This window comes from Bactrocera oleae, chromosome 5 (assembly GCF_042242935.1).
Source record: "Bactrocera oleae isolate idBacOlea1 chromosome 5, idBacOlea1, whole genome shotgun sequence".
NCBI lineage: Eukaryota > Metazoa > Arthropoda > Insecta > Diptera > Tephritidae > Bactrocera > Bactrocera oleae.
In genome coordinates, this window is record NC_091539.1 from 44,961,173 (window position 1) to 45,228,072 (window position 266,900).

Here is a 266,900-nt window from a genome sequence, read left to right on the forward strand (position 1 = left end):
TGTTTTCGTATTCCTGAAAGTATAAAAACGTTTTAGAAAAATGTGTTGATACAGTTTTTTTTATATTCTGTCTAATAAGCTAAACTAAAAAAAAAAACAAGAAACCTTTACTAAACTATAGATATCATTTCATTTTAGGATTTAGTTGGCTCCCGTTGGCATTCATAGCCGCTTAAAAACGCCTGTACATCGATTCGATAATGGTATTCCAAGCTTCTACTATGCGCTTTTGGAGTATAACAGCGGTAGAAATCTGTTTTTTCCAATGCTATACTGCGACTATAAATTGAGTTATAAACTATTCTATCCTTCTAGTTCGATCAAACTACACACAGTGTGCAAATTTCTATTAGAATCGGTTCATTAGTTTAGGAGTTTATCGCGGACAAACAGTGTGAATTTGAATATACAAGGTGCGTTCTAAAGTAAACAGTAAAAACGTAACATAGTAAACTCTAGTGGCGCCATCTATATGTCGACTAGTGCGTTAGAATCTGCTATCGTTTTTCGACTTCCAGTAAAAATTTCATGACATTTCATCTATTGGAAGTGAAGTTATTGTGTTTTAAGTGTCAGTATGTTTTTGTCATCGGTGCTAAAATGAGCTTCGAACAAAGAGCCAACATTAAATTTTGTTTTAAAATTGGTAAAACTTTTACCGAAACATTTAAATTAATGAAACAAGTTTATGGCGATGATTGCCTATCCCGTAGCAGAGTGCACGAGTGGTTTCAACGTTTTCAAAGTGGTCGTGAGGACATAAGAAATGAGCCGAAACCCAAATAATCGCGCCTGGAGAAGTCAAAAGGAAGACAATGCTGATTTGTTTTTATGATTTCAAGGGTATTGTCCACAAAGAATTTCTTCCACAGGGCCAAAACGTTAATGCGTTATTCTATCTTGGAGTTTTAAAGCATTTGGTGCGCCGTATTCGACGTGTTCGGCCCGAATATCGCGAAGATGGAAGTTGGCGTTTGTTGCACGATAATGCGCCGTCTCATCGATCGACACTTGTGGCCGATTATTTGACCAAAAATCACATTTTAACAATCAACCACTCCCCGTATTCACCTGATATGGCACCGTGCAACTTCTACCTTTTCGGAAAAATGCATTTGCCGATGAAAGGAAAGCGTTATGCAGACGTGGAGGCCATTCAAAAGGCTTACACCGGCATACTGGCGGCCATACCGGGCAACGAGCTAAAAGACTCGTTTGAAATGCTTTTGAACCGTGCAAAAAGCTGTATTAAAGCAGAAGGAGACTATTTTGAATAAAATTAATTGATTTTGCCGATAAAACCATTTGTTCTGTCTTTTTTTAAAAGTCCTGTTTACTGTGGAACGCACCTTGTACATAGGTATTAGGAAAAAAGATAAGTACAATTTTTACCATGCTAAAATATATTTGTCGGCAAAATATTTAACTATTTTTTATACGTTTGCGCTATTAAATCTCAAACTAAAAAACCAACATATGGTTTGAGCGAGAATGTCAAAATCTAATTTATGACATCACCTGTTACTTTGAAATTTCACTAAAGAAGGCGCCTAAGTCACATATGTTCCAATTGAGAGAATTATTATGGAATTGCTGTAACTTCTGGCACACCTCTAATTACTCCCGCCATGCCTGAAATGCACATGATGCTATTTCTTAAGAATTCTCTAATCTGGCTGCTTTGATGCAAAAATCAAACTCCGAATTCAAAAGGAATTACCAAACCAAACAAGTGTATAAATAAAATGTAAAAAGTATATAAAATAACACCGTAACGTTAAATGGCCACAGAAAATACGCAACATATTCATGCATGTATTTGTAAGAAAAATATCACACACATATATTAATATTTTGCTTGCATTCGAACAAGTGTACGTGTGTATGTAGGTTTAGACGCAGCCACGCATTTCTCACAAATTGGGTCGAGAACAATCGAATAGGCGTACAATAAATTTCAATAATACACATTACTTTGTCTATTGGTCTGAGGCCGCTCAAAAATCTAAATTTATTGCCCGCCAACATGAAACGCTCATTGCTGCAAAACCCAACCAAAAACCAGACCAATATATGTGTGTGTACATGGTATATAGAAAGCAACAATTGAAATTCACAATAATTTCAGATATGTACATAAATTCCTAATTGTGTATTTATATACTTATATATGTTTGTGCAAATTTCTATATATATATACTATATGTATTGTGTATATATAAGAAGAAAATATGTCCAATTTATGCTTCGATTTGCCGCCAACGTCACAAGTGTCAAAGTGTCCTTATTATTGTCATTGTTGTTGTGCCGTTGCGCATAGTAAAAATGTAACACTATAAAGAAATCACATTTTACACAGAATTCTTTGAATTCAATACCAAATATCTGACCGATGTAATAGGAACAACAAAATTCATGCAGAAGTACGCAATAGGACACCACTGACGCACTTGTGTCTACATTGCATTCTCATTTGAACAACAAGTGCAACAATACAACAATGTGCTCATACATATATATAATATATGAATGTACATGTATGTATGCGCAACTGTGAATTTTTTTCTGCCACTCTTCACCATCAGATTGGAAATGACATAATTTTTATTTTGCTGCCGCTGTATTGTCTATGCCTGCAACACGCCTTTGATTGTGCCGCACCCCTCTTTGCCTGTAGCAGTGGCTATGTGTATGGTTGCCTTCGTCAGCGGCGAGTTGTAAAAAGGACACAAACGTAAACGATGTGAGGTGATTGTTTCCAAGCTGTCTATTGTCCAAGAACATGCATTGTCTGGAGGTGCATTTAACTGTGCGAAAAATGCATCCGATGCACTGACTTATTTTCAACATATTCTGACATAGTACACATGACCAAGTTTAGAAAATACAAGTATTCGATATTTGACATTTTTATTACGTAGACCTAGTGGCGCTAAAAAAACACCAGCGGACAATACTTAAGCAGTGTTCACGTGTAATCTGAAATCGGTAAAAGCCAAGTATCTTGGAGGAATAGCATTTTTAACCTGTAGCACAGAGTATATTACATTTGTTGAATTTCAAACAAGTGGTGTAGTGGATTATATGTTAAGAGAGCACCACATGAAATTAACTAGCTGTTAACTAGCTGTCATAGAAAAAGCAACGAAAGCGAAAGCACGATCCAAAACTAAGCAACTTTGAATGAGCAATTAAATTTTTTTGGAAAGGCAGAGCTAACTACACATCGCTTACAACTTCTTAAAGTAATAAACAATTTTTGTGTTTGCATCCGCATAGCTTTTTTTGTTCCCTGTTCTTCAATTTTATTGTTCCAGAATTTTTTATTTTGCAATTTAGTTCACACTAAAAAAGTGAGATTTCGGAAATGAAGCAAATCATATCACTATCAGTCGGGAAACGATGTTTTTTGGCTGATTGGTTGAAGAGATGTCAGACCACAAGTGGCCACACTTAAGCCATCAACAGACTAAATGTCCCCCCAAGTTAGAAGCCCAACTTCTTTATATAAATATATACATATATTATATATATTCTCTATATATTTATATAAATCAATGACTCTGCGCATGCGTACTCCAGAATACTAGCCCACTTTGATTTCATTCAAGCAAAAGTAGCTACCTATCTTTAGGATAGTAGTAGATTTACTGCTCCGGAGCGCAGCCTCCTTCAGAGTAGTAACTACATATATACACAATAGTAGGGCAGCTAGAATAGACTCACTATATGTGGCATGGAGTTACTTCATGATTAAACTACTTTGGGAGTCTGGCCACAATGGAATTTTGGGAAGCCACAAGACTAATGAGCTTAATATGTCAATTACATCAGTCTCGCTAATTGTAGAGAGCGAACGAGTAGGAACACCGCAGTCTTCTTTTGATTTATACTGCTACATGGTTGGGCACCAAGAGAGCTCAGTAAACTCTGATCAGCTATTAGCAATTGCAAAGTCGGAAGATCTTTCTCGAAATCTAAATCGTTAGAGGTGCAGTGAGTTATTCGCTCTCAACAAAGTTCACCTTTTATTAGTTCTTGGAATTCTAACTGGTCAGTGTCCGATCGGAATTCATGCGGTAAGATTATAATTGTTACTGGGTGCCATTGTATAACTAGTTTGGTACAAGACGTGATAGAATCATCTCAATGTTAATCTCCAACTCTTGAATATCCCGCCTTTGACAGCTCAAAGCTAAAATACCTTGTGTATCCAAGTGATTTAATGGAAATGGATATAAAACACCTAAGCAAATTTGTGATAGGTTCAAAAGAATGTATTACTTCCCCGAGTTATCTAATAATATACTGGATATAATATTACTTAACATGAAATCGCAATTTACCTACAATTGGCTGAGTCGTCATTGACTGACATTAATCCACAATCTAGCGAATTCATATATAATATGCATACAAAATTGAGAAAGTCCCTCGAAATACTTTACATCTTACCTCTTTCTTCATATATCCAGAATATTATATATTATATATGTATGTACATCACATCACATCGAAGAATAGAATTTAAAGGTAAAATATCAATACTTCCGAGGTTGAGTCGAAAATTTCGTCCTTATTGTAGTGTTTTATTACAGTAGTATCAAAGACGGGTGTCGAAACTATTATTGCTCATTTGTATACCCACAGAGAGCAACTCTGATGTCCAACAGAGCGCCTGCTGTGTAAAGTGAAGCGTTAGATTATGCCGCTAGCTACTGCAAAGTGTTAACATTTATATACTCAAATATATATATATGTACATACATGTATCTACATACAACGCCGGTGTCACACTAACAATTGGCTTTTCGATACATACATATGTAGTATGTGGTATGTATAATAAAAAAAAACCGTAAATTTTTCTGACTTCTGTTTGGTTTTGATTTGATTGTTTCTTTCGGGCAAATAACTCAGTAGAGAAGAGTAGCATTCAATAGAATAACTAAGCCTAAGCCTATTGACATATATAATATATTATTATATAATAAATTAAACGAAAGGCTAAATATAGGAATATACCTGGGTACTAGCAAAACTTAATATTAAACTATGTTGCATATAACATAAGTTCAACAGAATTATACAAAAATTATACGAATTAGTTAATCGATTACAACAAGTTTGGTATTTTATTATTATTACTTTATGCTATATGTCAAGGACGCACTTAACTTAACTTTGTTACTAAATCTTGTTTTACATCCAAAAAATTTGTGTTAAAATCACCCAACACAAATCACTATATTCACCATAGAAACTCTTGTGGGTAAATTCATATCTACCATATATGATGAATGAATAGACCATTAACCCATATCTATGTACGTCAACCAGAACAATGGCAAAAATTATATTAATGGAACGTTTAGAACGATTTCTTAAATTTTTAATACCAAACCAAATTATACTATAACAAGTAAGGAAGGGCTAAGTTCGGATGTAACCGAACATTTTATACTCTCGCAAAGTCAAATGGTATACTCGATTGAGATTTCTTTGTGGATTGACTGATATTTTCGGTAGAAGGTCAACTATAGGCACTGGGGTCCACATATTTAGTACTTAGGGGTTTGAACAGTTTTGGTTCGATTTAGACAATTTTTGGCCGCAAGGTGGCATACTTTAATTGCATTATTCACGCAAAGTTTTACCCCGATATAATCATTGTTACCTGATTTGCATAGTGGAAAGTGAAAGAATCAGATGGAATTTAAAATGGTGTTACATGGGAAGTAAGCGTGGTTGTAGTCCGATTTCGCCCATTTTCGCACTATGACATAGAAACATAAAAAGAACGTTATGCACCGAATTTGGTTGAAATCGGTTGAGTAGATCTCAAGATATGGGTTTTCACCTAAAAGTGGGCTGTGCCACGCCCACTGTCTAATTTTGAACGCGGTTCCTATAAAGTCATCTTATACCATCTCATAGATAAAATTTAATGTCTCTGGCGTGTTTAGTGCTTGATTTATCGCGCTTTTAGTAGTTTTTAACAGTACCGTTATATGGGGAGTGGGCGGAGTTGCCACCCGATTTCAACGATTTTCACACCGTCAATAGAAGTGCTAAAAAAAATTGCTTCTAGTGAATTTTGTTATTATAGCATTAGCGGTTTAGGAGATATGCACATTAAACCTATTAGAGGCGGGACCGCGCCCACTTTTAAACAAAAAGTTTTAACTGCAGATGCCCCTCTCTAATGTGATCCTGTGTACCAAATAACAGTCTTGTATCTTATTGCGGAGCTTAGTTATGGCAAGTTATTTGTTTTTGATTAATGGCGTTTTGTGGGCGTGGCAGTGGTCCGATTACGCCCATCTGCAATACCAACCGTCTCACGGTACCAAGAAACATGTCTACCAAGTTTCATAAAGATATCTCAATTTTTACTCAAGTTAGAGCTTGCACGGACGGACGGACGGACGGACGGACAGACAGTCACCCGGATTTCAACTCGTCTCTTCATCCTGATCATTTATATATATATAACCCTATATCTAACTCGATTAGTTTTAGGTGATACAAACAACCGTTAGGTGAACAAAACTATTATACTCTGTAGCAACAGGTTGCGAGAGTATAAAAATATTGAAATTTCTCACATATTAATCTATATATATGTATCTAAGTATATATATATCATTATATTACAAGTAGATATATTTTGCAAAAACCATATTGTGTCTAACAAGTAGGAAATTGCTAAGTTCGGATGAAACCGAACATTTTACACTCTCTTGATTTACAAGGATCTAAGCCGGGAAAATACTTTCATTGAGTAAGAATTTAACATTCATTATTCGAAGAAAACGAATATATTACAATCAAATTTGAAATCTTATTAACTTATGTATATTATAAGTCGCAGACCGAATTAGTTTCATGACTACATTTTGCTTCATGGCCGAAATATTTATTTTAAAATAAACATAGTATGTAGGTAACATAAATAAGATATATGTGGTGTAAACTCAACCAAAGGGGCTAAATCCAATAATTTGCAGATGCTATGAGGAAAAAGTCAACCAAATAATCGGAAGTCTTTATATAAGGAATAAAAGGTTTAGAGCAAGGTCTAAACCAATTTCAGACGTATTATTTTTCAGAAAAATATGCTCTCTAACTTTTATTAAGGTAACTCACAGATAGGTAAAAAGTCTGTCATAAGCCCTGAGGTTCATATATTCGGTATATAGGGACTTGAAAAGTTATGATCCGATTTCAATTATTTTTGAAAATACCTTAAATATATTTTGAGTTCAAAGTTTCATTTCGATAACGTTGTTGGCTCTTGATTTATATTTATCTATATTGTAAAGTGAAAGAATCATACAGAATTTAAAATTTATATGGGAAGTAGACGTAGTTGTAGGCCGATTTCACCTATTTTCACAACATAGCATAAGAAATTCAATCTAAATTATGTTATGCACAAAATTTACTTGAAATTTCAGCTCCCAAGAAGTCCTTCTGTACTATTTTCCCGTTCATATTCCAATGCCCTGTATTAAATTACAGTTTTGTATCTTAATTTTAGGTTAAATTAATGGCACTTTATAATTCTTCGATTAAGGGCATTTTTTGGGCATGGCTATAGTCCGATACCGCCCATATGCCCTTCCAAAATAGCGCCAAAGTATATACATATAATATGTACCAAGTTCCATCAAAACATCTCAATTTTTACGCAAGTTATCTCTTGCACGGACAAAAGGACGGACAGACAGTCACTCAGAATTCAACTCGTCATCATGATCTTTTATATATGTATATACAGGGCCCGATCTAGCTATTTAGCCGCTCCGGTCAAATATCATTTTCGCCGCCCCTTACATACCCAAAGCTATATAAGTCGTGAGATAGTTTTGTTGGGGGATGCTAAGTATACAAGTACCTACATAAAGTACGTTATAATATTTACGCCAGTCTATTGGGCCTTCTGAAGAGTACCTATACGAAAGTTGATGAGTGTTTTTATGTTAGTAAATATGTAATTCACGAATATGACGAAAACTTGTCTCTTGGCTTCTTTTGCTTATATATGATATTTAAGGGATTCCCCTAAAATTTCGCGTTGTACGAATCTTATTAACCTTTTTAAAACTTCCGATTGAGTAATATCCGTAATATCAAATATTATCCGAGAAATTTCGGAACTTGGAGCTCAGAACTTATTACCAATGAGACACTTCTTAATAATGGTATCAAACTAACTAAATTTAAATTTCGATTAAACCTTTAATACGGTTGCGGTATGGTTACTTAATTGATAAAAATAAATCTACTTAATGGGAAAATAGGTACCAATCACGAGAAACTGGCAACACACGCTCTAAACATAAGCTATTGTCTATAAAGAAGGGTAATCTAATGATGTGACTTAAATTTTGTTAAAAGTATCGATACATCAAAAATATCGAACAAAACGTTGAAAGATAGGAATAGGTAAATTTTTCCGCCCCTAATTTTTTGCCGCTCTGGGCAAATGCCCGGCTTGCCCCCCCTATAACTCTATATCGTTTAGTTTTAGGAAATACCGACAAGCGTTAGAGGAACAAAACCATTATATTCTCTGTAACAACATGTTGCGAGAGTATAATGACATGTTCGCGTAACTACATCAAAATATTTCACAACACATAGTTTTTGGTACATACTTGAGGGCTAGGGGGAAGTACTGAACTAATGTTATATGTTTTTAACACCAAATTACTTTATTACCAGATGTCTCTTTAAAAAAATTAAGATATTTTACAAAGTGACCGATGCAGAAGCTACTATAAGCACTGAGGTCCATGTATTCGGTACCTGGAGGCATTAAAAAATTTAACCGATTTCGCTCATTCTACATAGTACGTTGGTCAGCATCTCGACACACACATTTAGAAAATGTTAATTCATTATTTGGTGTCATAAGCTGTATTTATTGTGAAGAAGTAGATTTTATCACCCTTTGTCAACTTATATTTAAATAGCATAGCCGTATTTTCTTTTATATAGGAGAAAATGTTAACTTTTGTTGGTAAAACACCGAATCAACTACTTCTTGCATTCTCAATATACCAAACGATCATATTTAAGATGAAACTCACTGACACTGAGACTGAAAATATTAACACGACGAACGACGACTTGTAACACCTAAATGTGCTTTTCCCGTAGATCTGTGCACCCCTCTTCTTATGTAATAAAACACCATATTCTAGAGCAAGTTTTTAACTATGTTGATTTGGGAGTTAATATGGACCCTAAACTTAATTTCAGTCTTCATATTGATACCATGGTCTTGAAAGCAAAAGCTGTCCTCAGTTTTGTTAAACGTTGGTCTAAAGAATTTAGAGATCCGTATATTACTAAAACACTTTATACAACTTTGGTTAGACCTATATTGGAATATGGCTCTGTGGTATGGAACCCTAGCTACCAAATCTATTCTGACAAGTTAGAGTCGGTTCAAAAACAATTTTTACTTTTCGCCTTAGCGCATTTCCGATGGGATGCTAGAGTAAGTCTACCTCCATACACTAGTCGTTTAAAACTTATTAATCTACCTACACTTTCTAGTCGTAGGGAAATGCTTGGCATAACATTCTTAGTGAAACTTTTGAATGGAACTGTTTGCAGTTCTTTTCTCCTGTCTGAAATTAAATTTAATATCCCGGTTCGCCTTTCGAGGCAGTTTAGACCTTTACTGCTAAAATCCTGTAGATCAAATTTTGAACTAAACGAGCCATTCCGCCGTGTATGTCATGATTTTAATTCTCATTCCAGCACATTTGACTTATCTGACTCACTTTTCAAAATTAAAAAGACTTTATTGTTTTCTCTTAATAAATGAAAATGTAACAATTTATTATATTGTAACTTTAGATCTTAGCTGTTGAAATTTTTGTTTCTGTAGCTGAGCAGTTTTAGATCTCAATACTTAAAAAACTCTCTTGCCTTTTCTGACTCGGCTAATTCCGCACGTATGCGGATTGCGCCCCTCGCGTCGGTTGGGCGGGAGGAGGGTAATCGTTGGGTTATTATTATTAAAAAAAACAAATCCAGATAAGAGTATAATACTGGCTGTCTTCGATTCGCCAAGCGTTATGCTTCAAACAGTCACCGGCCGTATCAAACCGTATCCAACTAAATTTGTCAAAAATTATGCCCGTAGTTCTCTTTTGTTTTCATTTCACCAATGTTGCCATTGTTCTATTTGCTTACACGATTTTTCACACATTTAGTTTTTTAGTTATAATTTTTCATAATGTAAAAGCTGAAAATTAAATCCAACTATAAAAATAGTTTGCCTATTTATAAATAAATATATTCGCCTATGATTTTAAATTATATTAAGAATACTTCAAATATATGCAAGTTTATTTTTTGATTACTACAATATATCGAGACTGACAGCCCTGCGTTGCAAGAAATTGCTCTCTCACTCTCAGCTCACTCGTTTCTACGGGAAAAATCCAATTTACGCGGATTACCTACCGTACGGTCTGTAGAAGCGGTGGGGAGTGTTCAGTTACAATGCGCTCTCATAAGATAGGTCATATCAGCTGATTCGGTCCACGGTTTTACGTCGGTGACTGTTTGAAATATTACTCTCCAACGAATCAAACGTGCAACACTTGTGTTGCAACCCTGATTCTTTCTTAGTGCAGAAATTATTTTTTTCGCTTTTTCATTTTACGATACATTTTTTTGAAGAAATTTGTCATGGGTCTAAGGAAATGGTGCAATCTCCGAAGAAATTGTCAGATCGAGTCTATATGAAAGCCTTCTGAATTAAAAATCTGTATTATCGGTAAAAACCCCAGAATTCATAATAAAATAAACATTTAATAGGCAATTTTTCCAACTTTTGTATGTGCGTTGCGTGAGTAATTACTTATTGAACAAAGGATAACAATAAAACGGTGGCTAAGCGGCCGCGTTTCCACTTTTGTGGTGGCTTAGATCGTAAGCGCGAAGGAGTTAAGCTCATTCCGAATACGAGCATGTAAGTTCGAATTCTAAAATTGAAATTTTATTTAATTTTTTTATTTTATTAATTGGAGTCTAAGCATATCATAATTCAATTTCTTTAATATCATATTTTACTTCCTGATATAATTAAAATATATCAGGAAAATATGTTCATATGTTTAGGTTTATTGAATATTTCCTTATTATGCGTATTTACACAAATGTGATAATCACACATACATTCTTAAATACACGTACGCTGATGCTTGCTTCTTCTTGCCCCGCACAAACAATGACTTTTGTCCACACTTTTTGCTTTTTGCGAGTTGAACGATCGCAGGCAAGGAGGGGTTGGGGCGCACCGCCACATAATTATTTCAGATAGTTTTTATTCATCGAATTTATTTTAAAAACGATTATAAGTATGAATTTATGTGTATTTATATTTTTACGTTTATTATTATTATATTACGAAAAAAAGTCATAAATGCGTCAGTATTTTTCAATACTCATTAAGCAACATATTAATATAATATGAGCCCTCACTTGACACACCTCTGTGTATGGTGGCAAGCCAACGAAATAACGGCGAGTTCACGCGGACATTGTGTTGTTGAAAAAAACCAAATGACGACTTTGTCCACAAACATACATATATACATATGAGTTCGCATACATATTGACGCCGAATTCTGCGCATCGTCGCGGAGTTGACAAAATTTGTTTGAGTCGACAATTTTGCGACAATGTCGGTCGGCTATGTTGTCTTGTTTGTCCTTTTTGCAGTGGTTTGCTATTGAAAGTTGACTTATGCTCTTTTGAAATATTGCGATTACCGATTGGGCTGCATTTCACAGCGTCGTTTGTAGATAAAATGGGCTAAATCGACAAACTATGAAATAATGATAATAAGTAAACATATAAAAGTACTATATGCAGTGTGCATAGAATATATAGAAGTAGTTAATGATTTCATATGAATGGCAATTTAATATAAATTTTGTAATTTAATGCCATAAATAGTGCATAATATGCAAAAATATAAATATTATTTAAACTCGCTAATGGGTCATGTTGCCAATTCTCCTTTCTGAAGGGAACATCAGACAAATTATTCAATTTCTGATTTTTAGCAAATGTTGTGAGGAAGCAGCTTGTGGGCAACATACAAATGCGAAGGGGATGGTAGGATTTTCAGTGGTGGCTGTCAAATTGTAAAATTGAATTTTTCTCGTTTTACTCAATTTCATTCATTTATTTCGCATATGCGTAGGAATTCTATATGAAAACCAAATGTGGCTTACCAGGCGCACAGAAAAAATACTTAGAAAATAAGCCACGAGTTCGCTTGAATATTATTGGCCGATGATGGTGCGTCTACGTTTTTTTTTGTCACTTGCGCGAGTGTTTGATTTTTTGCGAAAGACATATTGAGGGACATACATATGTACATATGTGTACATATATGCAAATATATTTGGACATGCGAATGAAGGAAGGCAATTTCAAGAATATTCACATATAGACATATGAACATTGAAGCAAGTAAACAACAATAGCTGTTTGAGTTCACAGATTGGACAAAGTAGGCTGAGTGCTGTTTGTGGTGCTGCTTGTATAGCAGACTTCTTTATTGCAACGTGAAATATTTTGCCTAAGTTCAAATCCTATCATATTTTTATATAGCCTTTTTTTATTTTTATAACCCTTGTTTATTAAGTAATATTTGAATTCTATTTTAGTATTATTTCCCTCATTATTTATATTTTCTTGTCGGAAGTCAATTACTTTCATTTTTATTATTTCAATTTTTTGTTTATGCGCATATCAAAGAACATCTGTGCATATGCATTCTCTACTAAAACATTATGTATGTAATTGATAACTTGATGGCGCTAAACAGGTGATATCCGTTTACAAAGTATTTAATAACTGAAAAATAGATGGCGTTGGCAATTGTTTCACAATTAGTGACTAAAAAATAGACATGTATTGAAAAACAGATGGCGCTAATAGTTTGTTTTACGTGTACTTAAAGTAGCTTCAAAAATAGATAGCGCTAAACAACTTATTTCTTTTCTCATCATATAACTAAATGAAACATTAAAACGAGATGACGCTGTAGTATCTTCATTCTACAAAGCCTGGTGGATTACTTGGCTTATTTAGATCGAATATCTAATTACCAATTCATTTTCGTTCAACTAAATTTGTTTTGTTTATCTCCAATGATTGAGATAATTATATTTTAGTGAAAACACCATAAATAAAGTAATTAATCAGATGGCGATAAATCACATTTGCACAGAAATACCATCATTTTTGTTAAATATTTATTAAACATACATAAATATATGATGAAGCATATCTGTATTTAAAATACAAATTCAAAACAAACTTCACTGTGACTTTGTATACATCAAATCTTATTATAAAGCCACTAGATATTCATAAATGTTATTCAAATAACTTTAGCCAAATGGTGCAATTGCTTCTAAACAAACATCCACTAAGCAAACTTTCTTTGTTTCTCGTCGGAGGATATAGGCCCATTCGCATATAACTTTCCTCGATTTGCATGACAGTTCATACTGAAGGAACGAAGCGCTGAAAACAAAGGGTATGCCACAAGGAAGGCTGTGCTCTCAGTGCTTCTCTCTAATAAAAACTGCGACTGTTGCCAAAGCGTAAAAAGTTGAGTTGCTCAACATTTTGCTCGGCTCCGCGTCGAAAATGTTTTTTGTACACGTACAATATACAAAATCGTATATCGACCTCTTCTGTCAAAACAAATAGCTAACGCAAAGCGAAGCGAAAGTTCTAAGTGAATTGGCCATAAGTGACGAGAAAGAGCTACGGGTGAAAGCTGGCAGTAAATATGATTTAATTTTAACTTTATTGTACAATTTATTGTGTACTACTGTTGAATTTGTAGTAAAAATATGTATGAGTTATATAGTCAAACATCTTAAAAGTGAGAATTGCTCCTTTAAAAATTAAATTTATTGAACATTTGCGTAAATTGGCAACCACGTTATTTTTGTAATAAACAAGTGCAAAAATAACGGTTTATATACAAGTATTTTAATTTAAATATTTCTTGGTCGTTTGTGCTTAATTCAAATAATTATCTTTAGATAAGCAAAATGTGAAAATGGAAACAAATTATAATATAAGTAGGTAATAGGTAATAATTATAATATAAGTAGGTATTTAGAATAAACTTACGATTTAACAGATTTGTTAAAAAAAAAAAAATTTTTAAATAGTCCCGGGATGGACATTATTTTGCATAAACTTAAAATCTAAAAGCAATAAAACAGTAATGTTGTATAATTTGATAAGTTTGTGTTGCCACATTTTTCACTATAAAAGTACGACTGCTACTTGATCATTATACACTAGTATATCCGTGTAGAATTCTAATGCGTTGTCGGCCGCGATGATAAAATAGCATTGAGAATGAAAGACGAAACAAAGCGAATTGTAAATAAATAAGAAATCATTAAGAAAAAATATAAAAAGAACTAAACAAAAACCTAAAATAATACTTCTCCCATTACCTCTCAGAATCCTAACTCATGATAAAGCCAATTCTCCCTTCGCAAGCACACATAAAGATTCGTATAACAAAGTTTTATATGCATCCATCCTGATTGTGAAATATCAAGAGATTATTGAAAATTAATTTTGGGGTTTAATAAGAACTAATTATTTCTGTGTACATGTAGTGTAATATTAATAAATATATGAATATTTCTAAGCAAAACATGGTCAAACTTATTGTAAACTTTAAATTATGCTTATCATTATTTTTATCATTATTTATTTGGTGTTTTGAATTTGATTTTTTAAAATAACATGGCAACACTCGCAATATCTCTCATATGGACATCTCTGTTTTACTTGCGGATAGCAGGGCCATTGAGTAGAGCCGCCATTTTGTTAATGTGTGCGCGAACATGGTCGTGGCATTACAATGATAGTTGCGATAGTGGTCAGATAAATAATATCAAATATGTGTTAAATTCTTGTATTATGAATGTGCGATATTATTGTCAATAATATTACAAAATAATATAATTACAAATGTTACAGAAATATGAAATTGTGAAAAATATTGTAAGCTTTTGTCTCGCTCTGTTAATATTTCGGTTCGATTTTCTCTCGGGTGAGTTCGTATGCGTGAGTGCATTTCTAATTCGTCGTGATTTTTCGCAGCTCGTTACAATGTACAATGTTTTGTATGATACATTTTGTATAAAAGTTTATTCAAGTTGGTGCATATTTTTATAAATAAAAACATTTCTCCGATATTAACGCATATTTTAATGTGTATAAATTGTCTAAATATGGGGTAATTGTTTGTATAAATCACAATTAAATATTCGCTGCAACTCGCTGAATTATTCTCATACGATTCAGAAGCGGTGTAACTGTATATGTTCAACGAGTATAATGTGCATAGAAATTCGCTTTATTATTGTACTCGCTATTAACTTATTTATGTCAAAATCGAAAAAGCTAGATAGTGAAATTGAAATGTGACAAAATATTAAAATACGTTAGAAGAGTGCGACTATAATTATTGTTTGCGTGTGAATGTTGCACAGGCATAATCGTTGCATATTACTCATATACTGTCTCTTTTAGCCATCGGGCTACATTCTTCATCAACCGAGTACAGACGAAGTTTGTATCAATTTCCTACACTTGCTTTTCGATAAAAAGTGATGCCAATACTTTCTGTGTAACAGGGAATTCTTGTTGTGTAAAGTTAGGAGCGTGTGTAAAATAAATGAAATTATGTGTTTTAGTTTTACGGCAGTGTTTTGAAAATTTTTGCTTTGCGAAAAAGTAAATAATTTGTGTGTAAACATAGAATGGGCAATAAAAGCTTTTGTTCATATAATGTAAAATGTTTATATAAAAATCCCTCTATAAGTTTAGTTGGGACCAATTGATTTGTGTATACATCACTTTACTCGCGGTGTTCGCTGACTCTCGCAAATCGCACTCGACTCTTTTAATTTTAGTCTTTCTTCCTAGTTCTGTCGTTACTCGTTCGCGAAATCAGTTGAGTTTTTGCTGGTGCGGAGCAAACGGACTGAATATTTGTTATAATATTGCGAAAAGATTTTAAAAAATTGTCAAAAATTGAAAAAAAATTCAAAAAGTAATTGAGTGAAATTCAAAATAATAAAAAATTATGAACTTAAATTGAAAATAAATTGCGCGGACAAAAGCAATGTTTTTAATAAATATCTGAAGTGAGAAAATGATGCAAAATTTTTTTGAAATTTAATTAAAATTTTTCTATAATTTCGTATATTTTTGTAAAATTTGTTGAATTTTTCTTAAAATAAAATTGAATAAAACAAAAAATCTGCAAATAGAAATTTTCGATACGACGTGAAAACTAGCGACAAAAAATTTCAGTCATTGCTTGTCTGTTTTTCTTTCTTTTTCTAATACTGCTCACACTCGTTGCTTGAGGTGGTCGTCTTGCAAGTGTAGTAGTATAAGCAACACACTCAAACTTTGCGTTTCGTATACCGCAACGGGAGCGATTTGTTCGGCTTGTGGTAGCAGGGCTCTGACGAGCAAGCACAGTCTTGTAAAACAAAAGTCCGTCAGTAGAAAAGTAACGAGTAGTGAAGAAAGAATCAAACGAGTTATATAGGCAAAATCAACGAATTTTTGGAAATAAGTTTGTTCTTGTCGCGCACTAAAATGGCAACAACTCTGGCTATCTGACCAAAGAGTGAAACAAAAATTATATGCATACGGTCTCACTAGTCTCAAATTAGTGGCCGCATATACGAAAGAATGACACGAATGTATTAGCGGGCGGTCGGTTGATATAAAATAAGAACGATTCGAAGAGAAAATTAATGATATTTGCCATTTGTGATCATTGTGGCTTGACAAATTTAAAGGAATTTGTTAATCAACATCACTGCCATTTATTTACTCCTGAAACGTATATAAATTTTTAATAAATAGGAAAACTTATAATGACAATCTTTATGAGAAATATGGAAGAGCTAACAATGTTGTCAAGTAACTTACTTTTCTCTCAATTGGTACGCAAACTTATAGGACAATTTTATTTTTAAACAATTGTGGCATTAAAAGGAAAACACAAAATCAATAAGATTCCGAAATGGAAAAAATCGTAATAATTTTTTCTATTCCTTTTACAGTTGATGTGCAATTAAATATCGCTATATTCTTGGAGTTTTTTATTGCATTGCAAAAAAGGCGCAAAAACCTTGCCAACAAAAGCAATGTTTGATTCAAAAGATGTTGGTGGTGATAAACGTCGGCGTTTAAAAATGTTGTTCCAACAAACAGTGGTAAAGCAGGAATGTGTCAAGTGCCAATAAACGATTGAAAATATAAAATGATCTTAACTTTTATTCACTTACACTTACAATTTGTTTCAAAAACTCTTAAAGAACAATTATCTTACACTGAAGAAACTAAGAGGTATATTACGAAGCGGAATAAATAACCGAAACCACTCGGTCCACATTTATAACTTCTAACACAAAATGCACTCAATCGCTGTCGGCAACAACGCTTTAACTCAGTTGAAACATTTTTTAATTGTGCGAAAGCGATTTCAAAGAGTGCAACCTCATATAAACAAACTTCAAACTTGGAAAGTTTTGACCTTTTCTGCTAATGTCAACACAGCCGCTGCAGCTCAAGTAAAAGCATCAGTGTCGAGTGATCGTGTTTTTAAAGTTAATAAACCATTTCCGGAAAGCAATTTTTTTCCTTCCGCCGATTGAATTAAAACTTTCAAATTTTTTAATTTTTATATAATTTCGTCGTTATTAAGATATTCAGAATAAACTTTGATATTGCACTTCAAAGTTTCTGATTTTAAAACAAACAACAAAATCATAAATTATCAAGTGATATCGGCGTAAAGTTGTACGAGTTTACGCATATTTAATACCAAAATAGAGATCATAACAAAGAAGTCTCAATGATGGCTGATCATATGGATGAACCACCGCAGAAGCGGACTAAAATGGATCCAAGTAAGTAAAATAATCTTTAATTAAGATACTGATATATATGAATAGAATTTAAACTTCTGTTTTTAATTATTTTTAGCGGATTACGTTTCAGTTTTAGAAGATGATTTACCGGATGAATTAGTTACTGGTAATAGTAATTGGCCAGACCCTCTTGGCGGTGGCGGTGGGCCAGCAGGTTCAGGCGCAGGTCTTGGTGTCAATGTAGTCGGTGGAACCAACAAACCCCCTGCACAAGGTCCTGGCCCAGGTGGACCACAAATGAATGGCGCGAGCGATGATAACACAGGCGGAAACCAAGGTGGTCCCGGCAATCCATTACGTCAAATGCAACATCATCAACATCTGCAACAGTTATTGCAACAACAAGTAAGTTCACAAGATACATATATCGATTAGTTTATAAGATTGTATCAGTGAAAAATATACTTGCTTATATGAATATACGCTGGAAACCGGAAACTCGTATACACTCTATATCTTCAAATTTAAAATTCCTAATATTTTAATATTTATTTTGAAAAAAGTACGCATAATAACATATATTTTTTTGAAGGGTTATGTACATGGTAATTATTAGAATATTTTTTTTCAATTTATAGGGTAATAAAAATACAGGAATGATCGGTAACCCAATGGGCACAGCTGGTATGAATCAGTTAGGAAGTAAATCGCCTAACTTGCAGTCACCAAACGCAGCAGGCATGCAAGTAGTTGGTGGTCAAATGGGTATGGTTAACTCAATGTCAATGTCGATTTCCAACAACGGAACTGGAATGAATACAATGCCTGGTATGTAATATCATAAGACATACGGAAATTAATTTTCCATTTTAGTTTATAGCATATGTAGTTTTGCTCTGCAATATGTTGCGTTGTTTAACGGATTGAATACCATAATAGTTTTCCTAAATATATTGTATACTTGTTTATGGTTTATATGTATTTAATACATATACAATTTTGTATAATATTTTCTACTCCACAGGCATGAACACGATTGCTCAAGGGAATATAGGTGGTATGGTGATTACCAATAGCAATTTGGGTGGTTTGGGTGGCGGTGCAGGTATGGTAAATACATTAAAACAACAAATAGGTGCAGGTGCCGGAGGTATAATGAATGCTGGACCTGGTGGAGTGGGACCCGTTGGAAATATGGGTCCTGTTGGTGGAGCGAATCAGGGCATGCATTTAGGTGGCGGGCCTGGTCATCCGCAGAGTTTACAAAATGGTCCGATGATGGGTAGAATGGTTGGCCAACATCTGCTTCGTGGCCCCAATCCCCATTTAATGTCTGGCAACGGGCCTGGCGTTGGTCCAGGCGGTGGTCCGCGAATGCAGAATCCAAATATGCAAATGGGTATGTATTTTATTGACTTCCTTACATTTCATAATGTCAAAAACATACAGCGCACAGTGATTCGACCCGCGTTAATTAAAGCTGCGAATATAGGTTTATTCTTTTATTAAACAGGGTACTCTATTCTATATTGTCATTCCTTTAGAAATTTCTTGTGAAGTTCTATATTAATTTTTTATAGCTCCTAAGAGTAACTCCTTCAATGAGATTTTTATGAGAATATTGGTTAAATTTTATAATTTATGTAAAACTGTCAGTGAGAGCGTAGTAAAGAAGAAATTTTGTACGAATACTTACCGAATTAAAGATAATGTGCAATCCTATAAGTTCCTATTTGCTAGCAGCTTAATAGCTTTTCGCAGCATCTAAACGCTACAAAATTAAAATCATTCATCAAATTACCTAAACAACACACATATGTTAAAAATTCTCCAGTATCGTATTCCTTAACAATATTTATTTTGTCCCTCGTTTGTATGGGATCAAATCACTGTGTAGCTCAACGAACAGATGTGTTAAACGGTAATCTTACATACGGTGGTCCAGGTCAAATGGCAAATATGGTTGGTGGTAATGTAGCTGTCGGACCAAATGGACCCTATGGAAATGCGGTGGGAGGTGTTGGAAATTATGGTGGTCCTGGTGGACCCCAGGGTGGACTTAATGTAAATCCGAATAATCCACAACAGCAACTTTTGGCGCAGCAAATGGCACCACGCGGCGGTGTTCACCCTATGCAACACGGCAACCGACCTGGTGTACCCATTGGAATGGCTGGTGTTGGTAATGATGGAACACTTCAGGGTCTGGTGGGTGGTCCGCAACAACAACAGCCACAATCAATGGGTCCAAACCAACCACAAAGTGCGCAAGGTGGTGTCATGGGAGGACCTCGACCGCCGCAACCTGTTGGCCCACGCCAAAATCAAATCATTCATCAGCAGCACCAGCAACCACTTCAACTTCCTGCTACCGCCCAACTTCCTGGTGGTGGTACTGCTGGCGGAAGTAGCGGTGGAAGCACAGGCAGTGGATCTAGTGGTGGCGGTCAACACCTTTCTGAAGAGAGGAAAAAGCACATACAACAACAATTGGTGCTCCTCTTGCATGCGCATAAGTGCAATCGGCGAGAATCTCTGAACCCTAACCGTGAAAAATGCATAGTTCCCTATTGTAAATCTATGCAAGATGTGCTGGCGCATATGGCGAACTGTAAACAGAGCAAAGAATGCAGCGTTCAGCATTGCACCTCGTCTCGCCAAATTTTGTTGCATTATAAGACTTGCACACGTTCGGATTGTATTATTTGTTTTCCTTTTCGCCAGCAACAGAGTTTCCACAATAACGCAAGTGGAGCTAATGCGAATACAAACACTAACCAGCCGTTACAGGGTATTGTAAAACAGCAACAGCCGACAGATGGAACTTCCGTAGGGGGTGGTGGTCCGCAAAATTCTGGGATACCACCGCAGAATACTGGTGGATCGAATATTATTGCTGGAACCGGTGGTCAAGTTGGAATGACAGGTGGTCCAAATCAACAACTAGGCATGAAGTCTAATGTGGACATGTCTCAACAAATGCAACCACACAACACACAGAACCAAAATCAGGAAATTCGACGGTTTGATAGTTTGGGAATGCAAGGAGCAGTTTCCAACACCGGACCTGGAGCTAACATGCTGCAAAATAATGCAGTCAATACACAACAACTACAAGACATTCGTATGCCGGGAGGCGGACCGGCTGTGCGAGTATTGTCAGCTCAGGTTGGTGCACCCGGAGGTGGCATTGGAGGTGGCGGACCAAATTCAAATACAATCATGGCCAATAATATGATGATTGGTGGAGCTGGAGGACCAGATAACGGCATGCAACAGCAAACCCAAAATGTTCAACAACATGTGCTTTTACAGAGCGGAAGTAGCGGCGGTCATAACAACCCACAATTAGCTGGTTTAATCGGCGGTTCCAACACCAACAATACTGGTCAAAATCAACAAAATGCTGGACCACAATCACAGCAACCAAACATTCCTCTATCAGTTAACGTTCATAATATTAATAACAATTCGGCTTTTAATAATGCACAGTTAGGTGCTAATAACGCTGGAAACTCCGCTGACATGGGGGGAACTGCGGGAAATGGACCACCACCTAACAAGCAGAGGAAAATGCTGCCGTATAATGTCCAGATTAGGCATGATAATTCAACTGCAGTAAGTGGCGCAGCTGGAGGAGTCGCTGGCGGTAATAACAATTCTGGTACACCGGGTGGTGCTGGTGCAGCAACTGTAAATTCTAGTAGCTTGGTGGGAGCTCAAAGTAATAACTCATCCAGTGGGGGTGCAACCACTTCACAGGGCGGTAATGGCAGCGCAAGCAATAGTGCTGTTACTGAAGAAAGAGACTGGCGTGAATCGGTGACTGCTGATCTACGAAAACACCTTGTCCATAAACTTGTGCAAGCGATATTCCCAACGTCGGATCCTACAACCATGGCTGATAAACGTATGGCCAATTTGGTTTCTTACGCTGAAAAAGTTGAGAAAGATATGTATGAGGCAGCCAAGTCTCGATCGGAATATTACCATCTACTGGCTGAAAAAATCTACAAGATACAAAAGGAGTTAGAAGAAAAACGCATCAAACGAAAAGAACAGCAAATGTTAATAATGCAACAACAGCAAGGATCCGGTGGAGGAGCAGGTTCCGGTGCCGGGCAAGGACCAAGCCCAAGTAATGCAGTGCCAGTTGGTCAACAACTTCGTCCTGGACATCCCCAACCGCTAATAAGGCCAATAGGTGTCAGTGGAGGCCAAGGTATGCCGTTAGGTGTTGCTGGAATGATGCAACCAGTTATGCCAGGACAAGCCCCCGTTGGTAATGTGGGTATGTTGCCTGGACAAGCAAGTCAAAATATGGTAGGAATACGTGGTCACTCTCCCGGAGGAAATTTGCTAGCTTTGCATCAACAGCAACCCAATCATAGATTGCAGTTTCCACCACAGCATCAAGGCAATTTATTGGTTGGTCCGCCAGGACCTAGTCCAAACAGTGGCATGGGGGTAATGCCAACATCTACATCACAAAGTATTGTCGTACCAAGTCCGGTGTTATCTCCCTACGGTGTTCAAGTAATTCCAGCTAGTCAAGTAAGCGCCGGTGGTGTGTTGACAAGTCCTGTTTCAGGACAACAACAACAATTTATCACGGCCAATGGCGGCAATAGTTCACAATCTGCGCAACAACTTTCCGAAATTATGAAGCAAAGGCTTTTGCAAGCACAGCAGCACCAGACTAATATGTTGCCACAATCTCCATTTAATAATCCTGCTTCTCATATGCAACAACAACAGCAACAACCACAACAACAGCCTCAGCAGCAACAACCACAAAATCCTTTTCCTTCGCCAATGTCACAACAACAGCAGCAACCGAAACAAAATGTGGGCTCAGTGGGAAACATGCCACCGACTCCTACTAGTCTTGAGTCATTAGTCGGTGGGAATTCGGTAGGTGCGAATAGCACAACTGGCGTCCCCTCAACAGGTGTCATGGTAGCCGCGCCTAGTCCCTCGCCCAATTTCGTCTCGAATGGTCCAATAGGAACACCTTCCAACAATCCACCATCAGTAACTTCGCTTATGCAGCCCCTGAGCGAACGAGCAAGCAGTACTCCTCCCATTATGGCACCGTCCCCGGCATCGGCATCATCTGGAACGACCCTATCGGTGAATGCTAGTACAGCGTCCAGTAACGTAGGTGTGCCAATGAGCAGTACTGGAACTACAATGACGACAACTGCGTCATCTTCCAATACTCAGTTGTCAGCGAAACCGAATGCCATTAATACAAATAATAATGGTCCTATTCTGGCACAGAAACAACAGCAGCAACAACATCTATCGATGGGTAAAGGTGGCAACAGCAATAGTAGTAATAGTGTCAATGTAGCGGCCACAACTACTACTACATCGACTGTGATGAGTTCACGTCCTACATCAATCAGTAATCTTTCATCACAAATGGCGGCGCTTGAAGCAGCTGCTCGTGATAATGATGAAACTCCACCCTCACCAAGTGCCGATTCCGGTGGTGAAAGCGGTAACGCTTCCAAAGGCAAATTGGATTCCATTAAGCAAGAAGATGAAATTAAGAAAGAGTACATGGAAGATGGAAGCGGTGGTGCTGGAGATAATTCTCAAATGGACACACAATCTTCGGCCGGTGTAGGTAAAAATGTTAATAATGACGGTACCAACATGAAAGTGGAAATCAAGACTGAAGACGGAGATGGCATTATAAAAAGTGAACCAATGGACACTGACGACAACAACGCCGCAAATGGTGTTGGCGGAATGGGGAATGCTGGGACTTCGGACTGTAAAAATGATGGAAAGACATCAGCTGACGGTGATACTAAAGTCAAGTCAGAAACAAAACCTGTAGTACCAGAACCACTAATGCCTAATGCTGGCGATAAGAAAAAGAAATGCGGTGAGTTATATAACATTATAATCTAATCGGTGTATAATAGGTATATGTACGAACTTTATTTCAGTATTCAATCCAGAGGAGCTAAAACAGGCACTGTTACCAACACTAGATAAGTTGATGCGTCATGAACCAGAATCAGCACCATTCCGTTGTCCCGTAGATCCTCAAATACTTGGTATACCAGATTATTTTGATATTGTGAAGAAACCCATGGACTTGGGCACCATTCGCAACAATCTGATGAATGGCAAATATAATGATCCGTGGGAGTATGTCGATGATGTGTGGCTAATGTTTGATAACGCTTGGCTATATAATCGTAAAACTTCACGTGTTTATCGATACTGCACAAAGGTAATTTTATATTAAAAAAAACTAGAATATGTTAATATAACTAATTTTACGTGTTTTAAACATGTTATAGTTATCTGAAGTATTTGAGCAAGAAATCGATCCAGTAATGCAAGCTCTTGGCTACTGCTGTGGTCGAAAATATACATTCAATCCTCAAGTGCTATGTTGCTTTGGAAAGCAATTGTGTACAATACCACGGGACGCCAAGTATTACAGTTACCAAAATAGGTATGTAAACTCTTTTAATAATTTTCTTTTATAGAGATACCTCTTGTCAAAATAATTATTGTGATATTATTTAATTGGTTTAAGTGGGCATACAATTCCTTGTCTTGTAACAAATGTACATATATTGAGAGAGAAAAACAAACATGAAAAACTTTCTAGAGAATCTTGGAAATTTTAATATTACTAAATAATTTAATTTTTTACTTGGTGTAAAAGTATTTCTGAATAGCTAAATAATTTTTAATGGATATAAAAATTGAACACCCAACTTTGATGAAATAATAATAAAACAATATCTATTTTAAATTGTATTTTTATTTCGCCTTGTAAAACAATACAAGTATAAATTTTGCTTGCATGAACATAACGATTAAGTTTTGAGCTATTACATTATTTTATTTTCACATGGAATGTAAAATAGTATTTTAAATAAACAGCAATTCAAACTCAAGCTTGTATGAACCACCTTTTAAAACAAACAAGGTATCTGAAATATTGGAGCAACATCTTTTTGTAGTCTATAATAATTAAGTTGCATCCTATTTTGTTGAAGTAAGGTATTTAAAATCGCGGTTTTCTGTATATAAATTTGCTACTGCATTCCGTATTGTAATTTTATGTTTTCTTCAATCATATCACAATATTACAACTTTTCGATTTCTTTATAATTTAATTAACACATGTATCGATTCGAATTAATCGCACAAGATGCATTAACTCATTACACGCTTAAGTAACTAAATTTTTGGTAATGTATGGTAAAATTAGTACTTTGAGGTTTACAAACGTTTTGTGAATACTTAATAAAATATTAAACATTTCATGAAATTTTAATTCTTGAAATTATTCTTCACTTACTACGTATCTTGTTACTAAGGACGTCTTAATAGTACTATTTCAAATATATACCTATTTTATATGAAATGAATTCAAAATGTGAGGTCACTCATACTGAAATAAATAAAATAATTTTTATTGCTGTTTTTTTAATTAAATAATCGTAGATCTAACATGTCTGAATATCCCCATTAAAGATTTTACTTAGCAAAAACTCAAAATATACAATAAATTAAAACAATTAAAAGTTGTGTATAATGTATATTTCAAAATGTGTGCGTTATTGAAATTTTACACAAAAGGATTTTTTTCGGTTCTCTTTTTTTTTTTTTTTTTTGTTTTGTTGATTTTTCGTTAACTTCTCGAAATACATCTAAAATTAATACATATCAAATATTTTTGAAGATACCACTTTTCTTCAAATAACAGTCAAACAATTAAATAATTTAGTTGAATACGCTCAATTGACCACAAAGCTTGCTAAATATATAGACATTGGTTACAAATTCGAATGCGAATTAATTAACGAATTTAATAATAATACATCAAGACCTCGTTTTGCGTCGTAGATAAGTTCCAAAATATCGCGACTCAAATAGAAACAACGCAAAGTGAATAGCTATTTCCTATTGGAAATCATATAAACATCAAAGATCTGCTATTATATTGTCCAAAGTTTGCGGAACAGCGTGTTGTTTTTATATTGAGGTAAAGTAAATTTTTGCACTTCTTCATTGCTTCAGAAATTTGCTTTGAAATCCATTTGCATTAATTCCTCGTTATACATTTCTTGGTTATAAAAAGCTAGCAATTCTTCAAAATTAGACTCTCCTGCTAAGTTGGCAAATTCATGCCAAATAGTATCTGCTTCATCAACCTGAAATTCTGAAGAAGAGCTTTTTCTTTTTTTGTTGTTGACTATTTGTAATCAACCTTCCACAGCAACTATGCTTTTAATAATGATTGTAAAATCTTTGCACTTCAATCAAGAATCAAATAACAATCGGATAAAAACTTAATTTTGGAACTCCCCGAAACCCAAATAAAATTTAAATATACAAAACGGTAAATTACCTTTTAGAACATATAAAAATGATTCTCTGAATAATAATAAAAAACAACTTCGCAATTGGAAAAAAACGCAATTCGAAAAAACAACGACTCAGCGAAAATAATGCTTAGTTCAGTAACGACGCAACTTCGAAAAAACGAAAGGCGAAACGATGCAAGGCGAGGTCCGAGGGTACTTTTTGCATGCATGTTCTAAAGTTTTACCAAAACCAAGAAAACAAAAAAAATAATATAAAAAAATGAAATCATAAATTCAACAATCTTTATTTATTTTAATTTTTATATGTAATTTTGTGAAATTACCTTTATTTATAGTTTGTAACCAAACAATTCTAATGTGAACCTTGTTATTTTTATTTTCTTCTATTCCTTTGCAAAACCCATAAAAAAATATGTGGTAATGGTTTTTTGTGTGCGTCTGTAACGTCCTAATACATCTATTCATCTACAACCATCGACAAATTAATATCTACATGATCATACACATTTGCTTATGGTGTAACAACAAAATAATCGATATTTATTACCGCTGTTGCTGATGTTAAATGCTGATCGTTTGCTACTTACAACAATGTTTTGAAACCCGCTGTGGCATTGGCTCACTCAAATGCTTAACCACCTCCCTCTGTGCGCACTTTTTGCCGATGTGTACTAATCCGTGCATTACTAATATTTTTCCAACCAACGTTCGTTACTCCTATCCCTACTCCCTCCCTTACCCATTCAACATTATCACAAAAACAAAAAACGCATTCCATGACAAATCAATTGCCATTGCTTTTTTCGTACTTTCTTATGACGTTTAACCGATCATCTACGCTTACATCTGCGTTTGTTTCCTGATTGGATGCGTTCAAATCATTCACAAATCATAATAAATAAATAAAATATATTAACAAATTTGTCGAAATTCGTATTGGTTTTTGTAAATACTAAAGTCTAAAGGATTATGGTGTTGCCTCAAACAGATACACCTTCTGCCAAAAATGTTTCAACGACATCCAAGGAGATACTGTTACTCTCGGCGACGATCCGCAACAGTCTCAAACGTAAGTAAATACTTAGAGCCAATTACAAATACACCGAAATATAATGAAACATTTCCATATTAATTGCTTTATTTATATGTTACAAATTTATTTGCGTACCTATTAGGCAAATTCGTAAAGATCAGTTCAGAGAGATGAAAAATGATCATTTAGAGCTTGAGCCGTTTGTAGATTGTCAGGAATGTGGCCGCAAGCAACATCAAATTTGTGTTCTCTGGCTTGACACGATTTGGCCAGGTGGTTTTGTATGTGACAATTGCTTGAAGAAGAAGAATTCCAAAAGAAAGGAGAACAAGTTCAACGCGAAACGTTTGCCCACCACAAAACTTGGGATATATATAGAAACACGTGTGAATAACTTCTTGAAAAAGAAAGAAGCTGGGGCTGGTGAGGTACACATAAGGGTTGTATCCTCCTCTGATAAATGTGTAGAGGTAAAACCGGGCATGCGACGACGATTCGTCGATAATGCAGAAATGTCTTCAGAGTTTCCATATCGGGCGAAAGCTTTATTTGCTTTTGAAGAGGTGGACGGAGTTGACGTTTGTTTCTTTGGCATGCATGTACAAGAATATGGTTCCGAATGTCCACAACCCAATACACGGCGTGTGTACATTGCCTATTTAGATTCGGTACATTTCTTTAAACCTCGCCAGTATCGAACCGCAGTGTATCATGAGATACTGCTGGGTTATATGGATTATGTGAAACAATTAGGTTACACAATGGCACATATTTGGGCATGCCCACCTTCCGAGGGCGACGATTATATATTCCATTGTCATCCGACGGATCAGAAAATACCTAAACCAAAACGTTTGCAGGAATGGTATAAAAAGATGTTAGACAAGGGTATGATTGAACGTACTATACAGGATTACAAAGATATATTGAAACAAGCAATGGAAGACAAATTGACATCAGCGGCAGAGTTACCTTACTTTGAAGGCGACTTCTGGCCGAATGTACTGGAAGAAAGTATCAAAGAGTTAGACCAAGAGGAAGAGGAGAAACGCAAACAGGCCGAAGCAGCAGAAGCTGCAGCAGCAGCCAATGTAAGATTTTTGTTCGGGATTAAATAAATAAATTCTATTACTACATACATATTTTTCGCAGATATTTTCAATTGAAGACAATGAAGTTAGTGGTGATGGAAAGAAAAAGGGCCAGAAGAAAGCAAAGAAATCCAATAAATCCAAAGCTGCGCAGCGTAAAAACAACAAGAAAACCAATGAACAACAGACAGGCAATGACCTCTCTGCCAAGATCTATGCCACAATGGAGAAACACAAGGAGGTGTTCTTTGTGATACGCCTGCATTCGGCACAATCAGCTGCAAGCTTAGCGGTAGGTGTATTCAGTATTCATTGGCTTTTTTCTTACTTGCCCCCACAAGTATGCTGTTTTCATTGCATAGATTGCATTCCGAAGCTTTTCTTATCAGTAACGAACTTTTACTTTAAACAATTTTTTCTTGACTTAACAGCCTATACAAGATCCAGATCCATTATTAGCATGTGATCTGATGGATGGACGAGATGCGTTCCTAACACTGGCTAGAGACAAGCACTTTGAATTTTCATCACTTCGTCGTGCTCAATTTTCTACGCTATGCATGCTGTACGAACTGCACAACCAAGGGCAAGACAAGTTCGTCTATACATGCAACAATTGCAAAAGTGCGGTGGAAACACGATACCACTGCACAGTTTGTGATGTGAGTTTTATTTATTTATTTATTTTTTTTATTTTAAACATCTCGCTTTTTATTATGTTTTACATATTTTGATTCTTTTTTCATACAGGACTTTGATCTCTGCTCTGTGTGCAAGGAGAAAGTTGGCCATCCACATAAAATGGAGAAACTTGGCTTGGACATTGATGATGGCTCATCACCAGCCGATCTCAAACAAGCTAACCCTCAAGAGGCGCGGAAACAATCCATACAACGATGCATTCAGTCACTGGTACACGCATGTCAGTGTCGTGACGCCAATTGTCGTCTGCCTTCGTGTCAAAAGATGAAACGTGTCGTTCAGCATACAAAGAACTGCAAACGCAAAACTAATGGTGGCTGTCCAATTTGCAAACAATTAATTGCGCTTTGCTGCTACCATGCCAAGCACTGCCAGGAACAGAAATGCCCAGTTCCGTTCTGTCCAAATATTAAACACAAGCTCAAACAACAACAATTACAACAAAAGTATGTATTTTTATCTGCACCTATATGGTTAAGACTGATTTTTTATTAACATTCATTTGATATCTTCAAATATAGATTACAACAGCAACAACTATTACGCCGTCGTGTGGCTCTAATGACTCGCACTGTGACTACACCAGCTGCTTTAACAGGTGGCCCAGTCGTTGGAGCTGGTCCAGTTGTAGTGCCTAGCGGGGTTGTTGGACCCGGTGGTGTTGGCGTCGGTGTTGGTGTTGGTGTGGGTGTCCCTAGTGTAAATGTTGGTCAACCTAATATGCCTGGGCAACCAGCTTTAATGGCAGCGAATACTGCTGGTGGAATGAGTCCATCTACAGTGGCTGTACCCTCACCGGTATCGGCCCAGATGAGTGGAGGTATGACTTCACCGCATCCACATCAACCTGGGATTGGAATGAAGCCAGGAGGTGGTCATTCACCTTCACCCACGGTTTTGCAAGTAGTTAAACAGGTCAGCAAAGAATACTATAAAGTGTGGAAAGTTTATCATATCATATTTTATTGATGTCAAGCAATTGATCGGTCTAACAGATATTTCCAATCTTTGTAATGTTTAATAAAATCACTTTGTTAATATGACAGGTCCAAGAGGAAGCTGCGCGCCAACAAGGTGGACCCATGCCGCCTCCAGTAATTCCACGTCACATAGGAGGAATGCCTAATCAGGGCAATCCTGGTGGTAATATGATTGGAAGCAATGTGGGAAATGTTGGCGTTGGTGTTGGCAATGTTGGCGTTGGACAAATGGGACCAGGTGGTGTAAATACTGTTATGGGTAATAATATGCCAATGGATCAATGGGGTGGCGGTAATCGCTATCAGGCAAATGCGAATCCAGGAATGCGACAACCGAACCAAACCCAGGTGCAAATGCAACAGAATACAATGCAGCCGGTAAGTAAAAGGAAAAACATATAATTTTGAATATTGCGAATTAAATTGTCTACATTTTAGAATATGATGGGCATGGTTGGAGCCGGGGGTTCGAATCAAATGCTTGGAGGGCCAGTTGGCAATATGGGAGGTAATGCTGGTGGCACAGGCGTTGGAGGAATGAACAGCCCTGGAGGTGGTATGGGAGGCATGGTCGCTGGCGGCCAGGTTGGTGGTCCCGGTGGTGGCATTCGGCCGCAAGGTGGTCAGCATAATGCACCTGTTGACAGTGGTCAGGGGCTAAATGAAGCTCAACTTGCGCTCATTATGCAGAAGATTAAAAACAATCCGTCGCATGATAACCAACAGATATTGCAAGTCCTGAAACGTAATCCGCGGATAATGGCCGCCATTATTAAACAACGGCAACAGAGCCAACCGAATGCTAGTGGAAGCGGTGGTGGCGGCCCAGCGGGTAATGGACAACAACAACAGCAGCAACAACAACAAGTAATGCAACAAAATCAACAGTTGCAACACATGATGAGCCAACAGCAGCAAATGTCTCAAGCGAATCAGCAACAAGTCGTGATGCAGCCTCAACAACAAGCAGGGCCACCACATCAGCGTATGCCAGGCATGCAAAATCCCATGATGATGCAACAACAGCAGCAAGTGCCTAGCAATATGCAGCAACAAGGACCGGTAAATTCATATTTATTTGCACCAGGTGAATGATAAATTTCAGGAAAATAATTATTTGTTTTGCTTCAACAGATGCCTAACGTGCAATGGTTCAAAGCGCGCCAGATGCCGATGCCCAATTACCCGCCTCCTTATCCTCAGCGTCAACGCGCACCTCCTCAAATGGGAGGTGGCGGCGGACAACAATTTACCGGTGGCAATTTTGGCCCAGGTGGACCAGGTGATCAGTATGCAGTTGCCGCTGCGGCTATGCAACAAGGCCTGAAACCACCCACACCACAACAACAAATGGGTGGTATGCCAGGTGCTGTGACACAGCAGCAGCAACAACAACAGCAGCAAATGATACAAGCAGGTGGTGTGGTGGGAGGATCCGGAGTTGGCATGGTGGGCGGTCCTAATGTAATGGGCCCGCCTACGCCACACACGCTGCAACAGCAACTAATGCAATCAGCAGCGCGCTCTTCACCGCCTATACGTTCACCACAACCTACATCGTCACCACGTTCCGCGCCCTCGCCACGAGCTGGTGGACCATCAGCTTCGCCACGCGCTCAACCATCGCCACATCAAGTAATGAGTCATTCACCAGCGCCAGGTCCACCACATGATGGTGGTCTACATAATCATGTCGGTGGCATGCATGCGCCACATCAATCACCACTGCCAGGTGGTGTATCACAGGACGTAGGCGTAGGCGGTGTGGTTGGTGGTGGAGTTGTCGGTGGTACCGGTCCTGGTCAAGCCGTTGCCGATGCGTCTGATCAATTGACCAAATTTGTGGAACAACTCTAGTGTAGCAATTAACAGTTGCAGGCACCTACTAGCACGTTCAGCAACAAGATGTATCCACGTTATTATTGAGATAAGCCGAAATAGTGCATCTGTACAGGTTAATCAATCATATCTTTATTTTAAATATTTGGTTGAATTGTTTTTTTTTTTTTTACTATTTATGTTTATTTTTTGAGGCATCACAATTGAAGTTATTAATTTCAGTTTTCTTATCTCTAAAAGTTAGGTTTATAATTTATTTGTTTCTTTGAATTATATGCATAGTTAAGAATAGTGTTTAGAACATTCTGAAGGTATGATCAAACGTTCCATCGCATCAAGTTATACCTTATTGTCATAAGCATTTAAAGAGTAATAATATGATTTGCCGAAAGATGCATTAGATGCATGTAAGTAGGACTCAAAATACACATGATCGATCAAAAATAAAGTATGGTTTAGTTACTATAAAAGATAGGCGGTTACTAAAATCCTCTTAATTACAAAACCATTAGTACATACATAGTATATTTAAATACATTTTTTGACAATATTTTCTTGCAATGCTAAAATCGTTTCCAAGAAAAAACGTATATTGGCAGTTGACCGACTAAGCCAAACTTCTCTGCACATTCATCTCTTATATGTTATTTTGAAGGTAACTCCCATTGTGTTCGGCCCTTTGTGCACATTTAGAAATACCTTGAATTTAGGTTTTTTGTGTTTATTTTTGAGTTTACTTGATTTATACTCATCCCTCAAATGCTGTTGAACGAATACATTACCACATGCACACACTGATATATTCTATATATAGAAAGACTTTAATGCAATTTAAATGGTTAATATACCATAAATCATATGTAGATGTATTAAATCTAATATAAGACGAAAAAGTTTATTTTTATCACTTTGAGAAATGTAAAAGAATAAAAGATAAAATCAAAATATAAAAAAATCTTGTATAAAATGAAGAAATGATAGCAAAACAAGTCAAATATTCAACACAATACTAGAAAGTACATGGAAACCTTGTAAATATGTAGTCTTTTAAGTAAATATTATATATGTATAGGTTTTAGTTACTTTTAAAGAAAAGATACAAATATTTACCAATGAAAAGAAGCATAAGCAAGCTCTAATTTGGTAACGTAAATAAAAAATTAACTGGTAGTAATTTGTATATGTGCAAATGTTTTCAATAGCCACACATTCATTGAAATGAACTATTAAAAAGATTTTATATATTAAACGATAAATAACATTTTGCAGAATTAACATACACTGAAATCGATTTGAAAAATGTCCATTATTTTACTGAAATTTGTTAAGAAAATTTCCCATACAGCCTATTGATAATTCATAAAAAAAGAGCTATTAACTTCCAATGTCCACACTTGAAATGAATTACTTCTAGAATATCGTCATCGCTTGTTACCCTTTTTGTGTTGATGTGTATCAATATTTTATATGACATTCAGTAACAATATTAAATGTGCCTTTTCAGTATTTGTACTTTTATGGTAATATTATTGCACATTGTCGGCCACTTAAATGCTAACTTTCATGCAAATTCATATTATTATTATTTTTCATTAAAGACAACCGTAGTTGACAATGAATTGCACCCTTAACACCCAACATTAAGTATGAATCGTTCTTTATAATTTACATTACCAGTGAATTGTGTTTTTATTAGATTCAAATTGATAAAATTCAATAAATAATCATTATTTAAAAGAACGTAAAGAATTCGTTACTTTATATAATTAAATTAAAAGGCGAAGAAAATACAAAGTAACGTTTGAAAACTTACAAATAACGTAATTTATACCATACACAGTATAACTTCAAAATAATTACAATTGCATCTGTGTCTCCGAACATTTCTGCACATTAACAAAGTTCATTGTATCGGCTGTTATCGAACTACATACATCTCATATAAATTTCTATACTATGACTTGATAAAAATAAAGTATACACAGTAATCTAGATTCGTTCGCCTTACACTCATTTAAAGCCGTCACAAAATTCGCACCTGCACCTGCAGTGAATATTACACAATTAACTAACTTTATTACCTTACGTAGTTTAAAACTTTAAGTAACTTTATTTTCTAAAATGTGAACATTGCAAATTTCATAGTTAAATAGTTAGTGGTACTGTACGCATGATTAGTTATATTTTGTGATAGCTTTTTATATTATAATACTTAATTTTAGATTAATTAGTTTTGGGTTGTGTGATAATTCATACACCGAAAAATTTTAGCATTTCAAATAATCTTATATCTCAACACTTATGACATAATACAATACTTTAAACACAAACATAATTTCAAATACCCGTGTACTTTGTATTAATTCTGTGGCTATGAAAAGTACATTGGTGTGTTTATATAGTTATATACAATTATTCGGTTCGACAAAGAAATGATTAACCAGCAGTTGACTTGAAGTCCCCCAATTTTTCAAGTTCAAAAAACGCTGGCGAACAATTTCTTTTCAAACAAAATGAAATTGTGGTTTTGAAATTGATAAATATTTATGTTATTAATAAATATTTCTTACTTTTCGCTAATGTGCTATACACGCATAAAATAAAACATTATTTGAAAGTAATTCAAAACTTAAATGGAACTTCTTTTATAAAACTGCGTATTTTTTTAATTACAATTACAAATACAATATATAAAATGCTTAGTTTAAGTTGTAACTGCAGTCTACACATATTTTATGTTTTGTCCTGCATAGTTTTCGCTTGGATAAGAGTTTGTTGTACGCCCGATAGACCACCGCGCCCGCCAACTAACAGCAAATGAACTATTCATAGCGAAAATTGCACAGTTCGCGAAATAAATTTAAAAAGTTACAAAATAAGTTATAAAGAAAATATGCATTGTATATAAATAGCTAGCTTATAGAGTAGAACAAAAAAAAAAAAAAAAAACACAAAAAATAAAAGAAATATAAGTTAATTATTAAAGGTATATCATAATAAAATAGTATGTGTAATTTGTATGTTATTACTTATTCTTGTAATATTTTTAAATGTACATATATACATATTTATCTAGATAGTAAGAATCATTATATAAGTTAATTAATAAGCGCATATTGGAAAATAATAAAAGCACGGAAATTTATTAAAAAATAAAATTGTTGTAAGTATTGATTCCAAAATTTTTGTGATTTGCATACAGATGTATATGTGTAGGTATACGTGTTTCAATGTGTGGGTAGCAAGTAAAGTGAGAATATAGTAAATTTTAGGTAAAATGCCTAACACGCTACATTTAATATATATAAACAAATATTATTTTCTTACAAGTTAGTAGTTTTAAAAGTCATAATGTGGTCTTATTAAAATAATACATTAAAGTTATGACGATCTCTTCATCTCTCCTTTTATTCGTAATTTTTGATATATTAATTTGTAAAACAAAATAATCGTTTTAGAAGATGATAATCAAATAATAACGGCAGTCGTGTTAATCATAATGCTTGCACTTAGCGACTTAGCTACTGAAATGTAAAGAAATATTTTATATTAAATTTTAACATAAACATAATAAATATTATGTTATAAAAATCTGCACTTTTGAATCAAGAAAATCATAAATGAATGATGTACTACGGAAATCGTAACTTTAAGTTTATTTTAATATTTATTAATATTAATTATCGTAAACTCAATATGACAATTACTAAAATATGATTATCTCGCGTAAAACGTAAAACGCCGCGTCTGTAAAATACTAATAACTTACTTGTATATAATTATAGAGCAAACTAACTATATTTTGGTGGATAAATAAATACATATGTATATAGTAAAAAGTAAGCTCATATTACTAGCCTAAAAATGTCGAAAATTTAAAAAAGAAATGTGCCTGCCTAGCACATCGCAACAGAAATAAATACATACATTATGAACGATTTAATTGATATACGCGCATTGCATACAAAAAAACATCGCACATGCTAGAAGCTTAAGTTGCACAGCGGTCTAATAGAAGTTTAAAAGTTAGTAACTAAACAACGGAAAATCAATATTTGATAAAAAATGTAAATGCTAATTTTTTAATTTGCCACCAGCTAAACAAAAAAAAAAAAAATATATATATATATATATAAATAATAAATAAATTGTTTCAGCAGTTGCGCTCAAAACAAAAAAAATAAATAATATTTAAACCAACATCTAATTATATTTTATGCATTTCATTTATTGCGGAAATCATATGTATGTGTGCATAGTATTCATTGAAAGAAAATTATAAAAATTTAGGTATTTGTATCAGATCCAAAAAAAACTAGCACTTGATTTGAAAATATTCTAAGATTTATTTGTCAATCAATGTAGAGAACTTAATATAAGTGTAATCACTAAGTCCTAGCTTAAATGTATTACAATAAACAGAAAAGTATCATAAGCATTAAATTGACGAAAATCTAAAGCTAAACTGAATATAATATAAATACAAAAACATACATATTACACATAACTGTGGATGAAAGTAAAAATGGCGCGCACGTGTATTGCATAAGGTAAACAGCATTATTTGTATAGTTAAAATTAATGAAAACGGTTTATATAATTATAATTATATACATACATACAATAAATAATAATTATAAAAATTATATACAAATTTAAAATGCGTATATATATATAAAGAGAAATTGAATAAAAAATAATTTCAAAATGACAAAATATATTTATTTATTTTTATTACGAATCGGTATCATATTCGGTATCTGGGGGCTTGAAAATGATATACATATATGTTATTGTTGTTGTAGCGGCAGAATTCTGCTGAGTTGACAATCCTTGGCCGGATAAAAATGCGAGTCCGTTCCTCTCTTTTATTTTTTTTGCTCTCGATTATTTTTAAATCTTTATTTTCATGTTACATTACAAAAATCAGAAAACAAGATACGAAATAACGGATATATTTATAATATCAGTTTAGTTTCGAAAAATAAGGATACATCGAAATTAATTAGAGAGACAAATGACTAAAAAATATGTTATATCTCAATAAAATGCCTTTTATGAGCTTTTCTTTTATAGTTTTCCAGTTGTCAATCTTCTTTTAGGGATCATCCATCATTTTTAGATCCTAGTGGAACCGCTCTCTCTATTTCTCACTACAATTTCCTAAATCAACCGAAACTTTATCCAGATGATCTAACCCCACTTCCACTGATTGAACCGATTTCGCGGCATCATAGTTTCTGAGGGCATGCGAACTACTTTTGAAGTGCAAACAGACATTTTTATTGAGTAAAACTGAACATTTATTAGGCTGTAGGTTTAGATACCTCCAAGTTGGATTTTTATTAAACCTTTAAACCTTCCGCATAATTTTTCGCATTTTTTCGGTAATGTCACATACATATCATTGGTAGAAATTTTTAATAAACATTTAGCAAGTAAGCAAATAAACCCAAATAAGTCTGATAAGTCAGATAATAAATATAAAAATAAAATAATAAATAATCTTAATATAAATAAAGTTCTGTTCGGAGATTTTCATTAACTGGCAAAAACTATATTAAGAGCTTAAGCCCAAATTCTCTGCCAAAAAAGTTTGCAAACGGAAAAGGGAATCTCATGCAAAAACCGAAAAGAGGAAATAAATCAGGCGAGCTGGTTTACACCCGAATTTCCTACGGTAGTTTAAAAATATGAGTACCTATATGACAGCCATAGGGGTAGTAAATTGATTGGACCTTTCTCATCTTTTCTGACCATAAACACTAAATGTAAAAAGTTCAGATTTCATAAAAGAACATTTCTTGATAAAAATTACCATCGTATGTTTTCGTGCTGCATAATTTTCCAGACGAAATTTTTCCAGTGCTAAATCAGTGACGCTAAATAATTTTAACATTAAGTCTTTCCAGTTGGGAATGTTATGAACATTTAATGACAAAACTGTATTTGATATTTAACGTTTTATATACACAGGTCAATGCACTATCAAGTGGAATTAATGGCGTTGACGTAAACTTTTAGGTCTGTAAACTAAATTATGTATGTATACCTACATAAATACAATTACATATGTAGTATCTGCTTTTCGAAAATCTAATCAATATCAAGAAAAATAGTATTATTCTTTATATTTTGATAGTTCATTGAAAACATAGATATACAAGGTGCGTTCCAAAGTAAACAGTAAAAACGTAACAAAGTAAACTCCAGTGGCGCCATCTATATGTCGACTAGTGCGTTAGAATCTGCTATCCTTTATCGACTTCCAGTAAAAATTTCATGATATTTCATCTTTTGGAAGTGAAGTTATTGCGTTTTAAGTGTCAGTATGGTTTTGTCATCGGTGCGAAAATAAGCTTCGAACAAAGAGCCAACATTAAATTGTTTTTTAAAATTGGTAAAACTTTTACCAAAACGTTCAATTGATGAAACAAGTTTATGGCGAAGATTGCCTATGATATGTGGTGTTGCCAATATGATCCCGAAACGAAACGCTAGAGTGCTGAAACCCAAAAAATCGCGCCTGGAGAAGTCAAAAGGAAGACAATGCTGATTTGTTTTTATGATTTCAAGGGTATTGTCCACAAAGAATTTGTTTCACCCGGCCAAAACGTTAATGCGGTATTCTACCTTGGAGTTTGAAGCTTTGGTGCGCCGTATTCGACGTGTTCGGCCCGAATATCGCGAAGATGGAAGTTGGCGTTTGTTGCACAATAATGCGCCGTCTCATCGATCGACGCTTGTGGCCGATTATTTGACCAAAAATCACATTTTAACAATCAACCACTGCCCGTATTCACCTGATATGGCACCGTGCGACTTCTACCTTTTCGGAAAAATGCATTTGCCGATGAAAGGAAAGCGTTATTTTATACTTTTGGACCGTGCAAAAAGCTGTATTAAAGCAGAAGGAGACTATTTTGAATAAAATTAATTGATTTTGCCGATAAAACCATTTGTTCTGTCTTTTTTTTTTTAAGTCCTGTTTACTTTGGAACGCACCTTCTGTATATGAATATTTTGTTTATATGTATATAAACGTATGCGGGTAGTTCTCAAATATTGGCTAATCAGTACAGTGAAATAGGCATCGCACGATTCTAAGCAAACACCTGATTTTCTTTGAAGAGGAACTCTACTAATACAGTGTATCATTTACAATAAACAAATTTCAAAAATGCATACATATATATTTCAATTATCTAAGAAATTCTTTTATTATATATTATTTATAATACATTGTAAAATGCATATTAATCATTATGCTGTGTAAATTCTATTGAATTACCGTCATGAAAGCAGCATCTTCTATATCGCTCAGTACATACATACATATGAGCTAACGAACAGAGAAGTTATTTATTGAAACGAAGCCATTTCGGCTTCTTCGGTTTTATGTCCTTAATCTACTTCTGACGCTTTCACCGAAGCGCGAATCAGAATTTCGGTAACAACAAGAACTTCACGGGAGCTTAATTGGGCGAACAATATGGCTCAGCGGTGGTTTTCATGTGAGATCTTTATAAGACATCCTCTTCTATCAAAATATTGAGAATTCGACGAGTTTCGACTTTTATTTCGTTTACTGTATCGCTGTTGTCGTCGAACCATTCTTAAGACTGCTTGAGAGATTTGGAAAAGTACCGATCCGGCTTATGCTTGCTGTTTGAATCCAGTTTAAATTTAAGCAGATGGTTTGTGTTTCAGATGAATACACCTTCTCTCGATGTATCTTATCATATATATATCAGATATTTCTTTGTTATAACTAATAATTCATATACAATACACTGTAAGTTGTTAATTTGCTCCACCTAAATTTTATAACTTATCAACATATGAGCACTCAAAAGATGGAAGTGCAAGTTTTAATTGTTGCCTTAGTTAAATAACTCAAATCGACAGGTATTGCGTAGACAGCTGCTTATAAATAATAATGCTTATCGCTGACGAGTTATAAATCAACCGCCAACCACATCACTTCGCGTCATTAGCCTAATTATCATAGTGAAAATTCTAAATTCCTAGTGGCCGTGCACTACGTAATAAGTAAAAGGTACTATAATGGCAACGGCGCCTTGGCGGTCTATGATACTACTTACGTACTTCATAATTGCGATTATTATTACCACAGAGGTGTCTGCTAGCGGAAGTGAAAAATTGCAAAGCGTAAATAATGCGCTTGGCATTAATTTTTTCGAACAATTTCATGTGTTTACAAAATCTAATAATGTGAGTTTAGAGTGTTTATCGGATCTAAAAATTGTGGCTGACGCACTAAAAGACAATGAAAATTGGGCGCTAAGAAGTATGTATATGTGAGCTTAATCAAAAATTACTTATTATATGTTGCACACTAATATTTTTTAGTGCTTGATGCCTGGGGAAAATTCCCTTCTGGTATACTCTATGGTCATCGTATGGAGATGGGAAATTTTGATGAATGCCTCGACATAAACTCACCATTGTTGGGTAAATATTGTCGGGCCAATGTTCCCTTCGAATCGACTACATTTGGTCTGACTGCTGAAATACAATTCGGAATATGTTTCCCAAACAAATGTAGTATCGATGACTTTGATAAGCTTTTGAAAGAGTTTTTAACAGATTCGTATAAATTAAGTTTCAATACAACAATCAACTTGCTGATCGCATCCACCTGTTCAACTCGCGAACTTGTTGAACTTGAACCTCTCGATTGGGTTGCAATGTAAGTACATGTTTTACATTTTTATACTCTTGCAACATGTTGCTACAGAGTATAATAGTTTTGTTCACCTAAAGGTTGTTTGTATCACCTTAAACTAATCGAGTTAGATATAGGGTTATATATATAACTAAAGACGAGTTGAAATTCGGGTGACTGTCTGTTCGTCTGTCCGTCCCTCTGTGCAAGCTGTAAAAATTGAGATATCTTGATGAAAGTTGGTACACATGTTTTTTGGCACCATAAGACGATTGGTATTGTAGATGGGTATAATTGGACCACTGCCATGCCCACAAAACGCTATTAATTGAATACCAATAACTACGCTCTCCAATAAGACACAAGTATAACAAATCGCATTAGGGAGGGGTATCAGCATTTTAAAAAATTGTTAACAAGTAGGCCGCTAATAATGCTGATGTGCATATCTCCTTAACCACTAAAGCTGTAATAACCAAATTCATTGAGAACAAATCTTTTTGCACTTCTACCGACAGTGTGAAAACGGGTGAAATCGAGTGATAGTCAGAGGCTTTGAATTTTACAGATGGGATGGTACAATTAAACTGAATAGGAGCCAATACAAAAAAAAAAAACAAAAACAGGACGGTGGGTGTGGCACCGTCTACTTTTAGGTGAAATCACATATCTCTGGATCTCTCTACCAATTTCAGCCAAATTCAGTACACGACATTATCCTGACATGTCTATGTTACAGAGCGAAAATAGCGCAACCACGCCTACTTCTCATATAACACAATTTTAGATTCTATCTGATTACTTCACTTTTCAGTATGCAAATCGAGCACCAATAAATGTATCGGGATAAAACTTTACACGCCGTCTGTCCATGCAAGATATCGCAATTTATACTCAAGTTATTGCTTTGACAGATAAAAGTTATAAACATAAAACCATACAAACATACATACATACAAACATACAAGTGAAGTTAAAAATATTAGTGACGAAGTGTATTTACAATACATTTAGTAATAATAAAATGTTGAACAAATTGTTTGTGGCCCCAATACACATACATATATAAGTACACTTTAAAAATATACGAGGGCGGTCTGATAAGTACTTAGCCTTACCGCATAATGGTGGCAAAGGTCTTTAACATAGATGATTAGTCTTCAGCCGAATTCATAAATGTAACAAAAAGCGTAATCGTGAGATCACTTCACAGCGGTGTTTGAGTTTTTGTAATGTTTTGTGAGCAAACATGGATTCCCTCGAACATATCAGAAACCAACGAATAGTCGAAACAGTAAAATTCACTCAGTGCACCTGTTCCGAAGAATGCGAACACTGTCCTATTGATCGGAAAGGTGATAGACCGATTACCAGTCTCCACAACGTGTAATCTCCAATGACTACCTGGACAAGAATCAAACGGTCACAGAGTTCCACTATGCCAACTTATTGAACCGCAGCCGAATTAGAAGAAACATTAACCCATTTGGCGAAAAAAATAGTGCTCTTCTACTATGACACCATCGTCACGGCGTAACAGACGAATTATGCCTTAAAAAGTACATCGGTATTTGTGAAAAATGTATCGCTTGTAGGCTAAGTACTTAATGGCCGACCACTCTTACGATGCCAAATTAGTTTAAACCAACCCATATAATTTTAAATATTATTAAACATATAATTAAGATAGAAAATAAATATATGTTTATTTCTTAGATTGGTGTGTTGGATTAAAACAGTAATTTAATCTTAGTATTTAAAGCAACAGTAGTATAAAAACAAGAAAAAACTTTAACTTCGATTGCACCGAAGCGATAATACCCATAACAGGTGAATTTGTTATAATAGCAAAGGATATAAAAATTTCTTTATCTAGATTTTGATCGGTCAGTTTGTATGGCAACCATCTGATAAAGTAGTCCGATCTGAACAATTTCTTCGATGCTTGTACCGTTGCCATGGGTAATAATCCATGCCAAATTTCATGAAGATACCTTGTCAAATTGACTTTCTTTTGTTTGATGATTTTCATTGATGAGTTTGCATGGCAGCTAAATGCTACAGTGGTCCGATATCTAAATATGAGAAGTTGCTACATGAAATGCACTTGTGAAGGATATTATAGCTTCGAAGCAGCCGAGGTTAACTTTTTCCTTGTTTTTTAATAATAATTATAAAACTATTTTAAAGAGTAACGATAACTACTACAGTTTTGATTTGTTAATTTTAGTGCTCTTTTCATTACATTGGCACTTCTAATGGCGCTAAGTACTATCTTTGACTACCTTTATAGTTACAAACGAAGTAAGATTTTGGCTAAGTATACGTTAAATAGTTTATGTGACTAACTACATATATGTATCTATGAATATTATTACAGAACAACCCAACAAGCTATTAGTTTCTTTTTCCATACCAAAAAATCTGCAACAATTATTAAAAATTCAGCACGGACACATACCTTGTCTTCATGGCATACGATGTCTTTCGCTGTTTTGGATTATATTTTTACATTGTTACCTGTATCGTATACTGTCTCCAAATATTAATGCAGTCGATATAAAAAGTGTGAGTCAATTAAAAAATTAATTGCTACTAATAAAAATAATCTATTCTGTTTAAAATTTATATATTTTTATATAGTGGGAACAAACGCCATTTTCGATGATTGAACAGAGCGGCTCAATTGCTGTGGACTCATTTTTCTTTCTTAGTGGACTACTACTAATAATGGGGTCCTTTAGAGAAATGCAAAAGTATGTGAGAAAAGATTTCGTTTTTATTTAAACCATTTACATATTACATTTAGAAATCATGGAAAACTCAACGTACCAATGATGTACATTCACCGTTACTTGCGCCTCACTCCGATTCTTGCTGTTGCCATTTTATTTTATATGTCTTTATTTAATTATATGGATAATGGACCCATTTGGAAGAGCCTTACTGTTGCAAATAAATTATGTGATAATACTTGGTGGGCAACGTTATTGTATGTGCAAAATTATGCAGCGCCTGGCAACATGGTGAGTCGTCGATATTTTTGAACATAAATGAATCTTAATAATGAAGAAAGTACGAGAATTAGTTATGGAGAAATCGGGTAGTGTGTTGATAACTTTGTGCATTGAAGTTAGGCCATACATGCTGTGAAGCTCGTTTAGCAAAAGTACATTTTGTAATGATATTTTAGTTACCATTTTCGAAGGCGTACTTACTTTCCATACAAAATCAGATATAAACAAAAATTCATTTGCTAGTTTGTACATATTTAGAAGTATGTACGTACAAGATTAAATACTTGAAATCACTCATACGCCCCATTATGTCTTCTGATATAATAGGTACTTAACTGAGGTATACACAATTTTATATGCATTTGAAAACCCTAAACAAAGTATGTGTCTGATTATAATTCACAAATTTCAACGCTATATTACTAATATTTCATAATTAACAAGGAAATTATTTTGTCACTCAATTTAGATAAATATAATTAGATTATTAAAAAATATTTCTTCGTAAGTTATTTTCAATATTTGTTTGCATAATCGGTATTCTCGTACTTTTAAGTATCAATAACCAATCTGAAATACCAGTTTTGGTACTTACTTGACAAATATATTAATATGTGTGGGTATTATATTGATTTTGTTGAATTAACACTTCTTTCAATACTATTGTTTTGATTGATTAATTTACTTTTAGTGTCTTGGTCATGCTTGGTATTTGGCTGTTGATACTCAATTATTTTTTTTATCGCCTATATTTTTAATTGTCATCTGGAAATGGAGGAAATTGGGGATATGGGCAACAGTAGTTTTTGGTTGTTTGCTCGTTGCTTGTTTATTTACGGTTATTGTGATAAATAAATACACAATTTACGACATTGCACGGTACATCTTATATTATATAACAATTTATGGATTCTATTTATGAATTATTCAATTGCAGAAACTATGGCACCGCAAGTGAGGCAATGCCAAAAATATACTACTCAACACACACTAGATGCTCCGCCTGGTTGATTGGTCTGGTATTTGGCTGCTATTTACACTACAATAATGGACGCATTGCTAAAATATCAAAGGTAAATTTATTCCAACCCATATTTACTATACACCAAGTTCAGAAATAATTTTAGTAAATAATTTTTTAGTGGTGGGTCGCCATTGGTTGGGTTATATCGCTCTGCATGCTCTTCACATTGGTATTTGCTTGGTATCCAAATACACTGCCCACCCGAAGCGATCCCACCGTACTCGAGAGTGCCTTTTATTTTGCTGGTGGGCGCGTTGCGTGGCCGTTAGCGTTATGCTGGATAGTATATGCCTGTATAAATGGCTATGGCGGTCCGATAAACAATTTTCTTTCCTGGACTTTTTGGCAACCCATTTCGAAGCTTTCGTATAGTATGTACATTTGGCATTTGATTGTGATTACTATCAATGCATCACGAATTAAAACTAATACATACTTTTCTGATTATGATGTGGTAGGTTAAGAGGCGAATGTATCCATTCCAGATATGATATTTTTAATTTTTCTTTAAAATTTCAGACTTTAAGCTTTTGGAGTAATTTTGGTGTAACACTACTTGTATCTATTTGCGTTTATTTGGCTGTTGAGGCCCCAGTGGCCGATATAGAAAGTTACTTACTACCACGGAACAAGCCAAAGATTGAGAAACGATCCACATTGCCCGCGACAACCACTATATCTCAACAGAATTTGTGGGAATAAAATTCGAGATAGATTTCCCAATTTGTAAAATACTATAACTATTGATTCTATATTCTATCCATGTATACATAAGTATGTATGTATGTCTGGCTATAATGTTGTTTTATTAAGTACAACTTTTGTAAATATAAATTATAGTATATATATATATATATAGTAATTAGAGTATTCATACTCAATAATCCTGATTTTACACAAATCAAAATGTCATGATTTCGTTTTGATCCTCGCCTACAGCTTTGCTCACTGTAAGCAATAAACTCTTGGAATAACTTGAAAAAGCTATTTAAAATGTATGCATTTTATTACAAAATTTAAAATTAAATGCATAAAGATACAGAAAAAAAATCATACATTTACAATTCAAGTTTGGTTCAGTGACAGCATTGCTATTTAACCTGAACATATGTAATAAAACAACTTGATATTAAGATAATGAACAACTGATTTTAAATCGAAAATATACATCATTATTTGGGACGGCATGTCCATATGAGCAAGTTAGGCAATTGCTTAGGGTGCAAAATTTAAACACAATTGCGTGCTCAAAAACTGACCGTTTGGTGCGTGCAAAGTTTGGGGACTCGTTAATTTCGCGAAATGCACCAATCAAATGGAAGCCAAGATAATGCAATTTAACGCCTTTAGGTTATTTTCTCCGCGGGTATGTTAAATCAAAGATTTACAAAAATTAACCAGCAATGCTCGAGGAGCTAGAAGACAAGTTCAGCGCACTATAGCCGGAATTCCAGCCGAAATACTGCAGAAGGAGCCGAGATGGCCATTTTGTTTAATCATAAATGGCATACAACTATTTGCATAACAGAACCCATTTTGACCAAATTTGACAGTTTTATTTCATTTTAATATCGCGTTGTTGGTGTCTGGACTTCAATGACTGTGACTGGCTTTTTCCCGAAAATCTGTGAAATACAGAGAGAATCTCTTTCCGATAATGTTGTGCCCTCGGAAGACAAAATAAGAAAAAACGTTAACTTCGTTTATCCTGAAGCACTGGCAGCTATATGCTATAGTAGTTTGATATCGGCGGTTCCGACAAATCAGCGGCATCTTAAGGAGAAAAAGCATGAAGCATGATGGGCATGATTATCGTCACGAAATTTGACATGGATCATTATTTAAGGCAGAAATGGAATCAATAAAGAAATTGTATATATCGGGTCACTATAGCATATAGCTGCCATATGAACTGAACGATCGGAATAAAGTGCTTACATGGAAAGTCCTTTTATTTGACTAGGTACAATATCTTCATGAAATTTGGCAGGGATTATTATTTAAAGCAACAATGTAATCTTCAAAGAAATTGTTCAGATCAGATCACTGCTATATAGCTGCTATACAAATCAAGTTCTTATAAGGAACCTTTTGTAATTGTAAAGGGTATTATAGCTTCAGCTATCAGATAGAAAATTTCAAATCTCGGTTCTAATTACTTGTAAATATCTCGTTTTATTGATTTTGTATGACAAAATGGTACCTTACGACCTAACACAGCTTCGTAGGAAATGTACTGCTGGTCACAAATGGTCTCTTATACATTTTTATTTATTTATTTTTTTTTTGTTCCTAAACAGTTGGTGGCACAATATTTTTAAAATCAGTATTAAAATAGGATACATGTCCTCGAGACTTTTGAGCGAGGCGCAATAATGTTCAACGAAAAAATAAAGAAATGAAAAAGCAGCAGAAATTGCCAGGAAGGTATTAAATTTTGTTTTTAATAATCACATCATATCAATACATGAAAATTAATCAATATGTATGTATATGGTAATTTTATTGTCACAATTCGAAACTAATAAATTGAACAAAATCAAAGCAAATGTTTTGGTCACACAAGCGTTAAACAGTGATAATGCTCTGCTTGCAGGATAACTTGTGCTATTTTTTTGGTTACGGTAATTTACCTTCTCTCATGTGGTTTTCTGTTGTTATTTTCTTAGTTGCTTTAACAAACAGATGCACATGTTTGGAAATTATGCCGAACAACCAAAAAAAAGCTATTCAAATTGGTTTAATCTTCCATACACTCTGATAGTGACAGACTTTTGTTGTGGAAGATAAATTCGTTGAAGTCAATTTCAATATCGCGTCTAAAAGTGTTTTTTTCAAAAAATAAATAAACTGACTATTGCGCTTGCTATATCGCTTGAACCATCTACTGCATATGCATTTGGTTTTACCGGCTATGATCGATGGCTATACATATATGATGATCATAAAATAGTGCGAGATTTATTTAAATATTCAAATATATTTCACGTTATACTTGACAAACTCACTTGACTCAAACGTACAAATGGAACTCTCATACATATACATTAAACATTAAAATAAAGTTGTGAGGAACAATAACATATTCACGTTGTTGATTAGCTCCGTTATTTATCTTAATTTAAGTAAAATGAAATAATAAAAAAAAGCAATCAACTTGATTCCATAATGTTAATATTTTTAAATAAATACAATTTATTTACTTTTTTTAACATTATAAAACGTATATAATACGACTACTTGTTTTCATTAAATGAATTTCATTTTATGGTTATGGTTCTTTGGCTAATATCTATCTGAACTTATTAGAATACTCGAGTAGTGACCATAATTCTGCTGGTCGTTCTTAAGCTTTGGTCACTTCAACTGTAACTTCAGTCGCGGTGGGAGTAGGAGCAGATGTTGGTTCTACTTTTTTAGGTGCTGGTTTACTTTCACCATGTCCAAATATTGCCTTCTCAATGCCCAAAATTGGTGCCTCAAAAGCCAATGTGGCAAATATGGAAAGCGTTAGGGAAATACCGAAATCGTGCCACCAGCGAAGAATCTAAAAAACAACAAGTAAAATATTTCATATAATTTTCTTTCGTACAAAGCATCAATTAGTATATACCATTTCGTAATCGCCAAAGTGGGTATCGGTTTGAATACGACCACCATTTACTAGTTGAACAATTCTGTGGATTACATACATGCAGTATGTGAGACGGCTGAAGCCTGTGAAAAAGCCCCATGAAAGGAAATCATTAATGATACCACCATGGCCATTGTAGCAGGCCCACACAATCCAACCGATAGCGACGGCCCAAGAAGCACGACTTAATGGTTCGTAAAATGCACCTTCAATAATTGGTGCACTGGGGTTCTCTGGTAGGATACGCCAATACGGTCCCCACATATCGGTCAACATAACACCAAATGCTAACACCCAACCGGTAATGACCCATTTTTTAGCCAATGGAATTTGCCTACCACGATTCTTAGTATACAAGAAGTAACCAAATATGACACCAATCAACCAAGTGGGTACACGAGTGTGCGTTGGATAGTAGGTCAAACGTTGGCGATCATCAACATGATCATCCTCCACACGGAAGAGAGTGAATTTCCAATACATGAAGGTAGCGAAAGTGCAGCCCATACAAAGAAGGCCAAAAATAATGATTGGAGCGAGCGCCTTTTTGCCCCATTTCCAAAGTGGAATAAGGATTAGTGGTGAAAGAACGTAGAGCTGTGTATCGACAGCCAAGTACCATGACTGACTGATGCACTGAAAAAGATAAAATTTAATAATTATTTCATATTATATATACACCAATGGATTATTTATTTATACTCACAATCTTCTTAGGGAAGACATAATTTTGTACATACAACAGAGTTGCCCACCATGTGTCCGAACAACGATCATCTTGAGTTCCGATCTTCATCCACATAGGACCATGACCCGAGTATTTATAAAGTGACATAATGTAGAGAATAACAACAGCTACCACTGGAGTCAAACGAATATAACGATGGAAATACATCAAACCTATGTTCAGTTTTCCCTTACTAATGTAGAGCAAGAAAACTTAGTTTGATTAACGAAATCTGTATAACATAAAATATAAGCTCTTACGTGCGTTCCATTTCGCGGAAGGCGCCCCATAACATCAATAGACCAGACATGAAAAAGAATGTATCCACACAGAGTGTAGCATTTTGGACTAACATGGAGTATGGAGTTTCGATCCACTATAAAAAGTAATTGCAAATTTTGAAAAACCCCTAAAGATTAACAATCACTTACGGTATAGATTTTATCTTTGTTAATATGAGGTAGCTCGTAGAAAGTCATATAACCATGACCAAATACAACCCACATCATTGAGAAACAACGCAAACCATTGAGGCATTGAATGACATTGGGATTATTGCTCTTTTTGACAGTAAAAATCTTTGGAGCATTAGTGAGTACAGAGAATGAAATGAAGAGTGGCTTTTTCGGTTCTGAAATTTAAAACTATTTATAAATATATGAATTCTCAAGCAGATTTCAGTTATAACTCACCATTATTTTTCGTTTTAATATAATCGTAAACACTGCTGGCTAACATGCAGAAAACAATGAAGCTGAAGAAAACACTATAGAATATTCATAAAAAAGTAATCATTGAATCAAGCCATTAGGAGGTTATAAATAATAGATAATGAAATTCCTCTCGCTTACATAGCAAAAATGTCGATAACACGTAGTTTCACGGGTTGCTCATATCTACAGTATTGTTCGCCGACCATAGTTGAAGAAATTCCAGCATCGTAGTATTTATTCATTACTCCAGTCAATATTTTGTTACCTAGTTCAGCTGAACATGAACTAGGTATACATATACCCAATTCGAATACTTCGGGTCTTTCGTATTTGTAAGTGATCCTTGCTTGAGCCGTCGATTCACGTGTCTTAATCGCATCCATATATTTTTTAATTGGTACTCGTGCTAGGCAGTACTGACCGCGCAATACATCGTCTTTACTGAATTCCCAAGAAGCGGCAACACATTCTTCATAGGCACCGAAACTCAATGAATGGCCCCACATCAAGCCAATAGGTAGTCGACCCCATGTGTCGGGAACTGCAATCAATAAATGAAATGAAAATGGTTTTTTATAATAGATTTCGTTTTTGTGACTTTTTTTAGTGTTCGACCGTCCTATTCCGCTTTGCAACTCGATCCAAAAGAGCACAGGATCATAGCTCTCCACTAATAAGAAACGTGTTTGTTTTTAAGTGTTCCCACTTCGACCAGAAATGGTAAAAAACCGAGCGTATTACTATTAAATTTTTTTTTAAATCATTCAGCCTAAGCATCTACATAGGTATTTTGCATTAGTTAATAATTACAAAAAAAAAATTAATTTAATATTAGGTAATGAGTTAAAAAAAGTTGGTAGTAATATTTATAGTATTGACTATTGGCAAAATCTGTATTAATAAGAAATTAGTATAAGCAAAAAAAAATCTTAAGTTACAAAATAAAATAAAATCGTATAATACCACTTGCATTTCCGTTCATACTTGTACATACTCGTACGTATGTACAAATATTTTTATACACCAAATATGCAGGACAAGGTATACTTGCAAAAGTATTATATTCACATATTGATAGCTTTATATTTATGATTTCAACTTGTATTAAGTAATAAAGAACAATCGCTTATCTAACGATAATCTGCAATTGAACTTTGCATTTCCTACTAACTTATACATATTTGTATGTATGTACTCGTATGTATGTGTCGTAGCAATTGCTTCTGTTAATGAATTAAAATCTTTTGGCAGTTGTTTATGTACATATGTACATATAGTTATAGAAATACCAGATATGTATACACTCAGAGAAAAAAACCCACGCAGTCGAAAATTTTCTAATATTTCATTAGTTAAACGTTATTTCTGAAACCGTTAGTTTCTGCACTTGTTTATTTCAGTACTTGCGGTATTTTCTTTTGAGTCAGTTATAAAAATAAGCAAAGTTGAACATGATGTTGTCGACAGAGAAGAAAGCAGAAATCATAGCTTTATATAAAAAAATTATCCATACGTCAAATAGCTCTTAAAATGGACATAATATTTAAACGCAATATTTAAAAAATTATACCAATTTTAATACTTTAAATCGAAAAAAGAGCAGTGGGCGTCCGAAAAAAGTAAAACCTCGTCATGAGCGACAAATTGAACGGATGTGCAGTACTGAGCACTTTCAACATGCAGGAACAATCAATTCAATATTTTAAAAAACTACTATTTTTTTTATACTACTACTAAATAATTACACGTTCCTTGCAAAATGTCTTGAATAATCTGGATTACGAGCGCGATGTTCAGCCATTTCTCATTACCCGTATGAAGAATTAGCGGCTAGAGTGGGCAAAATCACACAAAACTTGGACTGCTGAAATGTTATTTTTTCCGACGAATCTAAATTTAATTTATTTGGACCCGACATAAATACCACAGTGCGTCGAAGGAAAGCTGTATTTTACCCATCGTAAAGCATTCGCCCTATTTAATGTGTGGGAGGCTATAACCAAGTTTAGTGTATTCTTAAAAGATCTGTAAATGCCGAAAAATACATTGAAATTTTGAAAGAATTCGTTTTACCAACTATTGAACAGCTGTTCAAAAACACATTACAACATTTTATTTTCAGCATGATTCAGCCCCTTGCTATATAGCCAAAACGCCAACTAGAGTATAACAGTATTGACATAGATTTTTCAATAATTTATTACAAACACTTACAGAGGTTGTTAGGAGGAGAAGGTGTTCCACAAAATACTAAGAATTTTTTAACAAATAATTTTATTTTTTGCTTTGATTTGTATTCTATTGTTACATAAGGAACATATAAAACGTAAAATATGTAAATAACTTGTTTAAAAATAAAATTTTAAAAATTACAATGTATGAAATTATAGTTCTGTGGTTTGTTATGTGTGTGTGCCTGTATTTTTCACTAAAACAAGTGTTAAACTATAAGTTTATTATGTAAAAATGCTTTAAACATGAAGTGAATAAAACGTGATGGCTCTCAAAAAAATTGTCTAACTTATGATAACATGAACATAAGTTTTGCGCTATATAGGTATAGCCACTCTATAAAATGCGTGGGTTTTTTTTGCCGAGTGTACTTATACACTTTAGATTAGACCATAACATTTTTACTATTATAACTATTTATTGCGTTTTATGATTGCATTGTGATTTATAACAAGTATTCCCAACGAAATGCTTATGCATTATCAGCTTTATCACTGACTTGGATAATAAATCCTTAAAAGTAGAGATTTATGAATCGTTACGTACGATTTGTCGATTAGCTAGGTTTTTTTGGTAATATCTCTTTCGAACGGTCAAAAGGCGGTGATTCGTAAAAATAAAATTGAAACTTAAAATTATTATCAATAAAACAATAAACAATAATTGTAAAAATGAACTTGACGAATATTATGTGGATTGGATTAAAGTAACAAATTTAAAAAAAAATGAGAACGAATGAAAAACAATCAAAAGAAGAAAAACATAAACTTCGGTTGCCCCGAAGCTAGAATACACTTTACAAATAAAAATAGTTTCCATACAAGAACTTGATTTTGATCGGTAATTTCGTGTGACAGTTATATGCTAAAGCGGTTCGATCAGAATTTTTTTTTCGAAGATTACAGCGTTGCTTGAGATAAAATTCTATGTAAAATGTCATGACAAAATCTCGTCATGTAAAAAAGTTTTCCATAAAAAGACTAGATTTTGATTGTTCAGTTTATATGGCAGCTATATGGTAGTCCGAGAAAAGGACGTGGCAAAATTGCAGATCGATATCTCAAAAATTGCAGAACTAGTTCGCGTATATGTATACAGACAAACATAGATAAATCGATTCAGCTCGTCCCGCTGATAATTTATATACATACATACATATTTAACAGGGTTTCCGACGTTTCCTTCTGGTTGTTATAAACTTCGTGTCAAACTTAATATACCCTGTTCAGAGTATAAATAGAATTATGCACATCACTGAAGAATTATTAGTATGATATGTTTAGGTTAGGTTAGTTAGTTAGTTCCGTCATTATACATTATAATCATTTTTATTACTCCTGTATGTTTGTGTTGTTTTTCGAATGTCAAATGTGTAACTTCGATTGTAAAGTATAATGTTTTTTTATTTATTTCTGAATTTAAATTTCTCTGACTATGTTTTTCTTACACATCTTTCACAGAAATTTTCAGGTACTTACACAACATTTAGATAGCGCGATACACATAAATAAATTTCAGCTGACACTATATAGTTCGGTTCATTATTTGGGAATAAAATCACAAAGTGATGTAAATCTTATCATGTTTCTATTATTCAAATTCATATACCTCATCTAAATGTTCATTGATTACGCCGTCACACGGCACTGATACTTTATCTCTTAATATTGTTCAAACTTAAAAGGATAAGGAACTTACACTCAATAGCCCATTCGTAGTATTCATCAAGTGCTTGTGATATGCGATCAATATCCCTTAGGCATTTAGAGTCATCGTATGCTCTGAGTGTAGCATTAAATGTTTCAGCTCCAATTTGCGATCCTTCTTTATAAAACATATAAGCGAGATCATTCTTAAATGGTGATCCTGAAACCGCTAAAACTGTCGATTCTTCAGCATAGCAGTTATGCGCAAATACTGCTATCAACAGCGACAACGCTGCAAGGGAACGCCGCGTTGCCATTTCGTTTAAAAATTTAAAACTTTATTGCGTACCCGAACACAAGGATCACACCGTAATCCCTACCTTTCGCACGAATATATGGGAATGAACTGCAGTTTGTACATGTTTGTCGGTAACTTTTATAGCCATCGTTGTCAAAAGGCCGATACTTCAATATAAAACGGTAAAAATTGTATACCTATGTATTAGTATACTCGTATACCCACACTCTTATATACTCACTTTGATTTCTCAATTACTACATATAAGGTTTCATACTTCTTAGCGCTTATAATAATACTTATATCTATTATTGGTTGGAAAGGTAAGGTTAATATTGATAATGTATGCGCTACAATTATACCAATGCCGAATAAAAATCATATTATACAATATGATGCGTAATCTCAGAGTCAAACGCTCGGCTAATCTATTATATCAGCAGTAAGAAATCGGTCTATATAAATCTAATCATATACTACATATGTATATATTCATAAATTTGCAATGATATCAACGTTTAAGTTTTATAGTAAGTTGTGTATATAAATAGTCTCTACGTTAATTCCTTAAATTCTATTAGTATGTGTCCTTATATGATCTAATGTAAAAATTGTTTAAGACATTTATTGAGCAGAGATCACTATAAGGCCTAAATATCAATAAGTAAAATCCATCTCTGTTAACATTAACACGATTTTACCTTGTATATATTGTTGAAGTATAAAAGACAATGAATCAAACTTCGTAAATATTCTGCCAAGTATTCGTCATATTTTATTTTGTTTGTTTCATAAAAGTATGTGCTTTCACGTGAATATGTCACAAAATTTCATGGGTCAATATACCCGAACTAAGTGCTATATACAAGTACCTATATAAAAAATGAAAATATTTATAATAATGAAAAGCACGACACTAAAGTTTGGTCCAGATTCTAAAAACAATTATAAATACTTCAGTATATTATTATCGAACAACAAACTAGTCAGGAAATGTACTAGTTTACAACTAGATCAGACCTATACCAATTACTGACAGTTTATTAATGGGTTTATTTATTATTTTGTATATATTTATGTAAACATTAGACGAAAATAGAGGCTAGTGCGATAATGGTATATTTCTGACCGAAATCTGACAACTTTCATCCCTTAGGACTTTAATACGTGAAAAAAATAGTTAGTTGTAAGAAAAAAAGGAGTCGGATGTCTGATTAGGTTTGTTGTTTCAAAGTTTGTAAAGTAGTTTACCATATAACTATATGATTTGAGGTACAGGGGTTGATATGACATTCTGATTTGAATATGAGTTTAGTTAGTAAAATTATCGTCTAGTTTAATGAAACTGTGAGTTAGGGGAATCGTGAATTGTCGTCTAGCGATCGGTTTAGGCAAAGTCAAAATTTAACCATTTGAAGTGCAAAATGTATTCATAAACTTGAAAAATATTTATTTAAGCTGGTAAATAAATCATCTTTTTACGTATAAGGAATTTTCAGTTGATTCCTCTTCAATGAGGTAAGCAGGTAAGTCTTATTCGATAATCACCGGTAAAAGTGTGTTATCAAAGTCCATGGAATAACCAGTGAATAAATAATCAGTGCTAAATAGTGTGAGCAGAAGACATTACAGGGTGCAACAAAATTGTACGCAATTATATTCATTGAAATCCTTTTAAAAATTTTAGACTCCTGCAACATCTTGCTAAAAACTGAACGTGATAAATATGGAAATATTTTGTGTAAAGCACTCCCACGACCCCCAAAACAGCCACAAGCAGTCGAAACTTTAAGAAACCACAAAAAAAAGGGTCATTTGAAATCCAAATTATTTAAAACTAGTGTGACATACATAAGCTTTGTTTTCTTTTGCTGAAAATATTAGTTCACTATTAACTGCCTGTGATTTGGTAGGTCTTTTAGAGTTGCGAAATAAATAAACAACTGGTATAAATCTTATGTGCTGACATGGTAAAGTACAAGTTGCCTACGATTCGCCTAGCTTTGGAGAGTAGCGAATATAACAAACTATACCGGTTGTTCAAACAAACTGGCAGTTCATTTTTTAATCCAAGATGTTTCGGATTAAAAATTGAAAATATGATTTGTTGATTTGAATAAACGCGAAAAAATTTCAATTCTCAAACAAATTCTTTTTTTAATTCTTAATTATGTACTTGAGATTAAAATTTTTCTTTTTATTTTGCCCCGATATTTGGGAATAAAAATAAGCCAACCAACCAACCAACCAAAAAATTAAGTTTCCGTATTTGGGATTAAAAAATAAATAAAACTTAATTAAAATCCATTATTTGCAACCCTGCATGCCTTATGTTATGTTTAAATAGCTATAATTGATTTATTATGCTTTGAAAATCAATAAAAAATATTTGCATTTTAATTTTTTACAGCAAATTGTCAATTGAGCCATTCACAATGGTAGAAGGTATAAAATGTGTAAAGCAATACTTGGTAGCATAGAAGAATTTATATTAGCTGTCTTCGATTCGACAACCGTTGAGGAGTAACGAATATAGCAAATTATACCGGATTTTCAAAAAAAATTGGCAGCACTTCCGTTGCACCTTTGCGCTAACGCTGTGGCCACACGTGCCAATTATTCGGTGCCAGTAGGGAAAACGTATTATTCCCGAAAATATTCGAACCGGCATGCAATTTTCTTACGCCGCATCTTCACAGGCAATATATATTGCTAATCATCTGTCAATGAGGTTGGCAATGTTCTTGTTTGGGCATTTGCAATCATGAAATATTCATTCTCGAAATGGCCGGGTAAATATGTTCCAGCTGATATAGCGCACGTTTGAACTCTTCAACTGTTTAAAAATTTTATGAGGATTTACAAAATTTATGTGGAGGAAAAATAAGAATTCATATTTTACGAATTAAATAATTTGTTGCATAAAGTTTTTTTACCAATTCAATAATTAAATATGAGCAATCATATTTACTTATGCTAATAATTATCATTGAAATATTTTCCATGTTTTGTTTAAATTTATGTTTTGAATATTATTTTGCTAAATTGCAGCTTACGTACCAAACGTAAAACACTAGCATTTCATCTGATAAAGGAATTCTTATTTCCGCGATATAATACGTTTCAATAACTTCTTAATTCCGAGCTTTGCGTTTTGTATAAATAACTATTATATATGTATTTCAAGTCTTAAGTTTGAAACACAAATTAAAATTTTGTTGTATATAGAATTTGTCATATGAGTCATTCAAAATGGTAGAACTGGTCTAAACTGTGTAATACAAAACATGCTAGGTTTGAATATAGCGGTTATACCACTTTAATAACAAATTCGCATACTCGTTTGTATAAATTCAATTCGAGAACTTTGTTGTTGCTTTGGCATCTAAATTTAAGAGAGTAGTTGACAAAGATAACGAACAGTGAAATAACGACTGGAAGGCAGCTATTAGTTGAAAAAATTGTTTCTCTCTATACCCGTGCATGGAAAGTGAAGACTTCCCAACTTTGTTTCGTTCTCTCTAAATGTATTGCATCAATGGGCCACCCCCAATTGTATTACATGCACTTTATTCTTAAATGAGTTAAAGGACACACCTAGTGAAATCGCCTAAAATAAGGCAATTTTTGAGATTTTTTTTTTAAATAATGGAAAGCCAGAAAAGCTGGAGAGTTTTCATTTTCTGTGACAAACGGGTTTTTAACTTGTACTGTGGAAACTACGGATATTCTAATAATTCTTTATCCATGTATTATTTATTAATTTTAAGGCCGTATTCTCAATGTCTGATAATGCGCTTAACCAGAATCGACACCATGTTAAAAAATTGTTTTCTGCATATCTGGTTAACAACCATATGTCTGTTATGTTCTGGAAAACTTTATTGAAAAAAGGAGTATTGGTTAGTTTCTAAACACACCACGAGATGACAGCTGTCAGCTGTAAAATCTGTAAGTATAGACGGAGTTCAGACGGGGATTCTTCTATCGCACATTATCATTATTTATTATGCATATTTGTATTCATATACACATTACAACAATAACATTTAAATATTCGGACATAATGTAAATATTCCTTTGAAATCGAGCGCTGTAGCAACCATGAAAGGACTTTCAAAACGTTAAGGAATGCCGAAGCAGCGAGCGGTGTCGTCCCCTCTCCTATTAAAACCACAATCAAACTATCTGTAGGTCAGCTAACCACAACTTTGTAAAAAAGGTTCTGTCAGTTAAAGCTATCATCCAGTTAAGGTACCAGCGGTTAAAAATAAATTGAACTAGACATGGAAAAAATGCTTCTTACTAATTGCATCTTTCTTAATATCAGAGAATGTAGATTATTATAATAAAAAATAAAGATTATTAATGTAGATATTTTACATTCTCTGTTAATATGTAAAAAAGATTACAAAAAATAAATTGTTTGTATTTTTTGCGATTACTAAGTAACAAATTCTTTTACGATCAAATTTGTTTAATTTTTGAGCTTTTCGTAATTTTCTTAAGTTTGTATTTCTATATTGAGGTTCAAGGGCTCAAGGAGTATTTGCTGACTTCGAATCACGCATCTATAATAAATTTAAAAAAAAATCTATTAAACATGTGAGGAAGCGTTTCGTAATTAAATAATGCGTGATGAGGTTGTAATTGTTAAATTAGTAGCATGAAAAATTAGAAATGTGACATTTTTATTCACAATAGAATGGCAGGGCGTAAATATAAATTTGGTTATTATTCGTGTTATATATTTTATATACTTTGCCATATGACTATTTATCTCTTGAAACCTTTCATTTTTTTTTATATATAACTTTATTGAAACTTTTCTCTATAACAAGGAAATTAGCATCTATGATGTCTAGTTCACAATCAATGATAATGTTTGTATTTGGCAATGCGCTGAATGAATAAAATGACAATAGCGCTGAAGTGCTGAATGTCAAAGGCCAAAATGACAGCTGTCATTTAACCTTTCCTTTCTTTCCGGTGACTGCTCCACAAAAGACGCTAAAGTATGTAAAAAATATTAAAATTTATCGTTGAAAATCTGTGTAATCACTACAATGATATGTGTACAGAATTAAAAAATGGTTGTTAAACATATTCTGATCATAAATGTATAACTGATGTGTTTTCAAGACTAATTAATTCGGAATAATTAAATTTCATACCAGCTTACAAGCAAATCATTTAGAGCGGTCATTGATATCACATCAATAAACTTAAATCTCGATTGATTTGATATTGAGTGAATAGTGTGTATTGATTTCGCGTTTTCTTCTTTGTTTCAGGATGTTTATGCCAAAGGCTCATCGCGTAGCTATCTACGAGTATCTCTTCAAAGAGGGTGTTATCGTTGCCAAAAAGGATTTCCATGCTCCCAAGCACCCTGAGCTGGAGACCATTCCCAACTTGCATGTTATCAAAACATTGCAGTCGCTTCATTCTCGAGGCCTGGTTAAGGAGCAATTCGCATGGAGACATTATTACTGGTATTTGACCAATGAAGGTATTGAGTACCTTCGCAGTTACTTGCATTTGCCTCCTGAAATTGTGCCGGCCACATTGAAACGTCCAGCACGCTCAGAGACAATGCGTCCCCGCCCAGCGGCATCTGCTCGTACTGGTGACTCTTCGAAGACGGGTGAGGACCGTACTGCTTATAGACGTGCGCCCGGTGGACCCGACAAGAAGGGAGATGCTGGTCCTGGTGCTGCTGATGTTGATTTCCGTGGTGGATTCGGACGTGGTGCACGCCCACAATAAAAAGTGGATATAAAAATATTCTAGTAACCACATCTTTAGTTATAAAATGATGTTCCAGACGGGATTTTTTATTTTGAAGTAAATAAAAAATAATGAAACTATCTTGAAAGTACGGTGTTTTAACAAAGTGGAATAGTGATTTGTGGTTGATTCTTTTTAGTATATGAAAATATTGAGAATTGTGGAAATTGGACTTAAAGGTCAAGATATAATTGGCATTATCCTATATATATTTCAAAATTTTACTGACAACATGGATTTCTTGATGTTTTTTTTTTTTACTTAATACGTCTAAATGTCAACGTATTTTGTTGAGAATAGTTTTAGAAAATCTGAAAGTAATTTTTGCCATAATGGACAGTTATAGGGAAAGTGCATCAATCTAAACATAAATTGAAGTATGTATGTAATTTATAAATTATGAGGAGGCAAAGCCGTGAGGAATATCAACGCGAATTTTTCTGCTCTTGTTTTCTGTAAATTTAAACAAAAACTGAAGTATGTTTTAAAAATTGTGAATTGCAACTGCGAAAAGCAAATAGTTTGCGAATCAATATATTTTCGACGTAAAGGAGATAGCATATTGGACCATACTTTCTACTATAGCATCATCTTATGTATAATAATTGTATTATTTAAATAAATTCAAATAAAAATTTGCTGAAATTGTAAATTAAATTGAAGGCCAATTTGAAGAGTACTTTTTATGTCGACCTAGCTGCATTATTTTTGTGTATTTCTTTATTATTGTATTCGTTTCGGTCGTTCGTTCACATACACATATGCAATAGTAATGTCAATTTTATCTTTTCGGTTTGTAATGTCAATTCTCCACCAAATGTATTATTTAGTAATAAATCAAGTAACGGTTTGAGAAATTGCAATGGAAAGTACAAAGATATGTTAAAATTTTTAAGAAATTAAAAAGCAAGTGAACAGAAAAAAAAATTACTTAATAATTAGCATACAAAATAAAGGGTAATGGGGCAGGTTCAATCTATTAGCGACAGCGCCATTCCAGATACAGTGGACGCCGTTCACATGCAAGTCATTCGCCATGCCAAAGTACTCTCGGAAATAAACTCTCTAAGTTATGAAGATTTTAAAGCATGTTTGGACAACTTAAATGAGCTGTAAGTATATGGATTTTTTAATTATAAGAAAAAGAAAAGTTCTTTTATAATCTTCCTCTGTTTTTTAGGTAAAAATCGTTAATTACTTGATCTTCAAATAAACTTATTGTTATTTCAGCTCCCGTAAGTGTATTGATCCAAATGGTAAGCAGCTAGTATTCCTTATCAAACGCGGTACAGACACATCTATGCTATGGAAAGCGATGGTCAAAATTGCTTGCATAAAAGTAGATCCTTCTACGAGGAAAATCGAAAGTTATAAATTTCTTAATTTGAAGCAATTCCTGTGCGTTTTCAGGACTTTTCAGTCTCATCTAGAAAGTTTAATGTCAAGCGAAAATCAATTGGTACACGAAAGGTATAATACCAGTTTAGTCTTCTAATTTTTCTTATCCAGCAGTGTTCACGCCGAAGTTCACTTTCCCAAACTCCAATAGACGATGAAATGTCTGGCGCAGCATCTGTTGTAAACAATCACATAACCGCATCGATGATAATGGAACGAGTAAATTCCCTTGTAAATATTGGTCGCAATTCAAGCAGCGAAACCTCAAGCGGTCTAAATAGCCCTTCATCATGTTCACATTCTGAACATGTTGATGAGTGCTCCATTTGTTTAGACCGACTAACGGAAGTAATACTGCCTTGTACGCATAGTTTTTGCACGCCATGCATTGAACAATGGTTTGCTAATTATTCAATAAATTGTATGCTTCGATTATAAATTATTTACCCTCATAGGAACGTCAATAATAAAACTTGTCCTATATGCAGTGAGGCTTTGGAGAGCACAGACGATACGTGGATTATGCCAGATATTCCAGGGGTTGAAGAGATAAATGAAAAAATTTGCGCTGAATTCATGAGCTTAGCAAAAGATTAAAAAAAAAAAACAGTTGGTAACGAGGAACCGAAAATGTAATAATTTCCCTTTAGAAATATTCCAATTATAGTTCTTGTTTAACAATAATTAAGTTTGACACATCTTGATATCATAACATATTATTTCCATCGTATATGATATACGAAATTTTTGAACTCCTCATAAATATCATTTATCTTATGATTCATACAATTAATCCAATTTCGATTTATTATAACAACTTCCAACGGTTAACATACATATGTACAAGTCTCAACATACCTCAGCGCATTCCAAAAGAATTACACATGCATGAATTTTTGTAATACTCTTTTATTATAAACATAATCTAATTTTTATTGTTGATTGATCTTTTTTACATGTATAAGGCTAATTATATTTAATAATTAATTAAAGAGACGACTTTTCTTGTTGGAATAATAAATAAGTTATTGCGAGACAAACATTATAATATAAACATAAAATACTAAATCTATAATTACACGTTGATAAAATTACATATTTATTAAATTTGTATCAATTTATCAATTATTTGCTGTTGTCATTACCATAAATGGAGTGTTATGCTTGTTAAGACTGCTGCTGAAAGCGCTACTTTTGGCGTTGGATCAGTTGGCGCGTCGCTTAATTGTAACTTTGCCTTTGGCCAAGTGAGACATATTAATTTTGACTTTACTATCGTTTGTCTTTTTAACCCATACCTGCATTATAATTTAAATTATGTTTAATGTTGATAAAAAATATATTTTTATTGTATTACTTACTACTTCATTGCCTATTGCAGTAATTGTAGCTGCGAATTTAACCAAATCTTTGCCCTCAACATATACCTGTTGACCTCTATGGAACCATCTCCTTTGATACAGTAGTTTGCCATCTTCAATACGTGTCTCAATATTAGTGGCAGCGTTTGCATTTGTACTTTCGGAGAGTAAACCTCCTTGCTGCAAATTACTGAAAGGAACGTTTCCGACACCATTTTGTTGCGTTGCTACAATAAATAAATATATAAAATTAATTATCATTTGTTAATAGATTTTATTAACAAACTAGTTGCTAATGTCTTGCCTCTCTGTATGGCCTTCATATCACTGTCAATTTCTTTATCGTCCAACAAGTACACAAGTAATTGACCAGTTGTAGGCTTCCGACGTTTTTCGACCACTGGAACTGGTTCATTTGGACGTCTGCGTAATTTGCGCGTTATAGTTGGTTTTACTTCTGTTGAGTCATTAGTTAGCTCCAAATTGTACCGCTCATTCTCTATTAGCTTCTTCCTTTCTTCTAAATCAGCTAGTATATTTTCCTTCAAATCAATCTGAAAGTATAATATAATTTAAGGAAATCCATTTTCTTGTTCACACACATATTTTCACATATTTTTATAATTTTACTACGCCAGAAATACATATATTTAAACGTACACTTAAACCCGCATTATGTCAATAAAAAACATTCGTTAAGCTAAAGCTCCGTGTAAATTCTGTCCAAAACCTGAACATTTGAACAATTCTGTGTTAGCAGAGATGAGCTGGATTGGCTGACTGTTATTTTGTTAATTATAACAATATGGTAGAATCATATTAGTTACCTTTTTCTCTTCATACTCCTTATGCGCTGCTCGACGCTCTGCTTGATAGTCTTTTTCAACACACTCTTTTAGATATTCTTTGTGGATTTCATTCAGTCTTAAGCGTTCTTTGTACTGATTTTCAAGCTTTTTTACCCGCTTTACGTAGTCAGGATGTACGAGATGTTTTAGTTCTTCTCGCTGTTTATTTAATATGGCTAATTTGTGTTGATAAACTCTGCAAATTTAAAGTTATAAATTTAATTTTTTATATACAAACTAAATTAATATTGTGATATACTGTTCTTTTAATTCGTGATTGCTGCCCCCGTTTGTTGTGTTGGTAGCGTTACTGCTACGGCTGTTGTTTCGAAATTCCGTTTCACTCGCATCGTCAGTATCTGTGAAAATGAATTATGTTAAAGAATTTTTTTACTTATATCGAAATAATTTTAAATAAATTCATTTTTTACCTTCTTCACTGTCGTACGCGGTTTGGTCATAGTGATTTGAACGGGAATCATCATTCTCTTCAAAGTGGTGGACTACCTGATTCGCGTACCCTTGGAAATGCATTACTTTTTCATAAGTTGTCTGCTTTCCTATATAATTAGTCTTTAAAGTTATAACAAAGCTTATTATAAAGGATGAACGATTCCACAACAAAAAATTAAATCCAATAAGTATCAAAAAACTGACTGACATTTATCTTTTATAATAGCTGTAGGTTATCTATGTTAAAAGTATTTCACACAGAGATGCATTTTAAAGGAATACAGGTAATACATAACAACTACAGTTTGTAAAATCAATTTTCGAAAATACTTTGTATTCTTAACCTGCCACCCAACAATCGGTTAAGTCACTGGCTAATTACCTGATAGTGCTAACGGAGATTACTCTTAAAGTGTTCTAAAGTTGTTGCGCAATAAGGGTAGTTCTCTTAAAGAATTTACTAGTTAGACAACTGCCATAGCTACCATATAAATCTGGTGGCTACCAGATATCCAAATGAAAATTGATTAACAAAATAATCAATTGTATTAGATAGTTCATTATATTAGAATATTTTTTATTATATGGTGCACGTCACAATGCGAGCTTAATATTTAAATAAGTATATAAATCGAAAATAGGAACATTAATCACTTCTTAAAACTAAGTTACTTACACATATAAATAACGTATATCCACAAAATTCTTTGATAGATTCAAATCACAAACAACTTACTATTTACAGACCAATTCCGGTAATGTAAAACCGGCTATTGTGAAAAAGGATCCCTCTTCCTCGTCGCCACCTCTCACATAAAGAACGATTTGTCGCCACAAAAGTTTCCTTGTTAGAAGAAAATGCAATTGTGGTGTTCTTTGAGATTTATTTATTTCCGTCTGTCCGGCTGTTTTTAATGAAGATATTTTAGACCATAAATTACATATGAAAATAATAGTAAGTGTGTTCGATGACTTTTGCATAAAATAATCAGGTAGATGCGGTATAAAGTCAACCGGAATTACGAAAATATTTATATTAAGTATATGAGGACTGAAGGAAGTATTGACCCGATTTTACCAATTTTCGGCACAAGGCCAAGTCATCACAAAAATATTCACCCTAACTTTCAATATTGGACTTCACAGATTGACCGGTATGTTCTGGGGTTCATATAATATATTTGGTGTTTTTTCCTTGAAAAGTTACAGCCCGATTTCGTTAATTTTTGTGCGTTAGATGAGATACCTTAAACGACACTATTTGTTCAAAGTTTTAATTTGATAATTTTATCAAAGTTTGATTTAAAAATTTGTTATATGTGAAGTAAGCGTGATTATTGGATTTCGCCATTTTCACAGTGTTTAAATTTAATAATTTTCAACATAATCCTTATATAGGGAGTGGGCGTGGTTATTATCTAATTTTACCCATTTTCACAGACAGATTTCTTCTTAGCAAGTTTAGTTGATTTATTTTATGCAGTTTTAAAAATATGTACATTAAACCATTTAGAGGGCGGGGCTGCGCCCACTTTGAAATGTAAATTTAGATCATAGGTGCGCCTCGCTACTGTGATCCTTTGAACTAAATTACAGTTTTGTATCTTAATGTAGAGCGTAGTTATGGCACTTTATTTGTTGCCGCTAACCGGCACTTTGTGGAATACAGTGGACTCTATATTAAAATATTTATGTAAATTATAAAACGCATTCCTATAGTGTTGCCAAATTAATTTAAGTAAACAACTTTTTATGTATTTTTTCTTCGAATTTATTGTGATTTTTTATTTCAAGTACAATTTAATACTTTTATCGCATTTTAGCTGCGCTTAACCTATAGATCATTTATTACTAACTTACTATATAAGGATCATACATGCATACAATATTGGAGTCGACAAATCAGTGCAATTTCGTGCGATTTTTTTATTTAAAATTACTTTATTTAATATTGAATGATTGTTGTTCTTATTTCTGCATTTATTTTGTTTTTGTTTCAATTATTCAATCTCACTTAACGAACTTAATTGACTATTCAATTTGACCTACTCTACCTATGTTAATATTTAAGATCAGCGCATTTCTCTACTGAGTTAAAAATAAATAGTGCTTAACTGTATATGAAATTTAAGTTATTTAATTCGAATCTAGTTCTTATGCAATTGCTTGTTTATATTTAATCTTAATAATGTTTGCATATCAAAAGAAGGCAGTGTACAAAAAGTATGTCAAAAATAATTTTATTATATAAAAATAGATTGAGCGAAATTAATTTATAAATTCACAACTTTTTATATGTACTTTACAAAATTAGTGTGTAATAATATTAATCAGTCGATTGAAATGTGACATTAATTGTATGCTTAGGAAATACATAGATACACAAATGCAAATACTCATATATTGCTCTTCATTTTTTTAAATTTTGTTCAAATTGATTTAAAGTTCTTTATAATTACAGTTTTAAAGGCAATTCCAAATATTTTTATGTTATTTTGTACTCCTACATTTTCAAATGTTTAGAAAAAATATAATATTATTATGGGTAATTGTATGCACTGTGGTGATACATGATACATTTTTTATAAATTTTTTTTTTTACGAACTACTTGTATTTTTTAATAATTTTGTTTGCTTTTTTTAAATGCAATAGTACCCATTTTATTTCAATTACCATTAGTTGTAGTTATTTATTTCTAAATTATTAATCTTTTGTTACACATGAAACATGCTATTGTGCCATTGTGTGTTTACATGTATGTGAATTCTGGTGTGGACAAAGAGACTTAAAGGGTTTTGTTGAAGAATAACACCTTGTGTGAAATACATACAATTATTTATTGCAAAATAATTTTATAAAATTAAGCATGCAATATTTAAGAACTTATACTATATTAATGACATCAAAGCACTTGCAGGGAATAAGGACGTGTTAACCATATGAAAGCGATACGAGTTTGTGTGTTTTGTGTGAAATTGAAATACCTAGCTAGTTTAAATTAAAAATGCTCGAAAAAAAATATATATTTTTGAAAATATTTACAGTTCTTAGTTTCAATTAGTTATACAACTAATGAGATTACAGTCCACTAAAATTATGTTAGGCTAAATTCTAATAAATAATTTTACTAAGTAGCATATATAACATATATAAATAAAATGTAAAAATGTTGAAATTAAAAATATAATATTTATCACTAAGCCTAAATTAAATTTTGGACACCGGAATTGAGAGGCATGAACGTCTACAGTGTGCAGAGTATTTAGACACATTTTTCATTGATTTATAATAAAATCACAATACACTTAATCATATAGTTATTGTTATAACGGATCATTTAATTTTTGGCTTAAATTTTGTCGTTTGTTTACATTTTTGCATTGAAATATCATACATTTTCGGTCTTATATTGATGCTGTGTAAAATTTAAATTTGCTTCAACATTTTTATACTAAAAGAAATGGTATCAATAAAATATATGACATAGTATAATCATTATTAATTTATTTATAATACTCTGTTCAAAAGCCACTAAACCTGACAATAACTATCAAATAAGAAGAAGCGAAAAGAAAAAACAAATGTTTACCAGACCGTATCATATTATATCTTATGTGAGTCTTGAGTTTATTATTATGTTGGAATTCTTCTATATTTCAGCAATGCGAGAAAGAAATATATTTGTTAGACGACGCATCGCTCTTTAATGATTAAATTATAATTTAATGATACTAAATTGTTTGTATAATTATATTCAACACTAAAAAAAAAATATTTAATATAGTCTTAGTTGAATTAAGTTGATCTCATTTGTTTCGAATAAGTAGAACACATATTTATAAATGTTTTACACAGCTTCTTAATTTAGTCAATTAGTAAAGTGTCCACAATGTTGCACATAGTTTGTTAATAGAGAAAAATAAGGGGTTGTTTCAATTCAATACTAGCATTTATCCATGCTCAACTTACTATTTTTTCGATATTATATACGAGTATATGATATTTTGAAAATGTCCTTTTTATTGTCTACAACTGCAAAAATGCATGCCACTCAATCCGCCGAATCATTTAATTTAAAATAGCATAAGAAACCTTGTCTAACCTTCACTTTATTTCTTTATTTCTTCAACATTATTGTTAGATTAAAATGCAAAATTAAGCGTTATCACAATTTACCGTTGCTATTTTTATGAATTATACAATGAGCGATTTGCATGCACCTAGACACCGTTCAAATACATCGTACATATATGTATGTATATGAGTATATGGTGTTACATTACAGTGCATAGTAGTAACGGTATTTTTTAAAGTGAATGAAATATGATGTAAAATATTTATATCGGCGGAACTAACATATTTATAGTTCTATTATTTTATTTGTACGCACAAGCACATCGATTATAAGAACCTTATATAACATAATTTTACAAAAAAATTAGCTTAACGTATACACTCAATAATCTAAATCTGGAAAATATTAATTAACAAACAAGTAATTAATTCAATAATATTAAAACTAAAATCGTAGTCACATGAATTTAATTGTTTTCAAAACACTTTTAAATGTTAACATACTAGTCAGTTCAATTGCGCATACTTTTTTTTCCTGTGAATTGATACATGTTTTAGTTGTTAGTTACTTCCTTTAGTGTTTACTATATTACTACATATTTAATGCTTAAGTTAAAACTCCGTTGATTGTCAAACAAAGGAGGAGAAACCAGGCAGCGGTGCCCTCGATCTGGCCATATTATTCACAATAATTTGACCACCATTAAGACTCATAACTGCACTGCCTTCCGGTTCTGAGTCGGTATAGCTGGAATAGTTGCGCACTGGTTTCTGTTTCTTCCACGATTGTCGTAGGGAATCGTTTACGTTGGCATAGTGATTGACGAACGAGTGCGGATCGGAGCGCACGCTTTCGTTCTCACTCTCGGAGTGCTGCAATAATAGACAATATAGTTAAGTGTAGAAGTGCGAAGACCACATTGAAAATAAAAGCATTTACAAATTGGCGAAATAAAAAAAAATATTAAACAGGCATATTTAAGTTGAATATTCGATACTGATGAACTATGTATTTCAGTTATTTTGCGTTAAAATTAATCAATTGAATCTGTTAAACTTTTTTCTGAACACAATTTTTAAATTAATAATCAGTAATATATTCTCATTTAATCGTAATAAATTTGTTATTTATAAGGCATTCAGCTTTGTCACAACTGTAATAACCTAAGCCGAGTATATACATACTTATCTGACTTCCAGAGGATTTATCAATCTCAGCTTGAAAAATAAATAGATATGAAGAAAGTTTAATTGAATGGATATTTCATGTGAGCCCTATGTATTGAGCAAGTGAAAGCTAACTGAACATATTAAGCGTTTTACGGATCACTAATATTTGCAATAACAAATTATGTTTTTTCATATTCTGAATTGTATATAGAACTCAGTTTTTAGGGCTCCCAATGTGTATGGAATTTAATCTGAACTGTGTGATAAATAAATATGTGAAAACAGAAAAATATTAAAACTGATTAATCGTATTTTTCTTGTTCAAGATTAACACCAAGCAAATAACCGGAAGAAAATAACATACACAATAGTGAGAGCATTTATCAGTGAAAATTAGTTAAGCTCTCCATACTTATAATTTATATCTCCCAGCACTTACAGGGAGTTTAATAGTGAAAATAAGTAAGTCTTTCCCTACGAATAAATAATGTCTTTCATCATTTTGCATCTAACTACTAGTATTTATAAACTAGTCAAAATAGACTCTTATCTTTTGTTTAATTCTTACCTGTGATGCTTCAGAGGAGCTCACCTCTGATGGCTTCTCTGTAACACTGCTATCATCTGGGTTCTCATCGTAACATTTCAAGCTCTCTTCATCGCTATGGTATGCCACAGACGCTGGGGATGGGCGTGGCGGGCTTTTGCCTAATTGCAAACTTGTCGGCGGCCGATTAGAAGATTTTTTGCCCAGCGTTCCTAATGCACCACGATTCAAGGTACCAACACTATTAAGCGTACCAGTACCGACACCATGCCGTGAGCGATACAATTCAAGAGCTAATTCCTGTCGTTCATCAATAGACATTGCCATGGATTCCTCAAGGGTTTTCTGTGCTTCTTCTGTAATGGGAAAATATTAACAACATACATATGGTATATGTATGTGCACAATTATGTAACAAAACAAATAATGTTTAGCATTGTATTAAAAATGAAAACAAACTCACGTTTATATTTGTAACTTTTGCTTTTCACGCACAGCACAGAAATGACCATAATAATGATGACAATTGAAGTGGCTGCTAGCGACACCATAAACCAAGTTTGTCGGTAAAATGGTTTGTGCTGCAGGTAACCATATTCTAAATGTAACTTCGATGGGGTCAAAATCGAATCCTTAGAATAGGCGGGGAATGAAATACCATAGCGATTGTAAGCAATCACTCGGAATGTGTAAGCAGTGGATGGTAATAAAATTTGATAGCTGACTGTGAAATCTTGTATGGTGCCGCTGTTTGTCTGTTCGATTGTCTCCCAACGGGAGTCGTCTGTAGAGAAATAATAATTATTTTTAGTTTAATGTAATACAAGTAGCTTTGTGATACACTGTTGTTATAAACAATACAAATGGGTTAGATAAATAAAAAGATTAAAAAGTAAAGTTCTTAGTAAAAATATATGTAAGCTTATACATATTTGATGTCATGAGAACTAAAGCACAACAGCTTTATGGAATCTGGCTTTTCAATTGCAAAAATCAGCAAAATATTATTAAGCGTTATTGGTTATCAAATGGCTGATAGGACATTAATATTATATCTGATTTTGAGTAGCAAACCTTATAGTATTCAAAACCTCAGTCCGCTTAGGCGCGTATTTAAATGTACAAAAATATTCGACGCAATCATAAACATATAATATATAGTTTCAGAAACAAAAAAGGAGTTTTGTAGGTTAACTATATGCATTAATCGTAGCTGAAGCTAAAGTAAAGCGGTTAACTTTTCTTTCTTAAATAAATGTTGAGCAACAAAAGCATATATGGTATTATTAACTATTTAATTGTGTAAATAATATAATACACTTTTCGGTGCCCTTTATTAGTTATTTATTATAATATATGTATGACATTTTAAACTCAGGCAAGTACTTACAAATAAAAGATGGTTCTCCTCTTTCTACTTAAGCATTTTGCATTTATTTTTTGGTAAGATTAAAAGGAGTAAGAGAGTAAATAGAGGGAGAGATTAAATTTATAAGATTAAAACCAATTCACCAAAAATATATGAATAAATGTACATTTGTATATACATAAAAAGATATGAGTTCAGCAAATGTATTCAAGTTTGTTATGGATCAAGAAAAAATATTAACGGTTGCACCGAAGCTGTAAAACCCTTCACAGATGCATTACTTATAGCATAAAAGGGTATAAAAATATCTTTATCCTAATTTTGTTCGATCTGTTTGTATGGTAGCTCTATGCTATAATATTCAGATGTGAACAATATTTTCGGAGATTCTAGCGTTATCTTAGAATACAATAATCCATGCCAAATTTTTTGAAGATATCTCGTCAAATAAAAAAGTTTTCCATACAAGGACATCTATTTGATCGTTTAGATTGTATGGCAGCTATTTGCTATAGTGGTCCGATATCGGCGGTTCCGACAAATGAGCAGTTTTTCATTCTGATCATTAATACATTATAGTGTATGCATTAATTCGTGCGGTTTTTTTTTCGAAAATTAAAAAAAATTGTTATACATTTAATGTTCAAAGTATTGCCCATAGCTACGATGTTTGCCCATCTTTCTGGCAGTTTGTGGATCCCATCCCAAAAAAACTTCTCCGGCTTGGAGGTCAAGAAAGAATCGAGCCCATTTCTGATACCCTGTTCTGAAGTGAAGCGTACTCCGGTGAGGGCATTCTGCATTGATCTGAACAAGTGGTAATCGGAAGGTGCTATGTCTGGGCTATAAGGCGGGTGAGGTTGAACTTCCCACCCACAGTCTTCCAAATAGTTTGTAACTGGCCTTGCAACATGTGGCCGAGCGTTGTCATGATGAAAAATTATTGATTCGTGTCTGGTCGCATATTCTGGTCGTTTTTCCGCGATGGCCTTTTTCAAACGAATCAATTGTTTTCGGTAGAGGTCCCCATTGATCGTCTGACCCGATTTCAATGGCTCATAATACAGCAACCCTTGTGATCCCACCAAATACATAGCATAACCTTGACACCATGGATATTTGGCTTTGCCGTGGATGTCGATGGTTGGCCGGGCTTCACATACGATCTCTTGCGCTTTGGGTTATCATAATGAATCCATTTTTCATCGCCAGTGACAATCCGATGCAAAAATTACTTCTTTTGGTGGCGTTGAAGCAACATTTCCGACATGCAGAATCGACGTTCGACGTCTCTTGGCTTTAATTCATAAGGCACCCAATTTCCAAGCTTCTAGATGAATCCTAATGATTTTAATCGTCTGGAAACGGTTGCTTGATCAACTCCTAATGCTTTTGCAAGTTCTCCTTGCGTCTGGCATGCATCTGCATCGAGCAATGTCTCCAATTCTTCGTCTTGAAAGTTTTTTGGCTGTCCGGGTCGTTCTCCGTCGTCTAAGTCAAAATTGCCACTTTTAAACCGTGCAAACCACTTTTGGCACGTTCGTTCGGCTAAAGCATGGTCACCATAAACGTCCAGTAAAATACGATGGCTTTCGGAATCACTTTTCTTCATGTTAAAGTAATGAAGAAGAACTCCCCGCAAAAACACTTTATCTGGTACAAATTTCGACATTTTCAAATGAATGACACAAATTGTTGTTCACGCTTAAACAAATGACATCTTCTGAAAACGACCCGAAATGACAGTACCTTTGAAATGAATATAGTCACAGATGAACACGACGCGAAATAATACTAGTAGAGCCCTCTTTTAGAAAACCGCACGAATTAATGCATACATAGATTGTTTAAGGGTCTGTGACGGTTCCTTTGGGGTATTGTTTTATACCAGCTAGAGTAAAACACAGTGCTTGTGGTGTTTATATAAATCTGGTTAGCAATTCCGTTATCATGAGCTTAAATAGTTTTATATATAAAGCATCAATAAGACTTTAGGAAATATTCTACTCTAGAAATAAAAAAAATATTGATTTTTTTTTTTCAAAGTTTAACTACAAGTATTCAAGAATATGTTTAAAAGAGGTTTTTTGAAATCAAAATTATTTCCGGGAATATTGGTATTTTGCTGACCAGGCATTCAAATTAGTTCGGCCGTAACTGAAACACTTTTTTCTCGAAACAGTATTTTTCAAAACGCTACCTACGATTTTTGGGGTTATACTGGACCGATTTACTTGAAAGTTTTGAAGAGTCTTCTTTATGGACTTGTCTGTGTCTGGAACTATACATATTCGCAAAATTCAAATTTAACTATTTTTAAAAAATTTGAAAGTCAAAAAAGTGGTACAAAAATAGCTTTTTTTCAGGCAGTCGCTATTTCGTTAAAAAAAATTTCCCAACTTTTCCGTAGTTCCAGACATTGCGTCATTATTCTAGATTAATATATATGGTACATAATTTTTTGGTTTCAGATTGTTGGAAGGTATGCTGGTGTGCCAATTTGTTGAGACCTCCCACTTTATCAGACTAGAATCCCCCTTAAAGTCGAATTCTTCTTTTGACGACTCGAAATAGTATTTGGTTTTTTCATATAAAAAATAAATTGTCACATGGTGGTGTATGTAAATAGTATGGAACATAAAGTAATAGATACTCTTTTATAAGCGAGCTTAGAGATATTATATTTTATATGTATATCCTTCACCGAATGATTGTTTGTATATCTATATTAAATTATTCAGAGACGATTTGGTTTCGGAATAAAATAATTCGATTATAATATTAGTTTGTGAAAAAAATTCGAGATAACTATCCCTAAATTTTCTGATATTGGATAAAAATCCGATAAAAATCCACCTACCTCGTTTTTTCGCTTCTATGTAATAACCTAGTATTGGGCCACGCCCAGATGGACCATTAATCCAATGCATTTCTACGCTACTCAACGTCTTCGTAAGTATCAAATCCCGTGGCGCCACCGGTGAACCTTCTTGTGGACCAGTGGTGACATTTTCGCTAATAGCCGGACCATATTCGATTGTCTGTGCACGTACTGTAAAGGTGTAAGTGACCTCCTCTTCAAGATTTTGCACCTTTAAGGATGTACCGGAAACTTTTTGCTTTACTTGTTTGCTGAATTCTGTAAACAATAGTTTAAAGTTTTAGTTAAACAAAATTTTTATTAAACTTTTTAAAAACCTACTTTCGTTCTCCTCAGTGGTCTCATAGGTAACTAGATAGCCTAATATTTCACCATTAGGAAACCGTGGTGGGTCCCAAGATACCTTTAAGCTTTGCATTGTAATTTCCTCAAAACGTAAGTTTAGTGGTGCACTCGGGAGCCCTTGTAAGGTTTTTACAGTAATTGGCGCCGACCGCGGTCCATCGCCAGCCGGATTGAAAGCCAGTAGTTGAATACGGTATTCTGTGAATTTATCTAAGAATACTAAACTATGCGACGTTGCTGTTGCTGAGACTACTTCAATCTCTTCTTCCCATTTACGTCCTTCTTCAAGTTTTTGTGGTGAGTCAATAACCAAATAGAATATTTTATAGCCTAAAAGATCACCATTTTGCATGCTTTGTTTTGGCGGTTTCCAGCGTAAACGCACTTCTGTGCTAGATATAGGCGCAGCATCCACAGCACGCGGCTCACCGGTAGGCACAGCTTCACCAACGTATACAGCAACTGGTGGTGATGCCGGTCCGGGACCTTGTGAGTTAAATGGTAGCACAACAATTTCGTAATTACGATCCTGTTGGAGATCTGAGAGTACTACGTTATTCACATTAATGCCCATAACATCCGTTTTAGGTGTTGCTTGTAGCGCTGTTGGAAAATCAGCCAATTGTTGGTACAAAATGCGGTAACCACCGGTGGCTGCATCGCCATTCCACATTGCAGTCTCCAAAGCATTCCATTGTACGCGCACTGATGTTGTTGTAATAGGCACTACTTTCAGACCACCTATGCCCGAGGATGGTGCAGCTGGCAAAGTGCGCACAACAATGCTTTCCCGGCTGAAAGCGGATGGCCCCAAATCGTTGGTGGCTTGTATGCGGAATTGGTACGTGGTATATGGTTTTAAGTTTGTAGCTGTGTAAGAGGTGAGGGCAGGATCGACACGTTCTGGTAGGAGCGACCAAGGACCATCATTTTCCCGCATTTGTACGGTGTAGTAACGTAGCGGCGCAAAGCCATCCCGTCCAGGGGTCCAACTGAATGTTATCTGGTGGGCCTGCACTTGACTACGTGAGATTTGTGGCATCGAAGGCGGTTGAGGACGTTCACGATTATTCGTTGTATAGACAAGTGCCGAAGCGGTTTTTCCCCAACCTAGACGAGTCTGTGCTGTCACGCTAAATATGTAATATCGTTCGGCGAGTAGCTGTGTTGCTCTATATGTACGATCCGATGGTGGAAATTCACGGCTATAATTTAAGTTAGCGCTGCCATTAAGAGAATATGTAACTTGATATGCAAGTATCTCTCCATTTGGATCATCAGGCACATCCCATATAATGCGCGCCGTTGAAAAGGACACGTCAGGAAAACTAACATTTGATGGCGCCCCTGGAGTATCTTCAAAAGTTTGCACACGTACTGGTGGTGTACTTAAGGCTCCATCTCCGAGACGGGTAAAAGCGAGCACTTGTATGTGATAGACGACGAATTTTTTCAGTTCAGTAAGCGTGGTCGTGAAAGAAGCATTGTTGGTTATAGTTTTATGTAATACTTGACCACCACGATTGGTAGCTGCGTAGAAGACTTTGAAGCCATCAATTTGTCCATTTCGATGTTGTTTCGGCACTTCCCCCCAGCGTACGACAATAGTTGTGGAAGAAGTGGAGTTAGCCTGTACGTCAAGTGGTCCATATGATGGTACAGCTTCGCGTGTACGCTCAGTAGCCACAGTACTATGCCTAAGTCGAAAATAGTAAATATTAAATATAAATGTAGATGCTACATAAATATATATTTTACACTCTTTAATCTGCAATAATTATAATAAATATATGTAACTCACTTTGAACATCCGACGTCATTACAAGCGCTCATCACAACATCGTAAACCGTCCACTCTTCCAGCCCCTCTAACACATGTGAATTTGCAGTGTGATCCTCGATCATAACGCTTTTTGCCTGCACCCGCGTATCGCTCTCCAGCTGCCTGTAGGTTATATTATAGCCGCGAGGATTTCCGAACCACTCGGTTTGTTGCAAAGGAATCCATCGCACACGTAACTGTGTTGCACTCATGGCACGCACAGTTACATTGAAAGGTGGATGCATCGGCCGCGCTTGTATCGTTTGGAAATCCTTAGTAGATTCCGATGGTTGCGATGTGCCAACTACATTTGTAGCACTAAGCCTTAAACGATACTGTGTAAAAGGCATGAGCCCCGTAACAGTGAGAGTTTCTGCATCGGGATCAGAGATTTCACAAACTGTAAACCAAGTCATATTGCGTGCAGTTTGTGCCTCCACTTTCCATTTGGTGATAGACGAATTACCATCAAAGCCTGGTGTAAATTGGAGTACAACGGAGAACGCTTCAATATTCGAAAGCGCCAAATTAGTTGGTGGATGTGGTAAAACTGGTTCCACGCCCGATTGTATAGTTGCAGTTTTGGCTGGTCCAGCACCAACTTTTGTCCAAGCACGTATTTCAAACCAATAATGTGTTGTGGCTTGTAATTGTGTGACTGTAAGTTCGGTGTCATCGGCAGTCAAATTGACAGCCTTGAGTGTATCAGGGCGATCCTTCACTTGATATCGTACGCTGTAGCCTGTAAGAATGCCGTTTGCATTTCTTGGTGGTGACCAGAGTACTTTTACTGAACGATCCGATACATCGTCAAAGTGTAATGCCATTATCTCGTCGGGTACATCTTCCATTGTTTTCACAGGTATTTTATAGCTGCTAACACCATCACCGGGATCTGTGAAACACAATACGGTTATATTGTACTCAGTGAACTTCTCCAAACCAGTCATTATTGTTGTCTGTTCAGCTAATGGATCGAGTAAACTTGGAGGGACCGTAATCATACGCTCCTCGATATCGCGTGGTTCACCATCGATAATTTCCGTACGCCAGGCTTGTAATTTGTAACCTTGGTTAATGCCATTAATTTGTTGTGGATTTGGTGGTGTCCAGTTAACGCGTATTGAAGTCGAATTAATTGCACTGACTTTGACAAATGTAGGTGGCGCTTCCGGTACGCCTTCCTTCGTCTTGATCTTAGCGCCTTCTGTATAAGCTCCAACACCCATATTATTGTAAGCGGCAATTTGCACGATGTAATCCTTCCAAGTAATAAGTTCCTGTATCAGGAAGGTTCGTTGTGCTTCATTGGTTATATTCTGATAGGTCCAAGGTACATTGTTGTAGCCGTAGAGTCGGTAACGTAATATGTAACCAAGTATTTGTCCATTCCGATGCTCTTCTAATGGTGGCTGCCATTGGGTAATTATTTCTGACATCGAACGCGCTGAACCGACAAAGCCAACAGGAGGGCCAGAAGGTGCTAAAGGGGTAGGGAAAATACATTCAAGGTTAGCAAATTGTTGCAATTAATTTAATAATAAGATCTGAACTTGAAATATGTATGTACCTCGGTGAAGCGGTAATTCTACAAATTATTTTACACAGCCGCAATATTTTAGGCGCATAACGACAAAAAGGGATACAATAGCGTTAATACATTTGTGTTAGCGTTGTTTATAAACAAATTGTTTTTAAATTAATTCAAATTAAATTTTAAGAACAATATGCAAAAAATACTTTTGAATAATAATTATGATTAAGAATAAGCAACAACATAAATACTACTTGTAGACATCATCCCGTTTTTAACCTCTTATATTATTACAAGTAGTTAAGATAATATTAAGAAGCTTAAGTGCGTCGAGGTCTCTACGGTGTCGCTATATATGTATAAGCCAACTACAACTCCGAATTTTTGAATAGTAAAATATCTAAATACATGGGAAATTACACTTTATAAAGTGTTATTTAACAGATTGTAAAATCGGTTATGGACCGTCATTTAAAATCTCTTCCAAAAATTTGGCTGCACTTACAGTTTTTGTCTGGCCGCAAAATACAATAATTAAGTCTATAGTTTCGTATTACGCATTTTCCTACTTTGCTTTTTTTGTTTTTTTTTTTAAGGATAAGATTCCAAGTTGTTAGTTAAATAATTACTAACTAAATAACCGATTTTTCCTTCACTCTATAATCTTCGAGTCAATAACTCAAATTCATTAACCAATAATAATTAGTACAGAGGATTATGGTGACTCATTAAATACTATCACGATTTGACTTTTCACTGTTTTATTACACTGACCAGATCATGATTTTATAGAAGTGTCATGCATGATGTGTGTAAAACATGATGAAGAAGACTTTTGTCGTGCAAATTTGTGTTAAAATTTTTTTGTCACATAGTTCGACCAACATATTAGGTCCAGTAAAAAGTTCGTTCGGTTTTTATCTAAGAGATTGCGTTATTGTCTATATTACTAGTGTTACGTGTCGCATTATGTCATACTATACGGCGCTGAAAACGCCTTTTACTTGACCTAATATATACTACATATATGGTATCGACTCAAAAAACTTTATTCCTTTAAGATTCACAATTTTTCTACATTACTATAACATGATGCGTTTTGACAAGCTAAATTTTTAATAATAAATAGGATATATTCGAAAACAACAGACAAAGTTTTAAATTTTAGATTCGAAGAAAAATAATTTATAACATTTAATATTGGTTTTAAATATATTTTCAGTAAAATTCAAAGAAAAGCTTGAGGTATTTTTTTAAGGCTTTTAGAAATAGCCCAACTAATATGCAACATTTTAAAAATTACATGTAACTATTTCGAGAAGTGAGTTTAATTAAAAGTGTAAAAAATAAATAATGAAAATCAATGAATAAAATTTTACATAAAATTTACTAAATAATTTTTCAACTAAATTTCTATAATTAAACGTATTTTTTATTAATTACTTACCTTCCTGTGGCAATTCCACTATATTACTCGGCTCTGACGGAGAGCCCTCACCAACACGATTTACAGCACTCACACGAAATTGATACACAGTAGCCGCTTTGAGGTTCTTCAATAGGGTCCAACGTTGATCAGCCGAGACGTTGCTCAGTTCCGTCACCCAGTTGAGTAAAGGTTCTGGAACTGGACCTACGAATTTTTCTGTGATTGTTAATGATTCGAAGACGAGATAGAGTGAGAGATAAAATGTGAGGTTTGGGAGAGAAGAAAATAGTTAAATACAGCGGGAAGGTAAAGGATAGCATATAAGAGAAGTAATAAGGTTAAAAAAAATGTAATTAAAAACGATAGCGGTGTGTATATTGAAATGTATTAGTGTAGTTTTTAATGGAAGAAATAATAAAAAAATTTCATAAAAATTAAAGAAACCAATCACCACAGTATATTTATATAAATATGTATATTATAAACCAAATATGGTAATTAGGTAAAAAAAAGATAGTGGTTGGGAAACGATTGCAAAAATTTGTATTTGAATTGTTAACGAAAAAAAAATTTAAATCCATAGGTTAAAATTTTTATGGAAAGGATGGGGCATGTAAATAATATATTTGCAAATATGGTATATAGAATAAATATTTGTGTTGAAAATCATGTTTAGCCAAGCCAGACGCGCGTAGTCAATAGTTTAGTGTACACCCAGAGTTGATTTTGTTGTTGATTTTAGAATATGAGTTGAGTATATTGGCGTGAGTAGACGTGCCAGAGTATGCGTGTATGTGTTCAGTGTAAATATATTTGTTTGTGCAAAAAGAAAGAGAAGAAAGAAAAAACGAAGTTTTGATTTGTGAAAATTTTGTATAATTCTGGTTTTGGTGTGCTATACAAGTAGAAATGCTTATTGCACTTGCTGGTTGCTATCACATATACTTAAATATGTACGAGTATTTTCAAAAAATTCTAACGAAAATCAAACACGAAATAACCATTTGTGGCAAAATAAAATTTTTTTGCAAAAACACATTTGTGAATTTCTATGTTTACTACTTTACATGAACATTTATGGCAAGTACATATGTGTAGCATTGTGTTAAATCAGATTTTAATTGGATTCCATTTTATTTGCCATTTTCAGTCTCGAAACCAAGAAAGAAAATTTGGACCGTAAAATGGAAGTAATTTCATATTTTGGACAAAATTTGTGATCGTATGTATGCGACTATATATGTTTCTATGTTTATGATTTGATACGTGAAAATTATATACATATGTTGACCTTAATTCTGTAACTGCAACTTACGAAATATCAACATAATTTACTTTTATTAGTTTTGACAAAGATATATACGAATTGAACTATTGCAAAATGTTCAATTAAGTTTTTATACTCTCGAATCATGTTGCAACAGACTACGTATCGTTTTGTTCACCTAAAACTAATCAAGATAGTTATAGTTATATGCATATACTTGTATATATATAAGTGATCAAGATAAGTTGAATTTCGTGTAACTCTGTCCGCCCGTTCGTCTGTTCATCTGTCCGTCGAGACGATAACTTGAGTAAAAATTGAAAGATCTTGATACAACTTGGTATACGTGTTCCTTGGCACCCTAGCGAGATTGGTATTGCAAAAGCATACAATTTCAAGACGGCACTTAAAGGCTTCCTAGGAATCAGTGTAATACGTAGACAATGGGCGTGGCAACGCACATCTTTTGTTGAAAGCCAATATATCAGGATATCGAAATAAAAAGTGCTTCTAAGAGAAGCTATAGCATGTCCAAAAATTGTCGAAATCGAATCACAACTTTTCAAGACACAGATACCGAATATGTGGACTTCAGTGTCTATTCAAACAGAGTTTTTCCCTAATAATAATGTGCACTTGTGTCAAAAATGGTTAAAATGATGTTAATACTCTCTCTATCCCCATATACCTAATATACAGATTCTCAAACATCCCATTGACTTTATACTATATATATCGGTCATTCAGTGAAACATCTCAATGAAACTCTGACAATATATTTTTGTGTTAATATGTAGTATGCCATGGTGCCAAAAATGGATAAGATAATAATATAAGTTCAAATTTCTGGTTAACTTTGTACCGTATATATACATAGGTTAATATTTAAGTGAAATCAGTCCACGAATTTTTTAAGCTCCCATACACAATATACATATAAAGGTTTCCGTTATTTTAGGAGACTTCATGCTGAATATGTCGGCCAGTGTGTGAGTTAACTTTGTAAAAAAATAGCTTCCAAACACACACTAATTGACATAAGATCAAACTTCAGACGAATAAAAAAAAAAAAAACATAGAAAATGTCGTGCCAATCAAGGAAAAAAATTGTATCGATTTGGTTTGTAGTTTTTTGTCGATCGCTTTAAAGATGTATTTACATTCTTTTATATGCATATAGTATATAAAAGGAAAATAAATCAATATGAAGTGAAATGAAAATATTCCTTTATTGGTTTTTATGTTTTAAAAATTAATATTTGTTTATGAATTAACTTTAGCATATGTAGATGAAAATATGATGCAATATGTTGTGAAGTGCTCTTATGTATGTATGTATGTATATGATCTTAAAATTTTCATGAAATAAAATCGATTAGTTATAAACTAATTTACATATCTGGCTGGTAATAACTGTTTATACTCAAGAGCAATTCTAATTTGACTGTATCGTTATAATTATACTCTCTTTCCGAACCAACTTCCGAAAAAATTGGTATAAATCTGATGCATTTTGACTATTTGACTTTGATCAGGAAATTTAGTTGTAAACAAGAAGTTTTCATCACTAGTTTGCTGTTTCACTTAAGGGCTACTACACTTTATCATAAATATAATTATGCGGATAATATTATATATAATTTGAGTCTTTACTTATATATTTGTATGATAGACATGTGAAATATCCCTGCATCCTTATTATAAGTTTTTTGCCTTTTGATTTGCTGCCTGGGAATTACGCTTGAAACAGATTATCGGTGGACGTCTGAATTTTGTGGCGAAACTGTCGCTAACAGTTTGTTTGACTTGTAGGCATTTTAGTTTCGAAAGCGCGAATTTCACTGAGGTGCTTTCGCCGGTATTGTGTATACATTTTTTTTATTAAGGGGCACACCTAGAGTGAATTTAAACTAACAAAATTTTAAAGCGATATCTCAAATAGTTTTTGAGTTACAGTCATTTAAAGTGTAGCCGCTCAGTTCAATCAGCTTGATCAATTTTTTAACGCGGTTTTCTCCAAACAGCTTTTTTCGAATTCGCTGTAGTGATAACTCGAAGACAAATGATCCGATCATCATGAAATTTCTTTTGCCTGTTCTGTATATCATTCTACATAAACCAATAGGTCATTGTTTTTGGTCGAATTTCGGCATGCCAACAACGACTAAAATTTGGGTTAAAATTCCACTTTTTTTTTAAAACGCAGCCATTTTGATAATAGGTCATTGTACGGAGAATATGTTTTAGTTTAGCTTTTTATTTTTAGGCTTCATGCCGGAATAATCGCAGCAGTGGAGGACCTTTTTTAACGCCGTAGGAGATCTCGTATTATTCAAAAAATATTTAATTTATTTTTCAAAAATTTAATTGTGTATTCTCGAAACATGTATAAATATACCCTGATAATTTTAAAATAATCGATACAGTAGTTTTTATGTTTTTTAAGTTCCCAAAAATCGCTGTCTTAGGCTGTCAGCCTACGTGTGCCCCTTAAGTAACTTTAATAGCAGAAAGGTTATTGAGGCAAAAATAAATATTTTTCACATTTTGCTTTCGTTATTAAGCGCCGAAAAATACAAAAATACGAATTCACTTGAGTAATAGTTGTAATATATCTGCATCACTGATTTATACTTAAATATTTGAGAAAAACGTAAACATAAACAGAAAAATAATTATTTACTGGTTTTATAAATATGAAATCGGCTAAAAACACTCATATGCATATTACATACAAGTATAAGTATACTTGCATGAATTAACCCAACACCTTGCTTACAACCCCAATACTTAATACCATATATATACATATAAATGCATATTAACATTTTTTAGCTTTATACATAAATATAATAAGTTTAGTTTTTAAGTTTGCACACTTACCTAGTTCGGAAACTTCCCGCCGCTGCACTATGAACTTTAGTATCGGACTATTACCATCAAAGCCCGGCGTCCATGAAATGTTGATAGTCCGTTGGTTGGGTGCATCGAGACGCGCCACTTTGACATTGCTGGGTGGGAATGGTAATTCGATGACACTTAAACGCGCCGAACGAGTCTCATTGCCGCCTGGCGAGGTCACCACACATTGGTATGTGCCCACATCGGAGGCTCGCACCGCTTGTATTTCCAGTGTGCCGTCCGATTGGACACCGATTCGTTGTGAGTTACTGATGGCAGTCGGATGACCTTCACGATACCAGTCGACATTATATGGCACTGTTGGATCACTAGACACTTTGCATTGCAGTGTCGCATTGAGGCCCAGCAGGACGGTGGTGTCAACCGGAGGCTGAATGATTTGCGTACGAACTGTGTATAAACAAAATTGTGGTGTCCAATAAACATAAAAAAGAGAGATGGAACAAGAAAGAAATAAGAATTAGAAAAGTTTTTTTTCACGCGTAAGCTTTATAGTAAATGCAAAAACGGTTGCTGTTGGGAGGAAATTGAATTGCAACTCATGGCATTTTCCTGTTTGTTGTGCCTCCAAAACACATTCCAGCAACTGTCAGAGTTATCCGCTATGCGCCATTTTTCATAAAAGTGGAGTTTAGGTTATTTGATTGTCTTTCTACGTTGAATGCTGCGAGTTAGTAAACTGCGGATAACGTGAAACACTTATATATATGTATATATGTATCTACATTTTGATACATTTACCAACTATCGCTATAGGCGCAATGATTTGAATGTGGGTAGTGTTGTTGTATTGCCAAAGGCGGAGTGAGTGTAATTCTACAGGTTCTTGCGGAACATATTGCACTGGAGATAACTTGAAGTATTTCTGGTGCTACGAGTATTTGCGTTTTTCAAATAGGGAGCATGCACAAGCAATTCTGCCAATGGCTTGATGTTATGAAATTTTAATAGAGTTTGTGCAAATTTGATTTGCCGCCTGTCTGGCAGGTGACTTCGAAGGCAGTATTTGGAGAAGATGGCAGAAGCAAGAACGTTAGTGAAATAGCTACACACATAGTTTCGTGTACATTTATAAGATAAAGTGCAGAATGTATATGTGGGTATGAGTGACTGTTTTACTTTACTTATGTTATATGTACCTATATATTTTTGAAATCCGAATGTTAAATTTGCTTCAGGAAATCTTAATTTAACATTAACAATTTTCGATTTTATATCGTAGTATTCAATGACCGATTGGTAATTTTTTCAAGTAAAAGTTTATGTGTTTGGATATCAAGGAAACGAATTGGCTGACTATTTAGCAAAAGAAATGGCTGCTACCAAGTCGATTTAACCATATATCATCAAAGAAGATCTCCGGAAAGAAGAAAAGGCCTGAGGCAAACTAAAGCAGACAAGATGAGTCAGTGCATTGGTCATTAAACCTGTTTAACTATCTATCAATAACTTTCTAAAATAAAAGGGTGTCGTTAGAATATGCCACTAAAAATGGTGACTCGGTACTTTGGAATACTAACGAGTTATGAGTACTTTTTATACTTATGAGTATTTAGTTTATATTCTTTTCATCGCGGATAGGTGATTATTTTGGGACTGAGATTTAGGAGTTCTGAGTTCTTTTTAGGAGGAATTTTAAATATTCTTAAATTTATATCATAACATTCAATCGGTATATTCGTTGCCGGTACAAGACATGCACAAAATTTTAATTGAATAACAGCCAAAACTTCAACATAAAAATATTTAGCTGAATGCATGTTATGGTTATAGGATTAGCTTAATAGGTTATAGAAAGTTTTAGTGCTTAAATATTCGTTCAAAAAACTTGCAACTGATATCCAAATAATTTGTAATTCGCGTCCATGCTGATGTCGCACTACACGGAGGCAATTATAAAAGCAATAACTACAACAAGCAAATATACATATGTTACACTTACCTAAAACACTGAGATAGGCCTCACCATTGACGGTGCCCGCCTCATTCGAGCGCACACACGTATAGAGACCAGCGTCTGTTTCGCGCACATTTGACATTAATAAATCACCTGATTCGAGAATTTGTATGCGACTGGATATTTCAACAAGTTGTGTTTCTGTTGTTATCATTAAGATTTTTGTTATTGTCCACCACAGATGAAATGCGTATAACATTCAACGTTGAGGTAAATAATATGATGCGCGTGATATACGTTTATTGCAGTCGACGGATGAAGTGCAAACAACACAAATGGCGCATTTCCGGTTGAAAATATTTTCCAGTGTTTGTTATTGTTGTTGTCACAACCATAGACAAAACATCGCGAACACAACCAGCAGCCCAACGCATACGTTTTAACATATCAAAAACCCAATTAAACAGCACTCGAGGGGAGGCAGATGCGCGGGAAACCATGATGATCATAATCACGATTTCACGAGCGAATTTAATATTCAAAATGCGAATGATACGGTCGGACGGCGGATGTAGAAGTACAGCGGGAGTCGAATTGTGTCATTATAACCGTTATTTTTTGCAGTGGTTACCATTTTACCAAAACCGGGCATACACACGACAGAAATGTGCGCAAGCACCGCCGTTGTGTCAGCAGGACGAGCGGGATGCGTACATGTTAGCAGACACCGGGGCGACACGGACAGCAGGTATTATGAGCAATTTTAGTTTGGATGTGCAGCCAATTGTTGGTGTTATTGTGGTTTTTGGTTTTATGTTTTCGTTTGTGTAGGCGAAATTAATGCGTTGGTTTTGCGGTAAAAAGGATTTTAGCAGCACATTTTAGCATTTTAAAGTACACGTTGCCACATTTTGATTGTGATCGTTGTTGGTTGTTAGCGGCAATAACGGTGTTTTAGCATTTTAAATGGTCAGTTGGTTGGTTGGTTGTAGTTAGTCGCATGGGTACACAAAATTAGAAAAGGAAAACAAAAACAAACATTTCATTAGCATTAGTACACATTAAAATTCAAGCGTGCGTTATTAAATAATTATGTTTTTGAAATATGTACAAGTATTTTAGCTGTAGACGTTTACAACAGCAGCGTAATTCGCATGATGCTGGTGCATTGCCACGTGCAACAATTTATGACTTGCCACACAATTAGTATATATAGGTATATATATATACATACAGCAATTAAATTAAATGGTAAAGGCGTTGAAAAGGATATAACAATTTAATTTTTCACGCGTTCTCTCAAACATTTTAATGGTAATTGCTTATTTGGTAATTGTTTACGATAACAAAAAGTAGCTAATATTCTAAATAAAGGCAAATTATAAACTTTAAAAACATTAACGAAATTAGTTTAAATCTACCTTATAATAAAAGTGTGTCTTAAAAATAACCAAACATTTTGGATTTGGAATAAAATGCACATTATATTTCTTAGACAATTATTATCTATTCAAAACAGGTTCTTTTAGATCCAATACAACGTTTGGTACGATCTACAAGCGCAGGCATTTATATTTATACCTTGCCCAAGGCAACACCATAATATCCGAAGAAATTTTTAATCGGATCACTATAGTAAAAAGCAGCTATAAAAAACCGACCAATTAAAATCAAGCTCTTGTATGGGAACTTTTTTATTTGTGAAGAGTACTCAGGCTTTGGTGCAACCGAAGTTAAAGTTCTTTTTTGTTTTATGTCATTTATAGGAATGTTCTACAGCACCTCGGTAACGGCTGTTTGTATGGCTGGGATATCTTCATAAAATGCTACTTGCATGTTGGTTTTCAGTTTCGGAAATATAAAATAGTCACATGGTGATAGATCAGGCGAATACGGAGGGTAGTTGATGAGAGAATCCCGTTTTTTTGTCAAAAACTCGTTCACTATTTTGGTCTTCATCCTCATGATAAAATCATGTAAACCATATAAACTTAAGTACGTTTCATAGAATCATCACCATATACTTTTTTCATCAATTCATATGTCTCAGCGATTTTTTTTTTCAAACTTATCACAAAATTATTTATTTTCTTCTTATAAACACGGAATAGTTGCTTTTCTTTTATTAAAAAAGCTTTCTGTCTATCTGTCATTCGATTTACATGAAACTGGGTGCGTTCGAAAGAGGATGTATATTGTATATTTTAAATGCGGCAGATTTATGATTTTACTATAAAGTTCGGTTATTTTTGGGACACACTTTGCTTAGAAAAGAAAAAGCAAAAAAAAAAACAAGAAGAAATCCTTAATTCCTTAATTAGTAAGTGGTTTTGACATAAAAAGTTCCATATAAAATACCCAACTTTTATCTTCTTTTAATAATTGTAAACATTTAGCGCAGAACATTTGATTTTTGTGGGATATGCCTTTCAGCAAGTTTTCTTGACTGATGAGGCGAAAAAAATGACTATATATTGTACAAAGAACAGTTAATTATAAAAAACTCATATATGTTGCTTTCAATGATACCAAGTTTTTATGTTTTCATTTACATGTTTTTTTTAATCTTCTACTTTTCTAATGGAAAAGTTGGTCTTGCCTGTCTTTGAGTAAAAACATGAAGCTTTTAAAAGAACCATGGTAGCATAAATATGTATACGTCGGTGTGTTGCGTGAAATACCACCAAACTTTGTTTATTCATGTGAAGATAGACATTTTCGTCTAATGAGCGTCTGAGTGTTGCACTTCTAATACCATCAGCAAAAGTTCTGAAAACTTTCGACACTTCACTTCAATGGATGAAATAACATTTAACTTCCAACGAATAATATGTGTATAAAAATAAATACACCCAATCGGAAATAAAGCGCTTCTAATATCATACTACAAGCATATGGGTGGAAAAGCCTTTGGTCTAAGAAAGTTTTGTAATGAAAAAAATTGTTTCAATTTTCGACATAGTTTTGATATTGAGTAGAGTAGTTTTGGTATTGGTCTCTAATATTTCCATACCGGCAATGGTGGGAAGCTTCTAGGCCTTTAAAATATGCTTTTGTTTCCCATATACAAAAGGAAAAAGTCGATGGGAGCTAAATATGGCGAATACGGTGGGTGAAGTACTTGATCATAGCGTAATACCTTCAATTTACCGGTCGATTTACAAGCAGAATGAGCAGGAGCGTTGTCTTTGCCAAAGATCGCCCGCAAAGCTTTTTCATTTCTACAAATATGCTATGACCTACTCACATAATTTAATTTTATGGTCATAATTTCACGAATTTTGCGTTTTATGGTGTTATTTCCTGTGATTTTCCTGAACGGGGTATTTAATTGGCGCTTCTAACTCACTTTTTTAATAAGCTTTGGAAGTACTTGTATTCGTTGAATATAGAAGGTGGCTTATTTCCATTTGTACTGCAGATTTCTTTGCCGATTCGAGCAGATGTGTATTGTCTAAGGAAGGCGCCTCTTATATATGTATGTGAATATTCTGAGATGCGTATCAAAATTTCCTATTGGGCACATACACGAATAACCAAAAAAAGTACTGTGTACATGCCTTCTTCCGAGTTATTAACCTAAGTGCTGAGATAGGTAGCGCGTGTGGTTGCGTGTTGCCGCAGTGTTATATTCGGTCTTCATTCATACTTACATATAAACACACCTACTACAAATAACCATACATAAAGGCTTATGGATGCGTGTAATTGTGTAATCGCATTCTCAGCTGCCATCGACTTACCGTTGTAAATCCATGTGATGTTGGGATTTGGTGCACCAACTGCTCGGCACCAAATGGTTGCGTCCTTGCCATCCAATGCGGTTACATTTTGCGGTGCTTTCTCCATCACAGGCGCCGAGGCTATTAAAAAGAAAAAATACACAAAAAATAAAGTCAAAAGTCGAGCTAATAAAAAAGCAAATAAAAAAAACCAAGTTGCGAACGACACAAAGTAACATAAGAGTAAAAAAAGAAAAATAGTTTTTAGCGAAAAATATGAGTAAATAGTGTTTAAGTGGAGTTACAGGCCAGAACATATAAAAAAATCTTAACTGTGCACTTATGTACGCTAAAAGCGGGTGTGTATGTAAGGAGTGTACAATCAAGTGGTTTATGTCGCTGCCAACTGGCTAACTAGAGGGGCTACCAAAGGGTCAGTGCCTGGCCAATTATTCATTTACGAACTTTGACCAGCTAGGCGAGCTAAAAAGGTGTAAGTGCAAATAAAATTGTTCAGAGTGCTTGTGTTATGCCTATATGCCACGTTGTAGGGTTTGCTTTAACCCAAACACACCTACACGTGACCTGTGATGTACAATATGCTAGTAAAAATATAAATATGTTGGTTAAATAGTCAAAGGGATAAAGTGGGCATATGGTACGTGTATTTAATACATCAAAATGCGATAATACTTATGTATATGTTTTTACTTTGCAGCTTTGCATATATTCGCATACACTTGCAACATGTCGTATATAGTACAATAATATTGTTCATCTAATAGTTCGCTTAAGTTTTTAAAATAACGTAGACGGATATAGTGTTGGTTTCGATCGGGTTAGCTCGACCTTATACCTACTTCTCAGCTCATAAGCTTATTTGACTTTGCAATAGATAACTGAAGATTGAATACAGATATCGAAGATTTATTCTATATAGCATTATTGTGATTTGGGGCCAAGGGAGAGTGAAATCGGTCTACAGCTTTCGTTGGACAACGAAATGATGAGTATTTTTTTCGTAAAAGAAAATATTAAATTATATATTATGAACATCAAACAAAACCCCTCTTAGTTGTGAGCTTATTTTATGTTTAGCTGCGGCCGTTCATAACCTTACCTTACTTGTGGTGCACAGGTATAGAGTTGGATGTTGGATGGAGATGTTGGTACTACTATATTTTATATTTTATATTTAAAATAAAATATTCACATATTGTATATACTTATATGGTATTTGCACGGCATATTTTTGCTACAGAGCAAATGGCGTTGAGGTATTAAAATTTTGGCATGACTGCAGAAATTTTGCGTTTGTTTGTATAAGGAAAATATATATTTAAGACTGGGTTGATGTTGGCGTGTCTACTCGTGTACCCGTGTACGTATATTGTTTACTCCAACATGCATAAAATAAATTTTGAAATATTTGAGTAAAGTGAGCAGTTGACTGCTGGTGCCGATAGCAGTATTTGCATATAAAATATGCACGCACAAATACATACTTATGTATATTGCTTAATTGCGGGCAACTAGGATTTACTTTTTAGTGCTCTTTTTTGTGAATTTCTAGGCACACTTACTGCCACTAATTTCGTGAATATATGTTATAATAAAGTTAAGGCTTTTAAGAACGTTACTTTAATGGATTTTTACCGTGTAACATCTGGGTACAAACTAAAAAAAAAATATACAAATGTATGTATATCAATCATATTTTGAACTTAAATTTTCTTAAAGCTTTGTTTTATTGGATGAAAAAGAAGTTTTTCTAAAATCCTTTTTTGACTTCTCCAATCTCCTACTTTTTTCGAGCAAATTAAGTAAAATAACATTCAAAGCTTTCTAATTTGAAACCATATATATAATGTTAAGCTGAGTTTTATTTAGAATCGGTGATCTAAATGAGATTAATATACTTCAATGCATTATTTTACTCAGAAATTGCCTTTAAGAAACTGAAGAGGAGCAAAAAAAAAGTTTTTAAATTGCCAACCTCACCTTGAGGCCTAGAAGATGCTTAGGGCACTTTTATGACAGTTAAATATTTTCGTAATAAACACAGTTTTCCATATGTTTTATATAAGATAAAATACAGTTCAATAAGGATACGAAGCTATAGAGGTTTGATCATGCGGATGGAAATATTTTTAAAATAGATTGCGACCTGTTTATCTTTTTATTTCTTTAAACTGATAATATAAATAAAGTACTAAAATTTGGGCATCTGATTTAAAAAAAAATCTGTCACAATTTAAATTTTGAGATTGATTGCCACGTTGAATCTTTTTAAAGTATAAGACAAACAAATTTGTAATTAAATGTGTGTTAAGTTGAAAAAATTTAAGAATATTTATACAATATTTTTTAAAGAGTAACTGCCTGCTTTGAAATTTAAATTCAATAAATTTGATCAAATAAACGAATTATTACAACATGAGTATCAAATCAAAAGTTTCAGAAGGCATAACGTTGCACATACATATATTTTAAAAAGTGTGGACACTGTTTATTACAGGGTATATTAAGTTTGCCACGAAGTTTGAAACACCCAGAGGTGTTCGTCGAAGATCCTATCAGCTATATATATTTATAAATGATCAGCGTGACGATCTGAGCCAATTTAGCCATGCCCGTCTGTTTGTATATACGCAAACTATTCTCTCAGCTTTTAAGATATAGATATGAAATTTTTCATTTGACAAGATATCTTCACGAAATTTGACATGGATTATTGCCCAAGGCAATAGTACCATCTCCGAATATATTGTTCAAATCGATCTACTATAGCATATAGCTGCCATACAACTTGACCGATCAAAATTAAATTCTTTTATGGAAACATTTTTGTTTGTGAGGGGTATTACTTGTATAGCTTAGGTGCATCGGTTTTATGGAATAATTGATCCCTTAATTCCAATGGGAGTTTTATACGATCCAATGTAAATCTCTGTAATAAAACATACTTTTAAAAAATTTTTTTTGTTTTGTGAAATCATCATTTATCGTTACTCATACTGAATCCAACGTGCCAAGAGACGCTCCAAGTCTCAAAGAAGAATGAAATAATTAAATTGAAGTAGAAAACACAATTGTATGGTTCTTACTAAAGAAAAGAAAACGATAAGAGGTGAAAAAAGTCGCCTTTCATTTAAATAATAACTAGTTTTCGCTTCAGTTGGCAAAGCTGATGAAGTACTGCATACACATAATACACCTTTCCTTAAGGGGTGCAAGAATGAATTTAATTTAAAAGAGTATATTGTAACAATGCTGCAAGAAGAAATACATGTGTACATATAGTGAAACATGCACGACAACTGTAAAGGATAAAGAAATTCACGAAGCCGTAACTAGGACAGCTGACTTAACGAGCTATTTAACGCTATTTTACAAATATATACAATATATATATATGAATATACGAGGTGTGTTAAAAAAATAAGGGGAATTTTCGTTTGTTTTTAACATTTATTCATTTGTTTATATTAATGTTGTAACCTTTAAAATAGTCCATTCGATATTAAGCACTTATGCCAGCGCTTCTTCCAATCGTCAAAATACTTTTTAAACTCAAATCCTTTAGCTATTCCAGCGATGTACTTTTAACGCCATCTATGCTTGTAAAACGACGGCCCTTTAAGGTTCTCTGTATTTTTGGAAATAGGAAAAAGTGACACGGAGCCATGTCTGGCGAATATGGAGGCTGGGGCATCGTCAGAGTATTGCTTTTGTCTACGAATTCACGAACATCGATTTCTTTTATCAAACGAATATCCCCAAGCTCATAAATACACGTCTAAGCTTAGCGGCAGCTACAGATAAAGTATGTTGAGTAATGAATATAGCTGAAAATTTTAATGAACTCTCCAAATCCGTGAAATTTTCATTTTAAAATTCCCGTTATTTTTTTTGAACACACCTCGTGCTGTACAAATAATATTGCGTAAGAAAATTACATATTTCAGTTGTTAAAAATTTCCTGATTACGGTTATTCAAAAATGCAGCAATCTGCGGACAGGTCAAGGAAGGTCAACGAACAATCACATGAATTGACTGATACATATATACAATATGTGGAGTGGCTAAGGAGAGGGAAATGCGTGCAAGTGTGTATACGTTACCCGCTTTACATGTCCTTAATGAGCACCTGAATATATTGCATTTCGTTTTTTCTACTCGTTTGCTACCGAGCCAATAAATGTGTACAATTACAATGCAATGCCGGCAGGCATATCGTTTGCAAGCAGAGCGACAATAACAAATGAAAATTTCGCACGAAAACAACAGAGAAAAGTTTGTACTTTCGTTGTATACATTATAAGCAAAAGGCAACATTAAATTTATATTGTAGCTGCAACATAATTACCAACAACAACGAAATATATTGTACATTATGGATGCGAATGAAAAAACGTGACATTAATAAACTTGTTAAGAGAAGTATAGTTGTTGATCACTCGCAGGACATACAGAGTTTATTGTGCAATCGGTTGCCGGGTTGCTACTTATCGAGCATCAGCAATAAAATGGCTCGCGAAGTAATAAAGTGAGCTGCTCACACTTCCTCACACATACAAATTTCTTTGCACCTACTTTCTATTATGAGGAGGTCAATACTTTTGCGTTCGTGCGCAATCATTTCTCGCGCAAAATATCAGCAATTCGATTCCTATAACGAACGATTTATGTATTGTTTACAGCTAAGTACACAGCCACAGTTCAATGTTGTAAAAGAGAAAATGAAGACTGTTAAAGCAATACAAAAGAAAAAGGACAACCGTTCATGCTGCTTTATTGCATTTAAAATACTTGTGTATTACTCTAGCTTTCTCATTTTTCTTTAAAAACTTAACTTTATAAAATTTTCATGGAATAAAATCGCGAACATTTTCGCGCTATAATTACAACTTTCGACGTGGATTAATTTAGCAACAGTTCATCGATAAACTTAATTCAATTTTTGGCGATGAAGCTCAATCAAGAAACATTCAATCGAGGTCGTAGCTTACTGATATTGCAAGATCGTCATATGACCTATCGTGAGATTGAGACAACTATAGGCATGAGTGGGACCAGCACGAATCGCTTACAAGAAAATGGCTAAAACAAGCTCTAATTTTGCCGACGACAATAGCAACTGTAGTGTTGCCACTAATATGTAAAATTTAAAATTCTTCAGAGCTCTAACAAATTTAATGTTATTTTACCGACAGAAGCATAAAATAGCACTGATATATTATTTGTAATAACAACTAATAATTTAAAAATATATATACAAATATCGATCTATTTACTTATTTTTTTGGGAAAAGAATTTCACTTTGAACAAAACATTTAAATTTCATTGAAGTGAAAGGTTTAAGTATAGCAAAAAAGAAATTGTGTATATTAGCTGTTTGATATGTCGCTGCCGTCTTCAAAATGCCCAAGAAGCTGGCTTCAAGACGACATTTGCCGACCAGAAAATTTCGCTGTCGTGTCTCTCGGACATCGCCTGAAACATCTGCATTTTTGAGCACTCAAAATATCGATTTGTAGAGTCATCCGTTGTATAGTCTTGACTTGGCATCGAATGACTTCTTTTTATTCCCGTACGTAAAAAAACCTAAAAGATCACCGTTTTTCGATGGCTGAAGAGGAACGCATGTTTTGGAGATACTCAGAGATATCAGAGTGGCAAAAGTGATTCGACAATTGGCTCAAACGCATGCAAAAGAAAATTTTGAAAAACAATAACACAGTTTTCGATTATTTATTTTTTTTAGGTCTCTAATCCTGGAACATAAAAGGCAACCCTCGTAACAGTGCCAAATGTGGACAATAATAACTGGAATCGAACTCTACGCTAGTCAAAGCCAAATCGGGTGCAAACTACTTGTATAATATGCGAATATGATGGGTGAATTGGGATTATTGTTATTAAAAGGTTTAACCATTTATTAAAATTCTACGCAAATCGTGTAGATAAAGGCTGGAAGTTACTATTGAATTGAATTATTGCGCGATCATTAAACTCACTTGCGCTGAATAATTGTTTACTGCGTAATAAAGTATTCCTCAGTTAGCTAACGTGCCAGTTTACCAAGTTAATTATGCTTTGACATTTTTTAAATGTTGTTGTTACTATCATTGTTGTTCAATTTTTTTTTATCATTGACGTTGGTCCGTTTCAATTTAATTATTGCGTCAAAGTGAACACCAGTGGACCAAGCCAATCGAATGACCTAAATTATTTTGTCCATCCACGTATACGAGCTGTCAAGCAGACAACAGAGTCGCTGATCAACTGGACAAGAGCTATAACAATTGCTTTATAGCATGCTGGTGCAAAGTTGGCGAAGTGCGCCTTCTGTCAGATGAACCTTAGCGGCAAAGCGCGGAAATGCTCGTGCAAAGCAAAATTGCATGTTTTTAATTTTTAGTCCTTTGCTTGATTGCGAGCCGTGCTCGATGCAAATTAATCTCGCCGTGAGAGTTATTTTCCAGGTTGGAAAACGTGTCGTTGGTAGATGAATGGCTTTTGTAATGTCGTTTGGCGGCTCTATGTAAAACGCTTGATTTTTTGTTATTAGTGGTTGGTGGTGGATATTGGAGAGTATTTGAAGTTAAAGCCGGTTGTGCGTTCTATACAATACACATCAAAGGGACATTGGCTTTTAAACGCTGGCCCGCCTACATATACATATATATTCCCGGTAAAACTACACCCATGATATGCAGGTCAGCGGCGGTTTTGCATTTAATTTCCTCAAGGATAGTACGTGGTAGTTCGCATTAATCATTGTATATACGTTGGCATGGTGGCACCGCAGCAAATAAATATGGTATGCATACCACTATGGTAATACAAAAGCAAACAGCGTATAACAACAAATTGACTAGAATTTTATGCTTCACTGGTGTATTTCAGCAATTGACGGCTGCGATAAGACTGCATGGTCGCCTGAAGGCCCAAAGTGGTCACATACAGTAGAGCGGATCGATTTTTTTTTCGATAAAATCGCGTATGCGGAAAATGCTCAACAGATCATTTTGGAGAGCTTTTCCTGATGAACTGCAGATATGAAACCATTTATGTTAGGGATAATAAAATGTTTTCGTAAATTTTTGAGATTTCAGTATGAAATTTAATACACAGGTGCATATTGTGTAAATTTTTTGTCGGAATTATAAAGATCGGACAACTATAACAAACATATAGATCCCCAATAACCAATTATTGAAATTTTTTATTTTCCGGTATAATGCCTTTAATTAAAAAGCTAAGATCACACACAGAATTTTCATCTAATATATACTTAACAAAAAAAACTTCGGATAACTATAACATATATCTCCTATAAAACTGACAGTTTCTTAAACAAAGTTGTTCAGAATGATCCGTAGAACATTTGTGAGTTTTCCGCTTTTTGCACCCCCTAAATCGATCTTTCTCTAACATACAGTGGTGTTGTCTTTCTTAGAATTATAATTACAAATAAAGAATTTTGTTATTTGGTTTCAAAAGCCCAACTCAGAGGGGTTGTGATCTAAAGTACTGGATCAGTTGTTGGGTTTCATAGAAGCATGATAGTTAAGAATTTTGAAAGATTGCACTAAAGAGCTAAATTTTAATTTATCAATATTGCCTTAGCTGCATTTGTTTTTAATCTATTGTTGTTTTCTAAGATTTTTATAATTTAAGTATAAAGAAAAAATTTTTTAACTTCTAAAATTTACTCAAAAGTTTTGGTAATTTCACCATTTGTCACTGTATCAAGCAATTTAAGTTTATGGCCACATATTCTGTTTATGGGTGGTATTAAATATATTTAATGTGTACAAACATGTGTACTCGCAAAGGACTCATTTAATGTTTACTTTCGAACTGACATTTACATGAAATTTAACACTGTACTTGTGCTGTTCGTGTTTTGTTTTTGCTAAATAGTTTATTCAACTTTGTCGTGTGGCTACGCAGAGAAGTTCACACTTTACGGTACTTCCTAGCTGGTCCGTTAGCCACGTAACAATGGCCATTTTAATGACACAAAGCACCTTGTCGCGGTATATGGATATGCCGATTATATATATCAAGCTTTCATAATATTTACTTTATATACGGTGGCATCAAAAATTATAGTTCAAAGTTTCTTTTGTTCAAAATCGGCATTAAGGTATCTAACGCTACATAGGCTGTAATATTATTTATTATTACTTTGCAGAGACTAACATTGTATCGATTAAGTTCGAAAATCACAACTATAAATATGTAATTCAATAACGAAATATATAGCATTTTATATTTTTTATGGCGTTCTAGTTACAGAAGAATTATTAACAGTTTGGCTAAATCTTTATTTTCATAGTCTTTCTTCAGTATTCTGAAGGGGCAGGGAAAACGGACTATTGTTACGCTTACAAAAAAAAAGTATAAAAACCGTAAATTGCAAGTACAAATCATAAATTAAGCCACAAAAAATTTCCGGGGTAATAACCATGCCAACCTTCCACACTCGCTACAGAACAACGTTATACGAGTACTCTTTAATTTTAACAGCAAAGCTGGTACGGCAGTCTTACTGTGGTTCGATATACAGATTGGAAATTGGGCGTGGCATTGCCTACTTTAAGGTAAAATCTCATACACCTCGATCAAGTTCACTTTTACTTCCGACATAACATGATAAAAATTCAACTAGATTATATTTTTACAATATGTAAATAAAGGACTAATAAATGCTCTATCGAAATAAAACCTTGCATACATAGTTCTTCGTCTAAAAAAATCGAACCATAGCTTTTCAAACATCCAGATACAGATTATGAGGACCTTAGCATATATTTTTACCTACCCCATACCTAAATTTTTCACAAAAATAATGGTCAAACACTTTTATATGTTTATAAAATTAAGAGGTCATCTTCTACTCAGAATAATATGCCTTTGTGCCAAAATAGTTAAATTTGGTCAATACTTTTTCTAGCCTTGATATCTCTAATATAAGGACTTGAAAATATCCGTGTGGCTTTATACCATAGACATCTACTTTATTTTTTATACTTTAGACTAAAACATTATACATAATTTATAATTCTATTGTATTTTTTTCCCTTTGGCATTCAATTTTTTTGTTTTGTATTGTTGATTGCCTATTTTCATCGCATACTCAGGCTGACTAATTAATGTTGTTTATTATCAATAAAATGCTCAAGTAAATGTAAGTCGTATTACCCTCTTACTATAATAGAACTCAATTAGTATTATATATATACTTATACATTTCATAATATACGCCTTTGACCGAACTGATTTGCTTGAGTTGAGGGTTTGAGTAAACTCTCTTAAATAATCGCCTTCCTTGGTTGCATTTATATTGCCATTTGTCTGCGTGCTTTCACTAAATTAGTACAGTAATGAATTTAGACTTCCCCAAATAAACAACACAACAGTGCCAAAGAACATTTCATGAAAATAAAGGAATAAACAGACATTATAGCAAATAATGGAAGAAAACTTGGCGAATATTTAATTAGCACTTGAAATGAAACTTCAGCCTTCTAAGTGTTTCGAATTCAATAGCTTAAGTGCAGTCAAGCAAATGCGTTGCAACTGCTCACTCGCCCACCTAATTTAATTTCGCCGCCAACGCCTGAGCAAATGAAATCGAATCGAATCGTGAGTAAAAGTGTAGACGTGCTTATGTAAATAATTGCTTCAGACTTGCACTAGTAGTAACAGGTTGGGAAATTCTCCATGCTTCAGCGGTTGTAAAGCGAATGAGCAGATAGTGAATAGTAATGGTTAGCATGGTAAACAGTGAAGTGGCAAGTACTTCATGAAGTGCGATTAAAATCATTTAAAGTTGGAAATTTTGCAAAATTATTTATAAGATTTCAAGATATAGTTTACACTGTACACCTAGGTTTAAGTGAATGCAATCTCTGATGATGATGGGAAGGTCTGGTTTGGAGAAACTTCGCTTCTATTGGTTAAATAATTGAATTTGATATATTAATGACCAATAAATAAATAAAAATAAAGGAGTTTGTAATTTGAAAATAGAAGAATGAAAGCAAAATATTAACAGCGCCGTGCTTTGCAACTGTTTTGAAAAATGATTCTCTAAAAACCTTATATTTAATTCCCTTCACAACGTGAACAACGCCGAAACTAGAAGAAGAAAAAACAAAACCTTAACTCGTTTCAACTAAATGTTAGTACGTTTGTTAAGGAAAATCAATTTAAAACTTCCAACGACTTGAAAATGAAATGGTTTGATTCAAGAGAGTTCGGGACTAACGGTGTGGGAATTTACAGTTATTAAATTCATTCGAAGTAAACTTATTATCTCTTGTTTATCTAATATTTCGGATATTTTAGTGATCTCATATATGTGCTCTTGAATGACTAACAAGTTATGCTAAAACTTTGTTTGATGAAAAATGCACAATTATACCGCTTGATTTTCCACCAATCATGCATCTTCCTCTTTGAAAAACTTTTTGCCTTATTCTACTTGTTAACTGTGTACCACTTCTGCTGTTTTACTTTGTTTAAGCTACCTCAAGCAGTGCAATTGAAATAACGAGGCATGGAATGCCTAACTTCTGGACTACGCAGTTCGTATTCTCTTAGACTTTGAGGTGAAAACGGCAGCACTTATGCGATTTACTGATGCGTCTTTGTATAGTTGAGTAATTGTTAATATGTAGGATATGTAGTATATCCTATGCAATTAATTAGTACATAACACTAAACGCCCAGAAATTTTCAAAAATTTTGTATGTGAAACCTAACAAATTTGTAAATTTTTGAAGTATTTGTTGTTCTGAGAAATCTATCTTCTGATAAAAAAATTTGTGTATACATGATGTTCATGTTCATACTTGCAGAATATGTACTCATACATATGTCATATATACATAAATAGGTACAGATGTACTTTCGCTGCTCATGATTTCAAAATAAAATTCAGGTTTCGAAATAAATATTACATTTGTAATGACGAAACTATTTATTATGCAAGCAAACGTTCCACAAGTTCTTTTACCAACCTAAGAATTGACGGAAGATACCTACGTCAAAGGCGCTTTTTAATTTGATATTAAAATCTATGGCATATTTGTAAATGTTTAGTTTAAATATTGTATGTTTTTACTACTTCTAACAAAATATTTAATTGTTTTATTGCTATTTTGTATGTTCTAAAAAGTGGAGCTTACGAAATGTTGCCCCAAAAACAGTCATACTGACAAATAAATATGTGGAACGAATAAAATCAAAGCAAATATTTCAGAAAGAGATTTACTACTTCTAGTCAGCAATACTGAGCAACTGATTCAAGGTTCTTTCCAAACAAATATGGTGGCAAATACAACACGTTAGACACACATAACACAAGTTTTGATGAAAATTGAAAATAAATATTTTATGAGTACACTAACATTATCAAAAGTCTGAAAGTTTTGTGTAATATAATTTTGTTGCAAATATTTAAAAGTTTTAGGTCAAATATTTTGCGAAAGATAAAGTCAATGAAAAAGTCTGAAATAAAACAAGCTACATTTTAATAAAATATTCGAGATAGACACGACCACAGAAATATTCTTATTTAATAATTTAAACAAATTAAACATTTTTGAATATTGTGGTTTTTGATTCATTTCATTTTGATATATCATTCGTCTCTTAACAACAATTTAAAAGAAGAAGACATACGAAAAAGCTATCCAAAGCAACTTTTCTTTAAAAAATTATGCGAGCTATCTAAAAAATACAAACACATTTACTACGGTAATAATTAAGGATTAAATACAAAGTTCGTTAAATAAAGTAACAAAATTTTTAAATATTTATGTACATGTATATTATTAATAATTGATGCAAAATTTCACCTATGGCATTCGTACTTCAGCTCTAATAAAGTTGTACTTGCCTTTACCTTAACAATGTTAAATTTATAATTCATGTGTCGTGTTGCTTTATGTTTATAATAGATCTCTTGTCTTCGGTACAAATGTATGTTTATACCTACTCATGTATGCATGTGAGAGTATTTCGTTCGATACGTATACGCCATGACATACCAAGTCCAGCAACAGCAATGCTGATATTGTGAGGAAGTCAAAGTGTCTTAAGTGACATTCAGAAAATAAAATAGCTGTGTAACATTGTTTGTAAGGTGGATTCGTGGGCACGTGCACTCATCTGGGTTGTGCGAGGCGTTTTCATAACTGATTAGCCCATTAAATATTAAAATGTGTGAGTGTGTTTAATGTGTTTTAATGTTGACACATGACATATTAATTTGTAAGAGAAGCAGCCATTTGTGGAAAACTTTGGTAATTATAAGACGGTCGTTTGACTCAGAAATTATCCACTGGGACAAGGCAAGAATTTTTTTTAATACACATATGTATGTTAAAACAACTTAGAAATATAAATATATATTATATTTGAGAACCCATGAAAATTCTTCATCTCTTGGGTTCTTTGTGACTTTTCACATTAGCTTCAGTTTAGTTTTTTTATGCCATTATATAAGTACATACAAGCATTTAAAAGTAACTTCTAGTTATCTTTTTTATGTGACTTTCTCGCATCTCATATAGACAGTTTAAATTTGGGTAATGATAAAAATTATTACTGATCATGCTGTAGTTTTCCAGCTTTTTTTTGACCCTTCGATAATGATAGAGGTATTTTTGAGGTTCTGTGTGATTGAGTTCTGTATATACCGAAGCTTTGTGTATACTAGAACCTTTCGGTTCGATGAGGATGACCCTTGTAAAATATATATGTAAATGATCAGCGTGATGAGCAGCGTCTATTGAGCTATGTCCGTCTGTCTGTATGTTTATACGCAAACTAGTCCCTAAATTTTTGGAATATCGTTCTCAAACTTTTGACGCGAGTTGTTTCCTACAGGAAGCTGATCCTTTGTCATACAAACTGAACGATTGGAATCAAGTGCTTGTAAGGAACTTTTATATTTGTGGAGGGTATTGTAGCTTCGGTGCATGCGAAGTAAACGTCATTTGCTTGTTTTCATTAAAGTTAGAACGGCAACTTTATTTGCTTTAGTTTCGACCAAAGAAGATAAGTATGTTTTCAGCCATTAATAAATGCATTGAATTAACCCTAGTCAGTAAATTTGTGTAACTTAAAGATTTCCATAAACTTTACTCTTGTTAGCATTTGAATGCGCTTACACACAGAAGACTTGCATTAAATTTAAAAAAATTAAATAGAGCACTTTAGGAAAATTTATATAACTTTGATAACTAGAACACCGAGTTGCATATGTTTTTCACAATACACTACATGTATGAAAATTAGTTAGTTTTTATATATTATATGCTATGTATGGCTGCCAGAAATATTGATTTCTCATAAACACATTCGCATTAAAAAGCAGTACAAATTGTGAAAGTGTGTTAAGGTTTTTAAATACTTCAAATAATAAATGTGTGGTAGTTTTGCAACAATACTTGTGGATTTGCGGCGTTATTCTTTATTGTGCATGCAACGGGGCAATTAATATGCCACACCACTACAAATACAATACATACAAGTATATAATAATATGCATGAAATACGTGCAAACATAAAAAATACCAACAAAATTGCAATATAAAACGAAACTACTACACAAAATGGTGCGTGCGGATGAATGAAAGTAATAAATTTATGTGTGTGCATGAGTCGAAATAAATAATAGCACTTAGCGCCCATACCCAAGCGAAGATCCTTGCGCCGATAGCCAGTACCCATGCCAGAATGCGATGACGATGCTCTTACATGTAGGATACGTGGTTGTGCCAAACGCTTGAAGCGCTGCAGCAGACTACCTATATACCCACGTGACGACGATGACGATTTACACTTTTCAACAAAATGCAATGGATTTGCATTCAGTTGACTATTGTTAGCTGCAGGCAAGCGCAATGCATAATGCATCAGATTAGTAGAAACAGTGGATGTAGTTAGGTCTTCTTTGGCCGATAATCCTTTACCATGATTTTGCATTGAAGCTAACATTTTTACCATGCCATTTATTTATTTGTCATGTACGGGCATTTAGTAATAAGCAAGCATATTTATAATATATTTTGTGTGTTTTCACAGATGCATGATGTTAATGAGAGAGAAAAGAGAGTATAAGAAAGAAATTCGCAATATGAATGAAAAAGCATTGAAAGGAATTAGGTTTGAAACCGTATATATTTATATATTTTGTGTATGAAATATGTGAATGTAAATTTGTATGCTCCATATTTGAAAAAAAATAGATATACAGAGGTATAATACACATGGTGAACATCAATATCATTGTACTAGTATGGTTAAGTAAAATATGCTAATAAGTTTACTTACATTTAACACGTAGCCAAGTGTAGGCGCTTCTCTCGCCCGCCTCGTTGCTGGCGAGACATTGAAACATTGCCGAATCTTTCAGAGTAAGTTTTTTGATGCTTAATGAATTATCTTCCAGAAGTGAGTATCTGAAAAAGCAATTAAGCACATAAACAACTGCTCTACTCTCTACAGGTATATACATGAGGTAAGCTACTTTGTTACTCTACTCGTACCATATAATTTCCACTCAAGTTTCTCATACTCACTTTCCATTATTCATGTCGACAGGTTCCGCATTCTTGTACCATTTCACCACAGGCATCGGATCGCCAACGACATCACAAGGCAGCGTAACCAATGCACCGAATTCACCAAACGTTTCAGTGCGCATTTGGGTGAAAAAGGTAGGTGGCTCCAGCACCTCTACTTTGGCGTTGACAGTGACGGTGTCATAGCCACCGCTACGTAGTCGCACTTGACAAGTGTACTCGCCGGAATGCGTTAAATTAGCTGAAAGCAGTGACAGCGAACGATTCCAGGGATCATTTAAAGTATGCGGTACTCCCGCATTCTCAATAGGTATGCCGTCCTTCAGCCACAACGTTTCCAATTCATGCAATGGTCGCGCATTGGCGATGCATTCCAAGACTGCCACCTGTTCGCCGCGTTTAACTTTCATATCTTGGGGATGAACAACGATTTCAGGTGCTACTTCAACGTACGGATCTCCGCTTACATTCAGTTGTATAAATGCGCTGTTCTCCTCCTTGTCCAGTTGTGTGTTTATTGCTCGCGCGCGATACGCTTTACGATCATTGTCATCGGCGCTGAGTATAATTAATTGATTGGATTTGGTCTCGGCATATTTGATGTCATAGTTCAATGGACCATCAACCGTTTGCCACATCACCAGTGGTGGAGGTTGCGACTCGATTGGTGGTAAATCGAAAATGGCTGGATGCCCTGACGTCACTGTGAGATGTCCCAAGGTGGTGTTCTCGAAAATACCCATATCTAAAAGGTGAAAATGTGGAAAAAATCAATATAGTAGAGGTTAAGCCACTTAAATAATTAATGTTAAATTCGACTATTTGAACAGTTGAATAGTTGAGTTTGAATAGTAGAAATCAAACTGAATTTTATTAATGCGCGTGACTTTCCGGAAACTTCGTTTTCAGCAATATAGTGTAGACGGCATTATGCGCCAATTTATCGAATATGTAAAGTACAAAGAATACTAATTGAATTTGATATTTTCTTTTTTTAACCGGCTTTTTTCAATAATTTTTTTTTTTTTCATATAAAAAATTAAATATTGTATTCAAACTTTTTATTCTTCAAATGATAGATATTTTACAAACATTTTGTGACATTTTCAAAGAAAAATATTCAAAACTCAGCCGTTACGACGTTATTTCCGGTGTTGACACAGAACACACGATGATATAAATTAAAAAGAAAAAAATACATGTTTTAATTAAAACCATAAACTGGGTATTGGACGAAAGAAAGAAAGTGAATGTTGTTTTTATGGCAGACGTTTTTATAAAAAAATGCAAATTTTGGTGATTTTTCTTGATTTTTAAGTTTTTAGTTTTAATCGAAAAAGAAAAAAATGCTTCGTTCAAGACCTTGTAACTTACAAGGTGCGTTCCAAAGTAAACAGAACTTTAAAAAAAAAGACAGAACAAATGGTTTTATCGGCAAAATCAATTAATTTTATTCAAAATAGTCTCCTTTACCACGGTCCAAAAGCATGTCGAGCGAGTGTTTTAACTCGTTGCCCGGTATGGACGCCAGTATGCCGGTGCAAGCCTTTTGAATGTCCTCCACGTCTGCATAACGCTTTCCTTTCATCGGCAAATGCATTTTTCCGAAAAGGTAGAAGTCGCACGGTGCTATATCAGGTGAATACGGGGAGTGGTTGATTGTTAAAATGTGATTTTTGGTCAAATAATCGGACACAAGCGTCGATCGATGAGACGGCGGATTATCGTGCAACAAACGCCAACTTCCATCTTCGCGATATTCGGGCCGAACACGTCGAATACGGTGCACCAAACGCTTCAAAACTCCAAGGTAGAATACCGCATTACCGTTTTGGCGGGGTGGAACAAATTCTTTGTGGACACTACCCTTGGAATCATAAAAACAAATCAGCATTGTCTTCACTTTTAACTTCTCCAGCGCGATGTTTTGGGTTTCGGCTCGACCGTCTTTTATGTCCTCACGACCACTTTGAAAACGTTGAAACCACTCGTGCACTTTGCAACGGGATAGGCAATCATCGCCATAAACTTGTTTCATCAATTGAAATGTTTTGGTAAAAGTTTTACCAATTTAAAAAAACAGTTTAATGTTGGCTCTTTGATCGAAGCTCATTTTCGCAACGATGACAAAACCATACCGACACTTAAAACGCAATAACTTCACTTCCAATAGATGAAATATCATGAAATTTTTACTGGAAGTCGATAAAGGATAGCAAATTCTAACGCACTAGTCGACATATAGATGGCGCCACTAGAGTTTACTTTATTACTTTTTTACTGTTTACTTTAGAATGAACCTTGTATATCTCGAAGAACTGTGTAAAATTGTATTAAGTTCGGTTAAGTAATTCGAGAGAAATCTTGATAACCGACTATGAAAACACAGTTTCAAGAAAAACGCTTTTAAAGTTTTAAGTGACTATATTGCTGACATCGCTGTCTGTATCTCCAAAACTATTACTCGGATCAACATGAACATTTAGGACAATATACTAGAGGTTCTATAGAATTAAGCAAAGTAAAAACGAAACAGATTTTTTGTAACCTTAATTCTGTAACACAATTTTCAAAGAAATCTTTTCTTATCATAAGGAAAAACAAAAACATTTTGCTTCAGAACCTAGTTTTTTTCTTGATTAAAACTTTGAAAGTGCAGTGAAACTTATCATTTTATAACTACTTACATGCGACTTCGATGTCGATTTTTTCACTAAATATCGAGCCGGCATCGTTTTTTGCTATGCATTGATAGCTGCCAGCATCCTCCCGACGGGTTTTTTGCAAACGATAATACTGACTGGAAGAGAAATCGGTGATTGGTATGCCGTCCTTCAACCAACGATACGTGGGTTGTGGGTATCCTGAAAATTAAATATCAGCATATAATAATAAAAGATGGTGAATATCAATTTAAAATAAATAGAGTGTAAGTTACACTGAATACCAGTATGTTAAAAAAGAGAATAATGGCTTTATTTAGTCAAATGCTTTAAGGAAATTACTTGTAATTTTTAAATAATGCGAAAGTTCTAACTTCCGTTCATTTACTAAAAATACCATTGAACTAGTCAGTTTATGTGTATTTTTGTTGTATTGTTGGTGTTTGAATGGAACGAATTTAGCAAGTTACCTTTGGGACTTTGTATATATATATAATATTATATAATATATAATATAGGGCTATTGAATTAAGAGGGAAAAAGTTATAAGATATATGCTGAGAGAAAATATTGGAGACCTTACTTGATGTAAATTAAAATTTTAATAAAATTATCAAATAGGAATTCATTTTTTTTATTTGTATTGCAAATCGGCCAAATTGGAAAAGTATGACCTAAACAATTTTTTCCTTTTATTGAAAAAACTTATTAAGCAAAATTAGTTATCAAAATTCTAACCAATGTTGGCTCAAGTAGGTTTGGTTAGATTTGATGATTTGGAATTATCAAATGGCAGTACTGGAAGTATAAGTCAGTCAGTTATAGCTTTCAATAATGCTTAATTGTCCCACAAAACTATTTATTGCTAAATTCCAGGTATTTAATGTTAAACTGTTTCAACAGCAATCTCTTAATAACGTTAACATATGATAATTTTATTATTGACTAGAAATAATCCAACGACATTCAAAACATTTCGAAACTCTTTCAGTAATAAAAGAAAGATGTACTCGATCATAGCTACATTAAGGGCAGTTGTGAAAAATGTTCCGAGTTGAAATTTTTGAAAGCGACTGTGTCGTTTTACATTTTTACTGAAAAATAGTTTAGCTGTACTTTTCACCATTATAAATTTACAAAAAACATATTCCCAGAAATAGATATTCTCATATTGCCCGGTGGGTTCTTAGAATTCATTATCGTTTAATTAAAGTATATTTATAACACATGGCTACGATATATGCAAACTAATCAATTGACAACAATAATATTAAACGAGTAGAACTGAGAAAAAGTGGTTTGGACAAATAGAAAGAGTAATAACTCAAACATAAAAAATTTAAATTTATTACAATACATTTCTGTTTCAAGTTGAAAAATTCGATCGAACATTTAAACTACTTTATCACGCATTAGGTTAGATGGCTGATGCAAAGCTGATCCATTTGGAGTCCTATATGCAGTCCTTTGGGAAGCCATACTCCAATGGTCGATTTTATAAGTCAGCAAAGCGCCTTGAGGCCAATACAAATTTGCAATGGCGTTGAATTTCTATTCCTACCAGTTCGGTGGGATGTCTGAAAGTATGAGCTCAAAAATGTTTAGGCCTTGATCTCGCAATCGCGAAAAAAGAAGTTTTGAGATATTTTCGCCTTGGCAGCCATGAATTATGGCATTAAGTGCCATATTGGTTGGAGTTGACTTTAGTGCACCATACATGCTGATGAGAGCCGCTTGTTGAACGCTCTCGAGCTTCCTTGCAAGTGTGGTCTACTTTAGGGCCCCCCACCATACCAAAATGTCATATAACATAATGTGCTTGACTATATTGTCGTACACGCAGATGACTACTTTCAGTGAGAGATCCCACCTTTTGAAAATGGCTCCTCTGCGGCAGCATAACGCAGTCAATGCTTTCTTTGCTCTCTCCTTGATATTAGGCTTCCATGAAAGCTTCCAAAAATAGGAGAAATATTTTAACGGGTAGGGTACTCTACTTACATTTCGCCGAGCACGTGGCTGCGCCTTTCCGTCACGATCACTCTGTCGCACAAAAGAATAAGGTGTTTGAGGTTTTATGCAACCTTAAAACCGTCCAAAACTGTTATAACTGCTTCCGGAAAACCGTAATGCTACTATTATACATTAAGTTCAAAACAAATTTTCAGAATAGTTCCAGAATAATTCGGTTATTTTACAATTATTAATGTAACCAAATCAATCTGAAATTTTGGATGATTCGGCTGGATCTGTCGTAGAGTATTAAAAGTATATTGCAAACAAAGTATTTGAAAATTCTCTAACATTAATGCATCTCACTAAATATTGACGTCGTAGTTCGTTAACATTTCTTCCAGCTGTTCTACTTTCTTCTTCATCACCCGAGTGAATATATCTTTTGCATTCAGTTTAAATACAAATTACTGCATATTTTGCAATATACCTTCCGGCTTTTAACACAAAAGACTCTACTACTATTCAGTACTATAGATTGCATTGTAGATGGCGGCGGCAACTGTGGCCAGTTGCAACTATGTTTCACCTGAATAGCTGTGCATACTTGTATGTAAGACCAGATGAGAAAGGTAGAGGGTATTTGGCGTGTAGACGAATTTCTATACGTTTATATTAAACTTCGTCGCACATTGTAGTTTCCTAATGAAGACATGAATAAAATATCAGCTACTGTACGCAACCATCCGCTGCTGCTGCATCGTTCCAGTTGCTGCTCACCACTTGACTGCTTTTATGTGTGTTATCATCCTGGTGATTTTCACAACTTTTTAGCTTAAGCGTTCGTTTAGCTTTTGTGCATAACGTTATACTTCGCATTCTTTTTTGCCAACTATTTTCCATTTCTTTTCATTGCAGGCAAATACAATTTTCAATGGGATTCTTAAAAGTCAGTGCATTAGGCGCTCAGCTGTTGCATAAGTTTCCGTCGCAGTCTTCCTGCTAAATTCCCTATATACTTCCATCTATGACCGCATTAATCCCAAATAAGCTGAAAAAGTTTGCACTTCGCCTTAATTTCACCTCAATGCATTTCTGTTGCAGCTACGATTAAGGATAAGTCACTTGTAGGTATATGACTACCGCTGCTACCTTTTATATGTTCGTGTTATGCGCACCACTTGGTAGCATCTGCTGTTAAACGTTATGCCTGTCCAACGTCGTGCCATCTCCATTGCGAAAGTAGTTGACGTCAATGCTGCTGCGGAAATTTTTGTTGAGTTACTGACAAATGCTTTAAATGATACTTGATACGTGCAGCATGCAGCAACAGACTATATTTGCCATAAAAATAACAGCGTTTGCGTTTACTTCACTCTTTGTCTACCTAACACAAATGTACGAGCACAACCCTTTTTTCGGATAGTGAAGAATACTTGGTTAGCGTCATGTTGTAAGAGTATGTGGCAACTTTAATTTATGGAATGTAGCTTGTACGTCCAGCACAGACTGCTAAACAAATGTGATAAAGTGACTATAATAAATATCTTATTAAGAAACTTGTTTTTGTTTTTTTAGCTTTTCTTCACTTTCGCACTGGACGTTCGACAATTGTTCGGCTTGTTGTTATAGTTTTTAGAACAGGTTACAGTTGGGAAAGTGCCCAATGCAAAAAGCTAGAGATCTGTCTGATTTTACGCAAATAATTTTAACAAATTTCGATTTTTAAATTCGTCGATGATTTTATTCTTCAAGTCAAATTAATTGTCCAATGAGTTGACTGATACGAATTTGTTTGCATATTTGATATATACGCCGTAGATTATTTAATTTGTAAATGCATGGACATCTATATTTTTACTTGTTTATAAGAAGACGTTATGTTATATGCACTATGACCATATATAATTCGAGTCCATAACTTCATTTTTAAAAGCTTACGTTTTTAATTATATGTGTATAATAGTATGTCCAAGTAGCATAATTGAAGAGTTCATGGGACTTTTAAATAGTACAACCGGTGGTCTCTGAACCGAAGTATATATGCATCTTTATAGGCAAAAATAGACATATGTATTCTATATATGCGTATATATTTATAAATATATACTATATATACAATACTTATGAACATATGTATGTTCCTGTACAAATATTCTTTCTTTACCAAAAGTCAACATATGTAGGTATGATCAAAGCACTTGACTTTGTTGAGTTGTGGTAACTGGCGGTAAAAAGGTCTGCGTTGTGACAAGTGTGTTCGAGAGCAGCACAAATATTTAACTATGCTTTGATGTGTGGTGAGAATAAAAAATAACATAATATTTAAAAAATATATGTAGTTATACACATGTAGACATTTTATCATTTTGACATTTTGCCTATCCTTCTTACCACTCATACTATTCGAACCACTAGGCGGTTGTTTCATTTGGGTTGGATTGGCGAATATTCTACCATATACATATGTTATTGGTAATGTGTTTTTCAATACTGTAAGTGATTTTTATTTAACACTTATGTAAGAAAATGTAGAAACGTTATCCATTTTTTATGACGTCTAAAGTGGAGTGGGGTGCCAAAAAAAACTTTCTGAAAACTTTAGAGAACTACAGAAAAAGTCTTGAAATTTCGCCAACTGTTCGCATGAGATATTATCTATAAAATTTGCATAGCCACGGATTCAAACCGATGTGACTTCTGCCCTTTTTACGAATATTTTTAAATTGCTCAACTGCAATAATAATTTGGAGTTCTTCAAATACACTAAGGAGAAAAATTGTAAAAACAGCTGCTTTTTTGGTGGTGAAAAACCCATTTTATCTTGAATGCATCGCCGAAAATATATTTATATATAATATTTGGAATATATTTAAATTACTTTAAACATTTAAAAATTTACTTTAAACAAATTAAATACTTTAAACATTTTAAAATTACTCCTTTTGATAAAAATGAAAGCCCATTTTCTTTCTTCCTTGTTTTGTCTTTATGCATTGACGTATCGTAAGAAGCAAGTAGTAGGAGCAGCAATACCTTACAGTAGGCATAATAGTGAAGTAGTATTATATTGAGGAAGCACCACTTCCTGTTTATTACTGCGTGTTATTGTTCATAAATAAAAAAAAATTTGCGAAAAATTTGGGACATGAAAATACAAACCGTCTCTTTTTATTTCAGTGTCGGCTAGTACTGTGTTGTTATGTGGTACATACCGAACAAATAATTTAAAAACATACTTTCATTCATAACATCCCCCTATTCAAATCATATTTCATGTAGCAGCATGATGTTGCTAATGTTGTTGTGAAAACTAATTATAGTGAATGCTTAGGTTTGGATATCACGAGTCTCGTTTTTTATACTCTGAATACGGTATATTAAGTTGCCACGATATTTGTAACACCCAAAAGGAAACGTCAGCGACTCTACAAAGTACATATATACAAGTATATAAATGATCAGCGAGACGAGTTGAGTAGATTTAGCCATGCCCGTCTATATGTCTGTCCGTTCGTCTGTCTGTGTGTATATATGCAAACTAGTCCCTTAGTTTTGAAGATATCGATCTGAAACTGTGCACACGTCCTTTTCTTCCCAAGAAGCTCCTCCTTTGGCGGAACCATTATAGCATATAGCTGTCATACAAACTGACCGATCAAAATTAAGTTCTTGTAAGGAATCATTTGTATTTGTGGAGGGTACCTTCGGTGCAACGTTTTTTCTTGTTTAATATTTATATTGGGAAAGATCATGAATTGTTGGCATTTGTTATTGATATGAAAAGTGAAGATAGATTTCGTACTTTTACGATTATAATTTTGCAGTTTTTATTTTACAATATAATTTGTATATTATCAGTAAATAAAAAGTGAGAGCAAGTTATATACCAAATGGTATTTCCAAATATGTTTGCTTTTTTTCATAAGAGGTTACATTTGTTTCGTTTATTTCCAATTCAAATAACAAATCAAAATCCAATCCAAAACACTTTTCTGATGTAACGTTGTTTTTGTTTCATTCATTAAATTTTAATACACAGAACAGCTCGACATGAGGAGCTATTCATAATGCAAAATGCCAATTATTGCTGTTGGAATAACTTGTAAAATTAAAGTAAATTTCCCGCAATAGATTTCATACAAATTAATTTCTACTACATTCCACCCACGGCTCCAGTAAAGGTGGTTCAAATTTTCCAAATCTACCAAAATCAAATCAGCTCTGAATGCACATTACTTTATACTTATGTAAAAATATGCATACTATTTTTTTTTGTACATACGTGGGTTGTTATTGTAAAGGCATTGCAAAAGTATTAGTTAAGTAGCAATTTCATAATCCTATTAGAATTATGACGCAAAGGGAAAAGGTTTAAAATATACCGAAATGTCTACACATGACATATGTTTGCTCAAAAATGAAATCATGAAAAAGTATCATATTATACTTGTAAATAAGCAAGAAGGAAAGGCTAAGCTTGTGTGTAACCGAAAATTTTATACTTTCGCAATTTGCAAAGATCAAAGTCCAGGAAATATATTCAGGTGTTGAGTTGAGTCCTTTATATTATGTATATAAAAAGATGCAAGTCTATTCCAAATTCATAACTCGACGAATTCGTGAATAGTATCTTAATATCAACCTAATTAACTCTCTTACTAGGATATATAAGGTAAATGTGAACCAGACAATCAAGAATCGTAGTAAAAGAATGAAATTAAAAATTGTACTATATGGACAGTAGGAGTGGTTATTGATCGATTTCGTCCAATTTAGCATTATAACATAAATGTGTTAAGATTATTCTATGAAGTCATTCTGTACCACCGTTACTGTAAAATTTTTTTGATTGTTATCTGACTTTAAGTAGTTTGCAGCATAATCATTATAAAGTGCTTGATTTTACTTTTGAAAAACAATTTTTAATTTTTTCCATCTATATTTTCATAACTAAAATTTTTAAAAATTTTCTAGTTGGGATATTTTTTTCCCATTGTAGTACATTATATTAAATTTTTGATCACTAAATAAAGTCTACATATTACATATAATATACATATTACAACACATCCTATTGATTTCTCAATCTGTACATATGTACATATAGGCAACGAAAGTAATCAAAAACAGATATCGAATGTCAAAAAGGGTGCAACTTATAACCATAAAGAATAAGACGGTAAATGACTAAGAAGCTTTCACAAAGAAATGTGGGTGGCCACTACGAACTAAGCATTTTGAGAAGAAGGGAAGCAGTAAAGGGAGAAGTAAGAGGTAATATGTATTGAACAGCTACAGGAAGCCTCATAAAAGGTTATTATTTTTTTACATTATCCAAAGAAAAAAAATAATGCCGCTTGCGAATATGGTTGGAGGGTTCATTCTTAAGCACTCAGCTGCAATGCAACAGTAAAGCAATAAGATGAATAAGCTACAGTGCCTATCACTTTACATTGTATAATAATAAGTAGACTGCTAGCGTTTTTAACGGATCATTTCGGAGCCAAATTTTCAGTAAACGACTGTTGGTTCAGTCGAGAAGATTTCGGTCACTTTAATGGCTGCGCATTCGACTAGCCGTTAATGTCTTAATGTAAGCTAAAGGTTCTCCATGAGAAATAGAACGAATATTCTTCCAAAATACCAACATTAAAAAAAAAACAATATTTTTTCTGTATTGGTGAAAAGTGAGACATATTAAACAATATAATATTTAGAGCATTCCCAAAACTTTTACATGGCTTAATGTAGCCTTTGGTGTTGGAAGTAGGCTGTACTTACCTAAGGCATGACACTGTAGAATTTTTGTGCGACCTTCACTCACTATCGATCCTGATGACGAAGGTTGTGTGGTAAAGCGTGGCGCCTGCAGTTGTGGGCCATCTGTAAACATAAAGAAAGTAAAAATAATTTATATAATTTTTATTTGAAATTCGTTTGGTACCGAAAAAGGTACTACACTATGTTTGAAGACATTGTTGGAAATCAGCTGTAACGAAACTAAGAAGACCGAAAGTCATAGGGACGGGGAAATTTTATGATATCAAATATTATTTTTTGGTTTGCGATTATAAATGGTATATTATATTTAGTGGTGCCTCCATTATTATAACATTTTCATATTTTGTTTAGTTATAAAAAATTTATTTATAAATTTAGTCCGAAAATAAATACATATGTAATGGCGGAGTTCTCAATCTTCAACATATTGAAGTAAGTTACATATATAATTTTTGATAGACATTGAAACATTTTCAAGCAGATAAACCTATTTTTCAATAAACTAGAAGGCGTATCATTTTTAGAATATATGGTTGAAATAAAATCTATTTATACACGGCTTCCATGAAGTGGTACTGCGCAAATTTTTCATATAGGTTACAGGGGTGATATGGGTATTTATGGTATGGTAATCGTCAAAACATATTTGTAAATCTAACCTACTTAAATATTGTATTTTTTCGGATCTATTACCAAAGAATTACTGTACGTTCAGTATGTTCATGGATCGTCGATATTTTCCAAGTGATTTCAGTGAAAAGTTAGAAAGGACTTAAACGGTTTTTTATCCAAATAATATTATATTATATATAAAATAATTCTATCAAAAGCTTCTTATAAAATTTGTTGTTCTTATAAAATTTGTTAAGCTATCGATACGACATGTACTTAAATGAAAAGGAGAAGATAGCACACAAAAAAAAGAATAATTAAATATACATAAATGCATGAAAAATAATGTTAAAACAAGTAAGGAAGAGCTAAGTTCGGGCGTAACAGAACATTTTATACTCTTACAACTTGCAAGAAACAAAGACGGAGGAATACCTTCACGTTTTGGCACAAGTTATAGTGCGATTTCGACGAATTCGATCTCCTGTGCGAAATTACAGTTTTCCATCTTAATTTGGGGCTTAGTTATGGTACTTTTTCTTTAATGGCGTTTTGTGGGCGTAGCAATGATTCAATTCCGCCCACTTGCGCTTGAGTGCCAAAGAATATGTGTACCAAGTTTCATCAAGATATTTCAATTTTTACTCAAGTTATCGCTTGCACGGTCAGACGGACGGACAGACAGTTAACTGGATTTCAACTCGTCTCGTCTCGTATATAATCCTTCATTTATATCGATTAGTTTTATGTGAAACAAACAACCGTTAGGTGAACAAAACTATTATACTCTGTAGCAACATGTTGCAAGAGTATAAAAACATCAAATGCAACTTAATCCAAAACCACAAGGGCTGTTAGTGTGAGACGATCGAAGTTGAAAGTGACGCATGCGTGCTGCCGCACGTTACAAAAAGTTGTTTCTCGTTTATTAACCGCAAAGCAAAAAGTTGGCAGTGTTTAAACGCCGCACAAGTTACCAAAGATAATATGCACATATATGTGCAAAGGGTATATCGATAAGTAGAAGTAACACCGATATGAACCAGAGTGATTAAACTTTTTATAACATCAAATAGTAATAATAGCAACTAAAGACCACATATATTCGGCAATCCCGATTGGGAAACCTTGTAATTTTTATAGATTATGAAAGACTTAGGTGCTTGGTAGTTTTAAAAACAGCTGAAGTAAACAACGTGCAATCGCAACACGCACAGTGACACCATTCTTACAGAACACTCAAGCGTATCATACGAAGTGGAGGGAAAAATGTAAGGCTGGTACCGCAAAAAGCCTTCTTAAGGCAAAAGCACACGTTTCCAATTTAATGCTTGTATTATCTTACATTATGCTGGTTCCCCTGAGATGGGAATTGAGAACATATATTATATAGAAACGGGTTGATACTACTCCATTTGTTGCAATCTCTTTACTTTGCTTTAATGAGTAAAATATCATTGAGATGTAGATAAAAGAGTATTTGTACATGCCTCTCTCAAATAAACACCAATCGCTTAAGCGGTGAGTGCCTTATCGGAATGAAAGTGGCACAGATAAGATATGTGTACCATACTTTTAAAATATATACATCGATACATGGTTTTATATATTTGATTTTTATAAATTTGATAAAATAAAAAATTGTCCTCAATCTGAGCTTCAACTACTTGGTTCGATAAATTTTGTACTTGTTCATAGCTTAAAGCTAGGTAGGCTAGGTAGTTACCATAATAATTTTTCAATTATGAGAGAACGAAAATACTTGAGACCCAATAAGTTAGTAAAGGCTGATCAAGATGCATTATGACTCTTATAGGCAGTTCTTTGTGTAGCCAGTAAAGAAAGCTAAGATTTTTCCGGCTCGTATTCTTCCAAATAGCTTCTATAACTGAAATCCAGTAAGATTCGCAACCTTACCACGAGAACAACGATAAAGCAATGACCACTTAGAACATCTACAAGTAGGGAAATGCTAGCCTTGCTGAGGGCGAAGAAACCTCTTGCGATCCACTATCGGATTTGAAGGATTTTGCGGCGACGTAAGAAGAACTAATGGCAGCTCAGCTCTGGGCAGACTGGTGGCGCTAACGTGGCCTTTTATGACATATCATCAGCTTTGGAGTTACCTGCGTTATTGTTGTGTTAGGGTTAAAGTACCATGGTTCGTGTGCTCCTTAGTGCACCACACATATTGATGAGCGCAGGTCGCTGAATGCGAGCTTCTTAGCAAGTGTATTCTTTTCTAACGCTATCCACCGCACAAGCAATCTGCAGATCTCACCTTTTGCCAATAGCAATCTATGTTCTGTTTTACATTAAAGAAAGGTATGTGAAAGGCCTATTCACCACTTTACTATATTAGTTATTAGTATTTTAGTTTTTCTTATAAATTAACCCTAATTTTAATGAATGCATCGTCGTCGAGTGTTATTACCGATAATCCGATTCTGTCAAATAGCCAGCAAGTAAAAGAGAAGAAGTATTTTCTTTATCCAGTTTAAGTGTGACAGTCCTTGGGAATATAGCGGTTCTAGAATGAACTAAGCCCAGATATTTAGCGCTTTTACAGAAGGTGTGCTCATTGAATATACTTGTATATTGATATTCAACTTTTAATAAAATTCAGACTGTATTAGCACTAATGTGAAGTTAAAGATGGTAAACACCACAGTATATTATACTATACTACGCTCATGAAGCACTTTAAAATTTAAAAATAATTCCCAATTAAAGAAAGGTCTTAGTAGATTGTTAGAATGCTTGTCACCAGTGGCAAGATCACAATGTGTAGCTTTTGTAGTGGTGTTGCATGCGTTGATCCATAATAGGATAAGATTATGCGATTATGAATATAAAACGTGAGCACGCTTAATTTTATGGGATTTGTATAAAATATGGGATGGAAAATATCCACAGCATCTTAACTGCAATTTAAATTCAAGATTTGACAAGTGAGTTTATTTAGCAATTAATTCACGCACGTGGCACACATGGGAACCCTTTTAGAAATATATTGTTTAATGCTGCTTTAAATTCTATACTGTCGTGTTTTGGTGAATTTGAGATCTTTAAATGGAAAACATAGATAATAAATAGCCAATATATGTTATATACATTATAGGAAACTAGCATAAATCATAACCATTAGCTTAAAATGGAGAGAGTAGGGGGAGCAGTGAAAAAAAAGGTTAAACCAAATGTATATCATAAGGGTTTGTTGAAAATGTCGAACGTTTTGGAAAACAAATTTATCTAACAATGTCTTTTCCTACAGGTATGTTTGACTGAATCTACTTCAGGTATGCAACTACATTGGAAATGCAGCGTTTTCGGCATTAAATATCGTGCGAGCACGCTTTATCATATTGCAACAGACGGCATATTTTTCTTAAATGTAATAAAATTGGGGGAAATTAAGCTGCGGCAAGGAATATGTAAGCATTAAATCGCTACTTAAGAGGATTACAGTCACACCCTGTTCGTCTGGCTACCCCAAAACTGTGTCACAATTGAAACCATACAATTCTACTTAAAACTCTTATGCTTTCGCTTACAGGGAAGCGTTTAACATTATTTTGTGGTTTTTGACATACCCATTAGTGAAATACTACTTCGTATAGAATTATCTATTGTCACATACTCATTAATATAAAAAATAGTGGACTATAATATATTTAAATATACATATGTATATATATCAGGGTCAATAAAATTCGAATATTTTTTTTGCTTGGTAATAGGTTCTTAGGCACCTCTAAGAAAAGCTTATGAAGTATGAGCCATAACTTGCAACGGGAAGGCCCCCCGCCTTAAAGTTTTATATTTTATATCTCTATTCATAGGTTTTGTATGAAATTGAATGCTCAAAAAAATGGTTTCTAACGAGTTTTTCGTAGTCCTAACCGTTTGAAAGATATTAACTGTTGAAGTTTGATGATTTCAACGCAAATTTTTTTCTTACGAATTTATAACTCAATGAACAAAATTATTTTAAATTACAAAACTCGCAGTTTCATAGGAAATTTACTGCTTTACGAAATGGTCTTTTATAATTTTTCGATTAAGTTAAGCATTTACAAGATATCCATCGTAAAAATAAACGGAAAAATAGCCCATTTTTAGAGTACCAAGCGAAAAAAATATTCGTTGTTTTATCCACCCTCCTGATGTACATATATTTTAAGCCAATACTTAGAAAAATTGCTGATATGTAAGAGCTGATTTACTAGTATATACCATTAATTTAACACATTGCCAGAAAAAGTTGTTTAATGGAGTAAAACCGTAGGATCTATGTGTCCAATTCATAAACATATTTCTTGATATGACCATATGGCTGTGGGTGACTAAAAAGTTTAGAATAATTTGTATACCTCTAAGAAACAAGCTTAATCAAAAACGAAATGCAATCCTATGAACAAAAACAGTGCTGCATTCGCCTTAGTAACAATAGCTAGTAAATGGTTTTTAGGGGTCGATTACAGTATCCCGAAAATAACTTACCGCATGTATATGGAATTTTCCACACCGACTGTTAATTCAATATGCATATGCATATCTACCTAATTAAGTACACAATATACAGTAATTTTTTCCTTGATTGGCTAACACTCTTACCGAACCTTCACGTTAGTAAATAAATAAGTAAACCAACAACAAATTGTTAAACAACGGAAACAATCAATCGATCGTAAAATAATAATTGCAATGTAACCACCACCTATTAGTTTTCTGGTTGCTTGGGGGTTGATGATTGCTATGGTTAGTTTTGTGGTTCCTCAACACTTTTCAGCCACCAGCCAATAACTTAGCACTTTGTTCTTTGTCCCGTTTTATTCAAAGAGAGAGACATTTTTTGTATAATTTGAAAGAAATATGTTTAAGTTTAATGCTGTGTTGGTACTTAGTTTATAAGAACTGCAAATGTAAATATAAAATATTTGATTCTATGAACAATTATACCAAAATTACCGTTTAGCTTTTAGACCAAAACGGCTGTAAGTTAATTATCCGCTTCCAAATTCTTTCTACACTGTTTAAACTGATCACCAGAAGTGCGTCGAAATACCGGAACGTATTCGTGCTGCTGATGGTTGATAACTGGCAGTTTAACGTTCCCTACATTTCACTTTTGCTGACAGTTATAATAAAGTTGCAAGGAAGTTTTTGATTATTTGACACATTAAACTTTTTGAGTGTGGTACTCCTGCCAAAAATTTCAAATACTTGCGGCATGGAAATACAATAGAGCCACAAAATTTCCGTAGATAATATAAGGTATAGCAAATATAAATCGATTATTTTACAATAAATGGCCTACATAATATAAATTTGAAACTCGGGTGGTATGAGTGCTATCGGGTTAAGCTATATAATGTAAGAAAATTCGTGAAAATAATTTCTTAAGTAAAGAGTTTTCCATATAAGAACTTAATTTTGATCGGTCAGATTATATGGCAGCTATATGCTATAGTAGTTTGATATCTGCAATTCCGACAAATAAGCAGTTCCTAGGAAGGAATGGGAGCTGCGAAAATTTTCAGATCGAAATCTCAAAAACTGAGGGATTAGTTCATGGCTAAATTGACTCAGCTCAATATGCTAATCATTTATATGTTTATATATATATATAGTTATAGGGTCTACGACGTTTTTTTCAAAGTCTTACAAAATTCGTGGTAAACTGAATATAGCTTGTTCAGGGTTAAAAAAATATTTTTGAATTTGCTCCCCTACGGTCAAACTGTAAAGATATACATATTTCACCCAAATCATTCCAACTATGCTAAATAATACCATACATTTTATGCAAAAAATAATGGATTTCTTTTTACTCGACCTTCAATACATACATATGGCTTTTATGAAATTCATTTTGAAAGATGAAACTGTATATGATTATTTTCGTGCAGAGTGCATATAACTAAAAGACTAAATTCATTTCAACACTGTCACATTAAAAATTTGTCCTTGACTGTGTATTTCATTCAGAAACAAATTCAAAAACTCTTTTACAAATCTACACTATCGTTAAAGAAATATCTTCCATACAAACTACACACTTGTTTTATACTTGACAAACATAATCTTTAGCATGCAATAATTAAGCACAAATACCCACATATAAATTCATAAACCGTAGTTAAGGCTCCGCTATCCATGACTTATGAAAGGCGCTCACGCCATCATTTACCTCAAACCTTAAGAATCATAATGCAACACGTAGCAAATGTGAAGCCACACGGTGAGGAGTAAACAGAATGTGAAAGGGTGTTCAAAATATTTAAATGCAATTTAGCAGTTATTAGAGAGAATATATACACACTTGTATATCAACTCTAACATGTATCAGCTGAAAATTAACTTTTAATGTAAATAAGTACACCAGACATATATATGTAAATGCGAAGAGTATAAACAAGCAGGTATTTTTCGAAAATCAATAATACTTAACGACGAAGATTTTTGACCTTTGCATTTCTTGTCGCCTTCAATCTGCAGACAGTCTGCTATGTACCTCATTGTTGCTGGTGGCCACTTTATATGCTCCTCCATGTCTCTATGACTGAATTTTCAATTATGTATACTTATTACATTTCGTGCCAAGAATATAAATTCGTTTTTATTTTACTTTATTCTGAGACGTCGAACAAGTATACAAGTATATGTAGGTTTTTCATATAATAGTTTCGGTAATAGCGAGTGTATCTTCGACACGAGATCCTCTGTTGGCTACTTTTATTTTAATTGGCTTCACCATATATTATATGTATGGAGTTAAAAAAGGAGACACTGCCACAACAAGAACCTGGGACTAGAGTAGCGCCTTAAGTAGGCACTAGGTAGCCAGCTAATATGTTTAGCATATACATACATACATATGTTAGTATTTATATAAACACCTTGTATGGTGGCGGGAATTCCACTCAAATGTAGGATTAAATAAGGTCGGATTTTATAATGTTGAAAACTAAAATCAAACACTAAAATAAATAAAAATTGTGAATACATTCTTTGCACGGAGCTTTCACATTTCTAAATTTTCACGAACGATACGCTTTTATAAATTCCTAGATATCAGTAGAAAAGAAAGAAACTACCTCGCTCACTTTTTTTAGCACTGAGCTCATTCGTTCGTATTCGGTGCTCATATGTTCTGTTCGGAATAAAGCAAACAACTTACTAATGGTTGGTTCGCCTTCCGCAGAATCCAGATAGTACCCATCAAACAATTTTAATTTAAATTTTTAAACTAAAAATATTGTTTTATTAACATACTTGTATGTACATACGATTTTCTTTTGACATAATTTTTATTTTTTCAGAATACTAGAACGTGCGTCTCTTGAAATGCTACATCTCGCGATCCTGCTGAGAATTTTATCACATGAGGGTTAGGTTTAATTACAAAACATATACACTCAATTGTAGTGGCCTCTTATATAAAAATACGAACCTTTTACCCTTTCTACAATAAAGCAGTCACATAAAAAAGGAAGAAGACTTTACTTCGTTCCAAATCAGGTCTTCATTGCATATTATATTAGTTCTACTCGTATCTAGTTTGCATTCTAGTGACAACTCTTTGTGGCTACCATAAATACTTGCTTACATGAAAAAAAATTCAGCTCGATTTGTTACATATATACATACAAATGCATGAGCTTGTAATACGTAGGTGGGACCACTTGTTGGCTTACTCATGGCTTAGTATATTTGAGTGAAGACAAATTACGATGATTTTCAACAATGTGTTGCTGCCAAATAATTGATAGTTAACTTGTTGTAAGACGTGGTTTGACGAAATTATGCATTATTACATTTAATTTCATATACCATATATTTTAAAATACAGTTTAGAGAAATCGTGTTCGACTACATCCGACGAAAAATATTGTTACTTTTGAGACACAACTTGTATACTTATTAATAGTTGTCTTCGATTGATAATTTTTCTGCTCTCTTGTCAAAAAATTTACATGCGAAAGCAATATTAATTGCAAGTTATCGAGTTGAATTGAAGCAGGAGAGTATGCGGATACCTCATTAAAATGGTATAACTTCTATCTACAATGCTGTCAAGTTTTGTTTTGCATATTTTAGATCAGTTGTACATGGTTCAAAAGACAAATGAAAATAAAAATGTCATAAGATCATTTATCATCATAAGACTTAAAACCAATTATAATAATTTATATAAAATTAAAGGGTTACAGCCACTTTTTCTAACGCAAAAGTTCTCTACTAAAAAAGAAAATAACATTTTTGATGATAACACAGAAGATATGGTAACACAGGATTGCACCACAAGTGCTGCCCGTTTGTTTGAGCATTTGGTATAGTTTCTTCGATTCGCTGGAGAATAACGCTTGGCGAATCGAAGACAGCTAATATTTGCATACTGTGTACTTTTAGTAGAAAACCTAAAAATGTGATACGGTACTTATAGTAATAGATACATTTTTAAAGTCGTCATTTTGAATACTGAATCTTCATTCATCTTCACATTTTTTAACATATACATTATTTTAATTTTCGTATTGTTATTTCTATACATATAATATGTATGTCAGAGATAAATGTTGGTATGTCGCCGCACATTTTAATATTCTAATATCGCCTTCATATAAAAAAATGTACATTAATCTAAATATAATATATGCACATACGTATGTAACTATACATGACTTAATGTTCCAGTTGTCCCATAAGAATTTATAAAATGACAACTGTGATTTACTACCTTCTTCAGAAATATTTTACACATTTTCAATGTGGCAGCACCAAAAGCATCTTGCTATGTAAATCTTAGCAACTCTACTCGCAGCATGCGTAATATCCAAAAAATTCATTAACCATAAAAATATGATAAATAAACAGATGGTGAATGAGATCTAAAAAAATGCGGCGTAATGCATTAGCTACCAAAGGCGGAAGCTGGGTAATAGCACCAGTTGTTGGAAACAACACCCGCTGGGGATGTTGATGAGCTACGGCCTAGCACTCGAATTTATGCACTTATGAAGGCATGTCTGTTTGTGATTTTGGCTGAGATGTTTTACTTTCTGTCGCCTTTTAAAGTAGACACCGCGATTCTCCTAAACATTGGCTACAGTTATGCTACATTAAAAATAATATATAATATATGTCTTCCTCTGTGTATGGTGCGGTGTTTACATATGTACGAGGTGTGTTCAAGAGAAAAGGTGAATTTTGATTTTTAGCGGGCTGTGTACATTCGACTATCGATATTATGTTTTTTTTTTTATAAACGGACACATATGTTTATCATGTGCTTGTATTAGGAGACAATTTCGATTAGTAGTTTGTTTTTGACAACAGAGAAGGTTAGTCACAGAATATGTATTAAATTTTCCATTCGGTGGGTCCACTTTGTCTCAAAAAAGTGTTTATATGTGGTAAAAGCGCTTTACAGAAGGCCTCGGCCTTTTGCTGACGATGAGCATCCTGGACGACCACGTCAGCAAGCGAAGAAAACATTGAAACAGTGCACAAATTGTTCTTTGAAATCGTCGAATCACTATTAGGGAGTTGCAGAGGATGTTGGCATACCAATTGGCTCATGCCACACAATTTTCTCGAATGCTTTGAGCATGAAACGTGTGCCAGCGAAGTTTGTTCCGAAATTTCTAAATTTTGAGCAAAAGCAATGTCGCATTAGTATAGCTTAGGAACCAAAAACAAAACCGTAATCATGCCTCAACCACCGTATTTACCAGATTTGGTTCTCTGCGACTTTTTTCTATTTTCAAAAGAGAGTTTACTTTGAAGGGAATAAGTACTTTAAAAAAAAATTCAAAATTCACCTTTTCCTTTGAACACACCTCGTATGTTGTTCACTTTCATTTGCGTCATATACTCGTAATTATGTGCTCGTGCGCTTATCTGTTATGTTTCTTCGTTTGTTTAGTTGTCTTGTAAAAGCAATTCTGTTTTCCGTCTCGTTACTTCTGGCGGTCACTAGTACCAGATGTTAAAGTCTTTTAAACATAGTTTATAAATAAAATGTTGTGTTTCAAGTCCGGTTATATGAAGGCTTTTGGTGCAGCATGCACACAGTGTTCAGAGAAGTATGGAAACAAAGCTAGTCGGACGGAGTCTTGTATAAAATACATCAGCATATGTGGGAACTCATTACATTTATATGGCAGCGTATGTAAAAAGGGTACTGTGAACAAAAATTTTCGAGTTCTTTGTACTTGTTATGAATATTTTAACAATTCAGACAGCATATCGTAATGTTTAATTCGTCAGTTAGTAGCATGAACAAATTGCTAATGGTCTTCGATATATTTATAACAAATGAATCAGTTTCATATCACTGCATTTCCCTACCGGGTAAGTATTTGCATACATATGTGGTTTATGCTGCGTGCTCCTTTTATTTTTAATCGACACTTTTGTTTGTTGTTCTTTTCCACTTTTAGTTCTTTACTGCAGTAGTTTACATTTATAAAGACTTTGATTTTTTATGTGCAACCACAGCACATTTTGTAACATATATTTGATGTACTGCTCAAACTTCCATAAGCAATAAAATACCTTACTATTTTAAGATGTACATATAAGATTTAAAGGGAAAACTACGTTGTAGTACAAAATTATCACTACTTTAATGGCAACGCAACAGGTTACATTTCTGAATAAAGAACAGCAATAAAGATAAAATATTTTAGAAGCGATTTATATGCACGGGTAGTACCGTAGCTGCCAGAGATTTGCACATACTCCTCGCTGAACTCCAAAGTGATTCTTGCTTAAGATGGATTTAGTAATTCTAGAGAGCAAGACTTTGTTAAAAGCTTTTAAGAGAATTGAGCCGTTATTTTCTATACATTCTTCAAAGTTATGTTACTCGTATGATTCGCTACCTGATCGTGTCGAACGAAGAACGGAAATTTTCCTCAGTGTCAATACTCAACATGTAAGTTAACAATAGTTAACTAAGTCAGTCTTTGAACTGCCAAAATTGCAACCTATGCAGTTTGGATTTCTGAATGACCGACAGCCGCAATTCAACACCTTGCAGTAGCCACCGAACGTGTGACCGGCGGATGTAACGCAATGCCTTACACAAGCTTAGGCGTCAGCAGAAACTTAGAAAAGCAGCGTCAATGGCAGTAGCGGCGATAGTAATAGTAGGTTATAAATAAGAGAAATGTAATTTTAATAAAACAGTTTAAGAACGGAACTCAACTTGTGTTTATTTAAAATAACATAATTCCGTGGTAGTCGACAACACCGTCGCTACCAATCACAACGCACATAAATATTCAAACTACTTATAGTAAAAGTAGTGATAATAAATAAATAACTATTATTTAAATAGTTCGTGGTAGTCGACAACACCGTCGCTACCGAATAAAGGAACGGTCTAAATATAATAAAAATATTATATATAAATATAATTTAGACGTTTAGCTCAGATTGTGACCAGTCATCACATATCTTGCCAAAAATCGAACTCTTGTGCGAAAGCATACTGGTGTTACAGAGCTTTATTAAGATGAATTTTTAGCGAGTCATTAAACTTGTATGATGTCTCGCATTATCCTGGTGGAACACCTTTTCTATTGTTCAATTCGGGGCTCTTCTGTTTGAGTGCATCACTCAATTTGTCCAGCTGATCACAATACAATTCATAATTAATCAGGATATTCTCGGGCAAAGCTCAAAATAAACAATCCCTTTGAAATCCCACCAAACCGCCAACATAAACTCTTTTTGGTGACTATCGGCCTTCGACTTGGTTTATCATATACAGGTTCATCCTTTTGCACCTTACATTCTTGTAAACAACCCACTCTTAGTCGAAAATAACAATGCGCTTCAAAAATGGATGACTCCTTTGACTTTTGATAAGCAGATCACAGGGACGAAGCAAATTTCGTTCTGTAAGTACATGAGGAACCCATATGTCAAGCTTTGAAATTAATCCTAGACGTTTCATGTGCTTGTGAACGGTCGCGTTAAACAAATTAAATTTTTTACCAACCTTTGTGCTGTTATTCGACGATTTGCATGAACCAACGACTTTATCTTATTCACATCGGCTTGCAGAGTCCATCTAGGACGTGGTGTATCCTCAAGATCGAAATCGCCAATATTATAGCTTCGGTTCCCCCGAGGGTTAAGTTTTTGCGGTTTTGTTTTTCTTAAGAAAATTAAATTGCTATACAAATGAATAAAATTTCACAAAAGAAGTTCGTTCCAACGCAGTTATTTATCAATATTTCTGTTATTTTTGAGGTTTTACTATTTCTTTTAAAGAAATTTTATGAAACATTTTCGTTTTTAACATAACAACAGCTGTGACTGTACATCCAACAAATTTAAATAAAATTTAATTTCGGAAAAACGAAGAACAAAGTTCAAGTGCTCGATTTATATTACGCATACATACATACATACACATATAGTATATACCTTTGTTATGCTCAAATAGTTTTTTGGCTTCCTACTATAGCAATTTCATTAGCAGAGACGTGTGCATTCATTGGCTTTATGTGAAAAACATGTGTTACAAGTGTAGGTATATATTATATAATACTAAGTATATACATAGGTATAAATACATATACATATATTTATAACATCCAGCATAAGTATATGTGGATGTTCAACAATTGATAATTAAATAAAAATTGTGGGTATGTACTATTGATTTTCTATTTTCACAGCCGATAAATCGTAATGCTGATTGTTGCCAGCTGCAGCGATTTTGTACTTATTCTAAAACAATTCGAAATTTTAATTTAACTGATCTGATTAAATCTTGCATATACCTACATATATAATAACACCAATCTTTTTGATGAATATGCTATATTACACTAAGTATGAACGAAATGTTTGTATATTATCAATTATTTAAAATTGTACTGCAATCACTAACCCTAGTAGCCTGAAAATTTACCTAGAGAGTATTAAATTTTTGGGGGTGATACATCCTGTATTAACAAGTAAGGTACCCTTCCTCCCTTTGGGTGTGGCAGCTTCAGCAAAGGCAGCTTCAGCTGTTCGAAATATTAAAAAATATAGCGAAAGGATTCAATTAAATTGTTAGATCGAATCGTGAACGAAATTGTAGGATTACAATCAAATTGGGTATCATATTAACTAATTTTGAAGGTCATGGACTCTTTTAGTTTTGTTAGTATATTTTAGATCTCGTCAGCAAAAATTATACTAAAATTAATGAGGGCAGAGAAATTGAAGGGCCGATATAAGTGTTATAAAGTTAACTGGAAGTTCGAAAATCTTTATATTACTCATATGGGGCTAAAGGAAGTATTGATCCAACTCAACCCATTTTTGACACCAGGGTATATTATTAACAAAGAAATGTTTTCCTCGAATTTCAATAATATATATATAATATATACATATATATGAATTAATGGCGCTTGAGTTCTTGAAAAGTTTTAGTCCGATTTCGACAATTTTTGGGCGTAAGATCTTTATTTAGTAATTAGTTATGACATTTTATTGGTTTTAGATTAAAGGCGTTTTGTGGACGTGGCAGTGGTCCGATTACAAACATTTTCGAACTCGTCCAAGAAACACGTGTGCAGACTTTTATTACGATAACTCAATTTTTACTCAAGTTACAGATCACATGGACAAAAACAAAACTATCGTACTCTTAAGCAATATGTTGCAAGAATAGTATACAAATAATTAATATGTGATATATCAGTGATTGTATTACCAAGTTTTTGTGATAAATAACGCCATAAGAAAAATTAGTTTATTCGTCTATCGAAGCTAATCTCCAAAGTTGAAATATTTTCCTTCGAATTTCGAAATTGACCTTATTGTGAACATCATACTTTTCATAGTACAATGGTGTACGAGTGTTGCCTTTTATATTTCGGGATAAGGGAACAAAAGCACATATTATTATTATCGAAAATCGCTTTGTTTATTAAACTATTCTTTGCTTAGGTCTATACACTTTTGAGTGCGTTTGAACCAATTGTCGAAGCGCTTTTGCCGCTCTGATTGAGGTGTCTTCAAAACATGCCTTCTGAACATATCAAAAGCCTCAAAAAGAAGTCATTCAACCATTCATCATCTGTCACGATGTCATAGACGTCTTTCGACCGCTATCGTATTTTCTTTTAGATTTCTCTCGACTAATCGACACTAGATTTTTTTTGAGCAATGACAAATTATGTGGGATCCGAAATAGGAAGAAATTTTTGTTACTGTCAAATGTTCATGCAAATTGAATATATGCTGGTCCCACTATTGCCTATAGTTCTCTCAATCTCACGATAGGTCACATGACGATCTTTCAATATCAGTTTGCGCCGCACAGCATCAACGAACTCGATTAAATTCACCATATCTTGGAGCTTCATAGCCAAAAATTGAATTAAGTTCATTAATGCATTGTTGTTGAGTTAATCCATGTCGAAAGTTGTAAAGAATATTCGCGCGAAAATGTTCGCGATTTAATTCCATTTTTGACTGAAATGAATATTTTAAGCTACTGTAAACAACACAAATAGCACTCGTATGCCAAAATGTTCTGAGTATGTATACGGTTACCAAATCACGCCAAATAAAAGGCAACCCTCGTGTAATATTTTTCTGCCAGGCTTAATAAACCGATGCTATATGCGACTTAAATCGGTCCGATACTCTGAACAATTCGGTTTTGCTGGACAGTGTTAGAACTTTAAAGTTGCTGCTACTGAAATAACTCTAAATTGTTGCTCATGAAATAAAATGGTAGATAAGTTAATAAGCAACAACTATTAAAGGATAAACTCTGTGGAATTTGAAAAGGTTACGAAAAATATAATTTATATTTATAAGTAGAGTTCTTAAAGATAAACTTAAGTTGGAAATATTTATTTATTTATTTTGTAAAACGATATTTTTAAGTTCTAGCTGAAGTACTTCAAATTCTCGATTGTTTTAAAGTGTTGACTTATCCACCTTGTCCAATTTATATTTTTAATTAAATATAAAATTTGAACCATAATGTTAAACATTTTGTTATTTAAAAGCTTCCAACAAAACGTTCATAATTGAACAAGTTGTTAACAATAATAGAAGCAATATGTTGCTACTATTTGTGGTTATTCTAGCGAAAAGTGAGCTACAAACAAATTTAAAGTTACACAATTTTTTTGAGAACAAATAAACATACATACAAACAAGTACTTGTATGTACCCCCAAAATACTTTGTCAATGATTCCGTAAAATGAAAAGGAGAGAAATAGAAATCAACAAGAAAACTTGTTTGCTTACATTTTCCAACGCACACATTTTTAAATATTTATACGGCAAAGTTTACTCCGATCTCCTATGTTGTGCAAAATCATGGAAAATACAAAAATTGTGGCAGACATTTTGGATTTTTCAACGCTTCTTTTGAAAGTTATAGCTGTAGACATGAACATAAATTAAGAAAAAAGAGCTAGCAAGAATAACAAAGATCAAAACAAAACGTATTTGTTTGTTTACTTAACTTCTGCTCTCCAGTTCATTCACACTTACTTTTTGGATAGTATGTCTCAGGTATGATTGTTTATAAATTAATTTTGATTGATTTGGAGTACGTAACACCTTTTATTTAGAATAAGAGTCTGCGTTAGAAATCAAATTTTGTGAATAGTTGCCATTTCTTTATTAGCCCTTTCTTCGTTATATAACATAAGTATGTATAAACGATAAATTTATACAGTAAATTTAATATAAGATATGTAGTGTTTAAAGAGAGAATTTCGCCTGTGTTCTTTCTGTCTCTTTATTTCGTTATGCTAGACTATTTGATTGTTTTAGTCGCTCCTACCTAAGTTTAGAGAGACACAAAAAAACAATTAAGTATTATAAGAAACTTTTCATTGCGCTCATTAAAAATTAATTTATGACATTGCTGGAAACATATAGTGTTTTTCCCATTCATTCATTATCATATAATTTTTCTTCTATTTAAACACAGAAATGTCGAAAAAGGGTTGAACAGCGATGAAGAAACCAGTTACTTAGGAATGTTATAAAGAAGTCACAAACAATATATCGTCAACCAAAATGCAAAACAACTTATCTTCAAACAATTCGAAATTGAGTTTTTTATTGATTCAAATTCAGTACCACATTATACATCAATGTACAAAATTTTAAACTTACGGTGTCTGGTATAATCAAGTCATAATCAAAATTCTACTTTTGTTTCAATATGAGTACTTCCCTTTTATATAATTGAGTAGTTAATTTCTTACAAGTATAAGTTTTTCTTCCCTGGTAACTTATGAGACGTGATGTTCACTATTTAACATTTTAGTTGACGATACGCTATTTAACCATTATGTTGAATTTTATTCTTAAATATATCAGTTAAGTTGAAACTCCCAGTAATTGTAAGTTAAAATGGTAAAAAAACAAGAAAAAACGTTAACTTCCATTGCAACGAAGCTAGAATACCCTTCACAAATAAAGAAGATTCCATACAAGAACTTGATTTTGATCGTTCAGCTTGTATTTTAGCTATATCATATAGTAGTTTGATTTGGAAAACTTTTTCGGATATTGTAGCGTTGCCTTGGGCAATAATCATAATCATAATAATAATATTTTTTAACGTTCAGTTTGTATGGTAGTCCGATATAAAAGATTTCTACGGATAATATAGCGTTGAGTCATAATCTATGCGAAATTTTGTGAAGATATCTTATCAATTGAAATACCTATATATGTATGATATAGTAGTCCGATATCGGCGGTTCCGACAAATGAGCAGCTTTTTGAGAATTAAACGACGTGTGCAAATTTTCAGAGCGATATCTCAAAAACTGAGAGACTACTTCGCGTATATACAGACAGACGGACGGACGGACGGCTAGCTCGATTCAGCTAGTCATGCAGATCAGTTATACCTACATACATGTACATACGATGTACGATAAACTTTTCGGCAAATTTAATATACCCTGTTCAGGGTATAATAATGATACATATGTATACAGACAACTGTTGCAATTTTCTCCAATCACAATGCAGCGTGCAATGCTGGTTGGCCGCAGTCATCATAATTTAGTACTTTACTCGATGAAAAATATATTTGCTGGGATCAATTGATGAGGGCAGTGATGTGCCTACAACTGCTGCGTCAACTAATTTATCGCTATAAAAACTTGGAAGCAGCAGAGTTGCAGAAAGAGTACAGTAATTAAAGAGTCAGCAATTAACTACAATTTACCATCTCTGAATATTTGTTTGTATTATCATGTGTATGATAGAATATAAACATTAACGAATATACGAGTATATGATACATAGATCTATTGCAACTATTTTATTAAACATTTTTACTAAAGTCTTCTTAGTTCAAGAGAAAGTTCAAGCAATGCGATAAGGATTGTTCAAGTACTAAATGAACATTCTATGCTTAACATTGTCCATTTACAATTCTATTCTAAAGTATGGCTGCGTGTGGACTGCATACATATAGTATGTATCTTATACTGAAAAAATAAATTGCTGTTGGTCTTTAACTTGTGTGCATTTATAATTAGCTGACCACAATTACTCTCTTGTCCGCGTAGTTGTGGCAAAAAAAAAATGATTAACAACATTAGGAACTTGCCACACGCATTTCAGAAAACCTTTAGCCTCTGGACCGCAGCAGTTGAGTCAGCTTGAACTTTAACCACGGTCACTTTGTTTGCCCTCGGAATAGGGCTTTGAAACGCCCATAATTGGTCAGCACACTTTCCTGTCTGTCTTGCTCTGCTTACTAACTTTTGTGAGTTAATATTGTATGGATTGTAGAGCATTTTTGGGCTGCGGTCTCTTTGTCAGCTGGTGACATAATTTTATATACTTGTATGTAGTTTTATACATTTCAACGGAATGCGTTGCTACTTCTTTGGTGTGACGTCATTTTAACGGTTTACACATTTAAGCGCATCGGATGACAAACTAGTTTCTGAAGATGTGCATGCATATATTTCTGTATTCCGTCCAAGCAAAATGGATGCGCAACGCTAAGATTATCTGTGATTACTCACATTTTGTGAGATTTGCCTTCAAGCTTTCGCCACGACTTATGCAAATTAATGTAGATAATTTATAAAAATTTACAATGACTCATTTTGCTGTTTAAGCGGAGTTTGCATGAGTTTTTGGAATTTGTAAATATATTCTTTGAAGTTTTAATACGTTTACCCTCAAATTCCGTTTGAATTAAATAAAAAAATTCGAATTGTTTTGGCAGTTTTTTGATCAATTAATTGATAAAACTGTTGGAATCCGCATAAAATAATAACGAATTTGTTTTCTTTTTTAACATAGGACCTACTTTGGAAAAACAAAAAATAGTTAATTTGATGATCGTTTTTATACTCTCGCAACCTGTTGCTACAGAGTATAGTTTTGTTCACCTAACGGTTGTTTGTATCACCTAAAACTAATCGAGTTAGGTATAGGGTTATATATATATAAATGATCAGGATGAAGAGACGAGTTAAAATCCGGGTGACTGTATGTCCGTCCGTCCGTGCAAGCTCTAACTTGAGTAAAAATTGAGATATCTTTATGAAACTTGGTAGACATGTTTCTTGGTACCGTGAGACGGTTGGTATTGCAGATGGGCGTAATCGGACCACTGCCACGCCCACAAAACGCCATTAATCAAAAACAAATAACTTGCCATAACTAAGCTCCGCAATAAGATACAAGACTGTTATTTGGTACGCAGGATCACATTAGAGAGGGGCATCTGCAGTTAAAACTTTTTTTTAAAAGTGGGCGTGGTCCCGCCTCTAATAGGTTTAATGTGCATATCTCCTTAACCGCTAATGCTATAATAACAAAATTCACTAGAAGCAAATGTTTTTAGCACTTCTATTGACGGTGTGAAAATAGTTGAAATCGGGTGGTAACTCCGCCCACTCCCCATATAACGGTACTGTTAAAAACTACTAAAAGCGCGATAAATCAAGCACTAAACACGCCAGAGACATTAAATTTTATCTCTGAGATGGTATAAATTGGCTTTATAGGAACCGCGTTCAAAATTAGACAGTGGGCGTGGCACAGCCCACTTTTAGGTGAAAACCCATATCTTGAGATCTGCTCAACCGATTTCAACCAAATTCGGTGCATAACGTTCTTTTCATGTGTCTATGTCATAGTGCGAAAATGAGCGAACGGACTACAACCACGCTTACTTCCTATGTAACACCATTTTCAATTCCATCTGATTCTTTCACTTTCCACTATGCAAATCAAGCAACAATGACTATATCGGGGTAAAACTTTGCGTGAATAATACTTTTAAAGTATGTGACCAAAAATTGTCTAAATCGAACCAAAACTGTTCAAGCCCCTAAGTACTAAATATAAGGGACCTCAGTGCCTATAGTTGACCTTCTACCGAAAATATCAGCCAATCCACAAAGAAATCTCAAACGAGTATACCATTTGACTTTGCGAGAGTATAAAATGTTCGGTTACATCCGAACTTAGCCCTTTCTTACTTGTTTTTTAGTACTTATACCCAGAAGAGCGTATATTACGTTTGCCACGAAGTTTGTACAAGTAATACTCAGAAGGAAACGATGAAGACCCTATAAAGTATATTGTATATACCATAAATAATCAGTGTGTGCGATAGGATATATCTGCAATACAAACTGATCGATCAAAATTAAGTCTTTCTATCGAAAACATTTTGTTTCAGAAGATACATATCTTCATTTAGTATGGATAATTGTCCAAGACAGCGCTACAATCTCCGAATAACCTGTTGATATCGGACCAGTACGGCTTATAGATGCCCTATAAACTAACCCATCCTAATCAAGTTCTTCTGCGGCAAACTTTATCATTCGACAAATTATCTTCACGAAATTTAGCACAGATTATTGTCCAAGCCAACCCCAGAGTTTCAAATTATAATGTTCAGAACAGACGACTAAAACATATAGCTGCCATACTAATTGATCGACCGAAATCAACTTAAGGTATATAATAATAAATATTTAGGTATATATATATCAATTACAAAATTAATATGTAAGTAAGGGCTAAATTCGGATGTAATCGAACATTTCATAGTCTTATAGCTTGCAAGGCTCAAAGCCGGCTAAATACTTTCAGGAGTTGGTAATATTAAAAAATTTGGTGAAAGTGTTTAACTTAATTGTTCGACGAAATCGTGAATGGATTACGATTAAATTTGGTAACATTTTGAAGGTCATAGCCTCCCTTAGTTTTATTACTATATTTTATTTCCCGTCAGCGAAAATTATACTAAAATCAATGGAGGCAGAGAAAATGAGGGCTGATTGCATTAATTTTTGTCATTGCTCAGGTATATTTGAGAACTTATTTTCAAACAATTTTATAAATATATAAATATACATATATGGAGTACAGTCAGCAGGACGTTTCAAAATCGTGAATATCATTTATATGGGGGTTAAGGCAGGTTTCCGCCCGATTTTATTCCCAAAGATACTCTGTTCGATGCTTAGAAAAACACGCTTTCTCGATTTCATCAAAATAACTCTCAAATTATATGTGTCAAGTATATGGGGGGCCAAGGGAAGTATTCATCCGATCTAACCCATTTTTGACACAAGGGTTTATTATCAAATAAACATTTTCAAAGAATTTCAGAAAGAAATATGTCTCACAAGTTGAAAGATACTTTCCGTTAAAAGTCAGCCATACGCACTGAGGTCCACATATTTGGCGTCTGGGTTATTGAAAAGTTAGGGGTTATATTCTCTAACTTCATATCTATCTCGATCAGTTTTAGGTGATACAAACAACCATTAAAACTACTGTAGCAACATGTTGCAAGAGTAAGAAAATTTTTAAGATATCGGTACTTTACACTGTACATTTTCCATTGTTAGTGTAAAGGTTTAGTTAATTTATAAATATTTAGAGCAAGTAAGAAAAAATTTGTTGAATTAGCATTACTAACCAAATAGTGCATAAATGACATATTATATGTATATAAATAAATTAGTTCACATAAATTATAATTATTCATAACTCTGGTATGCAATGTATGTATACATGCTTTTTTACATACATATGTATGTACATATGTAGGTGTAATTATTATCAGAACTGAAGTCTTATCTCACATGCTGCAGCACTCCCACACTGCTGTTCATTGTCATGTACGGTGTGCTATGGATAGCATTTGTCACATATTTTCAAAGCTTAAAGCAGACATACTGGTAATTGTGCTATGTACTAAAGGAGCGCAACACGCGTTCAGTTAATTAAAATGGAAGAAACAATTACCACAATTACGCAGACCAGCTTTGTCTTCGTGGAATACTTGTATGCATATATCAGATGCGTGTGCATATGTACAGACGTACATACATATGTATATACATTCTCAAATATACACTTACCACAACTCAAATGAAAAAAGCCCTTTCTATTGAAATGAACACTTTTTGATTGTAGCTGTCACACTATTTTTTCAGATGCATAAGAGGAGAAGGCTACGTTACGGTAAAACTTTCAAAATCTATGAAACGAGGTATTTTTTCAGGTAGTTGGATGCGAGAAATGAATTTTTCTATATGATAATACAAAAAAAATATAAAACCGTTAGGAAGAGAAACGAAAAAAAGATATTCGTTTTGTGACCCACCCTAATGTATATATATGCTTCATAGGGTCTCGGACGTGTCCTTCTGAGTGTTACAAACAACGTGGCAATCCTAATATTCTCTCTGGCCAGGATATAATAACGCAACTTTTTTTTGCATTTTTGCTCGTTGTATGCATTGTAAACTTTGTATAAAATTCTTTGACGTTTCCTTCTTCAAATTCAATATACTCTTTTCAGGGCATAATTAAGAAATATTTGTTTAAGTCACATTTGGAAACAAGTAGATATTATTCAGTATACTAAGTATATCTTCGAATAATTTTGGCTAGAAAAATATTTTTGTGCTCGTACGTTGCCTTTAGCTATTTGCTAAAAGTATAAAAGAGCCTTTAGGTGCACTCGCCTACTTTCTTACGAAACTAAACTTTACTTCTACTCGCATATGGCATACACACTTATATACGGACAAAGCCACAACAATGATTAATCGAATGAGAAACATATTGGAAACACTGCACTGCACAAATCAACAGACTTTTTATGTTTAAAAAATGCCAAAGCGCTTTGAATGACCTCAAACAAATGTGCGGGCAACTTTGCTCCACAGCATAGTCAGCTCTGAAAGAACACAAAACAATAGCTGCAGAAGAGGCAGAGAAGCGAGTTACATAGCAGCGAGCGCCTCCGTTCAGTGAAAAGCGCAACAAATGGATGCTGCAGCAGTTCCAATGCAGCGCTTGCAGGTCGTTGATTGCAAACATACGAATACACTTACGATGTTTTAAAAGCTTTTTTGCAGTATGCGCCAAAATCCATGTGATTGTTTGTGTTTTTTCTGTATCGCTTTTGGCACACTTTTTCTTGTCGGTAGGTCGGTCGGTAAACAAAAGCGATTTGTTTCGATCTTCTTGTACCATACACGTGCTAGTGTGTTTCTTTCACAATTAAAGTACAATGTGTCAGTCTTTGCAACAATATATAATATTTGTTTAAACGTAAATAAAATATATCGATGTAAGATTTCAGACATTGCTTTGGGCCAGGAAAGTTAAATAACATTTGTGCCTTTAGATGTTTTAACTATATATGTGCTACTACTTTATTCGCTTTTTTAGAAAGAGATAATTTTCATTCCCTGTTTACAATTTCTTCATCGTTAAAAATCTTTGCTTTCTGTCTATCTGAAATATCGAGTAAATTTTTTCGGACACAGTGTCAGCGGTTTTATTCTTAGAATTGCACATCTCTCGTGCCAGAGAAAACTTAGAAGCATCAGATCAATTTACCTATAAGATGTGAGAAAATTTAAACAGATATGAGGTGAATTTAATGTAAGTTCCAAGCATTTTTATTCATCATTCAAGAAGGATTTATAGAAAAGATCCACTTTTAAGATTGTTTGGCAAACAACGGACTTAGTTATTATATTAGTATTCACTGAATGGAATTATGGGGCACATACTCTGTGCAACATGTTGGACTTAGTTATTATATTAGTATCCACTGAATGGAATTATGGGGCACATACTCTGTGCAACATGTTGCCAGTGTACAAAGAGGTTAGGTTTATGCGGTTGGGCAATAATAGTATAGTTTCGGTTGGTTTACCATTCAGCAAGAAGTCGTTTAAAAGTTGGTAAGAAGCAGACTACAGAGCAGGAAAGCTAATCACTTTTAACATTTATGGTCGGCAAAAGCAATGTTACGAAATATTTTCCTAATTAATCTTGATAGTTTGCTGAAAAGGGAAAGGCATCACTTAGACAAAATAAATGCCGTTGAATAATACTAAAAGCTCTTATTATTATTAATAAATATAATCGGTTTAACGCTTCTGTATGCTAATGCTAAAAGCAAAGGAAACACAAAAGTCTGCGCGGAAGGGGCAAATTTACACAGTACGAGTATCATCAGGCAATGAATCAACAGCTCTGGGAGCCACTGAAACAAAGCTTAACGAATCCGCAAGTAGCTAAAAAAAAATTAACAGTACGGACAGGCGAAAAAGAATGAATGAAAAATGAAATTGGGGAAAAGGTATGGAGCAAGGGAAATGCGAATTGTGGAAACGTAAAATGTTGCACATTCCAAACAAGATTCTAAAAAACAGGTTTAACTCGTTGGCCAGTTACTGCACTCAGCGTCCGGACAACCCTTTGAGCTGAACACACATATTTATTTTTATATATGTTGGCACATATGTGTCTGTAAGTATACTTTTAAGCTGGTTTTTCCTTAAAAATCTGACAAACACACTGATACTTTGGTTTGTTGGTTTCTTATGACCGTCGTTGCACTTTTTAGTCATTGTTTGAACAGCAAGCAAGCAGTGAGGTCACATCAGGTGTCCAATGGTGATTATCTCGCGTGCTTTCACTAACTCTACACATTAACTTATTTTATTGTTTTTAATTACAACCTTGTTTCTTTTGGTTCTGCAGATTCTGCTGTTGCCTCCAGGCAATCAGCGTGTCCCAGAGGTTTGGTAAACAATTACTTCTGTGTGTTGTGGTTGAAAGATGTGCTCTTCAAATCTCCCAAGAATGCAATTTGTTTGCTTTGTTGGATATTCATTAATATACGAGTATACATTTTATGTACTACAATAGATCGTCTGGCAGCTTGCAGCAAATCAATATATTATTACATTGTGAAAATCACTTTGAGTCTACCGAGTTCGCCACAAGACATTAGAGACAATACAAATTTGCCGTCCAATAATTATATTTATGTGGAGGTCATTCATTTTATGAACTAATTCTTATTCTTTTGTTGACCACAAATACTCAAAGGTATAATAAAGAGAAAAAAGAATTTTACAGCAGTTAGTAAATAGTTTTGTTTCGAACAGAAAGTTTATCATAGGACGTTATAAATTTTTTATTCTACATGACTGAGTTTTAACCATATTTCCTTTAGGAATCATTTAACTCAATGTAATAATAGAAAATCACAATGCTCGGTGATTTCAACTTTTTCAAGTGAAGTGATCTACTTCTCGAAACCAAATATTACTAGTTTATTTTTTATTGGATTTAACTATTTCTAGTTAAAGCATCTAATATTGATCAACCCAAGATATTAAAACAAATACTCAAATACAAAAATTTAGGATTTTTGAAAATTTTCTTTAATAATAAAATATATTCTCAATGGACTTAAAAAAAGCTTTCATGCAATATCAAATATTGACTCTACCACGATTTCAACTCTTGAACTAAATAGTAGCAGTCACGACCTAAAACGCTAGCAATCTACTTGTACATGATATGTGGTAAGAATATGAATTCGTCCAAAAAGGAAAGAGCAAGAAAATTGTGCAAGAAAGAATATGTTCACAAGCGAAAATCTTTGTTGCTCAAACTAGTAGCTTCTGGGAGCGGGGGCGACCAGGATATTTGAATTTTATCATCTATTTTCTTCCTGCAACATAGGCAAATTTGCATAATAAAATAGAAATATTTAAAATTTTATTTTTGTAAGGATAAAAACCAACTAATAAAAACTATTTTTGTTCATCGCTTAAATAAAGTCTACAAGAATTTGAGAATGTGATATGAAAGGAAATGCAGAAAATTGTCTAACTCAAGTTGGCGGACTGAAGTCGTTCCTGTGAATGCAAATGGCTACATCAAAAGAGAATTTCACAATAATGGTAACAAAAGTTTCCGTGTGTAAACTCAGACAAACAAAACAGAAGAATAGGCGAAATTGAAAAGGCAAAATGAATTGTATGTTCTGTGGCACTTGAAATCGCCATCAAATGCAACGCAGCCGCTGGTTGGGTCTAGCAATTAGTGGTAGGCAGAAACTTGTCTAGCAAGTCTGCACGATGCACAACACAAAAGAGAATGGAATATGAAAGAAAGAAGGAATAGCGTCGTGTTTTAATGAAATTCTATGCTTTCCCGGTGCAGCTATTGTAATTGTGCTGGCGGCCAGAAATTAAATAGCCGATTGCTGCTCATTGCATTTATTCGTTTGTTGTTGCAACTGTGCGCCTATGATTTAATCGATGTTTCAGTATTTTTATTTTGTTGACTGCAGTGGCAGTTGTTTCTGGGGCTGATGTGTCGCTTAGCATTCTGCTTAGACGATGTAACACGACTTGTTGCTGACGCAACGAATATTTCCGCATTCCTTTGGTTATGAGTTTTTAAGTATTTAGTAGATTTTACGGTCAACAAACCGACAGCACCTCTTTGGTTCATTAGAATTTCTATGGTACAAATTGGAAGACAAGTGTAAAATTTCAAGTAGTTAAATAATTTTTGTAATCATCTCTGTGACTTTTGAAAATACATTCAACCAATTTCAACTAATGAATTTTCATATAAATATTTGAATAGTATGGCCTCATGAAGAAGATGTTATTTGAACAAATTTAAGGCAAACTCGTAATTTTTATAAGTTTTGGAAATGAGCCCAAGCCATTTATTTAATTTCAAGTGTGATAATATTATATATAATTAGATAAAACCACTAAATTGAAGTACATTGAATTCAAAATCGGCAGAACGAAATTTTGAAGTTTGAGTTGATAGAACGGAAACTGAAAGCTTTTAACATTTTATCATTCTACTTTCCAACTCTTAACGCCTTTCATTAAATTTCCCATTGTAGTGCTTACTTCAACGCTTTCGCAGCAGCAACTGCCTTCGTAATTTGTGACTTGGCAAAAGTTTCATACTTATTTGCTCTTGACTTTCGACAATTTCACAATTAGTCAACCTCGTTTGCTGTCACTGCTACTTGCTATTAAGAGTGATGCATGTGCAGGCACGCAACATATGTATTATGCAAAGTAATGGCCACAGAAGCTGATATGTATATTCGAATATTTGCGAATGTTTTTGTGCAATTTTATTCAGTAAGCCAGTGAGGTAAAAAGATGAACCGCCATGCAGTGCTGATAAATACCAGTACATATTTAAGAAGTTGTAACCAGAGCTGTTCAACCAAATTATCGTTTTTGTAAGGTACATGCAAACGAGAAAGAGAATACACACAAGACGAGACATGGAGAGAAAATGTAGTTTGATCGTCCCTTTTGGAGTCATCGGCGTTTGCGCACTTAATTGAGCATGAAGACAGAAATGACAGCAATGTTGATGAGACGTTTGGAATGAATTCCAGAAGTAAAACTATTGAGACATGGAGAAAAACGTAGTGATTTATTCTTAACTTTACGGAACGATCTTATTTTAACAGTAAAAATAACAAAATATTGTATTCCTACGTTATGTAAAACAATAAATTAAGTTCTTTGCAAATAATAGTTGGATATGAAAAGGGAGAAGTCTTAAGGGGCACAACTAGTGCGACAGCCCAAAAAGGGAGATTTTTGGTTATTAAAAAAAAAGTTACTGCATAAATTGTTAAAACCTTCACAAAAAACTGATTTTGATTGGCCAGTTTGTAAGGCAGCTATATGATATAGTGGTCTGCACAATAACTTCGATGATTGTGGCGTTGCCTTGGCAATAACTCATGCGATGTTTTGTGAATATATCTTGTCAAATAAATAAGTTTTCCATGCAAGGACTTCATTTTCTTTGTTCAGTGTGTGTGGTGGTTCCGAAAAATGAGAGCTTCTAAGGGAGAAAAGAACGTGTGCAAAATTTCAGATCTATATTTTAAAAACTGAGGGACTAGTTCGCGTACAGACAGAAAGACCGACGAACAGCTAAATAGATTCAGCTATGAGTTTTTTGAAATTTCACAATAAGTCTGTTCCTTAAATTAGAAAAATAATGATTAACGGATATCGCCTGTCATTTTTTTAAAAATAGTACCTTTATGACCTACAGATAATACTATGCTAGCACGTATGCACTATAAGAGGCATAACAACAATAAGTTTTTGTGAAATCTGCTCCTTTACTCATAAGTAAAAAATAAAAGAGTTTTTTTTTTGGTAAAAAAATTAGATTTCCAGAATTTTTGAGATAATCGCTGTCAAACCTTTAGAAGTCCTCTTTAGGTTATTAATGAAGTGCATCATATTATTAACATATAGAATGTGGAGATTTACGATACGACGGTGTTAAAATATTATACATGTTACTTAAAACTGGCAGAAGCATTGCGTGTAAATGCAACCAACACAATGTAACTTAGGGACTGAAAAATCCCCTGCTGGATAGCAGATTCAATTGCCCTAGGCAATGGTAATGACAATGACTTAGACGCTTTTATTCCATGCTTCCACTATGTCTGCTATAAGAGATATAAAAGCACCATCTGTATTGGTCTTTCTCACTTTGCAGCTTTGTCATGAGAGTAATGAAATGCAATGTTATGTCGCTGCGTTTAAAGATATTATTTGTTCCTTTGAGCACTTACATATATCAACGCACCAGCACGTTTTCTAGTTAATCTCTAGTGCTCGCACATACCTTTTCTTGCATTTGAAAAATTCGCATCTGTTTTTTTAGCTAAAAACTCCACCCAGATTTTCTTTTTATAAAAAATTCTCACATAGTAAAACAGAGCTTGAGTTGAATAAAATGCACTAATTACAAATAGTAAGTGGCTCCACGCTAACACAGTGCATATCGGATGTGCCCACGTGAAGCTTATTTCAGTTCACCTGTCAACGTCGAGACATCGCTCTGCTATACAAAAATAATTTCCCATAACCCTTTGCAGAATTTACTTTTTTTAAACATACGTCTCTACTCCCTTGCAATTTTCTGTATGTTTACTGTTGAAGAGTCTGCTCTTTTATTAATGAATGTGAAATTAAAAGCGTGGAAGTCATCCCGGAAGACCATAAAGTGGCTGGAACAATTGTTCTTAATTCCCATATGTGAGTAGATATATATCTTTTGTGTATATATAGATAAACAAACCTGAAAAGAAAGAAAAAAAAATAATTTTTACTCAATGTTTATTTTTCATAAGTGATATATCATATGAGCGATAAATAATATTTTAAACTATTAAAAGAGTAAAAAAAAAATACACTGACATAGTTAAAATCGGGGCACAAAAGCTTCTCCTTTTTAACTAATTATTGGGACTCAAACTAAACAAAATGCCAAAAATGGTAAGAAATACTCAATTCCAATGATAAATCTGTTTGTACTAAGAAAGTAGAAAAAACATAAACTCTAATTTATATGAGAATTTTTATATACATTTTTAACTAAGCAAACTCAGTTAAAATTAATTACAGTTTTGGTGTGTTAGACCACTTTGACTGTCGGCACAGCCTACTGCCAAGTTGCAACACATTAATGTCTCATACTATTCATTTATTATACTATATGCAAAAGCAGTACTTTTTCCCACTACCCACTTTGTCATATTTTATTTTTAAACTTAGACGGTTTTCCAAGAATATTACTCTAATTTCGAGCACAATAAAATACTAACCGACGAGACAATTTAACTGGAATCACTTTGTGTGAATTTTGATATTTTCTCTTGTGAATTTGTCTACATACAAGTACGTATTTTGTTTTATTTTGATTTATACAAAATACAAGACACTTGTAATGGCTCAGTGTTTCTCCACTCCTCTAACAAGTGTTTGGGATACTAATATGTTCATATAATTGTAATGAAATGTCACATTTAAAAATGTGTTTGTGCATGTAACCGTAGTACGGGATTGTAGACCGTTTTGCTAGAGTATGCATAATCCACTTGAAAGTGTAATCTGATACGAACTGATATGGATATAGGAACTGTGATTTATTCGACTAACCACGAAGACACATATATTTCTATAACTACAAACTAACACAGATATATATTCATATGTTTGTATTTAAATTCAAATAAAAAAGCGATATGTCGGGTTCAACCCGAAAAGGACGAAACTACGCAAGAGCCAAATTTGAGTTTGGCGACGGTTTTCAAGAGTAAATAAAAGCACATGTATACAATATTTAAAAGGAAAATGTACAAGAAGCTCTGGGATTCGTAAATATTACCTAATTATCTTTCAAATAATATCAAAATGTTGATAAAAATTACCAGTTTACAATTAGAACTTCCTTTATAACGAATTAATTTGGAAGTTAGTTTTGAAAAAGTGCTTAGTTAGGTCAGTGTATCAATATAATTCCAGATGTTTTAACTTATCAAAATCCAAACTGACAAGTTAGAAAATACTAAGTTTGGGTGTAAGTCAATACTTTATACTCTCGCAATGATCGCTCTGTACAAGTATAAAATTTGCGGATTTATTTTCAGGTAGGCGTAGTTGTATTCCGATTTCGTTCATTTTCAAACTTTAAAGGAGTAGGATCAAGCCTACTTTTTAAACAATTTTTTACTTCAATGCCCTTGTGCCAAATTTCATTTGGAGTTTAATTTTTTGCCTGGTTATAGCAATTTGAAAGTTTTCTTTAAGATATTTTATGGGCGTCACATTGGTCCGATTCCGCTAATCTTTGATACCACCCTTCTTACGGTAAAAGGAAATGTTTGTGACAAGTTTCATCCAGCTACATCAATTCGTACATGCACCCTTAACAGGATAAATTAAATTTGACACGAATTTTGTAATACTCAGAGGAAAATGTAGGACATATTATAAGGTATAAATGATCAGAGTGACGAGCTGAGTTGAATTAGCCATGTTCGTCGTTCTGACTGAGCCAGTTGATCTGGAAATTGGAACAGGTCTTTTTCTCTCCAGGAAGCTGCTTAGTTGGCGGAAACGCCAATGTTGGACCACTAAAGCATATAGCTACCAAAGAAACTAACCAATAGAAACCGTATACAACTTTTTGACAAGGTATTTTTTCGAAATTTGGCAAAGATTATTTACCAAGGCAACGCTACAATCCCCGATCATTTTTGCATATTAAGATTGGATCACTATATACGCATATAGCTGCCATACAAACTCTTTGATCTATAGCCATATAACTCAGGCTATAAAATACACCTGCAAAAGATATTATATGCTCGGTGCTGCTGACAGAAGAACAGACAGTCACCTAGAAGTTAACTTATCTCGTCATCCCGTATATTAGGTGCAGTAAAAAGAAGTATATTATTTTTGCATGAAATTGAAGGCTTTAATTGCCATAGTTGGAATGATCCGATTTAGGTCATTTATGAGCCGTTTTGTTCGATAACATATTGCCATTTTAAGGGTAATTTCATTAAGCCAATCTTCGTTCTTATTGAGACAGTCCATTTTCACAAGCCTCCCTTGAAGCGAATTCTTCACCAGCAAAATTGTTTATTATTATATATTATATTATATTATTATTATATATTATATTATATTATTATTATATATTATATTATAAATATATTATATATCATATTATATTATGCATATTATAAGTCTTTACCTATTTCGATTAGTTTCGGCATTTATATACAACCGTTAGGTGTATAAAAATTATACTTTATGCAGCATCAAAAGTGGAAATATTTAAAGACAACAAAAATTTAATTTAAATTAAATTAGAATATCTAAGATTTATAAATATGTATGATGTGAAACCAGTTTATTAATTTTCACTGCAAAAATCTTAAACGTAGAAATAAAATTGCTATATAATTTAAACCCAATTAAAAATTAAATACGTTTTTTACTTATGCCTATTTAGCATTTTCTTCTATGGCGTCGCAATACAACTTTTATTATGAGAAAATGAAATGTTCGCAGTAATTTTAAACGTAAAAGTGGAAACAAGTTGGAAATCAGAATAGGGCAAATGATCGCAACAAAAATGTAAAATAAACTTGGCGTAAATACTCCCGGAACTTTTTAGCCTTTTACTTCACAGCCGATTCAGACGTCGCTATGTGTATCTACCTTATAGATATATACAGAAATAGGTTTTCCTATGTTGAGGACAGCTTAAACAACAGCAACATGGTTAAAATGCTCAACGAACACTTTGTGTATGCAACTTGTCTTAAAGCAATTCTGGAATTCTCATAGTCGACGACGATAACACGGTGTCTTTTGAAACAAAAAAACAATCTAACAACAACCAATGAACTAGGCGGAAGCATACGAATATGGAGACAGTTTAAATGGAAACAGAGAAACAAGTAGCAAGCGAAGAATGGAAGTAAAGAGAAGCGCCCTTAAAAGGTAAACAATAACAAATGCGAAATAAAGTAAAAAATAAATACGCTTAAAAACGAAACAATGCAGAAAAAGGACGAGCAAATAAAAATACTCTATAATTAGAAGACACAACAATATATTGTGAGCATTGCGACTTTTTTATTACTGCATAATGAAATCACACTTGTCGAAATAACAACTCGATTTTTATAAGAATTTCCGAACTGACGACGGAACTAGTATAAAACCGACTAGACATGCATCAATCATAAAATTATTTATTGATTAGTAGTTCTATAAAACTTTTAAATATCTTGAAGATTTAAAATAACTGCTCTTAAATATATTGGCTTGAACTATACATTGTTTAAAAGCACAAAACAATTCTTTATTTTTTCATTTCTGTTCGCGCTTACTACGGCCCACTGTCTAATGCGTTAGCAGTCAACGCAATATGTCTGCTAAACGCAGTTCAAGCTTTTTTACTTTCAAGTTCTTTTTCATTATTTTTTTTATTTTCCGTGCCTTTTCCTTCTGTCTTGTTCAAATCGTATAGACAATGAGTGGCGGGAACATCAACATGGTCTTTTTAACAGTTTTACATACATAGGTATAAACGCACTTTTCCTATTATTTTTCTTTCTACTCTTCCCTTACCATGTACATACATATATACATACATATATGATGCGGACCCGTTTATTGGCCATGTCGTCAATCTTTTAGGTGACGGACAAGCACTGGTTATCGAATAGTTAGCGACGTTACTAAGCTGCATATGAGTGCTTACTTCAATGATTTTTTTCTTTTATCTGTACTTTGTTTTAGCTTGTGTAACGAAATCAAAGCTATCGTGATAGCTAATTGGTGGAAAACAGTGATGAATAGCAGTGATTGAACGCAGATGCAGATACATATTCACGAAACTCTTGTTTTATATAATATATATTGAATAGTTATTTTGATTCCTTTATATTTTGCAAAGAGAAGCAGTGTACAGCTTTAACTTTGTAGTCTGTTATATCGAGCGTTTAATGTCCAGTTGTGCTTTTGTACAAAATTTAATTAATTTTTAATTTAAAATAAATTGATTTTAATGAATTTTAGTGTTCTGTCTGGGCTTTTTATTTTGTCAAGGCTTTTGTCTGTACGTATGCATATTTATTTTAGGGTGTCTATTATTTCATAAGTAAATTTTTTTTTACGTACGTCGCCTGAAGTCTTAGTTTCTTAACTTTAACTGCGTGAAGTTTAGTTTGAGCGTTTTGAGCTTAACAAAAATGTATTAAGGCGGTTAATGTCAACCCCAGCAACTTCGTGAGATATTTCAATATCAGTCAGGTAAAATCCATAGAAGAGGATATGACAAGGTGATTCCACCTCTTCTTCTTCCATACAGCTTTGGCAAAGAGCGTCCGTCAAAATATTTAACCGCACCGCGTGTGAACCTATTGGACAGTGTCCAGTCAGAACACCTATAATTGCGGCGAGATTGACTTTGCTAAGAGCTAGTAGTTCGGAGGATCTCTTAGTGTTCACTCTGGATCAAAACGATCTCGCAATCACACTGCTATCGGAGTGAATGCACACCTCTCTGAAGGAAGCTGAACTTCGGAGCAGTACATATACTGCTACCTTAATGGCAGCCCACCTTCGCTTGAAAGAGGCTATAGTGGTCTGGTAGTCTGAAACTTGATCGATCCATCTGGGAAAAAGCCCACTGCACCCCTTCTTCAACGGCTTTGTCACTCCCAAAAATCCTTCGCAGGTGTGTGAGCTAAGGAGGAATGGCCAGGAGAAGGTTCTGCGATGCACTGATCTAGATTGTAAGGAATGTCAACGAAGCAGTGCAGAATTTCAGTGTGTCTCTGCCTAGGGCCCTCATACATATGCTCAGCTTTTCTAAGTCTAATAGCAGTCGCCGCCAACCACCTGCCAGCTAGAATGTCTATAGATGCCACGTGTAGAATGGCATTGTTTGCCATTATTGGGGTTGTCCTTAGTGCAACACAGATGCCGATGAGGGTTAAAATTTAAAGTAAATCGCTTTTTTTACATTGGATCCGTTTTTAGGGTAAAAAACTAAAATTTCAGGGGACGCTGTCTGATTTGGTTACATAAGTAAATTTATGTAAATAAAGAAATGTTAACTTCTTAAAATATACACCACAATAATTGTCTTCCAAGTTATTGATTTATTGCTCATATTTCAATACCGCTTTTACGCTTTTTTCCTTTCTGAATTAGAATTTCACTTTGCAAGGAGCTACATTAAAAGGTGGATAATTCAAGGGTTAACATTTGTTGTAGAATGACAAGTTATTTTTTTAATTATAGTAACTATGAATAGACTAGAACTAAAAAATGCTTAATAAACCTAAATCTTTTCTAGAACTCTCAAAGTAATTGATATTCTGGACTAACCTACCACTCGAACAATAATGAGTGTGATATATACACTTCGTTCTAAAACGATGTAGTCACCGATAGTTCTACCCAGTTAATAGCATCATAAATAAAAAAAATTATCTTCTACGTAATGTAATGATCTTTATACAGAACTACATTCAACACCAATAACACATGTAAAGTCACGCCATCGTCGACAAATAACAAACGCTGTTCATTGTTGATTTCAATTGCAATGAAAGCAGCTGTTGAAGTATTATATAATCTTTAATTTGACTTCACTATCTAACAAAAAATAGTGTGGCAAATAAAAAGTATTTCAATTCAACAGCATTTTTCGACATGCGCTATAATTCGACCATAAAGGAAGAATATGAAGAAAAAATTGCACAGTAACGTAACAGTAACCTTTTATAAGCGGTACTGGAAGTGTTAAACTAAACTTCGAACAAAAAAAAAAAAAAAAAAATTTTTAAAATTTCATTTGTATAGTACGACTTCTGCCTTTAACATAAAGACAAAATCAAATATTTTCATTCATGTTTATATAAATTATTGTGTAATAATAGTAAGTACATTATCTGATGTTACTTGTTTTTTATTTTTATTTTTTTTTATTTTGTTGTTTATGCCACCGTTTGATGTGCAAGTAAAACCCTTTGTTATATGGGTTTGCTTGTGCTATACATAACGTATTTCCTTTATTAACTATTATTTAACTATTAACCGAGGAAGGTACATAGCGTGCAGGGCTTTGCCCTTTTTTATATTTTAAAGCCAGAGCCGTGAAATTTCCCAGGTCTGTAAAAGCAATGAAACTATTTATTAAGAACAAAAGAAAAATTATATTATAAAATATCTAAATATCGATCTAGGCCCAACTCAATATTGTTGATGTTATATGGAATTATTATTGCATATATGTTAAAAAATAAGAATTTTAGTACAAGAAGTTAATAATACCTTTATTTAATAGGATTATACCATTTAGTGATCTCTTTGAAAATATGATATGAAGTAGTATGAATAGCACATATTATGTTTTCAATCAAACTGTACACGTTTTATGATCTTTCATTGTTTGTTGGCTATTTGTTAAAAATACAAAAATTTATTTTTCGATATTAAAAACTTAAGACTTAAAATTGGTTAGTTTAAGGGATTATTAAGAAAATTTTGAGCGGAACGAAAAATTGCTCCACCAAAGAAAGAATCGCTACATTCGATTGCGCATGTGTTAGAGGACATGTTAACGTAGGGTGGCGCTGAAAGTGCTGTCTGTTTGTTTGAACAACTGGTGTAGTTTGTCACCGCCTCTCGGTTTTTCTAGCATATGTCTTTATGTGTATCTACAAATATGTATATTGTACATTGACTTTGTGGAAGCGATGATATATTAACTTCAGTTGCTCATTGTATACCTTGACTTATTTTCAGTCAAAAAAATTGTATGTTTACAATTCGAACTATGGAATTTCCTGTATACAAGTAGTTGCGCTACAATTATGTAACAATGCAGAAGAATACAAAAGGTTCCGCTTAAAATATATAATAAGTGGTTTGTACATAATAAATGGTAAACAGGTGGAGAAAGTAAGGGGCAACATAATGTTGCAAAAAATTACAAAGCAATAAAATAATTATGCAATGCGCTTTTTAACAACCGGAAATACTCTTGAATAAAATACTCCAATTATAATAATGGAGGTTGTTCAAACTTATATCAATTTATAAGTGTCCGAAAGAATTGTAATAAAAGTTGAAATTTGTAAGCAAACTCATTTTTGTGTGTATAAGACAAAAATTATAAATACAGAAAAAATTTTGTTGGGTTCGAATAATATTAAGGAGTCGACTCTCTGATCTTTTTGAGATAATGTAAAATGAACTATCACTCCTATGATCTCATTAGAGCCTGTATTAAATTGCTCTCACTACGAGCCAATAATTCATAGAGGTGGTAGCACCTTGTGTGATGTTTCAACAGTTTTTTCAAGCTCGAACTCTCTTCATATTTTTCGCGTACAAATCTAAACGCCAAATTATAAAAAATTCTACATTCAGACAAATGCATATACATATATATGCTTCTACTATATCTCGTACTCTTTAAATAAATAATATCTTGTTTCAGCAATCGCTCATTGACTTAATTAACTGATTATTGAATCAGAATAATGTGGGTTTGAAGTTACTCGACGATAAAAGTGATATCATATTTCAAAATATCTACTAATTAGTGAAATTTAGCTGCCATTCCTAGTCGGTAATGCGACGTAAATACCGTTCTCTTCGTGAGAATGAAAACCATTAGTGACATAGAGCATAAATTGCCTGAAAATGCTTTCGAATTAATTAATTCATAAGCTAAATAACAAACGAAATAAGCACACAAAAACCACAAAATATTTTATTCTATAGAAATAAATGTTGTAAAAATACATAGAATATACGATTTTACATGCGGAAATATGAACACACATAAATATTAAATATATATTAAAATACCATGTATTTGTTTTTGGAATAAAATTATTAATGTAAATGTTTGCTCGAACATTTGCAATGAAGTAAAAGAAAATTTGTTAAGTATGACAAAATCAACACCGTAGTTGAGGTTTCAAACAAATGGGAGGTATGACAAAATAACAGTCTACAACGGTGTTTTTATGTTTTTATACTCTCGCAACATGTTGCTACAGAGCATAATAGTTTAGGTCAAATCCTATATTTCAAGAACTTCTCTACCAATTTCAACCAAATTTTGTGTATAAGGTTACCCATACATTTCTATCACATACTGTGGGCGAAATCGGATGACAAGCCCGCCTACTTCTCATGCAACAAACTTTTAAACTCCATAGAATTCTTTTGCTTTACAGTGTACAAATCAAACATCAATGAATTTATCAGATAAAACTTCATCTTACGCCCAAAAATTGTCGACGAAAACTTTTCAAGGATCTAGACAAAAAATATTAGGACCTCAGTGCATATACTTGATTTTTATATATAACATATCGGTCAATCTGTGTGGTCTAGTATTGAAACTCGGGGAGAATATTTTTGTGATGACAGCATTCTTTGTGCTATATTAATGCGTTTATTAACGAAATTCAGATTGCCTTTCTTTCAGGTAATGATATACCAGAATACTATAGTTTAATGCTGAAAATGTGCAATATCGATCTACGAGTAAAACTAGCTCCTATATATATACTACATATAATTATTGTCATTAGTCTAGAGTGAAATTCTTTGATTGATGTTTGTGTTTAGTAAGATTTGCCATTTCATCATGTCACGTTTCACTTGGTAAAACAAAAAAATGTCGCTATTGGGGCTAGTAAAATCCTCGTGTGGTTGAGGAAACACAACTGCATCCCCGAAAATTGACCGTTTGGTACGGTGGGTGATAGGGCGGCATCGTCGGTTCTTATTTCTGCAGTTACCATCAATACCGAGCGTTATAATATGATGTTGACTGACCTTTTTCCCCGGAATTTAATGAAGTCGACGCAGACGATTTCTATTCCCAACAAGCAGGTGCGCAGGTTTTAATACAAACTTCTGCAATACTTGAAAGTATTTACCCGCCTCTGATCTTTTCAAGTTGCGAGAGTATAAAATGTTTGGTTACACCCGAACTTAGCCCTTCCTTACCTGTTTTCTTAAAGTCCTTTGACAATAATGCAAACATAATAATAAGGCATGAAAGGGTCGCAAAATACATACAAATCTTATGATAGCATTTTGTATATAGCTATAGAAAATCAAAGATATGCATATTACTTTTTTCTCCTTTTACAATTCCCAATTACCCACGCTTGAAAGACTCTTACTGCTCCATATGTATGGTATGCTTTGCATTCATAAGTTATGTGTAAATATCACAGCTGCTACTACCGATTAGAGTTATCAACATATTGGACAGAATAATTGACATACATATGTATACGAGTAAATGGGTAGTGTAATGTCAGTAATTTAGTTCTGTTAATTAAATACATATTTGTTTTGTGGTATTGAACAATTCATAAAGTATATAAATATATTTTTTGTCATATAATCATAATAATAATATTTTACTGTGAGAGAGATATAAATGGTTTAGAATGTTAAAAATAATGCCGATGCTTGAAGTCATGAATGATTCTCTTGATTTCTAGAAAATCTTTTATAGTTTTCAATGAGCGAATCGGAGTTGGTGCTTTTGACAGCTGTTACTTCATTTATACTCACTCTGGTTTGTCACTTCGTAATGAAATGACTTACTCCGTAACAACATTTGGCTCATCAACGAATGGATCAAAACGAAATGGCCACCGATCCCGATTTTCACAAGAACGTATTCTTTTGGTTGGATGTGTACATCAATAAGCAGAACTATCACATTTGGAGTGATTATAATCCACAAGCGATTTTGTTGAGACGTCGTTACATTCTCAAAAAGTCACTATTTGGTGTGCTCTTTAGACTGAGGGAACCGCGGCGGTCAGTTGTTCGAAATAATTTTTAAAACATAGTAAACTCCTATAGTTATAATAAAGCTATTCTTTATAATTATAACTTTAGAGTATATGCGTTTTATTTCTTCTTGAAAACCACATGTCCAAAAACACCCTATATTATCTTAAAATTGTTTGAAATAATTTAACTGACGGAAACTATTTTAAAATTTTGACTAAACCAACATGTACGAGTAATCTTTTACAAAGTTATTTATAAGCTTAAAAACTTTTACATTGTTAAAAATTTACACATATACATTTTGTTTTTCTGTGTTACTGAGAGCTATCTTCAACTTTACAAATATGACTAAGTTGACAAATATTTTGTTGCAACATCGGTTAATAATTTGTTTTAGTTGTGTCTCACAACCCTCACTCTCTCTCTCTCACAACCATGCGTAAATATTTATTTTTTTTGTACATAAATATGTGCATATGTACTCGTATAAAAATTTAATACTGGAATGAGCATTCAAAGTATGTATGTATAGTTTTATGCATGTAAGCATATACGAAACAATTAATTTGTCTTTTGCTCAATTTCTATTGATAACGGTTACCCCATAAATGAGTTTAAGTAGATTTCTATGTTTCTGATAAAATGGTGGGCCAAATAGATAGTTGTTTGTGCAGCTTAAATATCATATATACTACAATATATACCTTTAGAAGGTAAAATGCGTAATCACTACTGGAAAAGTATTTTATTGTTATCTATTATTGATACTAAACTGTGTATTTATTTGTGCCTGAGGATTGGGCAGACGGTGTTTATTTACTGTGCTGAGGGAATGTTCATATGTATGTGCATAAAAAGACGGGATAGTAATGTGCTAAGAACATCTGAGGGGTAATTAGGTCAATTTACTTATTAAAATAATTACTTTGCATGTTGTTTTCGGAATATTTTGATTGAAAAAAGTTTTTATATGTACATAAGTATATAAATAAAAATTTACGAAAATTTAAGAACTATCATGCACTGATGCTTTAGGAAAGCTTATTTAAAATTGAGTATATCATCCGGGTTATAAAACATTAAACGTTTTAGGAAACCTTATTTATAATTGAGTAAATCATCCTGCTCATAAAACATTAAAAGCTTTTGAGACAATATTTATAAGAAAGCGGAAAAATTATCTTGCCATATACATTAAGATCAGAAAGTTTCCGGAAATTGTAAATAAAACGAAAAAATTTTAATCTTCATCAATTTTTATTTTGTCGCATTCAAAATATGCTCCTTTTGAAGCGATGCCACCTCTTTTTCCAATCATCGAAAACATGCCTTGTAGGTCCGGGTCCGACATCGATTATTTCTTCTTTCTCTGCAAATTTTCTTTTACGGCCTCAATCGAGTCGAAATGGGTTCCACCAAGTGGTTACTTGAGTTTTGGAAACAAAAAAAAGTCGCACGGGGCCAAATCCGGTGAAAACGATAGTGGTGGTTGATCGATGGTATTGACCGAGTTTTTGGTCTTAAAACCGTTCATTATACTCTGTAGCAACATGAAACCAAAAAGCTTTCGGCAATTGTTTTCATCATGAATTCATTTCAACGAGACAGACGGTCAATAAAGAGTATTATTCGAGCGTTTGGAGGCGTTTACGCGAAAACGTCTGTCGTAAGCGGCCGGAATTGTGGGCCAATAATTTCTGGAAACTTTCTGGTCATAACATTGGAACATGCGTCTGTTAAAATAATATATTGGTTATTGATCGACATTTTTCTTTGATACTTTATATATGTATTTAATATGAAGCTCTTGTTAAATTTAAGGTTTGCCTATACATATAGGTATTTCCTACTAAAATCTAATAACAAGAACATGTTTACTTTATGTGAAAGTTTTATACATATAACATCAAAAATGTCAAAATTTTACAATAAGGTTGTGAGTTGCCAGATTGCAACACTAGGGTTGCCAAATCCGGAAATATAAAAGCCAACCTACGTTTTCTAGCAATTACTTCCGATGATAATATTTTCTATATACTCTTTACAATATAATCAAATTATAACGATTACGTTCTTCTGTTTAATTCAACACGTAACACTGTAACAAGTAACGTCGAATCCATTTTAAAATAAATTTAGCTTTCATGAATATAAAATGACTAATTAATTATTCAATATGAAACGTCGATAACAGAGTACTTAAATGCCAAGTGTCGCATAAAACTTTGCAAATAATATTTCAGATGTCACGACATTTAGCATTTCCGAATGCTTAACAATTAAGACCGAAAGTATTATATAAGCAAAAAGTCGTTACACGGGGGAATTAATGTGACAGTTAGCAATTCCAAAGTGCAGGGTAGGATAATGACATGAACATGTTGAGTCGAGCAATTGCATATTTGCACTTCATTGGGTCAGTTGAGATGGCTAGGCAAGCGAACGGACTGTAGGAATTCATCTTGTTTGCAGGAATGTTATGTAAAAATGCAAAGCAAACTGAAGTACGCTTTACGACAATCTCCTTTGTTACTATTGTCACGGTGTGTTGATGTTATGTACTCTCTAAAAATTGCCAACATGTAGTGGCGCTAGTTTATTAGGCAACAAAGGTCAGATGCCCAGCATAAAGCCTGTTAAGGTGTGAGAGTTTATGGCTCAGACTCTCACTGCACTCGAGCCTCTACCTTTATAGCAGTGCGAATATGCCAATTGGTAAATCAGGTCGTTGAAAGCTACTCAGCTTATTTTAATCTTTTGCTTTTTCTTCTCTTTCCTTCGAAGTACTCGGGGATAAGAAAATGTGACGAAACATAAAGCAGAAGTACGCGTTTATGATAGTATATGTGCATTTCCAGGTACAGTAAAATATGTTAAAAGGCAAGCAACTACGCGTTCAAGCAAACCATATATCAACTGCAGACAGTGGTTGTCGGTAAGATTGAATAAATGTAATGCTAGAAAGTTGATATAAGGACAGAGAAATAAGAAATACCTAAGACAGAAAAACGTATGTTTATTTATTATAATAAGTTTAACTCGTGTGGAAAAGGACACGACCGCGGATTGTAGACAAATATTACCATTGGTGAAAAAAGAAGGGCTCTTCCATTACAACAACGCAACGGCTCACATCTGCCCTGTCACCACGACCGCATCGGTCGAATTCAGCTAAGAACTTCTCTTTCATTCACCTTATTCTCTAAATGTGGCCAACTATGCATACCTCAGAAGAACGTTTTTTTCAGACTGGTTGAATAATCCTGCTAGGATGCTGGATCAAGTGTATTAAGCTCACAAGATACTTTTTAATATCAGGATTTTATTTGAGAAACTATAATGCGAAGTGAAATGCCCATCATTATCTCTAATGTGATGGAAAAATGAATAGTACCATAGCCCCCTTAAGTTATTCACCAGACAAAGTACGACCGGAAATACCTTAAGGCGCAATTGGTTGCACTGTCGTTTCTCAATTTTACGACTTTTTAGTACATATACCTGGATATAAATGTATTTCTCAATGCATGGTTGTGAGTTACTTTGTGTCCTACGATAATGTTTACTTGATGTTTGAGCGTTTATTTGTAGTAAGAAACAGATGTGCATATCGTGCACCTGGCTATTTTGGGTAGCTGCGCGAAATGGTTGCTGACCGCATGAAATTCATATGCAAATGGGCGCCGGTTGTCAGTAGTTATTACTGCTTCGCACTGTCAGAAATTGGAGTCATGCTACGTATGGTTATAGGTACATATTGTGTGAAGAAGGTGCGTGAAGAACAAGAAATATATACGTATGTATATGCACACGAATTTGTAAGAAGAATTTTTTTAGTTTATGTACTTTGGTATATTATATACGAGTATATTCTATTTTTATTTCTGAATAGTAGGAAGTATTTAACAAAAAATATTTTTCAAGCGCGATTTTGAATAATAGTGCTTGTAAGGAAATAAACGAGCGGAAAAGTGTTTGGAAGGCATGTTTGCTTACTTGGATGACAAAAACGTTAACTTTGCATTACTGTGACAGTACAGTACAACAGGGTACAGAGCAGCCGCAGCCATCATTCACACCAGGAACTACCATTTGAAGAGACGCGAAAGCGTTGTCAGTTAAGTGGTTAGAGCTCTCAATTAATTTGCGTGTACGAGCTCTGTAGAAGTGTAGCTGTGTGAGGCAGGTATGCGTGACAATTTCAAAATTGTTCATTTGTTGTCATGCGGTAAAAGTTAACTGCACGAAACCTCTTTCCTGAAGGAAGTGAAATGTGCATACGTGCCAGGCAACTCTTTCACAAAATGATTTGCACAAATGCATACATATATTTATATATGTATGGTGGTATGCTCAACTTTAAAGAAAAACAAGAAGAAAAACTTTACACCAAATTTTGTGAAAGAAAAAACTATTTGTACATGATAAATATAAAAAACTTGGTGTATGAATTTTTCACATACATTTTCAGGTTCTGTGAAAAAAGTCTTTAAACAAAAGTTATAGATCCTTTCATTTCCTACAACATTTCCATGTAACTTTTTTCTAGAGGACCCGTAGTTTTGCCGTTTTAAACCTTTAAACATTCAACCACGCCCCTCCCCTTTCTTTTTACCGATTTCAGATCGCTTGTAAATTACTTTTCCTTTAATGTTTGTTATTTTATCTTTCGTTTCCGATGGGTTTTAAACTAGTTTGTATTTATTTTTTTTATTATTTTCAAAGGCTTTTAATAAAATATTAAAGGTATATGGAAAGAAAATCCATAAAAAATTCCTTTGATTACAAATGATTAACAAAAATGTTTTAACATTGTACAAAAATAAAAAATAACTTTCAATAAAATATTTATTGTATATTTCACTGCTCCTAATGGAACTAATTTCCATGTTATATTTAAGAACATACATATATATATATATATATACCTGTATGTAAATGGCTTTGCATGCGTACAAAAATATTTATTTATATTAATAAATGAAGTTTATTACAATTTAACCCATGTCAAGAGTTAGTAATCCGCAAAATTTTAAGCACGATTGCTGTGAAATTAGCAAATGACTGTACAATCGTAAATATTATAATTTTACTAATGTTAAATTTACTAATGTTATGAACATGATTTTTTCAAGTAAGTGCATTATTTACTTTAGCAGATTTAAGCAAATTTTCATAAATACATTCAAATATTATTAAGTTCGGTATCAACCAACAGGTAAACCTTTAATGGCTTTCAGAAAGGACTAGTTCTATAAAATATATTTTTCACCTACACAAAATGAATTTAATTTGAGGACTAGTGGTATGGGAGTTTGGTGTTTGTTAATTTGACTGAAGGCAGCAATCAATTTTACAATGTTAGATTTGTTAATACATGTGTGTTACATATGTACACTTGCAGTATTAGCAGAGTTGCTAATGGCGGTGTTAAGCGCATTGAGGTGGGAAAATCAGCTAATTTGCCGGAGGTGGCCAGGTAAATGAGTCATAAGTGCAGCGTTGGTAAACACCCACATCACCTTTATACAGAATGCAACTCCGAATTACGTTGATTGTCATTTGTGAAGGAAGAAATTTTGAGGATGGGTTAATTATTCGTTTCAACTAGTATCTGCCTTTTGAAGAAGGTACACGTTAAGATGTGTAATTAATATATAAGAACATACAAACCCCAAAATTTAATTGAATGAAGAAGAATAGAATGTCAAACTTTGCGAACATTGTTTTAAAATTTTTATCGAATCTATTAACATTTAAAATAAATATATGTATACCTTCTTTGTATATATAGTAATAAACCAAAAAAAAAAAAAAATAGAAATGGAGTTATCAGTTTACTGTGATTTTTCAAATATTTACGTAAAATTTTGTCTGGAAGTTGTTTCGGAAGTTGTAAGTTTGTTTAGTTTTGTTTAGTTCCTTTCCTTTCTAGTCAACTGGAAAATTAGTTCTAACGCGGTAGTCTTAATACTTGTAGTACAAGTATTTTTGATATCATTTTAGTTTGTAATATCTGTCAATATAACGTATTATCAAAAAATTTAAAGTTCAGTTTTTTATTGATTACGAACAAACTACTTATGCCAGATGCTCACATAAACGGGAAACATTTTTCGGTGCAAGTCTGCGTTAACATGTCTGGTGACGCATGCGCAATAGTGTTATGATTCTTTGTTATTGAACAAATTAATATTTTCTTATTAAAAACGTAGTAGTAAGTCTTAGTTTTTGTTTTCTGTAAGTTAGTATAATTGGTTTTAAGTTTTAATTTTTAGAATATAAGAGAAAAAAAAAGTTTGTATTTTCAATTGCGATTTAAACCATTCACAATAGTAAAACTGATGTAAAATATGCTAAATAAAACTTAGTACCACTGAAGATAGCGTCTATATCACTTTAATGAGGTATACGCATACTTTCTTGTACGAATTCAACTCGATAGCTTTGTTGTTGCCATGACATGTAATTTTTGTGGCAAGAGAGCAGAAGCGAGTAGAGAAATGGCAAATCGTAGCTATTGAATGCTTATTTCATGGGAATAGGTACTCCACACAAATTTTGTTGATATGTTAAAAGCTCTACTCCATTACAATTATCGTCTACGATATGCACTATATTTTCAACGATAAAATTTGGCTTTCAATACTAATTGAGCTCTCACGGATAGTTATCAATTAAAGTATTATGCAAAGTCCATGTTGGCTGCTATCCCACTATTATTACTTGCTCATTGTTGTTATGTGTGTTTTACATTTATATGGGAGTATATCACACAAATAAATATCGATTAATTAGTTTTTGATTAGAGTGGTGGAAAGGAAATTACTTTCGCTAAGAGCAGTTGATATAATATGCATATATGTATGTGTTGGCACTATAATGGGTATGGAAACACTTTTGCCTGATTCAGGGCGACTGCATTTCAATAATGGCATTTAACTTTTTGCTGTGTAAAAACCGAAAAAAACACAAAAAAACGTTAACTTCTGGCTGCAACGAAGCTATAATACCCTTCACAGGTATATTTATTTTACATAAAAAGGTTTAAAAAGATTTTTATCTTGATTTTGTTCGGACAGTTTGTATGACAGCTATGATCAATAGTGGTTCGATCTGAACGATATTTAGAGATTGTAGCGATGCCTTGGGTATTATTCTATATCAATTTTCGTGAAGATACCTTGTCAAATAGAATAGTTTTCCATACAAGGACTTTTCCGACAATTGATTGGTGAGAAAAGGACGTGTGGAAAACTTCAGACCGATATCTCAAAAACTAAGGGCCTAGTTCGAATATACATAGACGGATATGGCTAAATCGGTTCACCTTGTCACGCTGATAATTTATATACATTAAGACCATCAATATTTATTTTGTTGCCTTCAAAATATGCTCCTTCTGAACCGATAAACATATGCCACCTTTTTTTCCAATCATCGAAACATGCCTTGCGGGTCCGGACCCGGCATCGATTTCAGTTCCCTTAGCGAGTTTTTTTTACAGCCTCAATCGAGCCGAAGCGCGTTCCACGGGGTGGTAACTTGAGTTTTGGAAACAAAAAATGTCGCATTGGACCAAATCCGGTAAATACGGTGGTTGATCGATACTAATGAAAATTTTTAGTCTTAAAATCGTTCACAACTACAGCTCGGTGCGATGGCGTATTATCGTCATGAAAAATCCATGTTGGCTCACAATTCCGGCCATTTACGACGGATATTTTCGCGCAAATGATACTGTTTATTCACCGTCTGTCCTGTTGGAACGAATTCATGATGAATCAAACTGCGAACATTTTCGGAAACTTTTTGGTATGATAAAAATATATATATATATATATATTTGCGGAATACTTTTACCAATCATTAGAGGCTCTATTGAGTTATATGTACATTACGAATTTAAATGAAGTGGTCGTTATTGTGCCGGCTTCTTTATGGGATAAATAAATCCATATAATTGGCGAAATTTTAAATTTAAACAAAATTATCAATCATATTCCATAACTCAAGATCTTTTTATCACTGCGTGCATGTGGACCACAAAAGTTATTTTAATATAACTTATCAGCGGATTGGCTAAAAATATTGTTTCTATAACCGAAATCACGGTGACTTCCCAAATCTCTTCTTTGCAATCCCTGGAATGTTAAATACAAACTATTTTAAAAACTACGAATGAAAAAAACAAACAAAATAATTTGATTTTTCTCTTTCCGATATTTGCCACTACCAGAATTCTAAGAAACTGAACTTCGATTATATATATCACTGTACTATAACGACTGTTTATCAGGAAAATCTGAGCAACAGCTTTTCCTATTCAATCAGTTGGCATAATTGAGGGTTCTACCGAACTTTCTGGGAACAGTTGAGGAAGGAAGGCAAATATCAGACAAATTTATATAAACATCACATAAAATTCTTAATGATACGATATCGGTTAGTAGTATTCCAATTACCCGCTATAGAATATGCTGTCGCTTGCTTTTGTCTGACATTCACAATATAGTTCTACTTATTCGAAGTTTTCTAGCTATTCGCACTAATTTTCACTCAAGTTTCGTTGAGATAGATATGGTTTATTTATGTATATCAAGTATTAAAAGGCCATTTCTAAAATGTTGTGCTGCAAGACAGGACGATAATCTGATACTCATACTTTACATTTACTTACAGTATATATGTAACTAAATTCAAGACGATCTCTTTCTTTAGACAGAACACTAGTTAAGTATAATAAAGAGAAGAGTTAGGACTTATTAATATCATTGAACGAAGATGAGAAAGAAGATACAAATGTGTTGGTAAATATGCAAATGCATAATTCACATTTGTTCAATTATTTAATGGTGTTCAATTTGCTTTTAGGCATGCACTTATGACTAAATATAGGCACTTTTAACTTCACACAAAACGGATTTCAGCATTTGGTGATATTATTTCAGTCATCTTTACAAATGTAACAAGACTTGATCTATTTTATGGACACGGTTCTCCCCAAAATAAAAATACTTTTGTCATAGGTCAGTGAATGCCTTATAAATTGCTTGTCATTAGGGTAATGTCGCCGTCGTAACTAAAAGCAGCCATTGTGCTTTGTTGGACCGGCATTCGACAAAAATATACCAGTTTATTTTCGCTCACACACACCTACCTGAACAGTAGCAGCTGCCAATGAGGCTGAGAAACAGCCAGACACCGCTTATAATACATAAATTCAATATTGATGGCACTTTACAGCGACTATATGACGTGTAGTTTTTGTTGTTGTGGAAATGCACTGGTTTGGCTTTTTCTAAACGCCGCTCGCATTCCTCCATGGCTGTTTACTTCTTGGTTTTGCGTTTGTATGAATTTATCGTGCTGCAAAAGTCGATTGCTAATAGTATTATTGTTGTTGTTGGTGCTGCACTTAGCAGTATGGCAGAAGGTGAAGGTGTAGTGAGCTTGGAAAAGGGGTTATTGCAATTCAATTACATTTTGGATTCACATCACAAAACAAATATGTATGTAAGACTGGAGAGGCATCTAACTTGTGTTAATGCTATTTCTAATTTTTTCAAATTTCTTCTTTTCACAAACGGCAGCCAATTTTTGTTTACTTAATTTTTTATATTTTTTTCACATGCACCTCTTAACTGCTTAAATTTCTATTTAAACTGGCAATGCTGTTAGTCGTTTAGAGAGTGCGAGTGAGCGTTTTCGCAATTTTCAGAGATCGGTGATCGAAAACTCGTTGCACCAACACACGCCGTAATGTTGAGAGTTGCCGACGGTGCAACTAACAACTGGTTTTCGTCGACACTCACAACAACAACATCGCGTATGGCACACCTGCCTGCTTGCGCTGGAACGGCATTTCCCCGCACGCTAACGAATATTATTCACAAGCACACACACAAACACTTGGCAGCGACTGCGCTCAGGTAAGCAAGCAAGCGCAGAAGTTCGGCGCGTCGACTTTGTGTTGGCTATGTGTGTGCGCGCGCGACTCACCAAATTCACAAGAACAGCAACAGCAATAAACACTGAATTACTCACACAAATGCAACGAATTCACACAGATACAAACACAAACCAATACTTGAATGGCCAGTTGTATACTTTTTATTTAATTTGGAATTCTCAGGCCCTTTTCTTCATTTACGGCCTTTAATTATGGAATGTATGCACCAGAACTTGATTTATGTGTGTATAAGCATATACACAAAAGCTTTGTATTTTATTTTCATTTCACATTTGTTATAAAAAACATCGAAAATTTATAAGAAGTCACACACACACACATATTTAACCACATTTCGTTTGCAATTTAATTGCTGCTGCTTATAATCCAAGCATTTGGGAACACTCATCAAAGCATTTTTATTAAATATCAATTGCCGATTGGTTTAAACTTTTGGGTTTTCATTGATACCCTTCGAGTTAAATCACCTTTCACTTATTTAATATTTATATTTCCATTTGTGCACTCTTAACATCTTGCATTTGCACAACACACCGAACGAAAAATTGAAAAAAATTCACAATTAAACCGTCGACGAGCGTGACTTCCGACAATACATGTGTTTCGCACAGCACAGCACAACGAATTCTATTCACCACTAGCGCTGCGAAGAAGACAAGAACTCCAGCGAGCGCTACCGTCATTGCTCAATAACTTATCTATGAAACCCACCACTGTAGATTGAGCATAAACGAAATATACTCAGTGTTTTGGAGAAAGAGAATGGTTGCCGCTCGAAGTTGAGTCTAGAGACTCTTTGTTTGAGTTATATATTTTTAACGGTGGGGGAAGTTGCATCGACATTGAGTAGAATCCGGAAGATTTTCACCATATTATTTGGATGGTTGTGGTATTTAGGATAATGAATATTTTAAATTTATAATTTTTTCTATTATGTTATGCGCTTATTGTTTTTTTATTTTACTTATATGAATGGTAGCCAGTAAACAGTTTTATTTACATTTTCTCTTACAAACTATTTGTATAATTTGGAGAATTTGTACATGTGTATGTATGCATATAAAAGTTGACAGTTGCGCACTATCGCACACTGATAGCAACAGGTGTCAATCGTTGAAGTTCATCCTTAGAAACATTGAACTGCATACTACTAAAAACGTGGCTTTCAGTTTTTTTAAAAACATAGTTGCCAGATTTAAATCTCAAAATCACCAGGCGTTTGTGATCAACGAAGCAGCACTTTTTATAAATGAAAGAATTTTTTTTTCTAAATATTTTGTATTTAGCAAAAGTAAACAAAAAACTTACATAAGTATAATGTGTAAATCATTAAATTTACTAGCACATAACTTTTTAGCTCATAACTTTTTATCTGGATAGCCTTTAATGGTTTATATTAAGTACATACAAGTACATCTATAATACTAAATATCATACCTAAATATATATTTTATTTATCTTGACATTTTGTAAAATGCTTCTTATTTATTTACTACTATAATATTACAAAATTCGTCATTTATAACGAATCTGTATAAAAATAGGCCTTGATAAATTTGAAGTGAACATCTCAAATATATTGCAGAGTATAATTACTCATCAGTTTCAATTTGTGGCCACAAAATTTAATCCATATAAAGTATAATTTTTACAATTGCAATTTCTCTTTGTAAACTATTTTTAGGTGCAGCAATGTATTTACTGAAAGAAGGGCCAAAAAGTCATTTGTGTATGGAATAAGAGCGACAAGAGCCTAATGGGAAAATTTACCATTTTTTCAAAAGGATTCAGACAAACTGAGTCTTTATACATCTTAACTTGAATCCAGAATGATCAAGTAAGTTTAGTATGATTCTATTAATTAATATTATTATATATAATTAAATTAATATTTCTCCACCCACAATCAACACTTGCCAAAGTTGCAGAATCTGTAACAAAGCGCTTTCAACTTGGTTAATATATACGTTTTCAATAAAAAATGGTATTTATTTTATCAAAGATTTAAAAATTACTGGGCAGTCTTGTTTTTATAAAGTACAGTAATGCCATGGGTTGAGATAATTCGATATACTTCATGTTATCCATAAATTCAGACTCAAAACCAATTTTTTTTTTTCATTTTAATGTTCAGCATAACAAAATCTAGTGCTTAAAGCGCTATGTTGGAAACTATGCCTAAAAATGGGTCACGTGCAACAATAGTGTGTGCTCCGTTATAATAAACCGACGTGTTGGCTGCATCACGGCTGGTTTTAATTTGTTTGTAAATGACTGCCTTTACATGCAATAGTTGTTAGTTTATTGTACGCAATTTTCTCAATTTAGCTTGCAGGTTTCGCATTGGTTGGAGCTATCAAAATAATTATGAATCTATCGATATAAGACTTCGCACAAATAATGCCTGTAAATCGTGCCACCTTATGACCAAAAATTGTCAAAATTGAAATTCAGAGAGGGCTCTTTCCTGATAATAGTATGTCTCGATGTTAAAAATGGGTTGAATCGGTTCAATACTTCCTTTAACCCCTATATACCCAATATAAAGATTTTCGCATTACTGTGTGACTTTATATTGCATATATCGGCCACTATATGAGCTATCTCAATGGAAATAAGAGAGCGTGTTTTATTCATAACCATGTATTGCTGTGCCTAAAATGGATAAAATTGTATTAGTATGGGTTGATACTACCTCCAACTCCCATATACTACTTATAATGATTAACGTTCTTGTAAAAAGTTTTACGCTGAATATGGTGGTCGGTGAGTATTATTTATATGTAAAATTGCTTTGAAATACGTTCTCGAGTATCCCTGAGCAATGTCAAAATTAATGCAATTAGCCCGTCCCTCTCTCTATCTCCAATAGGATTTCCGTTTTTCCACCTGTCTTTTAACCGTTTAGGTTGGTGAAAATGTGTGATATTTAAATGAAATTAAATAGACAAGTTTCCTTAAAAACTATGGGGTTTCGCGCTGAATTAGAATGGAATTGGTCACTAGCTTGGTCTAAACAATTACTCTTGTAAATTTCGATAAACTGGTTGACGTTTTCCACATAAACTCAATACATTAAATTTAGCCTCTTCGATTGAGTTATTATCACTGCATATGCATATCTCATTTGAAGGCGTTTTCAATATAATTTTAGCTGATACGAATTGAAATATAGCAATAAAACAGAGTCTAAGATAATGGCCTTCAATCTACTCGTAAGTCAAGAAAATACCAAATTTGATTGTAATTTATTCACGATTTCATCGAATAATGAATCTTTATTTATTTCGGAACATTTTTTAATACACAGTTTTGCCAGCCCTGAGTATAAAATGTTCGGTTACACCTGATTTTAGCCCTTCCTTACTTGTTCCGTTTAAATTTAATTTAATTGTTTAAATTTCGATTGATCAAATGTAGATTCAAAACAATAGTTAACACAATGTACATACATCGAAAATTATGTACATATATGTAAAGGTACTTTCAAATGAAAATAGTATACCAAATAATATATGTATATTACTGATATAATAACCTCAAAATGATCAATTGACCTTAAAAGTTATTGAAGTTTTATTTTTTTTTTTGAGATATACATTGCATTCCTACATTTTCTACATTTCCCGTTTTAGTTGCAATCCTCTTCAAATATTCGGTAGCTGCAATAGCATATTAGTGCAAATAGTTTTATCTGGCAATAAATTTGACATGTTGATTGGCAATAATTAATGTCTGTGGAGATGAGATTCATATGCATTCTACGCATTTTATTAATTTATGAAAAAACATTGGCCCAGAATAACATATTCGAATATAACGTACACGCTGTCTCTAAAAATGGTGTTAACTTTATCATTCGGTCGAAATAGCTTTTAAATATCAAACTTTTTTAGTTGCGCTCTTATTAATCTGTATGTTCTGCTGTAAAATTATACTAAAAGGAATTATCACTTTAACCACCATGTACGCGTATTTCAGTCATCGTTTAGTTCTTAAAAAAGACTTGACATTTAAAACAGAATCCATTATATTAGATCTCATTTGATAAATCTCTTGATAAAACTGCTGTTATTCTTAATTTCTTAAAAAAATGGACTTTTTGTATCTCTAAAGAGCTGAAATCAAGATTTTTGAAGAGGATATTATGTCCGTTTTCATGGTTTAGCGACAGCGAAGCAAAAATATTATTAAAATTATTGTTTGAAGTCATGGCTTATTGCAAATAAGTTGAAACACAAAAAATCACTTTACAAAATGACTTCAGATAATTCCTGAATTCTTCTGTGAGTAGTATGACTATAGCTGAAATATTTTATTTATTATTTTTTAGTTGGCTCATTAAGTACTTTCTTTATTACAAGTATTTTCAAACGGTTTTCTGAACAAACTTTTTTTATATATTTGTGTTAAGTTGACATTGTGGTTTGGTTTTGGTACGGTTTCCCGATGGGCAAAGTATTTGTGGTAGTTTTCAACCAGACTATTTGTTAATTTTCTATGAATATAATGTATGTATATTAGGTATATATTTTTAATTCTTTGATATTTGTTGTTATCATATGAACAATCAAATTATACTTATATATTTATCAGATGTTGAGGAAGATAAGCAGATCAATCAAGCCATGTTTACCTGTATGTCCTTGCTTCCGATTACGCAGTTGTAACTCAAATTAGTATTATTTTTCAAAATTTTCTTTTATTCTGGAGACTGTTTGAAGGTATGGTATGTCTCCAATATTACATTATGTTCTTGCATTCGTACAAAGCAAGGACATTTTGCATCGAAAATTTTAAAGAAATATATATAAAATATCATACCATTGCAAAAACCGAAGCATAATGAATGATAAAATTCATTATAAGTAAACCAATTTTAATGCAACATGTGAATGCCTTTGATATTCATTACTCTTGTGCATATTCAATTGTTTCACTTTATGGCAATGAATAAAAATTGGTTAAAATGTGCATGCTATAAATTTGCATAACAACAATTGCAACCAACTGCTGGATAATAATACGAGCGAACTATAATAAAGATGTTGAAATTACGTGGGTCGCTGAGGTGCGAGTAGGAGTTGAAAGCATCTACAACTACGTATATTTTTACAGTTGTTTCCGGACATTTTGAGTTTTATTGCGTTTTCTTTAGTTCTACAAGTGTTTGACTTACTCAGCAACCGTTAAAAGTCTTGCATGTTGAGGCGACAGTAGTATCGTACAGTGAAGATAAATAAGGGGATACCTTAAATTAGTTGAAACTTTCCAAATATCAAGTACATCAGTTTTAAACGAAATTAAACAAAATAAGTAAGAAAGGTATAAGTTCGAGTGTAACATTTTATACTTATGCAACTTGCCAAGATCAAAGCTGGGGAAATATCTTAAGCATAACGATCCATAGTTAGTAGAAAACACGCTCTTTCAATTTCACTAAGATAACCCACATATTGACCGATTAGGCATATGGGGGTTTAGGGAATAATTGATCCGATTCAACCTATTTTTGACGTACAGACATACTATTATCAGAAAATGATTCTTTCCGTATTTCCTAATAAAATATCTAACAGATATTCACGATATTTTCAATAAAAAGTTCGCAATAAGAACTTGGATCCACATATTCGGTATCTTGGAGCATGAATAATTCTGATCCGATGTGAACTACAATATTTTTGTTCGTAAGGTGGCACACTTCAAAGTATTATATTATGTGCAAAGTTTTATTTGATTAGTGGTTGTATACTGGAAGGTTAAATAATCAGATGAAATTTAAATTTGTGTTATATGAATACAACGTGCGATGTGATTTTTGGTCAAATAATCGGCCACAAACGCCAACTTCCATCTTCGCGATATTCGGGCCGAACACGTCGAATACGGCGCACCAAACGCTTCAAAACTCCAAGGTAGAATACCGCATTAACGTTGGAACAAATTCTTTGTGGACAATAGCCTTGGAATCATAAATACAAATCAGCATTGCCTTCACTTTTGACTTCTCCAGGCGCGATTTTTTGGGTTTCATGTTTATCGTCATTTATGTCCTCACGACCACTTTGAAAAAGTTGAAACCACTCGTGCACTCTGCTAGGGCAGGCAATCATCGCCATAAACTTGTTTCATCAATTGAAACGTTTCGCTAAAAGTTTTACCAATTTTAAAACAAAATTTAATGTTGGCTCTTTGTTCGACGCTCATTTTCGCACCGATGACAAAACCATACTGACACTTAAAACGCAATAACTTCACTTCCAATAGATGAAATATCATGAAATTTCTACTGGAAGTCGATAAAGGATAGCAGATTTTAACGCACTAGTCGATATATAGATGGCGCCACTAGAGTATACTTTGTTACTTTTGTCCTGTTTATTTTGGAACCTTTACCTACCGAATTTGGTTGAAGTCGGTTTAGTAGGTTCCGCCCATATTTAGAGGAAAATCCATACACGTCCATTGTCTAAATTTGACACTGGCTCCATACCGTCTTGGGTGTAAAATTTAATTTCTTTGAATTCCTTGAACGGTTTAGGAGATATGTACATTACACTTATTAAGAGACGGAGGCACGCCCACTTTAAACATTTTTTTTCAACATACAAGTAGATGTTCTTTCCTAATGCAGTTCGTTGTACTAAATAATGTATGTTATTGTGGGGCTTAGTTATGGCACTTTATTGGTTCCACCCATCTGCAATACCAACCTCACTTGAGTGGCAAGTAACATGTATACTAAGTTTTATCGAGATATCTCAAATTTTATTTAAGTTATCGCTTGCAAGGGCGGACAGTCGGCCAGACAGTCATTTGGAGTTCTACTCGCCCATCATCTTGATTATTAATATATATTGTATATAACTCCTTATCTATCTCGTTTAGTTTGAGGAGATACAAACAACTATTAGGTGAACAAAACTATTATATTTTGTAGCGACATGTTGCAAGAGTATAAAAATTATAAATAATTTCGAAGTATACGAGATAAGTACACACATATTGTGATATTATGGTGTGAATCAATAAATTATATGGAAAATGAACAATAAAAAATGATCATTGGCGAATTTGTATCGGAAATCGGGTTATATAAGTAACTGTTCAAACAGGCTCACCAAACGTTAGGTAAACAGTTACCCTACTGGTACTTTAGCGCCATCACAAGCATTCAGAATTTGAAATACTCTGTTTTATCCGATAACGTTCTTAAAACGAAATGAGTAAGTATATAAAATCTAAATATATGCGAGAATCATTTTTAAGCGCAAGTGTCTCAGTCGCCCCTTTAATGAATGCACGCGAGGCGTACAGACATGAGAGGAATAATGAATGAATAAAAAACTTAGCAGCAACGTTAATTTCATTTAAGCAATTAAAGCTTAATGCATATAAAAGCAAATCTAAATCAGCGAAATTAAACGAAATATTTATGTAATGAAAATTGGCTTCGTTTTCCATAACTACATATGTCCCTTTTGTTGCGTTACTTTGGAAAGTAAGGCTCACGTTCTACAACCAACCTTAACTTACACACAAATGTATTAAAGTACTAAATTAAACAAGTGAAGTTCGTAAAACAGAATGGAACTAATTAGTTTAAGTGGTACTAATTTTTGAACATTCAGACATTCTTTAATTGGTAAATAAATGCACACTTTATCTGTGTCGCGCATTGAGCAATAAGCCTGTCTGGACTTGTACAACACAAGGGTCACATGAGCGTGAGACTGTTTTGCGTGACAATTCAAATGCCGAATTACTCTTAAATAACTTAATTATTGATTAGTCAAATAGTTAAAAATTACACTTTGAACCCATAACTTTTGTATATAACTGTATAATTACTTAAGTTGGATTTCATTCTTTCTTCGAGTAAGTGCCAAACTCAAGCAAAAATTTCATACTGGAATTCCTTATCATTTTTGCGAAACATACATACTATATGTCACTTTGGTTTATATGTGCTAAAATTTAACAAAATTATTTAGTGCTTAGTAAGGTGTAAGCATAAAGGCAAGGTCAACATAGATTTCACCAACCTCAAACAATAAAATTGTAAAAACTCCCATAAATTTGCTAACAAAAATATTTATAAAAAATTTTGTATCGTAAATAAAAATGCATACATACGTATGTTTTGCACATTCATTTATTTATCGGACATCTGTTGAATATTTTATTTCTACAGGAATTCCATTTTCATATCCACTTACTCGTACATACGTGTTGTGTGCAACACAAATAAGAATTTTCGTCACGTTGAGGATGATTCTATGTATGTTAGTGGCTTTTAAGCTGAGTAGTGTTCAATGGTGTCCTATAAAAATTTATGTATTTACAATCAGATATCGTTTAGTTATTCATTCATAGCAGAGTATAATAATTTCTCCTAACGGTTGTTTGTAACTCGTCAAAATAATATCGATAGATGCAGGCACTGTGAGGTGGTTGGTATAGCTGATGGGCAGAATCTGATCATTGCCACGCTCACAAATTGCTGTTAAGATTAAGATAATAAACTCTTATTTATTACAGGGAATCGAGGTAGAGAAGAACATTTGTGCTGTTAAAATTAAGACAAAGAGAGCGTCTACCAAACTAATATAGCTATATTAGCCAAACTAGCTGACAACAAAACTTTCGTGCACTTCTTTCTGTAGTGCGAAATTTGTTATTATCCGGCGTCCGATTCCTATATAAAGATTATGTCGGAATTCGCCACAGAAACATGCACTGGAAATCAGCAGGGGAATCAGTGTAGAAATGGAAAAATGGGAGCGACAACGCCCACTTTCAGATGAAATCCCTTATCTCATGAATGAATCCACAAATATCAAGCAAGTTTGGTGAACAACATTATTAACTAACACCTCATGATAATAGTATGAAATTGGCGCAATGGGATCGTAACCACGCCTAATTTCCATATAATGAAATCTTAATTTCCATTTAATTCTTTTTCGTTAAAGTATATACATAAATAAATCCAGCTGCTATGATGATATTCAATTAAAATTATGATTTCTTGCCTTAAACGTGTATTATTGTATGAATCGCACACGCATAGTGCCCATCCTTAGAGGCAGTACAGCGGCTTTGGAGCAGAGTATCGAAAAACACCCGAATGTGTCCATCCGCCATCGCGCGCAACAATTGGAGCTGTACCCATCCACTGTATGGAAGATTTTGCGGAAGGATTTTGGTTTGAGGGTTTATAAAATCCAATTGGTGGAAGAATTGAAGCCGAGCGACCATTAATTGAGCCTCTCGGCTCAAATGTATACGAGCCAGCCGCGACGGTCACTTGCCCGAAATCACTTTTAAAACAATATGGCAAATCCTTATATTTATAATAAATCTAAATTCTTGGATATAACATTAAATTAAATTCGTTTGATTTATTTTTGAAAGCCACATGTCTAAAAAAAAACCCTTTTTAAGGTCGACTATGATTTTAATCCATTCACCATTCCATCGATTAATGAATATTGAATTGAATTCCAACATGCTTTAATGCAAAGTTTTGTTAACACCTGATAATATTTTAACGCATTTCCGTGCAAATTGCGATGCGATAATAGTATTCTTAATTGTTACATCTTTAAACATTATATTATATTAATCGTAGAGCATGAAATTTTAGTATTTCTACTAGGATTTAGGTCACCATGGTCAAATATACGACATCATGTATTAGGCTCGTGTACGTTAATATCACGAACAATACATAAGTAAAACACTCCAATATATTCTTAGGACCGCCTCGATTGCTTCGTGAGCAATAACTGTATTTTACTAATAGGTACATCGCAAGCATGCAATCGCTGTGATTTCGATGGCAAACATAGCTTGCTGTTGCATGTTGCACATTTTAAGTACCATTTAAAGCGTTTGTCGTTAATATTTATCAAAGTAGAGAGGAAAGCAATTCTCACAATGGAGAAATAATAGTTGTCTTCGATACTCTCTTGTAAAAAAAAATTACATATACAAAACATTACATATAAAAAAAATTACATATAAAAGCAACAACAAAGTTATCGAGTTGAATTCGTAAAAGAGAGTATGCGGATATCTCATTTAAGTGGTATATCCGCTATCTTCAATGCTACCAAGTTTTGTTTTGCATATTTTACTTCAGTTTTACTATTGTAAATGGCTCAGAAGGCAAATGAAAATACAAATTTTCTTATCAATCAATTATAATAGTTTATAACTAAAGGGTTACTAAAACGTTTTTGACACGAAAAAAAAAATTTCTTCAAGAAAGAATTCAAAAGTTGTGAAAATCACCGGGATGACGGCGCTTACTACACCAGCTACGTGTAAAGCTCCAACAAAAACAACTCAGCAGTAGTATCGAATTGTTGCTTACATTAGTAGTTTGACAAGCTTTATATTTTATTCATACTTTCATTAGGCAACTACAATATACAACTAGGAGGTGTTAAAACAGAAACGTTTGTGAGTTACTGTTCCACCAGTGAAATAGCGGTTGTATTCCCATCTGATCGCATATGTACAAACATATAAATCAAAATCTATAGTAGTTTATTGGATACTTGCATGCTTTCTCAATATTCCAACGACCCATTCAAATTATGTGATGCCTCAATTTCTAATTGCAATAACTAAACCCGGCAATTTGCTTTGTTTCATAGAAAAATACATTTTGAAGCTAACCTGTGAATAAACAACTTTGGATTTCCATGTATAAATCAAAAGCTTAAGCTATAACTTAAATATTGAAGGCATATGTTCAATAATCCAAAATAAATTCTTTAATATTTCGATTAAATTTTCCGAGCACTTCTTTATGTCAATTTATATATCACTTTTAAGGGAAATATTACTTCCATCAAATACCCATCTTTATTCTCCACTTTTTTATCTAACATCTTTTCACTTACGTCCTTAATATCAGTTTTGCTTATCTACCGCATTATTTCACACTTCGCGTTTATGTACTTTGATAAACATTATTCTCTGCTCGAGCACAAATTGACTCGTCTTTAGATGCAGAGTGGCCTTTAAAACGAAGATCTAATTATGAAAGAAAGTATGCAAAAACCAGTAACTTTAAAGAACGTGTATATTATTCATAATTTATATAGGTAACTACAATCCATGGAGGGTATAAAACATGTTCCATTTTAGCTTCGCAGATGATTCACATGATATATCAAAGATTTAATGGCCTTGTCACTAGTATGAATGTATTCTAAAGTTTAAATATAGGAAACAATTCAGCATATTGTAAGTGTCTTCGAAGTAAGTGCGATGACGTGCACAGTACAGTTATAGAAAATAAACTGAATTGTGTACACTTGGTATTTGCATAAAAACCTGAATATATTTAAAAAGATTTAACGAATTTGTTCAAAATCTTTACCAATTTAAGGTGATGCTATAAAACTTGTGGATTATTGTTGGTATTAGCTTGTTACTACGTATTTTTAATTTTCCAGTTTTAATCGGAAATAAAATCAGTAAACAGAAACACTTTTCATTGTTAGGTATTCCACATTTCTTTTAATAGGGGTTTTTAACCTGAAACCTATTCCTTCGGTCCTCTATAAACTTTATGTTTTGGGAGAGAAATATGAAATATGAGAATAAAATAGAACTTAGTCTAAAATAAATTGACTAATCGATATTGCTATTTAAGAATTCCGGAAATTTCAAGAATTGTTTAGGTTAGATTAAAAGACCGATCCTGTTACAAATGCAAACAAAGATCTAACCTGCAGCTTGCAATAGCTTAGATAAATATTCTAAATAAACTTCCATATACTGATCATAAAAAGCACACTTATTATGTCATGTACAATACAAGTATATAATATGTTTTTATGAAATGTTACGTAATTGTGATATTTGTACAATTGGCTTTAAGCTTCCTTAGCTAAAGGTGATAATTCATGTAGAAATCATTAATAAATAATAAATTATTCAGATTTATTTGGTTTCATACATGCACATGATGTATGCACACGAGAAAACAGTACACCTTCTATGTATGTACAATATGTACATTTCGTTTGACAAGCCCTTAAGTGAAAATTGTTGTATTTGTTACTAACGAAATCACCTCAATTTGTTCCATTGGGAATTGGAATAGGTAATTTTACTTCCGAAGCATTTGGGTTTAGTACATTTACACTTACTAAAAAAAGAATTAATTTAAACTATACAAATTTGATAAAATAATGAACACAAAGAGTATAGTCTTTTGGTTTTCGATGTGGATAATCTCTTTAGAATATATGTATTCTGGGCACAAATGATTACGCGCTGTAGATTGTGCATGATGATAATTATACATGATTCAATAAATAAATACTGATTCGGTGCGAAAACGTTATTATATCAATGTAAACTAAGAGCCAGTGGATGATAGATTATATTTATTTATTTTACTAAAGGTGATATTTTGCATATGCTTGAAGGCTCTCCTATACCAACATAACATAAGATGGGGAGCCAATAAGCCCAGCGAAGATAGCTTGATGGCACTGAAATAATACAGGTACGTTAATCTGAAGAGATTCGCAGGTATTTTAATAAAACTGCCACTTAGGCCACTTTGTAGAAAGTAACTTATGGAAAATATTCGAATTGGCTTTATTGAACACCTAAATATAATTACTAAGCAAAAAAGTTGTTTATACGCCATCATACGGGAATGGTGAAGTCTTTGAGGTCTTAACAGCATACACTCCATTATATTAAAATATCCCAATTTCAATTTAAGAGAACAATTGCGGTCCCAAAAGAGTGCCAGTTATTTAATTTGCGCGTGGATTCATTCGACTACGGCACTTCTTTGCCATGTAGTCGCCTAATCTAGTCTGTGTAAAACCGAAATACGGGCGTCAAGTAGCATATATGTATATACTGTATACTGTATATTTTCGACTGCCAGCTGTCGTTGTCGAGTTCGATTTTCTGCAAACCATGTATTTTAATCAATATTCTATGTGTGCAAGGGAGATAGATAGATAGATTGGAAAGATATCACTACGACTATAGTTCTGTTAAGCCCAGTGATTCTTTCTCATTATTCGGTTCAATGCAAAAATTAGAGAAACTATGTTGCTTGAGAGATTGATTGAGTTAAGGTAATCTTGCTTCGGCTGTATGCCTTCTAGATGCGCCAGCCTTCTTCTAGCCTTAGCTGACCATTCGTCCTGGCTTGGCCAGGGCAGCCCGGATTCCGAGTTAAGCGTCCCGGCCGTCCCGGGCTTAGAAATTTAAAAAGAAATAAAACTGTGTTGCTCTCTCCCCTATTATATGTCGCGATTTTGAGTGATTTATAATATGGAAAGAGTCGTTGACTAAAAAAGATCGTCCCGGATTTTTCCGGAACAAATATGGTCACCTAACTCTAGTCACATCATCGCATTCCTGTCTCGGATCTTAGCTGCTGTGAGGTCATTTGTTCAGTTAAAGGTCATTTGTATTCTGTGCATACTTGTATGTTTGCGTAGTCTGCAGTGTCATCTAAGAAATCCTTTTAGTAGTCTTAAGTTATTTTTCTATATAAAATAATGTTTTGAAATATTCTGGTGTTGTTGCCTCTATTAATTGCTTCGATTATCTTATTCCGTCACTACATACCAGTACTTGTCTCTTATTTTAAGGGTTTCTATTGCTCCATAAAGTTCCATAACTTCGCGGGGTAGTGTTAGGTCAAGTAAACCTTCTACTGTCATTATTGGGCGTCATTATACTACATCCTGTTATAGAAATTCATACATCCTGTTATACAAATAAAGCATACATCCTGTTATACAGGCGCACGCTTACCTTTGGATATTTGCTAGAGCAGTTCTGGCTAAGTTTAGTTTAACTCTTTCCGACCATGCAATCGCTCCATATATAATTATTTGTTTTACTATTACTTAGTAATACTTAGTCCTGCTTTAGTGCACTATTTCTTTGTTAGAGTGAGTGTGTTCTCGAATTTTCCTATTGCTTTTATTACAATATCATCTGCATAACTTTGGCATATTATGCCGTTATATGTCAGAAGATCTATTAAGTCATATATTATTAGGCTTCATGGAAGAGTACTCCTCCTTGGGGGCACCACTTTTTGGTTTTCTGAATAGTTCGGAATAGTTTCATTGTCTACTATAGTTTCCGTAGATCTGTTACTAAGCATTATTAGTATTATTATTCTACCTTTGAATTTCTAATTGTTTTCTAAAGTTGAAATAAAGCAAGTTAATAACCAGAGTATTATGGGAGATCACAAATGACAAAGACAAAATAAACAGATACAAAACAAAATTTAATAAGAATACTGCAACCTGTGCTAATAAAAAAAATGTTTATATATATATATAACGAATAGTGCAGCAAAATGCACAATATGACTTCAAATGACAACTTCTTGACAAGCCCATGAATAATTCAAGTTCATAAGTAATGCATGATACATGAAATACCACGAGATTTACGATCCTACAGAAGAGAATAAATTATTTAGCACAACTTTTAACTGTTGCCAATTGGCAATGAAGGAATAACAATGCAAAAATTGGCAACTCTTGTGTGAGGATGAATGGTGTATAAGTAAGTTGAGCATTGTTTTGTTTCGATGGATGTTACATATGTGTCGACTTACGTGGAAGTTGCTGTAATAGTGCAGTATAGAGTCAAGCAGCCTTCGTTGTTGTTAAAGGAAATCTAATTAATGGTTAGTGCTAAAATAACTAATCATTTAGGAAATTTGAACAGCTAGGCATGTCAGAAAAGTGTCTTTTTGATTTGTAGAGTGTCGTATTTTCCTTAAACCATTAGCAGGAACTCAAATGCTCTGGAAGTTTATTGACTTCAGTATTCCTTTGACCCTAATGAAATAAATATACAGATTTCGAAAAACTGCTTAATTTTGGAGAATTATTGCCTATATTAATCAAGTTATGTTATATACCATGGGGGCTTGTTACCTATACTCTGGGTGTTAGGAAATAATCCTTTATGGTGCCAAAAATCGGCTTAATCAATTGACCATTTCGCTGAATCGTCAAAAGCCCTGCTAATCCACAAAGTTTGTAAACAAAAAACATTTCAGGGAAAAACAACAAATACCGTATTTCATGATGTGAGTGCATTACTCCTTCGCTATGCTGCGATATGCAATCGCGAAGGAGAGTAGACAAAAACAACGGACGCCTTCTCCACCACATGCAACAATCACAACAGCATTACCGCTGGCTTGAGGAACTCTACATACTTATTTCACATTTGCTCAGAGTCAGTCAATTCGAATTTATCAATTGTGGTAGGGCAAAGGTGCGCGTCAGTTCGCATTGCGGGAAAAATAGTAATAAACGCGTTAAATATTAATAGTAAACGGTTTTTTCAATGATTTTGTGTAATTTAAAGTTATGTTGTGCAAATTAAATGAAGTAAAAATTGTGTAAAAAGTTGTAAGTGTTCTAATAAAAGCCAAAAATAAAATAAAATGTGTAAAGTGAAATAAAATAGTGTGCATAGGTATATTTTTTTATTTTTATTTATTTTTTTTTTAATGGGGCTAATAGTGAAGTGAATAGAAAAAAAAATATATATATATATATAATATATCATTCATGAATAGTGCTGTAGAAAATAAATGAATTAATTTCATTAAAAATGTGTAAAGTGAAATAAAAAGTGTGTATAGGAAATTTTTTTTCTATGTTATATCTTATTTATTAATGGGGCTAATAGTGAAGTGAATAGAAAAATATATATATATATATCATTCATGAATAGTGCTGTCGAAAATTAGTGAATTCATTTATATTTAAATATATTTCGTTGAACACGTAAAATGTGAAGTCTAGCGTTCGTTTTTTAAATGTTCGTCTATCGTCGATTTCTAATCAACCAATAACGTCGTTCGAATTAGTCATTGGTATTGTTTTGCTCTAAAATTTAAAGGTGAGTACAGGTGTTTGTATAAAAATTACTTTATATTATTTTAAGTAAATTAAATATTTTGAGAATTCATTATTTGCATATTTTTGTTGATTTACTTTTTATCAAACAAAATTTTTTTTTTCAAAGTTATTTGGAAAGTGCCATAAAAATAATTGTTAATTTCAAGAAAACTGAGCTTTTTATATGTTTTAAGGGGTTGTATCTATTTGCAAGTAAAATAGTTTCAAAAATCTAAAATTTTTTATATTATTGTGTAATTCTCTAATAATTATAATTATACTTCATTAAAATTCATGAATCAGACACCCTTTATTTCACCATCTATCACTATTTTCAGAATGCATTTGTGGCACATAACTTACGCTGCTTTTATCCATGTTTTTTATCTCACATGATTCTATGTTATACCGATTTTATTTTGCTTTAATGTACATGTGCATGTATGTAACATAAGCACTTGGAATTTTAGACATTTTCATTTAAACATTGGTAATTGTTATGAATATTTTCCCAGATTTTCTGTTGCTACTTGCATATTTATTTGCGACGTTTGCCTTAATCCTTTCTCATATTTGTAAATTATTCATTTCAAAATTAGTTAAATGGTAGTAATTTGCATGCATGCAGAGAGGCGTTAATACAAATGCGCATTTACATTAAATTTTCTCAAGTACATATATAATACTGTACATATTCATAGAGTTTAGGTACGCTGATGGAAAGGAATAATGAACAAGAATACTACTCGAGCTGCCGAATTAGATAAGAGGGATATAAATGTGTGTTGCTTATTTATATTAGCCAAATAATAGTGAACACAAGGAGTAAATGTTACTTATTAAATAAATTTCTTTCATAAACAAAGGATGTGTTTTAGGGGTAACTATTATTTGAAACAAAACCTAGAGTTATTAACGAAACGTACTGAGCTTCGCCATTATTAGTTCGTAAATTGTATGAGAAGTAGTGTTTCAAAAAATTTTCTTCATATATCCACTGCGACTTAGCTGTATGAAAACCATCCCTACGACCAAATTTTTAACAACCTTTTTCAGCATAATTGACCTTATCTCACTAATAATGTGCGAGTATTGCTTTCTGATTGGTAGTTTAAAATGGTTTACTAGCTTAGACCAAAATACATCATAATACTTAATAAGCTCATTCCTTTATGTGATTCGGTTGCCAAACATTCATTCCTAAAAAGTGATCCTGATATAACCCCTTAGTACTTGGAAGATCAATCGCCATTGACGCCCACGTTGAGTTCATTTTCAGATTAAAACAAGAAAAATACGTTAACTTCGGTAGCACTGAAACTAAAATATCGTTCACAAATACAAAAGATTCCATACAAGAACTTTAATTGGTCAGTTTGTATGGCATATGGCAACTATATGCTATAATGACTCGATCTTTACAATTTCTTCTGAGATTGCATCGTTGTCTAAGATAATAATATATGCAAAATTTGAAAGTCAATGAAAAAGTTTTTCATACAAGCACTTGATTCCGAGCGTTCAGTTGTATAACAGCTATATGCTATAGTAAGCAGATCTGAAACAATTTCTTCGGAGATTTCATCATTGCTTTAGGCAATAATCTGTGCCAAATTTTGTTTTCCATACAAGAACTAGATTCCGATCGTTCAGTTTGTATGGCAGCTAAATGCTATAGTGGTCCGATATCAGATTCTTGGGGAGAAAAGGACGTGTGTAAGATTTCAGATCGATATCTCAAAAATTGAGGGACTAGTTCGTATATATACAGACGGTCAGACGCACAGACGAACATGGCTAAATCGACTTACCTAGTCACGCTGATCATTTACCATATATATAGGGTCCCTGACGTTTCCTTTTGGGTGTTACAAATATCGTGGCAAGCTTAACATACTCAGTTCAGAATATAAAAGGGTGGAAACCAAAAGCGGCACCAGATAGTAATTTTATTTGAAAGCAAAGGATACGTTTTAGATATATTCGCACTCCAAACACTACAATTTGGTTTATTTACGAAAAAGTTAAACCAAAAATTGAATTTTTTTTTAAATTTTTTAAACCAAAATTTTACTACAATTTGGTTTATTTACGAAAAAGTTAAACCAAAAATTTAAACCTTGACTTAAAAATTATTAAAAGTTAAAAGAAAATATAACTTTACCGATAAGTCTATTCCTCTAAAAACACACTCTATATTATTCAAATTTGATGTGTGAATTAATAGCGAGTGTAACGGTGAAAAATACAACCACTTGCACATGACACCTGCCAAGAACACACATATGTGTGAATTGCACTTATTACTTGTATATTCGAAAATAAGTTCTCTCACAGTTTTATTTGCATGACACCACTTTGTAACAACTTAACGAATCGACAAATAATTGGATTGCTGCTAGATAAAAATTTCGGTATCCGGCTTATTTAATAACGAAAGAATATATTTAACTTTTCTCAATACTACTTGAAAATTTTAAATATTGTAAATATTATGTGTAAGTATTAAACTTGCGTTTTATTTAAATCTCTGTTCGATTGTAATGGACCTTTCTACTCTAATAGCAAAATGTAGTATCGTTGTTGAGTAGAGAATTCGTAGAGGAATGGTTGAAGTAAGTTTTTGGGACTTAGTGGTTTAGTTTTAAAAATAGATTTTAGCCAAATTTAAATGTTCGTATATTCATTTTTCAAAATCATACCATGGTAAAAGTAACAGCATCACACATGAACTTTAAGTTCGTGATATTTTGCATTTATGGTAGTGTTGTATGGATATTGGTCATGTTAATTTTATGCGAGAGCTAAATACCATTGTTACTTTACGTATTGAAATCTGTCCATTTGTTCGCATATCCCATACAGAACTGTTTACTGTGAAATCAGTTAATTTAGAAAATATATTGTGAACAATAACTGAAATTACATTACACGTGTAATCTTTGACAAATACGCCGACTTCCATACATCCGGTAATCCAATTATATTTACTAAAGTTATTCCGGTACTACATTTTAATATAATTATTGTGGGCTTACATAGTGTTAACGATTTATATTCTAATTATGATTACATCTTAAAATTGGCGTTCTATTTTGTAATCTTTATATTTTCAAAGAAAATATTCGGTTCCGTCTGAACCTCACTTCACTTTATGCTTCTAACATTCGTTACAGTTTAAACATACCAGTTTACCTTATATTAAAGGCTATATTTTATAAACTTTTGAACTAGATATTTAAAATATTTTTATATATAATTTCTCACGTGTGGCACATATTTTAACTTACTACCTGGTGAATTAAACATCACTAACTCCAGTAACGTATATTATATCAAACAAAGTACATCGAAATTGAGCTTACATAATATATGTGGCTTAACCACAAATAAACGGTAAACAAAGTTGAAAGAAAGCAATAATGTTAAAGTGATTGAAAAATCTTGCTATTACGCTCACCTGCTAAAAGTGTAGTTAAAATAATAGTCATAATAGCACAGTTTATGAATCGCTATAAAATTCACACACACTTGAGTGCAGCTTGTTAAATTTGCAACTTTTCAGCATGTGTTTCCAAACATGTTATGTATTGGTGCTGTGCAGGAGTGTTAACAGACAGTACACCTTATATTTACATACATATTTACTTTTGATAATTTGACGGAAATGTTCTTATGAATTTTTGCTTAGATACATAAATGTAGGTATGAAATTAGAAGTACTTTGTTTGTACTCAGGTAAATGTTGAAATCGAGAGGTTTTTATAGTGAATAAGTAAAATTCGAACTGCATTGCAAATACTTAAAGTATTTCCAAATGTACAGCTTTAGTTTCAGCTATCACTACACATTTATGTATGTATGTAAACCATAAATTTTTGAGATATGTATATACATTAAACCCAAACTTGAAAACCACACGTTATAATAGCATACCTCTAGTACTGATATGTGCCCAAAAACGCATATTGTTCACACATCAATTGTCCAAATGATATGCCAATTGTCTAGGCATTGTGAATCTCATATTAATCAGCAATTGTACTTCAGCATTTGTACTACACAAAACTCCGCTCTATACCATCATCAACATTTTCAGCACACAAAACCAAGAAAAACCCAATCAACTCAAAGGCATTTCAGGTTAGTTTGACCACAAAATTGCCAAACATGGCAAAAGCACGAAAACCTTCATTTCAGCACAAATGACTATGCTCCTATTAACAGCAGGTTAGCGCTGCACAGTTATATGGTATATAATTTACCTTTTGAAATGTATGTATGTATTGCTTTTAATATTTTCCGGTACTTAAAATGAGCATCGCTTTACTTTCACAATTCGAAACTCAGACTTAAATAGTGTTTACAAGTTAACTTATGATATAGAAAATAATTTTAAGAATTAAAATAAAAAATTTTCTATAGCTTAAGGTTTTAATTAAGTATACCCTTTTTATTTAACAAGTTTTGAATATTTTATAAATTCTTTGGTTTTTTGTATTTTTTAGGAATATTAGGCTTTATAACCCTAAATTATTCAAGTTACGTTCAATAAGACAGCATATTTATATCAATTTTAAAACGCTCGTTACTACTATTGTTAACATGTGTCAATATCACACTATTGAAAACAACTTTTTAATAACGCCAAAAAGCAACTGCGAACTTCCGTGAACCCTCATTCACAAAGCATGCTTGGAACATTAGTAGTAAGAGTATGCAGAGCAAAGTTCTCTAAATACAAACAACAATATTGGGTAGTAGCACAATTTTTAATATGCACTTTCTAGTTTTGGCCCATTTGTTGCAATTTCAGCCAGCAAGAATATAATCCAAATATAAGTGTTCCTTTAAATGAAAAGTGGTTCAGATGATAAAAACTTATGTGTGATCTGTACGTGCATATTCACACCGTATACTCGTATAAGGGCAAACAACTGAAAAATGTTTTAACGTGAGCTTTTTCTATACCAAATTTTGGCTCCTATGAGCATGCTCGAATGTATGTACATTAGGGGATTCATAAAAAGCAAAAAAAAGTTTTTTAGGCTCTCGAGCCACATGCTTTAACCATCTTCCATCAAGGCCAGATTTTTCATATAGTATTTTTAACAGTAGTAGAATCGACGTAAGTGTTAAAGTTTAATATACATGCCTTAACAAGTTTCTTCCTACCTTCAAGGGTTCATCTCTTTTAAATATACAATTAAGTACAGATTCAATCCAAACTCTCACTCCCATCTTTGACGTTTCAACAACGTAATCAACTCTGAAGCGATAAAATTAAATAAATTATAACTTATTATTTAAAACCAAGGTATAGATATCGTTTAAACAATGCTTGGTGAATCGAATTTTAAATTAAAAGAATAAATTGTAATAGTGTAGTATATAGTTCACCATGGCGTATGCGCAACGTACTTATAACAGGTCGGTCATCGTTTTTTAAATAACGATACAGATACTCAAATATTGATTGCTTTTTATACCCTAAACAGGATATATTAAGTTTGCCACGAAATTTGTAACAACCAGTAGGAAACGTCGGAGACCCTATAAAGTATATACATAAAAAGTGAGGGACTAGTTCGCCTACATACAGACATAAATGATCAACATGATGAGCTGAGTTGATTTAGCTATGTCCGTCTGTCTGTCTGTATGTAGGCGAACTAGTCCCTAACTTTTTAAGCTATCCATCTGAAATTTTGCAGATGTCCCCTCCTCACAAAGGCTGCTCATTTGTCGGAACGGCCGATATCGGACCACTATAGCATATAGCTGCCATACAAACTGAACGATTGGAATCAAATGTTTGTATGGGAAACTTTCTTATTTGACTAGATATCTTCACGAAATTAGGCACGAGTTATTATTTAACGCAACAATGCATTCTCGGAAGAAATTGTTCAGATCAGATCATTATATCACATAGAATACAAATTGAAAGATCAGAATCAAGTTCTTGTAAGGCACCTTTGTATTTGTGAAGGGTATTATAGCTTCGGTGCAATCGAAGTTAACGATTTTTATTGAAAACCAAAAAAGATAAAGAGCTGTCAAATTATATCTATATTTTGAACCGCAGAATAGAAAAGATAATTATATAAAAACTCGAACACATGAAGAAAGAAAAATAAAGGTTATAAGTGATTAATTCCTTTCGCTACTACACACAATTCGCATCAATGAACCGTTTGAATGTGCGGAATATTATTTGTGAAGTAGAGTGTTTTCAAGGGTCACTCAAATAAGGACGATTTATAGTTATGCGCCACTTTATTTCCCCATTAGTTGCACGAGTCGGAAGTTGATGAGTGCAAAAATGTGGTTATAATTGATAAAAATATTACCGAATATGAATATAGAATATATGTTACATTTAAACTAGCTTTTGACTTCTTGATAAATTTATTGTTGTGTGAACTTTATACATATTCTGTACAAGGTGTGGAAAGAGAAAAACTTTTATTTACATATGTATATTACAATATTTTTGAGCACACGGTATAAGGGGTTGGGACTGGGTTGCAAATAGTGCATTAAAAAATAATTCAATAACCATTTCACTTAAATTTCTTTTTTATTGTATAATTCCACATACGAGATTAAAAAAAATTATTTTTAAGAATTAAAAAATTCGCAATCCTGGTTGGGGGATGAACTCACCCGTTTGCAATAAAAAACTTTATATACGAAGTAACATAAAAATTAAATTTTATATGTTTTTTAGCTTCTTTATAATATCAATACGCAGTTGAAATGGTCACTGGCACTCAAAGATTTACCAATCCGTTAGTTAGTATGAAGTAATTGTCACGTGTGATCAAATTGTGCGTGATGCATGCAATCGTTTTCAATTTCGCCATTCAACCAGCTTTACGTGCATCGATGTGACCCATATCGCTCACGAAAATTGTTGAAAATAAAGCAAACTAAATGAAACGATTACTTAGATACTAGTGAAAAGTAATGCATTTTGCGACATAAACGGTAACAGCAGCAATTGCAAATCTATTATGCTCAGGTAATACAACTGTTTCAAATTCAAAGTTGTTCCCCTCGAAGTTTATACAAAAGGCTGTTTTTTTTAGACATGTGGTTTTCAAGAAAAATAAAACGATTATATGATATATATTATGACCAAGACTTTAGCTTTTAAAGTTAATTATTATCGAATAAATGCAATTATTATCGAATAAATTCCAGCCGAGAGGCAAAATTTTCAACCATTGTTTGCGGGAATTGGGGCCATATGTCAGCAAAAACTTGCCAAATATTCTATTCCAAGGCATCAATCGTTTTGGGCTTATCTGTATAGACAAGTGACTTCACACCAAAAATAGTGCAGCGGTGTTAAATCGCACGATCTTGGAGGCCACGCCACAGGTCCACGACGCGAGATAATGCGCTTACCAAAAGTTTCCTTCAATAAATTTATCATTAACCTTTCGTTCACTCTTCTCTATTTTCACTTTATTTTTCGATAAATCCCAAGACATATTAGTGCAAAGTGCTCAGTTAATTAGTTCTCTTGGGGTAAAAACTGGCATATTATTCAACAATTTATGGTTTATCACGTAAATTCACAAAGTTTAAGAGCCAAAAATTTGTATATATAGTGTAAGTCAAAGTACGAATGGGGTTAGTCGAAATCAATAGCCGACCTTTTCCGATCTCTGTTTCAAACTCTTACTTAACTCTGACAAGATAATGGGATTGAAAATGGAGCGTTTTCAAAATATTTTATATATCTAGTCCTATTTAATTAGAGATATTACCGGATAAAATCTATATTGACAGCGCAATAACACTATCGAGATTGATTCAAGCGATTTAAAAGATATCTACTCCATTTTGTATGACTTCTTATTAGTATAAAGTGTAACATGTGAAGAAATATTTATTTCTTACTTACTACTTTTCCAAACGATATAAGTTTATATGAAAGTTTTTTTGCATTGCGGATTGTGCAGTTGCGTCTGTGTAACTACAATAAAAATCATGCAACATTGCAATTCTAGGTATATGATATGTAACGACAAGTTCCGAGTGTCAAGTAGTGAATGCGGTACAGATTACTTAAAGCCTTATACGAGTGTACGTATTCCCATAAGAGTATAATCAGAATGTTTGACTACAATACCATGTAGATTTTTGGGTATTATATTTTCAAATACTTAGCCCAAGTTTGAGTGCTATATTAAGGAGAAACATAGGTGAGTGATCTCCCTTTAAATTAGGTCTTCTTATTCAAATTGTAATTCATATTAAAACATTTTCATTTAGGTCTCGAGTAGGCGTATATAGATATACGAGGAGTTTTATAGTCCAAGCCCTTGCTGCAGGACTGCTTTAGAGGCTATAATCATGTCATTCAATATTAAACAACATTCACATAAATAGGCTCGTTTGGCATTGTTCGTTGTAGTATAATTTGCAACTAAATTAAGCTTGGTGTTGAGTTAAAATATATTGCTGCATATGGTGTTTTAATTACATTTTGTTAATGTAGCTCAGTATAATCGACAATATATTGTCACAAATACATCATTTTCATTATACCTAGATAATTGATTGATTATTGAGTGTGTGCTGAAATAATTGTTAAGGGAGTAACTAAGGCTTTGGCAATTTGATTTAATTAACTAATTTATTTACATTAATTATTTTACTTATAATACAATAGAAGAAAAAATTGAAAAAGGAAAGGCGCAAATTTACTTTAAAGTGCAAAATTTCAAAGTGATGACACGAATAAAGCAATAATATAATTTAAAGTCAATTCCCTCATATTTGATTGTGATGACTAAACGAAGCGTTAAATTTAATTAAAATTAGTTTGCATTAGTTGCATTGAGATGAAAATATTTCAATTTATTCCATACTGTTGCACATTTCAAATGAAATAATTTATTTAATTACGTTATTGCCACCACAATCCGATTTTTTCATACCTAATATAGTTATAACATACATGTTTATTATCAATCCGGTATTGTTATTAAATTTAATAGTTTGTATGTTTCATACTATGCGCGAGATAGATAATTTCGTGCCGTCTCTCTATCTAATGGAAAGGATTAAGAAAACATCTACGTAATGAAATTGTATATATGTTGTTCTTAGGCTGCTATGTTAACACAGTAATAAATTAGACTTAGGTGACCATATTTTTTCCGGCTAAATCTGGGCGCGTTTTTTTAGTCAGCAATTTTTTCCATATTATCAATCACTTAAAACCGCGACATATAATAGGTTAGAGAGTTTTATTCAAAAAGAATGGAATTAACAAGAGAAAGAAGAAGAGATTCAGGTTCGATTGTTTCTATACCAGTTGATGAAGTGTACAGTGTTTTCGGTATTATTGAAAATGTGTTCGATCTGGCCGACCAAATAGTTTAGTTCATGCCTCAGGATATTCGTAGCAATCACCTGATTGACATATTAAAGACAATTTAAGATAAGAAAAAACGTTAACTTCGGTTGCACCGAAGCTATACTACCCTTCACAAATACAAAGGCTCCTTACAAAAACTTGATTCTGATCGTTAAATTTGTATGGCAGCTATAAGATATAGTGATCTGATCTCAACAATTTCTGCGAAGAATAGATTGTTGCCTTGAATAAGAATTCATGCCTTTCGTGAAGATACCTCGTTAAATGAAAAAGTTTTCTATGCAAGCACTTTACTCCGATCGTTCAGTTAATATGGCAGCCATATGCCATAGTCATCCGATCTATACAATTTCTTCGGATATTACAGTGTTGTCTTAGGCAATAACTCATGCCTAATTTCGAGAATTCCGATTGTTTAGTACAGTATGGCTGCTCCTGTATGCTATAGTGGTCTGATATCGACCGTTCCGACAAATGAGCAGCTTCTTCGTGAGGAAAGGACAAGTGCAAAATTTCAGGTCGATAGCTTAAAAACTGAGGCACTAGTTTGCGTATATACAGACGGACGGACAAACGGACGGAGAGGCGGCCACGGCTAAATCAACTTAGCTCATCATGTTGATTATTTATGTAAATATTTCTTAGGGTCTGGGTGTTACAAACTTCGAGGTAAACTTAATTTACCCTGTTCAGGGATAATGAGAAAACGAAAATTGCGGTGTAAAATGAAATATTTACTTCGAAATTGTTTCGCCTCTACTTCAAATTGCTTCAAGCTCTAGTTTTCTTTCATCAGGATCTCCATTTTTGTTTTTACTTGCAACGGAAAGTAATTGCTTTGGTTGGATGTTTGCAAATTGTTCATTAAATGTCTGAAGTGTTTGTAAATTGCAACTGCTGGAATATCATTGCCTTCAATTTTCTTTATTGTTTCTTCGAAATATTCTTATTTTAACATTTACTCTAGATAATGGAAGAAACTAACGAATGACGACAGGAAACATCTTGATTGCTTTGCGATTAGAGGCATCGGTCGACAAACAAATAATTCGGGTTTTCTGTAAATCAAATTCGACGCATTCCAAGGCGTATGGTGCAAAAACATTGGTTATTATCGCTTCACTCTTCGTCCTAGAACACGAAAATTTGTTCATCTGGAAACAGGTTCGAAATAATTTGGTTCCGCGGTAAAAGGCTTGCAAAAATTTGAATTGGACGATAACTGCTGTTTTTAAAATGATTTTTTATTAACAAACCTGAAATCTGGGTTCTCTCCGATGAAAAAATCTAATATAATTGAAGTTTGAAGAGAAGCATTTGCTGCTACTTTGTGCTTCTTTGATTTTCAATATCTATGCCTCCATCAGCAGCAATTATTATATTAGCATTGCATTATATTTGTCGCAGCGAACGTTGGAATCGTCATAAGTGACTCTCAAAAAAGGATATTTTTTCTTCAAATTATCGTAGAAAGCACAAAAAATTCACAAAATTTTCTTACGTTCCACTTTTATATGTTTTCGAATTTGTGATGATTTTTGAGCTGCTAAAATTACAATTTTGGTTGGTGTCGGATTTAGTCCATTCTACACAGTGTAATTTTAAGATGTTAGGATAATATTGTGCATCAAATCTGACATATAAAATTTCACCTTAAGGAACACATTTTATACTTTTATTAGTATTATTAAATTATTTGAGACAAATTCTATATATGGTATATGCCTTGAATGATATTTGTCTTTATATAATATTTCATATATTTACTTACATGTATTTATAACTACAATACTAAACAATGTGTGTAAATTCAATACTAAATGTATATATATACGTTGATATACCAAAGGTAACGAATTTAATCAGATCTTTACATTGAATGAAAAAAGGATTCTACATACAACATCAGAAAATAAATGGTTAAATAATTAAGTAGCTTTCCAAGTGATATGTGTATTTGGAATTAACAAAGAGCACATTAAGAAGTAGTAGATATCTCACGGTTATAGGATGTCGCGTAATTCCAAGGAAAGAACAATATCCTTTCGGCCAAATATAGCGAAATGTGCATAATTCGGTAAACTCGCCCTTCTTTATTAAAACCCTTCGTTTTAACTATGTTTGTATGAACATGCTTTCTTTTAATTATTCATAGGAAATAGATTAAACATAAAAGTGATTTCCTGGAAAAATGCACAATCACCCTCATGTATGGACGTATGTACGAAATAAGTGGAGCAGTTAGTTGGAAATATAATAAATTGTTAGCGTTGTATGCCCTCATTTAAGCAATCGATTTGCATTATTCGTAAACTTGGCGGCCATGTCTTCCTATGATACGTCCCTATGCATTCGGTTGTATGGGTTTCTGGGAACTCGATTACATAGCGGACAGTGTATTTGCGATTATTATTCTACCAGAACATTAGTTTTGTTGCTGTATTGCTAACTAACTCAACAACGAGTTTGTTTGCAATATGTGCCAATGGAATCACGGCTACGGAATCGTTGAAAATGTGGCAGAAGTGTTTTCGGGAGTCAATTTTATCAGGAGCACAATTATTTGCGTGACACTTCCATTGAAGATCGTAAAGTCATCGAAATTTTGCGTCATGCGCATCGCCCAATCACCTCTGTTAATGATGATAACATCGAAAAAGTTAATGTTAACATCGTCGTGTGTTAGCATCAGAGAAATAGCGGGGTATTTTATCATTTCACAACAATCAGAATTCGTTTTCAATTAGGAGAGTTTCTTGTTCTTTTCTTTCGACATTGTAATCTTTTAATTATTGGTAATTATTATTTATTATTATTTAATTTTATCTTCATAATGTCACTTCTCCTTCTCAGTTAGAAAACTCCTTAAACAAAAACTGCAACAAATTATTTAAATCTGCTTTTAATTTTAAAGGAGAAATATATGAAACGCCTTTTATAAAACTAGAGACTACTCTTGTATACAGATACATATATACTTATACATTCAGAAAAATTTTGCCACAACAATGTATAATACAAATAAGCCATTTTATACGAAACAAAAGATCCAAAGCGGTTTGAATGACCTCAAACAAATTTGTAAGTAAATTTGTTTTCAGCATTGCTAGCTGCAAACGAGTACATAACAAAAAATTGCAAATACACAAGAGAAGTAGGCAAGGAGTAGAAACGTATAGCACCACAAGAAGTGTGCGGCAAAAAGCACTGTTGGACTGATGCTGTTGCAATTCTAGAGAGGTGACAAAAAGTGCAAACATACGATGATTCTCAGACAGCTTTAAAACTTTTTTTGCCGCATATGCCGGCAGTCATGACTTTGTTTGTGTTAATTCTGCACAACTTCTTGCACACCTTACATAGCTGTCAGTCAGTAAATAAAGGCGATATGTTTGGTTATATGTCAGTAGAAACAAGTAAGGAAACACTAAGTCAACCGAATGTTTAAAAGTCTTTATATTATATAAGAACAGAGGCAGTATTGTCCTGATTTTTTTGTATAAGGACACAATAATATAGCTCACAGTTATATATATATATTTTTTTTTGCACTTTATAGGGAAGGGCTAGAAAGACTTGTCCTCAGCAAGTCTAGTTCTTTTAGCTTTAGTGGTTTGCGAGATATAAACTTTCAACTTATTAAGCTGCGGAAACACGTCCACTTTCTGCAAATTTTCAGCCCACAGTTCCTCTTCGCTACTGCGATTTCCTATACCACATATCAAATTTATATCTTAGTTTTCGACCTGGTTATAGCACATTTTCGCTTAGTGCAAATTTGTGGTCCAATCTGCTCATCCACAATACCAGTCCCCCTTGTATGCCAAAGAGTATATGTACCAAGTTTGGTCAAGATATCTGAATTTTTACTCAAGTTATCACTTCAAAGCTGAACGCTCAATTCACCTTTACATCTTTTATAGTCGTGCAAAAGATGCCATTTTTTTCAATTGTTTCCCTTTTCATGCGAATTGGCAACATTCAATAGCTGAGTGAGGTACCTCTGCAATTTCGTTGTATTTCATGTTGCCTGCGTGCGTCCATGCCATGAATTATACAGAGGCTTGCCAAGGAGTTATCATTTATTCTTCAATTTTCATTACATATAATACTACAAATATATCTATTTACCTTTCACTTCAAAACAGCTACTGGTGTACATGGCGTATAAGCAACTTTATCAGCGAAAATTTAGTTAAATATTTATACATTTACAGCGGTTTCAGATTGTAGTGACATTTCATGTAGAAGCGATAAAATTTGACTCACAACCTGAACCGAGTTTTTTACTGAGTCATTTATAGAATTATCTTCCTTCAGTAGTTTTGTGCAATGTCGTAATAGTAAGTGCGGTTAATACCAAATATTCACCATTTTTATTTCGGAATATTAGTTGTTGGTATCATAAGTACTTATAACCGTACTTTTAATCTAGTATACGGCATGTTCACGCTTTATGAGCCAGATTTAACGTTGAAAAATCATATGTTGTCAGAATGTTGTTGCTTAAGTTTTTATTGCATATTTATTTCATAGTAATAACTGGGCTTTACCTTTCATACGCTGAACAGAGTATATTAAGTTTGTAACACCCAGAAGGAAACGTCGAAGACTCTATTAAATATATATACAAATGATAAGCATGACGAGCTGAGTCGATTTGGCCATGTCCGTCTATCTGTATATACTGAGGGACTAGTAGTTTTTGAGACATCATTTAGGTCCTATAAGACATCAAGATATTCTTTCACTGTCTTTGATGAAACTATAGGAGAATTTAGTGATTTCAAAGACGGATAAGCACCGTACATATAAATATGCTCTTTGTTGTGAGCACACTTTTTGTCAGAACAACAAAGCTTTATTTGATTGCTGTGATCTCCGCTTGAAAGACACTGCAGTGTTCTGGTAATCGGAAGGCGATTTTGGTATCTAATTTTGCTGAAAAGACACCACCTCTCACTCGATTATCTAGTTTAGACCCAAATGTATAGATAGTAATCCTTGCATTCCTGTCCATCTCATCCCTTTCCAACGCTTCTTTGGTAGGAAAAGCAATTTTGGGCACCGAATTTAGTTTCAATTCTATTGGATTAACACAATTAAGTCAAACATACTGCATATACCTCCAAATTCCTACCAATTGATGAAAAAAAATTAAAAGTTATATATACTGTTCAGATGAAATCGAATTATAACAACATAACCAATATAATCGACATAAAGTTGACTAGAATAACGAATATAGTTATTGCATTGTAGTGCAAAGGGCCTGGGGTAATTTGTTTGAATTTGGTCGAGTAGGTACCAGTGCCATGCTGTGATTCACATGCAGCCTTGCCGTACCATCTTCACAGTAAAAGTAAGTTCTAGATATGCATAAGTTCAGTGTAATGTTAAATTTGAGAATTAAAGTACGAACAATTAATACAGGTAATAAGATACAACTTTCGTTGTTGATTTACGTGAGTACCTGCCGGCGACGGCCTTACCTCACGGTGTTCCAAAACACAACGTATCAATACAATGCGTTGATAAGCGCCCCAAACAATACGAGCTATTTGCAAGTATTTATTTGGATATCAGTGGCAGTGTGTCTGGGCACACACTACCATCTTGGTATGATTCGAGGCCGACCTAAAACCTCTTTCATTTTCGGGTACGGAGCCCAGTTGTTTTTTGCAACTTTATTTTAGAACTGAAAAAACAGTTAGGCTGAATTTTCAGTTGTTAATGCATTTAGGTTTCAATCACAGCCACCACGAATCTCCCCAAAGGGGCCATAACCCAATGAGCAGATTGGACCGAAGTCCAAGGGCTTTCTGCTCCCCGTGGTACCAGAGTTGAGTCTCCGGTCAGACTGCGTAGCCGAAACTACTGCCAGTTGAGCTACCCATTACTCAATGACTGGTGACATTTATCGCTTGAACTTCAAATGTCTTTTTATTTGCGTTTTCATTTAAAATCTATAATATCAGTTCAAGCTGAGTATTATAGAACTATTTCTGACATACTATGCTGATATTACTGAGCAAGGTACATAATAACAGTCATAGTGCATATTGGCTTTTAGTCGCCTCTTACGACAGGCATGCCTTACCACGGGTAAATTCTTACCCCTACCCGCAGGGGGAAGGTAATAAGATACAGTACTTACCAATAATTGAGTATAGGTGTGAAGTGATAATTTCAACTTATATATTTACCTACACATGAAATATATTAGAGGGCCAGGCCTCGCTCACTTTCCAAAAACTTTTTTTTTAAATTACCATCCCAATTGTGATCCTCCGTACCGAATTTCAGCTTCATAGCTTCATTGCCACCTTATCTATAACATTTAGTGGGCGTCACAATAATTTAATTTTAGCAATCTAAAATACCAACCAATTATTGTTATTATTTTATTTTATTTAGATATCTGAATATTTTCTCTAGTTATAGCTTGTTTCAGACGACTGTTAAAAACATTAGGTGGCTGTAGGCCTTTTAGTAGGCAATATATACAAATATAAAATTAACAATTACATATAACACTCTTATGAAACCAAAACTTGAGAAAAGTTGACAAAAAAATATAGCCTGTTAAGAAAACTTAAAATAACTTTCTAATAAATTTACCTTAAATAAACATTTTCTTTCATTTATCTGTAACTGTCGTCATTTTAAACTTCTAATTTGTATCTATGTAGTTGAAAGAGGAAAAGTAATAAATACATAGGAAAGAAATTCTGGAAATACAACGACGAAATAAATTAATTTAGAATGAGCACAATTAAAAGTTAATCATAATGAATATTCTACTTCTACTAAATCATTTCTTTTTTGAGTAAAGGGTAAGCAACATTTAAGCCAACGGCATAAAGAGAAGGTGGTAAGACACATAATTCAAAAAGGGATGAAATAAAAGTTGATATGTTAAATAAAAATAAGCATACTCATATCGCATTAACAGATTAAAAGATATTGTTTATTAGTAAAAATGCTGCTATTTTAACATTTATTTTGAGAAAGTTTAGAGTATATTTTATTGAATTAATTTAATATATCTAAAGTGCAACGATTAACATATACTACCACAGAACAAAGTGTGCATGAAGTGGCGAATAGTTTAATGTCGATTTCATATATTTTTACTTGCTAGGAATTTCTGCTATATTTTTGCTTATCTCGAGTGGCTTGTGTGTGTATCTGTAATAATTTTTGTTTTTTGCTATGATTTTTCTCGTCCGAGAAGGTCAACGAAATCGTAGTAAACAAACAAGTTTTCTTGTTGATTGTTATTTCTCTGACTATGTTTTATTGACTTTTTGAAAATTTGTTATGTAACTAAACATTTCTCTGTGATACACGGAAGAAGCAAAAAGAATTTTATAGAAAAGTTTTCAAATAACAAATATTTTGAAAATGTCTTAGTTTTTGTCTTGTCTTAGTCTTGTAGTTTTTTTTTTTACATATTTATTATAGACAGACTGCTATGGATTGGGCAAAGTACATACGAAGAAAAGTCAAAGAAGTCATGGAGGTAATGAAGAAATTATTTATGTACATTTATTATATTGTAGAACACGCAATTATAAAAAAAAATGTGTTGAAACGAAAAGACATGAAAAAAGAAATCATAAGAGAACTAGGAATAACATTTTTCTTTCCAGATTTTCTAGAGTTTAAAGCGGTAATAAGGGCTAGAAAGAATAGCTAGCTATATAAATGTCTATAAGTAAATCAATATAAATTAATTGTCTATTTTTATGAACTACTTTTAAGATGAATGGAATCATTACATGTAATGCATATGTGAGTGACCGTCCTCTAAAATGCGAGTGTATATGTATGTACATATATTAGGGTGTCCATTATTCCCAAGTTAATTTTTTTTTGCAAACGCTCCCTGAAGTATCAGTTTTTGTTCTCAAAAAAAGAATTCAACGTACACAAGTTCTTTATTTTTGATTTATATCATGTCTTAATTACTACAGTTTTCCTATATATTTTGTTAGTATTTTGGGATTTTTCGCAACAAAGTTTTTATCACCAAAGCAAATAAATCTACAACTCTGAAAAATTAACATTCGAATACAAAATTATTCGCTCTTTAAAAATTTCTAAATGGATTTTTTTCATATAAAAGTTGCTTTAAAAGTTATACGCTGTTAAAGTTATGCATCAAATGTACAGTATTCATCTAGTACACCATGTCGTATGAGCCACACAGAATGTATAAATCACTTGTATGAAAGTTGAGGTCATTTGATGATTTTAACTGCGTATAACTTTCAAAGGAATGTTTTTAAAAACATATTTTGTAAAGTGGACAATTTTTTACTAGAATATAATTTTTAAGGTTAAATGTTTACTTTTTTAACGCAAAATATAAAAAAATCCCATGCTAAGTACAAAGATGCATGGTTTAGGCACGGCTTAAATTGAAAATAAAGGGCTTGTTAAGATTCTGGTTTTTTGAGCGAAAACGGAAACTTCAAGGGCGTTTGTAAAAACACAATCAATATAGATATTACGGACACTCTGACGTATATAGTACAGTATTTCAGTGCCGAACGTCCACAAATCCCTTTCGACATGTTCTTCGAGATACTCTGGAGTGTATGGAAAATACTATTTCGTTGAAGATAGTAGAAATTTTTTAAACTTTTTTTCATATTTTGCAATCAGTAAAATACACAGTGAAGTCTACACTTTTAATATGGGCATCGTTAAGAGTGTTTAGCTCTGTGAGCGTTTTCTATTACTATACCTATTTCATCTCCTGACCATAATATTAAAATCATTCTCTTCTACATACATATAATATATGGCTAGAAGATGTTGACTATTTTAAACTCCACATGTAATTAACAATACCGAAATCACTAAAAAATCTTTAGAGAATGGTCACATTTAAATTATTTTGTAACTCTTTTCCTCTGTTTTTTGCCTGCTTTCCTTGCAAAAGTTTTGTGCAAGTTCTTACCCAGCCGGTATAGTAGTCGATAAGGCACTCGCAGTGTAAGGGACTTGTATTTTGTACTTGCTGGATGTTGTTGTTGCATTTAAGTTAATGTTAACAGTCAAGGCTGAACATTCTATTTGTGATTGCACTGCTTAGGTAAATCTACAATGTTGAGTGCTTCCATATAATTGTATTAAGACTTAGCGTAGCCAGTTGAATAGAATACGACCTTAATGTAATTTTAACATTAAATGCTTTTTTACTATGAAACACTTTACTTTGTTTACTATCCGAAGATGTTTCAATCAGAATTTTGTAAAATTCAAGGTAATTTGCTATTTGATATAGCAAAAAATTGAGTTATATATCCTGTAATTTTTATACTCTCACAAGATGTTGCTGCATATTATAATAGTTTTGTTCACCTAACGGATGTTTGTGTCACCTAAAACTAATCGAGTTAGATATGGGGTCATGAATATATAAATGATAAGGAGGAAGAGAGGAGTTGCAATCCGGGAGACTGTCTGTTCGTCCGTCCGTGCAAGCTGTACCTTGATTAAAAATTGAGATATCTTTATGAAACTTGGTATACATGTTTCTTGGTACTGTAAGACGGTTGGTATTTTAGATGGGCGTAATCGGACCCATGCCACGCACATATCAAGCACTAAACACGCCCGATACATTAAATTTTATCTCTGGGATGGTATGAGATGACTTAATAGGATCCACGTTGAAAATTAGACAGTGGGCGTGGCACCGCCCTCTTTTAGTTGAAAACCTTTATCTTGGGATCATCTTAACCGATTTCAACCAAATTCGGTACATAACATTATTGTCACAATGGGTGAAATCGGAATAAAACCACGCCTATTTCCCATATAACACCATTTTCAATTCCATCTGACTCTTTCATTTTTCACTATGCAAATCAAGCAACAATGATTGTATCGGAGTAAAACTTTGCATAAATGATGCGTTTAAACCTGCCACCTTGTGACCAGAAATTGTCGAACTCGAACCAAAACTGTTTAAGCGCTTGGGTGGATATGTGGACCCCACTGCCTTTAATTGACTTTTTACCGAAAATATCGGTTAATGTGTAAGATATATAATAGAAATTCATATAATAACACAAACAAATGAAACTCTCGACAATAGTATGTTTTTGTGTCCAAATTGGTTCGAATCGAATCAATACTTCCTTTAATATAAAATTTTGCCAACACCTGAAGTAATTTCCCGGGCTTTGATCCTTGAAAGTTGCGAGAGTATAAAATGTTCGGTTACAGCGAACTTAGAACTTCCTTACTGGTTTTCGTATACAATTTTTTTCTCAAAAAATGTTTATATAAAGGAAATTTTCAAAAATAGGCAAAATTATTTGGACCCTATAACATCTGCTGTATACGTTTTGCCGAGAACTATTATTCCATACTTGCAATCGTGCATCGAGCAATACTTTTTTGGGAGTTGGTCTTTTTGACAGCAGTTACTAAATTTATACTCAGTTTGGTTTGAAATAATGATTCGATTCGCGAGACGTTTCGCGAGCTTTGTACAATAATTGGTCGACATAATCGCCCACTAGTGTCGGTAATTCGAGCAACCATGGATCAATTTTGCACCACGCTTACTCTATGATAATACGATGGACGACTTTTGGTTCCAACAAGACGTCGCTACTTGCCATACAGTAACTTGCCGAAATCATTTTTAAAACATAGTGACAAACCCTTATCTTTATATATGTCTAAAAAACACTCTTTACATTGGTGGAACTTAAGTACTATAATTAATAATGTTATTTTCAACAAGTTCAATTTCAAAACTGGAAGCAACGTATTTTATTTAGAGCGGCTAACTTCGGTGATTTAAGTTTTTTGTTTAGTTTATTTGCCGCACCAGTAAGTCAATAGATAACGAAAGGGTATAAACATGTTCTAGAATTTAAGCGTTTAAAACACTTAATTTTTATTTATTTGTATGTGTCTTTTGAATACTCACTGTAGGTACATCTACCCATAGTGTACCCGCCACTGTTCGCATTCTAATGATTAACATAGAGAAGAAAAACTAATTGAAATACAAAGTAGTCAACAGATATGTGATCCCACATCGAGTGGAGGCAATCGAAGTACTCGTATAAACGATTGCAAAGTCAGTCATAGAAACATGGAGCACACAAAGCAGACACCAACAATGAAGGCCACAGGGTGTATAGCAGGCCGTCTGTTTATTGAGGTAAGCAATCTAAAGGTCGAGGCATCTTCTTCGTTTAATTTATTGATTTTCAAAGTATACTTAGCTGCCTTTATTTACTTACTTGTGTGTATTAAAATGTAAGCTCCAGCAGTTTCATGCCAGAGTTGTGTGTATATTTGTATTAACGTATACTATATTTTCTTATAACAGTGGGATTGGATTTAAATACTACAACTATTTAAAGTTAATCATTTTGCATTTGAAATGAACGCGGCTTCACATAAATACTGTTCGCATTCAGATCTAATTGAGCATTGCTGTATGTTCTAATTATGCTCCATGTTGTATCTTGATTACAAGGATTTTAGATAATTTTTCATAATCATGGAGACAATTTCCAAGATTATGACGCTTCTGTTTTGTTTCTATGTGCAAATGTATACTTAAATGCTTAAAAATTGAGTTTGCCAAAGAAAAAATATAGTTTACCAAAAATTTGCAGAAGACATTCGGTCAAGCGCCAACTTTTACGAAGTGAGAACGATTTTTAAAGTTTTGGTGAATATGTGTATATTACAAGAAATGAAACTTCAATTTATCGAAATTCTTAAATTTTATATAATTTTGTCACTCTACATCCATCGTCTAATCGTGGCTGTTTGACATGCTAAAGTGGTTGAAATAAAGTTGATGTACCACAAACCGAACCGCAAACATAGAAATGCCTTGAGCAATCACCAACCCCAAATGAAAATGAGACGAAATTATTTTCTTACTATCACATGTTTCCGCTATTTAACAGTTTGCTGTTTGCTTTTGTGATTGTTACAGCTCTTTAACTTTGTAATAACAGTCAGTGGGAAATTTGCTGGTGAGTGGTTTTCCAGAAAAGCGCCCTAAAACGGTAGCTAATGCCAATAGCTGATGCGAATGGATGAGCAGTCATTGAAAAGATTGCATGCACAGATTACTGCCAACGTTTGCTTTGATGGTACTGGAAAATTTGTATTTGTAGTTATATTGATTATACTTACCTACTCGTGCAAGGCAGTATTTTTCAATAATGCCCACTACACAATGTTCTCAGTTCAAAGAAGTCAAAACGAAAAGCATAAGTGCCTTAAGTAGAACTATATGTATAGTTATTAACTGTGACACATTTTGCGAAAGTCAGTCAACGATGATCCTCCTTTAGGACGTCTATTCAGATTTCTAAAGGTACCATTTTTGATATCCGAAATTGTTTTAAAATTGAAATTAATATATTTAATTATGTATGTATGTATTTATGTATATATATATTAGGGTGGGGCGAAACATATTTTTTTATTTTTTTGTTGCTTAGCCTGGGAGTAAAATCTGTAGATTATAAAAAAAGAAAATTTTGTCACAAGAGGCGCACTCAGTATTAAAATAAATTTCGAGTAAAAACTTGTTTTGGTCAAGAAAAAATTATTTTTGGTTTAAACTCTTAACATTTATATAAAAATTACCGAATGTGACGGTTTTTGACTCAAAATTTATTTTAACGCTTAAGGAAAGCATGTTGTCGTTTAAGACTTTTTTTAAAACTCCAATAATGTCCACAAAAATTTTTTTAAAGTTGATAACAAAAATTGTTTACGAAATAAAAAATCCACCCTAATATATATATATATATATATATATGAACCCACATTATATTATTTAAAATAATCTATTTAAATAGAAAAGATCAAGCCGAGATAATATTAACTTATTTTAAAGGTCATAGACTCACTTAGTTTTATTACTATATTTTACTCCCCGTCAGCGAAAATTATAGTTGAATCATCCTCAAATGAGATATACATATGTGATATAATATGTTGAGTTGATGTAAAAAACGTAAACCAAAGGTAAAGATATGAGATTTAGACAAGGCCAAAATTCTTTTTGAGCGCCAAACCATTAATATAGTTTAATAACTTTTAGGAAAACGTGTCCACATTATTTCATTAAAATATCACATATTTTTACGAACCTAAACGGTTTAAGCCAGTTGGAAAGTCGGATTGATGGGTTGATTGCCCTATTTTTCGATATTGCTCAGCTTATTTTCAAGGAATTTTATAAATATATATGTAAGTATAGTATTGTGGCCACATATTCGGTATGTGGGGGCTTGTACAGTTTTGGTCGGCTTTTGGCGACTTTCAGACGCGAGATGGCATACCGTAGTGACACTATTTGTGCAATGTTTTTTCCGAATATATTCCTTAGTGCTTGATTTGAGTACTAGATAGTGAAAGAATCAAATAAAATGAAAAATTATGCTATATGGGTAGTAAGCATGGTTGTAGTCCGTTGCGGCCATTTTAACAGTGATACATAGGATCGCCAATAAATGTTATGCACCGGATTGGGTTGAAATTGGCCGAGTAGGTCCAGAGATATGTGATTTCACATAAATTTGGTCGCTGCCACGCCCATGATCCAATTTTGACACCGGCTCCTATAAACTCCTTTTGTAACGTTCTTGATTTATGATAACTATTATTTCATTGCACTTTTAGTAGTTTTTAGCAAAACCCTTATATGGGGAATGGGCGGGGCTCATCCATTTTCGCAGGCTGAGTAGATATGTCAATCGGATATGCCCTCAGCGAATTTTGCGATTATAGCTTGAATGGTTTACGATGTATGTGCATTAAGCTTTTTAGAGGGCGGGGCCACGCCCATTTTTTCAACATTTTTTCCCCTGAGGTGAACCTTGTTATGGCAATTCCCTATACCAAATTAGGGTCTTTAACGTTTCCTTCATGGTATTACAAACTTCGTCGCAAACTTATTATACCCTGTTTCCTAAACAGGTCTTTTTAAAAATGTCTTTATTAATTTTTAAACCTAAGTTTTAACAGAAAGGTAAAATATATTAAATTTATACATATTCTTATAAATTACTTCTTTTTTATTTTCCTACGATTATTAGTATGGAAATCTTACAATGCAGCCAAGTTTGTAGAACAGTAATCGATTAGCATCCGTCTCCATGTTTGCAATCCCCATATATATAATGTAGTCAAACTGTTTTCATCAAACATTTCGTGTTTGCTTTCCTTGACAAATAATTACAGCAAATTGATTTTGCAATATATCAACCGTGCAACCATATTCCACTTGAAGCCATTATGTACACGTGCCAATATTGTACCGGTTTTGCTTTCAACAACAAATGGTAATTAAAGACCGTAATTACGTCGAATCATTTGCTTCAAGGAGTTTCCACTCAACAGCAAGAATGATTCCATTGCAAATTAGACTCCAATGTGGAACAACATACAAGAACAACCAATTTGTGTCAATATTGTCATATTATAGTAACTTGAGTAGCTTGTTTGATGCTGAAGGGGCACATAGGTCACTTGCTGTTAGCAGAAAGATAATGACTGACAGGTAGTCCTCACCTGATTTTTAATTATACTAATCTGAAACAGTTACATTCCAACCGGTGCTTTTCGGAAAAACATCCACATATGCATGCATTATTTTACTTATTGCGATATTTATGACATTTTTCCTTTGCCACATAATTTACAATTTATACAATTTGTATACATTATTTAAGGTTTCTGCCAGTTTCTATTGTCATTCTATTGGGAAAATATGTGCCATTTAATTAAGCTGACAGCGATTGAAAAAAATACGGGTAATGAGTACAGTTTGTAATGTACGCGTATATATGTAAATATTTACATATATGTATGTGGTAGAAATTACCTTTCGAGATTTTTGTGAGACCTTATGCTTTTCGAAATTATTGAAATCATGTGACGAACTTGTGTAGAAATGAACGTTTGACTGTCGGTTTATCTTTGCAGGTTTGCTTGTATAAATATTGAGGGATAACATTATGCCCCATTAGTGTAATCCAAATTACTTCAATAATGATTAGAATAAGTATTACAATAGTGTGGTAAGCCTTTGAGTGTGAAATATATTTATTTAGGTGTGAAACTGTTAGCTTCTCTGTACATTTAACGTTTACATACGACGATGTATCTATAGTTTATAGATTACTACTGCCTTTCTTTTTGAAAACTCATATGCGGATGCACTATATTCCTAATTTATAGCGTTTGGTCGCAGTTATAATCATCGGAAAATAATTTGAATAGCTTTAATATTAACAGTATAATTTGAAAAAACCACTTCCAATACAAATTTTTGAGAAAAGGCATTTCATTGTAGTAGCAATTGTCTAAGCCAGCTAGTTTTAATTTTTAACGCTCATTATACATTTTCTTATCGCTTATTATTATTGTTTTTTAACTATGGGTTTGTTTTTTTTTTTGAATTATGGGTTTAAACGTGGATATCTCAAATGATTGAACCTTTTCAAATAAGTACTTTCAGAAAAAATAACTCTTTTTGGGACCTGCTAACATGCTAACATTTGAGACAAGATCTCCCAAGTGTGACTTCTTTTTTTTCGATGGTCCAGCTTTTCTTGTTCAAAAAACTTTTTCAGTTCTGGACGATAAATAAAAAATACAGGTTCGACAGTTTTTCGAAATTCGCAGATTTTCGAAAGTTATTGCTATTATATATTTTTGCTTGCTTTCGGAAAAAATTTATTTTCTCTTAACAGACCAAATCAGTTTCGCTTATATTCAGTACGATTGTGAGTGAAAATGTCCTTCTTCATTTGATATTACGAATTTTCTCAGAAAACAATGTTTGTAAAAAAACTGTTGAAGTTGTATATTTTATTTTTAAGCTCGACCATCGAAAAAAAGCAGTCACACTTGGGAGATTTTGTTTCATTTCTTTCTTTCTTATTATCTTGGAACTTGTTGCACAGAGTGTAATAGTTTGTTCACATTCATTACACATTACATACATTTTATATATACTTGTATTTATCTGTTTATATCAAAATAATCAAATGACGAGATTAATTGCTTTCGTCTTTTTTTCCGTCTTTCCATATGTCGGATAATAATCATGCTCTGCCATACAACTGTAGGGTTCAAAAAAACTAAAATTGGGATGATGACAGAAGCATTACATTCAAATGTGGTGTATTAACATAGTAAGTTTGAATTTGAGTTGGGTAAAAATTGAAAATGGGCATAGCTCTCAAGCAATAGTAAAGGTAGTTACTTTCGTTTGAAATGCAGGTCCATATAGACAATTGCTTAGGGCAAACATTTTAGGGCGGCAATTTTGCTAATTTTTTTTTACATATTCTTTTTATTTGTTTACTTTTTTTTATAGTTTATTTAAATAAAATATATAATAATTAGCTTTTTTATTGTACTACTAATTATAATCTGTTTAAATAATTGCGATGCTTACTTACTTAACACAACCATCTTTCTACCCAAGTCTACATTACTCCATCCACAACGCATATCTGAGCTCCTGTCAATGAATAAAAATGTGAAATAAACAATTTGAACGAGCAAACTATATGAAACGTCACAAGTCTTTAGTGCTATGAATGGAGTCGTTTACAGTCAAAAAAGTCAAGGATTAAGACTCAAAGTTAATTTGTCATTCCGTCAAAACAACCATCAAAAGACAGAGAAACAAGCACTAAGTTGTGTGCAGCTAAAAGTTAAAGTGTAGGAAGTGTGAGATTTAATCGTAGACAGTTACAGGGATGCAATGAACATGTTGTTTCTAATGCCAGTGACTGTAATGTTCTGACAATGAATATACATACACACTTTATTTAGCTTCTAAAATTTAGATTTTAATTGAGTCAGAAAAAAAAATGAAACCCAGTTTTGATATTTGTAGAAATTCCTTTTTCATTTGTAAATAAATTTGAAACCATAAATGTATGGTATCGGTCTCAGGTCTCGCTTAATATCCAGAATAATAGTATCATTTTAATATCTTCATTATGGAATAAATATTTCATTAAATTTTAGCAATTAACTAAGTTCGAATAATGCGCTGGTGTGTATTCATATGAGAAAAACTTTAGTAGCCGATCGATTAAAGTAAAATATAATGAAAATAAACAACAATTATATTTTGTTGGTCAGCGATTTTTGCAAATGTCATTTTGTTGGCGTTAATAATGACAGTGCTCAATAACCTTTCTCTGAAATTGAATTTTACTTCCTTCTTTATTCTATTGTGCTCTTAATATTATAAGTTGAATCGTTCTGTCCTGTTTTATATTAATTGATTGACATTTACGTATGCAGTTTTCGTTTGAAGTTCATCTGCCAATGAATAAAGGAATGTTCAGATTGTCATTGGACAATAAACATTGCTAAGCTTAAAACTCATAACAAAGCAATCGTTCTGAATGTGATGGAATTCATAACTTTATCAAACTGTGCTAACTAATACACATATGCATGATGTATAAATACAAATCCCAACATAATATGAAAATAGAACTTCTTTAAAAATAAAATAAAATTCAGATATTATGTGTGGGTAGCACCAATACTAGTTGTGAATATTTTAGCGAAACATATTCAGTGTGGTTGTGATCTATCGCAATATATAAAGGTAATGCAATTTGGAAAACGAGTTTTGTAAATTTTCAAAATTTTTACCCGTTAATATATTTGAGGTGTTTATTGTTAAAGAATTTGTACACTTTTGCGTAAATAGACGCATATGAATGTGTAAAAACATGTACATTAAACATCATAGAATATCACTTTAAGAGTGATTGTGAGTAAATTTACACGGTAATACCATTTTACATTTCATATAACCAAAAATTATCCAGAATTGTGTCTGTCTCAGTAAGAAAGAATTAAGGTGATTTGATCGAACTTTCTTGGTGTTCCGAGGAATTCCGATGAGGCAATTATTGTGCAACTGTAAAGTACATAACTCAACTACAAGAACACTTAGCGAATTGCATCTATGACTGAAATCGTTCCTCCACTTGTTAGGATGTCACTAATTATGGAAAATATCATTTTGATTATTTTAAGCAGGCCAACGAAACCAGATGTAATGCAATACCTCTGTCGCTACTGAGCATCTTTGTTATTGAGCTTCATTCTAATCTTCGTGCTTTTGCTTTAATCTGATTTCCTTCTTTTGGCTAAACAGATGCGGAAGCAAAGTCAAATTACTTGCTGTGAAAAATTTCCATTAAACAAGAAATATCAAAGCGGTGACTATAAGTCAAACGATGACAAGTTTTTAAGTCAATTTGCTACACTAATATGTTCACTGGATATCTACTTAATAAATAAAGGAGAAGTGCAAAAATTAGCAAAATTAGAACTAAAATACGCAAAGAAAAATATACGACTGAAGTGGATAATATACAAACATATATATGTATCTAAAAATATCTTAATTTTTTTGATATCACTATGATTCACAAATAGTTTTTGAGAGAGCTCACTATGGTACGTATAAAAATTTTGAATACAATAACAATAATATTAAGAGGTTAGACGAGGCTAAGTTGGAAAGTAAGTGAACCAGTTTCTGATTTTGGCATAACTTTATATTAAAATAAAAAAATAAAAAGTTGAAAAAAAATTTATCATTCATTGTTCGACGAAATTGTGAGCGTATTACAATCATATTTGCTCTCTTATAAACTTATATTATGAGTCGTTTACTCAATTCATTACTCGAGAAATTTATATTTAAATCAAATGAGATATTATATGTTTTTAAAACCTTAACTAAAGAGATTAAACTTAATATATTTCGTATATAAAGAAAATATGAACCAGAGAAAGGTTTGGAATGCTTCCAGATATCTTACTTACCATATTGACCGATGTATACGATATAAAGCCAACCGTAAGTTTGGGAGGGGGGGTTTATAAGTTTTGTATATAGGGGCTAGGGGAAGTATTGACTGACTTGGCCTTGTAATACGACAAGCCTGCATGGTAAGCAGAGTTATTTTCTGGGGTCTGAATGGCCGCTTGGAAGGTCTGGACTATGCTGACGACATCTGTCTGCTGTCACATAAATATTCTTAGTTATATATCAGCAAAACTTTAAGCGGTAAGCGACGCTGCGGCACAAACCGTCCTACAAATCACAACGTCAACGTACAACGTCACAAAAACAAAGGCAGTAAGAATCAACATCACCGAAGCACAAGCGCTTTCGATCGGAAGAAGTGAAGGAATTGTATTATCTCGGTAGCATTATTTCAAAAGCCGGTAGCAGGCATACGCAACCGATTACTTATGTTAGGAGACGCGCTGCATTTGATACGCTAGACAAGCTATGGAGAACAACGCATATATATGTAAAGGCGCATTGAGTTGAAAATAAACGATGCTAATGTAAAATCAGTAGTTTTATATGGATGACTATGTGTGACATGAAATCTACCATCATGCGCTCTTCAAACACTGCAATTCTTCTGTAGCCCCTGTCTCTGCAAGATTATGCGGATCCTCCGGGCTGATGTTATAAGTAATGCTGATCTTTGGACCGCGACCAAATAAACACCTCCCCACAATGAAAGCCGTCGCCGTAATTGAAAATGGATCAGGCACACGTTGCGTAAGCTCTAAAGCGACATCACAAAAGCAGGATTTTAGTCTAATATCCTCAAGGGAGCCGCAGACGAGGGAGAGTAGCCAATACGTAGAGACGGCAAGTTGAAGCAGAGTTGAAAGAACTAGGCCGTCTCTGACGACAAATTCCTGGTATTATATAAATTAAATTATAATTTGTTTATTCTGCCCCGCTGTTCCACCTATATACATATATCTTATGAAATAAAAGAAACTATTACTATTCGTATTGTTCCAATGACAAATTATTATTACACATTTGAAATGGGTATAACATAGTACTAATCGTACTATTTATACATTGAACAGTTACAAATTTAAACTGATTTGTGGATACATGTATGCTATAATCTTGTATATATAAATTTAAATATTTAGGGGAAATGTCCGTTTATTTTGCTTAGAAACTACCACACATGTTCAACTTCAGTTGTCCATCGAAACAAAAACCAATCAAAACCACATCAAAACTATAATAGAAAGTTGACACAAAAACAATAAAATTTGGACTGCAGAAACTTTGTTGTGAAGCAATGTGATACAGAATAATAATGCGATTTCCTGCTCATAGTTAAACAATTTCGTTAAATCTGTTATCTGCCCACTAGAAAGTGTATTGTTACCACACAAATCATTAAACCGCAAGTTGGCACCACTGTAACTTCCTGATACAAGCAATTTCACTCTCACAAGCCAAATATATGTATGTAATTACTAAACTGGAAATTCTGAGACATCGATATTAAAGTTACCCAGTTCACTGTCATAAATGAACGTACCATATATTTTCAGTCGAGTGTATAAAGGAATATCCAGTTCGATATTACTTGTTTGAATATTTACTCATAAAGTTTGGTAATTTTTTTAATTCAAGGCTGATAGTACCTTTGTCACATATTAGTAAGAGTTCCACATCCAAGTTGAATTCAAACCAATGGACTACAATCAAAACGGAATAAGGTGGATATTCTGATTGGGTCTAACTTAAACAAAAAACTTAATTTTGATCGGTCAGTGTATATGACAGATATATGCTATAATAGTCCGATTTAAAAAATTTGTTTGAATATTATATCGTTGCCTTAGATAACAATTCATATAAGATTTTGTGAAGATATCTTGTCAAATAAAAGCGTTTTTCACACATGGACTTCATTTTGATCTTCAGTTCATATGGTAGCTATATGCTATATTATTCCAGTATCAGAAAAGCGAGCTAAGTTAGAACTAAAAGTTGCGAAAGTGATGTTAAAATTTAAAGGGACATCTCACTTGACAATGGTTTTTTTTCGTAAAAAATTTGTTTGATATTATATATTGCATAGGTATCTGAAAATGTAACCTTTTACATTTTACATATGTATGTTAAACATAGGAACATACAGAAAGTGTGTATACAAATACCTACTAAACTCTTTCAATTGAAAATCAATTCTAAAATATTGAAAATACCTATTTCTTTTTTCCTTTTAAACATTTTCTCCACAAGAAATCGTTGATCATTTTCTATCCCTATTGTATTATTTAGTAGAATTTTTAGATTATTTGTGTAAAAGTTTTATACTTCTTCGCCTTCTCATTAGTTTGAGGAGTTTGATTCTATTCAAATGTTCTGATTTGAATTTATAAATTGATATTAATCTAATTTGACCACTGGTCAAAGAATAGAACTGAAAGGTATTGCCTTATTGACAAACAGGTAACAGTTGGTAGCACCAGGTGTTAGGGGAGTATAATGAAGAATGGTGGTAAGGAATATGAATTAATGGAGTAAGCTATGGATTTTATTAATATCCCACCTCTACTACTTTCTACTACTTTTTATCACTTATGGTATTACATTTTTTTTCTATTTCAAGAAGTGGGTCTTAACTCTAAACCGCTGGAAAATTAGTCGATTTTACCATCTTATTGAATTTTGCGTCGCAATTAGATATCTTTATAGCGAGAATACATACTTATACATTTAGATTTAGAATATTCTGAATATCGTAGAATATCTGGTTCTTCACTACAGCAAAGGAAATAAACAATATAATATATTATAACATAGCCTTTTCCAATTGAACATAACAATTATGTTTGCTTTTGATATCTGCAATTATGAAGTTTTATTTCATACCACTACACATGAAAGCATGTTTTTTGTTTAAATAAAATCCCGTCTTTACATAAGATTCTTTTCCATAACACCATTGTTTACCTATTTTTGAGCAGCCAAGAAGTAATACAGGAAACAAGTGTATTTCCAATGCAATTTGGAATTTTACCCACAGAATTCAATCCCAATGTATGTATTTTTGAAAATTGCTTTAATCAGTGGCAATGTTGTAAGCGTTAAGTTAACGTATTTAATGCGCTTACAGGGAAAGATAATGTACACAAGGAACCAGAAAACAAAACCATTTTGCCTAAATGCGAAATCAAGCATCTATGCAATTTTGCTGCAATTCTCGCGATGGAATGTTGGACAGTTCAATTTTAATGTTTTGCTTAATGCTTTTTCAATGACAGCCATCGCTGCTAGGCTATTCAATGCCAATAAAGGAATGCATATGGCAACGATGCTGAGGCGTATTTGATATATATTCCATGCAAAAACCGTTCAATTGCATTACATTTTCATAAAAAAAAAGTTCGATAAAATGTTGTCTGTTTCTAATATTTGATATAGCTTGATTTCAAATACATATTTGCGATAATAAAAACCTTAGAATATTTTTTTTTGTATTAATAACTTAAATGAACAGCCATCGTGTTAAAAATTATCTATATTACTTCTTGGGAATATGAGCTATGTGCCAACAAATTCCATTCATGAAGAATTCAAATGAGCATATATTTATTTGTTTGCTTTAACAAATATTCATATTCTCTTAAACGTTTGCATGGTATATAGGTTAAATATAATTAGTAAAACATATCATAAATATTTTATTGATAATTTTATGTTTCACTTAGTTGAAATACACGTAGTGCTTAAAGCGATTAGTCGAGTATCACTCGTGGATGTTTGTTGTTTAAAAACTCGACGTATTATATTTTAATATATAAATAATTACTATGAACCAAATTATTTTGATAAAGGATACCTTGGGTATTTTTAATATAAAGCTTGCAACATTATTTTAATTTATTTTTACAAACAGTTGCTATCAAAATCGCTCATATCGTATCTTAGCCCATAGTAGATTTTTTTCCCAGTTAATGCTTTTTTTCAAAGCAATATGTCGTGCAATAATCCATGGAAACAATTATCAGGTTCTACTGCATACTCAACTAGTTTGCGAACTCAAATTTGGCGACAATGTGCCGTCGTGGCTCTAACGCATATGTATGTATGATTTGCGTTTCATAGCGTACTTGGTACATAAACACATACTATTGCATGTAAAACATATGCACAAGACAATGCAAAGTCGAAACGACTGCTGACAACCGGCACCCATTTGCATATCAAATTCAGTAACTATTTCTCGTAGTTCTACATCATGGTCACTTGGCTAATCTCTATACTTGTTTCATACTACAAATATGTACTTCACGGTAGATAAAATGTTATACGGAGGTTGGTACCGTATGGTATACATAAGTATCTACCCTACTCCTCTTAACCTTAGTGTTTATTGTATTTAGGGATATTCGTTATTGCCTAAGTTGATTTTCCTTTTTGATACCCCATGAACTTTCAGTTTTTGCCATAAAAAATCCATGCCATAAATGATCCAACTTAAATAACATTTTATTTTTCAATATAAACCGTGTCAACTCATTTTACTTTTCCCATGAATTTAATATGGAATTTTTTGTTTTCTTGTATTACTATTTGAGCTCCCAACCAAATATACCGAAACTTTGAAATCAGTATACTCTAACAAAACACTTTGTTCTCTACAAAAACGGTGCTGTTAGCCCTTTCCATAAAAAAATTCCTATGAAAGTTATGCGCCGTTAAAAATATACATAAAATGTACTGTATTTATACAGTACATCGTGTCGTATGAGCAACACAGAATTTGTTCGTTTGGTCAAAAGAATTTTGCTGTTGGTGCTTGTCATGTGAATATGTTCACTCAAGTATTGCACTTGATTACAAAAAATTTACTGATAAACAGATTTTAAAATATATATAAGAACTTGTTCACAGTGCTTAAGAAATGAAGAAAATTTGAAGTAAAAAACTTGAAATTCTTTTTAATAATGAATCATTCGAGTATTTTTCAAAAATTACCTGCTATTTTTTCTTTTCAAGCAAATGCTTACTAAAACTTTTTTAAACAGCCCACCAATGATGTTTCTTACTAATTTCAGGTTGCTAAACCGTAAATGATAGTTAAAGTAGGGGTCAAACCATCACCATTTACTAAAATGACAAAAATAGCGTACGTGATGACAAATTCTTGAACTCAATCTTGTAAAAAAGTCATCTCAAATATTGCCACAGACCTCTTAGCACATCAGTCGCGAATTTTTCCAACAGATTTGTTGAGTGGTGTAAACATTGACTTCTCATATGTTTTTAAAATTTTTAGGTTTCAAGGTGGTTTTTGGCAGCACAAGTTTCTGCACTTTAGACCTTCTTTCTATCCTCCCAACAGTTTGAAAGACTGGAATTTTAATGTCGTTCACATTTTTTTGTCCGCTACCTTTTTTTATTGCAACAGCTGTTTTGTCTGTTCTGTTCTGTTTCATATGTCAACATTTCTTGTAGCATTGACGCTCTTTTATTCTGTACTTTTTAACTTCTTTCACTATACTCAGCAATACAAACATATTCGCTTTTTTTATGTATAAGTATAATAAACGAACAAACATATTACAAAACGACCAACTCACAACGAAATGCTCCATCAAGAGGAGTTCTAGGCCAAGGAAGTGCTTAAGTGCATTGACAGTTGCAGCAACGTTCTTGAGCTTTTGTTGACTTTATGCTTGGCGGCTGACTTTTGCTTCCTAAAAAAATACCGCCACTACACTTCATTAGCACGTATAAGGTACACTTAAAGGACAATGTGAGTAATCAACTGCAGTAGACATAACAAGGAATAATGTCTATAGGGCATCACGTAAAATGTACATTAGCTTGCGTTCCTCAACTTCTTTAAAAATTTAAATTAACTCTACAAAGTGTTTTTTACGCAATTCTTGTTTTTATTCTCTACTATTTTACTAAAGATTGAAGAAAGTTTTCGTTAACTAAAATCGTTTCAATACCTTTCCATATTTATTAAAATAGTCATTTCACGTTTTTAAAATGTCAAGGTAGAAAAATAAAAATTAAGGAAATTTAATTTCAAATGAACTAAATTTGCTTATTTTTTATCCATTGTATATATATATGTCTACATTTTTGTATTGTATACCGATATATATGTCTAAAATACACACGTCTTTTCATATTTGACAATTAAAATTAAAAGATAAATTTCAGAAACAATACGAAAAGTAATTATTTTAATCAGATTAACTCAATTACACATCTGTAGATTTTAATACCTTAATTATACATGTGTATTTTCAATATATATGTGTGATAAATCAAGTAATATATAATAATATGGTCATATAATAATAATTGTAAACTATTCCGATGTGATTATCATTGTGAAGTTATGCATATAATACGATTATTGTGCTGATAAATCATTTAAATAGCTTCCATAGCTCATGGTTGGGAACCAGTCAAAATATCCCATGTCCATTTCAGCTGTGTTCACAATGTTTCGTCATCGCTTCACCCTCTCTGTTTTAACAATTTCTTAGTGTTCTGGATGATAAATTAGTCATTATAGGTTGCTTAAATTTTTGGCTATATAGAACAACTTTAATACTTAAGCTAGGGGTCGCCTCCTATTTTTCCTTGGCTACGGCTATTAAGCATCAGTGGGGTTAAGTCTCTGCACACTTTTGTAGATTGCCTACTTCAGCCATCGGCTAAACCTAATTTGGTAGAGACATAATAAAAATGTAATTTTTCCGTTTAATGTAGTGTTATAAAAAAATATGCTGATGCCTTAACATTCTTTGCTAGTCGTTGTGACTTCAGCTGCTTTGGAGCAGAACAACCAGCTTCAGTCCATTGTAAACGTTCTTGTTTCAAGTTAAGATCTCGGTGGTAGATCTCGGTGGTAGATCTACGATGCTAAAAATTGGTTTTATTCTGCTTAAAGCGCTTTAAATTATACTAAGAAATTGGTTTTCGATCCGGTTTCTGTTGAATTGTTAACGTGTGCAGCACTAACTTTCCAAACAGCTTTTTCAATTATAATTCTGCATGTAAAATATGAAGTACTCATCCTCTGAGATGCCCATGGTATTAGTAATTTCACACTTAGTCTTGGGTCTTCACTAACAATATTATGAAGTCGCTCAATAGTTTTTGGTCGTCCTTCGCGTGGATCATCTTCAAACCTAGTAGCCAACTTTCAAAACAAAGAAATCTAATAACTGCGCGTTATTAAATTTATTTCAAATTAAAAAAATACTTTGACACGTCAACTTTAAATGGAAGAATTAATTGACAGAATGACTTGTAACTTTGGCTGTGCTTTCAGGACAGATGTACCAATATAAGCAAATAAATTTAGTTTTTTTAGCAGTGCTAGCAGGCACTTTACAACCAGCTTATGAATGTTATGTTATTGCGGGTACGCATTAATTCGTGCGATTTTTTTTCGAAAATTAAGACTTTATTGTGAAAAAATTGTTATACATTTAATGTTCAAAGTATTGCCCATCGGAAGCTACGATTTGTAGATCCCATCCCAAAAGAACTTCTCCGGCTTGGAGGTCAAGAAAGAATCGAGCCAATTTCTGATACCCTGTTCTGAAGAGAAGCGTACTCCGGTGAGGGCATTGGTAATCGGAAGGTGTTATGTCTGGGCTATAAGGCAGGTGAGGTAGAACTTCCCACCCACAGTTTTCCAAATAGTTTTTAACTGGCATTGCAACATGTGGCCGAGCGTTGTCATGATGCAAAATTATTAATTCGTGTCTGGTCGCATATTCTGGTCGTTTTTCCGCGATGGCCTTTTTCAAACGAATCAATTTTTTTCGGTAGAGGTCTCCATTGATCGTCTGACCCGATTTTAATAGCTCATAATAGAGCACACCCCTGTGGTCCCACCAAATACATAGCATAAACTTGGCACCATGGAAATTCGGCTTTGCCGTTGATGTCGATGGTTGGCCGGGCTTCACATACGATCTCTTGCGCTTTGGGTTATCATAATGAATCAATTTTTCATCGCCAGTGACAATCCGATGCAAAAATTACTTCTTTTGGCAACATTTCCGACATGAAGAATCGACGTTCGACGTCTCTTGACTTTAATTCATAAGGCACCCAATTTCCAAGCTTCTGGATGAATCCTAATGATTTTTAACGTCTGGAAACGGTTGCTTGATCAACTCCTAATACTTTTGCAAGCTCTTCTGGCGTCTGGCATGCATCTGCATCGAGCAATGTCTCCAATTCTTCGTCTTGAAAGTTAATAAGGTTATATTTATATATATTCGATAATATTTTACTCTTATTAATTGCTTAGTATTATAATCTTTTGTGCTTGTTGTTGTTAGTTTATTTTTAATTAATTAGTTCACAATTATTTTGAGATAATTTATGTTCTGCGGTACTAATTATTTTTAGTCTCATGGCAACGGTGATATTCTATGCAGCATCGACCATTTCCATTTTCAGCTAAGTTTTGCCACCTTTTTAAGGGGCAGCCTAAACTTGCTTGGTCTTGTTAGCGACCAAAGTGCTGTCCAATCACCTGGATATTAAGTTTGTGTTTTGCTGGGATTGGTACTTACCATGTGAAAATAAAAACCGTGCCGGAAATAAAACTACATGTTCACCATTTTAAAACTACACGCGAAAAACGCGAAACGAAAAAAGATTACGACTACCTGAAATATCTGAACCCTTTATATGAAAGGTGTCCCTATTAAACTAGTTTAAGCTCTAGAAGCAGATAGAACACGGTTGCTCAAATAGGTAAACTTGTAATATCTACTGCAGCTGCCAAGCGGAACGGCGGGGATTTTGTACCGGATTGTGAAGTTAGCAAGAGATTCCGTCCCTTTCTTTCACAGTTCACCCTAGTGAAAGAAAACCCCCAAATTGCTGAACTGTAGAGCATCTGTGAGCGCTGCTCACCCACGATGTCAAAATTTTTTACGGAAATTTTAAAGCAAAGGGCAGGTAAGAAGTTATCTTTGGCCCTACTGTTGGACAAAGCCACCTCGACCAAGGTCCTGTGACTTGTCGACTTCACAGTGGCGTTAAGAATGGATATCAGTATCACCACACTCCCCCACCATAATATTCGTAATGCAATATGGTTCTCTCATGATTAGTCAATAAAAAATCAAATGTCATTTCGTGACACTAGACACGCTTTCATGGTCCAAGTATTGACTCGAAAACAATAATAATTCATAAGAGCGCATCTCCTGGATTTTCAATCCAAAAACAGTGGTGAAGTTCTGAACGGGCAGTCCGTTCATACATTTGGCGGTACTTGAAATCTAGTATATGATTGAACATTTTTTGTAAACAGTTTGAAGTTTTCAGCGTGAATTATTTCTAATCACATGTTGCGCGTTTCTTTCACACTTCAATCTTTGCCATGTTAATTAGTTAGGAATTTTTATTCTTAAAATTTTCTCGAAACGTATTTGTTTTCCTATCAATTTGCCGACGTCAAGGTTCATAAAAATAGTTCGTTACTTCTAGTTCATATGAGAGGACAAGGAATAACAAATAAATAGCGTTCTTCGATTGGCCATGTTGGCTTGTCAAAAAATTTACAGGTAAAAGCAACAACAAAGTTATCTAGTTGAATTGAAGCAGAAGCGTATGCGGAAATCTCACTAAAGTGGTATAAATTCCATCTTAAATGCTGCCAAGTTTTGTTTTGGTATATTTTAGCTCACTTTTATTGTTGTGAATGGTTCAAGTAACAAATGAAATTAAAAATTAATATCTTTCTTGTATTTTTAAAACATAAGACTTAAAAACAATTATAATAATTTGTAGAAAACCTAAATAAATAGTTACAGCAAGTTTTTTTAACGTGAAAAAATTTTCTCTACTGAGAAAGAATCATAACTAAGGGTTACATCACAAGTGCAACCTTTTGTTTGATCATCTTGTATAGCTTGTTCGATTCGACGAAGAGTAACGCTTTACAAATCGAAGACAGCTAATATTTAATAGATAAAAGAGTAAACGGTAAAACCACACATATCAGTGAGTATGTCGGCTGATAATCAATATTAAAACTCAATCACAATTTCATTATATCATATAATGTCATAATCTCCCTTCCGCTTTTTTGTCTTTTGAATTTCGCGGCTATGTACAAAGCGCTACAGAGCTCGTATCTGGCAACACTATACATAATTTGAAAGGTCTTAACATAACCTACAAAACAACGCTATGCATGATTAGTTTGGATATTGCGTTCAAGAGTTATAGACGTGTAAACATGGAGTTCACTAACGCCGAAATTCGCGCTATTTTAAAGTTTTCCTTCGTTAAAGGCAAATCCGCTAGAGAAACGTTCCGTGAGATTAATGGTGTTTTGGGGGATGGTACTCTATCACTTCGAACCGCGGAGGAATGGTTTCGACGATTCAAAGCCGGTAAAAACGACACCATGGGTAAGCCAGCCGGCGAAAGACCTGTGACGACAAATACCGATCAAATCATGGAATACATCGAGTTAGACCGGCATATGGCATCTCGTGACATCGTCCAGGAGATGGGAGTTAGTCACCAAACCATTTTGAACCATCTGCAGAAGGCTGGATACAAACAAAAGTTTGATGTTTGGGTGCCGCATAATTTGACGCAAAAAAACCTTCTGGACCGAATCAACGCCTGCGATATGCTGCTGAAACGGAACGAACTCGTCCCATTCTTGAAGCGGATGGTGACTGGCGACGAAAAATGGATCACATACGACAATATCAAGCGAAAACTGTCGTGGTCGAAGGCCGGTGAATCGTCCCAAACAGTGGCCAAGCCGGGATTGACGGCCAGGAAGGTTTTGCTGTGTGTTTGGTGGGTTTGGAAGGGAATCATCCACTATGAGCTGCTTCCATATGGCCAGACGCTTAATTCTACCATCTACTGCGAACAACTGGACCGCTTGAAAGCAGGCGATCTACCAGAAGCGTCCAGAATTGGCCAACAGGAAGGGTGTAGTGTTCCACCAGGACAACGCCAGACCATACACTTCGTTGATGACTCGTTAGAAGCTACGGGAGCTCGGATGGGAGGTTTTATCGCATCCACCATATAGCCCGGACGTAGCGCCAAGTGATTACCACCTGTTCCTGTCCATGGCGAATGCCCTTGGCTGTCCGAATTCTTCGCAAATAAGGAGGGGGGCTTCTACGAGGAAGGTATTATGAAGTTGCCGTCTAGATGGAAACAGATCATCGAATAAAACGGCGCATATTTTAACTAAATCCGATCACTGTAACACTTTTTATAAAGCATTGGATGAAGAGAAAAAAAAGCGGAAGGGAGATATATGACAACCTTATACTAGTGCTCCCGATTTACTCAATGGCTTTAAACAAATTATTGATTTACAGTACATAAATTATTTAATACGCTTATTTAATATTGAAGTGTTTAATATTATAACTCCAGTTTCAGTTAAATAAAAGTTACATTCTGGTTTGAAACTACAGGCTATATCATTTTATACAATATAGTAAAAAATCAAAATGTTTCCATGGCGTATAAGTAATTTCATGTGCCTTATTCTTGATAAGAGAGTATAATTACAATTACAATTACAATATAACATATTCGCAGTTACAACACACTTTAAAGGAACTCAACACATCATTTGATATTCCACTATGTCACTAGTATATCACTTTTCTTAATATAAGTTAATTATGCAATTAGCTACCAACATATAAAACGATTAAATACTTAATTCAACTAGGCAGCAATTAAAAACTCAACATTAAATAAGAAACCCTGCCTTTGTTTTCACCTGTTACGTATTGTATGTAAGACGAGTTAATTAAATAATATAGTCTGGGTGAATTTAGCAACAAGTAACTTGGAGTTACGTATGGCCCTTAACGGTTAAATAAGCGTGAACAAAGCCAAATTGTTTAGAAGATTTATTAGCAAGAATAATAGCGTTTTTTTGTCACAAAAATGTTGCATTTATTCTGCCTGTTTTGTTCTTCATTCTGAAAATTTGCATGCCCTTTTCTCAACACTTTTTCAGTTTCGTTTATTCTTGTCTCAAAGTGTTGCCTTCAAACCAGAAAGAAGTGCAACTTTTTCAGCTCAGAGCTGACCATTTTTTTCAATAAAGTTGTTCCACTAATTGTTATGAATCGATTAATTTTTTTAAGCTTAATGACGAAACTTTCGAAAGAGTTGGTTGGCATTTTTTTTATTCTTTAGTCATGTAACAAATGAGTTATATTTACAAGTTGGTTGAAAAGTTTCTGCGCTCGAAATGTAAAACTACTGTTTTTGGTACGAAATATACTTTTTTATTCAATATAATCTTCCTTAACTTTAACACGTTTATTCCAATAACTTTATGCCATCCCTATAATGACTTCCGGAAGCTCTGCAAAATACCCGTCTACGACTGTAATAGCTTCTGCATTCGACGAAAAACGCTTTCCACGAAGGAATTGTTTCAGGTTTCTGAAGAAGTAGTAGTCGCTGGGAGCTAAACCTGGTGAATACGGTGGATGCTCAAGCAATTCGTACTTTAATTCGTTGAATTTTGTCATTGTTTAAACACCTTTGGGAGCAGGTGCATTGTATTGATGAAACAATATTTTTATGTTGGTTTTATTCTGCTTAAAGCGCTACAAATTTTGCTGTGAAATTTGTTTTCGCTCCGGTTTCTGTTGAATTGTTAACGTGTGTAATTCTCCATGTAAAATATGAAGTACTCGTTCGTCTGAGATACCTATGGCATTAGCAATGCCACGCTTAGTCTTGGGTCTTCACTAACAATATTACGAACTCTGTCAATGGTTTTTGGCCGTCCTCCGCGTGGATCGTCTTCAAGCGTAGTACGACCACGTTTAAATTCACCAACCCAAAATTCAACGGTGCGTTTTGAAGGAGAGGGCTCCTTATACACTTCTTGCATTTTGCAATTAGGAATTTCTCTTCTAACCAAAATATGTAGTAGCAATTAAAAGCTTTTATGGGTTGAAGTTGCACAAACATCACTGAGTGCGTGTGTATAAGATATGAACAGTGAAGTGAAAAAAAACGAATTTAATAAGTGAAGAGCATATTTTATCTAGGTAAAACGAAGTATTTACATGGGTTAATTTGCGTTTTTTTTCAGTTAATTGCTTATATTTTATTATTACTATTGTAAAAAATAAATTATTCTTTCACCAAAAATAATGAGACAGAACGTGTTTGGCAAGGTTTGTTTTTATTTTTATAATCCCCAGCGAATATAGTCGCTTTGAAATGGCTTAACAGGTGAATCAAAGCTCTTCTTGCATTTGAAACGGTTCGAAGTTTGACAAAGTTTCAACTTATATCTATATATTGTAATAATTATTATGTTTATAAAATATAATAAACACACATTTAATAAGCATAAGTATTGAGTTTAACATTTTTGGTTTGGTTAAACGTCAATGCGTACACATACCTATTCGTGGGTGATACTACCCAAAAGTGTGAATTAATCCAATAGTATTTACTACTACTACTATATACATATATTATATATTATATTTTATACAAAATAATTATGTTACTAAAATTTTTTTTTTATATAACATATGAAGATGTAGTTGTGAAATTGGCAACAATTTTTAACGAACAAAGAATATTTGTTTATTACCACAGCTTTCTTTTTGTATTTCCCTGGCAGCTATATTGCGTGGTAGCTTATTGCAAACTTAGAAAATAAGAGTATGTACCGTGTACCTCAAGCTTAGGTTGATAAAATCTGTATACACTTTGGACTTTAATAATTCTTATACTCTCGCAACATGTTGCTACATGGTATATTAGTTTTGTTCACCTGATGGTTATTTATAACATCTAAAACCAGCCGTGATATATATAGAGTTATATAATACTGTAAAAATACTGTAAAACCACGGGTACTCTGATGGTAACCACGCCCACTTCTCATATAGCGGTTATGTTAAAAACCAATTTCAACCTAATTTTCTGGACAAAATTATTTGAGCTTTGTTATGTTACATTGTGAAAATGGTCGAAATCTGGCTACAACCATGCCTACTTCCCATGTATCAAAAATTTAAATTCTGTGTCGTTCTTTAACTTGCCTATGTCTGACTTTTTAGCGAACGTCGTTTTGAATGAAAAATGCTGAAAGAGCAGAAGAGTTTGAGAAGTGTTTCGGCGATTGGGGAACGTTGTATAAGTGCATACTATTGAATGAGGACTCTTTCGACAATATTAATGTAGATGAAAAATTAATTTAAAATAAAAAACGAAATTCTCGTTATTTTTTGAACACAGTTCGTAGGTAAGAGTACGGCATTTGTGGCATTAGCCTGACATCATACCAGCAAAAGATGCTAGTATTTTCGCATATTGACCAATATATAAGGTATAAAGTCAACAGATGTTTGAAAATCGTTATGTTAATATATGGGGTCTAGTGGAAGAATTGACTCGACTTTTCCCGCGATAGTAACTTTACGAGTATACGTCGTGACCAGAAAGTTTCTCAAAATTGTCATTTAAACTACCCGCTCAGAATATTTTACAGCAATTTTTTTTTGTTAAGTTGGTATTACTGTCCTTAATTATTATGCCAAAAATGAGCCCGATCTGTCAACCAGTTTGTTTGCAGCAGCTAATGAAATCAGTTGACCACAATAGTGTTTTGCGATTTTTACAATGAAAAAAATAAATATTAAACAAAGTATTTGCATAAATTTTCTCAATGTTAGGAAAGGCTTATGGTGAATCTATTCTATCGAAAACGCAAGTCTACTGGTATAACGCCTCTAAGGATGGTCGAGAAACCCTGGAAGATATGCCTCGTTTTGGTGGTCCTTCGACGTCTACCACTGACGATAACATCAAAAAAGTTAAAGAAATCGTGATCGAAAATCGTCATGCGAGTGTTAGAGAGCTAGCACGTAAGCTAAACATCGGCCGTGAAGCAGTCCGTTTGAATGCTCGGCTTGTTCCAAAAGAGCTAAAATTTTTGCAAAAATACCGTATCGAGCTGTAGTTGTGAACGATTTTAAGACCAAAACTTGTTCAATACCATCGATCAATCACCGTATACACCGGATTTTTCCCCATTCGACTTGTTTTTGTTTCCAAAACTCAAATAACCACCCCCTGGAACCCGTTTCGACTCGATTAAGGCCGTAAAAGAAAATTCGCTAAGGGAACTAAAATCGATCCCGGCCCCGGACCTACAAGGCTTGTTTCGATGATTGGAAGAAGACATGTGTATCTCTTTGTACTCATTGTGGTCCCCCATTTAATATTTTATTTGTTAATCAATCATTTATTGTTTAATAAAAATTATTGAAACCTTATTTACTTAGGATTTGTGTTAAGCTAATACAGAGATTTTTTTATCAAAAGCAATTAGTTCTTTTTCTCGACCTACTTCCTTCACTATTGTTGGTAATACAACAAACTAATAACTCGACTTTTTATTTTGACATATTAAGTCAATGGTACATTAAATAATAATTAGTTGTTTCAAGTGTCGTTTCGCTTATTGAAACGAATCATTAATTATGAACTTTACGATTAGTGGGAGTACAAAATCCGGAGCAGGTGTGGTTTAACGAACATGTAATCTCTGCACCCTGTAAGTTAATTGGGCTACGTTTGACAGTATACATACATGTGTATATACATATAACTTGTTGCCAATTAAAGAAAAATTTTCTTTAAAAAGTATTAGTATAAAATTAGGTATTGAAACGATATACACTTTTGCTGAAGTTAAGAAAATGTTCAATACCCTTTTCTGGGAACCTTATATATGCTATTGGACTACGAATTACCCAAACCCCCCATATACTACATATAGTATACCTATGATACTATGCTGAATTAGTCGGTTAGTGTATGAGTTATATATTTATAAAATTGCATGAATATATGTTCTTGAATATACCTGAGCTAAGTTAGTGAAATCAGCCCAGAGCTTTACTGCCCCCAATATATCTTAAATAATGATTTCCGACTTTCTACCTGGCTTTGAACCGGTTCGGTTGGTCAAAATGTGTGATATTTTAATAAATTTAAGTAGATAAGCTTTCTTAAAAATTATGTGACTTAAGGTTGAATATAAATGAAATTGGTTTAGACCTTGGTCCAAACCTCTTATTCTTAATATCTTCTTATAATCAATTCCGATTCTCTGGTTGACGTTTTGCACACAAACTCAATATTAAATTTAGCCTTTTCGTTTGAATTTATGTCTAATATATCTTATTTGAAGATGATTTTAATATAATTTTAGCTGACAAGAAGTAAAATATAGTTATAAAACTAATTGAACCTATGACCAATAATATCACTTAATAAAAAACCAAGTTATACTATAATCTATTTGCAATTGTGTGGAATAATGAATGTTGAATTCTTTCGCAACATATTTTGAAATCAAATTTTGTCAACACCTGCAGGTATTATATTTTCACGGATTTGATCCTTGCAAGTTGAATGAGTATGAAATGTTCGTGTACACCCGAACTTAGCCTTCCTTACTTGTTATGTTATCATTTCTTATTTGTGGCATTAAAATAAATGTTATTTGAATAGCATCAATGTGAAGTACATTGGTGGTGTATATACTTCACAATAAAAAAGGGAAAATGCTTGAAAACACAATAATTCGAACTCTGTAAAGTTAAGCGGAAAGTTGAAAATTAGTATGAAGCTGAGTAAGTATAGAAATAAATAGTATCTGTTTGTGGAAAATCTCCACAACTCGATGCCAGATAAGAGGTAACAGAAGTTTGTACGTATTGAAAAGTTATTGGTTATTAAATATTCTAAATATTTTCTATGCTGCACAAGACCCACCATATTGGTTGTATGAGTGCAAATTATTATATTGATGAATTTGATAATTTTTTCAGTGTCATCAGAAAATTCTTTTACAATATTGAGCTAATAGTCTCCTAGTCTTATAATAATAATAATAAACCCAACGATTACCCTCCTCCCGCCCAACCGACGCGAGGGGCGCAATCCGCATACGTGCGGTATTAGCCGAGTCAGAAAAGGCAAGAGAGTTTTTTAAGTGTTGAGATCTAAAACTGCTCAGCTACAGAAACAAAAATTTCAACAGCTAAGATCTAAAGTTACAATATAATAAATTGTTACATTTTCATTTATTAAGAGAAAACAATAAAGTCTTTTTAATTTTGAAAAGTGAGTCAGATAAGTCAAATGTGCTGGAATGAGAATTAAAATCATGACATATACGGCGGAATGGCTCGTTTAGTTCAAAATTTGATCTACAGGATTTTAGCAGTAAAGGTCTAAACTGCCTCTAAAGGCGAACCGGGATATTAAATTTAATTTCAGACAGTAGAAAAGAACTGCAAACAGTTCCATTCAAAAGTTTCACTAAGAATATTATGCCAAGCATTTCCCTACGACTAGAAAGTGTAGGTAGATTAATAAGTTTTAAACGACTTGTGTATGGAGGTAGACTTACTCTAGCATCCCATCGGAAATGCGCTAAGGCGAAAAGTAAAAATTGTTTTTGAACCGACTCTAACTTGTCAGAATGGATTTGGTAGCTAGGGTTCCATACCACAGAGCCATATTCCAATATAGGTCTAACCAAAGTTGTATAAAGTGTTTTAGTAATATACGGATCTCTAAATTCTTTAGACCAACGTTTAACAAAACTGAGGACAGCTTTTGCTTTCAAGACCATGGTATCAATATGAAGACTGAAATTAAGCTTAGGGTCCATATTAACTCCCAAATCAACATAGTTTAAAACTTGCTCTAGAATATGGTGTTTTATTACGTAAAAAGAGGGGTGCACAGATCTACGGGAAAAGCACATCGTCTTACATTTATTGAGATTCAATGGCAAATCATTTCTATCACACCATGCAACCAAATTGTTTAAGTCTGTTTGCAACAGACACCTTTCCTCAGTTGAAGTGTATGATTTAAAAAGCTTTACATCGTCAGCGTATAATAAAATTTTTGAGAATTTTATTACTGAAGAGATATCGTTAATAAACAACAAGAACAGAATCGGGCCAAGATGACTACCTTGCGGAACACCAGAAGAAACATTAATTGTATCTGAAGGTGTATCCTCAAATATCACTCGTTGTGTTCTATTATAAAGATAGGAAGATACCCATTGAAGGAATGTTGGCTGAAAGCCCAGCAGATCAAGTTTATGTATGAGAATCGAGATATTTACTTTATCGAAAGCTTTGCTAAAGTCTGTGTATATAACATCCGTATGCTTATGTTCCCTAAAACCCAATGATACATGGTTTACAAATTCAAGTAAGTTTGATATAATCGAGTTCCCTTTACGAAATCCATGCTGAGATGGGGAAATTAACGGAGAAATCGAAAAGGTTATATGGTCAGTGATGATAGCTTCAAAAAGTTTAGGTATAACTGATAGTTTTGCGATACCTCTATAGTTTTCAATGTTCGATCTAAATCCACTTTTATGCAAAGGGATTATAAATGACTGTTTCCATATTGAAGGAAATATACCGTGTTTAAGAGAGGAATTAAATATCCTTGTCAAAGGCAAGTAAATATATTTGGCACTATTTTTTAGGAAGCATGAGGGTATCATGTCTGGGCCATAACTAAAAGATGGTTTTAACTTATTTAAATTAAAAAGGACGTCTTCTTCAGAAATAACTGGGGCGTTAATTAAAGTATTCGAACACAGCACTTGCTGATAAGAAAAAGTTTTGGAAGAATTATTACAGTAGTTTGACTTGAAAAATTCTGCAAACATATTGGATATAATATCATTGTCACTTGAAATGATAGATTTGTATTTCATTGCGGACGGAAATTTGGAAATCCTGCGTTTGGAGTTGACGAAATCATAAAACGATTTTGGATTACTTACAATATTTTTTTTAACTTTATTTAAGTAATTATTATAACATTTTTTGTTTAGGTCAAAATATTGTCGACGCAATAGCGAATATTTAGAATAGTCGACAAGTGAACCGGTTTTTTTAAAATGTTTAAAGGCTCGAGTTTTTTTGTTTTTCAATTTATATAACTCTTTCGAAAACCACGGACTTATACTTTTGTTTTTGTTAACAATTACTATTGGAACATACTTTTCAAATAATTTCATAATAATATTATTAAAATGAGAGACACTCAATTCAGTGTCACCATTATAATTAGGCCATGTTATTGTAGAAAGTTCTATATTTAATTTTTTTAAATTAGCTTTTGCAAAGTTAAACCGAGTACAGAAGCACGAAGTGTGAAGATTATTATCCCGTACAATGCCTGAGATTTCGACAGATATTTCCAAAGCAGGATGATATGAGTCCTCTGGTAGAACAAGAGGATTACTCTGAATAACGGAACACTTTGCAGAGGTATCAACGTATACTAAATCTAAGCATTTACCAAATTTATTCGGAATCAAATTAATTTGGTTCAGACCCAACTCGGACATTTTTTCGAAAAACTCATTAAAACATGACCGATTGCAAATCCATTCGTCGTTTCCACGAAGCACACGGTAAATTGAAATCACATAATACAATTATTGAATCTGCATTATTTGCCATCGAGGTAGCACTATTTATTAAAGAAGCATGCTGCATGTATACAGATAAGTCGGAATGGGGTGGTATATAAGATAGGGTTAAATAAATAAAGCAACTATTAACGTATACTCTAATACATTTAAATTCAAATGAGTCGGTCCCTGGAACAAGAATATTTTCAGATGGGATAGAGGAATGCACGGCAAATAGAACACCTCCACCGATTCTGTTCAGTCGATCACATCTAAAAATTTGAAATTCGCTGTTTAAAATCTCATTATCAAAAATGTGAGGTTTTAACCAAGTTTCTGTAAATCCAATTATATGGAAATTAAAAATGGAACTGTTCAAATACAAGTCAGTTAATTTTGTATTAAGACCTCTAAAATTTTGATAATAAATGCTTAGCGAATTTCTACCAATCAGTTTTTTATATCGGTGGTTGCTTTTGGTAATTTAACACTGTTTTCCTCAGTTTGACTTCTAAGTTTAGGTTTAAATTCGCGTACAAAAGTCCCAGGTGGCCAGAATGAACTATCTAAGATCTTTTTGAATGTTTCAAGAGATACGTCTATTTTAAACGATGATATACTTCTATCATAATTGAAGTTAAATTTACGTATATTGATATCATCGATTTTTAAACGTGACGAAATGTAAGATTTAATGTCCTCCACCAAGGTATCGTTGGCAAGTTTCGAAATAAATATAGACTTTTTAGGTGGAATAACTATCAAGTTATTAACTGATGCTACTAAGTTAATAGGGGGAGCCTCTGGAATTGTGAGACACTTATTACTATTAGATAGAGCTTTAGGGGAATTGAGCTCTTTGGAAGTTGACGGCTTATCACCTTGAGGGCAAGGAGAAGAGAGATTTATTAGGTCATTGGGAGGAGACGTTCTTTTCTGAACAGAAGAACTAAGTGTTACTTCATCGGAAGGACGTTTACGCTTAGGAGCAGGTTTAGAGGATTCGTGAGAATCATTCAGGCACTTAAAAGATTTGAACAATTTTTCATAGTGCCTAAATTTTTCAGTGAGGGTTACAAGATCACGACCGATTTCGTTAAAGCCATTGCGTGTCTCCCTATAAACTTTAAATAGATCGATTTCAATAGATCTACAATTTAAACAGGACCAACGCAATCCCTTACAGTCGATAATAGAATCTAAGATTCTACCAGTCAGTCCAGCACATTTAATATGGGCAAGCCCATCACAAAGCCAGCATTAAACGTAGCGATCTGACTCGCCTTTAATGTTACAATTGGGGAAGTTACAAGACATAATAAACCACAAGAATGAAGATCAAATAAAAGAGTAGGTAGAACAAAATTTAATAGATTAATAATAAGTTAGTGTGTTAATAAAATATTAATAATAATAAATTCAATTAAGAACAATTTTTTTTTTTTTATCAAAGTTTAAAACCAAGACAATTTGAAGAAGCAATATAGCGAGCAGTTTTAGAAGCATTGTAACAAATAAAAAACTAAACGCAAGCTGTGAATAAAGAAGTAAATAAGATAAACAAAGTGAGAAAATAGAATAAAATAAAACAAAATGAAAGAAAGGCTGACTCGGCACCAAAAATTGGAAAGTTTAAACTTTTTAATACCGCACAAAACAGAACATAAAATACTTATCATGAAACTGAGAGTTTAATCACTAAAAATTTGTACTAACACGGTAATAAAAATCAGTTAAACTTCGAGAATTTTTTAAAATAAAAATACAAATGTACACAGCTAAAAAAATTCCAACTTAACAGCTTGAAGTGTTGCCACCCTTTTATAATAGCTATCATTTATTGTAAAAATAGCGAAATCGGCTAATTCGTAAAATAAAGGTGCGAATAAATCTGTGAGATATCTTGAGTAAAGTAGTAAGTACATATTTTTAGTTAATTATAACAGCAGTAGGTAAAATTAGGCGGCGGTGGATGCTTTTCCAACTCTAAACGCGTTTTCTCTTTGTAATATAACTTCTGACAGTATTTAAATTTTTATGTTTAGTTAAAAAATACTTGAGTCATAATATAATCATTATGCAACTGTAACGACAACTCAACTCCATGAACACTGACCAAGGTAAATTTCCTTTGAAATTGATACTCCTAGTTATGGAGCCACTAATTAGCGACAATCTGATTTGGAATATTTTATGCAGGACGACGAAACCAGATGTAATGCAATACCGCTGTCGCTACTTAGCATCGTTTTTGTTGAGCTCCATTCTACTCTTCGTGCTTATGAATTTAATGCATTATTTCCTTCGTTTGACTGAACAGATGCGGAAGTAAAGTAAAATGCAAAGCGGTTACTATAAGTAAAGTGATGATAAGTTTTTCAGACAATTTGCTACACTAATAAGTTCATTGGATATCTACTTAATAAATAAAGAAAAGGTGAAAAAATAAGCGAAATTAGAACTAAAGTACGCAACGAAAAATTTACAGCTAAAGCGGATAATATATACATACATACGTATATTTGCGTCAATAAAACATCTTTTTTTTTGCAGATATCCCTATGATCGACAAAAGGGTTTTAAAAAGAGAGCTCACTATGGTACATCTAGAAGTTTTGAAATCAATAACAATAACGTTATATACAGTAAATTTGATATATTTGTGTATAAATAAAACAGCGAATTTATTTGCATTTTGCTTATATGAGCAATTTATTCAAAGCCAACACGCAACAACTGATGCGCCTAATTATATGCTTGATTGGCGGTTTCTGTAATGATGTTGAGGGTAAACCAGAAGCACCAGTGACATCAATCAAACTTGAACAAATTAGACAAAATTTGTTTATAATCACTTTGACTTCTTAGTGTACTGCCTCCTGATGCAACATCAGCCGCTTATTTATTTAGTCTATGTATAAATATGCCGCACTTGTACACGCTGACTGGTGATACATATGTATGCTTGTCAATGTATAACATTTGATTGAGAAGATAAGATAAGTTTGCTAAGGTTAAACAAATAACTAGGTGCAAGTGAATGATGATGTCGACGTAGCACCGTGGGCGATTTGATGGATTTAGCGTAACGAAATACAAATTTTGAACTGTTAATATTTAGTAAAATTTGATATGGCACCGATTCCTAAATATTCATTTGTGAAATTGATAGAGTCAAAACCGATTAAGTCGATATCAGTAACGACTGTGTTTTGGGCTTGGCGTGGGGATAAAGCTGCAGCGAACAAATTAAAAAAAGGTAGCGATTTTGTTTTTTCAAGCGTTGTAGAAAAATCCAATTGCAGTTCAGATACTTTGAATATAATTGTTGAACAATTGAAAAACAGGGAAAAGATGCGTTTTGGGAAAAACAACGAAGCTTGGTTAAAGAAACATATTGTTTTTCCATCCCCAGAGAAGAGCACAAATGTCGGCAGAAAATAAAACATCAATGTGCAAAAGTTGCGAATCTCGTCGAAAGCAATACCTGAAGTGAGCTTGTTAAAGCAACTTGTATAAGTTTGTACAAATCTGGATATATTATACTCGCAAAAACTCGCGGAAAAATTCAATGGAGGATCTAATTAATTCATTGTTAATCTCTTCAGATCCATTCATAACAAGTTTGTGCCAAAGTGGATCACATAAGTTCAGCAAAGCCCTTTAATTTGATAGGAAATCTCAAAATCTGCTTTTGAAATTTCATGAAGAGTCTGAAAACTCCGATCCGAACAAAGAAAATTAAATCAAAATTGTTGTTATTTTCTCCAATCAAAACATAAAAATCGTTAATTTATTGTTGTGTTTCAATTACTTCCTTACGCTAAATCCATCAAATCTCCCACTATGCGTAGAAATACATTAAATAGGAGCCTAAGCCAGATAACCTCGCGTTCTTGGAGGATCAGTAATTTAACTTAACGTTAGCGAAAATGAGAAATAAAAGGAAGGAGGACATTTCCTCTCACAATTGTACTGAATACAAGCGAAAGCTGTTCGGTCTGTTAAATGAAAATAACTATTTTCCAAAATATAAATATTGCAATAACTTTCGAAATTTTTCAAATTTCTAAAAATCGCCGAAGTTGTATTTTTTAGAACCAATTTAGATTTCGATATTAGATATTTCGTTTAAAACCAAAAAAACGTTTGTTGTACGAGGAAAGCTCGACCATCGAAAAAAGCAGTCACACTTGGAAGATTTAGTCACTATAGCAAATATCTGTCATACAAACTGGCAGAAAAAAGTTCTTGTAAGGAATTTTTTTGTATTTGTGAAGGGTCCTATTGCTTCGGTACAACTGAAGTTAATGGTTTTTATATTCCTAAAAAAGTGGTTCTTAACTCTAAACCGCTGGAAAATTTGCCGAGTTTCAAACCCTAATTAACTTAATGCTGCTATTCGAAAGCTATAAAGCCCGAATCCATACTCACACATTTATATATGCGAGATTTTGAAAAGAGTATCGAGTAAAATAAACACATACATAACAAAACAATATAGTGCGTTAACTTTTAGGAAAGTCCTACTTCAGTAGAAAAATAATATTTGCTAATCTCATTTTTTCTTCGGTACCAAAATTTATTTCATACAACTTCGTATAAAAACAAGTTATTTATTGCATGCAATTCCAAACATAGCTCAAGATTGTTTACAATAATTCTATCGTTTACCAATTTTTGAGCAACTGAAAATAAATATGTAATACGAAACCAGTGTGTTTTCAATGCAATTTGGAATTTTACCCCTAAGCTATAGAATTCGATTCTGTTTGCGAGTATTTTAAAAAATTGCTTAAATCAGCATCAATGTTGTAAGCGTTATATTTACGTTTTTAATGCGCTTAACAGGGAAAATAATGTTCACAAATCTAATATAATTTGGCTGAAATTCGCGCATTTGAATGCTGGGCAGTAAAATTTTGGTGTTTTGCTCAATGCTTTTTCAATGACATTCATCGCTATGTCGCTGCTAGGCTCTTCAACTCCAACAAAGCAATGCATATCGATATGATGGGTTGCCGTTTTAGATATTTCATACTAAAATTTCCTGCCGCTTTATTGCAATAACTTTTTTTAACTTTTTGTACATATTTATGCTAAAAAACTTTTCCTCAGAAGCTTTATTTGTTTAAATTATTTACTATTACAGCTGAAGAGCGAGGTATGACTTTATTTAAAAGAGCATTAGAAACATAAACTCCGAACCATATGCCAAAAATGTGCATTCTTGAAGAATACAAACGGTCATATATTTATTTGTTAGCATTAATATTTTGAAATATTCTCTAAAATGTTCGCATAGAATTTATTTTGAAAAATGTTTTCGTTCCCCATTTGCACTTTTTACTTAAAAACAATATGTCGTGCAATAAATTCATGCCACTTGGAAACAATTATCACATTTTACTGCACACTCAACTAACTCTTGCACATAAATTTGGAGACAATGTGCATTCGTGACAGCTCTAACACGCATATACTTGTACATATGTATGCATTTTCTTTTCTTGGCGCTCTTGTAAGAGTATGTAAAGCGTATGTCTGACAGTGCAAAGCAGGAACGACTACTAACAACCGGCACCCACTTGCAAACGAAATTCAGTAACTATGGTATTTTTTGTAGCTCCTCATCATGGTCACGTGGCTAATCTGTGTACTTATTTCTTTCCGAAAGTATGTACTCCACGGTAGACGAAATATTATACGGTGTTTGGTACCGGAAGCTATAAGCAGCTTCCTTCCTCCGCTTCACATTGTGTATGTATGAATATTAAGGTGTCTATTATTTTCCAATTTGATTGTGTTTTGTAAATGCCCATTGAAGTTTCAGTTTTTGCTTTAAAAATAATAATTATTCGTAAAAAATTTCTTTATTTTAAATTTAAACCTTGCCTAAATCATATTTTTTTCCCATGTATATAACTTGGAATTTTTTGATATTTTGCATTAAACGAGTAAGAATACAACTTTGAAAAAGTGATATTCTAATACAAAATTGAGCGCTCTACAAAAAAGGTATCAAAGAATTAACTTGCGAAATACATATATGCATGTACCTATACTAAGGCGACGTGTTTGCAATCGTGTATCAATGTGTGTATAGTAATTAAGGAAATTAGCACAGAGTCAAAACAGAAATAAACAATAATACAGTCAAATTTGTTAAAACATATTTCCTGTTAGTGCTTGTCATGTAAATAAATGCTGGGGTCATTTTAGTTCAAGATTTTACTTTCGATCAACTATCTAAGATTGCATAATGTAAAAGGGTCACCATAGTTTCAAACTGTGCATGAACAATTACACATATTTTTACGTTTCCAAATTCACACATTAATTTTTTCTTGGAAATTTTATGTAAGAAGTTTTAAATTTCTTTTATTATTGAATCTTTCGACTAGCTTTCAAAAATTATTTGCTACATTTGTATTTTAATCACCAAAATCTCACAAGAACTCAAAAAAGCTTTGATAGTGTGCTACCAATACTTAACATACCCCACTACGGAGGCAACAAAATGTCTTCTGCACTTAAACCTTTTTCCTATACTCCTAGCACTTTTATTCACAATTTCTTGTCAGCTACCTTTTTATTACAAGTGGAAATTCGTCTGTTCTGTTTCATACATCAACATTTCTTATTTCACTCACGCTGTATTTTTTGTACTTTTTAAACATTTTCACTGTACTCAGCAATAAAAATATCATCGCATTAACGCGCACTTTGTTTTTGTGCTTCACCACATTTTCATTTCTTTATTTCTAAAAATAATAAACGAACAAAAAACCGAACAGACATAATAGAAAACGACCAACTCATAACGACATGCGCCATCAAGGGTATTGCTAGACCAAGGCAGTGCTCGAGTGTAATGACAGTTTCACCAACAACCATGACTTTTGTTGACTGTCTGCTTGGCGGCTGGCATTGGCTTACTGAAAAATACCGCCACTACACTTGGTTAACATGTATAGAGTACACTTAAAGGACAATGTGGGTAATCAACTGCAGTAGACATGACAAAGATTATTGTCTTTAGCGCATCACGTAAAATGTACATTAGGTTGCGTTTCTCAACTTCTGTCACCCTTTTGCCATTTCCACCAACTCTGTGAAGCTTTTACAAGCAATTGTTACTTCTAATTATTTAGTATTTTATAATTCAAGCAAGTTGTCCTTAACTTAAAATCGGTTCAAAGTTCATCCATATTGCCGAGGTTAATTGTTGAATGCAACAAATGAGTTGTCAATAAAAATTATTAATTTACTTTAGTTATCATTAAAATGAGCATACATAGTAATTACACGTTTTCAAAAGGCCAAAGTAAAACATTGATTTATCTTCACCTATATTTCGCACATTTGTCCTTTCCGCCCGTTAAGTGGGATTTTATGTAAAGATCAAATTTAGAGATAACATAAGATAATGTCAAGATTAATAAATTCAATAAAAAAGCAGAAAATTCCGACTACTTCTACTTGGATATGTTGAAATATTGTTTCAGATCAATATTTTGTTTATTCGCAGATATATTTTGCTAGCAAATTATAGCTAAACATTTCAGTATTTTAATGGCAATGAGCTCATTGATACAACTAGTGCACTAATTTTTTTTAGTCATAAACTGCCTAGTAATTATTGTTATCATTGTAATAGTGACAAAGCGCTAGTACTGACCATAAAAACATATTTCTACCATATATAACACTTCGTTCACAGTTCTTGAATTATATACGAGGTGTGTTCAAAAAATAACAGGAATTTTTGTTAAAAAAAAGTAAAATTATTTATTTGTCTACATTAATGTTGTCGTCTTCAAAATAGTCCCCATTCGATAATATGCACTTATGAAAGCGCTTCTTTCAAACATCGAAATACTTATCAAGCTCGACTTTTGGGATACCATTTAGCTCTTTCATCGATTTTAATCTATCTTTTAAAACAACGTTGCTTTAAGGTTCTCTTAATTTTTTGCAATTAGGAAAAAGTCACACGGAGCCATCTGTGGTAAATATAGAGGCTGGGGAATCGTTAAAGTATTGTTTTTGGCCAAGAATTCACGAACAAGTTCTTTAAATTATTTCTTTTAACAAATGAAAATCTCCTAGCGCATAAAAACACGTCTAATCTTAGTGTCTGCTAAAGATAAAGTAAGCAATGAATACAGCTGGAAAATTTATCGTACTTCATGGGCATGTATTCAACATAACAAAAAAAATTTTGACAATTGGACTCTCCAAACCTACGAAATTTAAATTTTAAATTTCTGTTATTTTTTCAGCACACCTTGTAAAGTAAATGTCAGGTAAAAAAAGTATACATTATTTTAAAAAATTAACATTTCCAGTTGATTTCAAATTACCCGCCTCTGTTGTGGTTCAAAAGCTAATCTAATACTAACTCCCCAAAACGGGGATGAGTAATATCTACCGATTAATTTTCTGGCCTAACAGAGCAGAACTTTATAAAATAAATTAAAATGATGAAAATAATCTGTGAAGTCCGGTAAGTTTCTTAAACTTTTCGATGGCAAAGTGTTTGTTGCATGAAATATATTCTACACTCTATATAGACTTTCCTTCTACAAGTATCCTCATAACACTTTAAAAGGCGTAAATTGCTATTTTTTCTTAATTGCTTTTTTATTGCAACAGTGTTGTTTTCTCAGTTACGTACGTTTATTGCATTTGCATTGCATTTTTATTGTGTGCTTTTTAAATAATTGCTTTACATCGCAATAGGTACAAGCATCTTCGCTTTAACGCGCACTTTACCTTTATATTTCGCTACATCTTCCCACTTTTATACAAGTAAATTAAATGAGCAAAAAGCAAATAACAAAGTAAGCATAGCAGCTTGCAATGGCGTGATTAAACAAGGACCTTATTCACACTGCTTGACGAAGGAAGTGCTCAAGTGCAATGAGAGTTGGCAAAGCATCACCCGCACTTTTGTAGGCGATATAGTAAGGACGCTGGCTTTTGTAAAACTTCTTTAGCTTCAGTAATGATAACAAAAATATTGTCTTTAGTGAGTCACGTTATACCTATGTACAAGCTGTAGTTTTAGAAAGCTGTTACTGTCTGAAAACCAATTCGATGCTATTTTTTTTTGAAAAGATAAAATTACAGTAAAAGAATTTCTGCGGTTGGTGGGTACAATAAATATTTAGTTTTCGAAAGAATAATGAAAATTTCGCAAAAATTACGATTTATAACTCAGCATGGTTCGACACACTTAATCCAGCAACTCTTCAACTATTTTGACACGTCTGAAAAATAAAGTTCATTGATAAAGTGCGAATGACTTTCAAGAGACTTTCCTTAGACGGATGATAAAACTATCATACTCTTAGAAAAGGAACTTTTAAATTAACGGACCAATTATTTTACAATAAGTATGTTGGATTTAAATTTATATACAATATTTAATTTACGTTACGTTTTACATTCTGCAACCCAATTCCGTATACATAATTTTACTTTTATGTATATGTTAGCTTGGGTTGAGTCAAATGCGCAAATTAAGGTATTTATCCTTTGAAGAGCTTTCAAATCAATGAAGCAGTGAGTACTACGTCAAAAGAGAAAGCATCACTAAATGATATGGAAAAGGAATGAAAACCTACAAGTCCACTTTAACTTTGATAGTTGAAATACTAAAGAAAATACTAATGTGGCATTGTACGTATACATAAAAAATCTAGATTGAAGTCTTTGTTAAATGTACTACTATTTCTTTGCGCTTTTCAATGCCCGAAAACAGCGAGAAATCATTCATTTACAATAATCCAAACATATGCTTTCATTTATTTGTATTGGTAAAAATTTCAATGAAAACAATAAAAAACAAGTAAGAAGGTCTAAGTTCGGGTGTAATCGAACATTTTCTACTCTCGCAAGGTAGAGTGATATACTGGATTTTCGTATATATTTTTTTATTAAACCTATAAAGTATTGCATAAATTATATACTTACTACATTTTTAGCATAAGGGTATGCTGTCATTACAAAAATATTTCCTTTCAGTACTAGAACTCATAGATTAACTGATATGTTCAGTAAAAAATCAGCCAAATGCACTGGTATCCCTATAGTTTGGGCCTTGAAAAATTATAGTCCATTTTCGACCATTTTTGCGTACTTCCTTAGTGTGCAATAGTAATAGTAGGATAACCAAATTTGGTTGAAATTGGTGAATTAGTTTCTGAGATATAGGATTTTACCTAAAAGTTGGCGCTGCCACGCCCATTGTCTAATTTTTAGACCGGCTCCCATAAAGTCCTTCCCTGCCATCCTGGCTGTGAAATTTAATGCTCCTGGTTCTTTTATTTAGTGAGTTATCGTACTTTTAGTAATTTTCAACATAACTGTTATATGAAAGTGGGTGTGGTTATTATTGGATTTCCCGTATTTTCACAGTGTATAAAGAAATACTCAAAGGACTTTTTCTCAGCAAGTCTGGTCAGGTGATTGCATCCACTAAAATTCGAGTATATGATTGAAAATATATTTAGAAATCTTGAAACTAAAAACTTTCTAGCACAAACTTATTTTAATCGAACTTAGCAAATCTCATTGCTATTTCACTTTTAAACATGTAACATGTCTATGTATTCATTAGCCATAGCATATTCAGGTTGTTAGTAGTGCGTGTCTCAAGCAATTATTTGCCTAAGCACGCCCAGACTTTTGCTCACGATTCAATTAGATTTCATTTACCCAATTGAGTTTAAATTAGGCAGGCAATTGAGCACATAATATAAAAGCTATTCAGAAGCATTCATTAGACTGCACCTAAGCTATTGCAGTCAAATCATTTAGAACGATGGAAATTCAATTCAGGTGGAAATTGAATATCATACAAGTTTTCTGTCATTATTTCAGTGTTGAATAGTTGCACTTTTTGCTTGAATTTTTCTCTGGCACTATTTTCTTTTTGTACAACAAGAAGTCATAATTCGTTGCTATACATATTTAGAGAAAGCACGCAGACTTATTGTTGTAAAAGCATAAAAAAGGGATTAACACAAACACAAGCTATTCATTTGGTTGGCAATTATTTTTATGGTACTAATTGAGATTTATTAGAATTGATAACTTGATATATGTAACAGAGTGTTTCACAGCAGATACATTAAATAATCGCTGTTAATTCTACAATTATTGAATTGTACGCGCATATTCGTGCTTCGTACACAATATTAATTTTTAAGGATTCTTTTGATGCAATTACTTTGTATGTACATATATGCGTTAGTACATAAATACTTTAATACGTTGATTAATTAGTCTATGGTTAATTTAAAATTAGGGCATTTCTAAAAATTTAATTTATTCCAGCTTACTTATTCGCAAAATCTACACAATATTTAAAATTGTTTTTGCTATTACTAGATAAATGTATGAAAAAAATTTTCGGATTTTCATTAGATCGAGTACCAAGCCATGATCTGTCTAGTTTTAATTTAAGTATTTTAAAAGTGCCTTCTCACCTTACAATCCTCACATCACATTGATATACTTATGTGTCAAATGCCTATCATTCCGTGTCTTGCACTGACAATCTCATTTTAATTTGTTGACACAATATATTAAATATTTTTGTGGCAACAACACTGAACATGCAACTGATTCTATTATAACTTCAGTCCCAGTTGAATAGAAAGCTATACAAATTTATCTAATATTTCAAATGCTTTCCATGCCATATGAGTAATTTCATGTGCCTTCTTGTTTATCACGATATAAAATTACGGAGTTGCATATACGTATGGACATACGAAGGTAACTGGAATATAACACACTTGCTTTTTAAGTCATCCAACACATCATACGACATACAACTATGATACAAGCCTATGGCTTTTAATATAAGTTAATTTTGGAATTAGTTAGCAATAACATATAAAACGTTTAACTATCTAATTCTGTGAAAACTCTTCCTGCAAAAGAATAAAACACTTTCATTTTCACCTACTACCGATTTTAGTTATCCTGTGAAATATTATATAACAAGTAGAAATGGGCCTAATGGTTGAATAAGCGTGAGTAATCGTTTAAGTGGTGTACAAGAATATGAAATTTACGTGGTAAAGCATTAAAAAATGCAAAGGAGAGGTGAATGCTGTCGGAAAGCAAAAACTAGGCAATTATGCATTTATCGCCCTACAAAAATATGGAGTAGTAATTAAATGGTATTTATGTATTAAAGTTGCAGAAACATCTCTGAACCTCAAAAGAACAACTTACTCAAGTAGACTTTCCATAATTGCAACTGGCTTAGACTATGTTAAATCAAGAAAAAGCGTTAACTTCGGTTGCCTCCAAGCTTTAATACCTTTTTCAGGTGAGGTTTTTCTCAGCAAAAAAGGGTATTAAATAATCTTTATCATGACTTTTATCGGTTAGTTTAAGTCTCAAATATCTGCTTTAGGATAATAAACTACGCCAAATTGTGTGAAAATATCTCGTCACATAAAAAAGGTTCCTGTAAAAGTGCTTGATTTTTATACTCTCGCAACCTGTTGCTACAGAGTATAATAGTTTTGTTCACCTAACGGTTGTTTGTATCACCTAAAACTAATCGAGTAAGATATAGGGTTATATATATATAAATGATCAGGATGAAGAGACGAGTAGAAAACCGGGTGACTCTCTGCCCGTCCGTCCGTCTGTCCGTCCGTGCAAGCTCTAACTTGAGTAAAAATTTAGATATCTTTATGAAACTTGGTAGACATGTTTCTTGGTACCGTGAGACAATTGGTATTGCAGATGGGCGTAATCGGACCACTGCCACGCCCACAAAACGCCATTAATCAAAAACAAATAAATTACCATAACGAAGCTCCGCAATAAGATACAAGACTGTTATTTGGTACACAGGATCACATTAGGGAGGGGCATCTGCAGTTAAAATTTTTTTTTTTTTAAAGTTAGCGTGGTTCCCCCTCTAATAGGTTTAATGTGCATATCTCCTAAACCGCTAAAGCTGTAATAACAAAATTTACTGGAAGCAAATGCACTTCTATTGACGGTGTGAAAATAGTTGAAATCGGGTGGCAACTCCGCCCACTCCCCATATAACGGTACTGTTAAAAACTACTAAAAGCGCGATAAATCAAGCACTAAACACGCCAGAGACATTAAATTTTATCTCTGAGATGGTATAAGACGACTTTATAGGAACCGCGTTCAAAATTAGACAGTGGGCGTGGCACAGCCCACTTTTAGGTGAAAACCCATATCTTGAGATCTGCTCAACCGATTTCAACCAAATTCGGTGCATAACGTTCTTTTCATGTTTCTATGTCATAGTGCAAATGGGCGAAATCGGACTACAACCACGCTTACTTCCCATGTAACACCATTTTCAATTCCATCTGATTCTTTCACATTCCACTATGCAAATCAGGTAAAAATGATTATATCGGGGTAAAACTTTGCGTGAATAATGCAATTAAAGTATGCCACCTTGCGGCCAAAAATTGTCTAAATCGAACCAAAACTGTTCAAACCCCTAAGTACTAAATATGTGGACCCCAGTGCCTATAGTTGACCTTCTACCGAAAATATCAGTCAATCCACAAAGAAATATCAAACGAGTATACCATTTGACAAACTACAGCCGTACTACCAATATAGTTCGCACTTCAAACAAGACAAATTTAAATAAAATTTATTTACTTTAGCGCTAGTTGAGTCGTAAATATTTTTCATCTCTTATTTCTGTCAATTATTCCATAAGCTATACAGAACGCGAGTTTTAAGTCAAACTTTAGAGTCAAAGTTTAGTGTCAAACTTTCAATTCAATTTTGCCAATGTTTAACTTTATTTATATTATTATTTTATTAAATACGAATTTTACGTTTATATCGCCTTATATGTAGATGCATTCCGGGGCATGTTCGGGTTGGCGGCCTTTACACTGTATATGTTAACGGAGCTAATTACGAGTACATATGAGTTAAAGTACAAAACAACTAATACAATTTTCTGCCAAAACACACACATTTGAATTTTGGATGTCCATAATTCAGGAAGTGTCTGGGCTAAGCTTCCTTTGTAACCGAACCACTTTTTATCCGAGCATCCCCTACGCAAAAAACTAATTTTACTTAAACCCTAAAAGTATTTATTAATAATAATAATCCCCTATCGACCGTAAATTACGAAATTGATAAATCTTAGTCAGGTATAAATGATAAATTTCTTTTTGAAGAATATGCTACTATTGTACAAATTTGAGGGTATTATATTATATTATATTGTATATTTCCAAGCCTCAATAAATATAAATTAATTTGAATTATTATTCATAAATCCACGCGGCACAAAACATTTCTGCGAACATAATTTATTTGAGCGGATTAGTTATGTATCGACGCCTCAACACAGTATCTCAACAATATTTCAATGCATAGTTTGCAATTTATCATTTGACTTCGTAAGTACTCCGTTGTGAAGGAAGAAGCTCTAATATTGAAATATCGAGCAATCTTTCCTGCCAAATAATTTATGAATTATGTGTATCGACAGATTTATGAAAAGTTTCCTAAATGTTTAATCTGGTTTAAATTATGAAAATTCATTACTGACTTGGTTGCAGTAAGATTAACCAAGATGAGGTCTAAGATAATTTAGTTGTCAATATATTGAAAAATATAGTAATATTCATACCATTAAATGAAATATTAACTACGACTATTAATATTAGTTATTTTGTGGATCCCTTAACAAGAGTTCGAGTACAATTTTACTATATAGCAAATAAGTAAAGATAAGATTGACCATGCATTTTAGTTTAAAAATAATCAAAGCACTGAAAATGAAATCACTTCTGCAATATCCTGTTATAACTTCAGAAAATTATTGCTTGCTTGATTTGACTTACTTTTATCTACAACTTCGAATTATGCAATATATTGTAATTTCCTATTATTATTTATCAAATGGGTTCTCCGTTAACCCTGTGAATATTCAAAACTTGGCTTTTTGGTTTCAGTTCTTTTAGTGCTTGAAAAAAGTTATTGCGTGCCACACATTGTACGAAAACCTAATACATATTGTTTGTGAGTTCACTAACCCTTGTCCTTATCAGTACCAATAACTTGGAATTTTTGCTTTAACTTTGTTACTAACGGAGACAGCAACAAATGAGAAAAACAAACGCAACCGCAAATAAAATATCAAACAAATTATTAAGTAGTACTGTACAATATTAGGTAAAAGGCAGCGTAGAAAACCTGGACTTCCTTCGTTAAGGAACGGAATCGTAAATTTAAGCAATGGCATATGCAAATCTCACTAATGTAGAGGGTACGAATTTGAGAACGAAGCTTGCATTTGTATTGTATATTATAGTTATAATGCGTCTTACAAAAAATTATCCATGATAATTTATTTTTTGTCTCAAGTATAATCAGTGTAGGCAATATGAAATTTAATATTCTCTATCGAGTGTGAAAATATAACAATACCTATATTTTATAACAATTAGCCTGATTGATTTCATTAATAAATAACAGTAAATCAGCAACAAAGTAGAGCTGAAATAGTTCAATAGAATAAGAGCTAGGCAAATAGAAAAGTCAATAATGACGAAGCCTTTAGGCATATTTAATTAGCACTTCAAGTAAAAGTTGGAGGGCTGAACTGTGTCAAATTGCATAGCGTAAGTGCAATCAAGCAGACTTAGACATCCGTGGTGTCCACACAGATGCACACCTTCGTGCCCACAGGTCTTGTTTGCATTTGCCCATTGTTAACACTTTGAATTCAAAATTAAATCGAGAGTAAAAGTAATAACTTTGATGTGATACAAGTAAGTTTGCAGCTCACGGCAATTGTAATATATTGTAAAATAGGGAGTGCTTTAGCGATTGCAAAGCAATGGAAAATACTATATACGGTTATATTATATGTGTAAGCGGTTTAAAAGGCAGGGAGTAAACTAACTCGGCAGTTCCACAACGGCTGCTCTTTTATTCTGTTAAACTATCAGATAAATGCAGTACATCCTATATACATAAAGAAATTCTAACAAGTCAGATTTATATGTAACAATTAACTAATTTGTTCTTGTGAGCTGCATTTGCCCTATACATATGTATTTTCTTTTTGCAACGCTATACAAGTGTAGCAAATTATATTACTTATACGCCATGTACACTCGTAAGGGAATTTGTCTAATTTCATCGCAACTTTAAGAAAATTGATCGTGACTATTTGAGATCTAAGGAAGCAAAATTTTTATTTATTCTTTCATAATCCCTACGATAAAGTTTGGTACTTAGTTTATACCTATACTGCTGTTGAAGTCAATGAATATTTAGAATAATAAATGAGGTATTAAAAAGTTTTTTTGAACATATTATATTCGATTTTTAATGCACTTCATTGAATGAAAGTAATCTGCCTAAGAACGTCTTACTACTGTCAATCTTTTGCGATCTTTAGATAGAAGCATAAACTACAACACATGCTAAACAAACCGAATTTGTTTGAATAACTTGAAATGTCCATACATTGTACATATAAATATACTTATGTTTTCAAATAGTTTCATCAGCTGTTTAATAGAGAATGCTTCATTCTCGGTTTATTTTCGTCAGCTTTTATTTTAAAACAAATTAAACTGACAAAGTACTTTGGTTTATTTTCTTTCTTTATTGAAAAAATGGTCAATTTCTTTTCGTTATTTTACATTGCAGTACTGCTCCTACAGTTGCCTTTTATATCTGTTTCGAATAATATTTCTTAAGCTTTGCATAGCTTCTATCGCGGGCTTTGAGCGCATGGATTGAATCAAGAAATTCCATAACGGAAATAAACCTAACACGATCACAAAGTATCCGCAAAATATTTGCATACTTGTAGGTGTATTTGCGCAGAGACGGCAGGGTGATACAAATATAATAATAATTATGATAAAAAATTTTTAATGGAAAATACAAATATAGAATTTAATAAAAATTTATATAATAAAAACTAAGTTTGTCAATATTTTTAGTCATAGTATTAATAACATTATTATTAGTTTTGTAAATAAGTACCTCACCTTTTGGAACAGTATCGCGTTTGACTCGAACAATACAATTGAAATTAGGTATTTCAATCGGATTATCAATAGTAATAATTTTCCACTTATCTTGGCTGGCGATTTCAACATCAACTTCTCTGTTAAATCAGAGCGATTGACAACTTTTCTTTCGGAAGAAATGAATTTGGAAATTAATAATGATCCATAAGAATCCACAACAAAATATGAGACTCCATTGACGCGGTATTTTCCAGATATTATATTTAGAGGATATCAAGTCTTAAACTTATGTTTCTTATTTCAGTTACTATAAACCTAAATAACATAAGATAATAAAAATATTTTAAACAATATTAACTTCTCATTATTCAATAAAAGAAAACAATTTGTTTTCTTATCGTTCACCACGCTCAACAAGTGTAACTTGATTGATATCAAAGAAAAAAAAAATACTGCATAAAAATAAATAAATAATTATAATTGAATAAGCTAATGACAAACTCTATGCAATAGCTTTCCGCGGCAGCCCCGAATACCACACATACTTTTTTGTTAACTGAAAACAGTTAGATTTCAATGAATGCCTCTGGTTTTATAAAAAATATTTCACCAAAATTAAATTAACAAGTTGTATGGCCACAAAGTTGAATACTGAATTAATGTTTCACTATTTCAAACCAACTTATCCTGGATACACTCGTATATAGGTTAATGTAGGCTGCTAAAGTAATCAAAAGTGGATGTCAAAGGCTGCCACGTACCTACAACCAGAAAGGATAAAAAGGTAAAAACGAAAAATTCTTCGCAATGTACATATTTGGCCACTTGGGAACAGCATTCAGCTAACCAGTAGAAAACAATATAAAATTGAGAACAGTTACAGGAAGCATTTTAAAAATTTATAATTTCTTTACTCCATCATTCGATAAAAAGAAAAACTTTGCGCACTGAATATAACTATGAAAGTGTAAAGAGGAAAAATAGCGACTACCAAAGGTTAAACAATAAAAATAGCTCTTTCAGCGAACCATTCCGTTGTGAAATTTCCTGTAAACGACTGTTTGGTTTGGTCGACTGGATTTTGGTCAACTAATGGCTAGTCACATACATATACCGTACATGCAGCTTTCATTCACACACAATGACACAAACGTACTTACAAAACAGGAATAAGCAGCCAATAAGATTGAGGTGAAAGAGAAGAATATTGAACAAACAGTGAAACTTTTTGAAGGGAATTTTGTGAATGATATGAATTAAATATTTATAATGAAAACTATGTTACATATTTACTTACAAAAAAAGGATTGGCTTTATTTAAGGCTCAGCAAGGTGGAATATTTGTAGGACCGCAGTAAAAAGCCTCATAGTAAGGGTAAAATGGGATGTCACGTGCTGGAAAATCAGTAAGCAACACGAAAACGACCCGAATTTATCGCATGTTTGCTTGTTGTTCCGAGAGTGTTTTGTTAACAAAAGGAATAACTACAACGAGTTAGCGAAGTAAGTGAGCAGTAATTTTTGAAATCAAAACAAATAAGAAAAAACGTTATCTTCGGTTGCTATAATAACCTTTATAAATACCAAAGATTCTTTACAAGAACTTAATTCCAATCGCTTAGTTTGTATGTCAGCTTTATGCTATAGCAATCGAAGCTGAACAATTTTTCCCTTAGACAATAACCCATGCCAAATTTTGTGAAGAAATCTCGTCAAACGAAAGTGTTCTCTATACAAGCCCTTGATTACGATCGTTCAGTTGGTATGGAAGCTACTTCCTATAGTGGTCCGATATCAGATTCTTGGTGAGAACGAGTGTAAAATCACGATAAATTCAGATCCATATTTCAAAATCTGAGGGATATATCGTATATATACAGACGGTCAGACGGACATGGCTAAATTGACTTACTCACTCTGCTCATTTACCATATATATAGGGTCGCTGACATTTCCTTTTGCGAGTTACAAACATCGTAGAAAACTTTACAGAGGACTTACCCTATAAAAGGATGGAAACCAAAAGCGGCACCAGATATTAATTTTTTTTGAAAGCGAGGGACTATCATTTTAGATTTTTTCGCGTTCCGAATAGTGCAATTTCGTTTATTTACGAACAAGTTAAAGCAAAAATTTAAACCTTTACTCGCAAATTATTAAAATTTAAAATAAAATATTATATAACTTTACCGGTAAGTTGATACCACTAAAAACATATTTTATGTTATTCCAATTTGATGTGTGAATTAACAGTAAGTATAATGGTGTGATATAGTCTGATTCTCTATTTGGTTTTGTAAATGTTGATTTATCATACTTGTCAATAAAAAAAGACAGCCACTTGACATGACACCTGTGAAGAACACAAATATGTGTAAATTGCACTTGTTATATTCGAATAGTTCTTTAACAGTTTTATTTGCATGACGTCACTTTGTAACAACTTAACATCGACAAACATTTGGTTTGCTGCTAGATAAAAATTTCGATATCTGGATTATTTAATAACGAATGAATAGATTTATTTAATCCCAATATTACTCGAAAATTTTAAATAAGTATTATGTGCAAGTATTCTTATTAAGCTTGCATTTTCTCTTTAAAAGCTCTGTTCGATTGTAATGTACTTATCTATTTTAAATGCAAAATGTAGTAGCGTTGTCGAGTTGAGAACTCCTAGAGGAATTGTTGAAGTACCTAAGTGAAATTTTTGTGACTTAGTTGCTTTAGTTTTAAAGATAGATTTTAGCCAAATTTAAATACTTGGTATATTCGTTATTCAAAATTATACCATGTTCAAAGTAACAGTATCATACATGAACTTTAGGTTCGTAATACTTTGCATTTATGGTATGGTTGTATCGAAATTGGTTCATAATCATGTTTATTTAAGACGAAAAGCTAATTACTGTCATTAACTTTACGTATGAAACCTGCAAAATTACACAAATTTTAAAAATTTCTTTTACGGAATCGCAATAGTAAAAAATGAAGTTAAAAATCGGGAAACGCCTTTTGAAATTAGAGAAGGTCTAAATACGGGAGCAGCCATATATAACAAACTATAAACTTTCGCAGTTTGTAGGAGTGTAAGTTGTGAAAATATGTAGATATATGGAACTGGGTTAGTTTGGGCATCAATTTCATATTTTTGTTAAGATGTTTTATATATAATATATATTGATATTATATAGTCACACCAGAAGGTTGCAAGTCCCTTCATTACAAGTAGGAATACTGATTCAAATTGATTTATTTTCTGTGGCATTTCATACTATTATTAGGAAAATATACCCACCTCATTTCATTAAGCCATCTAAAAAACTGACTGATAAGTTCAGTATAAAGACAACCATAGGTTTGGCGCTTTTCATATCGGAATCTTCCTTGGAAAGGGAACCTCTGATTAAAAATGAACAGCACATTATAAAAAGTTTTTTAGGTCATCTTCAGCATCTTCTCTAATTATCTTATGGAAGTCATATGTATATCAAAATGAAAGCACTACAAAAACGGATCGTCGTCTGCCCGTGAATTAGCTGCAACTGATTTTAGAACTTGATTGTAATAAAATATGTTGCACTCTTTTCTTTCTAATTAACTAGAGGAGAATCTCAAATTTGTAAGAATACATAGCATTATAAAACTTATAACCTCAAAATAAAATGTATTAAGTCTCCAAATGTTCATGTATCTATAAATTTTGTTTTTTGTTTTTATCATGTACAAAAAAAATGTTTCACTGCATTTGGTATAAACTTACCTTCTTAAGTCACAAACACATTTTATGGTAAAGTAATCTTTTTATCATCTACAAAATGACTTAATAACTTTTTTCTATAAGGCTCGTAGTTTTGCCAGAAATGGAGATAAACTTTTTTACGCTTAAAAATTCAAACCTGCCCCTTCCATATCTTTTCCCGACCTCAGATCACCCGTAAGTTATTATCCCTTTAATGTTTGTTATTTTATCTCCCGCTGTGATGGGTTTCATCTTACTATGTTTTTCTTTTGTTTTCAAAAAATATCTCCCCTTATCATCGCTAACCTCTTAACCTCTTGGCATTCATTCTTTTTTTGTCGTGGGAACATTTAATTAAATAAAAGGTTTCAACTGTAAAGGTAGATATAGTTTTTGAAATGAAATGTTATGAGCGACCAGCTCATAAAACTTTTGCTGCACTTATCCGAATTTTTGTATGAATTTAATTTATTTGCAACTCAGTACGTTGAATTTTTATGGATTACTTAGTAGCGAGTAATTGAAAAGGAGTATTATTTTAATTTCGCCTATGATATTATTCTACCAAATAATCCATATATGGTATGTTATTTTCCTTATTAAAAATGAATAAAGCTAGAAAATATGGTACTTAATTTACTAATTCACTAAAGTGCTACAGTACATTAGTCAACATGCACTTTCACGTTTATTCGGACTAAGAACAGCTTCGATCTGTTGAAACTTTTGTCGTTTATAACATCTGTCGAGATTTTTAATTTACTTTTTAGCTGAAAATGAGAAGATACACCTTCCCAAAGCTTGCGTAAATGAACTCGAGTACATGTATTTTTTGTTAACATCTTTACTCTGCTCAATTGCGCTCCATTTCTGTTTTGCTAATAACCGATTACATAATAATCCTTTCTTTGTTTCTGGTTTGAAATGAATAAAATCGTAGAGCCATTATTTGTCATATTGCATATTAATGTACATATGGACGTATCTATGTAGATATATTGTGTATCAAAGTTGTGACTGTAGAGAATCCTATTACAAAATTTTTGTTTATTGGTGTTCGTTAGCAAATTTAAAGTTGCAACTGTGAAATCCTTCTTTTCACACACGGTACAAATATTAATAAGCTTACCTTGAGGTTTTTCAATCTGCATTTAAGTACACACGTATATGTATTGCAATCAGTGAAGGCTTTGAGAAATTTCAAGGGATTTTATTAAGTCCACAGTCAAAAGATGGCTAAATCGACTCAGCTTATCACGCTGATCATTTATATATATATTTTATCTTCGGCTCTCCGACGTTTCCTTCTGGGTGTTAAAAACTTCGTGGCAAATTTAATATACCCTGTTCAGGATATAAAAAGGGAGTGTATGTACTTATATAACCAATGGAAAAATGAACAATATGAGTTGAAGTGGTAACTTCTTGAGAAGGCCGTGAATAATTCATGGCGAAAAGCCATTCATGATACATGAAACACCACGAGCTTTTCGACGCTTGAGAAGAGAATAAATAATTAAGTGGAACTTTTGACTGTTGCCAATTGGCAACAAAACAGGAATAATGAAAATGAAAAAAAGAAAATGGAGTGTCCCGTGCGAGGTGTATACGTGAGTTGAGTATTGTATTTGTTTGGTTGGATTTTATGTATTCCCATTTGTGGCTGTGGTGTGATGATGTAACTGTCGAAGCTTAATAAAACCACATGCATGTCGGAATCCGCATAGGGGTTGCTCCATTTAAATGTGCTTAAAACTTAAATTTTAAATGAGTAATCAAGATGTGCGTTTAGCAAATTACATTTGTGATAAGATTGAATTTTAAAAATTGAATACACTAGAATAAAATGACATTAAATAGCTATAAAACAAACTTCTAAGTAAGTAAATCTTTAAAAGTTCACCGCGGAAGCATCAGATAAATGTAAGGTAACTTAAGAATTTTGTTAAGTGGCCTATAAACACCGTAATATGATAAATGTTTATATCTTTCCCAGTAAGAGTTGCTAAATGTCATAATCATATAACGAAATTTCCCTTCCACAATTAACCAATGGTTGTTGAAAAATTAATAATATTTCTATTTGTGCGGGAAATAGCTTTTATGTGGAAACTTTAATAATTTAAAAACAAGTAAGGACCTATATTAGAGTCATTAAGTTTAGACCAAGGTATAGACCAATTCCGCATTAATTCAGCACTAAACCAGATAATTAAAAAAAAACTGATCAAATTAATATCATTAAAATATCACATATTTTGAAGATTGATAAAGAAAGTTACGGGCTGATTTTGACATCGCTCAAGAATACACGAGAACGTATTTTGAAGCAATTTTAGATATACATGATACTCACTTACTGACATATTCGGTATAAAACTTGTTAGAATAATGAAAATCATTACAAGTTGTATATGGGATTTGGGGGTAGTATTGACCCGATTTTATAAATTATGTATATATCTCATTACATATATCTTAATAAAATAAAATAACCAAATTAAATACGTAGTAACTTAATAAATTTTTAAAAATATATCCACACTTACATACAATATATATTTTTGATCTGCAGTTACAAAGAGTAGTTCGTTTAATAACAATTTGTCGTGTTTGCAACTCCTAAGACAATAAAAAAAAAATAAAGTAAAAACACAGTGATGGATAAAAGCTTGCCCTATCCAAACGAGATTGTAACCAAACACTTTGTATTATTAAAGTATTTTATACCGTCATCAAGTTTGATTGCGACAGCTCAAGATCCGTCCCTACCATAGATAACATAATGTTTCCAGAATGGGCTTTGGCCTGATTCGTATAGCATATTTTCTATATAATTGAAATCTAAATAAATGGTAAAACTTGAAATTAAAAAGATATTAAATGATTTTGAAATAAATTTATATACAATTGCTTTCACCTATTCAACGTCGAACATAGAAAATATACTTTTGCTAATTTTCCATTTGCGACAAATTCTGTAGCCGCTTACATACTCGTACATTCTTTGCTCGTCTTTCTATTTTCCTAAATAATTCTTCCTTTCACAACCTCTTCTTCCCTCCATGTACATTCAAAAGCGCGAATTACATCATGTACGCTTATTTTGTAGCATTTCTGTTGATTGTGGTAACCATCAATTTACTTAATTGTGGCACCTTTACCAACTAATAGCCGCTAGTTTGTCGTCTATATCATTTACGAAAAATATTAGCGTTTCTTGTTGCAGTACAACACACTTATAAATATAGAATACACCATCTTGTTACGTATACTAACTTCGAAGCTCTCTTATTACAATTTTTATATATATTTTTTTAAATACAGTAGGTTTACAGGAAACCGTTGTGTTCGAAACTACTTCACAAAGAAACCCAAAAATATGATGTTATGTAATAATGTACGGATGTAACTTTCTTTGTAGATCGGCTCAAGAATTGTTCAATGCACATGGTACTGTATATTTTCAGGCTTAACTCTACAGCAGACAAACTCTCTATCTTTTCGCCATCTAATACCGTTGTTCCCAGAAAATCATGAAATTAATTCCAAAAAATCAAACGATCAAATTTCTAATGCAATGCTAACAATCCAATTATATAAGCAATTTACGGACATATTTATGAATGTCTAAATATTTTATGCAATTTTTTTTGCGAATGTCCTTAGTTTTCGATTTATAAGAAATAAACTCCACTGAGCTGATGTTAATTTATTAATCGCCAGTAACAATATTACGGTTACTTGAATTTTTTTTTTATAAATATGTATAATACAATATATACTGATATGTTTAACCTCAGTATATGCATCAAAAGTCCCCTCAGTATTAACAGAAAATATCCCCGAGTTGTTGACTAGTGAAGTATAAAATGAATTGCTTCGTCCGCCAGCAACCACACGAGCAATCGCTCATTAGTGCATTAATTAACGCCAACAGTGTCGGTAATTTAAATTGTAAATAAACTTGACCTGGGAGCAAAAAGTATTTAACTTGCAATTTACATATGCTATTTGCTCTCACGCTTCAAGGTGAAAAATTTTGAGTACTCTGAATCAAATAAACGAAAAATGTGATTTTATTTTTAATTTGCAGCTAGTCGTAAACTATTTTAATTATGAATTATAATAATTTCTTAATAAAAAAATTTTGCTCTTATATAACTAAATACTATTTCAATTCATAAAGAATATATAAAATTACCAATTAGTAATATAAAATTAACCAATTCGTTTCGACTTACTAATTTTATCATTTACACAACCCTTTAATAGCTGTAGTTGTTACAAAAAATAAACGAAACTGCTACATATAAAACTCTTATGCAACAAGTTGCGACGGACAAAAATATATTTATATGTGAAATTGAATACTTTTAGCCTACACATAACAATTCTTAACCCTAACAATAAAAAATAAAATTTTTATTTTAATAATTTAAATTTTACGTGTGGTGCATATCCTACATAAATTCACACAATTGTTCCGATATGTTTTTTGAACATAATAAAAACAATTTAAATCTGCTGTCATAGATAGCTTTAATAAATTGTGGAACAAATTAATATTATTTTTTCTCATTTTATATTCCCTGCTGCCGTTAGCTTATTGAAAGTTTTTGCTGAAACGGAAATTACTTCTCCCATATTGAGTCATTACAAAAAATTTAATATTCATAGAAAGTGTATTTATCGAAATTGCTTCTGTACGAAATGGCTTTAATATTCATATATTCAAAAAAAAGTAGTTACAGTTAAAAGGAAACCGCACATTGAAGGAATATAAGAATTAGTAAATATTTGATGACGACAGATCAATCTTCTAATAAAGAAAAATGTGTTGTATGTAGATACATCTGTTATTTTCCGAAAGTTACCTTGCAATTTCACCCTATTCAAATTTAACTAGAAGGAAATGTAGACGTATCTTTTTACTTAGATTCAATAAGATATCGGAGTGATTTTTTGTTCATAATATCCATTTCAAAATAAATCGAATGCGCGGAATTGCAACATTAGTTGTAGTGATGTCCGAATCAGAATTGGTTATCGGTCATCTCTTTCTTACGCTTAGGTCTAATGATATATAATATGTATGTGTTAGTTTCCATGGTAATTCTTTCAATGTATGGTCGCGACTTGTTGAATGCTTTCATTGGCAATACGTAGGGTTGTTATTTTGAAGAAGGAAGTGTACGAAAGCACCTGTTAAAAAAATTAATTTTATATAATGATTATGTGACAAAAAGTCAATCATGGAATGGGAGAGTTAGATTAAGGTCGAAACAGTTTATTAAAGAAATATACGTTTTGCGAACCGTCACTTTATATTGCTACAGCAGCTACTCAGCGCATTAAATGCATATTCACGAAACGAATCGACAATAGTTTCAGCAGAATGCAACAGCAACAGCTAATAACAGCTTGTATATATAAACAGAGGCGTTGATTTTGTGTGCGGGATTTGTCTTATCGCTTGAAACCCTATTGACGTCACTTAGCACCTTATTACTTCTATTACTACTCTATGTAGCAGATTGGTATTGATTTTTTGAGTTTTTAATGTTAAGTGTAAAATAATCTATGATAATTATAAAGCATACGTCTTGTAAAATAAAGTTTCAAAATACGTACCTTTCCTAGCCACACAACAACGACTTTTGAAAATGGTGCAAGTCCATTATCAAAATAATGGTTCGTGTATGTGAATGTGTCCATTCACCATCGCGCTCAACAATTGGAGCTGTACACATCCACTTTATGGAAGATTTTGCAGAAGGATCTTGTTTTGTTTTCAACTCGTACAAGAATTGAAGCTGATCGACCATCAAGCGCGTCGTTCGTTCGGTAAATGAGCCCAACATGAGATGGCCAGCGATTACGATTTTCAAAAGAAAAATTTGAACAGCGATGAAGTTCCATGAAGTGATGATAACCCACAGGTCATTGTTGAGATGCCATTACATACTAAAAAAGTCACTATTTTTACATATTTATTTAAAAATGTAGTCGGCCATAATGCTGCAGTCCCCATTGACGCTACAGAGCCATGATAAATGTCTGTGCCAGAAATGGATGATGTTCATGTGGTCGACCTTTGGTTTCAACAAGACTGCGCTACATGCTATTGAGCCAACAAAACAATCACTTTATTGATGGAAACATTTGGTTAGCGCATTATCTCGCGTAGTGGGCCAATGTCGTACAATTTAACACGCTGAATCTTTTTTGTGGAGTTATGGGAAGTCGGTTGTCTACGCAGATAATTGGGCCTCCCGGCTGGAGTTCAGAATTCGAATCAGCCGTGGCTGTTATTTGACCGAAATCCTTTTTAAAACATAATGAAATACCCTTATATTTATAATAAAGCTAAATACTTGGCCCTAATATTAAATTATATTCGTTTTATTTCTTCTTGAAAATGACATATCAGAAAAAAACCCTTTAATTAGCTCATCGACATTGATTGGCAACCTACTAAATTATGGTGTAGACTCAATCGGGTTTAATATCTCTTAATTCCAGTTAAATATAGAAATATTTACTTTCTTTCCATACAAAATGTGTTTCTTTATTAGTTAATTATTGGGATTTAAGTTACATCTTCCAAAAAGGATGAATTTGCTTAATACTTAGTCGATTATGATTAGTTCCTAATTAGGTTATTAATATTATACTACGATAACTTTAAGCATAATACACAGCAATGAACTTTCAAAGATTTTAAAATCACATGTTGTAAAGATATGCATTTAGACTCTAAATGGTAGAGTGCTCAAAGTCGCATGTATATTTATTTTGGTTTATTATTACATCCTTTAATTAACTTGTACGCCAATCATGAAGCATTCTGACTAATCATTCTTCACTAATCGCTAATTCCAAGCCTGAGCCATAATGCAGCTTGTCATTAACCAGAATCTTTATAACTGGAAGCTAACGTTTGTATTAAGCGAACATATACTCTGTACCATCACCGAAATGTCTAGCGCAGCAAAATCACCAAAAAATCGATTCAATTCAAAGGAATTTTAAGTGCGTTCGTCCAAAGAAGTGCCACTCATTTGCTCAGCAGTGATTGCATTACCCATACATGACAAAAGCAATCATTATCCTCAGCACAATGCCAATGAAATGCAGGCAAACATCGAATAGGCCATTCGGAATAAATGTGCGTTTTACCTTTGGTAGGAATGAGATTTGCCTTCAATTTTTTCTGGTACATAAATCAAGTATCACATCGTTTTCATATCCCATTGAACTTTCGGAAGAAAAACAAATGGGTACTAGAAATTTCTTTCTTTGCAAATTGTATTTTTTCTTATTACAAATATTCGAGTTATCAGTTTGACCAGACGAACTGAATTCCTGATGTTTGTCTTTCCGTACGTTCGTCTGCCCATACAACTTGCAACTTGAGTAAAAATTAAAATATCTTGATGAAACTTTTATTGTAGAAAGGAGGAAACTGGTAACGGCCGCTCCAAAAAACACGAACAAATTTTGGCACAAAAGATCACAGTGAAGGCAAGCGCCTATGATGTGACAATTTTTGAAAACTAAGCTTGGTCCCACTCTAAAACAATTTTACTGTACCTTCCTCCCAATGAAAACAATATCAATGACACTTAGTGTGTGAAGTCGGTAAAAGATTACGCCCACTCCCATATGAAGGTTACGTTGGAAACTATTAAAAGTGAGATAACTGGTTAACTTTCTTTTCCTAATAATAAAGTGGATTTGTGCTAAAAATTCATAAATTCGGTTTAGTGGTTTCCATAGATGCTATGTCGGGAAGCTGTACGTTGTGCATATCGCATCATATGTACAAGTAATATCTCTTAACAAACCCTATTTAATATTTCGGATAAACTGTAGTTCGGTGCCAGAAATAGGTGAAATCGGTCGATAAATAACAATAGTACCCATTACTTCATATATATAAGATTCTCTTTATTATATAAAATAAAGTTGACAGTTACGAATACATCGGCAATTCTAAGAGTTTCCTTAACAACTTTGGTAGATGCATCTTCTCAAGCATACTTTAGTTTACTGCCCAGTGTAATTGAAAATTTGTTCAGACGTTGTCCAAGCACAATTTAATGATTCACGACTTTTTATTGACTTTATATCATATATGTACATCGGTCAATAATTGTGAGATTTTAAAGAAGCGTAACAGTAATCCTAATAACGACTGTTTTTTGTTCAATTATATTCCGAGTCCGATACGATTGACAAAAGGAAAGTCGATATATATATATTTCTTAAAGATATAAAATAAAAGGCTATTTTATTAAATTTACACGCGATTTCACCTATCGCTACTGCATGCACAATATGCAGCAATAACATAGTCCGGTCAAGGGTGCGAAGGTATATTTCCGAAGTGGAATGCATTTAACGGCTACTCGAATAAGGGAGATCGCGTTTTTTACAGTGACTTTATTTTCCCATTTGTTGCATGCGACAAAGCTTAATGAATATGAATTATGTAGTTATGGTTGCTAAAAACATTGGCGAATGTACATAGAAGGTATCAAATATGCACGGATGGAAAATTCTTTGGCCAAACTTTGATTTCGACCTGTAATTGATTCAGCATTGCATAGTATTGTAATTTTGTTTGGTAGTCGATGAAACAATTTCACATAAATTCCCAAAAATACTGGCTAAAACCTTACTGGCCGACTATTGTTTTATCTAGTATAATAAGCCAGATGAACTTCAGAATGGTATTACATGTTAAGGAAGGTTGCATATGGTCTTGTTAGATTTTTTTTCTGATATCCTTTTGTTATTCCATATTGTTCTCTTAATGAAATAACATTTGCCGTATATAGTTATTTTTGCTTCAGAAGTTCTGCTCGATAACGCCCAAAGTGGCAGCATATGAGACTATTATATGCTTTTCTGTTATCGAATTGGATGATTTCTTATAATGTGATTTCCGGCGTTGAGCTTTACACAGTTTTGAATAAAACTAAAATAGACTAAATTTTTTCGTTAGCAGAGAGTCCGTTTTCAGTTTCAAGAAGCAGTTCAAAGCTTGTTTGATATATTATATTTCGATATTTACTTGAGATAGGCTTGGTCACGTTTATTTCAATTAATATCGTCTCTGATCACTTATATTTCTAATTTTGGTGTGTTACAATCATCTGTTAGATGAACGAAATCATAATTTTCCATTAATTTTTCATGGTTTGATTTATTGGCTTGAAATGACTCGAATGATTTTTATGACATTATTCTTTTAGCTTTAAGTGCGCTTTCAAAGAGATATATACACGTATGAAAATGTATTGTACTTTTCACATATTCTGTTTATATACTTTTTCAGGCTAAGCAGCAGAGTCTATACAACAACAAACTCGAAATGTCAAGTAATACCGTACTACATATTACATGGTTAGTCAAATTGATAGTTTAGCTATAATAAATTGTCGAGTTTAAATTTGGTAGATTGGTATACAATTATAATACTGTTCAGATTGATATTGGAAGTTGGGCTGTGGAGCTGATTGTCTTAACATGCATACATACTTGTATATGTTAAATTAATTTGAAAACTCATATCGTATAAAATAAATAAAATAATAAAAATGGAGTATGTTCTGGATTTCATTTTATTTATGCAATCATGTCGCACTTGTTCTGATATATCAATTCTAGATTTTAATATACACAAATAATCTGTACAATGCACCTCCACTGACCAGTATATGAAGATTAGATATTTTACAAATTCTAGGAACGAAAAGTACCTCAGAAATCTAAACTATTACTCATTGCAATTATGCAATGAATAGCAAAATATAGTATCTACATACGCTCAGTCAAGTAGAAAATACACCACGGTTTGCCAGTTTACCATGAAAATGGATATCTATAACTATAAAAAGTTCAATATTACGGATAATATGCTAAGAAATATATATTTCAAGTCTATATACGCAATGCTCTGACAGTTTTGTTGTAATAACCAATAATTAAATTGAAGTTAAATATTCAGGTCATTCAACAACCATCTCTAAAGTCATCTAATATCACGAACAAACAAACAGAAGGCTTAAATTTTCTAACCTTCTTGTTCCTTTTCCTTTCTCCTCTTTGTCGTCTTTATCGATTTCGCCACAAACTTTATCAATTCTAAGTTTTTTAATAGAATAGCTTGCATTAAAGTTTAGTGTTATATTGAATTAGAAAATATTTCGTATTATATTTTTGATAACCCTGTAAGAAAATTTTCACGAATTAAGAGAAATTAGTTGAAAATTAAAAGGCAAACCATAATTATTTATTTATACAAACAAAATAACACAAATATGGATTATGCTTGAGTTTCGTCCACCTATTTTTCCGCGCAATACATATATATATACATATAGAGTCTAAAAAAAATATATATATTATATATACAAGTATATATAAAATGGTATTTGATGACGCTATTTTCTTCATGCAATGTTGATATAACTGCCAGGGTTGTGTCTGCCCAGCAAATGCGTTTAATGGCAACAAACTCAAGGTGCTTGCGGTGCACTTATAAAGTGCCAATTCCTAGTGGAGTGTTTTGCAAAAGAGATGCAGAGTTTCTTTCAATTAAGTAAAGTAAGATATGCATTGAGATAAACAAAAAAAAAAACAAGTGAAAATAATTCGCAAGTCAATCTCAACGGAGATTACTGGCAGCATGAAAACTTCGGATTATCAAATAGTTATACATAGTAAAAATATTTATTGTTGCTGTTGAATTTAGGAATCGTTATACATGGTATTTGGCATTTTATTAACACATACTCATAGACCCTCTTAGCTTCTTTACTACATTTAATTTCACATCGAAAATATGTATATTATATTTAATCTATTTGTTTTATTTGACAAATAGAGTGTAAAACTGACAACGAATGGATTTTGACAATGCATACCGAGGAAAACGTTTATTAAAATTTTGAATTTTTTCTAGCGCATTCTTTGAACTCAGACTCAATTGCAAACGTAATGAATGTGCATCCAAACAGATACCAAATATATCATTCCAGTGTAACCTAAGTATTAAAAGTAATATCAAATAATGTATTTGCCGTAAACAAAGTGCCATCAAGTGGAAAATGCACATGCAAAGCTCATGTACAGACTCACCACAGCAGTCATTGTAGCACTATTACTGCAAAGCAATCGAACGCAAAAGAAATTGAGAAGATACAATTTTCCAACAACAAAAACTCATGTTGCAGGAGGAGGCAGCACAAGTACATGCAACAAGAGTTTACGTATAGATATTTTGAATGCTTTGCAAACCCCGCATGCTAGCAGTTTAAAACCTACATTATAAGGTAAGGTATGTTAAGTGTTAAGAAAATAAAACGCTCCGCATAATGGAACTATTAAGTGCTCTCCGTGCTTGAGAGTAGTCTATATGCAACCATATGTAACTGATACAAATATGTAACTGATACAAAGTTGTTGATATTTGTAGATAGCCACATACATTCTTATATCTACATAGATTTTTACTTTTAAAGAGACTTTCTTGGATAAAAGCAGAACCAAAAATAGAGAGAATTTTAATGGAACGTCGTTTTATAAGATAAATTAAAATCGCTGAATCGCTGAGCTAAAGAATATCACTAATGTCGAGTTTAAGTAGCGTTTCGACGATTGACGAAGAAGTGCTTGCCTAAGTGCACAATATTAATGTAGACGATTAAGTTAATGTAGACGATTAAGTTAATATTGTTTTCAAAAATTGAAAATTTCTGTTACATTTTTAACATACGAACATAGGTATACGAACCTAAGTAAGTAGCAGCGTGCTTTTTCTTATAGATTACAAACCAATAACGATCTTATACGAGCCAATTCTTCTGTAAAAGTACAAAGTTAAAAGTTTGGACTTTGGCTAGAGCTTGAGCCATTACTTAGCGTTCTTTTTCTAGTCTAGGTTACTGAAAATGAACAGCAAATAGTGCTCGGAATTTCTTTCATTGCTGATGCGTTGTGAAAGATTTTGGAAGTACATCTTCTTTATCTACTTCTAAGACCTGATATTCGTGATAGATAGTTGATAGCAAATTTTAAAACAAATTATTTGGTCATATGTACTGTTATATATAATTACTGTATATATAATTATTTTGAACATGCCACCCTTTAGTTATTTTTAAATATCAATAAAAACACATTAAGTGAAAAATGTATTGTAACACATTTTTGGCAATTATTTATCTAGCTCAACTGAACTAACATTATTTATGAAATATTTTCTTCATATATGTTTTGTGTTAATTTGAAAAGAGAGAGATCACCTTAAAAACACTATAAATTACATATAACAATTGAAGAAGTAAGAAACACTCTATTGTAAATACATACAATATATGCTCTGTTGCTTGGCATAAAATTGGTCACATTGCACTAGACTGCGGGCTGCCTCAACTACAAGCTTCGTGCGTAAGAAAAGAGCTGCCAGCACAAAAGGGCAAAAACGGTTCATAGTTTACCATGTCAACTGTATTCAAATTACAGCACATTAAAGTAAGAATATCAATAACAACAAGAATTGACATCATCAATACAATTTAATGTGCAAATATTGTTGCAAATGATCCGTTTACAAGTGTGTAAATGCATTGCAGATTGCTGGAGGCAATTGACAAAATGCAGCAGACAGAAAGGAAATTGCTAGTATTTCAATTATCTAGTTGCTGCTTTTGTATTATTTAGCACATGCAAGTGGAAGCTTGTTTGCTTTAAAATTTTCACAAGAATTAAACAGTGTGTGCTGTATAACAAATTACATCAATTACAGCTTCCGATATATGTGCTGAAAGGTTTATGAAACAACTCTACCGCTTAATGAGTTGATTATACGAAGTTTATACGTATGTAAGAAACGATATGCTACGTAAAAGTATTCAAATTTCTATTATTGTAAGAACTTTCAGCAAATGTCAAATATTATTGATCAATAATGCTAACATTTTCCTGTACTATCCACTAATTTACCGAACAAATATGGGAGAAACACAATAAGGCCGAGCATTTTGGAGCAGCAAAACTAAATTTATGACGCCAAGTAACAAGAGTATGGCTAACCCTGTAATTTAGTAAGTAGCTTGATAATTTGATATTGAAAATTCATATGTTTAAAATATTTTGGGGCTTGGTTTAATACATTTTCAAATCGTAAAATAATTTCAGGGTTAGTTTAAAGTTAAGCTAGTGTCATTTATCCTATCATAAGGCGAACAAATTATTTTATTCAAGAAATGTAAATACTTTTAAATAGAGACCTTTTATTGGCGTCATTTCTAATCCTAGCCTGCCTACAGTACATGTATTACAAAATTCATTAATCTGTGTAAAACCGCATCTTTCTAATCCTCTTGAGATTCTTGCCTCTTACGAAAATTTATAATTTTATGTTCTGCCATTCTCTAAATGTTATAAATATTTTTAATGAGTACATGTACGGAGCAAACATTAATACACCTGGACGTATGAGAAACTTGTTGTAAACTGCAAGAGTTTGGTTAAATTCTGTAAATGGAGGAAATGAAAGGCTAAGTAGCCTCTTTGCAATAACAATAATCTGAGTATTTGATCAATTTTAACATTTTTACAGACGACACCATTTAGTTTACCAGCTGTGAAAAAGAAAATGTTTTTTTTTTGTTTTCAACAATACTTTTTTATGCCCTGAACAGAGTTTATCAAGTTTACCATGATGTTGTAACAGCCAAAAGGAAACGTCAGGGACACTATAAAGTATATATATATAAATGATCCGAGTGACGAGCTGAGTCGATTTGGCCACGTCCGTCTGTCTATCCGTCCGTCTATTTGTATATATGCGAACTAGTCTCTCAGTTTTTGAGATATCTATCTGAAATTTTGCATCCGTCCTTTTCTCTCCAAGAAACTGTTCATTTGTCGGAACATACTATATCGGATCACTTTACCATATAGATGCAATACAAACTGAACGATCGGAATCAAGTGCTTGTATGGAAAGCTTTTTCATTTGACGAGATCTCTTCAAGAAACTTTGCGTAGGTTATTGCCTCAGGCAATGGTGCAATCTCCGAAGAAATTGTTCAGATAGAGTCACTATAGCATATAGCTGCCATAACAACTAACCGATTAAAGTTTTTGTAAGAAATATTTTGTATTTGTGAAAGGTATTATAGCTTCTTTTTTCTTGTTATGTATTATTACTGTTATGTAATCAACTACGAGGTGTGTTCAAAGGAAAAGGTGAATTTTGAATTTTTTTTAAAAGTAAATATTTATTAATCAATATTAATGTTGTCCTCTTCAAAGTAATCCTTCGCGGATATAATACTTTTGTGCTAACGCTTTTTTCAATTTTCAAAGCACCTCTGAAATGTGCTTTTCAGTATAGCCATCAGCTCTTTCTTCGATTCTGACTTGATCAGATCAATTGTGGCAAAACACTTTCCTTTCATTAGTTTCTTCAGTTTTGGGAATAGGAGAAAGTCGCAGGGAGACTGACCTTTTCTGTTGTCAAAAATAAACCACTAATCGAGATTGGCTCCTTATGCAAGCACATGATAAACATATGTATTTGTCCGATAATAACAAAATATCGATAATCAAATGTACACAGTCTGCGAAAATTCAAGTCACAATTTCCTTTGAATACTTCTCGTATATGAAACTAACATATTACCTGATTTTTATCATTTATGTAATCTGCTTAATAGAAGTAGAGTTTTAAAGCCAGAATTTTTATTTTCTGGAAAATATTTTATTTCTAATATTTTATTTATAATTTTAATTGTAATTCCCTGATTCGCTTGTTCCTAAGTAACACTGTAATAGTAGTAGCACATAGCGGTAGTCACAAACAATTTACTCAATTTGTGTCCAAATTCCATGGATGCTTCAACACACATTCACTTAATAAGTTGCAACAAATTTTAAATGTATATCATTTCGCGTAAAATATACAAAAGGAAAGAAACTGCGTAAATGTTTTATGGGTCGACAAATCCATGAATATATACAGTTTTGTGTATTTTGCGTAAAAGCCAACATGAATGGCTTAGTTGCCTGTTTTTATATAATTTACACAGTGGAGAAAGAATTATATAAAATAATACGATATTTTCAATAACCGCAAAGTGCTTAAACTATAAGCTTTAAAAATAATTAAGGCAATAGCAAATTTTTTTTGTGTTTTAATACCGCATCTGATCCAAGGGATTGGCAACTTTCGACATTGTCGTATTAATAGTAATTGAATAAAAAAGGTGAAAAAAGTATAATTTGACTAATAAATTATTTATATTTAGTTCTGGTGTACACAAATATGACACATGAAAATACTCAATACATATTTTATGTTTAATTTATTAAGCGGAGTGATAATATAATATAGGTAATCCATGTGTTTTATTTTATTAAATTTAATCTTTAGTGTAGAAATAAAAAAATCTTAGTTCGCATTGGGTTGACTATAAAATAAACCAACGATTTCGTGTCTTAAAATAATTGAGACATGTATTTATTAAAAATTGGCTTATCCTCGCTTTCCGATCGGTGAGAGATCGCACCACAAACACAGTAAAAGTTTGTAGACCCGCTTTTTTAATAAACTATCTTTCTAAAAGTAAGTGAGCAAATTACAATAAAAATATTCCGAGTTGAAATCAAATATAAAACTTCTATCTTTCCGATTAATTTTATCACGTATATAAAATTAATTACATAATTTGGTACAATGTCATTTGGTACTAATTAATAATATCTTTCACCAACTCCCATATGGAGCGTATACTGTTTCCCATCTCACTGGTTGTCATTCAAATGAATACAAATGTGATAACTTACTGAAACTTTTTGCTTTATGATAAAGCTGAGGAATGGTAGCGAAGTTTCTTAAACATTAATACTAGTGTTATATCTCACTTGATACTTTGGCATATTTACTTTAATCCAATCTTCAATATTAAAAATTATTTGTAACTACCTGTTTTGGATAATATGACAATACATACATTGGCATTAATTTCTAAAGAGTTTACGTTCGAAAGTTCTACTATTTTTGGACACAAACCTAAGAATGCTTAACATCAATGGTCTACAATAATAATCCCTATCCCTATATGGTCGTACGAAGGCAGAATAAAAGCAAAATAATACTAATTATGATAGATAGGCCTTTTAGGCATACAAATAAAGCGATTAATGCCCGTTTGCATCTTCTAAACTCTAAGCCTACTCAGTGAATCAGTTGACATTATTAACTCTTTCTCCGTTTAATTATAATTATACGACCACATACAAAAAAGTAACCAAATGGCATATATTACCATAATAGTAAAGAAAATACAAATTTTGCAAACACGTCAAACTAGAAAGTTTTTCGTTTTCATCATATATGACGCCATGTCTAGGCCATTATGTCAGAAGCATATCTTGTTTCTGAAAAAATATTGCCCACAAAGTCATTTGCATGTTCTAATTACTGAAAGTAAGTAATAGCCAGAAACCAAACAAAAGCGTATGTTTCAAATGCTTTTTTTGAAGCATGAGACCTTGCAGTTTAAAAAAATTTCTAGCTATACAAAAAGATGATTGTAACAGGTAAGGCCACACGAAAGTTTCTGTTACGTAAAAAAAATTTAATTAAATGAAACGGTCCGAGATTATTACTCGTGTAGCTTTACATATGTTAATTATATAATACTTGTATGTGTACGCATACTTCTTTGTACGATAGGGTAATTAAATGAAATCACTCTTTGTGGACGCTGGTACTAATGTCAATGACTAATAAATCCTGCTATTAACTATTGACATTAGTAGCCTTCTGTCAATATAACTACAAACGCGACTTTGCAAATAAACTTATTTGAATTTAAAACGTGGTAGTAGTGTAGCCAAAAATATATTATAATATATTTAGTATTAAGTGGAAAAAATATTAATAACACAATATTATTTATTTCAATATAATATCTTTTTATGTATAAATTTTTTTTTAAATATCTTATGAATGACCTTTACGAATTATGTATTTTCAAAGCTTCGTTTATAATTTGTAATGAAACTCTGCGCACGTTGGGCGTCTCCACGTAGATTTTTGTTTCTTAATCGCTCATTCATTCCGTAAGAAATATTAATAAAAAGTTGATAACTTAGGCAATGTGTTATGTAAATACAAGTAAAGAAAATTTGTATGAACAAAAAAAAACTGTTCCTTGTTACGAGCTGACTCCTTCATTAGGGTGTATTGTTGGTAATACTCGTATAAGATATACAGATTAAGTGAATATACATTTAATAATTACACTAGTTTAAAGCCATTTTGCGACTGCGATCTTAGAGGATATTTTTGGCTAATTTTAGGTTGCTGAAAGCGAAGATGATAGTAAAAATTTCCTAACACGTAAAATATTTTGTGTTGTAGTCAAGGGGTGTAAGGGTCAAACAACCACCATTCAAATTCGTAATCAGTACACCTTAAATACCCCCACAGACTTCTTGGTGCATCAGTCCAAGTATTGTTTCGCTTATTGAAGTAAATTATAAATTTTATGATTAGTAGGGCCTATATAGCGTCTACTAATAGGGACGACGCGTGGACGCATTGCATGCAAGGTTTGGCAACGTCGTTAATTACGAGAAATGGCACAGTCAAATGGCCGCCAAGATCATGCGTTTTAACGACCCAAGATTATTTTCTCTGGGGGTTTGTTCAATCAAAGGCTTACGCCAATCAATCAGCAACGCTCGAGGGTGATAGAAAATTAGCGCTAACGAGTGGAGATATGCAAACGGAGTCGTCATTGAGTTTATAAATGGCAGAAAACTATCCACATAAAATAAAAAACAAAATAATTAGGTTATGAAACGATAAAAAGTTTTGTGGAAGTTAGGAAAATGCTTGAGTGTTCCTGGAAGTGGCACCTCTAACCGTTTTAAAAGCATAAACTATATGCATTATTCAGGTGATCATCGGTCTATCAGTCTTGCAGTTTAGTCATATAATTTGGAAATGAACTAGTATATATAAAATCGAAATTTTTTCAGTAAACTATGACTGACGTTATAAATGAAAGTAAAATATAGCTTTTATTGGTATAAACATTACATTAAGTTTTCAAAATATATCCATTCCTACTAAGATATTCAGATAAAGTACGTGACAAGTGAGAATATGCAAACTATTGACGTTGTCAACAAATATGAAAAGCAGTAAGAATATTTTGACTTTACATCCCCTAGCGACTGTCAAGTAGAAGGTAAATGTACCTCCGTAAAAGATAAGAGAAATTAATTTGTCTTCATTTGTGTATACATAAGAGTCTTCATATATTGTTTGTAATATTTCTATACCATATATGCTGAGCCCTTTAAGCATTTGTGTGTGGTTTCAAAGTAACAAAGGTATTAAAGGACAGCAATTGATTGATTGACAACCAATCAGCTCAACATGTCAATCAGCTTTCAATATATTTACATAGTAAGAACTGTCACGTTACGTGAAAACAGCATTAGTGTAAATGTATAACTACAACACATTAAAGATAAGACCTTGCTGCAGGCGGAATCGGATACTATAGCCTAAGAATTCCATAATATATCAACGAATAATAAAATATTTGAGTTATGTACACAAATTTTAACAATGTGTGGGGTTTGGTGTAATTCGTGGACCGTTTTTACACATTTTAAGCATTAAACTACAGTGTATCGAATATTATACGTTAACTTATCCATTGAAGTTTGAGTAGAAGTATTGAAGTTCAATAATATATCTCACAGATTGAACGATGTTTTCGTTAAAAAGGCAGCCGCCATAGGTCTGCAGTCTACATATTTGGTAGCTAGGTGCTTGAAGTATTATGATCTAATTACTACATTTTTAGTCGCGATATGGCATACTTTAATCTCACATTTTGTGCAACGGTTAATTCCGATAACTTCATTGGTGCTTGATTTATGTATTGTAAAGTGAAATAATTAGATGAAATTTTAAATTGTGCCATATAGATTGTGGGCATGCTTATGTTAAAATAGTAGTATGCATCAAATTTTGTTGAAAGTGGTCAAATAGTACCTGAAAAATAGATTTTCACCTGCCGGCGGATGGTGCCACGCTCTATGTACAATTTGCATATAAAAGGTCAACGGTGAAAGAAACAGCAATCTGGAACAGTATGTAACTATGCGCTGATACTGCTGCGTAGCTCTTGTTTTTGCACAACACCTTAATGGTACCATTTCTTTTATTATAGGCGAATTCAATTTTATTGGGTTTCGCAGTACTACAAAAGCTAGTCTTATGATATATAAGCGCTGTCATTATCATACAGTTCAGTCACCATCTTCTCATTACATTCTTTATACTCT

At 33.1% G+C, this 266,900-nt stretch overlaps 7 protein-coding genes and 1 long non-coding RNA gene across 28 annotated transcripts; 5 read left to right on the forward strand and 3 right to left on the reverse strand.

The window, feature by feature from the left end:
- The first annotated feature begins 14,968 nt into the window (after nt 1–14,968).
- nej (nejire) lies at nt 14,969–36,711 on the forward strand. 7 transcript variants are annotated; one of them, XM_036366087.2, is made up of 17 exons: nt 14,969–15,322; nt 17,172–18,020; nt 18,097–18,386; nt 18,620–18,809; nt 19,006–19,380; nt 19,879–23,880; nt 23,945–24,234; nt 24,305–24,462; nt 27,309–27,419; nt 27,526–28,474; nt 28,536–28,766; nt 28,906–29,136; nt 29,225–29,622; nt 29,698–30,091; nt 30,223–30,534; nt 30,595–31,218; nt 31,291–36,711. In XM_036366087.2, exons 2-17 carry the CDS (start codon nt 17,966–17,968, stop codon nt 32,011–32,013), a joined length of 9,333 nt encoding a protein of 3,110 aa, XP_036221980.2. In that variant the 5' UTR covers nt 14,969–15,322; nt 17,172–17,965; the 3' UTR covers nt 32,014–36,711. The 7 variants fall into 7 exon arrangements, with proteins under 7 accessions (XP_036221980.2, XP_014091553.2, XP_014091554.2 ...); XM_014236078.3 differs by having other exon boundaries at nt 14,969–15,136; XM_014236079.3 differs by lacking the exon at nt 14,969–15,322 and adding an exon at nt 15,381–16,235.
- Nucleotides 36,712–39,916: 3,205 nt separating this feature from the next.
- On the forward strand, nt 39,917–45,719 carry LOC106618356 (nose resistant to fluoxetine protein 6). Of its 2 annotated transcripts, XM_070110240.1 has the most exons (11): nt 39,917–40,054; nt 40,135–40,306; nt 40,369–40,708; nt 42,915–42,988; nt 43,065–43,252; nt 43,328–43,440; nt 43,494–43,710; nt 44,393–44,580; nt 44,639–44,774; nt 44,844–45,179; nt 45,245–45,719. In XM_070110240.1, coding segments are annotated over exons 2-11 (1,776 nt in total). In that variant the 5' UTR covers nt 39,917–40,054; nt 40,135–40,305; the 3' UTR covers nt 45,428–45,719. The 2 variants fall into 2 exon arrangements, with proteins under 2 accessions (XP_069966341.1, XP_014091549.2); XM_014236074.3 differs by having other exon boundaries at nt 39,929–40,306.
- A 2,163-nt stretch (nt 45,720–47,882) lies between these two features.
- On the reverse strand, nt 47,883–54,081 carry LOC106618357 (nose resistant to fluoxetine protein 6). The gene is made up of 8 exons (XM_014236075.3): nt 53,730–54,081; nt 49,938–50,340; nt 49,779–49,852; nt 49,518–49,717; nt 49,347–49,462; nt 49,066–49,279; nt 48,339–48,995; nt 47,883–48,272 (listed from the first exon to the last, which is right to left on the reverse strand). The coding sequence occupies exons 1-8, from the start codon at nt 53,992–53,994 to the stop codon at nt 48,072–48,074; spliced, it is 2,130 nt and encodes a 709-aa protein (XP_014091550.2). The 5' UTR covers nt 53,995–54,081; the 3' UTR covers nt 47,883–48,071.
- A 4,821-nt stretch (nt 54,082–58,902) lies between these two features.
- On the forward strand, nt 58,903–59,853 carry RpS10b (Ribosomal protein S10b). The gene is made up of 2 exons (XM_014236092.3): nt 58,903–58,990; nt 59,270–59,853. Exon 2 carries the CDS (start codon nt 59,271–59,273, stop codon nt 59,742–59,744), a length of 474 nt encoding a protein of 157 aa, XP_014091567.1. The 5' UTR covers nt 58,903–58,990; nt 59,270; the 3' UTR covers nt 59,745–59,853.
- A 142-nt stretch (nt 59,854–59,995) lies between these two features.
- Nucleotides 59,996–61,884, forward strand: LOC106618363 (RING finger protein 141). Of its 2 annotated transcripts, none has more exons than XM_070109424.1 (4): nt 59,996–60,877; nt 60,996–61,224; nt 61,275–61,561; nt 61,619–61,884. In XM_070109424.1, exons 1-4 carry the CDS (start codon nt 60,726–60,728, stop codon nt 61,758–61,760), a joined length of 810 nt encoding a protein of 269 aa, XP_069965525.1. In that variant the 5' UTR covers nt 59,996–60,725; the 3' UTR covers nt 61,761–61,884. The 2 variants fall into 2 exon arrangements, with proteins under 2 accessions (XP_069965525.1, XP_069965526.1); XM_070109425.1 differs by having other exon boundaries at nt 60,460–60,877; nt 61,278–61,561.
- Nucleotides 61,885–62,352: 468 nt separating this feature from the next.
- LOC106618362 (sin3 histone deacetylase corepressor complex component SDS3) lies at nt 62,353–64,032 on the reverse strand. The gene is made up of 6 exons (XM_014236088.3): nt 63,804–64,032; nt 63,632–63,731; nt 63,352–63,568; nt 62,829–63,078; nt 62,525–62,751; nt 62,353–62,461 (listed from the first exon to the last, which is right to left on the reverse strand). The coding sequence occupies exons 1-6, from the start codon at nt 63,904–63,906 to the stop codon at nt 62,369–62,371; spliced, it is 990 nt and encodes a 329-aa protein (XP_014091563.2). The 5' UTR covers nt 63,907–64,032; the 3' UTR covers nt 62,353–62,368.
- Nucleotides 64,033–65,572: 1,540 nt separating this feature from the next.
- sdk (sidekick cell adhesion molecule) lies at nt 65,573–163,589 on the reverse strand. Of its 13 annotated transcripts, XM_036366073.2 has the most exons (19): nt 162,148–163,589; nt 113,820–113,921; nt 106,107–106,283; nt 103,417–104,164; nt 103,169–103,296; nt 102,529–102,825; nt 88,827–88,946; nt 85,129–85,284; nt 83,148–83,576; nt 79,016–79,213; nt 77,605–77,622; nt 76,014–77,517; nt 74,189–75,909; nt 73,847–74,125; nt 71,008–71,031; nt 70,081–70,401; nt 69,639–69,973; nt 69,086–69,118; nt 68,681–68,773 (listed from the first exon to the last, which is right to left on the reverse strand). In XM_036366073.2, exons 1-18 carry the CDS (start codon nt 162,311–162,313, stop codon nt 69,086–69,088), a joined length of 6,756 nt encoding a protein of 2,251 aa, XP_036221966.2. In that variant the 5' UTR covers nt 162,314–163,589; the 3' UTR covers nt 68,681–68,773. The 13 variants fall into 13 exon arrangements, with proteins under 13 accessions (XP_036221960.2, XP_036221959.2, XP_036221967.2 ...); XM_036366067.2 differs by lacking the exon at nt 69,086–69,118 and having other exon boundaries at nt 65,573–68,773; nt 79,016–79,201; nt 162,148–163,588; XM_036366066.2 differs by lacking the exon at nt 69,086–69,118 and having other exon boundaries at nt 65,573–68,773; nt 162,148–163,588.
- On the forward strand, nt 124,402–125,643 carry LOC138857448 (uncharacterized). Its single transcript, XR_011396527.1, has 2 exons — nt 124,402–124,790; nt 124,880–125,643. It is a non-coding gene; the product is annotated as an uncharacterized lncRNA (long non-coding RNA).
- Nucleotides 163,590–266,900: the final 103,311 nt, after the last annotated feature.

Bases quoted from the DNA above. Each gene is read 5' to 3' on its own strand.
- nej (XM_036366087.2), top strand. From the start codon at position 17,966: ATGATGGCTGATCATATGGATGAACCACCGCAGAAGCGGACTAAAATG. The intron at 18,021-18,096 runs GTAAGTAAAATA...AATTATTTTTAG, and splicing joins GCGGACTAAAATGGATCCAA to CGGATTACGTTTCAGTTTTA. The intron at 24,463-27,308 runs GTATGTAAACTC...TAAATACTAAAG, and splicing joins TATTACAGTTACCAAAATAG to TCTAAAGGATTATGGTGTTG.
- LOC106618356 (XM_014236074.3), top strand. From the start codon at position 40,063: ATGGCAACGGCGCCTTGGCGGTCTATGATACTACTTACGTACTTCATA. The intron at 40,307-40,368 runs GTATGTATATGT...AATATTTTTTAG, and splicing joins TGAAAATTGGGCGCTAAGAA to TGCTTGATGCCTGGGGAAAA. The intron at 44,775-44,843 runs GTAAATTTATTC...ATAATTTTTTAG, and splicing joins GCATTGCTAAAATATCAAAG to TGGTGGGTCGCCATTGGTTG.
- LOC106618363 (XM_070109424.1), top strand. From the start codon at position 60,726: ATGGGGCAGGTTCAATCTATTAGCGACAGCGCCATTCCAGATACAGTG. The intron at 60,878-60,995 runs GTAAGTATATGG...TTGTTATTTCAG, and splicing joins TTGGACAACTTAAATGAGCT to CTCCCGTAAGTGTATTGATC. The intron at 61,225-61,274 runs GTACACGAAAGG...TTTCTTATCCAG, and splicing joins TGTCAAGCGAAAATCAATTG to CAGTGTTCACGCCGAAGTTC.
- RpS10b (XM_014236092.3), top strand. From the start codon at position 59,271: ATGTTTATGCCAAAGGCTCATCGCGTAGCTATCTACGAGTATCTCTTC.
- LOC106618357 (XM_014236075.3), bottom strand. From the start codon at position 53,994: ATGGCAACGCGGCGTTCCCTTGCAGCGTTGTCGCTGTTGATAGCAGTA. The intron at 49,463-49,517 runs GTAAGTGATTGT...TACTTTTTATAG, and splicing joins ACAAAGATAAAATCTATACC to TGGATCGAAACTCCATACTC. The intron at 48,273-48,338 runs GTATATACTAAT...GTTGTTTTTTAG, and splicing joins ACTTTGGCGATTACGAAATG to ATTCTTCGCTGGTGGCACGA.
- LOC106618362 (XM_014236088.3), bottom strand. From the start codon at position 63,906: ATGCATTTCCAAGGGTACGCGAATCAGGTAGTCCACCACTTTGAAGAG. The intron at 62,752-62,828 runs GCAAGACATTAG...TATTTATTGTAG, and splicing joins TATGAAGGCCATACAGAGAG to CAACGCAACAAAATGGTGTC. The intron at 62,462-62,524 runs GTAAGTAATACA...ATTATAATGCAG, and splicing joins CTGCAATAGGCAATGAAGTA to GTATGGGTTAAAAAGACAAA.
- sdk (XM_036366066.2), bottom strand. From the start codon at position 162,313: ATGGAGGAATGCGAGCGGCGTTTAGAAAAAGCCAAACCAGTGCATTTC. The intron at 102,826-103,168 runs GTAAGTAAACTT...TAAAAATGTTAG, and splicing joins CACTTGGCTACGTGTTAAAT to CTTCAATGCAAAATCATGGT. The intron at 85,285-88,826 runs GTAAGTCGATGG...TGATAACAACAG, and splicing joins CATCACATGGATTTACAACG to AAACACAACTTGTTGAAATA.